We start from the raw sequence: 288,358 nt of genomic DNA, 5'->3' as shown, positions 1-288,358 counted from the left end.
TCTAATCACATGAATATTCGATTGCAAGCTGTTTTGGACAACTTTCTTTCTCTTCTTGCAAAACACTCGGCAGACCTCCGTGCAGCCTCTAGAACACGATGGGAGATGTTTTCTGTGCTGGCACAGTTTCTCCTTGCCAGACAGAGTGGAAAAGCTTTTTGCTAAGATGTAGACGAGAAGAGAGGCTAAAGACGAAGGTACGGTGCTCTGCAGAGCTAAGCACCGCTCCCGGACCTCTTTCGGCAGAAGGCGCACACCTCAGAGCACTGTGAGCGGCAGAATCGTCTTTGCGCGAAGAAGCAGCTTCTTCGTCTCCGGGAACCGGAGAGAGCGGCAGCTTCGCAAAGGTGATGAAACAAGCTGTACAACACTGCGATTGTGTGCGCAGCTTGCCAACTGAGAGAAAACAGTACCTGACCACTCTCCTGCCTTTTCTATTCACATGAACATTCGATTGGAAGCTGTTTTGGACAACTTTCTTTCTCTTCTTGCAAAACACTCGGCAAACCTCCGTGCAGCCTCTAGAACACGATGGGAGATGTTTTCTGTGCTGGCACAGTTTCTCCTTGCCAGACAGAGTGGAAAAGCTTTTTGCTAAGATGTAGACGAGAAGAGAGGCTAAAGACGAAGGTACGGTGCTCTGCAGAGCTAAGCACCGCTCCCGGACCTCTTTCGGCAGAAGGCGCACACCGCAGAGCACTGTGAGCAGCAGAATCGTCTTTGCGCGAAGAAGCAGCTTCTTCGTCTCCGGGAGCCAGAGAGAGCGGCAACTTCGCAAAGGTGATGAAACAAGCTGTACAACACTGCGATTGTGTGCGCAGCTTGCCAACTGAGAGAAAACAGTACCTGACACTCTCCTGCCTTTTCTAATCGCATGAACATTCGATTGCAAGCTGTTTTGGACAACTTTCTTTCTCTTCTTGCAAAACACTCGGCAGACCTGCGTGCAGCCTCTAGAACACGATGGGAGATGTTTTCTGTGCTGGCACAGTTTCTCCTTGCCAGACAGAGTGGAAAAGCTTTTTGCTAAGATGTAGACGAGAAGAGAGGCTAAAGAAGCAGGTATGGTGCTCTGCAGAGCTAAGCTCCGCTCCCGGGCCTCTTTCGGCAGAAGGCGCACACCGCAGAGCACTGTGAGCGGCAGAATCGTCTTTGCGCGAAGAAGCAGCTTCTTCGTCTCCGGGAGCCGGAGAGAGCGGCAACTTCGCAAAGGTGATGAAACAAGCTGTACAACACTGCGATTGTGTGCGCAGCTTGCCAACTGAGAGAAAACAGTACCTGACCACTCTCCTGCCTTTTCTATTCACATGAACATTCGATTGCAAGCTGTTTTGGACAACTTTCTTTCTCTTCTTGCAAAACACTCGGCAGACCTCCGTGCAGGCTCTAGAAGACGATGGGAGATGTTTTCTGTGCTGGCACAGTTTCTCCTTGCCAGACAGAGTGGAAAAGCTTTTTGCTGAGATGTAGACGAGAAGAGAGGCTAAAGACAAAGGTACGGTGCTCTGCAGAGCTAAGCACCGCTCCCGGACCTCTTTCGGCAGAAGGCGCACACCGCAGAGCACTGTGAGCGGCAGAATCGTCTTTGCGCGAAGAAGCAGCTTCTTCGTCTCCGGGAGCCGGAGAGAGCGGCAGCTTCGCAAAGGTGATGGAACAAGCTGTACAACACTGCGATTGTGTGCGCAGCTTGCCAAGTGAGAGAAAACAGTACCTGACACTCTCCTGCCTTTTGTAATCACATGAATATTCGATTGCAAGCTGTTTTGGACAACTTTCTTTCTCTTCTTGCAAAACACTCGGCAAACCTCCGTGCAGCCTCTAGAACACGATGGGAGATGTTTTCTGTGCTGGCACAGTTTCTCCTTGCCAGACAGAGTGGAAAAGCTTTTTGCTGAGATGTAGACGAGAAGAGAGGCTAAAGACGAAGGTACGGTGCTCTGCAGAGCTAAGCACCGCTCCCGGGTCTCTTTCGGCAGAAGACGCACACTGCAGAGCACTGTGAGCGGCAGAATCCTCTTTGCACGAAAACGCAGCTTTTTCGTCTCCGGGAGCCGGAGAGAGCGGCAACTTCGCAAAGGTGATGAAACAAGCTGTACAACACTGCGATTGTGTGCGCAGCATGACAACTGAGAGAAAACAGTACCTGACCACTCTCCTGCCTTTGGTATTCACATGAACATTCGATTGCAAGCTGTTTTGGACAACTTTCTTTCATTTCCTGCAAAACACTCGGCAGATCTCCGTGCAGCCTCTAGAACACGATGGGAGATGTTTTCTGTGCTGGCACAGTTTCTCCTTGCCAGACAGAGTGGAAAAGCTTTTTGCTAAGATGTAGACGAGAAGAGAGGCTAAAGACGAAGGTACGGTGCTCTGCAGAGCTAAGCACAGCTCCCGGACCTCTTTCGGCGGAAGGCGCACACCGCAGAGCACTGTGAGCGGCAGAATCGTCTTTGCGCGAAGAAGCAGCTTCTTCGTCTCCGGGAGCCGGAGAGAGCGGCAGCTTCGCAAAGGTGATGAAACAAGCTGTACAAAACTGCGATTGTGTGCGCAGCTTGCCAACTGAGAGAAAACAGTACCTGACACTCTCCTGCCTTTTCTATTCACATGAACATTCGATTGCAAGCTGTTTTGGACAACTTTCTTTCTCTTCTTGCAAAACACTCGGCAGACCTCCGTGCAGCCTCTAGAACACGATGGGAGATGTTTTCTGTGCTGGCAAAGTTTCTCCTTGCCAGACAGAGTGGAAAAGCTTTTTGCTAAGATGTAGACGAGAAGAGAGGCTAAAGACGAAGGTACGGTGCTCTGCAGATCTAAGCACCGCTCCCGGACCCCTTTCGGCAGAAGGCGCACACCGCAGAGCACTGTGAGCGGCAGAATCGTCTTTGCGCGAAGAAGCAGCTTCTTCGTCTCCAGGAGCCGGAGAGAGCGGCAGCTTCGCAAAGGTGATGAAACAAGCTGTACAACACTGCGATTGTGTGCGCAGCTTGCCAACTGAGAGAAAACAGTACCTGACCACTCTCCTGCCTTTTCTATTCACATGAACATTCGATTGCAAGCTGTTTTGGACAACTTTCTTTCTCTTCTTGCAAAACACACGGCAAACCTCCGTGCAGCCTCTAGAACACGATGGGAGATGTTTTCTGTGCTGGCACAGTTTCTCCTTGCCAGACAGAGTGGAAAAGCTTTTTGCTGAGATGTAGACGAGAAGAGAGGCTAAAGACGAAGGTACGGTGCTCTGCAGAGCTAAGCACAGCTCCCGGGCCTCTTTCGGCAGAAGGCGCACACAGCAGAGCACTGTGAGCGGCAGAATCGTCTTTGCGCGAAGAAGCAGCTTCTTCGTCTCCGGGAGCCGGAGAGAGCGGCAGCTTCGCAAAGGTGATGAAACAAGCTGTACAACACTGCGATTGTGTGCGCAGCTTGCCAACTGAGAGAAAACAGTACCTGACCACTCTCCTGCCTTTTCTATTCACATGAACATTCGATTGCAAGCTGTTTTGGACAACTTTCTTTCATTTCTTGCAAAACACTCGGCAGACCTCCGTGCAGCCTCTAGAACACGATGGGAGATGTTTTTTGTGCTGGCACAGTTTCTCCTTGCCAGACAGAGTGGAAAAGCTTTTTGCTGAAATGTAGACGAGAAGAGAGGCTAAAGACGAAGGTACGGTGCTCTGCAGAGCTAAGCACCGCTCCCGGACCTCTTTCGGCAGAAGGCGCACACCGCAGAGCACTGTGAGCGGCAGAATCGTCTTTGCGCGAAGAAGCAGCTTCTTTGTCTCCGGGAGCCGGAGAGAGCGGCAGCTTCGCAAAGGTGATGAAACAAGCTGTACAACACTGCGATTGTGTGCGCAGCTTGCCAACTGAGAGAAAACAGTACCTGACCACTCTCCTGCCTTTTCTATTCACATGAACATTCGATTGCAAGCTGTTTTGGACAACTTTCTTTCTCTTCTTGCAAAACACTCGGCAGACCTCCGTGCAGCCTCTAGAAGACGATGGGAGATGTTTTTTGTGCTGGCACAGTTTCTAATTGCCAGACAGAGTGGAAAAGCTTTTTGCTGAAATGTAGACGAGAAGAGAGGCTAAAGACGAAGGTACGGTGCTCTGCAGAGCTAAGCAAAGCTCCCGGACCTCTTTCGGCAGAAGACGCACACCGCAGAGCACTGTGAGCGGCAGAATCGTCTTTGCGCGAAGAAGCAGCTTCTTCGTCTCCGGGAGCCGGAGAGAGCGGCAGCTTCGCAAAGGTGATGAAACAAGCTGTACAACACTGCGATTGTGTGCGCAGCTTGCCAACTGAGAGAAAACAGTACCAGACACTCTCCTGCCTTTTCTATTCACATGAACATTCGATTGCAAGCTGTTTTGGACAACTTTCTTTCTCTTCTTGCAAAACACTCGGCAGACCTCCGTGCCGCCTCTAGAACACGATGGGAGATGTTTTTTGTGCTGGCACAGTTTCTCCTTGCCAGGCACAGTGGAAAAGGTTTTAGCTGAAATGTAGACGAGAAGAGAGGCTAAAGACGAAGGTACGGTGCTCTGCAGAGCTAAGCACAGCTCCCGGACCTCTTTCGGCAGAAGGCGCACACTGCAGAGCACTGTGAGCGGCAGAATCGTCTTTGCGCGAAGAAGCAGCTTCTTCGTCTCCGGGAGCCGGAGAGAGCGGCAGCTTCGCAAAGGTGATGAAACAAGCTGTACAACACTGCGATTGTGTGCGCAGCTTGCCAACTGAGAGAAAACAGTACCTGACCACTCTCCTGCCTTTTCTATTCACATGAATATTCGATTGCAAGCTGTTTTGGACAACTTTCTTTCATTTCCTGCAAAACACTCGGCAGACCTCCATGCAGCCTCTAGAACACGATGGGAGATGTTTTCTGTGCTGGCAAAGTTTCTCCTTGCCAGAGAGAGTGGAAAAGCTTTTTGCTAAGATGTAGATGAGAAGAGAGACTAAAGACGAAGGTACGGTTCTCTGCAGAGCTAAGCACAGCCCCCGGGCCTCTTTCGGCAGAAGGCGCACACCGCAGAGCACTGTGAGCGGCAGAATCGTCTTTGCGCGAAGAAGCAGCTTCTTCGTCTCCGGGAGCCGGAGAGAGCGGCAGCTTCGCAAAGGTGATGAAACAAGCTGTACAACACTGCGATTGTGTGCGCAGCTTGCCAACTGAGAGAAAACAGTACCTGACCACTCTCCTGCCTTTTCTATTCACATGAACATGCGATTGCAAGCTGTTTTGGACAATTTTCTTTCTCTTCTTGCAAAACACTCGGCAGACCTCCGTGCCGCCTCTAGAACACGATGGGAGATGTTTTTTGTGCTGGCACAGTTTCTCCTTGCCAGACAGAGTGGAAAAGCTTTTTGCTAAGATGTAGATGAGAAGAGAGGCTAAAGACGAAGGTACGGTGCTCTGCAGAGCTAAGCACCGCTCCCGTGTCTCTTTCGGCAGAAGACGCACACTGCAGAGCACTGTGAGCGGCAGAATCCTCTTTGCGCGAAGAAGCAGCTTCTTCGTCTCCGGAAGCCAGATGAGCGGCAACTTCGCAAAGGTGATGAAACAAGCTGTACAACACTGCGATTGTGTGCGCAGCTTGCCAACTGAGAGAAAACAGTACCTGACCACTCTCCTGCCTTTTCTATTCACATGAACATTCGATTGCAAGCTGTTTTGGACAACTTTCTTTCTCTTCTTGCAAAACACTCGGCAGACCTCCGTGCAGCCTCTAGAACACGATGGGAGATGTTTTCTGTGCTGGCAAAGTTTCTCCTTGCCAGACAGAGTGGAAAAGCTTTTTGCTAAGATGTAGACGAGAAGAGAGGCTAAAGACGAAGGTACGGTGCTCTGCAGAGCTAAGCACCGCTCCCGGACCTCTTTCGGCAGAAGGCGCACACCGCAGAGCACTGTGAGCGGCAGAATCGTCTTTGCGCGAAGAAGCAGCTTCTTCGTCTCCGGGAGCCGGAGAGAGCGGCAGCTTCGCAAAGGTGATGAAACAAGCTGTACAACACTGCGATTGTGTGCGCAGCTTGCCAACTGAGAGAAAACAGTACCTGACCACTCTCCTGCCTTTTCAATTCACATGAACATTCGATTGCAAGCTGTTATGGACAACTTTCTTTCTCTTCTTGCAAAACACTCGGCAGACCTCCGTGCAGCCTCTAGAACACGATGGGAGATGTTTTCTGTGCTGGCACAGTTTCTCCTTGCCAGACAGAGTGGAAAAGCTTTTTGCTAAGATGTAGAGGAGAAGAGAGGCTAAAGACGAAGGTACGGTGCTCTGCAGAGCTAAGCACCGCTCCCGGGTCTCTTTCGGCAGAAGACGCACACTGCAGAGCACTGTGAGCGGCAGAATCCTCTTTGCACGAAAACGCAGCTTTTTCGTCTCCGGGAGCCGGAGAGAGCGGCAACTTCGCAAAGGTGATGAAACAAGCTGTACAACACTGCGATTGTGTGCGCAGCATGACAACTGAGAGAAAACAGTACCTGACCACTCTCCTGCCTTTTCTATTCACATGAACATTCGATTGCAAGCTGTTTTGGACAACTTTCTTTCTCTTCTTGCAAAACACTCGGCAGACCTCCGTGCAGCCTCTAGAACACGATGGGAGATGTTTTCTGTGCTGGCAAAGTTTCTCCTTGCCAGACAGAGTGGAAAAGCTTTTTGCTAAGATGTAGACGAGAAGAGAGGCTAAAGACGAAGGTACGGTGCTCTGCAGAGCTAAGCACAGCTCCCGGACCTCTTTCGGCGGAAGGCGCACACCGCAGAGCACTGTGAGCGGCAGAATCGTCTTTGCGCGAAGAAGCAGCTTCTTCGTCTCCGGGAGCCGGAGAGAGCGGCAGCTTCGCAAAGGTGATGAAACAAGCTGTACAACACTGCGATTGTGTGCGCAGCTTGCCAACTGAGAGAAAACAGTACCTGACCACTCTCCTGCCTTTTCTATTCACATGAACATTCGATTGCAAGCTGTTTTGGACAACTTTCTTTCTCTTCTTGCAAAACACTCGGCAGACCTCCGTGCAGCCTCTAGAACACGATGGGAGATGTTTTCTGTGCTGGCAAAGTTTCTCCTTGCCAGACAGAGTGGAAAAGCTTTTTGCTAAGATGTAGACGAGAAGAGAGGCTAAAGACGAAGGTACGGTGCTCTGCAGAGCTAAGCACCGCTCCCGGACCTCTTTCGGCAGAAGGCGCACACCGCAGACACTGTGAGCGGCAGAATCGTCTTTGCGCGAAGAAGCAGCTTCTTCGTCTCCAGGAGCCGGAGAGAGCGGCAGCTTCGCAAAGGTGATGAAACAAGCTGTACAACACTGCGATTGTGTGCGCAGCTTGCCAACTGAGAGAAAACAGTACCTGACCACTCTCCTGCCTTTTCTATTCACATGAACATTCGATTGCAAGCTGTTTTGGACAACTTTCTTTCTCTTCTTGCAAAACACTCGGCAAACCTCCGTGCAGCCTCTAGAACACGATGGGAGATGTTTTCTGTGCTGGCACAGTTTCTCCTTGCCAGACAGAGTGGAAAAGCTTTTTGCTGAGATGTAGACGAGAAGAGAGGCTAAAGACGAAGGTACGGTGCTCTGCAGAGCTAAGCACCGCTCCCGGGCCTCTTTCGGCAGAAGGCGCACACAGCAGAGCACTGTGAGCGGCAGAATCGTCTTTGCGCGAAGAAGCAGCTTCTTCGTCTCCGGGAGCCGGAGAGAGCGGCAGCTTCGCAAAGGTGATGAAACAAGCTGTACAACACTGCGATTGTGTGCGCAGCTTGCCAACTGAGAGAAAACAGTACCTGACATTCTCCTGCCTTTTCTAATCGCATGAACATTCGATTGCAAGCTCTTTTGGACAACTTTCTTTCTCTTCTTGCAAAACACTCGGCAGACCTGCGTGCAGCCTCTAGAACACGATGGGAGATGTTTTCTGTGCTGGCACAGTTTCTAATTGCCAGACAGAGTGGAAAAGCTTTTTGCTGAAATGTAGACGAGAAGAGAGGCTAAAGACGAAGGTACGGTGCTCTGCAGAGCTAAGCAAAGCTCCCGGACCTCTTTCGGCAGAAGACGCACACCGCAGAGCACTGTGAGCGGCAGAATCGTCTTTGCGCGAAGAAGCAGCTTCTTCGTCTCCGGGAGCCGGAGAGAGCGGCAGCTTCGCAAAGGTGATGAAACAAGCTGTACAACACTGCGATTGTGTGCGCAGCTTGCCAACTGAGAGAAAACAGTACCTGACACTCTCCTGCCTTTTCTATTCACATGAACATTCGATTGCAAGCTGTTTTGGACAACTTTCTTTCTCTTCTTGCAAAACACTCGGCAGACCTCCGTGCCGCCTCTAGAACACGATGGGAGATGTTTTTTGTGCTGGCACAGTTTCTCCTTGCCAGGCACAGTGGAAAAGGTTTTAGCTGAAATGTAGACGAGAAGAGAGGCTAAAGACGAAGGTACGGTGCTCTGCAGAGCTAAGCACAGCTCCCGGACCTCTTTCGGCAGAAGGCGCACACTGCAGAGCACTGTGAGCGGCAGAATCGTCTTTGCGCGAAGAAGCAGCTTCTTCGTCTCCGGGAGCCGGAGAGAGCGGCAGCTTCGCAAAGGTGATGAAACAAGCTGTACAACACTGCGATTGTGTGCGCAGCTTGCCAACTGAGAGAAAACAGTACCTGACCACTCTCCTGCCTTTTCTATTCACATGAACATTCGATTGCAAGCTGTTTTGGACAACTTTCTTTCATTTCCTGCAAAACACTCGGCAGACCTCCATGAAGCCTCTAGAACACGATGGGAGATGTTTTCTGTGCTGGCAAAGTTTCTCCTTGCCAGAGAGAGTGGAAAAGCTTTTTGCTAAGATGTAGATGAGAAGAGAGACTAAAGACGAAGGTACGGTGCTCTGCAGAGCTAAGCACAGCCCCCGGGCCTCTTTCGGCAGAAGGCGCACACCGCAGAGCACTGTGAGCGGCAGAATCGTCTTTGCGCGAAGAAGCAGCTTCTTCGTCTCCGGGAGCCGGAGAGAGCGGCAGCTTCGCAAAGGTGATGAAACAAGCTGTACAACACTGCGATTGTGTGCGCAGCTTGCCAACTGAGAGAAAACAGTACCTGACCACTCTCCTGCCTTTTCTATTCACATGAACATGCGATTGCAAGCTGTTTTGGACAATTTTCTTTCTCTTCTTGCAAAACACTCGGCAGACCTCCGTGCCGCCTCTAGAACACGATGGGAGATGTTTTTTGTGCTGGCACAGTTTCTCCTTGCCAGACAGAGTGGAAAAGCTTTTTGCTAAGATGTAGATGAGAAGAGAGGCTAAAGACGAAGGTACGGTGCTCTGCAGAGCTAAGCACCGCTCCCGTGTTTCTTTCGGCAGAAGACGCACACTGCAGAGCACTGTGAGCGGCAGAATCGTATTTGCGCGAAGAAGCAGCTTCTTCGTCTCCGGGAGCCAGATGAGCGGCAACTTCGCAAAGGTGATGAAACAAGCTGTACAACACTGCGATTGTGTGCGCAGCTTGCCAAGTGAGAGAAAACAGTACCTGACCACTCTCCTGCCTTTTCTATTCACATGAACATTCGATTGCAAGCTGTTTTGGACAACTTTCTTTCTGTTCTTGCAAAACACTCGGCAGACCTCCGTGCAGCCTCTAGAACACGATGGGAGATGTTTTCTGTGCTGGCAAAGTTTCTCCTTGCCAGACAGAGTGGAAAAGCTTTTTGCTAAGATGTAGACGAGAAGAGAGGCTAAAGACGAAGGTACGGTGCTCTGCAGAGCTAAGCACCGCTCCCGGACCTCTTTCGGCAGAAGGCGCACACCGCAGAGCACTGTGAGCGGCAGAATCGTCTTTGCGCGAAGAAGCAGCTTCTTCGTCTCCGGGAGCCGGAGAGAGCGGCAGCTTCGCAAAGGTGATGAAACAAGCTGTACAACACTGCGATTGTGTGCGCAGCTTGCCAAGTGAGAGAAAACAGTACCTGACCACTCTCCTGCCTTTTCTATTCACATGAACATTCGATTGCAAGCTGTTTTGGACAACTTTCTTTCTCTTCTTGCAAAACACTCGGCAGACCTCCGTGCAGCCTCTAGAACACGATGGGAGATGTTTTCTGTGCTGGCACAGTTTCTCCTTGCCAGACAGAGTGGAAAAGCTTTTTGCTAAGATGTAGAGGAGAAGAGAGGCTAAAGACGAAGGTACGGTGCTCTGCAGAGCTAAGCACCGCTCCCGGGTCTCTTTCGGCAGAAGACGCACACTGCAGAGCACTGTGAGCGGCAGAATCCTCTTTGCACGAAAACGCAGCTTTTTCGTCTCCGGGAGCCGGAGAGAGCGGCAACTTCGCAAAGGTGATGAAACAAGCTGTACAACACTGCGATTGTGTGCGCAGCATGACAACTGAGAGAAAACAGTACCTGACCACTCTCCTGCCTTTTCTATTCACATGAACATTCGATTGCAAGCTGTTTTGGACAACTTTCTTTCTCTTCTTGCAAAACACTCGGCAGACCTCCGTGCAGCCTCTAGAACACGATGGGAGATGTTTTCTGTGCTGGCAAAGTTTCTCCTTGCCAGACAGAGTGGAAAAGCTTTTTGCTAAGATGTAGACGAGAAGAGAGGCTAAAGACGAAGGTACGGTGCTCTGCAGAGCTAAGCACAGCTCCCGGACCTCTTTCGGCGGAAGGCGCACACCGCAGAGCACTGTGAGCGGCAGAATCGTCTTTGCGCGAAGAAGCAGCTTCTTCGTCTCCGGGAGCCGGAGAGAGCGGCAGCATCGCAAAGGTGATGAAACAAGCTGTACAACACTGCGATTGTGTGCGCAGCTTGCCAACTGAGAGAAAACAGTACCTGACCACTCTCCTGCCTTTTCTATTCACATGAACATTCGATTGCAAGCTGTTTTGGACAACTTTCTTTCTCTTCTTGCAAAACACTCGGCAGACCTCCGTGCAGCCTCTAGAACACGATGGGAGATGTTTTCTGTGCTGGCAAAGTTTCTCCTTGCCAGACAGAGTGGAAAAGCTTTTTGCTAAGATATAGACGAGAAGAGAGGCTAAAGACGAAGGTACGGTGCTCTGCAGAGCTAAGCACCGCTCCCGGACCTCTTTCGGCAGAAGGCGCACACCGCAGACACTGTGAGCGGCAGAATCGTCTTTGCGCGAAGAAGCAGCTTCTTCGTCTCCAGGAGCCGGAGAGAGCGGCAGCTTCGCAAAGGTGATGAAACAAGCTGTACAACACTGCGATTGTGTGCGCAGCTTGCCAACTGAGAGAAAACAGTACCTGACCACTCTCCTGCCTTTTCTATTCACATGAACATTCGATTGCAAGCTGTTTTGGACAACTTTCTTTCTCTTCTTGCAAAACACTCGGCAAACCTCCGTGCAGCCTCTAGAACACGATGGGAGATGTTTTCTGTGCTGGCACAGTTTCTCCTTGCCAGACAGAGTGGAAAAGCTTTTTGCTGAGATGTAGACGAGAAGAGAGGCTAAAGACGAAGGTACGGTGCTCTGCAGAGCTAAGCACCGCTCCCGGGCCTCTTTCGGCAGAAGGCGCACACAGCAGAGCACTGTGAGCGGCAGAATCGTCTTTGCGCGAAGAAGCAGCTTCTTCGTCTCCGGGAGCCGGAGAGAGCGGCAGCTTCGCAAAGGTGATGAAACAAGCTGTACAACACTGCGATTGTGTGCGCAGCTTGCCAACTGAGAGAAAACAGTACCTGACATTCTCCTGCCTTTTCTAATCGCATGAACATTCGATTGCAAGCTCTTTTAGACAACTTTCTTTCTCTTCTTGCAAAACACTCGGCAGACCTGCGTGCAGCCTCTAGAACACGATGGGAGATGTTTTCTGTGCTGGCACAGTTTCTCCTTGCCAGACAGAGTGGAAAAGCTTTTTGCTAAGATGTAGACGAGAAGAGAGTCTAAAGAAGCAGGTATGGTGCTCTGCAGAGCTAAACAGCGCTCCCGGGCCTCTTTCGGCAGAAGGCGCACACCGCAGAGCACTGTGAGCGGCAGAATCCTCTTTGCGCGAAGAAGCAGCTTCTTCGTCTCCGGGAGCCGGAGAGAGCGGCAGCTTCGCAAAGGTGATGAAACAAGCTGTACAACACTGCGATTGTGTGCGCAGCTTGCCAACTGAGAGAAAACAGTACCTGACCACTCTCCTGCCTTTTCTATTCACATGAACATTCGATTGCAAGCTGTTTTGGACAACTTTCTTTCTCTTCTTGCAAAACACTCGGCAGACCTCCGTGCAGCCTCTAGAACACGATGGGAGATGTTTTCTGTGCTGGCACAGTTTCTCCTTGCCAGACAGAGTGGAAAAGCTTTTTCTAAGATGTAGACGAGAAGAGAGGCTAAAGACGAAGGTACGGTGCTCTGCAGAGCGAAGCACCGCTCCCGGACCTCTTTCGACAGAAGGCGCACACCGCAGAGCACTGTGAGCGGCAGAATCGTCTTTGCGCGAAGAAGCAGCTTCTTCGTCTCCGGGAGCCGGAGAGAGCGGCAACTTCGCAAAGGTGATGAAACAAGCTGTACAACACTGCGATTGTGTGCGCAGCTTGCCAAGTGAGAGAAAACAGTACCTGACCACTCTCCTGCCTTTTCTATTCACATGAACATTCGATTGCAAGCTGTTTTGGACAACTTTCTTTCTCTTCTTGCAAAACACTCAGGAGACCTCCGTGCAGCCTCTAGAACACGATGGGAGATGTTTTTTGTGCTGGCACAGTTTCTCCTTGCCAGACAGAGTGGAAAAGCTTTTTGCTAAGATGTAGAGGAGAAGAGAGGCTAAAGACGAAGGTACGGTGCTCTGCAGAGCTAAGCACCGCTCCCGGGTCTCTTTCGGCAGAAGACGCACACTGCAGAGCACTGTGAGCGGCAGAATCCTCTTTGCACGAAAACGCAGCTTTTTCGTCTCCGGGAGCCGGAGAGAGCGGCAACTTCGCAAAGGTGATGAAACAAGCTGTACAACACTGCGATTATGTGCGCAGCATGACAACTGAGAGAAAACAGTACCTGACCACTCTCCTGCCTTTTCTATTCACATGAACATTCGATTGCAAGCTGTTTTGGACAACTTTCTTTCTCTTCTTGCAAAACACTCGGCAGACCTCCGTGCAGCCTCTAGAACTCGATGGGAGATGTTTTCTGTGCTGGCAAAGTTTCTCCTTGCCAGACAGAGTGGAAAAGCTTTTTGCTAAGATGTAGACGAGAAGAGAGGCTAAAGACGAAGGTACGGTGCTCTGCAGAGCTAAGCACAGCTCCCGGACCTCTTTCGGCGGAAGGCGCACACCGCAGAGCACTGTGAGCGGCAGAATCGTCTTTGCGCGAAGAAGCAGCTTCTTCGTCTCCGGGAGCCGGAGAGAGCGGCAGCTTCGCAAAGGTGATGAAACAAGCTGTACAACACTGCGATTGTGTGCGCAGCTTGCCAACTGAGAGAAAACAGTACCTGACCACTCTCCTGCCTTTTCTATTCACATGAACATTCAATTGCAAGCTGTTTTGGACAACTTTCTTTCTCTTCTTGCAAAACACTCGGCAGACCTCCGTGCAGCCTCTAGAACACGATGGGAGATGTTTTCTGTGCTGGCAAAGTTTCTCCTTGCCAGACAGAGTGGAAAAGCTTTTTGCTAAGATGTAGACGAGAAGAGAGGCTAAAGACGAAGGTACGGTGCTCTGCAGAGCTAAGCACCGCTCCCGGACCTCTTTCGGCAGAAGGCGCACACCGCAGACACTGTGAGCGGCAGAATCGTCTTTGCGCGAAGAAGCAGCTTCTTCGTCTCCAGGAGCCGGAGAGAGCGGCAGCTTCGCAAAGGTGATGAAACAAGCTGTACAACACTGCGATTGTGTGCGCAGCTTGCCAACTGAGAGAAAACAGTACCTGACCACTCTCCTGCCTTTTCTATTCACATGAACATTCGATTGCAAGCTGTTTTGGACAACTTTCTTTCATTTCTTGCAAAACACTCGGCAGACCTCCGTGCAGCCTCTAGAACACGATGGGAGATGTTTTTTGTGCTGGCACAGTTTCTCCTTGCCAGACAGAGTGGAAAAGCTTTTTGCTGAAATGTAGACGAGAAGAGAGGCTAAAGACGAAGGTACGGTGCTCTGCAGAGCTAAGCACCGCTCCCGGACCTCTTTCGGCAGAAGGCGCACACCGCAGAGCACTGTGAGCGGCAGAATCGTCTTTGCGCGAAGAAGCAGCTTCTTCGTCTCCGGGAGCCGGAGAGAGCGGCAGCTTCGCAAAGGTGATGAAACAAGCTGTACAACACTGCGATTGTGTGCGCAGCTTGCCAACTGAGAGAAAACAGTACCTGACCACTCTCCTGCCTTTTCTATTCACATGAACATTCGATTGCAAGCTGTTTTGGACAACTTTCTTTCTCTTCTTGCAAAACACTCGGCAGACCTCCGTGCAGCCTCTAGAAGACGATGGGAGATGTTTTTTGCGCTGGCACAGTTTCTAATTGCCAGACAGAGTGGAAAAGCTTTTTGCTGAAATGTAGACGAGAAGAGAGGCTAAAGACGAAGGTACGGTGCTCTGCAGAGCTAAGCACAGCTCCCGGACCTCTTTCGGCAGAAGTCGCACACCGCAGAGCACTGTGAGCGGCAGAATCGTCTTTGCGCGAAGAAGCAGCTTCTTCGTCTCCGGGAGCCGGAGAGAGCGGCAGCTTCGCAAAGGTGATGAAACAAGCTGTACAACACTGCGATTGTGTGCGCAGCTTGCCAACTGAGAGAAAACAGTACCTGACCACTCTCCTGCCTTTTCTATTCACATGAACATTCGATTGCAAGCTGTTTTGGACAACTTTCTTTCATTTCCTGCAAAACACTCGGCAGACTTCCATGCAGCCTCTAGAACACGATGGGAGATGTTTTCTGTGCTGGCAAAGTTTCTCCTTGCCAGAGAGAGTGGAAAAGCTTTTTGCTAAGATGTAGATGAGAAGAGAGACTAAAGACGAAGGTACGGTGCTCTGCAGAGCTAAGCACAGCCCCCGGGCCTCTTTCGGCAGAAGGCGCACACCGCAGAGCACTGTGAGCGGCAGAATCGTCTTTGCGCGAAGAAGCAGCTTCTTCGTCTCCGGGAGCCGGAGAGAGCGGCAGCTTCGCAAAGGTGATGAAACAAGCTGTACAACACTGCGATTGTGTGCGCAGCTTGCCAACTGAGAGAAAACAGTACCTGACCACTCTCCTGCCTTTTCTATTCACATGAACATTCGATTGCAAGCTGTTTTGGACAACTTTCTTTCTCTTCTTGCAAAACACTCGGCAAACCTCCGTGCAGCCTCTAGAACACGATGGGAGATGTTTTCTGTGCTGGCACAGTTTCTCCTTGCCAGACAGAGTGGAAAAGCTTTTTGCTGAGATGTAGACGAGAAGAGAGGCTAAAGACGAAGGTACGGTGCTCTGCAGAGCTAAGCACCGCTCCCGGGCCTCTTTCGGCAGAAGGCGCACACAGCAGAGCACTGTGAGCGGCAGAATCGTCTTTGCGCGAAGAAGCAGCTTCTTCGTCTCCGGGAGCCGGAGAGAGCGGCAGCTTCGCAAAGGTGATGAAACAAGCTGTACAACACTGCGATTGTGTGCGCAGCTTGCCAACTGAGAGAAAACAGTACCTGACACTCTCCTGCCTTTTCTAATCGCATGAACATTCGATTGCAAGCTCTTTTGGACAACTTTCTTTCTCTTCTTGCAAAACACTCGGAAGACCTGCGTGCAGTTTCTAGAACACGATGGGAGATGTTTTCTGTGCTGGCACAGTTTCTCCTTGCCAGACAGAGTGGAAAAGCTTTTTGCTAAGATGTAGACGAGAAGAGAGTCTAAAGAAGCAGGTATGGTGCTCTGCAGAGCTAAACACCGCTCCCGGGCCTCTTTCGGCAGAAGGCGCACACCGCAGAGCACTGTGAGCGGCAGAATCGTCTTTGCGCGAAGAAGCAGCTTCTTCGTCTCCGGGAGCCGGAGAGAGCGGCAGCTTCGCAAAGGTGATGAAACAAGCTGTACAACACTGCGATTGTGTGCGCAGCTTGCCAACTGAGAGAAAACAGTACCTGACCACTCTCCTGCCTTTTCTATTCACATGAACATTCGATTGCAAGCTGTTTTGGACAACTTTCTTTCTCTTATTGCAAAACACTCGGCAGACCTCCGTGCAGCCTCTAGAACACGATGGGAGATGTTTTCTGTGCTGGCACAGTTTCTCCTTGCCAGACAGAGTGGAAAAGCTTTTTGCTAAGATGTAGACGAGAAGAGAGGCTAAAGACGAAGGTACGGTGCTCTGCAGAGCTAAGCACCGCTCCCGGCCCTCTTTCAGCAGAAGGCGCACACCGCAGAGCACTGTGAGCGGCAGAATCGTCTTTGCGCGAAGAAGCAGCTTCTTCGTCTCCGGGAGCCGGAGAGAGCGGCAGCTTCGCAAAGGTGATGAAACAAGCTGTACAACACTGCGATTGTGTGCGCAGCTTGCCAACTGAGAGAAAACAGTACCTGACACTCTCCTGCCTTTTCTAATATCATGAACATTCGATTGCAAGCTGTTTTGGACAACTTTCTTTCTCTTCTTGCAAAACACTCGGCAGACCTCCGTGCAGCCTCTAGAACACGATGGGAGATGTTTTCTGTGCTGGCACAGTTTCTCCTTGCCAGACAGAGTGGAAAAGCTTTTTGCTAAGATGTAGACGAGAAGAGAGGCTAAAGAAGCAGGTACGGTGCTCTGCAGAGCTAAGCACCGCTCCCGGGCCTCTTTCGGCAGAAGGCGCACACCGCAGAGCACTGTGAGCGGCAGAATCGTCTTTGCGCGAAGAAGCAGCTTCTTCGTCTCCGGGAGCCGGAGAGAGCGGCAGCTTCGCAAAGGTGATGAAACAAGCTGTACAACACTGCGATTGTGTGCGCAGCTTGCCAACTGAGAGAAAAGAGTACCTGACCACTCTCCTGCCTTTTCTATTCACATGAACATTCGATTGCAAGCTGTTTTGGACAACTTTCTTTCTCTTCTTGCAAAACACTCGGCAGACCTCCGTGCAGCCTCTAGAACACGATGGGAGATGTTTTCTGTGCTGACACAGTATCTCCTTGCCAGACAGAGTGGAAAAGCTTTTTGCTGAGATGTAGACGAGAAGAGAGGCTAAAGACGAAGGTACGGTGCTCTGCAGAGCTAAGCACCGCTCCCGGACCTCTTTCGGCAGAAGGCGCACACCGCAGAGCACTGTGAGCGGCAGAATCCTCTTTGCGCGAAGAAGCAGCTTCTTCGTCTCCGGGAGCCGGAGAGAGCGGCAACTTCGCAAAGGTGATGAAACAAGCTGTACAACACTGCGATTGTGTGCGCAGCTTGCCAACTGAGAGAAAACAGTACCTGACCACTCTCCTGCCTTTTCTATTCACATGAACATTCGATTGCAAGCTGTTTTGGACAACTTTCTTTCTCTTATTGCAAAACACTCGGCAAACCTCCGTGCAGCCTCTAGAACACGATGGGAGATGTTTTCTGTGCTGGCACAGTTTCTCCTTGCCAGACAGAGTGGAAAAGCTTTTTGCTAAGATGTAGACGAGAAGAGAGGCTAAAGACGAAGGTACGGTGCTCTGCAGAGCTAAGCACCGCTCCCGGGCCTCTTTCAGCAGAAGGCGCACACCGCAGAGCACTGTGAGCGGCAGAATCGTCTTTGCGCGAAGAAGCAGCTTCTTCGTCTCCGGGAGCCGGAGAGAGCGGCAGCTTCGCAAAGGTGATGAAACAAGCTGTACAACACTGCGATTGTGTGCGCAGCTTGCCAAGTGAGAGAAAACAGTACCTGACACTCTCCTGCCTTTTCTAATATCATGAACATTCGATTGCAAGCTGTTTTGGACAACTTTCTTTCTCTTCTTGCAAAACACTCGGCAGACCTCCGTGCAGCCTCTAGAACACGATGGGAGATGTTTTCTGTGCTGGCACAGTTTCTCCTTGCCAGACAGAGTGGAAAAGCTTTTTGCTAAGATGTAGACGAGAAGAGAGGCTAAAGAAGCAGGTACGGTGCTCTGCAGAGCTAAGCACCGCTCCCGGGCCTCTTTCGGCAGAAGGCGCACACCGCAGAGCACTGTGAGCGGCAGAATCGTCTTTGCGCGAAGAAGCAGCTTCTTCGTCTCCGGGAGCCGGAGAGAGCGGCAGCTTCGCAAAGGTGATGAAACAAGCTGTACAACACTGCGATTGTGTGCGCAGCTTGCCAACTGAGAGAAAAGAGTACCTGACCACTCTCCTGCCTTTTCTATTCACATGAACATTCGATTGCAAGCTGTTTTGGACAACTTTCTTTCTCTTCTTGCAAAACACTCGGCAGACCTCCGTGCAGCCTCTAGAACACGATGGGAGATGTTTTCTGTGCTGACACAGTATCTCCTTGCCAGACAGAGTGGAAAAGCTTTTTGCTGAGATGTAGACGAGAAGAGAGGCTAAAGACGAAGGTACGGTGCTCTGCAGAGCTAAGCACCGCTCCCGGACCTCTTTCGGCAGAAGGCGCACACCGCAGAGCACTGTGAGCGGCAGAATCCCCTTTGCGCGAAGAAGCAGCTTCTTCGTCTCCGGGAGCCGGAGAGAGCGGCAACTTCGCAAAGGTGATGAAACAAGCTGTACAACACTGCGATTGTGTGCGCAGCTTGCCAACTGAGAGAAAACAGTACCTGACCACTCTCCTGCCTTTTCTATACACATGAACATTCGATTGCAAGCTGTTTTGGACAACTTTCTTTCTCTTCTTGCAAAACACTCGGCAGACCTCCGTGCAGCCTCTAGAACACGATGGGAGATGTTTTCTGTGCTGGCAAAGTTTCTCCTTGCCAGACAGAGTGGAAAAGCTTTTTGCTAAGATGTACACAAGAAGAGAGGCTAAAGACGAAGGTGCGGTGCTCTGCAGAGCTAAACACCGCTCCCGGGCCTCTTTCGGCAGAAGGCGCACACCGCAGAGCACTGTGAGCGGCAGAATCGTCTTTGCGCGAAGAAGCAGCTTCTTCGTCTCCGGGAGCCGGAGAGAGCGGCAGCTTCGCAAAGGTGATGAAACAAGCTGTACAACACTGCGATTGTGTGCGCAGCTTGCCAACTGAGAGAAAACAGTACCTGACCACTCTCCTGCCTTTTCTATTCACATGAACATTCGATTGCAAGCTGTTTTGGACAACTTTCTTTCATTTCTTGCAAAACACTCGGCAGACCTCCGTGCAGCCTCTAGAACACGATGGGAGATGTTTTTTGTGCTGGCACAGTTTCTCCTTGCCAGACAGAGTGGAAAAGCTTTTTGCTGAAATGTAGACGAGAAGAGAGGCTAAAGACGAAGGTACGGTGCTCTGCAGAGCTAAGCACCGCTCCCGGACCTCTTTCGGCAGAAGGCGCACACCGCAGAGCACTGTGAGCGGCAGAATCGTCTTTGCGCGAAGAAGCAGCTTCTTCGTCTCCGGGAGCCGGAGAGAGCGGCAGCTTCGCAAAGGTGATGAAACAAGCTGTACAACACTGCGATTGTGTGCGCAGCTTGCCAACAGAGAGAAAACAGTACCTGACCACTCTCCTGCCTTTTCTATTCACATGAACATTCGATTGCAAGCTGTTTTGGACAACTTTCTTTCTCTTCTTGCAAAACACTCGGCAAACCTCCGTGCAGCCTCTAGAACACGATGGGAGATGTTTTCTGTGCTGGCAAAGTTTCTCCTTGCCAGACAGAGTGGAAAAGCTTTTTGCTGAGATGTAGATGAGAAGAGAGGCTAAAGACGAAGGTACGGTGCTCTGCAGAGCTAAGCACCGCTCCCGGGCCTCTTTCGGCAGAAGGCGCACACCGCAGAGCACTGTGAGCGGCAGAATCGTCTTTGCGCGAAGAAGCAGCTTCTTCGTCTCCGGGAGCCGGAGAGAGCGGCAGCTTCGCAAAGGTGATGAAACAAGCTGTACAACACTGCGATTGTGTGCGCAGCTTGCCAACTGAGAGAAAACAGTACCTGACCACTCTCCTGCCTTTTCTATTCACATGAACATTCGATTGCAAGCTGTTTTGGACAACTTTCTTTCTCTTCTTGCAAAACACTCGGCAGACCTCCGTGCAGCCTCTAGAACACGATGGGAGATGTTTTCTGTGCTGGCACAGTTTCTCCTTGCCAGACAGAGTGGAAAAGCTTTTTGCTAAGATGTAGACGAGAAGAGAGACTAAAGACGAAGGTACGGTGCTCTGCAGAGCTAAGCACAGCCCCCGGGTCTCTTTCGGCAGAAGGCGCACACCGCAGAGCACTGTGAGCGGCAGAATCGTCTTTGCGCGAAGAAGCAGCTTCTTCGTCTCCGGGAGCCGGAGAGAGCGGCAACTTCGCAAAGGTGATGAAACAAGCTGTACAACACTGCGATTGTGTGCGCAGCTTGCCAACTGAGAGAAAACAGTACCTGACCACTCTCCTGCCTTTTCTATTCACATGAACATTCGATTGCAAGCTGTTTTGGACAACTTTCTTTCTCTTCTTGCAAAACACTCGGCAAACCTCCGTGCAGCCTCTAGAACACGATGGGAGATGTTTTCTGTGCTGGCAAAGTTTCTCCTTGCCAGACAGAGTGGAAAAGCTTTTTGCTGAGATGTAGATGAGAAGAGAGGCTAAAGACGAAGGTACGGTGCTCTGCAGAGCTAAGCACCGCTCCCGGGCCTCTTTCGGCAGAAGGCGCACACCGCAGAGCACTGTGAGCGGCAGAATCGTCTTTGCGCGAAGAAGCAGCTTCTTCGTCTCCGGGAGCCGGAGAGAGCGGCAGCTTCGCAAAGGTGATGAAACAAGCTGTACAACACTGCGATTGTGTGCGCAGCTTGCCAACTGAGAGAAAACAGTACCTGACCACTCTCCTGCCTTTTCTATTCACATGAACATTCGATTGCAAGCTGTTTTGGACAACTTTCTTTCTCTTCTTGCAAAACACTCGGCAGACCTCCGTGCAGCCTCTAGAACACGATGGGAGATGTTTTCTGTGCTGACACAGTATCTCCTTGCCAGACAGAGTGGAAAAGCTTTTTGCTGAGACGTAGACGAGAAGAGAGGCTAAAGACGAAGGTACGGTGCTCTGCAGAGCTAAGCACCGCTCCCGGACCTCTTTCGGCAGAAGGCGCACACCGCAGAGCACTGTGAGCGGCAGAATCCTCTTTGCGCGAAGAAGCAGCTTCTTCGTCTCCGGGAGCCGGAGAGAGCGGCAACTTCGCAAAGGTGATGAAACAAGCTGTACAACACTGCGATTGTGTGCGCAGCTTGCCAACTGAGAGAAAACAGTACCTGACCACTCTCCTGCCTTTTCTATACACATGAACATTCGATTGCAAGCTGTTTTGGACAACTTTCTTTCTCTTCTTGCAAAACACTCGGCAGACCTCCGTGCAGCCTCTAGAACACGATGGGAGATGTTTTCTGTGCTGGCACAGTTTCTCCTTGCCTGACAGAGTGGAAAAGCTTTTTGCTGAGATGTAGAGGAGAAGAGAGGCTAAAGACGAAGGTATGGTGCTCTGCAGAGCTAAGCACCGCTCCCGGACCTCTTTCGGCAGAAGGCGCACACCGCAGAGCACTGTGAGCGGCAGAATCGTCTTTGCGCGAAGAAGCAGCTTCTTCGTCTCCGGGAGCCGGAGAGAGCGGCAGCTTCGCAAAGGTGATGAAACAAGCTGTACAACACTGCGATTGTGTGCGCAGCTTGCCAACTGAGAGAAAACAGTACCTGACCACTCTCCTGCCTTTTCTATTCACATGAACATTCGATTGCAAGCTGTTTTGGACAACTTTCTTTCTCTTCTTGCAAAACACTCGGCAGACCTCCGTGCAGCCTCTAGAACACGATGGGAGATGTTTTCTGTGCTGGCACAGTTTCTCCTTGCCAGACAGAGTGGAAAAGCTTTTTGCTAAGATGTAGACGAGAAGAGAGACTAAAGACGAAGGTACGGTGCTCTGCAGAGCTAAGCACAGCCCCCGGGTCTCTTTCGGCAGAAGGCGCACACCGCAGAGCACTGTGAGCGGCAGAATCGTCTTTGCGCGAAGAAGCAGCTTCTTCGTCTCCGGGAGCCGGAGAGAGCGGCAACTTCGCAAAGGTGATGAAACAAGCTGTACAACACTGCGATTGTGTGCGCAGCTTGCCAACTGAGAGAAAACAGTACCTGACCACTCTCCTGCCTTTTCTATTCACATGAACATTCGATTGCAAGCTGTTTTGGACAACTTTCTTTCTCTTCTTGCAAAACACTCGGCAGACCTCCGTGCAGCCTCTAGAACACGATGGGAGATGTTTACTGTGCTGGCAAAGTTTCTCCTTGCCAGACAGAGTGGAAAAGCTTTTTGCTAAGATGTAGACGACAAGAGAGGCTAAAGACGAAGGTACGGTGCTCTGCAGAGCTAAGCACCGCTCCCAGACCTCTTTCGGCAGAAGGCGCACACCTCAGAGCACTGTGAGCGGCAGAATTGTCTTTGCGCGAAGAAGCAGCTTCTTCGTCTCCGGTAGCCGGAGAGAGCGGCAGCTTCGCAAAGGTGATGAAACAAGCTGTACAACACTGCGATTGTGTGCGCAGCTTGCCAACTGAGAGAAAACAGTACCTGACCACTCTCCTGCCTTTTCTATTCACATGAACATTCGATTGCAAGCTGTTTTGGACAACTTTCTTTCTCTTCTTGCAAAACACTCGGCAAACCTCCGTGCAGCCTCTAGAACACGATGGGAGATGTTTTCTGTGCTGGCACAGTTTCTCCTTGCCAGACAGAGTGGAAAAGCTTTTTGCTGAGATGTAGACGAGAAGAGAGGCTAAAGACGAAGGTACGGTGCTCTGGAGAGCTAAGCTCTGCTCCCGGGCCTCTTTCAGCAGAAGGCGCACACCGCAGAGCACTGTGAGCGGCAGAATCGTCTTTGCGCGAAGAAGCAGCTTCTTCGTCTCCGGGAGCCGGAGAGAGCGGCAGCTTCGCAAAGGTGATGAAACAAGCTGTACAACACTGCGATTGTGTGCGCAGCTTGCCAAGTGAGAGAAAACAGTACCTGACACTCTCCTGCCTTTTCTAATCACATGAACATTCGATTGCAAGCTGTTTTGGACAACTTTCTTTCTCTTCTTGCAAAACACTCGGCAGACCTCCGTGCAGCCTCTAGAACACGATGGGAGATGTTTTCTGTGCTGGCACAGTTTCTCCTTGCCAGACAGAGTGGAAAAGCTTTTTGCTAAGATGTAGACGAGAAGAGAGGCTAAAGAAGCAGGTACGGTGCTCTGCAGAGCTAAGCACCGTTCCCGGACCTCTTTCGGCAGAAGGCGCACACTGCAGAGCACTGTGAGCGGCAGAATCGTCTTTGCGCGAAGAAGCAGCTTCTTCGTCTCCGGGAGCCGGAGAGAGCGGCAACTTCGCAAAGGTGATGAAACAAGCTTTACAACACTGCGATTGTGTGCGCAGCTTGCCAACTGAGAGAAAACAGTACCTGACCACTCTCCTGCCTTTTCTATTCACATGAACATTCGATTGCAACCTGTTTTGGACAACTTTCTTTCTCTTCTTGCAAAACACTCGGCAGACCTCCGTGCAGCCTCTAGAACACGATGGGAGATGTTTTCTGTGCTGGCACAGTTTCTCCTTGCCAGACAGAGTGGAAAAGATTTTTCTAAGATGTAGACGAGAAGAGAGGCTAAAGACGAAAGTACGGTGCTCTGCAGAGCGAAGCACCGCTCCCGGACCTCTTTCGGCAGAAGGCGCACACCGCAGAGCACTGTGAGCGGCAGAATCGTCTTTGCGCGAAGAAGCAGCTTCTTCGTCTCCGGGAGCCGGAGAGAGCGGCAGCTTCGCAAAGGTGATGAAACAAGCTGTACAACACTGCGATTGTGTGCGCAGCATGACAACTGAGAGAAAACAGTACCTGACCACTCTCCTGCCTTTTCTATACACATGAACATTCGATTGCAAGCTGTTTTGGACAACTTTCTTTCTCTTCTTGCAAAACACTCGGCAGACCTCCGTGCAGCCTCTAGAACACGATGGGAGATGTTTTTTGTGCTGGCACAGTTTCTCCTTGCCAGACAGAGTGGAAAAGCTTTTTGCTAAGATGTAGACGAGAAGAGAGTCTAAAGACGAAGGTACGGTGCTCTGCAGAGCTAAGCACCGCTCCCGGGTCTCTTTCGGCAGAAGACGCACACTGCAGAGCACTGTGAGCGGCAGAATCCTCTTTGCGCGAAAACGCAGCTTCTTCGTCTCCGGGAGCCGGAGAGAGCGGCAACTTCGCAAAGGTGATGAAACAAGCTGTACAACACTGCGATTGTGTGCGCAGCTTGCCAACTGAGAGAAAACAGTACCTGACCACTCTCCTGCCTTTTCTATTCACATGAACATTCGATTGCAAGCTGTTTTGGACAACTTTCTTTCTCTTCTTGCAAAACACTCGGCAGACCTCCGTGCAGCCTCTAGAACACGATGGGAGATGTTTTCTGTGCTGGCAAAGTTTCTCCTTGCCAGACAGAGTGGAAAAGCTTTTTGCTAAGATGTAGACGAGAAGAGAGGCTAAAGACGAAGGTACGGTGCTCTGCAGAGCTAAGCACCGCTCCCGGGTCTCTTTCGGCAGAAGACGCACACTGCAGAGCACTGTGAGCGGCAGAATCGTCTTTGCGCGAAGAAGCAGCTTCTTCGTCTCCGGGAGCCGGAGAGAGCGGCAGCTTCGCAAAGGTGATGAAACAAGCTGTACAACACTGCGATTGTGTGCGCAGCATGACAACTGAGAGAAAACAGTACCTGACCACTCTCCTGCCTTTTCTATTCACATGAACATTCGATTGCAAGCTGTTTTGGACAACTTTCTTTCTCTTCTTGCAAAACACTCGGCAGACCTCCGTGCAGCCTCTAGAACACGATGGGAGATGTTTTCTGTGCTGGCACAGTTTCTCCTTGCCAGACAGAGTGGAAAAGCTTTTTGCTAAGATGTAGAGGAGAAGAGAGGCTAAAGACGAAGGTACGGTGCTCTGCAGAGCTAAGCACAGCTCCCGGGTCTCTTTCGGCAGAAGACGCACACTGCAGAGCACTGTGAGCGGCAGAATCCTCTTTGCACGAAAACGCAGCTTTTTCGTCTCCGGGAGTCGGAGAGAGCGGCAACTTCGCAAAGGTGATGAAACAAGCTGTACAACACTGCGATTGTGTGCGCAGCTTGCCAACTGAGGGAAAACAGTACCTGACCACTCTCCTGCCTTTTCTATTCACATGAACATTCGATTGCAAGCTGTTTTGGACAACTTTCTTTCTCTTCTTGCAAAACACTCGGCAGACCTCCGTGCAGCCTCTAGAACACGATGGGAGATGTTTTCTGTGCTGGCAAAGTTTCTCCTTGCCAGACAGAGTGGAAAAGATTTTTGCTAAGATGTAGACGAGAAGAGAGGCTAAAGACGAAGGTACGGTGCTCTGCAGAGCTAAGCACAGCTCCCGGGCGTCTTTCGGCGGAAGGCGCACACCGCAGAGCACTGTGAGCGGCAGAATCGTCTTTGCGCGAAGAAGCAGCTTCTTCGTCTCCGGGAGCCGGAGAGAGCGGCAGCTTCGCAAAGGTGATGAAACAAGCTGTACAACACTGCGATTGTGTGCGCAGCTTGCCAACTGAGAGAAAACAGTACCTGACACTCTCCTGCCTTTTCTAATCGCATGAACATTCGATTGGAAGCTGTTTTGGACAACTTTCTTTCTCTTCTTGCAAAACACTCGGCAGACCTCCGTGCAGCCTCTAGAACACGATGGGAGATGTTTTCTGTGCTGGCACAGTTTCTCCTTGCCAGACAGAGTGGAAAAGCTTTTTGCTGAGATGTAGACGAGAAGAGAGGCTAAAGACGAAGGTACGGTGCTCTGCAGAGCTAAGCACCGCTCCCGGACCTCTTTCGGCAGAAGGCGCACACCGCAGAGCACTGTGAGCGGCAGAATCGTCTTTGCGCGAAGAAGCAGCTTCTTCGTCTCCGGGAGACGGAGAGAGCGGCAACTTCGCAAAGGTGATGAAACAAGCTGTACAACACTGCGATTGTGTGCGCAGCTTGCCAACTGAGAGAAAACGGTACCTGACCACTCTCCTGCCTTTTCTATTCACATGAACATTCGATTGCAAGCTGTTTTGGACAACTTTCTTTCTCTTCTTGCAAAACACTCGGCAGACCTCCGTGCAGCCTCTAGAACACGATGGGAGATGTTTTTTGTGCTGGCAAAGTTTCTCCTTGCCAGACAGAGTGGAAAAGATTTTTGCAAAGGTGTAGACGAGAAGAGAGGCTAAAGACGAAGGTACGGTGCTCTGCAGAGCTCAGCACCGCTCCCGGACCTCTTTCGGCAGAAGGCGCACACCGCAGAGCACTGTGAGCGGCAGAATCGTCTTTGCGCGAAGAAGCAGCTTCTTCGTCTCCGGGAGCCGGAGAGAGCGGCAGCTTCGCAAAGGTGATGAAACAAGCTGTACAACACTGTGATTGTGTGCGCAGCTTGCCAAATGAGAGAAAACAGTACCTGACCACTCTCCTGCCTTTTCTATTCACATGAACATTCGATTGGAAGCTGTTTTGGACAACTTTCTTTCTCTTCTTGCAAAACACTCGGCAGACCTCCGTGCAGCCTCTAGAAGACGATGGGAGATGTTTTTTGTGCTGGCACAGTTTCTCCTTGCCAGAGAGAGTGGAAAAGCTTTTTGCTAAGATGTAGAGGAGAAGAGAGGCTTAAAACGAAGGTACGGTGCTCTGCAGAGCTAAGCACAGCTCCCGGGCCTCTTTCGGCAGAAGGCGCACACCGCAGAGCACTGTGAGCGGCAGAATCGTCTTTGCGCGAAGAAGCAGCTTCTTCGTCTCCGGGAGCCGGAGAGAGCGGCATCTTCGCAAAGGTGATGAAACAAGCTGTACAACACTGCGATTGTGTGCGCAGCTTGCCAACTGAGAGAAAACAGTACCTGACCACTCTCCTGCCTTTTCTATTCACATGAACATTCGATTGCAAGCTGTTTTGGACAACTTTCTTTCTCTTCTTGCAAAACACTCGGCAGACCTCCGTGCAGCCTCTAGAACACGATGGGAGATGTTTTCTGTGCTGGCACAGTTTCTCCTTGCCAGACAGAGTGGAAAAGCTTTTTGCTAAGATGTAGACGAGAAGAGAGGCTAAAGACGAAGGTACGGTGCTCTGCAGAACTAAGCACCGCTCCCGGACCTCTTTCGGCAGAAGGCGCACACCGCAGAGCACTGTGAGCGGCAGAATCGTCTTTGCGCGAAGAAGCAGCTTCTTCGTCTCCGGGAGCCGGAGAGAGCGGCAGCTTCGCAAAGGTGATGAAACAAGCTGTACAACACTGCGATTGTGTGCGCAGCTTGCCAACTGAGAGAAAACAGTACCTGACCACTCTCCTGCCTTTTCTATTCTCATGAACATTCGATTGCAAGCTGTTTTGGACAACTTTCTTTCATTTCTTGCAAAACACTCGGCAGACCTCCGTGCAGCCTCTAGAACACGATGGGAGATGTTTTCTGTGCTGGCACAGTTTCTCCTTGCCAGACAGAGTGGAAAAGCTTTTTGCTAAGATGTAGACGAGAAGAGAGGCTAAAGAAGCAGGTACGGTGCTCTGCAGAGCTAAGCACAGCTCCCGGGCCTCTTTCGGCAGAAGGCGCACACCGCAGAGCACTGTGAGCGGCAGAATCGTCTTTGCGCGAAGAAGCAGCTTCTTCGTCTCCGGGAGCCGGAGAGAGCGGCAGCTTCGCAAAGGTGATGAAACAAGCTGTACAACACTGCGATTGTGTGCGCAGCTTGCCAACTGAGAGAAAACAGTACCTGACCACTCTCCTGCCTTTTCTATTCACATGAACATTCGATTGCAAGCTGTTTTGGACAACTTTCTTTCATTTCTTGCAAAACACTCGGCAGACCTCCGTGCAGCCTCTAGAACACGATGGGAGATGTTTTTTGTGTTGGCACAGTTTCTCCTTGCCAGACAGAGTGGAAAAGGTTTTGCTGAAATGTAGACGAGAAGAGAGGCTAAAGACGAAGGTACGGTGCTCTGCAGAGCTAAGCACAGCTCCCGGACCTCTTTCGGCAGAAGTCGCACACCGCAGAGCACTGTGAGCGGCAGAATCGTCTTTGCACGAAGAAGCAGCTTCTTCGTCTCCGGGAGCCGGAGAGAGCGGCAGCTTCGCAAAGATGATGAAACAAACTGTACAACACTGCGATTGTGGGCGCAGTTTGCCAACTGAGAGTAAACAGTACCTGACCACTCTCCTGCCTTTTCTATTCACATGAACATTCGATTGCAAGCTGTATTGGACAACTTTATTTCTCTTCTTGCAAAACACTCTGCAGACGTCCGTGCAGCCTCTAGAACACGATGGGAGATGATTTCTGTGCTGGCAAAGTTTCTCCTTGCCAGACAGAGTGGAAAAGCTTTTTGCTGAGATGGAGACGAGAAGAGAGGCTAAAGACGAAGGTACGGTGCTCTGCAGAGCTAAGCACCGCTCCCGGACCTCTTTCGGCAGAAGGCGCACACCGCAGAGCACTGTGAGCGGCAGCATCGTCTTTGCGCGAAGAAGCAGCTTCTTCGTCTCCGGGAGCCGGAGAGAGCGGCAGCTTCGCAAAGGTGATGAAACAAGCTGTACAACACTGCGATTGTGTGCGCAGCTTGCCAACTGAGAGAAAACAGTACCTGACCACTCTCCTGCCTTTTCTATTCACATGAACATTCGATTGCAAGCTGTTTTGGACAACTTTCTTTCATTTCTTGCAAAACACTCGGCAGACCTCCGTGCAGCCTCTAGAACACGATGGGAGATGTTTTTTGTGCTGGCACAGTTTCTCCTTGCCAGACAGAGTGGAAAAGCTTTTTGCTAAGATGTAGACGAGAAGAGAGGCTAAAGACGAAGGTACGGTGCTCTGCAGAGCTAAGCACCGCTCCCGGACCTCTTTCGGCAGAAGGCGCACACCGCAGAGCACTGTGAGCGGCAGAATCGTCTTTGCGCGAAGAAGCAGCTTCTTCGTCTCCGGGAGCCGGAGAGAGCGGCAGCTTCGCAAAGGTAATGAAACAAACTCTACAACACTGCGATTGTGGGCGCTGTTTGCCAACTGAGAGTAAACAGTACCTGACCACTCTCCTGCCTTTTCTATTCACATGAACATTCGATTGCAAGCTGTTTTGGACAACTTTCTTTCTCTTCTTGCAAAACACTCGGCAGACCTCCGTGCAGCCTCTAGAACACGATGGGAGATGATTTCTGTGCTGGCACAGTTTCTCCTTGCCAGACAGAGTGGAAAAGCTTTTTGCTGAGATGGAGACGAGAAGAGAGGCTAAAGACGAAGGTACGGTGCTCTGCAGAGCTAAGCACCGCTCCCGGACCTCTTTCGGCAGAAGGCGCACACCGCAGAGCACTGTGAGCGGCAGCATCGTCTTTCTGCGAAGAAGCAGCTTCTTCGTCTCCGGGAGCCGGAGAGAGCGGCAGCTTCGCAAAGGTGATGAAACAAGCTGTACAACACTGCGATTGTGTGCGCAGCATGACAACTGAGAGAAAACAGTACCTGACTACTCTCCTGCCTTTTCTATTCACATGAACATTCGATTGCAAGCTGTTTTGGACAACTTTCTTTCATTTCTTGCAAAACACTCGGCAGACCTCCGTGCAGCCTCTAGAACACGATGGGAGATGTTTTTTGTGCTGGCACAGTTTCTCCTTGCCAGACAGAGTGGAAAAGCTTTTTGCTAAGATGTAGACGAGAAGAGAGGCTAAAAACGAAGGTACGGTGCTCTGCAGAGCTAAGCACCGCTCCCGGACCTCTTTCGGCAGAAGGCGCACACCGCAGAGCACTGTGAGCGGCAGAATCGTCTTTGCGCGAAGAAGCAGCTTCTTCGTCTCCGGGAGCCGGAGAGAGCGGCAGCTTCGCAAAGGTGATGAAACAATCTGTACAACACTGTGATTGTGTGCGCAGCTTGCCAAGTGAGAGAAAACAGTACCTGACACTCTCCTGCCTTTTCTAATCGCATGAACATTCGATTGCAAGCTGTTTTGGACAACTTTCTTTCTCTTCTTGCAAAACACTCGGCAGACCTCCGTGCAGCCTCTAGAACACGATGGGAGATGTTTTCTGTGCTGGCAAAGTTTCTCCTTGCCAGACAGAGTGGAAAAGCTTTTTGCTAAGATGTAGACGAGAAGAGAGGCTAAAGAATCAGGTATGGTGCTCTGCAGAGCTAAGCACATCTCCCGGGCCTCTTTCGGCAGAAGGCGCACACCGCAGCGCACTGTGAGCGGCAGAATCGTCTTTGCGCGAAGAAGCAGCTTCTTCGTCTCCGGGAGCCGGAGAGAGCGGCAACTTCGCAAAGGTGATGAAACAAGCTGTACAACACTGCGATTGTGTGCGCAGCTTTCCAACTGAGAGAAAACAGTACCTGACCACTCTCCTGCCTTTTCTATTCACATGAACATTCGATTGCAAGCTCTTTTGGACAACTTTCTTTCATTTCTTGCAAAACACTCGGCAGACCTCCGTGCAGCCTCTAGAAGACGATGGGAGATGTTTTTTGTGCTGGCGCAGTTTCTCCTTGCCAGACAGAGTGGAAAAGCTTTTTGCTGAAATGTAGACGAGAAGAGATGCTAAAGACGAAGGTACGGTGCTCTGCAGAGCTAAGCACAGCTCCCGGACCTCTTTCGGCAGAAGGCGCACACCGCAGAGCACTGTGAGCGGCAGAATCGTCTTTGCGCGAAGAAGCAGCTTCTTCGTCTCCGGGAGCCGGAGAGAGCGGCAGCTTCGCAAAGGTGATGAAACAAGGTGTACAACACTGCGATTGTGGGCGCAGCTTGCCAACTGAGAGAAAACAGTACCTGACCACTCTCCTGCCTTTTCTATTCACATGAACATTCGATTGCAAGCTGTTTTGGACAACTTTCTTTCATTTCTTGCAAAACACTCGGCAGACCTCCGTGCAGCCTCTAGAACACGATGGGAGATGTTTTTTGTGCTGGCACAGTTTCTCCTTGCCAGACAGAGTGGAAAAGCTTTTTGCTAAGATGTAGACGAGAAGAGAGGCTAAAGACGAAGGTACGGTGCTCTGCAGAGCTAAGCACCGCTCCCGGACCTCTTTCGGCAGAAGGCGCACACCGCAGAGCACTGTGAGCGGCAGAATCGTCTTTGCGCGAAGAAGCAGCTTCTTCGTCTCCGGGAGCCGGAGAGAGCGGCAGCTTCGCAAAGGTAATGAAACAAACTCTACAACACTGCGATTGTGGGCGCTGTTTGCCAACTGAGAGTAAACAGTACCTGACCACTCTCCTGCCTTTTCTATTCACATGAACATTCGATTGCAAGCTGTTTTGGACAACTTTCTTTCTCTTCTTGCAAAACACTCGGCAGACCTCCGTGCAGCCTCTAGAACACGATGGGAGATGATTTCTGTGCTGGCACAGTTTCTCCTTGCCAGACAGAGTGGAAAAGCTTTTTGCTGAGATGGAGACGAGAAGAGAGGCTAAAGACGAAGGTACGGTGCTCTGCAGAGCTAAGCACCGCTCCCGGACCTCTTTCGGCAGAAGGCGCACACCGCAGAGCACTGTGAGCGGCAGCATCGTCTTTCTGCGAAGAAGCAGCTTCTTCGTCTCCGGGAGCCGGAGAGAGCGGCAGCTTCGCAAAGGTGATGAAACAAGCTGTACAACACTGCGATTGTGTGCGCAGCATGACAACTGAGAGAAAACAGTACCTGACTACTCTCCTGCCTTTTCTATTCACATGAACATTCGATTGCAAGCTGTTTTGGACAACTTTCTTTCATTTCTTGCAAAACACTCGGCAGACCTCCGTGCAGCCTCTAGAACACGATGGGAGATGTTTTTTGTGCTGGCACAGTTTCTCCTTGCCAGACAGAGTGGAAAAGCTTTTTGCTAAGATGTAGACGAGAAGAGAGGCTAAAAACGAAGGTACGGTGCTCTGCAGAGCTAAGCACCGCTCCCGGACCTCTTTCGGCAGAAGGCGCACACCGCAGAGCACTGTGAGCGGCAGAATCGTCTTTGCGCGAAGAAGCAGCTTCTTCGTCTCCGGGAGCCGGAGAGAGCGGCAGCTTCGCAAAGGTGATGAAACAATCTGTACAACACTGTGATTGTGTGCGCAGCTTGCCAAGTGAGAGAAAACAGTACCTGACACTCTCCTGCCTTTTCTAATCGCATGAACATTCGATTGCAAGCTGTTTTGGACAACTTTCTTTCTCTTCTTGCAAAACACTCGGCAGACCTCCGTGCAGCCTCTAGAACACGATGGGAGATGTTTTCTGTGCTGGCAAAGTTTCTCCTTGCCAGACAGAGTGGAAAAGCTTTTTGCTAAGATGTAGACGAGAAGAGAGGCTAAAGAATCAGGTATGGTGCTCTGCAGAGCTAAGCACATCTCCCGGGCCTCTTTCGGCAGAAGGCGCACACCGCAGCGCACTGTGAGCGGCAGAATCGTCTTTGCGCGAAGAAGCAGCTTCTTCGTCTCCGGGAGCCGGAGAGAGCGGCAACTTCGCAAAGGTGATGAAACAAGCTGTACAACACTGCGATTGTGTGCGCAGCTTTCCAACTGAGAGAAAACAGTACCTGACCACTCTCCTGCCTTTTCTATTCACATGAACATTCGATTGCAAGCTCTTTTGGACAACTTTCTTTCATTTCTTGCAAAACACTCGGCAGACCTCCGTGCAGCCTCTAGAAGACGATGGGAGATGTTTTTTGTGCTGGCGCAGTTTCTCCTTGCCAGACAGAGTGGAAAAGCTTTTTGCTGAAATGTAGACGAGAAGAGATGCTAAAGACGAAGGTACGGTGCTCTGCAGAGCTAAGCACAGCTCCCGGACCTCTTTCGGCAGAAGGCGCACACCGCAGAGCACTGTGAGCGGCAGAATCGTCTTTGCGCGAAGAAGCAGCTTCTTCGTCTCCGGGAGCCGGAGAGAGCGGCAGCTTCGCAAAGGTGATGAAACAAGGTGTACAACACTGCGATTGTGGGCGCAGCTTGCCAACTGAGAGAAAACAGTACCTGACCACTCTCCTGCCTTTTCTATTCACATGAACATTCGATTGCAAGCTGTTTTGGACAACTTTCTTTCATTTCTTGCAAAACACTCGGCAGACCTCCGTGCAGCCTCTAGAAGACGATGGGAGATGTTTTTTGTGCTGGCACAGTTTCTCCTTGCCAGACAGAGTGGAAAAGCTTTTTGCTGAAATGTAGACGAGAAGAGAGTCTAAAGACGAAGGTACCGTGCTCTGCAGAGCTAAGCACAGCTCCCGGGCCTCTTTCGGCAGAAGTCGCACACCGCAGAGCACTTTGAGCGGCAGAATCGTCTTTGCGCGAAGAAGCAGCTTCTTCGTCTCCGGGCGCCGGAGAGAGCGGCAGCTTCGCAAAGGTGATGAAACAAGCTGTACAACACTGCGATTGTGTGCGCAGCTTGCCAACTCAGAGAAAACAGTACCTGACCACTGTCCTGCCTTTTCTATTCACATGAACATTCGATTGCAAGCTGTTTTGGACAACTTTCTTTCTCTTCTTGCAAAACACTCGGCAGACCTCCGTGCAGCCTCTAGAACACGATGGGAGATGTTTTCTGTGCTGGCAAAGTTTCTAATTGCCAGACAGAGTGGAAAATCTTTTTGCTGAGATGTAGACGAGAAGAGACGCTAAAGACGAAGGTACGGTGCTCTGCAGAGCTAAGCACCGCTCCCGGACCTCTTTCGGCAGAAGGCGCACACCGCAGAGCACTGTGAGCGGCAGAATCGTCTTTGCGCGAAGAAGCAGCTTCTTCGTCTCCGGGAGCCGGAGAGAGCGGCAACTTCGCAAAGGTGATGAAACAAGCTGTACAACACTGTGATTGTGTGCGCAGCTTGCCAACTGAGAGAAAACAGTACCTGACCACTCTCCTGCCTTTTCTATTCACATGAACATTCGATTGCAAGCTGTTTTGGACAACTTTCTTTCTCTTCTTGCAAAACACTCAGCAGACGTCCGTGCAGTCTCTAGAACACGATGGGAGATGTTTTCTGTGCTGGCAAAGTTTCTCCTTGCCAGACAGAGTGGAAAAGCTTTTTGCTAAGATGTAGACGAGAAGAGAGGCTAAAGACGAAGGTACGGTGCTCTGCAGAGCTAAGCACCGCTCCCGGGCGTCTTTCGGCGGAAGGCGCACACCGCAGAGCACTGTGAGCGGCAGAATCGTCTTTGCGCGAAGAAGCAGCTTCTTCGTCTCCGGGAGCCGGAGAGAGCGGCAGCTTCGCAAAGGTGATGAAACAAGCTGTACAACACTGCGATTGTGTGCGCAGCTTGCCAACTGAGAGAAAACAGTACCTGACCACTCTCCTGCCTTTTCAATTCACATGAACATTCGATTGCAAGCTGTTTTGGACAACTTTCTTTCTCTTCTTGCAAAACACTCGGCAGACCTCCGTGCAGCCTCTAGAACACGTTGGGAGACGTTTTCTGTGCTGGCAAAGTTTCTCCTTGCCAGACAGACTGGAAAAGCTTTTTGCTAAGATGTAGACGAGAAGAGAGGCTAAAGAAGCAGGTACGGTGCTCTGCAGAGCTAAGCACCGCTCCCGGACCTCTTTCGGCAGAAGGCGCACACTGCAGAGCACTGTGAGCGGCAGAATCGTCTTTGCGCGAAGAAGCAGCTTCTTCGTTGTCGGGCGATGGGTAGATATAAGTCCAATTGTGTCAGGAACCCACGTCTTAAAAAGGAACCCACTATGCCGCGGCAAAATATCCAAATATGGATAACATTGTAAACAGACCAGTGAAGAGATTTCTGATTTTATTTCCAGCACATCAGTCTCATAATACAAGAAGGAGACATGACAGCTCACTGATCCACCCCTTAAATGTCTCCCCCAGGAGGGCTCATACAGCAATACATAAAATCATCTCAATCTAGAGTTCAGCCAATCACACACAGAAAACACATATTGACAAGCATTCTATCCAATCTCATAAAGTATACGTAATCGTAGCTAAAACAAAGACTGGTTCATAAGAGACAATGAACAGAGCTCTATTCATGCTAACCTTCTAAAGATATACATTAAATAACCTTGTTGCCATCCTAAAACCAATTCTACAGAGACCTATTGTTATTTGTCACGTCTACTGCTTGGGAAACTTTTCTGCTTGCATGGGAAACTTTTCTGCTTGCATTTGCAATGCTAACAGAACTTCAGTCTGAGACCTATACCTTTTTTAACCATTTTCTAAAAACCCTCTAACCTTATGGATTCCAACATTCGTCTCCGGGAAGCGGAGAGAGCGGCAGCTTCGCAAAGGTGATGAAACAAGCTGTACAACACTGCGATTGTGTGCGCAGCTTGCCAACTGAGAGAAAACAGTACCTGACCACTCTCCTGCCTTTTCTATTCACATGAACATTCGATTGCAAGCTGTTTTGGACAACTTTCTTTCTCTTCTTGCAAAACACTCGGCAGACCTCCGTGCAGCCTCTAGAACACGATGGGAGATGTTTTCTGTGCTGGCACAGTTTCTCCTTGCCAGACAGAGTGGAAAAGCTTTTTGCTAAGATGTAGACGAGAAGAGAGGCTAAAGACGAAGGTACGGTGCTCTGCAGAGCTAAGCACCGCTCCCGGACCTCTTTCGGCAGAAGGCGCACACCGCAGAGCACTGTGAGCGGCAGAATCGTCTTTGCGCGAAGAAGCAGCTTCTTCGTCTCCGGGAGCCGGAGAGAGCGGCAACTTCGCAAAGGTGATGAAACAAGCTGTACAACACTGCGATTGTGTGCGCAGCTTGCCAACTGAGAGAAAACAGTACCTGACCACTCTCCTGCCTTTTCTATTCACATGAACATTCGATTGCAAGCTGTTTTGGACAACTTTCTTTCTCTTCTTGCAAAACACTCGGCAGACCTCCGTGCAGCCTCTAGAACACGATGGGAGATGTTTTCTGTGCTGGCACAGTTTCTCCTTGCCAGACAGAGTGGAAAAGCTTTTTGCTAAGATGTAGACGAGAAGAGAGGCTAAAGAAGCAGGTATGGTGCTCTGCAGAGCTAAGCACAGCTCCCGGGCCTCTTTCGGCAGAAGGCGCACACCGCAGAGCACTGTGAGCGGCAGAATCGTCTTTGCGCGAAGAAGCAGCTTCTTCGTCTCCGGGAGCCGGAGAGAGCGGCAGCTTCGCAAAGGTGATGAAACAAGCTGTACAACACTGCGATTGTGTGCGCAGCTTGCCAACTGAGAGAAAACAGTACCTGACCACTCTCCTGCCTTTTCTATTCACATGAACATTCGATTGCAAGCTGTTTTGGACAACTTTCTTTCATTTCTTGCAAAACACTCGGCAGACCTCCGTGCAGCCTCTAGAACACGATGGGAGATGTTTTTTGTGTTGGCAGTTTCTCCTTGCCAGACAGAGTGGAAAAGGTTTTGCTGAAATGTAGACGAGAAGAGAGGCTAAAGACGAAGGTACGGTGCTCTGCAGAGCTAAGCACAGCTCCCGGACCTCTTTCGGCAGAAGTCGCACACCGCAGAGCACTGTGAGCGGCAGAATCGTCTTTGCACGAAGAAGCAGCTTCTTCGTCTCCGGGAGCCGGAGAGAGCGGCAGCTTCGCAAAGATGATGAAACAAACTGTACAACACTGCGATTGTGGGCGCAGTTTGCCAACTGAGAGTAAACAGTACCTGACCACTCTCCTGCCTTTTCTATTCACATGAACATTCGATTGCAAGCTGTATTGGACAACTTTATTTCTCTTCTTGCAAAACACTCTGCAGACGTCCGTGCAGCCTCTAGAACACGATGGGAGATGATTTCTGTGCTGGCAAAGTTTCTCCTTGCCAGACAGAGTGGAAAAGCTTTTTGCTGAGATGGAGACGAGAAGAGAGGCTAAAGACGAAGGTACGGTGCTCTGCAGAGCTAAGCACCGCTCCCGGACCTCTTTCGGCAGAAGGCGCACACCGCAGAGCACTGTGAGCGGCAGCATCGTCTTTGCGCGAAGAAGCAGCTTCTTCGTCTCCGGGAGCCGGAGAGAGCGGCAGCTTCGCAAAGGTGATGAAACAAGCTGTACAACACTGCGATTGTGTGCGCAGCTTGCCAACTGAGAGAAAACAGTACCTGACCACTCTCCTGCCTTTTCTATTCACATGAACATTCGATTGCAAGCTGTTTTGGACAACTTTCTTTCATTTCTTGCAAAACACTCGGCAGACCTCCGTGCAGCCTCTAGAACACGATGGGAGATGTTTTTTGTGCTGGCACAGTTTCTCCTTGCCAGACAGAGTGGAAAAGCTTTTTGCTAAGATGTAGACGAGAAGAGAGGCTAAAGACGAAGGTACGGTGCTCTGCAGAGCTAAGCACCGCTCCCGGACCTCTTTCGGCAGAAGGCGCACACCGCAGAGCACTGTGAGCGGCAGAATCGTCTTTGCGCGAAGAAGCAGCTTCTTCGTCTCCGGGAGCCGGAGAGAGCGGCAGCTTCGCAAAGGTAATGAAACAAACTCTACAACACTGCGATTGTGGGCGCTGTTTGCCAACTGAGAGTAAACAGTACCTGACCACTCTCCTGCCTTTTCTATTCACATGAACATTCGATTGCAAGCTGTTTTGGACAACTTTCTTTCTCTTCTTGCAAAACACTCGGCAGACGTCCGTGCAGCCTCTAGAACACGATGGGAGATGATTTCTGTGCTGGCACAGTTTCTCCTTGCCAGACAGAGTGGAAAAGCTTTTTGCTGAGATGGAGACGAGAAGAGAGGCTAAAGACGAAGGTACGGTGCTCTGCAGAGCTAAGCACCGCTCCCGGACCTCTTTCGGCAGAAGGCGCACACCGCAGAGCACTGTGAGCGGCAGCATCGTCTTTCTGCGAAGAAGCAGCTTCTTCGTCTCCGGGAGCCGGAGAGAGCGGCAGCTTCGCAAAGGTGATGAAACAAGCTGTACAACACTGCGATTGTGTGCGCAGCATGACAACTGAGAGAAAACAGTACCTGACTACTCTCCTGCCTTTTCTATTCACATGAACATTCGATTGCAAGCTGTTTTGGACAACTTTCTTTCATTTCTTGCAAAACACTCGGCAGACCTCCGTGCAGCCTCTAGAACACGATGGGAGATGTTTTTTGTGCTGGCACAGTTTCTCCTTGCCAGACAGAGTGGAAAAGCTTTTTGCTAAGATGTAGACGAGAAGAGAGGCTAAAAACGAAGGTACGGTGCTCTGCAGAGCTAAGCACCGCTCCCGGACCTCTTTCGGCAGAAGGCGCACACCGCAGAGCACTGTGAGCGGCAGAATCGTCTTTGCGCGAAGAAGCAGCTTCTTCGTCTCCGGGAGCCGGAGAGAGCGGCAGCTTCGCAAAGGTGATGAAACAAGCTGTACAACACTGTGATTGTGTGCGCAGCTTGCCAAGTGAGAGAAAACAGTACCTGACACTCTCCTGCCTTTTCTAATCGCATGAACATTCGATTGCAAGCTGTTTTGGACAACTTTCTTTCTCTTCTTGCAAAACACTCGGCAGACCTCCGTGCAGCCTCTAGAACACGATGGGAGATGTTTTCTGTGCTGGCAAAGTTTCTCCTTGCCAGACAGAGTGGAAAAGCTTTTTGCTAAGATGTAGACGAGAAGAGAGGCTAAAGAATCAGGTATGGTGCTCTGCAGAGCTAAGCACATCTCCCGGGCCTCTTTCGGCAGAAGGCGCACACCGCAGCGCACTGTGAGCGGCAGAATCGTCTTTGCGCGAAGAAGCAGCTTCTTCGTCTCCGGGAGCCGGAGAGAGCGGCAACTTCGCAAAGGTGATGAAACAAGCTGTACAACACTGCGATTGTGTGCGCAGCTTTCCAACTGAGAGAAAACAGTACCTGACCACTCTCCTGCCTTTTCTATTCACATGAACATTCGATTGCAAGCTCTTTTGGACAACTTTCTTTCATTTCTTGCAAAACACTCGGCAGACCTCCGTGCAGCCTCTAGAAGACGATGGGAGATGTTTTTTGTGCAGGCGCAGTTTCTCCTTGCCAGACAGAGTGGAAAAGCTTTTTGCTGAAATGTAGACGAGAAGAGATGCTAAAGACGAAGGTACGGTGCTCTGCAGAGCTAAGCACAGCTCCCGGACCTCTTTCGGCAGAAGGCGCACACCGCAGAGCACTGTGAGCGGCAGAATCGTCTTTGCGCGAAGAAGCAGCTTCTTCGTCTCCGGGAGCCGGAGAGAGCGGCAGCTTCGCAAAGGTGATGAAACAAGGTGTACAACACTGCGATTGTGGGCGCAGCTTGCCAACTGAGAGAAAACAGTACCTGACCACTCTCCTGCCTTTTCTATTCACATGAACATTCGATTGCAAGCTGTTTTGGACAACTTTCTTTCATTTCTTGCAAAACACTCGGCAGACCTCCGTGCAGCCTCTAGAAGACGATGGGAGATGTTTTTTGTGCTGGCACAGTTTCTCCTTGCCAGACAGAGTGGAAAAGCTTTTTGCTGAAATGTAGACGAGAAGAGAGTCTAAAGACGAAGGTACCGTGCTCTGCAGAGCTAAGCACAGCTCCCGGGCCTCTTTCGGCAGAAGTCGCACACCGCAGAGCACTTTGAGCGGCAGAATCGTCTTTGCGCGAAGAAGCAGCTTCTTCGTCTCCGGGCGCCGGAGAGAGCGGCAGCTTCGCAAAGGTGATGAAACAAGCTGTACAACACTGCGATTGTGTGCGCAGCTTGCCAACTCAGAGAAAACAGTACCTGACCACTGTCCTGCCTTTTCTATTCACATGAACATTCGATTGCAAGCTGTTTTGGACAACTTTCTTTCTCTTCTTGCAAAACACTCGGCAGACCTCCGTGCAGCCTCTAGAACACGATGGGAGATGTTTTCTGTGCTGGCAAAGTTTCTAATTGCCAGACAGAGTGGAAAATCTTTTTGCTGAGATGTAGACGAGAAGAGACGCTAAAGACGAAGGTACGGTGCTCTGCAGAGCTAAGCACCGCTCCCGGACCTCTTTCGGCAGAAGGCGCACACCGCAGAGCACTGTGAGCGGCAGAATCGTCTTTGCGCGAAGAAGCAGCTTCTTCGTCTCCGGGAGCCGGAGAGAGCGGCAACTTCGCAAAGGTGATGAAACAAGCTGTACAACACTGTGATTGTGTGCGCAGCTTGCCAACTGAGAGAAAACAGTACCTGACCACTCTCCTGCCTTTTCTATTCACATGAACATTCGATTGCAAGCTGTTTTGGACAACTTTCTTTCTCTTCTTGCAAAACACTCAGCAGACGTCCGTGCAGTCTCTAGAACACGATGGGAGATGTTTTCTGTGCTGGCAAAGTTTCTCCTTGCCAGACAGAGTGGAAAAGCTTTTTGCTAAGATGTAGACGAGAAGAGAGGCTAAAGACGAAGGTACGGTGCTCTGCAGAGCTAAGCACCGCTCCCGGGCGTCTTTCGGCGGAAGGCGCACACCGCAGAGCACTGTGAGCGGCAGAATCGTCTTTGCGCGAAGAAGCAGCTTCTTCGTCTCCGGGAGCCGGAGAGAGCGGCAGCTTCGCAAAGGTGATGAAACAAGCTGTACAACACTGCGATTGTGTGCGCAGCTTGCCAACTGAGAGAAAACAGTACCTGACCACTCTCCTGCCTTTTCAATTCACATGAACATTCGATTGCAAGCTGTTTTGGACAACTTTCTTTCTCTTCTTGCAAAACACTCGGCAGACCTCCGTGCAGCCTCTAGAACACGTTGGGAGACGTTTTCTGTGCTGGCAAAGTTTCTCCTTGCCAGACAGACTGGAAAAGCTTTTTGCTAAGATGTAGACGAGAAGAGAGGCTAAAGAAGCAGGTACGGTGCTCTGCAGAGCTAAGCACCGCTCCCGGACCTCTTTCGGCAGAAGGCGCACACTGCAGAGCACTGTGAGCGGCAGAATCGTCTTTGCGCGAAGAAGCAGCTTCTTCGTTGTCGGGCGATGGGTAGATATAAGTCCAATTGTGTCAGGAACCCACGTCTTAAAAAGGAACCCACTATGCCGCGGCAAAATATCCAAATATGGATAACATTGTAAACAGACCAGTGAAGAGATTTCTGATTTTATTTCCAGCACATCAGTCTCATAATACAAGAAGGAGACATGACAGCTCACTGATCCACCCCTTAAATGTCTCCCCCAGGAGGGCTCATACAGCAATACATAAAATCATCTCAATCTAGAGTTCAGCCAATCACACACAGAAAACACATATTGACAAGCATTCTATCCAATCTCATAAAGTATACGTAATCGTAGCTAAAACAAAGACTGGTTCATAAGAGACAATGAACAGAGCTCTATTCATGCTAACCTTCTAAAGATATACATTAAATAACCTTGTTGCCATCCTAAAACCAATTCTACAGAGACCTATTGTTATTTGTCACGTCTACTGCTTGGGAAACTTTTCTGCTTGCATGGGAAACTTTTCTGCTTGCATTTGCAATGCTAACAGAACTTCAGTCTGAGACCTATACCTTTTTTAACCATTTTCTAAAAACCCTCTAACCTTATGGATTCCAACATTCGTCTCCGGGAAGCGGAGAGAGCGGCAGCTTCGCAAAGGTGATGAAACAAGCTGTACAACACTGCGATTGTGTGCGCAGCTTGCCAACTGAGAGAAAACAGTACCTGACCACTCTCCTGCCTTTTCTATTCACATGAACATTCGATTGCAAGATGTTTTGGACAACTTTCTTTCTCTTCTTGCAAAACACTCGGCAAACGTCTGTGCAGCCTCTAGAACACGATGGGAGATGTTTTCTGTGCTGGCACAGTTTCTCCTTGCCAGACAGAGTGGAAAAGCTTTTTGCTGAGATGTAGACGAGAAGAGAGGCTAAAGACGAAGGTACGGTGCTCTGCAGAGCTAAGCACCGCTCCCGGACCTCTTTCGGCAGAAGGCGCACACCGCAGAGCACTGTGAGCGGCAGAATCGTCTTTGCGCGAAGAAGCAGCTTCTTCGTCTCCGGTAGCCGGAGAGAGCGGCAGCTTCGCAAAGGTGATGAAACAAGCTGTACAACACTGCGATTGTGCGCGCAGCTTGCCAACTGAGAGAAAACAGTACCTGACACTCTCCTGCCTTTTCTAATCGCATGAACATTCGATTGCAAGCTGTTTTGGACAACTTTCTTTCTCTTCTTGCAAAACACTCGGCAGACCTCCGTGCAGCCTCTAGAACACGATGGGAGATGTTTTTTGTGCTGGCACAGTTTCTCCTTGCCAGACAGAGTGGAAAAGCTTTTTGCTAAGATGTAGACGAGAAGAGAGGCTAAAGAAGCAGGTATGGTGCTCTGCAGAGCTAAGCACAGCTCCCGGGCCTCTTTCGGCAGAAGGCGCACACCGCAGAGCACTGTGAGCGGCAGAATCGTCTTTGCGCGAAGAAGCAGCTTCTTCGTCTCCGGGAGCCGGAGAGAGCGGCAGCTTCGCAAAGGTGATGAAACAAGCTGTACAACACTGCGATTGTGTGCGCACCTTGCCAACTGAGAGAAAACAGTACCTGACCACTCTCCTGCCTTTTCTATTCACATGAACATTCGATTGCAAGCTGTTTTGGACAACTTTCTTTCATTTCTTGCAAAACACTCGGCAGACCTCCGTGCAGCCTCTAGAACACGATGGGAGATGTTTTTTGTGCTGGCACAGTTTCTCCTTGCCAGACAGAGTGGAAAAGCTTTTTGCTAAGATGTAGACGAGAAGAGAGGCTAAAGACGAAGGTACGGTGCTCTGCAGAGCTAAGCACAGCTCCCGGACCTCTTTCGGAAGAAGTCGCACACCGCAGAGCACTGTGAGCGGCAGAATCGTCTTTGCGCGAAGAAGCAGCTTCTTCGTCTCCGGGAGCCGGAGAGAGCGGCAGCTTCGCAAAGGTGATGAAACAAGCTGTACAACACTGCGATTGTGGGCGCAGCTTGCCAACTGAGAGAAAACAGTACCTGACCACTCTCCTGCCTTTTCTATTCACATGAACATTCGATTGCAAGCTGTTTTGGACAACTTTCTTTCTCTTCTTGCAAAACACTCGGCAGACCTCCGTGCAGCCTCTAGAACACGATGGGAGATGTTTTCTGTGCTGGCACAGTTTCTCCTTGCCAGACAGAGTGGAAAAGCTTTTTGCTAAGATGTAGACGAGAAGAGAGGCTAAAGACGAAGGTACGGTGCTCTGCAGAGCTAAGCACCGCTCCCGGACCTCTTTCGGCAGAAGGCGCACACCACAGAGCACTGTGAGCGGCAGAATCGTCTTTGCGCGAAGAAGCAGCTTCTTCGTCTCCGGGAGCCGGAGAGAGCGGCAGCTTCGCAAAGGTGATGAAACAAGCTGTACAACACTGCGATTGTGGGCGCAGCTTGCCAACTGAGAGAAAACAGTACCTGACCACTCTCCTGCCTTTTCTATTCACATGAACATTCGATTGAAAGCTGTTTTGGACAACTTTCTTTCTCTTCTTGCAAAACACTCGGCAGACCTCCGTGCAGCCTCTAGAACACGATGGGAGATGTTTTTTGTGCTGGCACAGTTTCTCCTTGCCAGACAGAGTGGAAAAGCTTTTTGCTAAGATGTAGAGGAGAAGAGAGGCTAAAAACGAAGGTACGGTGCTCTGCAGAGCTAAGCACCGCTCCCGGGCCTCTTTCGGCAAAAGACGCACACTGCAGAGCACTGTGAGCGGCAGAATCCTCTTTGCGCGAAAACGCAGCTTCTTCGTCTCCGGGAGCCGGAGAGAGCGGCAGCTTCACAAAGGTGATGAAACAAGCTGTACAACACTGCGATTGTGTGCGCAGCTTGCCAAGTGAGAGAAGACAGTACCTGACCACTCTCCTGCCTTTTCTATTCACATGAACATTCGATTGCAAGCTGTTTTGGACAACTTTCTTTCTCTTCTTGCAAAACACTCGGCAGACCTCCGTGCAGCCTCTAGAACACGATGGGAGATGTTTTCTGTGCTGGCACAGTTTCTCCTTGCCAGACAGAGTGGAAAAGCTTTTTGCTGAGATGTAGAGGAGAAGAGAGGCTAAAGACGAAGGTACGGTGCTCTGCAGAGCTAAGCACCGCTCCCGGACCTCTTTCGGCAGAAGGCGCACACCGCAGAGCACTGTGAGCGGCAGAATCGTCTTTGCGCGAAGAAGCAGCTTCTTCGTCTCCGGGAGCCGGAGAGAGCGGCAGCTTCGCAAAGGTGATGAAACAAGCTGTACAACACTGCGATTGTGTGCGCAGCTTGCCAACTGAGAGAAAACAGTACCTGACCACTCTCCTGCCTTTTCTATTCTCATGAACATTCGATTGCAAGCTGTTTTGGACAACTTTCTTTCATTTCTTGCAAAACACTCGGCAGACCTCCGTGCAGCCTCTAGAACACGATGGGAGGTGTTTTTTGTGCTGGCACAGTTTCTCCTTGCCAGACAGAGTGGAAAAGATTTTTGCTGAAATGTAGACGAGAAGAGAAGCTAAAGACGAAGGTACGGTGCTCTGCAGAGCTAAGCACAGCTCCCGGACCTCTTTCGGCAGAAGGCGCACACCGCAGAGCACTGTGAGCGGCAGAATCGTCTTTGCGCGAAGAAGCAGCTTCTTCGTCTCCGGGAGCCGGAGAGAGCGGCAGCTTCGCAAAGGTGATGAAACAAGCTGTACAACACTGCGATTGTGTGCGCAGCTTGCCAACAGAGAGAAAACAGTACCTGACCACTCTCCTGCCTTTTCTATTCACATGAACATTCGATTGCAAGCTGTTTTGGACAACTTTCTTTCTCTTCTTGCAAAACACTCGGCAGACGTCCGTGCAGCCTCTGGAACACGATGGGAGATGTTTTTTGTGCTGGCAAAGATTCTCCTTGCCAGACAGAGTGGAAAAGCTTTTTGCTGAGATGTAGATGAGAAGAGAGGCTAAAGACGAAGGTACGGTGCTCTGCAGAGATAAGCACCGCTCCCGGACCTCTTTCGGCAGAAGGCGCACACCGCAGAGCACTGTGAGCGGCAGAATCGTCTTTGCGCGAAGAAGCAGCTTCTTCGTCTCCGGGAGCCGGAGAGAGCGGCAACTTCGCAAAGGTGATGAAACAAGCTGTACAACACTGCGATTGTGTGCGCAGCTTGCCAACTGAGAGAAAACAGTACCTGACCACTCTGCTGCCTTTTCTATTCACATGAACATTCGATTGCAAGCTGTTTTGGACAACTTTCTTTCTCTTCTTGCAAAACACTCGGCAGACCTCCGTGCAGCCTCTAGAACACGTTGGGAGATGTTTTCTGTGCTGGCACAGTTTCTCCTATCCAGAGAGAGTGGAAAAGCTTTTTGCTAAGATGTAGACGAGAAGAGAGGCTAAAGACGAAGGTACGGTGCTCTGCAGACCTAAGCACCGCTCCCGGACCTCTTTCGGCAGAAGGCGCACACCGCAGAGCACTGTGAGCGGCAGAATCGTCTTTGCGCGAAGAAGCAGCTTCTTCGTCTCCGGGAGCCGGAGAGAGCGGCAGCTTCGCAAAGGTGATGAAACAAGCTGTACAACACTGCGATTGTGTGCGCAGCTTGCCAACTGAGAGAAAACAGTACCTGACCACTCTCCTGCCTTTTCTATTCACATGAACATTCGATTGCAAGCTGTTTTGGACAACTTTCTTTCTCTTCTTGCAAAACACTCGGCAGACCTCCGTGCAGCCTCTAGAACACGATGGGAGATGTTTTCTGTGCTGGCACAGTTTCTCCTTGCCAGACAGAGTGGAAAAGCTTTTTGCTAAGATGTAGAAGAGTAGAGAGGATAAAAACGAAGGTACGGTGCTCTTCAGAGCTAAGCACCGCTCCCGGGTCTCTTTCGGCAGAAGACGCACACTGCAGAGCACTGTGAGCGGCAGAATCCTCTTTGCGCGAAAACGCAGCTTTTTCGTCTCCGGGAGTCGGAGAGAGCGGCAACTTCGCAAAGGTGATGAAACAAGCTGTACAACACTGCGATTGTGTGCGCAGCTTGCCAACTGAGAGAAAACAGTACCTGACCACTCTTCTGCGTTTTCTATTCACATGAACATTCGATTGGAAGCTGTTTTGGACAACTTTCTTTCTCTTCTTGCAAAACACTCGGCAGACCTCCGTGCAGCCTCTAGAACACGATGGGAGATGTTTTCTGTGCTGGCACAGTTTCTCCTTGCCAGACAGAGTGGAAAAGCTTTTTGCTAAGATGTAGACGAGAAGAGAGGCTAAAGACGAAGGTACGGTGCTCTGCAGAGCTAAGCACAGCTCCCGGGCGTCTTTCGGCGGAAGGCGCACACCGCAGAGCACTGTGAGCGGCAGAATCGTCTTTGCGCGAAGAAGCAGCTTCTTCGTCTCCGGGAGCCGGAGAGAGCGGCAGCTTCGCAAAGGTGATGAAACAAGCTGTACAACACTGCGATTGTGTGCGCAGCTTGCCAACTGAGAGAAAACAGTACCTGACCACTCTCCTGCCTTTTCTATTCACATGAACATTCGATTGCAAGCTGTTTTGGACAACTTTCTTTCTCTTCTTGCAAAACACTCGGCAAACCTCCGTGCAGCCTCTAGAACACGATGGGAGATGTTTTCTGTGCTGGCACAGTTTCTCCTTGCCAGACAGAGTGGAAAAGCTTTTTGCTGAGATGTAGACGAGAAGAGAGGCTAAAGACGAAGGTACGGTGCTCTGCAGAGCTAAGCACCGCTCCCGGACCTCTTTCGGCAGAAGGCGCACACCGCAGAGCACTGTGAGCGGCAGAATCGTCTTTGCGCGAAGAAGCAGCTTCTTCGTCTCCGGGAGCCGGAGAGAGCGGCAGCTTCGCAAAGGTGATGAAACAAGCTGCACAACACTGAGATTGTGGGCGCAGCTTGCCAACTGAGAGTAAACAGTACGTGACCACTCTCCTGCCTTTTCTATTCACATGAACATTCGATTGCAAGCTGTTTTGGACAACTTTCTTTCTCTTCTTGCAAAACACTCGCCAGACCTCCGTGCAGCTTCTAGAACACGATGGGAGATGTTTTCTGTGCTGGCAAAGTTTCTCCTTGCCAGACAGAGTGGAAAAGCTTTTTGCTAAGATGTAGACGAGAAGAGAGGCTAAAGATGAAGCTACGGTGCTCTGCAGAGCTAAGCACCGCTCCCGGGCCTCTTTCGGCAGAAGCCGTAAACCGCAGAGCACGGTGAGCGGCAGAATCGTCTTTGCGCGAAGAAGCAGCTTCTTCGTCTCCGGGAGCCGGAGAGAGCGGCAACTTCGCAAAGGTGATGAAACAAGCTGTACAACACTGCGATTGTGTGCGCAGCATGACAACTGAGAGAAAACAGTACCTGACCACTCTCCTGCCTTTTCTATTCACTTGAACATTCGATTGGAAGCTGTTTTGGACAACTTTCTTTCTCTTCCTACAAAACACTCGGCAGGCCTCCGTGCAGCCTCTAGAACACGATGGGAGATGTTTTTTGTGCTGGCACAGTTTCTCCTTGCCAGACAGAGTGGAAAAGCTTTTTGCTAAGATGTAGACGAGAAGAGAGGCTAAAGACGAAGGTACGGTGCTCTGCAGAGCTAAGCACCGCTCCCGGACCTCTTTCGGCAGAAGGCGCACACCGCAGAGCACTGTGAGTCGCAGAATCGTCTTTGCGCGAAGAAGCAGCTTCTTCGTCTCCGGGAGCCGGAGAGAGAGGCAGCTTCGCAAAGGTGATGAAACAAGCTGTACAACACTGCGATTGTGTGCGCAGCTTGCCAACTGAGAGAAAACAGTACCTGACCACTCTCCTGCCTTTTCTATTCACATGAACATTCGATTGCAAGCTGTTTTGGACAACTTTCTTTCTCTTCTTGCAAAACACTCGGCAGCTCTCCGTGCAGCCTCTAGAACACGATGGGAGATGTTTTCTGTGCTGGCAAAGTTTCTCCTTGCCAGACAGATTGGAAAAGCTTTTTGCTAATATGTAGACGAGAAGAGAGGCTAAAGACGAAGGTACGGTGCTCTGCAGAGCTAAGCTCTGCTCCCGGGCCTCTTTCGGCAGAAGGCGCACACCCCAGAGCACTGTGAGCGGCAGAATCCTCTTTGCGCGAAGAAGCAGCTTCTTCGTCTCCGGGAGCCGGAGAGAGCGGCAACTTCGCAAAGGTGATGAAACAAGGTGTACAACACTGCGATTGTGTGCGCAGCTTGCCAAGTGAGAGAAAACAGTACCTGACCACTCTCCTGCCTTTTCTATTCACATGAACATTCGATTGCAAGCTGTTTTGGACAACTTTCTTTCTCTTCTTGCAAAACACTCGGCAGACCTCCGTGCAGCTTCTAGAACACGATGGGAGATGTTTTCTGTGCTGGCACAGTTTCTCCTTGCCAGACAGAGTGGAAAAGCTTTTTGCTGAGATGTAGACGAGAACAGAGGCTAAAGACGAAGGTACGGTGCTCTGCAGAGCTAAGCACCGCTCCCGGACCTCTTTCGGCAGAAGGCGCACACCGCAGAGCACTGTGAGCGGCAGCATCGTCTTTGCCTGAAGAAGCAGCTTCTTCGTCTCCGGGAGCCGGAGAGAGCGGCAGCTTCGCAAAGGTGATGAAACAAGCTGTACAACACTGCGATTGTGTGCGCAGCTTGCCAACTGAGAGAAAACAGTACCTGACACTCTCCTGCCTTTTCTAATCGCATGAACATTCGATTGCAAGCTGTTTTGGACAACTTTCTTTCTCTTCTTGCAAAACACTCGGCAGACCTCCGTGCAGCCTCTAGAACTCGATGGGAGATGTTTTCTGTGCTGGCACAGTTTCTCCTTGCCAGACAGAGTGGAAAAGCTTTTTGCTAAATGTAGACGAGAAGAGAGGCTAAAGAAGCAGGTATGGTGCTCTGCAGAGCTAAGCACAGCTCCCGGGCCTCTTTCGGCAGAAGGCGCACACCGCAGAGCACTGTGAGCGGCAGAATCGTCTTTGCGCGAAGAAGCAGCTTCTTCGTCTCCGGGAGCCGGAGAGAGCGGCAACTTCGCAAAGGTGATGAAACAAGCTGTACAACACTGCGATTGTGTACGCAGCTTGCCAACTGAGAGAAAACAGTACCTGACACTCTCCTGCCTTTTCTATTCACATGAACATTCGATTGCAAGCTGTTTTGGACAACTTTATTTCATTTCTTGCAAAACACTCGGCAGACCTCCGTGCAGCCTCTAGAACACGATGGGCGATGTTTTTTGTGCTGGCACAGTTTCTCCTTGCCAGACAGAGTGGAAAAGCTTTTTGCTGAAATGTAGACGAGAAGAGAGGCTAAAGACGAAGGTACGGTGCTCTGCAGATCTAAGCACCCCTCCCGGACCTCTTTCGGCAGAAGTCGCACACCGCAGAGCACTGTGAGCGGCAGAATCGTCTTTGCGCGAAGAAGCAGCTTCTTCGTCTCCGGGAGCCGGAGAGAGCGGCAGCTTCGCAAAGGTGGTGAAACAAGCTGTACAACACTGCGATTGTGGGCGCAGCTTGCCAACTGATAGAAAACAGTACCTGACCACTCTCCTGCCTTTTCTATTCACATGAACATTCGATTGCAAGCTGTTTTGGACAACTTTCTTTCTCTTCTTGCAAAACACTCGGCAGACCTCCGTGCAGCTTCTAGGACACGATGGGAGATGTTTTCTGTGCTGGCACAGTTTCTCCTTGCCAGACAGAGTGGAAAAGCTTTTTGCTAAGATGTAGACGAGAAGAGAGGCTAAAGACGAAGCTACGGTGCTCTGCAGAGCTAAGCACCGCTCCCGGGCCTCTTTCGGCAGAAGCCGTACACCGCAGAGCACTGTGAGCGGCAGAATCCTCCTTGCACGAAGAAGCAGCTTCTTCGTCTCCGGGAGCCTGAGAGAGCGGCAACTTCGCAAAGGTGATGAAACAAGCTGTACAACACTGCGATTGTGTGCGCAGCATGACAACTGAGAGAAAACAGTACCTGACCACTCTCCTGCCTTTTCTATTCACTTGAACATTCGATTGGAAGCTGTTTTGGACAACTTTCTTTCTCTTCCTGCAAAACACTCGGCAGGCCTCCGTGCAGCCTCTAGAACACGATGGGAGATGTTTTTTGTGCTGGCACAGTTTCTCCTTGCCAGACAGAGTGGAAAAGCTTTTTGCTAAGATGTAGACGAGAAGAGAGGCTAAAGACGAAGGTACGGTGCTCTGCAGAGCTAAGCACCGCTCCCGGACCTCTTTCGGCAGAAGGCGCACACCGCAGAGCACTGTGAGTAGCAGAATCGTCTTTGCGCGAAGAAGCAGCTTCTTCGTCTCCGGGAGCCGGAGAGAGAGGCAGCTTCGCAAAGGTGATGAAACAAGCTTTACAACACTGCGATTGTGTGCGCAGCTTGCCAACTGAGAGAAAACAGTTCCTGACCACTCTCCTGCCTTTTCTATTCACATGAACATTCGATTGCAAGCTGTTTTGGATAAATTTCTTTCTCTTCTTGCAAAACACTCGGCAAACCTCCGTGCAGCCTCTAGAACACGATGGGAGATGTTTTCTGTGCTAGCACAGTTTCTCCTTGCCAGACAGAGTGGAAAAGCTTTTTGCTGAGATGTAGACGAGAAGAGAGGCTAAAGACGAAGCTACGGTGCTCTGCAGAGCTAAGCTCTGCTCCCGGGCCTCTTTCGGCAGAAGCGGCACACCGCAGAGCACTGTGAGCGGCAGAATCGTCTTTGCGTGAAGAAGCAGCTTCTTCGTCTCCGGGAGCCGGAGAGAGCGGCAACTTCGCAAAGGTGATGAAACAAGCTGTACAACACTGCGATTGTGTGCGCAGCTTGCCAACTGAGAGAAAACAGTACCTGACCACTCTCCTGCCTTTTCTATTCACATGAACATTCGATTGCAAGCTGTTTTGGACAACTTTCTTTCTCTTCTTGCAAAACACTCGGCAGACCTCCGTGCAGCTTCTAGAACACGATGGGAGATGTTTTCTGTGCTGGCAAAGTTTCTCCTTGCCAGACAGAGTGGAAATGCTTTTTGCTAAGATGTAGACGAGAGCAGACGCTAAAGACGAAGGTACGGTGCTCTGCAGAGCTAAGCACCGCTCCCGGGCCTCTTTCGGCAGAAGGCGCACACCGCAGAGCACTGTGAGCGGCAGAATCGTCTTTGCGCGAAGAAGCAGCTTCTTCGTCTCCGGGAGCCGGAGAGAGCGGCAGCTTCGCAAAGGTGATGAAACAAGCTGTACAACACTGCGATTGTGTGCGCAGCTTGCCAACTGAGAGAAAACAGTACCTGACCACTCTCCTGCCTTTTCTATTCACATGAACATTCGATTGCAAGCTGTTTTGGACAACTTTCTTTCTCTTCTTGCAAAACACTCGGCAGACCTCCGTGCAGCTTCTAGAACACGATGGGAGATGTTTTCTGTGCTGGCACAGTTTCTCCTTGCCAGACAGAGTGGAAAAGCTTTTTGCTAAGATGTAGACGAGAAGAGAGGCTAAAGACGAAGGTACGGTGCTCTGCAGAGCTAAGCACCGCTCCCGGGCCTCTTTCGGCAGAAGCCGCACACCGCAGAGCACTGTGAGCGGCAGAATCGTCTTTGCCTGAAGAAGCAGCTTCTTCGTCTCCGGGAGCCGGAGAGAGCGGCAGCTTCGCAAAGGTGATGAAACAAGCTGTACAACACTGCGATTGTGTGCGCAGCTTGCCAAGTGAGAGAAAACAGTACCTGACCACTCTCCTGCCTTTTCTATTCACATGAACATTCGATTCCAAGCTGTTTTGGACAACTTTCTTCCTCTTCTTGGAAAACACTCTGCAGACCTCTGTGACACTTCTAGAACACGATGGGAGATGTTTTTTGTGCTGGCACAGTTTCTCCTTGCCAGACGTAGTGGAAAAGCTTTTTGCTAAGATGTAGTCGTGTAGAGACGCTAAAGACTGGATGAAAGCAAATGACACCCATCTTCAAAGAAGGCAATTAGGTGTGCTCGGAAGAGTCCGAACCAGCCAGCCTGTTTTTTATCTCCAGGAAGTTTATGGAGCAGCTATTCCTGGAAAGACTTGCCCGGCACATGAAGTACGGCAAACTCAGGTCGTCAGCATGGATTTTCCGGGGGAATTTTTTGCTGAACATCTTTTTCAACTCCTCTGATGAATCGACTGGTCGATGAACGGAATTTTGACTGCCTGGGCCTCAGGGAGGTTTTTGGCATTTCTCTGCATGGCAGCACACATACATACTGGAAGCAATAATGCTAAGGGGAGGGAACCAGTGTCTTTTCAGTGATGCTGAGTGAAAAGACAAGAGGCAGTGGGCACACTCTGAAATACCGGATATTGCCTTTGAACATCACCAAAAGATTTTTTAATGTGAGGGTGACTGAACCATGGCACAGACTGCCCAGAAAGGCTGTGGAGCCTGGATCTTTGAAGACATTAAAATTACACCCAGATAGAATCCTGGGCAAGAGGCTCTAGGTATCCTGGTTTAGCAGGGGGGTTGGATCTGGTTAGCCCCACCAACCCCTTCCACTCTCAGTCGTTCTGTGCTAGTGAATTCTCTTGGAGATGCACTTCAAGCACTGGCATGACAAAGTTCTGTGCAGAGATCCAAATGGACATGGGATCTAAGTTCCTTAAGCAGTGTTCAAGAAGAATATAAAACTCTGGGACAAGTATCTCTTCCCTAACTGAATCCCTTTCAGGGGTAAATTCCCAGCTATAGAAAGATCTTCTGATACGCGTGCATTAGACTGACACTGGCTGAGCAAATTTCTCCCTATGTGTATCTAAGACCAGTTAGGATCTTCACCCAAAGTGTTGTCAACATAGTCACAGAATGTCTACTGTTAAGAAGTGACAACTGACATCAGAATGGCAAATATTGGTCCACAAAATGGATGAATGGATGGGAATCATCTACTTGGGTTAAAAACAAAAATACAGAGTTGGTCTTTATTTCTCAATTTCATTGCAATATTGATAAGGGAAGAAAAAGACCTAAGTCCTTGACTTTCTTAACTGGAGGAAAGATTTTAAAAATTCCTTGTAAAAATGTATTATCACTATCAGACTATTGAAACCATTTGAGATTTGAGTTGGGAAAAAAGATCCGAATTTGTCTAGATAGTGGCAAAGAAGCCAAGAAAATAGGAAAGAAACAAAAAGAGAGCAAAAGAGTCAGCTTCAGCGGACAAGCTCGTTCTGGAAGTAGTCTGCGGGGAAAAGGAACTCCCAGTTGAATTTCCAGTGTATTCCTGCGCTGCTTTCACTAACTGCTCAATGGAAAAACCAATCCTTTTGTATAACTTCTCCCAGCAAGAAAAACTCCAACAGGTTGACACCACCATCATGCCTGTTCCAGACATATTGAAAAGAGAAAGGATGATTTTCTTGAAAAGCTACTTGCATAAAAGTCGCAAGACAGTGGAGGGATTCCCACATTCTCCTTCCTCCATCTGGCTTGAAAGTATGTTTGATCAAATATGCAACAAAGCACATGATTTATAAGGTAGAGTCAAATGGATGGTTTGGGAATTGATCTCTTGTTGATAGTAAACTTCATATCCACTCTGTGTGACCTTTCTAAAACAAAATGTGGAGCGGAGGCATGAATCTGCCACAACAAGGGTTAAGCAAACCTACACACTCCCGTTCACATGCCCCCCCTTCCACACACACCTAGGCACACACAGAGATCAGCATAGAAGATCATGAACACCTTGGAAAAGACTGAAATGCTAAATGCCTCTCTTTATGGGCAAAGGAGCTGGTGCAATAGTTCAAATGCCTGGTACAAAAATTCTGTTGAACATTTAGCTCCTATTTAAAAGACAGCTTTTCATTTCATTCCATTTACAAATCATTTTCATTTCATTTGTTTCTTTTAAATTACTTAGTTCTCATGTCTTGTATGTCTAGGAATATTTTCTTTGAAAAAAAGGAAAAAATAGGTGAGATCTTTTCAGCACAAAACATTGCTTGATAGAATTTTAAACCATCGTGATATGGAAGAATTGTTCTGTCCCTCTCTAAGGTGGAAGAAGTATTTGGATCACAGATCATCTACAATGAAATACTTGACATGTTTAAGATGCTTTCAATCCGTGGCACTTTTGTTTCTTTTCATTTTCTTGTGGTGTTGCTGATGTTTTTTTTTACATTTATTTTATTTCCACAGAGATGTCAAATGTTAGTAAACAGAAGAATATATATTTTAAATGGAATCTGAAATTAATTGTTATAGGTCCTTAGTGATTTTTGTTGAGATGCCAGCTGCAGTCATCATCTTATTTCAGATGAAGTGATTACCAGTATAAGCTTATGGTATGAAGCAGGTAATAGTTCACAGAGTAATGGAGTTCTGCTTACCATTTGCAGATGTTCTGATTCTTCATTTGCTACTTTAACTTGTAACCACTCTCTTTTTTGGATAGCTAGAAATCTGTGAGAGAAACTACAGCAAGATTCCTTTGTCGTTAGATACTTGATATGACAATATTAGGAGAAGGGGAAGGAGAAAATGGTGTTTAGCTCTGTTTCCATGAAGATTCAAACCCTTTGGTGGTGTTCTGAAATACCAACAACCCCAAAATAAATTGCAGCATTGGAATTGCAGTAGCAAAATTTATTTTGATATGGATGTATTTTTGATTAGTAATGTATAGCAAGTTTTTGTAAGGCTTCAAGCCCCTGCCCCCTTCTTTCTTAATTTCTCTCCCTACAAAACTGAAGAGAAGAGCCTAAATATCATTAGGAGCTGGTGCCTTGTGTAGAATAGTTTTGAACAGAAGGAAAGAGGGTAATTGATAACCTAAAGCAAACAGCAAGAGATCTGCCTTGCTGTCACAAGTCTGCTGCATCTCTGAGAAAGCTTGCTGTGCTATTAGAGTCACAATGTGCTCAGTAAGGAAATCTTCTTGGGAAAAAATATCTTTTCGCAATTACTTGAAAGCAATAAGCAGATGTGTATTCTCCGATGCATTTTCAAAAATTACAGAAGTTTAAAAATTTTGATCAAAACCAGTTTGTTTCATTACTTGAGGAGCTTTTCTAAGCCAAGCTCTAAGTTCTCCTCATGTTGCTGTTGTGTAGCTGAAGCCTAGAGCATGAAGATGACAGAACTCGGTTCTCACAACTGTAAATAAAGCTGGAGGAAGGTTGTGGATGTGCAGGAACCGATTGTCTGACGTTAGCAGCAGATCAATGCACAACAAATGTGAATAGCACTGGATGGGTGCTGAACACATATGATTGTAACCTTAGTCTGAGAGAGATTACCTCTGGTTTGCACCCTGGTGGTGATTCTAACCCTAGTCTGAGAGAGATCACCTCTGGTTTGCATCCTGGTGATTCTAACCTTGGTCTGAGAGAGATCACCTCTGGTTTGCACCCTGGTGATTCTAAACTTGGTCTGAGAGAGATCACCTCTGGGTTGCACCCTGATGATTCTAACCACATTAATCGCTTCATCTGCAAATGAGATGATGAGTGCAGCTGGCATCTCTACTCACGGGCATGATCCCTTACCAGCGTACAGCATTTCTCCCCAGCAGCATTCATGTGTATCTTACTTCAGTGACTCATAAATAATTATGTTCTTTTAGCTGCAAATTAAGTGGCTGATGACTGAGGTTTTTCTGGGCAGCATACTGATAGATTATGTATGGTTAGTACTGTTCATATTGTTTTGTGCTTGTGGGGGTTTATTCCCTCAAAACCTGTACTTGTAGGTCTTAGAGATTATTTTTTTTTAATGATTAATTTGGTAAGACTTCCCTATCATCTTTCTCCTTGGATTACTGGTAGAAATTTTCTTCCTGCTGTTTGTTACATACCTCCCTGAAGGATACTAATCGTTTTATGTATGTACCTTTCCTTGAAAATATAACTAGGTTACTTTGGCAACCAGCCGTATGTTCTGGAGAAGAGATTTTTTATTTTTATAGAAGCCTCTCACCCCCAGAGACAGGAACAGTGATCTTGAATGTCTCCATGGGTAAAAATCAATGGATCTTTACTTATTTGTATATATGCTCCAATGTAGTTTTCTGTTGCCCTGAGTTTCTTTTCATGATAGAGTTCACCTGAGTCTGAGCATCTATTTTGGTTGCTACAATTAAAAGGTGTCCCTCCTAATGCATACCTGTTGCATGGCTGTGTAACTGTGCTCTCATTTTGTGATAGCATGGGCATTCTAATTTAGTCTTGCATGGTGAATTATTCTGGGAGTCCACATTGCAAATTGCCAAGTCTGGCATTCCCTTCTCTATCAGGTCCTTTTGCCCACTAAGGAATAGCTACACCTTACTGATTAGTTTATCAAGACAGACTGTACATTATTGCTTATAAACTAAGTTGCTCTGGGATAATAATGCTTCTGCGCTGTCGATGAATGAGTAAAAATTTGAACATTACCTTCACATATATATGTGCATGTGAGGCACAGGCTTTTCCCATGCCCCTTGCCATCAGATGCTACTCATTTTCTGTTGTTTGGACAGCGTACAAAATAGCATACCCTGGAGACAACAGGGCTGTGTTGTGAATTCCTGTTCCTAGCCAGCCCCTGGAAAATGTTTTGGTTTGGAATATGGGAAGAAATGAAGCTGTGGGGAAACGGTGTTTGTCCCTGGTTAAAGAAAGAGCTACCTTGCACGCTGTGAGATGGGCTGATACATACATTGTGTGAATCCAGAGTATGAGGAGACATTCACCAGGGTACTGTATTTTTCCTCACTAGCAAAAATAAACGATTCCGTTTCAATGCCATTTCCCAATTTTTGATATCCTTCTTGCCTCATTTCCCAAACAACTCTGAGCTGGGAATGTCTTTCATTCCCGCTGCCTGTGTTGTTTGTTCTGGCTACTGGATCTTTTCCATTTCTGGGAGATGCTGCATCTCTCTGTTTCTCTGCCAGACTAATTCTTTTTTGCTCCAGTGGGCTTTGTGCTTGGAGCAGAGAGTGCAAAATGCCTGGTCAGAAGTGTTACAGTTTCAGGGAAGGTAGATGGTGAATTTCCAGGCTATTTCTATTTTGGGTTTTGTTTGTTTCCTTTCTTCTTACTGTTATATGCTAATAGGTTTTTTTTTAGTTTTTCTCTCTGTACTCTCTTCCAATATAGAAATAACATTTTTCAAAAATCCTCCAAGGTCCCATGAGGAAACAGTAACCAGTCTTTCATTTCTTTGTGTAGGCACACACTCAGAAGGGCAGAGGGCACAGTCATCCTGTCAGTGCAGCACAGAGAACAGTGAAATATCAGTAGAGGATTTGTTTCTTCCTGCTATCCTAACTTTTTTTCTTTGTTGATATTAAAGCATAAGTTATTCTTAATGCGGTTCTTCCTTAAACATTCCTTGTACGCTGATAGGCTCAGCAAAGGTTTGGTCACTGGGGAATGGATGACTCAGGCTTTTACACTCTGAGTCAACAGTCACAATGAGTAGATTCATATACTTTTGGCATGTAAGTACAAGCTGGTGCTTCATTTCACTGTGTTTTGTCGATGAATTTTTCCAGAGTTAATTCAGACATTCTGAAGCATTGAGAAGCAACATAACCTGTGCTCTGCTTGGGCGTAGGTTATGGTGGAAAGTGAGTTGATGTTGTTACCTGCTCTCACAATGCTACATTTGCAGTTAAGGAAACAGCCTCAGAATGCCTTCCATGCTTGTATTTTTATCAGTTTCTCTTTGAGGGGCATGCCTATACTACCTAACAAACTTGTTTAAATATATAGCATACTTTCCTAACTGCGTAATGTTTCACTTTGTCCACTTTGTTTCTTTGAAGACCTAAGGTGCTGATAGTAAAATTGTTGAAAGGGCGATAATGCAGCATGGGGCTGTGGAGCTTGCCAGGCTGTGAACAGGATATAACAAGCTTCTATTCTTTGGCATCAGCTTAAAAGTAGTCCTTTTGTTTTGTGAAACTTTTAATTTGGGCTGTTTTGAAGGGAAGTGATGTACTGTGGCTCAAACTGGCAACTTCTGTGTTCTTTACTGGGATAACTTTATTGAATATCCTCTCTGACTGAAAGGAGAGTGGTGAACAACACTAGTCCAGTGTCACAGTAGAGATAAATAACACTGTTATCGAAGTAGATGCAGGTTTCATTTAATTTCATTTATCCTCTGCACCAGTGTTTCCCGAAGAGTTCTGATGCTTTGTGCTGATCCTCCCTACTGGAGATATGCAGATGAGTTATTTTTCTGTCAGCTCTGTCCAATGAAAGTCAAGATCGTGCTGCTAGGCCACCTTTTTACAGGAAAAATAATCTAATGACTGGATTGCAGTACTGTCATGGAAATAAATTGCCTCCTATGTTCAGATAGCAGCAAGGTGGTGACCACTTAGTGCAAATCTTCTTCCTATTGTTAATGGTTTCTCAGTAGCATAAAAGCCTGTGCTCTTGGCAGCTAAAAGATTTAGTCACATCTAGATAATGTATTTGAGACAAGACACAACTAGATCAAATGATTATTTGTGAGGGTTTTGCCTCGATTCATCATGCGGTAGTACATTTTCCAAGAGTTCGGCTGCAGAGCTCCTACCAGAGACACTGATAAGGTTTTTTGGGGGTCTGATTTTGTTTTTCCTAGGTGTCTCTGTGTGTCTTTGTTTTTCTCACTTTTGTTGCATTCTAGTGAGTTGTGAGCCAGCTAGCCTTCCTGTGTGGTAGGTGTGAAAAATTGGACTGTCTCGCTGTTCCAGCCTCTGGTGAACATGAGCTCTCTTGCCATTCCTCTGAAATTGTGCTACATTCTAAAAAGATGATTATGGAGTGCAGTATTTAAGGGTTGTATGGTGGCATGAGGTCAGGTTCTGTGGGGGGAACTGGCTGTATTTGGAAATCTCAGTGATCTGCTACTACTCGTGATCAGCTTTAGAGAGGACAAAGTCAAATAGCGTCAGAAGGTGTCTGCTGAGCCTTTTGACAACTGCTTTGCACGACATCGACTGTAATTTTTAAGATGATGTCAAGTAGTGCTAGTATTCAGTCATTTTAATAAGGCAGTGAGTCTTAGCAGCAAAGACTTGCTGGCAACTCGCTGTTTGAGCCTGGTGCTGTTACATCAGCTCTTTTGTGAAGGCTTCATCATGCACAAACTTTTATGCTTATCCCACTTTTTCCACCAAATTAAAATAGGGGTCAATTTGAAACTATATACCAGGAGATTTCATTGGCAATTTGGGCTAAAGCAAAAACTTTAATCTCTGAAGGTTAGATTTAATTGTCTCCCTGCCTCTCTTAACTGTAATAAAAGAGTAGTGAAAAAGCTTCAGCTAGTTTTCCTTTTATTTACTCCAGCAGCAGGTTCGAGCCCAAAGGAAAAAAAAAAAAGGTGTAAAACAAGCTGACTTGGCCTTTTGTATGTATCAGAGCTTTTGTAGCATTGGTTTCTCATCAGACCAAGCTTGCTTGCTGTGAGGATAATCTGACTCACCTTTTGGAAAGGTAAAGGTCAGCTGCACTTGAGGAAGCCCCTGGTAGGCAATGCAGGCTCATAAAAATACTCTCAGCTCTTTCTTGACAGTTACCTTCTCTGGACCATGGTCTTGTCTTTGCTTGCCTCAGGCTTCTGGGAGCCCAGGATAGTTTATTGCCCTGCAGAAAGCACTGGGTAGATCCCACAGCAGTGTTCACTGCTGTATATTCCTGTATATATACATATATATATATATATATATATATAAAATACATATATATTTCAATGCATGGCTCATTAATCTGTGTCCCTTCTGTGGAGTAGCTGATGATGCGTTTATTTATTTCTTCCTTCCTTCTTTTTCTTCAGTGCTTTGACCCTTTCATTTTGAAGGCATAAGGTGTGGAAGTGTAAAGAATGATCTCATGGTAAGGGACTCTGAGTCCAGGATAAAAGTGAATTATTAGAACAGAATTTCTCTCTGAGGTAGAATGGGTTTTAAGAATGATGCCACATAGGCAGAATGCATTTCTCATTTGTATACCCTGACAAAAGAATTGATTGTTGCTGCCTGCTTTTAGGTATGTAGATTTATACCTGACAACTAGCTCTAAGTTCACAAGTAGTAACAAACGATAGAAACCAGCTTAACCACTGGTAGCAATTAGCTGTTTTAGAATGTGTTTGAAAAGGTTGTGTAACTGGGGAAATTGTCAGACAAGAGAAGATCCAATCAGGCTGCTAAAAGAGATTTTGTGGGCAAATGAAATGAGTACTTCGGTAAAATTCCTTACTATTGCAGCGTATGCGCGTGCACACTGGTGGGCTGGGGCTGATGAGCCTCTGGCAGGGAGCTTTGCAGAAGCTGCAAATGTTTTCAGTGGAAAGGAGACCTCAGCTCAGTTCTGCGGCATGTGACTTCCTATTTCGGTAGGTTACTTCCAAGGGACTTCCTCTGTTAAATGGACTCGTCTCTGGAGATTTAATCTGGAGCTGGAGCGTGGTCTGCTTTGTCCTGTGCCTCTGACAGCACTTTCCTGGAGTTTGCTTTGGAGTATTTCATTTTTATTTTGCACTGTCTCCAGCGTGCAAGGGTCTAGTGGCTGCTACTCGTGATCGGAAGCTGAGCACGTTTGTCCAGGTCTCAGTGGTGCATCCAGCAGAGCACATTGCCGCGCGGTATTCGAGCACTGAAATCGTGGAGGTGAGAGTCTTCCTTACTCAATTAACATGCTGATTGTTCCATTGCTCATTTCTTCCTTAGAAAGTGAGTTAGGAATAAAACAAGTTGGTGCATAGTGCCAGGTAAGACAAGCACACCCTGGCAGTTAGTAAAGCATACTGAAGTGTGCTGTAGTTCTTGGCATTTAAGCAGGATCAAGAGAAATTCACTTGGCTTCTCATGAAAGCTCTGTTGTTCCAAGTGGAGGCATGGAGAATATTCCAATTCTCCAGACACAGGTTTAGAATGAAACAGGGAATAGTTGCTCTCATGAAGGGACAAGGCAATGCAAAATAAAACTTAATTAAGAGTATAGTGAGTTTGGAAAGTATTTTTAAATGCAGAAAAGCATAGGTGTATTACATGGTCTGTTATCCTATTTGGTTTTTGTTCTATTTTTTCCATTAAAGAGCTGATGCTTTTGCAATTTGAAAAATATTACTCTAGATCTATAATTTGGGAAAGAAATGTGTGTATGTAATGTCTGTGACTTTACATGTAAGAATTAGTAATTGGTACCATACGTGACAACAAAAGTCGTCTGAGGCTGCTTTGCTAATCCTGACTTTGCCCTGTAAGCATTGGTGTCAGAAACAGCGAAAATGGTTCAGAGAAAATGAAGGGTGAGCAATGTAGATGTAACTTGCTTAACTTACAGGGGAGATTCATTAAGAGCAGGAAAGTCTCATTGTAAACACACACATGATTTCACCAGAGGCTTGTTTTAACTCTTAAATACAATGAGAATATTTCATGAGGTCTTTGTGTGATTACTTTCAACCAACTACTAATTAAATTATTATGATTTCAGCCCTCAACCATCCTGAAACTGTCTAATTCAAATATCTTGTATCTGATCAGGATGTCTCATTGCAGACTGTCTGGAATGATGTTGTGCAAAAGATGGATAGATAACCATGTATTCTTTGAAATAGAAGTTGATGCATTTCCTAATACAATGTCCTAGACCTCAATAAATTCCTGAATTTGTTTTATCAAGGTTCTTGGCTTTGTAGTCAAGCTTTGGTGGAGGGCAAGGCAGGGTCACAGAAAGTTAATCCGTAAGATAAATTACCTTTGTCGTGCACAAGCCTTTTTTTTTTTTTTTTTAATTACTTAATGGAAAATTTAATGATACCCACCTGGTAATCTTTGGCAATTAGGTGTAATTAAACATGAAGAAATTATAAATAATGTTTTGCATTATTCATTTAATTGTACATCTTTAGCTATGATATAGTTAGTTCTGTGTACAGCTTTTAAGTGTAATCATAATGTTTCAAAGCACAGGAATTTTATTTTATAGCAGTACAGCCTAAAGAGGAATATTTCAATCCCCTCTCCACAAAATCAGTATCCTTAATGTAATACTGAGAGTCTCTGTAGCATTTCTATACACTCAGTATTGTGGCTTAATGAAGATTGCTCTTTTTTGTATGTGTGTGCATGTTAAATCCTTAGTTCATCTAAATTAAGATGAAATTTTGGTACTTTCAAAAAGTGTTGAGGGAGTAAGAAAGGTTTTTTGGTTATTATAGGTTGTATTCCAGAACCTGGTACTAGCTGAGCTGTTTAAAAATGTGATAGCAGGCTCTGCCTCTGAAGCACTTCATATCCTTCCCAGTTAAAAAAACTTTCCAGGAAGTTCTTGTAGTTTTGTTTGGGTTTTGCTTGTTTGCTTTTAGCTTTCCTGATAAAGTTTTAAGGCTGTTTGTTTTTTCTCTTTGATTGGGTAATAAAACTGAGCTGTTTCCATCTCTCTGCTGTAGACAGCTGGCACCCTCTGGGTTTCTGTACCTCCACAGTGACACCCTTCACATTGCTCAGCTGTCCTTACTGAGTGTTTGCCCATGTTGCACAGGGTACAAAAGATCCTCTGTTTCTGACTGGTGTGACCTTCCCACCGGAATACCCCATCTATGAGGAAACTAAAATAAAACTCACGGTCTACGATGTCAAAGATAAATCCCAAGACACGGTAAGCGCTTTGCTTCAGTCCGTGCACAGATCTGACTGAGGAATGAGTTTCTTGCTGTGTTGTTCTTCGGCTCTCATTAGCAAATTGGGGAGATGGTTTGATGTCAAATTGGTTTTGTTGTTCTCTTGTGCCTAAAATCTACTTCATCTGTTGTTGATATGTTAGAGACTAGAGAAAGAGAACCATGCACTTAAGGTGGGCTTTTTGCTATTGGCTTTTTAACTGGTTACATGAGTCAGCACAGGTATTCCTGGCAAAGAAAAGACTGCTCTCTTGTGCTTTTTGAGAGCAGAGAACACATGGAATAGACTCTGATAGCACTGCTGTGAATAACTTTTCAGAAATATATTTCTGATAATATTTTACTTCTCTGCATAAACCAGAATGACAGTAGAGCCTGTAACTTGGGAGAGAGCTACTCCTATTTAATCTCTTGGGTGGTGATACCTGCAGCTTTCTGTTGCTGCTTTTGTTCTTGATTTGTAGCAGTCCAAACTCTACAGCTAAAGGTGAATCATTTGGGGTTCCAGTGTTGTAGACTCTTGAGTACAGAGTCAGCTTTTTATTCTTGGGAGTTACTCACTTGGGCTGATACATGGAGGTCAGAGGAACAATCTGAGTGGTTAAACTGCCAAATAAAGAGCTTGAGTACTATTTGATGTGTTCCAGATAATCCAAGACAGCCTTAGACAAGGGCTAAGCCTTTGTCTTAGCCTAGGACAGAGCTAGATGTCATAACAGGACCTGTGGGAGATGTGTATTTTTCTTCTGCAGCAGGCTGGAGTCCAGCTGATTAGTTTGCTCTCAGCCATCAAGAATGGCCACGTTGACACCTGTGTTGAATTGACTGAATTGCTCTGTAGTTGGCACCCAGCATGATGAAAGCAAGTGCAAGCTTCTGTCCTGGCTGTATATATGTTCATTATCTAGAAGAAGGTAATCGAGGACATGATTTGAAGCTTGGGACTGTCTTTGAGCTGCTTACAAAAGTAAAGTTCTATGTTTTGAGAACTTGTAATTTTTTCAGGTAGAAAATTATTGGTCTATTTGTTTAAATTTTCAACCTTTGTGAGCCAGCAGGTTGCTTCTGTCCCCTCACTGTGCTCTTTCATGGGAATATGTGGAGTGTCTTAAGCATCAAATCTGAATTTCTTCTCTGTTTAAGAAGGGAAGGGACATGTATATGCATTTTATAATGTATATATTTTAAATTTGGTGTTGGATTAGACTACAGGGACTTAAAATGGGATCTGCTGTTTCTTCAATAGAGTTGTCACCTGTGGACAGGTAACAGGCATTGAGTTAATGGAGTTGGACTTTGTCCTTCCCTTCCAGTTTCATTTTGACTGACAGATGCTGGAAAATAATATCCTATCAGTAAGTGATAAAAGTGAACTGGGTTGGTAGTACTTTTTCCCTGTGTTACTGCTTTTCTAGCTCCAGGCTCCTCTACTGCCACTTATGAAAGAGAAGATCTACCCTAGAGAACTAATAGAACTTGATAAGCTTTTTGCAAACATGTAAGGACTTTCTGTAACTGTTCCTTACAATTGTAGTTCAGGACTAGAGTCTCTCCCAGGGAATCCCACTGATGTAGCTTGTAAATCACGAGATAATACCTTTCTCTTTTGTCGTAGCATTTGTATTGTTCCTATGTGAAACATTCTAGATCTGTGCTGTAGGACCTTTTTGTGGGGGCAAGTATTGATCTCATCTCTGATTTACATACATTTAGCATTTTTTACTACTCAACCATTTTAAGCTGGATGTAGGCAATAAAAAATTAAATAAGATGCAAGATTTAAATCAAGATGAGCTGCAGCATATGTGAATGACCCCAGGCTACCCTAGTTGCAACTTCGTCTGTGGCAATATTTCCACTTCTGTTTACATCCCAGAATCTCAGTCATGCTATCACTTGACTTTCTTACCTGTAATTAATTAGAAACCATCATGCTTTCTATTAGTTTGGGTGATTTTTTTTCAAGTCTGGATGTTTATGTAGGCTCATAAGAGTCAGGTTAAAACGAGCTATAATTTGATATCATTACCAGCATAGCTGCAACAGCACGGATCTCCATGCTTGGAGATCAAACCAAACAAACTGGATATGTCCCTTTGGCAGTGAAACTGCTCCCAGGGCTGTGGTGTCACAGCTCTGATTCTCCAGTCTGCAGCAGAGCTGGCTTTCCTGTTCTTCAAAAAGTGCTGCCACGTATTACAGCTGCCAAATGTAGTCCCACCATTCCTCCAAACGGACAGGTAATCCAGTTTTGGGTGGGGGGGAATCCAGGCCTGCTAGGCATGCCCTGCTCTTCCAGGCTGTGCTCCAGAGCAGATGTGAGCTCAAATCATTGGGCATTTGTAGCAGAAATAAACCTTGGATTGGACTGTGAGCTGTTCTGCAGAAATCGTGTTACAGCAATAATTCCCACAGCATCAGGGCTGTGCTACTGCTTGCCTCAGTTAATGAGCTCAAAGTAGTTAATATCTCTTGTCACAAATAAATACTTTAACTTTTCTTATTTATTTTGATGCAACTATAGGAAGTGAATTCTGTGCATGAATTAAACTCAGCAGGATTTTACTACCACAAATAGAAGACTGTAGAGAAGGCGGGAAAAGGGCAGTGAGTACATCACGGGTAAAGCATTTTCTTGTTGTCAAAGGTTTGACATTGGCACAAGGCCAAATGCCCCCATGAAAATACACCTTCTCTGGTGTCTGCTGTGAGATTTTGACCAGGAATAAACAAAGCAGGCTCTCACTTGAAAAAGAAGAAAAATTTATTAACTAAACTACAAAAACAATTACCAAACTACACACAAAAGAAAGGGGAAAAAAAAAAACACAAGGAAAATGAAAACCTCACAAAAACACTCTCCTCCTCCTCCTCCCCCCCCCAAATTCCCAATACAATACAATCCAAAATCAATTCTGGGTCCAGCACCACCCTTTAGAATACTCGACTTCAGTTCCTCAAGAGGAGAGGGAGTCCTTCCATGTGTCATGGTGGCCTTTTCCGTCCTTGTTCCGGTGCTCTCACCACCGGACCAGAATCAGGGCTGCTTCCAGGGTTGTCCTTTTAAGGAGGCTGTGTCCAGTTCCAGAAAAGCTCAATCTCTCACCTCTGGGACATCTGTCCCCCCCATATTTTATATACCCCCTGGGGCCGAGGGGTGCCCACACTGAATCTTCTTTGGCTCTGGGACATTTCTCCCCCTGGACTCAGTCTCTGTATTACACGGAAACATAGCTCTGTCCATGGCTACACAAAAGAGTCCAGCATAAAATGCCACTCCCTCTTCTCCATCTTTCCAACATCTCTCACTCTCTCTCTCTCTCTGGTCCAGACCTTCATCACTCGCTCATTTCCTTCGTCCTCCTCCACTCTTATCTCTCGTCTAGGAAGGGGTAATGTTCTGTGAAGTTTTCATTGTCCAAAAAAAAAGGGTGAAAAACTCCTCCAAGCGGCTGGACTCCTGGCTGCACCCCCCCCATCTCCTCAGCCGGGCTGCCTGCTGCCAGCACATGTTTACTGCTTTCAAGGTAACGGCACACAAACACAGGCTGCCCTCTCTCTCTCTCTGTCTGTCTCCAAGGGGGGGGAACAGGCTGCCCATTGCTTCCTGGCATTTCTTTACTTCTTCCTTCCACCCTTGGGGGGGGCCAGGCCTACCTCTCCCGGGCCGGGCCGCATGGCTTTTCCCCTCCCCCCGCCCAGCCAGCAACTGGGCCGGGGGAAGAGACCCAACTCCTTCGCCGCCGGAAATCCAAAGAGAAGCTGCCGGGGGAGAGCCCTGCTTTTACCCTGTGTTCTCAGAGGTGGATCCCAGTGCCCAGTGGTTAGGCCAGATGGCAATATTCAAATCTGAGCACTCATTGGCCCCATCCACACAACATCCCAGAAATCCTGTTTCCGGGTCAAACCATGACACTTGGGTTTTGTTAAACCTGGCTCTGACTGTACAAGAGAATTTGCTCTCATTTTCAAATCTGCTGGAATTTTACTATAATAGAAAACTAACTAAATACTTCTTGAGTTGTGCACACAAGTGATAACATTAAAGTGAAAGAAGATGCTCCTCATTGAGAAACAACCAGAATTTATTTTTGGCCTGCTCTTTAAAAAAAAAAAAAATCTTGAAAATTACCTTTCAATGCTAGTATTCCTGTACCAGGAAGCTTTTAGTTGCTTCACTCTTGACTGTCACTTCACTTCCATTATGTAAGAAGTATGGTTTAATTATATTGAAATACTGTGCAGCTGGGATCACATTCACTCTGCTTGACACCCGGAATGTTCAGACTGCACTTCTCACTTTTTATGCTTCTCTGTCTGATGTTGATCATAATTATATCTTGGCTGTGTCAGATTTTATGTTATTGCGGCTTTTTAGGTTGATGAAAGGGGGGTTTTTGTTTGTTTTGACTAGTCTTTCTAAGTGATTTGTTACTGTAAGTTTTCACGTAAATAGAAACTTTTAAGAAAGACTATGGTATTCCCAGTTCACTTAGATATACTCAGAACAACGTAGCTGAAACGCTTATGAAATATCCTTTAAATATTTCCAGCGAAGCCACGCATACAGATCGGTGGGTAATGCCATATTGTGAGAAATGCATAGTGACATCTGTTTCTACATCACAAAGATTTTTCTTCTCATATTGCCGTGGGCAAATTTATGTTTTGCTGGCTTGAGCTACACTGTCTTTAGGATTTTATAAAGTTGGGTTTTTTGTAATGCTGGGGCTGTACCTGTTCTATGTCATTGTCAAATAAGATCAGAATTATAGGCTTATAAATCGTTGAAAAATTACCTCTGTCCCACTTTTGCACAGGCATGCTGTTCTTACCTTTCTTATAGGCATGTAGGTTAGCCCAGTTTGGTCTGGCAAGATTTAGAGCTGAAGCTGGGCTCATTCTCTGGGACAATACTGCATAGCACGAGTCAGGTACCACTGCTGCATGGCAGAGCCACAGAGAATACAAAGCTGATGGTTTTGTGTTCCACTGAGAGAAGTCTACTCAGTGTGGACTCCTCCTCCTCCTCTGCTCCTCATCTGGGAGGCAGTGGGTGTTGTTCTTTGTTTGGAATATGTCTATCCTGCAGCAAGAATTAACCTCATACCCAGTGAGTTGGCCACTTCTTTTTCATCCACACATGGACAAGTGCTGGGAACAGAGGCAGGAGCAACTTTCTGAACCTGCTGGGAACTTTCTATATCTGATCTTTGCGTCATCCCTTCAAAGATAATCTCCTTTGGATGGATATTACTATTGGAATTCATGTGCGGTACTGAAAGTTACACACAGCCACTCCAGTGTTATCTCCTGAGGGCAAGGAGAAACTGGATGTATAAAATACTGTTAAAATATTGCATTTGACAGTCCGGTCTCCCTTTTTTTACTCCCCAAATTTCATCTTAATCACTCAGAATAAAAGTCGACTCATTTGATAATCTTAGAAGTAGTGGGGCTAGAAGTTCTGTTTTTGATATGGGAATATATCTTGTAAAGTGGCAATTTAAGATTACTCAGGCTTTAAATAACTTGTCTTCTAACTTTTGGGGTTTAAATTTTCTATTAAACCTGTTCACTGGGAATGATATTTTGCAAAAGGCTTTGCTTTGTGTGTTTCTTGATTTTGCAAGCGCCCCTGTTAAAATTGAATCCTGCTGGGGTGAGCTGGAAAATGAGGCCTGTCCATCACGACAGAGGCGTTTTGAGTTAAGCCAAATCTGAAGTGACAGCGTTCTGTGTTCCCTTGTGGGCACTGATCCCTGTTACACCACCACCACCATGCAGTTTGGTCCTTGTGCCTTTGCCATCTCTGCTGAGGGGACACTGGAGCACCAGGAGTGCTGCAGGGCAGTGTGTAAAATGCATTGGCAGAGATCAATGTGAAATCTCTACCTCGCCTTCCCGTTCTCTGCCTGCACCACAGTGCACACAGTCCCTCATTCCTGCGAATGCTAAAAATACCGAAACAGTTTATCTTCAAAAGCTGAAGCAAAGTGGTATACTTTGTTTAAAGACAAAAACACCTAAGTCTTCCCTTTATCAGTTGTGTTCCCTGCTGTCTCTGCAGGATTTGCAGAGAAATATTGCCTTAAACTAGAAACTCCTATTATCTCATTCTCCGTAATAGAGCAGTACTGTAGTCTGCTACAGTCCTACCCACAGAAGTACTTGCATTAAAGCTTTAGATGTTCATCTTTCTCTGCAAAATCATCTATTTTTTTCATAAATATATATTTGATGATAGATTTAGTTTTCCTTTTGCATCAGGCTGGATGTTCTTACTAAACATCATTATTAGGAGGAGGAGAGGAACGTCTTTTGATTCTTCGAGGCACCTGCATGTTGAATCCCTCTAAAGTATTGTCAGTTGTTTCCGTATTTTTTAAAAGTCTTGGATGCAAAAAGGGAAAGTCAAACTACTGACTTTTCTTTGGGTTTATATTGATATAAATTCTTTCTTTGAAGTGGCTGAGCTACAAATAGGTTTCATATATCTTAGTCTATCTGTAAGAGAATTGAGGAGAAGTGTCAAGACTGGTCAAGTTACAGTTATAGGCTTAAAGTCCATTTGTAGCCTTACTGCTCTTTGCACCTCACCTTTGAAAATTTAGTGGGAGGATTTGGTTTTGCAAAAATCTTTCTCCCTTTGAAACTATCTACTACTTTTTCTCCTACCCTTTTATTACTTTTTTTTCTTTTCTTATTGAGGAAAACTCCTCCCTCTTCCTGTATCTTCAGGGAAAATTGTAACCTACTGTTTGTTAATTTTCTATTTTCTTTTCCTTTTCCACCTGCTCTGCCAATCAAATGTTATTTGCTGCCTCACATCAGGCAAAGGTTTGTTCTAAGAGCTGACATTTGGGCAAAGGTTTGTACAAGTACCTAGCAATGAGACTAATGGTATTCTCTGAGAGTTTAAAGGGTTGCCTTGAAAATTGCTTAGGAAGAAAAGAACGAATTAGTAAATGATTGCATTTTCCTGTAAATTTTACTGGACAAGGCACTGGAGGAGCTGCTCATCCCTCAGGAGGGATGGCTGGTGCTGGATACTGAAGCCCTCCTAGGGAGCCCAGGCACACCACAGGGGTGAAGGATTTCCTTGAGCTAAATGCAGCAACATGGAAATGTTAGAGTCACTTCAAGGATGAGATTTGTTTGTTCTCATTGGTCATTTTTTATTTGTTGTCAGTTTTTCATTTCTTGATCAGTTCTTCCAGCTCAGATGCACGGGTAGCCAGACAACAGCTGGCCTTGCTATTAAAGTCTGGAGCAAAGAAGGCATTTGAAGTACCTCAGCCTTTCCCTCGTCTTTTGTCTCTGTGTGTCTCTGCATCCATTAAAGATGAGGTTCTCCTTAGCCCTCCTTTTGTAGCTAACGTATTTATAGAAACATTTGTTACTGTCTTTGATGGCAGACGCCAAATGAAATGTCAGCTAGCCTTTGGTCTTTCTAATTTTCTCCCTGTATAAGCGAATGGAATCCTTGTAGTCCTCCTGCATTGCTTTCCCTTTCTTCCAAGGGCCACAAACTCTCTTTTTCTCCTTGAGTCCCAGCTCTAGACAATCCTAACAGAGCCCTTCCTAACATGTGGGGCTACCCCACCTCCTATCTCCTTCCTTGCTTACCCCTTCTGAAGGGTTTGTAGACATTGCACCCTTTGTAGAGATTGATGTCAAACAGAGCAAAGTATCCCATCAGGATTGAAAAGATGAAAAGAAAGGTGTATGGAGCAGTGGTAAGTCTGCCCTTGCTTCTGTGCTATGAGAGCAGGTACTCAGAGGTTGGAACCAGATTTTTCTTTGGAGGTTTTGGAGTGTGTGCTCTGTGAAATTGAAAGCAGCAAATTCAATCTGTTAGAACAGATTTTTCTTCCTCTGCCGTGTGCCTCATAAAAGTGTCTTTTACAGTTACAGCCATGCTTGTACCAGTAAATGTTTACATTTGAAAATTTGTACCTAAAAACTAAAGCTGAGGAAATAATTCTATTAAAAAATAACGTTAGAAACATATGCACTGGACGTAACGTGAGACTTTATCTTCTTGAGCAAATTTTTGCTGGAAGAGCACAGTAAATTGCTCTCAAAGCAAACTAGTTCAACGTTTTGTACTATGCTGTATTTTAAATATTTGATGAATAAACATGAAAGGCTTGTGTAATCATTTAGGATTTCCAATGCTGTTAGAAGTGCACGTATCATTGTATTTTACAGTAATCAAAGCCTCTTGATGTAATCATTATGCAGTATTTTACAGAGCTAAATTCCCATGTGGCTGAAATTCTCCATGCTTGTCTTTCTTCATGCCAAAAATGAGGATTTTGTTTTGATCTGTTCTTTGTTTTGTCCTGTTCGTCACAGATTGTGTGATCTCAAAGAGAGGGCAAGAATCCCTGCCTTCTAACATGCATCGTTTTTAAACAATGCAGCTTGCGTAGTGATGACCAGAAAGCCAGGAGAACAAACGAAAAAAATGCAGTCTTGTAGCATGGTCAGAATTTAGTGCATGTGGTCCTGTCAAAATCTCAGCAGCATAAATGTGAATGAGCACTATCAACAGCAACAATTGTGGGCCCAAGGTTTCAGTGTGCAAAGCAGTTACTGCATTCAGCAGAGCATCAGCTGCTTTGTAGTGTTCTGGCAATTTGTGGTGTCTGAGATGTCCTTTCACCTTGAATTTATTACTTTTAGGTGAGATCTTGGGTTATAACCAAGGATTCACTGACACAGGGAGACATTGGTTATGTTTCTATTTATTCTTTTTTTGGTGGTTTTTTTCACCATTCTTCAGTGATGAGAATTCAGTGCATTTTGTTCCCCCTCCCTTCTGTCCTCCCTTCCCACCTCACCCTCCACCACCCTCCTGAGTTCTTCTCATTGCAATCATGGTATTTTTAAAGCAAGAATAGTTGAATACTTTTAGAGTACCATGCAGCTGTTGATCTTTATTCTTGCAGGCTTATCATCCTTAAATCCCTTGCTGTATACACAGTCTCACTAACGTCAACGAAATTCAGAGGTCTCTCACTGGAGAGGAAGTAGAGGAATGTATTTCGTCTGCAAGTTGCTAAGCAGACATGTTGTCACACACATCAGGAATAGTAAGTAAGCAGAACATTTCTAGCATATGTATTCTTGTGAGATAAAATGAAGGTTTTGAGTGTGTCTATGTTATATGTTAGTCTGACTTGATATCTGCCTTGACAACCCTTTCTGGTGGAATCTGAAATCATTTTACTTCATGTATCTCACTGTTGCCTATGGTTGTCTACATTGCTCAGCTTTTTGGTTCTAAGGCAAGACCGTGGGCATTTGTTACTGTATTTTTAGTGAAAGAAAGAAAATTTCTAGATCTCTCCGTGGAGTAGAAGTCTGGGTCTTTTAGCAAAAACAAATTGTGCAGGTGTAAGTGTCTTAGAAATTGGTCTCTACTATTTCCATCAAAATCTGGCAGCAGCAGTTGGAGCAGCATTGTATCACAGCGCTTCAGGGTTTTTTTCCCTACTTTACAGAAGTTTTACTGGGTGTATTAGAAGTGCATCCAGAGTTACAAGCTATTTCCTTTCATTGCAACAGCATCTACACTGTGAGTAGTTGTGTGTAGGTATGTTTTGTCTTAAAATGCAGATCCATGAGTTTGTGTTGGAAAAATAATTTCTCTGTTGAGAACCCTTCAGACAGGTTTGTTTGCTTCTGAACAGAAGGTCTGTGTCATGAGGGACAAATGTGATTTTTTGCCTGTAGAAGGCAGCGGTTAGTATGTTTTTGAGATCCTTGGAAGGCTTGGATTTTGGCACACAGCTGCCTCAGCGAAATCGAACACTGAGGTCTTTGATTGTTATAGCTGTAGATTCTCATTGCCTCTGTTCCTGCTGAATAACTTGGCAGCTTTTCAAAAAGAAGTAATTGCTAGACTCTTGCTAAAGAAATTATCTCTGAACGTGGAAGCTCTGGATGGTTACTGCCCAATTATTGCTACCCTGTTTTGAAATAACGTCATCCCTGTGAGACAAGGAAGGTTCTGGATAATTAGCTGGGTCCAAATGGCTTTCAGGCTTGGGTATGACAGAAGACTGTCTTTGCAGTATAAATTAAAGTATAGGCACATAGACCCAATTTCATTGAGAGGCTTCCCGAGAGACTTTTCTCTCTGACCCAAAATAGTCATGTCCAAAGTTTCATTGCCCATTAAGACGACCTTGGCATTATCAGCCTGCAGTCCTCTCGTGGTGAATAACTCTGTCTGGACTTAGAATTAGCCCTGTACAGAGTATTTGATAGTAGGGCAGGGATGTATTCCTTTTCTCTACTGCTTTCTGAAGTTCCTTAGGCAGCATCTCAGTGGCCCCTGGAAAAGGCTCCTCTCGGAGGGACCACAGGGCCTGAAGTGTTCATGTCTGTTCTCAGGCAGGCGAAACTCATAATGAGCAGGGTATTCAGTATGAAGACAAAAAGCCTGTTGACTCCAGTGGCATAAACTCCACAGGAATAGGACACTGGCATTCTTAACATCTGAACTATTGTTCCTCATAATCCATGAGCTATCTTTTGAAGGAGTTGAAGAGACGGTAACAAGAAGTGAAGGGGTGTTATGCAGTTTGAAAAAGCAAAGCATTATTTGCCCTGGGTTTGGTTTGTTTCCCCCCTTTTCCTGCCAGTTCATTTTTTTTTCCAGATTTGCAGTTTGGTTTCCCTGCTAGGTGTGCAGCCTGTTCTGTATGCTCAGCATGGACCACGCTGTTTATTTGATGTTTCTGAAACTCCTAGATGAAGCTGCTTTTAGAGTTACCTGATTTTTTTTCACTTTTATTTTAAGACAAATTGGATGTAACCATTGACTACAGGTGTCTATATGTGATGAATTTTGCAAGTATTTTTCTTAATATCTTAAAAACATGTTCAGAGAATATCAAATTGTCTAGTGTGCTTGCCTATACCAAAATAGTGATTCAAGTACTTTATTTCATTTTATTGTGGTTGCTCATTTATGTGATGTATTCATGTCTTGTTCAGGATTAGCCCTGCAACATATGAGAAAAAGCCTTCAATACTTTATTAAAATAATTTAATTTTTCAATGAAATATGTAAGTTGGCTTTTCCAAAGAAGGAAACGTTGTCATTACCATTAAACTAATGTAATAATATTGCATTATTATTAGCAGTTATTTTAAGCAGATCATCACTTTATCTTAAATTAGCCTCTCCTGTTACTGTGAGGCCATTCACTTCTAATAACACCTCACCTTCCTGAAGAACACAGTGGTTAATGGGGACGTTTGGTTTGGCTCATATTTCTAAAATGCTTTCATTTTCTTGTCCTCCATGAAATTTAAACTGTTCTAAAAGCTGATATTAGACAAAGTACCCTTTAAATGTTTGAAATAAAATTCCAAGAATGTTCACCTGGTGTGTTTGATTTCCCTTGAATTAGGTTTGGTTTGGTTTGATTGGGAGATACTTTTAGGGGGGAAAGGGACTGTTTCTGTCAAGATCCTTGGCCTGATAGTGCTTTAAACCTCGTAGGCCTAGCTGGCTGGATGAGTCAGAATTTCCATGTGGTGTAACTGCTGGAGCTTGAGCTGGCTCGGAGTTTGCGGGCAGGGTGCTGCTTGCAGCCTGGAATGTAGGTTAGTGTCTCAGCCACAGTGGCATTTGCAGGAGACAGGGCTAGGATTCTAAAAGGTGCATGTCCTTACATGAAGGTTTCTACATTCATTTCTGGAAGGCAGCTTAAGTTGTTTCCTTTAATCTCTTACTCCTCCTCCTGGTTTTCAGAGCAGTAAGGAGGTCACATATAGGTGGATTATTTTCTAAGCTAGGTGTAAAGACTGGAGTTTGTACCCAAGAGCAGAGTGTGCTGCTTAGTGCTCTTTTTCCTGTGTGCTGCTTCTAGAGTCAATATTAACAAAGTCCTATGAAAAATGAAAACAGTCTATGATAAAACAATGAATAGCATTGAAGGTCTGCTGCATGTTAATAGAGCAGTTCGTATTCATGCAGGAGGAATTTGTATACCTGTATTTAGAGACATGCAGTCTTAGAAAAGATGCTACTTTTTGAGGTATAGTTTCTTCAAGATGTTTAAAGGAAAAGGCTGGAATGTAGGCTACGGTATCAGGTATCTTTATTTACATTTTTTGTTTGTTTGTTTGTGTTTTCCTCTTTCTAAATCTAGATAGTCCTTGTTACTGCTGATCAAGTTCACTGTCTCTCCTTAACCTTTCAGTTTTTAGGGAAGGGAGCTGAAGTAGTGCTTGTGTTGCTACATTTGATTAGCTTCAGATCCAGAGCTGGAAATGTACGAGTTCTGTTAATAAATCCTTTTCTCTAGTGTCTCTCTGGAAGTTGAAGTGATGTGTGACTGCAGGATTTCCCTGGTGATATCACTTCAAACACAGAGTTGTTTGCAACATGTACTGAGTGCTCCCACGTCTTTCTTCTGAGGGTTCTGTTAAAAGTGTTACTGTTCACATAACTCTGAAAATTTCTTGCTAATGAAAATTTTCTTTGCAGTAAATGTACATGAAAATTTACCTACTTTCAGCTCCAGAACTTGTATTTGAATCCAGTCTTTTCAGATATAATGGGATTCTTAATCAGTCTGTCCTTATTTGGAACTGAAAGGAAATTTGTTGAAAAAAGCAAAGAGAAAAAGGGAAGAGTAGATTCCTCACTGATCTTCATGGAAATTGTTAAATTTGCCATGAACTTTTTATGTTGCTCATGGTGCTTGCTGCTGTAGTTCCCTTCTGTTAATTTCAGAAAGTTGAAGAGTCAGGTCAGTAGCAAATGAAACCAGTTCTGCTGACAAACTTACAGATTTCTGAAAAGTGCCCTAAAAAATAACAGTTTCTTTTCAATGGCTTTATGATTTGTGGCATCCTCTGTTTCACGGTCCTACCTTGTTTGTCTTTTAAAGCACAACACATCATACCCTTGAACAAAAGGGAGATTTCTGACATAAATTTCACTGAATATTTTTCATTCAGTTGGCTGCTGCAAAGGCAGTTGATTCTTATATAATTTTCATTCACCTGTAGAATTAGATTTATGTAATTTGTGATAGGCTCTGCTGCATGTCACTATTTGTTACTTTTTTACCTTTTAGCATGGATTTACCACAGCAGTGCAAAGAAAAAAGGCAGTTTATCCTGCATGACAAAGTTACTCCCCTAACACACAGAGTTTGCACGTAACCTACTAAGACTGTAGATGTTACTATTTATGTGCTGTATAGCCTTTGGGGAAATCATAGCTTATACACTGGGCTGGAAAAAGACTGAAAGGTCTGGAATGGGACTGGATTGTCTAAGGTGCTTTTTAAGAAGGAAACATGAGTTTTTAATGTTTTTTCATTTTTTTCCTTCATGTTAGAACTTCTGCTGTAGCTGAAGAGTATGTTAACTCTTATGGGTAGATTTTATAAAGGTATTCTGATGGGAGATACTTATACACCTGGAGATGTCAATGGGCTGCTCAATGGATTTGAATCAAATTAGACATCCAATTTCCCATTTTTTTTAGGTATTTGAGATACTTTTTTTTTTTTTTTTTTAGCCCCATGTATCTCCTCAGGCACTTTTAAAACTGCTTGAAGAAATGTGTCAGCACCATTTTCAGACTCCGTGTGCATTTGAAAAATGTGACCCTGACTTCTCCAGAGTGGTGCCCAACAGAGCATCTCTGTTAGAATGCAGAGTTCAGCCTACCTACACAAAGCAGTATGCTCCATTAACTTCAGAGAGGAAGACCAAGCACCTTTCCAAGAATTCATTAATCAGGGGTCTGGATGAAACACATTCCTGGGAGTCAAAAAACAAACACATTTTGCTTCCCTCTCCATCCTTTTTTAGTGAAAAAACTTAGCAATAAAACTCTTAAACTGAAATATGAACGTGTGTTCATTACTCCTGTTCTTACAGTCACAGGAAGGTCCATGAAGGCTGTGATGCCTTTTGCTTCTAAATCTTTGTTATAAAGGACCACTGGAAAGGAAAGTAAGTGTTTAGAACAGCAACAAGAATGCATTTAGGAAATTTCAGCTCTGTCAGCAAGTCCTTTCTGAAATTCCTATTCTCTTGCAGGGTTTTTTGTCAAAGAAGATTTTGATACAGGGACCTCTTATTCTGACAGTGTGAATATATGTAATGCTTATTATTTTTAAAATTAATTTTAAAAGTAATTGGTTTGAGGTGCTTGAGTGTGATGGTTTGGTTTGGAAGAGGTTCTTCGGCTGGGTTAGTTTTGTGGGGGGTTTTGTTATTTGGGTTTTTTTATTGTTCATTTTAAGTAATTAGCGAGAATAGGGTAAGGAGGAATGAGGAAGGTTGTGTTGGGGGCTACAGTACCGATCCTGTGCTTATGTGGATGTATGTAATTAGCACAACAATACTGTCACTATTTTAAGCAAGGCAATGCTCTTACTCTTTTACACACCTCAGGACAAAACAGGAATTTTGGGTGCTTTGAGCCTGTGCCACTGAATCCAGGCCAGGTGGTTAAAACTGTGCCAGATTCATAGCTGAGTGTGTCTGCTGTGGCCCAGAATAGCAGTCATGGTCCCCAGGGCAGTGCAAGCATAGCAGCAGTCATGGAGTGCCCAAAAGAATTCAAGAGGAGTACAGCCCAAAGGGAATTTGCAATTTTTCAATTACATTTGAAGATATGGTCATTTGGAAGATAGGATTCAGTTAGGTTGAAAACGAATCTTTTCTGAAAGAAAAATAATTATGCTGAGTCACAAGGGGATCTCTTGTTTAAATTATTTTGGTATTATTCAGTCTTTAAACAGTGACTTGTATCTATTTTTATCTATTTGCATTTGGATGCAAGGAAGTTCACTTTTTCTAGTAAGGTTCTGCCACTTTTCTTGTCACTAGTTCTAAATAGAGGGATGCTGAGAAACTTAGACCTGCTTGGAGTCTTTAATACACTGCTATCTGTCTGGTTTGGGTGTCCCCACGTGCTGTGGCATAGTGTTTGGGATGTTCCAAAAGCTTCAGTTCTTTGCTTTTGGTTAAAGACTACCCCAGCTTTTAGACTCTACTGATATTAGCCATCTGCATTCTAACTAAGTAGAAAAGTTGAGTTTCTTCCTTGGGATGCCAGGGGGCTACCAGCGGCTTTAGAATTTATTTTCCATCCTGGTGCAACAACTTGTTTGCGCATAATTTTTTCACCTCTTCCCCAAACCAGCGTGCATTCCACTGCCAAAGGCAGTTCCTGACTCCAGTGAGGAGTTCTGAAGCAGTATTATTCATGCCCCTTGTGAAAGTATCACTCGTGGAGAGGAATGGTTTTAGTTTTCTGCAGGTAAATTCCTCATAAGTAATTCATTTTATCTCTGGGGGTCTTGGGCTGTGGGAGAAGGCAAAGTTACTCATTTCAGCCCAAACTCTTTTGTGTGGTGAATTCTGACCAGAATGGAGGAAGAGTGCCATAATTTAAAACAGTTTCTGAACAGCTAAACCAAGTAAAAAACCTATAGTGTGTTTCTTTTTTCCTTCTTTTTCTTTCACAAAGGTATATAAATACACAGCAATCAAGGTAATAGAAACAGATTTTTTTCTTTTAATGCTTTTGTAGCTAGAGTTCATCTGTCTACCTGAAATGAATAGGGATCCAAAGCTTTTCCATAGATTCTTGGTTTATTAACCCTTTTTTGCAGCTGCAGATACACTGGAGTGAGTTCCATGGAATATTACTGTGTGTGATGGTCAGGAATGTGATTTGAGCTGGCATTTCGTTTAGTTACCCGACTGAGCTGCCTTTAACTTAAATGTTACTGTGTGTAACCTTTGCTGAAATATTTTGTGTTGTCCTGCTTGGCTGCCAGTCAGCCTCTGGGGGCTTCACCCTGACTATTCACTGCAGCTTGTTTTCACTTATTTTGAGTATGGTGGTGTTGCTTGTTTTAATATGCAAACAAGTGGAGAGGTTTTTTGTTTGTTTCTTTAAAATTTGAAATGTGGGTGTCAGGTTTTTCTGATCTACTGATCTACTGTTGTACAGAAATTACTGAAGTTTGCAGGAGCATGAGACCGTTTATGAATAATTTTCTTTCATATATGGAGAGAGCAAATCTTATTCTCAGAAAATAAAGAGCAGGAAAGTCAGGAGTAGATAACCGAACAGTTGTTTAGTGCAGTCTAATGTGTGTGTGTCTCCTCATGGAAAGTGGTGTATATTAAAATATTTGTACAAGAAAAAATTTCTGTGAAATCCTATTATAAATGCTAGTAGATCACACCCAGGAATATATTTGCCAATGTTACGGTAAGGATTAAAAGAAAGTTAAAAGACATGTAAGTGAAAGTTAAAAGACATGTATGCGAACTTTGATAATTTTGAATTTGAAACTTTGCAGATGGAGTTTGTTAAGGCCTTAATATAAAAAGGCTGTGAATGTGGGAGTTTAGAAAAGCAGAGATGACTTTCCTTTGTGATGCAAACTTGGTGGCCAGTGAGCTGGTTGCTCCGAGTCAAGCACAGAGCCTAGTTTGATTTGTGGTTACTAACAAAAGAATAAGATATACAGAGAAAAGAGTAAAACCCTTTTCTGGGTTCAGCGTGACCATGCCGACTCCTGGTGTCTGGAACCAGTGAATGTGCTGCACTGGCCCCGTGCCACGGGGCAGCCTTTATCTGTGCCCTGCAGGCACGAGGAATTATACTGCCACATGATTCATGGGTTGCCAACAGAGCAGGATTTATACAGAATGCATTGGAGCTGTTTATTATCAGCACAGGATGTGGGAAATTTAGGGGAGAAAAAAAGGGAGAGGAAGAAATACTGCTGTTAATACAATTGAGCTGCATAACTGGAAGTGGCTTTTGTCGTTGCTTTGCTATATGGAGGCAGTGCTGGAAGCAAACTGAGCATCTGCTCAGGAAGTTTGGTGTTCTTAAACGATGTTCACCAGGCACTGGTGCTTATCTTTACAGAGAAATATGCAAGACAAAATGGAAGCCAGCCTACAGACGTTCTTTCCTGGAAAGTGTAGTTTGCTGGGATGACACTGTGCTTATGTCTTTGGTGAAATGGAACAAGAACAGTAGCTCTGCCCTTGAGAGATCTTTAGCATCCACAACACAGTAGATGAACAAAAAGGTTAAACCTTGAATAATTCTTTGTCATTTGAAGATCACTTTTTAGCAGGGAAAAAAAAATATCTTCCAGACTTCACTTGGATTTGTGGGGTTATGGTAGCTATAGTACTGGCAGGAGCTCTCTTGTGTGTAGGCAGGTGAAGTGCATGATTGTAAAATGATCATCAATACATGGCAAACCAGAAGAACCAACAGGAATTTTTTGGCCGTGAGACTAATAATACTTCTCATGATGCTGACATTTCCAGTTGCTGCTTCTTAATGTTGTCTTTGGAAGAACCAAGTTTCTGTGATTATATGTTATGGATAACTGGTATGGTATTTTTAAGTAGAAACTGAAGTTAGGAGTAAAATGGGTTCTGTCATTTGGAAGAACTTGGAAGAGACATGTGCCAAAAAGTAGTCCTTCAGCAGCTGTGTGCCTTTTCCCAAGGCTTCTACCAGCTGTGTTCACAAATAAAACTTAAAAAGAGGGAATGGTAATTTTTTTAAATGAAGGCATTTATTTGCATGAGTTTCCTTTTTATGTCCATAAAATAAAAAAGAGTAACCAACTTAACTTTTGTTTCATATGCCAGTGGTAAAACGTCATAATGACTTACATGAAAAGGAAACTTCTGCAGCAAACTTTATTATCAAATTCTTGGTAGTGAAGAATGGAAAAGAGTAGAAGTTTGGCCTACCAGCAAAGAGAAGTTTCTGATCATGGGAGTCCAGGAATCCTGGAAGGATGCTTATGACATGTGATCCATCCTGGTGCTGTCCAGGTTGAGGTGTTAAATACCAGCTTTCCTCAGCAGGGCTTTGTAGATCACTGTGTTCAGCTCACTGTTAGGCAGGAAAAGCAATTCTCTCTTCCAGGAGAGAAATATCTCAGGAGAAAATACGCCTGGGTTGGCACATGGCTTTTGAAGAAAAGAAGGGTCTGGGTGCTGAGTGCTGTGCAGTCTGACTTCCCTCTGACAGAGGCTGAAAATGTCATTCTTTGTCCTGTTGTGAGTCATGGTGAGGAATTAAGGGAAGTGCTGCCTCAGGAAGGACGTGTTTCACTGTGGCAGCATGGAAGGAATTGCTGTGTGCTAAGGACAAAGATGCTAGGTAGAAAATAAATTAACAGTTGAATTAAATTGGGGTAGAGGAAACAAAAACTACCATGACAGAAACGAGAGGACAGGTGGAGCAGAGAATTGATGTCCTGGCTCCAGCATCTTAGGTCCTCCATTCTGCAGGACAAAGGCATTTAGTTTTACATAGACATGGATGGCTTTTATGAGATGAATATTGACCAGAAAACAGCTTCCATAAATGTCTAGCTTTTGAGCTTGCTATTTCACACAATCAACCTTCCTGCAGAGGTCTGCAAGTCTGTCACTCTTGTGTTTGCAAAACGTTCTTCATGGGCTTCATTCAAGGGCTCTTGGTTTATTCTTACATGCACAAGGGAAAAGGGAAGTATTGTTAACTCAGACCCTCAGACCAACCTTGAGAATTCTTGGCGTTTTTGAGGACCTTCACATGCCCTGAAACTGTCCCTCTCAAGGTATTTGCAATTGTGGATTGCTCAAAGGTTTGTGGTAGAGAGTGGTACATAAATCACTGCCTTTCTGTGCCATGAGATTTGTGTGGAAGGAGGAGAATTTTAAGCTGCAGTCTTTAAATCACACCTGTCATGCACACTTTGTTAATCCTAACATAATCTTGAGCTGAAGCCTCACATGAAATTTAGATCAGTGCTGGGCCTTCCTTTTAAAAGAATGCTCAGCTATTATTTTTAAATGTGTGCTTTCAAGTCCAAGCATGTTTTAGTTTTTGCAGGGAATGATTACTGAAGATCATTAATGTGGGTTTTATTCCACTCTGATCTTTTCAAAACCAAAAGATAGACTTCAATAAAGAGCATTTTATTAATGGCTCTCTGATGAGGTCTGTGCTGATAGCTTTGGAGTTAAGGTTCTTGCAGCAGTATTAAATTAGGTATTATTTCAAGATCTTTAGTGCTTAAAGCTGAGCAGAGTGACTTAATGAAATCACAGACTGCAACAAAAAGAAATTATTCTCGTTTAGGCCATGTCTATTGAAGGTGCATAAATAAACAATTGGTATACTTTGGTTTAACTGCCCATTTTCGTTCTTGTACATCTGAATAAAGATGGTTTTTAATGGTGCTAATATTTATGTGCAAATAGAGGAAATTGTAGCGAATTCTAGGAGATGTGTATGGAAATACTTATTGTGATTTTGCTGGTGTTTGGTTCTTTTTAAAGTTAAATTATTAGCTTCTTAGATTTTAAAAATATTTTTTTGATTTGCTAGCCAAAATATTGAAAAGCATTTTGAGCCTTTTTATTCTTTCCTTTGTGAAATAAGCTAGAAGTGACAAAATTAATTTTGGCCAACTTTATGGAAGTTTTAAAGATGGAGAGAAGACTCAGGATTAATTTCAAAATAATTCTGATGATACTGGTACTGTACAAAATAATGACTAAGTTGGGGCATATATGTGAGAATGGGATTTTTCTGTCTTCAGAAAGATGTGATAAACTTTTATATGGGGTGTTTCAAATGATGTGTGTGAAACAGACACTGTCTGTCTCCCTTTAAGGTTAGACTCTCTACTCATCTCCAGTGTTCATTGACCTCATTACATCCTCATGTTTTGTTTGTCATTTTTCAGTGTGGCTGTTGCTGTTGTGGATGAGGACTTGGACTCTTTATTTGTGGTATGACAAATAAAAGTCATAAATCTGTGTGTAGGAGGTGTTTTGGGTTGTGTTTTTGGGGTTGTATTTTTGGGGTTTGATTCTGAATTAACTTGGACAATTCAGCTGCTGGATATGGCTTTTTTAACATTGGAAATTGAATGGGTTTTATTAGAAAACTGGGCACGTGACCCTTGGCATTCATGCTAGCTTAGTTAATATCTTGAAATGTTTCCTGGAATTAATTAGATAAAAATGAATGCATTTTTATCTAATGGAGTTTTGTCTTGCTTTTGATTTTTGTCAGAAGGACCCATCTGTAAGATGGTTGAGTTGGAGGACTCCTTTTGGAGGGCTTTTCCAACACTGATGATTCTATGATTCCACCATAATAGTAATATTGGATGCAATGTGGGTCTGCAATAATTTACGGAGAATTTATAGCATGAGTTGTGCGATGTTCTGTGAATACAACATTATTTCACATATAAGCTCTTCCTTGTTGCATATATCTTTTTCCCTTTTAGTTGAGTTGTGGAAGGGGAAGCCTTTAAACATTAATTTTCCAGAACTACCATTATCCTGCCAGCACATGGGATGCTGTGCTATTGGGGATGCTATATCACCAGCTGTCCTCAGGCTGAGGAGGTTACCATATTTTCACATGTAAAGTTACTGTTCATATCATCCATCATGTGTTAAAATGGTTTTCTTTTACAAATAATGACTCCCTTTGTCAGGGAAGGAGGTTCTGCTCCATGTGGAAGGAGTGAAGCTGCTCTGTACTTGGCTGAATTATGATACCTACAACTTGTGGCCTGTGGCCTTATGATACATGAGGCCACCAACACATTTTTGGAAGCACAGACTATGTGGTTTATTAAACTGATAGAATCTCTCACTGTTTTTCAGAAGTCCCTCCTCAAGATGTTGCATTATCTGTAGTGACCCATTTCAAGTTATGTATATTTAGATTTGTCTACGGCAAAATGTATCTGTTCCTTTCACTTTATTTAGAGAGAAATCAACTCTGTCATCTAATTTAGATTACATAAAATCCTTGCTGTGGAAATGTGCACGTGCTTTTTTCAACCCTTATTCTTGCGGTATGATGGAGAAAACACAGAAATTTTCAGAAGCACGAGCTTTCTTTAGTTCCTGAAGGAACCTTGGGCCAAGAAAAAAGTGCCTGTTTCCATCTTACATCAGCTTGTCTGATAACAGATCCTATCTTTCCCAGAAAACAATGTCATGCTGAATTTCCAAATAAGAAGATGCAATATAAAAAGGAAGAAAGAATCTGTAAGTAATTTCTAGAAATAGAAGTGTGGTGGTCAAATTTCAGACCTAAGCAGCTTTGCCAACAATATTGTTCCTAATAGATCCTTTTATTTGCAGAAAAAGCATCACTGAAACAGTTCCCCAAAAAAAGGCCACTTTTCAGGTTCTGAAAAAACTCTTATTTTGTTTTTTCTAAGCAGTGAAAATATTGAAATATATTTGGCTCTCTGAGCCTTAGCATCTTTCTGCATTAATTCTGAAAGAGGCAAAATGATTGCTTAAAAACATACACCTAATGTCTTTATTCACACCTTGTGCTTCGTAAGAATCAGAGTTTAATTACTTATCTCAGGCAGCTGTGACTATGAACTTTCCTGAGCCTGCTTATCAGTCTGAAAGTAGGGAGCTCATTTCTTACCTGGTTTTAAGTAACATCTCTGCAAGAGCTTGATCATGCTTGCAGAAGAGGATTACCATGTCTTGCAGATTGCAGTTGTGCTTTAAAAAAAGTAGAATTGACGCTGTAGAGGAGGGAAAGGGTTTATCTTTGTGTGGCAGTCAGGCACAATGACGCACACTCTGGTGAGGAAAGCTGCTCTTCCTGTGAAATGGTTTGGAGAGCAAAATCACGTGTGTTTAATGGGGATGTAGCCATGAATACAGTATCACTGATGGGAAAATGAACTTCTCTTCACACAAACCTGTGTCTGGTACAGGAGAGAGAAGGTGCTGTGTGAAAACTGCTTTTTACCTTCGCTTGTAGGCACAAAGTTTCTTTTGGGTTGCTGCATAGTGAAATAGTCCCACAGAGATACTTGTTCCCAGTGATACCTCCTCCTTCCTTTAAAGCAGAAACTAATTTAGATTGTGGGACAGATGACACATTTGTCTGGAAACTTCTTCCAAAGCCAGCAGTGAATTTATTTGATAAATAAATAAATAAAACTCCTTTCAGTTTCTCATCTCAGAAGACAGGGAGCAAAGGGCAGAGCACTAGCAAAAACTATTTAAAGATAGCTGATCAGGAGGTTATGGGTTTTAGTGTTTGTGTACTTAAGAATTTAATTCTTGCTATGCAGGTTTAACTGTTTTAACCCAAGAAAAAATGCTTTCTCAAATGAAAAAAAACAATTGTACATTTTTTCTTTTTAGATAGCTTTAGAAATGTTTATATTTGGGTAGTTGGGAGTGTTTATATTTGGATAGCTGGCAACATTTATTTTCCCAGGATCTTCTGGAGGCTCTTTAGAGAAAATTCCTTGCTCCCCTCGAGCGCGGATTGTTAGAAATGTGGACGGAGCATGTGGGAGCCCTGGACAGAGCAGTAATTCTCATGAATTCTCATGCTGCTTTTCCACAGGCTGGAAGGGACATTCACTATGGAAGTGCAGCTATAATCTTGCTAGAACAGACTTTTGTGAATAAATAGATCCTGTCTATGAAGGCAAAAAAAAACAGAGCTTGTAGGAAGCCCCAAATATTTTCCTACTCCCTCTCATCTGTCTAAAATACACCTTCTGCCACAGTAAATCTGATGAGCAATTTTACCCCTAATTCTGTAAAGGAGAAGTGAAATCCTATCCATTAGGTAATGCTAGCACCAGACCTCAGCCTCAGCTGTTTTTTAAACATTATCACAAACTGTCAGGAGAAGAAAAGAAAAATCCTTCTTGGCAAATATAATTTTCTTTGCTTTTGTGGATGTTTGTGCGAGAGTCCTTCAGCTTCTATGTGTTAGAGAAAAGTTTGGTGTGTGCAGAAATTTCCCTTAGTTCTCCTAAAAAAAAAGCGTTTGCCAGCTGGAACAATGCAAACAGGATGAAATAAAGTAGACTCTCAGTACATGCCTCTGTGCTTTTCTAATAACATGAAGTTTTTTGGGTGAACAAAGACTTAATACATCAGAAACAAATGGTGTGAAGGAAAAAAAAAGGTAAATTAGTTGTTCAAAGTGTGACATAGGACTGGAGCAGATGATGTGATTTGGGGAATGCAGAGCTTATGGTATGACAGTGTACTGGAAAAGATTGGCTTATTATCCTAACAAAATGAAGTACAAGAGGGCATATGATTCCTTTCTCATTGATTCATCAGGAGACCAGTATGAGGAACAGAAAAGAATTACTTATCTAAGACACCATGTTGGCAGAAGAGCAAAGGAGTATAAACTTGCCATGAATAATGATGGGCTGTAGATTAGGAAAGGACTCTGAGCTATCATTGCAATCCTGTGTTTTGAATGACCTTCCAGTCAGAAGAGAGGCAGAGGAAATAGGAAATTAAAATAATTTCAATGTGTAGTTAGAAAGTGTTCACTTTAGAATCTAAAAATTTATGTTAAAAAGTTACCATAAAACATGGAGTGGGGGATAAAATCTTCACTGTTTTTTGGGGGTGATCTTAAAACCACTGTTTGCTTCTATATTTGGTTAGTTTGGTACCTCACATGAAAATAACTCTTTCAAAATATTGAACTCAAGGCCCCCAGCTGGAAATGCACTTAGGTCTTCTTGGCAGAGGGATAATACAAGCTCCTCAAGGGAACTTTGGAGGTTCATGGACTGCTCCAGCAAGTTAAATTCTGAGTTCTTCATTTCAGCTTCTGCCATGAGTCAGAAGACAGGGGTATTTTGTGTGGAGTCTTGAAGGGTCTGGACTTGTTTAAGGCAGCAAGACTTTTTTTCTGTGTTTAATATGTGAATAATCTTTTGTCACTTGAGTAGATGTTGCAATCTGGTAAGGAACTGGAACACTTGGATATACCTCTAAAAAATGAATAAAATCAATCTTGTTTCTTGTAACTGGTTCGTCAGTGGAAATGGCATCATGCTTAATTTATACTAAGATTTCTTACTGCAGCTTCTATGGTAATAGATGCAAATTATGAAACGTGGACTTTAGCATATTCAAAAAAGGCTGTTTATTCGGTAAATCAAAATATAGGATTTCAGTTTATTTTGTCAGATATTCACAGTCAAATTTTAAATTTTGCTGAAGTTTTGAGGCAGAAGATCATGTTCTGGAAATTTTGTTATGCCATTGAGCTCATCTGATCACTCCAGTAATACTTGCTTTAATTCATGTTGTCTGCCATACACTGAAGCGAGGTGGAGCTGACCTGAGTGTTCATCAGACAACTGTAGGAGCTTTTTACCAGCTTGGGCTTGCATCCTCTCAAGTTTCCTATTTCCTTCATCGCACTAGAGTGAGTATTTTTTGGGATATAATTTGTCAGAACATCTGGATTTCTTTGGCTGCCATTAGCTGCTGCCTTGTTTGGACTGTGGAGTCTGTCTCGGGGATTTTTGAATAGTGCCATTGCAGTGACTAGGCTGAGGTGTTTGGATCTGGGAACACAGGTCCCCATTGCCTGCTCCATGTAAATGAAGAGCCAGAAGAGCTTAGGAATGCTCCAGCTGTAGCTTGCTGACAGAAGCCAGAATTTGCTTTTTGTGAATTTTATTTCACAGTGGAAGAAAGCTGGAAAGAGGAGGCACCGCAAGCACTTTGAAGGGTATTTTTACTCTTCAAATTTTGCAGATTGTTCCCAGCATAAAACAGACTTCAACAGGTTCATTCCTGGGAATTATTATGGGGAGGAGGCAAGGCTAACTGGCTGATTGTAACAGCTACAGACTTAAATGTGATTTTCTGCTCTATTTCATTAAAATTATAACTGACCAAATGCTTAGAATATTCAGTACCTATTAAGACTTTAGAAGGCTACTTTGCATCATTGGGCTTTGTTCAAAAAAGCCTGAAAAATGGCAGAAAAAGCCTGTGGCTCATTAGCTTGCTACCAGTGGTCATGGATTGCAAAAATTCAACTGCTTAAAAAAACCCCAGTGGGTCTGTGCCAGTCAGCACTCATCACTGTGGGGCACTGGGATGCCTGAGTGTCCCTGTCACAGTTATACACGTTTTTCTTTGTCACTTTTTATCTGTGGCATAACCTTACGTGACAAAGCTTTCTCTGCAGAAAAAATGCTGTTTCAAATTGGTTAAAAAAATTGAATCCAGTCTCACGCTGTGTGCTGTGTTAAGAAGGTAAATAAACTCTTCCTTCCTTCCATTTTTTTCGTTGCATATACTAAAAACATATTAAAATTATTTAGATTTATGTTAAACTCAGTCTTTGCTTGGGGGATCTCGTGATTCTTCTCTCGTGCCATATCAGTTGCTATACAGCAAGTGATAGGGGCATACATATTTTCCCTACTATCTGTAGTAGGAAATATATATATATATATATATATACACACACAGGCACATATATATATATATATATATATATATATATATATATATATAAAAATATTTTGTAAGTTTAAACTAATTAATATATAATAAAAATCATGCAGTTATTATGCAATGTTGCAGTAATTTGATAAATCTTATATTCCCTTTATTAGTTTTCATCTTTAATGAAGTTTTAACATTTATTAGTTTCGCTGACTATCAGGTTTTCCATTGGAACTGTAGAATCCCGCAATACCACGTGCATGTCCATTTTGAAAAGATTTTCTCTTTTGTTTTATATGGACTGTAGGAAAAACTGATTGGTTTTGTGGCAGAACCCCATAACAGTTTTGGCATTTTAGGCTCACCCAGCACAAACACACAAAGCTGCAATTTGTTTGACTGGGAAATTCCAGGGAGTCGTAACTCCTGGACTCTGATGTGTTTGGCATTGAAAACTAACTCTACTCTTGTGCATCTTTCACTTGCACGAACCTTCATCACACTGCCCTTTTCCCAGTGGGTTCACAGGCCTCCACTGTGGTGTAAAAAGGTAACTGTGTTGTTCTACACACAAAATTACAGGAATGGATAGATGCCAAAACCTTTGCTGCATTTAGTCCAGGTCACAAGCTGTGTTTCTTGTGTGCCTTTGTGATCTCTTTGTGTCACAAAGGTAAAGCAGTAGTGGTGCTATTCCCTGCAGGCATGGGCTTACCCCGGTTGTGAATGACCTCCCCACTCAGAGGTTTGCATTTTGCACAGGAAAACCTAGAGAGAGTAATGGGAAAACTGAAATTCTAACAGAGTAGTGGAGGTTTGGGAATAAAATCTGACTTTCTGTTTGCTTTTAGATTTTATAGTTGTTCTGGATGGGGCCAGAGGGGAAAAGTTGATTTATGACGTGGTTTTAAAAAGTGTGGCAGTTTGTTTAATCAAGAAATGCGCTGGGAGGATATTTGACCTGTCAAATCCTCTGTATTTATCTCCCATTTTTTCTCTTCCATTTTGTGGACTGGGACTAAAACTGACTCGTTTCTTATGTTTTATAAGTTTTTATGAGCTGACCTGATGTTTATAATGAGGCCTGTGTGAACACCCCATAATGATACCCCAGTAATTGCAGCATTCAGAGAGTTTGTTCGGGAACTCAACCAACAGACAGCCTGATAGTGTTCAGCCTGTACCACCCATGTATGTATTTACATACACATATGTGGCTTCTCTTTTGATAAATGTCAAATAGTAAAACTGCTTCCGAAATTGCAGATATTTGCACACACTTGGATCAAGGCACTAGATTTAATTTCAAACAAAATATACTTTGGGAAGAAGAGAGGTACGGTCTAATGTACAGTCTAATTTAAAGGGGTTAAAACCCAATGAAAACAAATAAACATAGCTGAACCAAAAAGTATTGCAAAATGCAGCAGAAGTTTTTTCTGTATTTTAAGTCCATTTGAAATTCAGGAATATGCTTTTATTATATGGAAGACTCTAGGTTAGTCAGGTGTTGACATCCCTTTCTGCTCCTGTGTTGGGTCAGAAAAGCTGAAATATGTTCTCCTGAATTGATATTTTATCCAGCAAAAGAAGGAATTAATATTCTTTGATTCTAAATTAATGTTGAATTTCCTTGATTTCAGTATGTGTAAAAGAAACATTAGCTTTCTCTTGCTGTGAAATACAACGTAGTCTCATATAAAAACGCATACACTGTTAAAAATATGAACTGCTGTTGGGTTACAAATACGTAAGTAAATTATGAAAAGGAGTGTTAATTCTTACATTATTAGTTTATTTCTCTTGAATAAATAGCCATAATAATAATTAGAAAATATAAATACCTCAGGTGTTGGGCCAGATGTCACTTCTTTGAGGCTGGCACATAGAGCAGCTTTTTAGCATCTTAAAATGACACAGCATTTTTGGTTTGGTGTTGATACTCCATCTTTCTTTTAAGAAACAGATTGCTCTAAGTTATTTCCTCAGCTTCAAAAGGGAAAGATGGGTATCACCAACAAGAAAATGCCAGTAATTTCATTTTCATTCAGGGCGTGAAGCATTTAAAGGTTAATTTTAGATAAAAATATCATGATTGAACATTTTATACTAGCTTTCTGTAGATTTCCAAATGCTTTGGAGTTGCTAATGTATTAGTGTGGAAAATCGAAATGTAAAATTGCATCCATATGAGGACTCCCACAGATTTCTAAAGTATGCTGTCCCTTAATAAATTAATTATAGCATTTTTTTTACTATCTCCAGGCTTTTGTGGAAAAATCAAAGTTCTCACTGTAGGAAATCAAGGGATAAGAGCTGGCTGAGAAAAGCTGTGGTTCTGCTTTGTCAAGTCTTTGTGGTAGCCTTTATATTGGTGCTTTATAACAACATGTATTTAGAATAACAAACAGACAATTAAATTATCTTTACATTAAAGGAGTGTTTCTTTTTGTGCACTAAGTTGCAGCTAGAATAGAAGAATTGAGGGTCACTTTTGAGGGCATGGGGAAAAAAATGAGTCTTTTGCAGAGAGATTTACAGAAGGAGTTTGATTATTTCTTGCCTTTTTTTCCCCTCCCTTCTCTCAGGTCCACACCAGTGTCCTACCTGACCACAAGGAACCAAGAGCAGATGTTGGGGTAAGAAATCATTTTCAGTAATTGATTTTTTTTTTTCCATCTCATTGGAAGGCACTAACACTCAGTGCTCAACAGGAGCTGAAAAGCTTTTTTAATAGCGAAAGTTTTTGGTGGAATGAATAAAATAATCAAGGCAGGAGTGGCAGTCTCATGGATTGATGTAATCCCATTCACATCTTTTTGAAAACCTCTTTCAACTGAAGCTATCCTGAGACCAGCATAACCCTGTAAAGTCCTTGCTAATATCAAGCAAGCAGTCTGGATGGGAAGTCATTTTCTGAGAGGGCTAAAACCTCATGGATAATATGGGCCCCTGGTGGGAGTGGGAAATGTTGGTCCTGCTCGAGCTGAGTAGAAGAACAAAGCTCACCTGGTGCAGGTGTCAGATCTGTCTGCAAATATGGAAAATGCCTGGGGGCTTCAATTTTTTAGCCTAAGGGTTTGACTTTTCTGCCTTACAAGGGCTTCCTTGGCATGGTTTTCAAGACTTCAGCTAGTGTTTGAAAAACCTGTAGCTTGGCAGCAAGTTCAATCTTAGTGAAATAATCAGTGTGTTTTAGCTTTCCATATAGCTATTATAGAGACTTTTCTCTTTGGCTAGTTGAGATTATTCATCAAACTACTCAAGGCGAGTGTCTTTAGATTTGTGTCTGGAACACTAGCAAAATTCCGAAGGAGCATTACTCTGCGATTAGGATTACAGCACAAATTTTGTTCTAAAGCCTACTTTTCAAGCCTTTCCAAGTCATGTGGGCAAAGTTAAATTGGTTTGTAGACTGCCAGTTCAGGCCCCAGGGTGGACTATTGGTATCTGAATCAGTATAGAAAAAGTATTCTCCAGTTTGATATTAGACCCCTTGAACATTAGCATAACTCTCTTAATTTGGGTCATGGGATCATTTGAAATTTTATTTGATTTTGCACATAGCTCTGTGCTGTCAAGCAAAGAATTTCTTTTTTTCTAAATAAGCATATGAATATGAAACAGAGAACTAAGTAGAACATTTTAAGCCGATAAAATCATTCACCTTTAATTTCATGACACAGAAGAAGTAGATCTGATGCTCAGACATGTTTAGTGGGTACAATGACCAAAGCTCTTTGGCTTTATGAGAGAGCAGTGTAGTTGTCTCTTGGCCCTGGTCACTTGAGGATTCTGACTTAGGATTCTTAAATATATTTATGGTTCTATTTTGCTGCAGAAAGAAGCCCCAGGTGACCAAACCTTATATCAGTTTCATTCCAAATAGCCCTCTTCCCCTTTCCAAGCGGTCAGGTTTCAAATACAAACACTCAAATGTCATGAAATGCCAGAATAAAGGCTGCTGTGGAGAGACAGTGCTGTGGAATGCGTTCTTGCAGCATGGAGAAGGATATGCTCTTGGAAGAAGATGAATAATCTGGGCTAAGTGTGTGTGACCACAGAGTTTTAGTGTGGAAACACTCTCACACTGACTCATCCAAAGGAAGACAGAACCACCTGTGTGTTCACTCCAGCAAGGCTGTGCATCACCATGTGTTGCACCTGGATGTCTTTTTTTGTAGAAGTGCCTTTAATTTTGGCATTGAAAACTAACTGTGCTCTTTGCTTGTGTGGCTGTGTTATTTTTCTTCCTTTCTTCCTGTTCATCGCTTCCCAAATTCAATGTTTTTCCAGCCTGCCCTAGACACTCGTGTCCTTGTTCCATTGCTGCTTACATGCTGCTTAGGAAATCTAAGGCTGTGCCATTTATGGGAACAAGCCTTACCTCATGACTCAGTTTATTGAACTGCAGACATGCAGTTTGCAGTTTACTAACTGCACTGTGGGTGCTTGCCCAATTTCAGAGTTGGTGTTTGAACTGTACGTTGTGTATGGAAGAAAACTTATCTTAGTGTAAAGCTTTATTGTTTGCATTCAAGCACACAACATCCTGCTGGCTTTCCTGAAAGAAAGCAGGCTGAAGGTTTGTTTTTTTTTTTACCAGAGAAGTAACTCTTCTCAGCAGTGACAAATTCTTTTCTGTTTTCCTTGAAGAGAACATTGCTCTCTGTAGGCAGCCTCTGTTGACTCAGAGCAACTTGATTCTTCTTTCATTTGTATAGCCAAGAATGTATATAATTTAGCCTGGAATTCTAATTTGCCATTCCAACAGTAAACTTAGTGTTATGTAAGAAAAACCAAACTTTGTGCCCTTCTTATTTTTTTTTGCTAAAAATTAAACATAATGTCATGATCTTCTTACAATTTATTTAGAGCAAGTGATGTTGTGTTGTACATTTGAAAGATAAATTGGTAGAAGATGGCTGTTAGTTTCTTGCCCATTGTTCCCAAGGCAAGAATACTACTGCTGGCCAAATTGACAAAATGGGATCTCAGCAGGATATGAGCAGAGGTTAAAAAATAGCCCAAGTGCAAGAGAAGATTTAACCCTTTTTCCTCTTTGTACTTTGTTATGCGTGAAGAGTGATTTTTATAGAAGAAAAAGATACAGTGGTGTAGCCTAATTTAACTTTAGGCATTCTAGTTACATTACCACATTTCTCTGCAATTTTAATGCAGTAAATAAGTTCACCTTACAATGGAAATAGAGGAAAACACTACTTAAAACATTGCCAAGAACTAGAGAAATAAAACATTTCTATTAATAAACTTGTGCTGAACTCAATTTAAGAATGCCTTCCTAGCACATACATTCATATTTTGAATACGTGGATGGTAGTGCCAATGGCTTGAGGAAAAACCATAACAAGAACAACTTTGGTATAACACTGAAAACTTAGCACTTCTTGTAATCCAGAAATTAGAAAAATAGGAAGGAACAGATGCAAAATGCAAATACTGGTACTGAATGAAAATCTTCCTGTGGCTGTACATCTTACAACCTGTTATTTTGTCAGGTTGTTAGACTGTTCTTAATGGAAATGAGAAAGGTTCCTGCCCATAAAACCAAAGTTTTTAACAGTTTACTGATAATCATGCTGCACAAAAAAAATTCTAGAGGATTAAGTATCAAACTGTTATATTGAAATGCAATATTTTTCTTTGTAGCAAAGAAAGATTTTCAAGTGTGTGAGCAAAAGAAATAACAAAAATGAATGAATATGTTATCTTTTCTTTCTGCTTTGATTTGTAGCGAAGCTTCCTGGGCTGTGCAACTTTTAGAGTGGGTGATCTGGTAAAGTCAAAGGAGCAGCAGTTGACCCTCACCCTCAGGTAAGTGTTGTAAATCAGGGTTTTTCTAAGTACTAACCTTTGGCATTTCTCATCCAAAGAATGGCAGCAGAGATAGGGAAGGGTCTGCAGCACGAGTCGAACAAGGAATGGCTGAGGGAGCTGGCATGTTCATCCTGCAGAAAAGGAGGGTCAGCCAGACCCTGTCACCCTCCACAGTTAACTGAAAGGCCATGTTGAGAAATGCAGGTTGGTCTCTTCTCCCAAGAGGTAGCAAGGGAGCTTCCCATGTGCCAGATTAGAAAAGGTCATTTTATACCATGATAACCTATGGAAGAATTGTAGAGAACTTGGCATAGGGAATATTCATTCAAAGTTTCCTTTAGAAAGGAGCATAAAATTGTCAGTTTTGTTTGGTGTGTGTGGTTTAAAGAATTAGCAGTGTACAGGTTTTTTTAGGCACGTTTAAAGAAGGTGGTCCTAATTATTGAAGGTGTCTCCCACATGAAAATGCTTGTGGTCTCCTGAACTCGTTGTATGCAGCTACACTGAGACTGCAGGGGGTGTGATACAGAACTCTAATCAGTGACAGGGTACAGACCTAGGTTGATGAACTCCAGCTTAGTGATCGTAAGAATCTGTTCTTACAGGAATTCAAGTTGTCTTCAGCTCTTTGGGATAAATTTGGTTTCCCTAACTGACATATTGAAAATTTGATCTGGAAGATTGTCTCCAACAGGTGGCACAGTAATTGACAGAACGGAAAGCTTCGGTTTCAGAGTAAATATTTTGTATCTCAGCCATCCAATTTGTAAGCAAAAAGTTAAGATGGAAAACTCATAAGAAATAGATGAAAAAATTGGTTTTCATTAATATTTTTAGTCTTGGTTGCCCTCTTTGTTCAGCTAACACTAAAATACAAATGTACCAATGAAATTTAATTTGCAGACACATTAAATGGTAGGGTTTAGTCAGTTGGATATTTTTTAAGAAAAACATCCTAACCTTTCAAAAGTGGGTTTGTTTTCTGGTTATGACTATTGGGCAGCAGAATGTCAGTAGAAATGATCCACATTTCTTTGATGGCAATTTAACCAGAGCAGTCTACTTATTTAAGCTTGCTTTCCTCTAATTACCCTGCAATATTAGTACCTCTCAGGAGGATAGAGGATATATCAAGGGACTTGTCAGAGCAATAAATTCTATTTAATTCTTGTTGATATTCTTTGGATAGGAGTTTATCAGGGCATGCCTGTGATTGAGATACTCCTTTGTTAGATTTAAAGTAGAGATTTAAGGACCCAGAAATAGCTCTGTGGTGTGCCCTGTAAAGATTGGTGTAATTATAGAATCTGCTTAATTTTTAACTGAGTTTTCTTTTTCTTTTCCTTTTTTTTAGTTATGTTTTTCCTTTATCTTTCTGAGGTACAATGGAACAATATAAAAGTGTTTTCAAAGGAGCATTCTTGTGTTTTTCTGTTATTTTGTGGAGAGCTGGCTTGTGTCTACAAATTCTTACTGCTGACACACAGTGCTCTACTTCCCTTTTTTTCTACCATTGTGCCCTAATAGTGATTAGGGACACAAGTTACAAAACCTCTGCAAAAGAAGTTTTTATTTTGATTGTCCTTTCTTCTCCATAAAGGTGTCCTAAACTGGTGGCTGAGTGTTTCTGGTAGATCTATGCAGTAATCATCAAAACACAAAAAGATTGATTTGCAGAATTACTTCAGTGTACACAACAGGTGTTGGGAGAGGAATTTAGTTATTAGAGATTTGGGATTGCAGTTTTCAATATGGAATTTATAAGAAGAGAGAGGTTTTCTATAGACTTGCATGTTTCATTTTGCAGTGATAACGCAATGTCACTTGCTTCCAGCTTTCTCATACAGTTGTGATGATGAATGGCAAAAAATGGGCTGTTGAATGCAACAGAAGTATTTTTCAGTAGGAGAATGTTTCTTAATATTGAGTGTATGATACAGTGTGTCTGATGAAAAAAATAAAATCACACTTTTTTTTTTCCTTTCTAAATAAGAGCTAGGTATACTGGTTGCTAATTTAGCAATAAAAGCTGATTTTTTTTTTTTTTTTTTTTTTTTAGAAGATTGGAGGCAAATGCCTGCTGTTCTCAGTCCATCTTGTTCACTTACTTTTCCATCACTAGCTTGTTACCTTTTTTCTCCCTGGATGCCTTGGTCAGCATTTTATGGCCAGAAGGAGTAAGGTGGGCACAGATTCCTGCTGCTCGTGGTGTTACTGGCTATCTCCTTCCCTCACATTTGGGGGAACTAATACTGACCTGGGGATCCTTAAGGACCTGGGATAGTAGAGAAATCTGTTTCAAATGCAGGTGCTCTGCTGACAGGTATCAGATGAGTGCTGATCCTTGTCCCAGGGTGCCAAAAAATATCAGCAATTTTCCATCTCCATAAGCCAGGTGGGTTTTGTCCCGTGTATGGGCTTCTTATGTTGATGCTGAGTTTATTCTCTTGGCCAGATTCCCCATCCCAACTCGCCCTAAGCAGGTTGTCAAGGTGCAGTCCTTTGTTTTGTGGGGATGTGTCTCCTCACTCATGACTGAAAGCAATTTGGTGCAGGGACCGTCTTCACTGCACCGTGTGAGTGCAGAGTGCCCTTCTCAGCTTTATTAAACTACAGCAAATAAGCTGATCTCATTCTAATGCATTGTGAAGTATCCTAAAACCAATTGATTCCTTATCTGGTGCTGTGTTGAACAGTGTGTCTGTGTGAGACTTTTTACATCTCTACAAGCAAAGGACATGAGGTGTATACATAATGTGTGTGTGTGCTCAATACTGTTAGTGCAAAGTAAAATTATGCAGGGTTTTATCCTACTAAGGTATGATCACTAAGCTTTTTTTTTTTTCCCACTCCGTCACTTCTGTTTCTCTTTTTAAATTTTCTTTCAAATGAAATTTTAATCTCATGGTATTGCTGGAAAGTTTGAAATGCGTGTTTTCAAGTAGCTGAAGACTCTCAAGCACTGCTGGTGTTTTAAAATCAGTCTGACAGTTTTACCCTGGGCATTTACAGAGCTCTTCGTTGATTTGTATGCCTGTAGCATTCAAAAGAAACTTTGGGTTTGGGATTTGTTGATTTTGTTGTTGTTGCCTTTTTCGTTAAAATGTGTCTTCGTATTTCTGTGTGGGAAGATAAGAACTGGAGAAAGGAGTGCAACTACAGTGCAACAAGTCCCACTGTTTAGTTTTATTGTGTTGCATTACCTTCTCTTACAGGTAACACCTGTAACAGATTGTAGTATTAAATATGTATTAGACCAGAACAGGAGTGATTTTGAGAAGAAAATAATAATAAAAAAATATATAAAAGTGGAATTATATCAATCACTGTTTTTAAACCCATACAAAATACATATTGCTCCTTGTGCAGGCAAACAGTGCAATGCTCGTTATCATACTGAGGCCAAGCTTTTAATAATAGCACCAAGGGAAATATTTAGGATTCTAAAGAACAGGAGACAAGGATGAGAAAGTGTAGTTAGCATTTCCATTTTACTGGAGCAACAGGCCCTGTTGGTTTGGATCAGTTCATTTGCTTGGCACTTTGATCGGAACACCTTAAGCTCCTGAAAAATTGTCAGTCTCATAACCACACACTTTGGCTTCTAAAGATATGTGATTTGCTGACATCTGCTGTATTCCCTTTCTGCTGGGGATGCTGCAGTGCATTTGTTGACAGAGCCTAGTTTGGGTGCTGGTTTGACACAAGAAGGAGCAGTCAAGCCACACGGCTGTAGCAACTCCAGGGAAAGTTCTTCATTCAGAAGGCCCTTTCAATATTATTATGTATTTCTGCTCATAATTTGGACACTGAACCCTTACTGCTTTTCTTCTGGATACTTCTTAAATTAATACAGGCTTCTTCAATTGCAAAAATATCTGGAACTGGTTCATTTTTAATAGTCTCTTTATTGTCAGTAATTAATTTGGCTTAGAGCAGATGAAGTTTTACACATGTAAAATATGAAGAATTATGTTTATTTTGCAAGGTTTTATAGAAGACCAGATTTGTGTAGTTGCAAGATGAGTGTATTCTACTGAGTGCATAGTAAAGCCTAATGGTTTTCAAGGAAGATAATTATTTAATTTGAAAGCTTGGGGGTAACTATTTTTTGAGACTTTACTGTACGAGCTGAACTTGTTTAATGGGTCCCTTCCAACTCAGCATATTCAATAATTCTGTGGTTTAATGATTTTATGACATTGAAGTTTTCTATGTATTCTTTTTTCTTGATTCATCACTCTTCATTTCCACTGCTCAGAAAAGACACAGTATTGCCCCACACGTATTTGTTTTGATTCTCCTTCCTCGCTGTGTTTTTGTAATTGTGCTGAACTTATTCTCGTCATTTCCTTTTTGCCTATTTTTGCTTGGTGCCTTTTGTTACCCTTTCCTCATTATTATGAAACTATCAGTTACTCTTCTTTCCTTCCTTTAAAAAAAAAAAATCTAGCTGTTCAGAAGAAGTCAGGGAGATAAACTTGGTGCTGTGCTGCCAGTGAAAGCTGAAAAAGCATTTGGTATCTTTCAGGAGTTTAAATCCTTGTTTCTTCCTAAAGGAAGTCAGCAATGCTCTTCCCTCGGTGATGTACATCTAAATTATTTGTTTTTGATTAATTGAAAGTAAACTATTTATGGGGATGATAATGAAGGAATTCACCTGTAACTATACTACCATTCCCATATAGTTCAAGAAATGGGATGGATTCTGAATAATTTCTCTGTGGAGGGATTACAAAGGGAAACGTGATATTCAGATTAGCTTCACTGTTTTGGTTTTGCAGGGATTCTGTTAATACACTCTGTCCTTTCTTTGCAGATTGTTAGGAAACAAAGCCATGTACTCTGCATTGGGATTGCAGATCCTAAGTGGAATATTGGTGCAGTGTTACAGCCCTTTATCCAATGGTCCACAAAGAGGATAAGGTCTAGAATGAGAACCTGGCAGTGTTCATGGATTCATGCACCATTCATAGCACTTACCTGTCCTCAGTGTTGTGATGAGAGCTTTCATTGTCCTGAAGAAGTTGCCTCATTGTTGTTAACATTTGGTTTGTGATGGTAAATAGCCAGCTCAGTAGCGGTGGCTGCACTTTACAGAATGGAGAGGGCACTAAATATTTACTGATGTTATTCTAATTGAAAGGATTTGATGCTGCAAGTGACCCGGTGTCATGGGTTGGTTTTTTTCCCAGGACATCTGATGGTGGAAAGACAGTTGGTACCATTGAAGTCAATCTTATGAAGATGGGAGAGCTGGATGAGGGGGAAACAGACCACATCACAGCAGATGCTCAGGATCAAAAGGTAGAAACTCAGTTTATTGCACAAAGTTAATTAGAATGATCTGTTGTACCAGATGTCTAAAATACTAATTACCAAATTGGGTTAAGAACTTAAAACAAAATTTGTGGCGCAAGTGCTGTGTAAACTTATCTCCCTCATCCAAAAAAACCAAATTCATGAAGATGTACAGAGTAATATCCTAACCTGAGTTTCCTAGGCCCTCTCCTTCTTGAAGAAAAAAATAGCTTATTTTTATCTCAACTGAATATATTTGATCACTTCTGATAAAAACTGTCCAGAGAGATGCCATAAATACAGCTTCTTTTTTCCTTGGACAGCTGGTCTGGTTTCTGCCCTTGAAGTCCTGTTTATGTTGATTTTTATGTGCAATCTGTGCCCACAATACTGAAAAGCTGGAAGAATGACAGACAGGCAAAGCAAAGAAGAGGTAAATTCCCTTGCAAAGGGGCAGGTTCATCTGCATTAAATGGGAGCACACAATTTTTGCAGCCAGAATACAACAGTTCACTGCTTAACACTGTGGTGTATCCTGTTCTTCCTGAATAAAAGGAAATATTGCTACAGGGAATGCAGGATTTTTTTGTTTGGAAGTTACATATAAAACTATTTTTTGAGCAGAGGACATTATTTTCAGTATCTTTTCTGCATAGCAAAATCAGTCTGAGGGTAAATTTCACACTTTTTTTTCACTGCTTATCTCAGAGAACTTCAATGCCTTAGATGAGTGTGACCAGTTCCAAAAAAGCAACAAATGCTGTGAAATCTTCCTGACTTTGACCCGTAAAACTTGCACAATATAGGCAACATGAGCTGTTTTTTTCAGCCTTCTCTTTTATTTGGCTTTTCTTCCACTGCAGAATGTGGAATGAGACTCCTTGCAGTTATTGGAGATGTAGTTACTGAGCTCTGTTGGGCCTGGGGGACACAGAAGGCTTTAATAGCAGCTTTCTAGGGGTTTCTAATACTTGTAAAGAGAGACCAGACTCATGACCAATGTATGGTCTTTAAAGGAGTCCTTGGTTTGTACAAATCAGTGGCAACACAGTCTTGGATTATATGTTGATAGTGAGGATGCAATTGTGAGAATGGTGAGTCATTGAATTAATAAAAAATAAATAAGTTTTGAACTGGTGAATCACAAAATCTGAGCACATTTTAAGGACTTTTTTGTGCTTCCTGCTTTTCCCTTGTTTAAAAATTAATGAAGGGTTTTCTTGCACTGTGCATGTGAAAACTGCTTTGTCTAAAGAAACCTCTTCGAAAGTATGGAACTTGTCAAAAATGGTTTTAAACTAAAGTGCCTTATTTTTATAGTAAAACGTATTAAGCTAAACTATTACTATCTCTCAACATTTCTGCCATAATACTGGTAGGAAACATTTCTGTTTTGTTATGGAACAGCTGATCATATTTTTTTCATTTTCTTGGCTATAATTCTGATTGTGTTTCAGTATCTTGGAACAGAAATATAAAGAAAAATGTAAATTCTAAGTAAGACTTTGGAAGTTTGTATTATTATCACTCATGGTTTTCAGCCTACCTTTTATAAACTGCCATGGATTTATCTCAGACCCCCTGAATGTGTCACATCTGTATTGTATTTTTTTGCAGTGTGCATTGGTTCGTGAGTGTACAGCCACTGAGGGCATAAGTGGGAAGGACAACCTGCCTTCCTTAAATGCAGGTAAGAATTCCAATATCTGTAAGAGACAGCTCTTGCAACTCCACCTCTGGTCCTGTAGAAATCACACAGATTCGTGGCAGAGCTCATCAATGTCTCTTCAAATGCTGCACAGATGTTCAAGTTCAATATTTTAGTGTTTTATACATGTTTGGCATTATCATTTCACGGAGAAGTTTGAATAAGTGTGTGTCAATTGCGCTTTCTGAAGCAGTGCTGAAATCTCCATCTCCTGCATCTTTACTGTTCAGTGATTTTCAGTGACTAAAAATCACTGTCAGTGACTTCCATGGGCATGGAATTACCATCATTAGTTTCTGTTGTGTCATTGCACGGCATTCTGTAAAATAATTCTGCATTATTTGTAAGTGAATACCCAGGACAATCAATCTCTCTCATTCATAACTGGTGAAGTGGCAGTTTCAGATTGATCTGGAAACTGTCTGTCCTAGAATGAAGGGAGCTGTTGGCAAGGCATTCTCAATTCTAGGCCAGCTTGGGCTTGAGTGCATGGTGTTAAACTAGATCTGTTTTTCTTTCATTATCTGAGGAGTATTACATGCTGATGTGCTGTGCCATAAAACCTTTATTAGCCCGAGTTTATGAATCTCCATTACTCGGCAATAACAATGTCACAAATAAGTTATATGGGTCATCTAAAACCACAGCACTGTCAAGAATTCTGTGTTTGCTACATACCGTTGAGGAGGAATGTTACCAAACTTTTACAACTTTTTAAAATCTTTCTTGAAACTTTTTAATCTGATTTCTCTGATAGGGCAGACTTTCTGAATCTGCTTTGCAGTCTGAAGGAAGCCCTAAAAACTGCCAAAAATTAAGTTCTTCCATATGTGTGTGAATATTGCATTTTTTTTCTGTGAGTTGTTGAGATTAGATCAGAATCAGAAAAAATATGTTCTAGAGAAATACCATTTATTTTCATCAATTCAAAGTGAGAAAGATGTTAATTGAGAATTTCTGAATGTGCCGGAGCTACATCCGGCTCCAGAAATTCCTGAACTGGAAATAGCTGGAGGCATGGAGGGTATCCTGTGTCTCCAGGTGTGTATTTATGGCTTTTCTTGGGCACAAGATACAGAGGCCAGGTGAAGGATTTCATCTAGCCCAGTGCAGTTCTTTGGTTGTGATTCTGTATGTCATCCAGATTAGTGAGACTTGAAGAAATGACATTTCTGCCAGAGAACGATGCTGACTCACAACAGATTGTTTTCTGTTTGTTGCCTCCCTTGTATAGGTCTGATTGGGGTTTTTTGTTGACTTCTTTTGTATAGGAAAATGCTGTAGGTTGTGAATATGTTTTGTTGGAACTTCCAAGGTAGATGTCAGTTTTAGGAATATTGAAGTCTCGATCAATTTGTCAAGAATATTTCCATGTGATTCTACAGTGTATCTAGGCAGCGTTTTCACATTTGTTATTGTCATATACAAACACAATATAAAACCAAAGCCCACCCAACACTACTCGGGTTTATAAAGTTATAAAGTCAAACACACCTTGAAGAGCTTTTTTTTTTTTTTTTTTTTTTGTCATTTTTTGGGTTGTCAGGCTTTTTTTAAAGAATTGAGGGGAAAGAGGTGCATATGCAAGAAATGACAGCATGCAGGCTATTGGGAAGAGTTTGCACTCACAGGAAGTTTTTCTCAGATAAATAATTAGTCTTCAGTCTGTTTCCTGTATTTGTGACTTTCTCTTCTCGTGCAGCATCACCTCCACTTTCCTGCTGACATGCTGTGCTCATACAGAACTGCCCCCAGAACAGTATGTTTTCCATATACATTCATATTTAGTTCACGTGTATGCTGCTGTAAAGCTTTCTGGTATTTTCTTGTTGTTTATCAGGCCTTCAAAATGATGAAACTGAAAAAAAAAGCTGCCTCTGTGAATCCTTAAGCTTGTAGGCATAGAAGCATGCTGGCATTCTTGTGAAATTTAAATCCTAGGATAGGGAACTCTCAGCCCTCCAGTGAGTTATGAGATGCTTGTTGAGCGAGTGGGAATAAGCAGTGTGTTTCAGAGCCTTATCACTATTGCTTCTATACCTCCAGAGACTGAATTTACGTCTCAAAATTCAGTTACTTATTTATAATGCTGGAGAGTTTGCCAGTTGTTTACATGTAAGCAAATTGCATTCTAAATTAAAAAAGAAAGATAAGAAAAGTAATTGAAATTAAGCAAAATTAGGAAAGCTTTAATTATTATTCCTGAGGTAATACACATCATATTCCTATGCTACAAAGAAAGATATAAATAGGAACACTGTTAGCAAATTAATATATGGCAAAGATATGCTTTGATCTGTGTTCAATAGGGAATGAAAATAAAACCAGAGTATTCAATCTTTTATTATTTTTATTGTACTTTCAGGGGAAGCAATGTGAAGGATATTGCATGGAATAAAAAGCACAGAGGTTCTTCATATTAAAAATGACAATGTCCAAAAATATTCATGGGTAAATATATGGCATTGGCTTTCAGGCTTGATGCTGTGGAGAAAAGCTTTTAAAACAGAGTTTTCTCTTTTTTAACCACTGCAGTTCATGTGGATTTTGGGTTTTCTTCAATGCCTCTCATGATCACTGTCTGAGTACAGCAAGGATTATCTTTATGAAACTTCCACTCATTTTAATCACTACTTTTTATGAAAACCAATTCTAGTCTCACCCTTCTTATTGTACATGCCCTCTAGAATTTGGTTCTAGACAACTTGTTACAGGTAGAAATTAATTATTGTTGCAGTTGGAGGGGAAGATACTTCTGAGATTTTTATGGAGTTGCATGCCTTCAGTAGTTCTGTTTATAAGGAAAAAACATCAAGTACTTATGCAGCTTTTATTGGCCTTAAATCTTAAGCTTTAGCAATACTGCATATTGGGATTATTTGGGAAAAATGCCCAGGCTTTTTTTGACTTTGTAAATGAAATTTTCTTCTTAAACCCATGGATTTGACCATTTAAAAAACTTACAACACACTTGAGATTATCCCCATCTGAAAATTCAGACCTGAATCAAAGACCTGAAGATGAAGCCAGTACCTGGAGAGGAGTTTAATAATTCTAGCCACAATAAAAGTCACAACTTTGAATCCATATTTTTAGTGTTCTTTGTCCCTTGGTGCAGTTGTGATGGGTTTTCTGGGCTTTGTTTTACTTTGTGATGGTGGCAACATTGGGGAGATGGGAGGAAAGAGATTTTTCAGATACATATTTGCATTAGGTTCTCACAGATTAATGTGCATTTTTCAGTGTAGTCGATTCTGAGTGTGAATTTAAGGGCTGCTCTTGGAAAAAATCCCTTGATAAACTCCTTAGGAAGTAGATATAAAAAGGTAAAATAAAGAATCTTTTGTGTCAGGGGCATCATCATTTAAAATGTCCAGGTAATATGCTGATCGGGGGGCACAACAGAAAAAACAGTACCAACTCAAAATTATCATCTGGTTTGGCAGTTTTCTGTTTAAGGCCAGACTTGAATTAGCCCTTGAATTAGCCCTTAGTTTCCTGAGGTTTGAACATTGAGATATTTTGGGTATTGATAGTAAAGAAAAATTGCTCTTTTTAATATGTCAGAGAAATTAAGCATCTCTTTCGCTTATTTCACAATACTGAGTGAAAATTTAGTTTTTGAAAGTAAAATCACTAAGAACTAAAGGCAAAATTACTCTAAAAAGGCTCATAAAATGACAATAAAATGGCAAGAAGTGCTTATAATGTACTGTAATTAAGAAATAGTTGGCTTCTGATTGTAAAGGCGTAAATTATAACATCTGTATTGTCTCACCCTTCCCAAGAGATTGAAAATAGAATAAAAGTTTTTTAAGACTCGGTTGCTCCATCTCTGGATCAGAAAAGGGCATAATCCAACAACAGTTTTTCATCCAAGATTGCTGATGAAAGACATCTCAGTGGAGTGATGGGAATATAGAGCAGTGCGACCACTTAAACATTGCTCCTTTCTTCGGGTTGCAAGCAGTGGGTTTATTATCAGTGTATTTAAATCTCTGGTCTTCTTTTAGGCCTTTCCTAAAGGATATTTGTTAAAAATCCTGATTGCTTAGATAGACAAGGCAGTTTGGGTACCTTTTATTTTTAATTCTCTATAAATCAGACTACATAAACATTAATGGTGTCTGTGAAATGTCTGTTAGAAGCTGTCACTGTTAGTAGCTGTCACTCATTCCAAGTCAAGTGATGTTCTTATGTCACATTGCAATAGTGATCTGAAAACTGTGTGTGTAACATATCGACAGGGCTGTTATATTTATTTCTATGTAGTGGCAGTGTCTTGACCCCATCAAAGTTCCAGGTAACTCTAATATGTTCAAGTTTCCTTTAATGCAGAAGCACACCTCCAATTTGCATTAATGATTTGTGTGTGCATGTCCAGGGGAAGATGCAGCTGAACCCTGAGTCCTGTGCAATTTATTGGAATTGTGAGTGGTGCTGGCAAGCTGTGGTGGTGGCTGTACTGAGTTCATTGTTCATTTGTGCTCTCTGGTTTTCCTAACTCCAGCTGAAATGCAAGAAAAGAGAGTCTGATTGACATTCTCACTACTTTGAAGACCTAAATTCAAAAGTTAGCTACTCTGCTGGTAAAATGCGATTTATTGATGTACTAGTAATACTTTGCCCTCCACATGCTGGTATAAAAATGAAATAGATATTAAATGTTTTTAGTGGAATTTTAATGATACTAAAATTAATTTTGTAAGCTAGGGGGAAATAATATAATAATTATGCAGGTTATTGTCATAAATGTTTGGACTCATATAAGCACATGAAAGCAATGATATTATTTTTGCTCTTTGCAGTGTTGAGAAACCCTGTTTGTAAGTTGTATAGATTCCCTACTTCTGACAACAAGTGGATGCGGATCCGGGAGCAGATGGCTGAGACCACCCTCTCCTTCCACGTTCCTAAAGAACTAATAAATCTGCACATAAAGGAGGACATGAGAAGGTAAGGAAGAGGCAGCAATATAAATTATATTTTTCTGACTTTGAATCATGCAGACGAGGAGCTAAAATATATTTATTTGTAGTATGAAATGGGCACTTTTATAGCTGCTAAGAATTTACAGCTGTAACTGAACAGAATTGATTGCTCAATAGGACTCCAGTGACCTCATAAGTTCTGAGCAATGAACTGTGCTAAAGTGCAGTCATGGCTTTAAACCTGTTAGCACCACCGTTTGATTAACAATTTAAATATTCTGGAACATTAGCATTTTATAAAGGATCAGAAAATGACAGGGGGCTGAGCAACATTGTGCTGTGTTTGGCTATGTGTCTGGGTAGAGTTAATAACATAGACAAACATTATGCCATGAAAAATGACAAGTTTATAGTGAATAAAGGAGCAATGAGGATAAAATGGACATTCCTTTAGCTAATCTAAATTAGTTGGCATAAGAAAAGGATTCCAAAGTAATGTTTGTTTGAAACCCTAACGTTTGGCCTCATAACCCAGAGAGATATCTGAGAATCATAACAATGTGTATGGCCTGGAGAAAAAGGAGAATAGAGAACACAGGTGTCCCAAAAGCCTTTGAATGTCCAATTTGCCATTGCAGTGATTAAAATGGAGCCTGTCCTTGAACCCTTGTAAGCTGTGCTGATAAAATTTGGGGAAACATCTTTTTAAGTAACCCAGGGCTACCCTGAAGACAGTGCCTCCTTCTTCTTCCAGCGATAATGGATGATGTAGAAGATATTGCCTCCTTCCTCATGCAAGTTACTTAACACATAGATGGGCAGCTGGTCTCATGTGTAAGAGTGATGCTGGGACCCAGTGCTGCATTCCAAAGCCATCCTGTGCGCTTTGAGGCAATTCCTTCCTGTTGTGTCACATCCCAAAACAACCTGTTGTGGCTGTTTGTTCTGCAGTATCAAGCTTCTTTTCCTTTTTTTATTTACCCCATCTGTTGCTTCCCTGTGATGTTTATATGCCAATAGAACAGCATGTGGGAGGCTGGAATCTTGATTTTAATAAAGTCACTGGACTGATACATCCTTATGCATGGTGATGATGGGTTATAAAATTCCTATGAATTGTTATAATAGTTTATTTTATTCATTTAGTACTGTGTTTAGGCATTTATGGCCTCATCTTGTTTGAGAATACTTATGGGCAAGGTTTTTGCAGTAAGCAATAAAAATAGATTATACTGAGTCTCACAGTTCATGCACTTCCCATATTTTCATTTGCCTCATGGGTAAGTGCCTTTTAAATGTTAGAGGATTACTTGAACCACTTTTACTACTTCTGCATTATTCTCTCCAAAGGCATAATACAAGTAATAGCCCTTGTTGTTGTATCATATTATAGAATTCACCTCCCTGGACAAACTCCTAGTAAGAATTCACCATGGTGGGGTTTTCTCTTCACCAAAATAAAGATTTGAAAAAGAAACAGAAGTAACAGTGGCACAAAGATTGAGATAAGTGCCTCTGATTTTCCTGACTGCCGGTGTGGTTGAGCTGTTCAAGCCTAGTTGAAAGTGTGGGTGTGAAAGAAAGAGACCAAGTGATTGATGCAGTCTGGAGGAGGAGATAAGACTAACCAAAATGAGCAACACTATGTAGAATACCAGCAGATGGTGGGAACAGGAGCATCTGTGTCATCTACCATCATATAAGAGTGTGAGTTGGAGCTTCTGCTTTGTCTGGCCTTTCTTTTTCAAGAAAAGCAATTGTGGAGATGTGTGTTCTTGTGGAGTCCTTACACTTGTAGTCTAGTAGAACGTGTGAGGAGGATGCTGCTATATTCGGTGTGGGCTCAAGTATTCTTCTCTGTGTCTTTTCCCCTCTGTTAGTATAAAAGGATAAATATTTCTGTCTCAGAAGCCACTTATCATACTCAGCCTGTTTCATTTTTTTTATTGTGGCTTCAATATAGTCAGGCCTGAAGCAATTATCTATAAAAATGTGCCAGTAAGTGTTAATGCTATTCAGTATTCATTAAAAATTGTAGTTTAAATTCCCTTTTCTCGCCATCTTGAGATTGATTGTCTCTTGATAAAACTTCAGTGTTCATTGTTAACCAAACCCTTTCATTTATTGACATGATGCTTTGAAATTTGTAACTTCTAACAGTATTTGACTTTATTTTAACTTTAAGGGAAAGAATTTAAAGCAGGAATGGAAGCAAAATGATCTTAAAGTAGGAAGGGAGAAACAAGTTAAATTTAGCTTATAATTGTCTACACTTTTGTATAATAAAAAGTGTAGTGGATAGAAATTTAAAAGGAACTTAAAGTTTTCATCTCTTAGGAACCATATAAAATCGTATCATGGCTTTGCAAATCCCAGTCTATTCTCCTCACATGCATAGGAAAAGAGGCTTTAAAATAATTTTAAATGTATTTGTTGCCATTTTTGGGGTGGGTAGTTTGCTCATGGGGTTCTGGTGGGGTTTCTTTTGTCTCTTTTTTCTGCTTTGTTTTCTCTTTTTCTGTTTCTAAACAACTGTTCAGGGCATGCAAAGGTAAGCACAACTCACATTGAAGTTTTTAGTTGCCTGTCGGGTCAGGCTCACCAAAACTTGAAATAATTTTGGGAAATTCTGTAAGGAGACAAAAATTGCAACTGTTTTCAAGAGAGTCTAAAATGAGATTATTAGTAGAGAAAGAAAAACATGCCTTTTTTTTTTCTTTTTTTTCTTTTTTTTTTCTTATTGACTCCTCCGTAATAATTATTTGCCTGGTTTGGAAACAACAGAGTGAAAAAGCTATGAGTATTTTATTTCTGGAGGGAATGTTATATTGTTTGTCTGGAGTTTATTGCCTATATATCACAGAAGCATATCTTGTAGCAAAGAAAAATGAGAGTAATTTTATCTGATTCTGTTCTTTAAAAAAAAAAAAAAAATTGAAGTGGTTATCCATACATTTTAAAGTGAACTTTGTTAGGAAGAATAATTCCTGTGCTCCTTTCCTTAGAAGCTTCTAAACTTCCATTATGTATGAATGATTGAGTCATATCCCAAAGCTATAGTTTATATTTACTCCAAAGCTGCTGTTTGATAAATATTCAGAATTTTTAAGCTGTTACAATATTACAGAAGTTTTGCAAATATAATCTGCAGAAATGTCCCCTCTTGTTTTGAATCCTGCTAAGCTCTTTGCTTCTGAGGTGTTGTAGTGTGTTTTTAAGTTTCTTGTTTTGTTCCCCCATTTTAGGTATTATTCTCTCCCTGTTCTTTGTAAGATGGTTCTTCCCCCTCCAGTTTTCCCGCCACAGAGTCTTTGGCAGTTATGTTACCACGGTTACCCCTGTCCCCCTTATTTGTCAATCTCCCAAGTTACATAACTGCTCCTCCCTTATCCCACCATATAAGTAAAGTTTTCCTCCTCCCTGGGCCCAGTCAATCACCCCCCACTCCTCCCTGCTTTCGAGAACATTCTTCTCTCTGGGGGTCATAGTTGGCTGGCGTCCCAGGGCCCCTCCTTTGTTCTATGTTTATTGGATAAGTTCTTGTGTCAGTTTTCTTATGTACCTCCCCACATGTTCCCCTATTGGTTAGCTGGGCTTCCCCTCCCGTCTCCACCCCTTCCCTGTAAAACTCTGTCTCCCCCCGTGTTCGGTGCCATTTTGCTGTGGGTTTTTCCACCTGTTGGTTTGCCCTGTGCTGCCTGTGGGCTCTTCAATAAACCGACGTTTTACCCCCAGCAAGTGGTCGCCTCCTCTCTCGTCTCGTCCAGCGCGAACCCAAGTCCGCAATCCAGCCCAGCCCGAGGCCAGGACGCCAAGGGGGGCTGGCCTCAGATGCGCAGGGGCGTCGGCCGCTTTACCCCTTCAGCTAGCCGGACTTAGGGCCGTGTACGCCCTCGCGCAGTTTGCCGTCCAACGTGGGGGCCGACGAAGTGGACTTTTGACCACGGACTGGACCCTGCGGAGTTGGGATTTACTTACCCTCTGGACGCCAGACTACCCCGGGTAGTAGCAGGCTTCGTTTTAGAAGCAGCGCTCCCCGGCGGAAGGGAGTCGGGACTCCTCGCACCCTCAGAGGACGACTCCCCGAGACGAGTGACCTTCGCCTGGTTTTTTCTTTGTCGCCGCAGCAGGATTGGTGAGTTCGGGCCCCGTCCTGGGGACTCTCCGGCTTCCCCTCTGCCTTTTTAACTTTCCCTAGGGGTATATGCCCTGCGTTGGGGACCTACCCCCCCGCCTTCTCTCCTTGAGGTTTTTCCTCGTCCCCGCGCCGTTTTTGTTTTCTCTTCCCTTTGGGTGCCGGATTTCCCCAGACGTGGGGCCGCACCCATCACCCAATCTCTTTTTCCCTCCGGCTGTTTACCCAGACTTTGGGGCAGTGGGGGGGGCAGGGGCCGGCGGCAGGCGGCTCATTGTTTAAGTTCTCGTTGTTTCCCGGGCGTGCGGTTGCGTCATCAGAGGATTTTCCCCCTTTCTAGCGGTAGCAGTTTCTGCTCTAGAAAGGCGCAATGGGTGCCGGCTTGGGAAAATCCCAGAAGGAGGTTTATTATGTTGTGAAGGGTTTGTTGCTTGGGGGTGGTCAGAAAGCCCGCAAGCAGGAGTTAAAATGTTTAGTTAAGTGGGTATTTTCTAGGTTTCCCGAGGTTTCCCCGGAACGCGTAAAAGAGCCGTGGTTTTGGGCAGCCGTTGTGGCAAAATTAGAAGAGGCCATAAATTCCGGGGAGACAAAACTAGCCACCGTGGCGTATTGCGCGCGCAGAGTTCATGCGACACTCGGCGTGCCTGTGGAGCCTAAGAAATGTCCCGCGGTTTCTGGTTTGTCCCCTCGTTCTCCTCGTTCAGTTGCCCTTGTCCCCCAGACCTTTCCCTCGTCCCGTAGGCATGAGCCCTCGAGGGGGATTTTGAGGGCCGACCAGAGGCAGGGGGTCCATCCTGCCCCTGCTCCCCCTCGACCGGCTCGGCCTCCCCCTTCGAGGAGCCCTGGCCAGGCTCCTTCTCTTCCCTTACCCTCTACCCCGGTCCCCAAGTCCCCGGTTCCAAACCCCAAAGTTGTTCGGTTTTGCGACGACCCTCAAAAGGGGTCCCTTGGTGCCCGAGATGGCGGGGCCACGCGGCCGCTCCCGCCAGGGCTCTTTCTTCTCCTCCTAACCCTTTCCTCCCTAATGCTAACCCTTTCCTTCCCCTGGACCGAACCTCTTTTTCGGTTGTCCCTCCCCCATCTCTTTCCTCTGCTCCTTCCATTTCTCCGCCCTCCGATCCTCCGTCGGCTCCTCCCCAGGTTCCTCCCCCAGTTCAGCCCCCTGTTTACTCCTCCCCTGCTCCACCTTCATACTCTGCTCCGCCTCCGAACTCCACCCAGGGGGCGGAGAGGGGCGGTGTGCCGCGCCCACTCCCTCGCCCTGCCCCATTGCCAGACTCCGCCTCAACCTCCTCCAACTCCGGTTCCCATGGTCCCCCTTCCGGTTCTCACGCCTTGTGTTCGGGGTGGGGGGGGATGGATGACTGGAAGCCGGGGCAGGCGCCTTTATTGGAAGCCGCTCCGGTTACGTACCACCTCAGCGGGGAGGGGAGCTCTCAGGCCCAGTGGGTGCCTTTAGCACAGGCCCGGATTAAGAAACTGTGCAAGGCGCAGAAGGACTACTCCCGCGGGTCTGAATACTTCCGGGGTATGCTCCGGAATGCCCTTGCACAGGGAGATTTGGTGCCGGCGGACCTGAGGGCCCTTTTCTCTAGTTTAACAAGACCCATGGAGTTTAGGGTCTGGGTGGGGGAATGGAGGAGGGAGATAGTGGAGGTTCTCCCGATTCTTTGGGGGAATCCTTCAGTGTCTCATGACGCGGACGGTTTGGCAATTTCCCAAGAATATCTTTTAGGCGAGGGACAGTGGGCAGAGGGGATAGCTCAAGCAAAGGCCTTGTTCTCGTCTCAGCTTGTAGAGACCGCTAAGGCAGCAGAGCGGGCCTTTTATAAGCTAGAGGTGATGACCTCCCAATGGGAGGACGATGAAGTCCGGCAGGGGCCGCAAGAGCCTTACATGGTTTTTATCGAGCGCCTCTACAGATACGTGGAGGCGCAGGCGACCGGGGACGACGACAGGGAGAAGATGCTCTGGAGGATGGCGTATAGCAACGCCAACCTAGAGTGTCGGAAGGCCATCAGGAGGCTCCCTCGAAGTCCCCGGCCCACGGTGGAGGCCATGATAGAGGCCGTGGTAGGCCAGGTATCCTTACCATCGCGGCCTAAAAGAGCCTCAGTGGCTTTTGCGGAGGACCCCGAACCGGACTTCTTTGATATAGAAGCTGCCCCCGTTGCCGGGCCCCCAACACCCGGGTCCGGCAGAAGATCAACAGCCACCCACCCCTGCCACCTCTGTGGCAAGACAGGGCATTGGATGCCTCAATGCCAGATGCGATTAGATTATTTGGAGTATAGAAGGAAGCGGGAAAAGGAGGAGAGTAAGGGCACAAAAAACTAGGCCTGGAGCGCAGCCCCTCCCTGCGCGAAGACAAAAATGCGGCAGGCCACTTAACAACAAGCGGGGAGGGAGGAGACGACAGAGAGCTGCCGTACACACTGCCGGATTTGTCTTACTTAGTACCAGACTTGACACATACCTGTGGTATTCAGCCTACACCTGCGTTTGACACCATGTCCTCTGTCCCTACAGGCTGCAGCTAACTAGGGACTTCTATCTCCCTAGTAGTGACATCCAGCTGGTGTCTGTCGACCTGCAACACCCGGGTCGCTGGAGGAAACTTGGACGTTGCAGGTGGACAGTCGTCGGGGACACAAAGCACACACCGCGAGACATTCACATCATCCCTGGTCTAGTAACTACCGACCGGGACCGTTTCGCGGTAGGGCTGTACTGTGTCCGACCCCCACTCTTCCTCCCTAAGGGACAGATCATTGCCCAGGCTATTCCGGTTCCAGATAAAGATAATTGGAAGAACTCCGTGGAGAAGACATCGCCTCCGACAGTAGCCTGGGCACAGCTGGTGGGGAGGGAGAAGCCCCGCCTGACTTGTCAGCTCTCGTTGGGAGGGGACAGAAAGATCGTGAGGGGTCTTTTGGACACAGGTGCGGATGTGACGATCATTCCCTCTCGGGAGTGGCCGTCACATTGGGACTTGCAAAGCGCTGCGGGCACAATCTCAGGTGTTGGGGGCCTTCAATTGGCCAATCAATCTAAGAGCATTGTGCAAATTAAGGGGCCCGATGGGCAATTGGCCTCTATACGCCCGTTCGTTTTAGATTATACCGAGCCTCTCTGGGGAAGGGACCTACTAGCCCAGTGGGGAGCCAGAATTGACCTCCCAAAGGCTCCCCAGGTTTTTCGGGCAGTGGCCACTGAGGAGCGCCAGACCTGGAAGCTGAATTGGCTGTCAGATAAACCAGTACAGGTCTTGCAGTGGCCACTCAACAAGCAAAAATTAAAAGCGCTCAATGAGCTCATTCAGGAGCAGTTACTGAAAGGCCACCTGGTGGAGACAATGTCTCCTTGGAACTCCCCAGTGTTTGTCATTAAGAAGCCTAATAAGGACAAGTGGCGGCTCCTGACCGACCTCCGCCAAATTAACAAACAAATAATGGACATGGGTCCTCTTCAGCCAGGGATGCCTTCCCCAGCAATGCTCCCCCAAAACTGGAATTTGGCAGTTATAGATATAAAAGATGGTTTTTTCCAGATTCCCCTGCACCCAGACGATGCCCCGCGCTTTGCGTTCACGGTTCCATCCATCAATCGTGAGTCCCCAGCCAAGCGCTATCATTGGCGAATGCTTCCGCAAGGCCTAAAGAACAGCCCTGTGATCTGCCAATGGTATGTCGCTTTGCTGCTGTCACCCATACGTACAGCCCTCGGGGATGCCGTCATCATTCACCATTACATGGACGACATCCTCGTGTGTGCACCCGACCACAGTCTGCTTGCCCATGCGCTTGACCTGACAACCACTGCGTTGGTTGCTGCAGGGTTCGAGCTCCAGCAGGACAAAATTCAGCGGATGCCACCTTGGAAATACCTGGGCCTCGAAATCACAAAGCGGACCATTGTTCCGCAGGAATTGGCTATTAGGACAAAAGTCCAGACCCTAGCGGATGTCCATCAGCTGTGTGGGTCTTTAAATTGGGTGAGACCCTGGCTAGGCATTTCAACTGAAGACCTAGCCCCCCTTTTCAATTTGTTGAAAGGGGGAGAGGGGCTGAGTTCCCCTAGGGCTCTCACCCCAGAGGCAGGGGTGGCTTTGGAGAAGATACAGAAAGTTATTTTGGCCAGGCAGGCCCACCGTTACCATCCGGGCCTGCCCTTCAAATTTATTATACTGAGAAAATTGCCACATCTCCATGGCGTGATACACCAGTGGGACACCAGTGTAAAGGACCAGGGGCTGGGTGACCCCCTGTTAATTATAGAGTGGGTGTTTCTCAGCCACCATCGGTCCAAAAGAATGACACGGCCACAGGAGTTGGTAGCCGAACTGATCCTCAAAGCAAGATCGAGGATCAGGGAGCTGGCGGGGTGTGATTTCGCATGCATACATATCCCAATTAAATTAGAATCAGGACAACTCAAATTAAAGACCTTTGAAGAACTGCTGCAAACGAATGAATATCTTCAGTTTGCACTCGACAGCTACACCGGGCGCATGGCAGTAGATCGGCCGGCCCACAAATTATTCAATTCGGAGTTTAAATTATCGCTGAAAAAGGTTCAGAGCAGGAAGCTGCTGGATGCCTTGACAGTTTTCACAGACGCGTCTGGAGCATCCCACAAGTCAGTAATGACTTGGAAAGATCCTCAGACTCAGCAGTGGGAGACTGATATTGTTGTTGTGGAGGGCTCTCCACAAGTTGCTGAGTTGGACGCAGTCGTCAGGGCATTCCAGAGGTTCCCTGGGCCTTCTAATTTGGTTACAGATTCTGCATATGTCGCAGGTGTAGTGTCTCAAGCTGAGTCTGCGGTTCTTCAAGAGGTCACCAGCAAAAGATTATTTGAGTTGCTTAACAGGCTCGTCGAGCTAGTCTCCCACCGCGAGCACCCTTTTTATGTTATGCATGTGAGATCACATACTGATCTGCCCGGGTTTATTGCGGAAGGCAACCGTTGTGCCGACTCTCTGGCCGCGGCTGCTGTTACGCAGGCCCCTCTCCCAGACGTGTTCGGCCAGGCTAAGATCAGTCACCAACTTTTCCATCAGAATGCGCCTGGCCTGGTCCGGCAGTTCAGTCTGACACAGGATCAGGCCAAGGCGATAGTGGCCACATGTCCCCAATGCCAACAAGATCAGATGCCTACTGTGGCCTCAGGGGCCAATCCCCGAGGTTTGGCGAGCTGCGAAGTGTGGCAGATGGACGTGACGCATGTCCCATCTTTTGGTCGATTGTGTTACGTCCATGTCTCAGTTGATACCTTCTCTGGGGCTATCTATGCTTCTGCCCACACAGGTGAAAAGGCAGCGGATGTGCAGAAGCATCTGCTTCAGGCATTCGCTGTCTTGGGCATCCTTAGGGCCCTAAAAACAGATAATGGCCCTGCGTATACCTCCAAGGAGCTGCGGAGCTTCCTGCAGCAATGGGGAGTAGTCCATACGACTGGCATCCCCTATTCCCCAACAGGCCAAGCCATGGTGGAGAGGGCCCACCAGAGCTTTAAGAAGATCTTATCCCGGCAACAACCGGCGATGAAGGTGGAGACCCCCCACGTCCAGCTGTCAAGGGCATTGTACACGCTTAACTTTCTAAATTGCTCTTTTGACAGCCAAAATCCTCCAGTGGTCCGGCACTTTGGCAGTCACCAGCAGCTGCAGCCTAAAGCCAGGCCACCGGTTCTTGTAAAAGATCCGGAGACCTGGCGGACGGAGGGCCCCTTTGACCTGGTGACCTGGGGGAGGGGATATGCCTGCGTGTCCACTCCCTCAGGCCCCAGGTGGATTCCATCTAAGTGGGTCAGGCCCTTCGTCCCGAAACAGAGGACTAAGAAGGAGGCAGTACCACAAGTCCGGCAAGCTTGTTGGCGTTGGCGGAGGAAACTACACCATCAATCTTTGTCTTTCTTTCCGGATCTTCCCCCAGTTACAGAAGAGCCCTCTCCTCCAGCTTCTCCTCCACCCCTTGACTTCCTATGTCATGTTTCCTCCCATTCACCCCCTGCTCCAGCTCTTACCCCCTGTATGTTTTACTTAAACTGGTTGTTTGGAGAAGAACCATTTTTGTGAATTCGTCATACTTTTACTATCTTATCTCATTTCAGTTACATGTACCCCATGGCCCCCGTTTCAACATCGCTGACTCCCATCCCTAGCCTGCTAATGGCGATCATGACGACCTGCGGACTCCTTTTGCCACCTTCGGAGCCATGGGTCATCCCCCAGCGGAAAGTCGACGTCTGGCGTGCCTTGGCTCAATCGTTAGGACAGGACAGTATATGCCTAGACACCGGCGCAGCAGAGGACCCGATGTCGCCTTGTGGGGATCCCTTTCTCTCCAGGCGAGTTTCTCCCTGCCTTCTAAAGTGCCTTTAATGCTATCCTAGCCCAGAGCCTCACTATCCTCCCCAGTTGTGATTCCTCCAACGCCTGGAGAGACGGAATGAGCAGGTTAGATCCTGCACCCTCCGAGCCCACAGAGTTACATTTCCTCGGTTCGACCAATGCATTAATTTGCTTTCAGTTTGATTATACAATCACCCCCGTCGAGAGGGGTAGTGAGGTAGTGCTACAGTCCAAGTTAGAATACCAAGCTAAGCAGTGGTGTAAGGCTGTCCTAAAGATCCTCGGCCCCACCACTACCAGACGGACCCCTTACTCCCTTCCCCGAGGCGTGTTTTTAATTGTGGCGACCGGGCGTGGGCAGGCATCCCCTCTGGCCTGGTCGGAAGGGCCGTGCACTTTTGGCCGGCTGACACTGTTTACCCCCAACGTCACTCAAATTATCAATTGGAAGAAGACAAACATCACATCTAAATTGGCTAGACCTAAAAGAGATCTCAAGGATCTCATTGAGGATTGTGATGATGAAATTACTCATTGGTCACACTCAAAATCCGTCGCCTTTACCATCTTGTTGCCTTGGGTATCGGTGGCGAAGGCTCTAGGTGAATTGGGCTGTCTAGAGTGTTGGGTGGCTAAACAAGCAAATTTTACTTCGGCCGCGCTCTACGACCTCCTCACAGACGAGGAAATAACAAGGAAGGCGACACTCCAAAACAGAGCAGCAATAGATTTTCTATTGCTGCTCCATCATCATCACTGTGAGGAGTTTGAGGGCCTCTGCTGCCTGAACCTATCCTCTCGAGCCAAGGACGCCAGACATTCCATCAAGAGGCTGCAAGACCTTGTCCATCAGGTCAAGCAAGAAACCTCTGACTGGCTGGGGGACATTTTCAAGGGTTGGGGCCTCAGCGGGTGGGCCGGTTCCATAATAGAATCTGTTTGCAAGGTTGTTCTGAGTTAATTAGTACTTTTAGTTTTCACTATTTTGATCCGCGGTTTGGTCCAGAGACTAATGGTCAGAGATACCTCAGCATCTGTCAACCATGCCGCAGTCCCGTCGGACAAGCCCATCGAGCTGGAAGACCTCTCCTCGGAGGCCGAAGAAGCTACAGATGAGGAAGGGGCGACCGCACCGTCCTTCGACCACCCAGGGGCGGGCGGATTCCAGCTCGAAGAAAGCGAGGCCTGGCCGGACCAGCCGCGAGATCCTGAATTTTAAGTTTCTGTGGACTTCCCGTTCTTTTTATTTTATTTGTTAAGAAACGGGGAGATGTTGTAGTGTGTTTTTAAGTTTCTTGTTTTGTTCCCCCATTTTAGGTATTATTCTCTCCCTGTTCTTTGTAAGATGGTTCTTCCCCCTCCAGTTTTCCCGCCACAGAGTCTTTGGCAGTTATGTTACCACGGTTACCCCTGTCCCCCTTATTTGTCAATCTCTCAAGTTACATAACTGCTCCTCCCTTATCCCACCATATAAGTAAAGTTTTCCTCCTCCCTGGGCCCAGTCAATCACCCCCCACTCCTCCCTGCTTTTGAGAACATTCTTCTCTCTGGGGGTCATAGTTGGCTGGCGTCCCAGGGCCCCTCCTTATAGGATAAGTTCTTGTGTCAGTTTTCTTATGTACCTCCCCACATGTTCCCCTATTGGTTAGCTGGGCTTCCCCTCCCGTCTCCACCCCTTCCCTGTAAAACTCTGTCTCCCCCCCGTGTTCGGGGCCATTTTTGCTGTGGGTTTTTCCACCTGTTGGTTTGCCCTGTGCTGCATGTGGGCTCTTCAATAAACCGACGTTTTACCCCCAGCAAGTGGTCGCCTCCTCTCTCGTCTCGTCCAGCGCGAACCCAAGTCCGCAATCCAGCCCAGCCCGAGGCCAGGACGCCAAGGGGGGCTGGCCTCAGATGCGCAGGGGCGTCGGCCGCTTTACCCCTTCAGCTAGCCGGACTTAGGGCCGTGTACGCCCTCGCGCACTGATGTTTTGCAAAAGTAGATTTCAGAAGCTCATTTTGCTTAGCGGAGGCCAAAATCACTTAGTCTTCTAGGTTTTGAATTTGTCATGTTTGCTTTACTAGGAAACACATCATTAGATTTTTGAAGCTGTATGTATAAAAAATTGCTACTTGGCCTTCATACAGCATTTTCAGCTTATGTGCTTTTTAATAGCACAATTGTTGTTTGACACAGTTACTGGTTGAAGTGGATTTTTAAAGTTATTCAATGAAATAAGTTAACATTAAAGTATTAAAATATTATTAAAAATTTCAACAATTGTATTAGTGTGAACTGTAAACTTTTTCAAAAATGTAAAATATTATGGTTTTTCCACTCTGTGTACTTTTAGAAAAGGCCTTTCATGTAATAATAATAAAGCTTGGTACTGTGGAGTATTGTTGATGGAGTTTAGATATAGAAAAGACAACTCTTTTTTCATTCATAACTCAGAATTTTATGGAGTCAACAACAGCAGTGATAAACTGTAAAAAGACCACGAGACATAAATCCAATTTAAATGCTCTGTCTTCTATAATTTCATTAGAAAAAGAAATAGATATAAAGTGAGGCTATGAGACTGTTTTCTATGGAAGTGTCTGCCATATAATCCTGTTTTCTAATGGTTTTGATTTTGCTGGAGTTTAAAATGCAAATAAATTCAGAAATCGTAGTCTTTAAAATTTCCACGCTGTGTATGCTCTAGATTGCTATAGCGCTGTACTCTCACTTTAAGCATTGTTGATGTGTCTTTTTTTGCCACATATTGAAGACTGAATTTTTACTTCATTGATTTGTACATGTTTCTGAGGAGAAACAAATACCAACCTTGTCACCAGTAATGGGGACAGGATTTGATATTTCTTGAAGACCTATTAAAATTAATATTCCCATTGCTATTGATGTCAGTGGAGTTAACTCTCAAACTTCAGTTTGAGACCAGCAGCTCCAGGCATGAGCTTAGATGGAGGCAGGGATGTAGTTCTTGGATAGAATACTCTATTCCTATACAGAAGGAGTAGTAAAGTTTTGGAAGCCAGCCAGGTCCAAACATTGTTGCTAAAACTATTAAATCAGACACCATAAATATTAAGGGCCAAAACATTATCGCTGCACATAAACAAAATTGCATACCCTGACAAATTTTACACATTTTGCTGAGAAGGAAGCCCTAAGATTTTAATTGAAAGGGAACCTCATGTTATACTGCTAAAAACTGGCAAAGAAAATGGTCCCTGAGAATGTTTGGTTTATCCTCTCAAATCCCTTCGTGACAGATTGTTCTTATGCTACAGCATTACCAGTTTGTATTGCTGGAGGAAAGTTTAATTGGTTCAGCTTCAGGAGCAATTAAATGGCAGAAAGTAATAATATCGTTAACATAGACTGTCAGCAAGTCCATGTGTTGTGTCTTTGTTTCCATGTTGATATTTTCAAGAACATGTACAAATGCAATGCTTTAATTCCGCTTCCAGTGCAGTCTCTCTGGTTTTGATTGTCACCTACACCAGGAGCAGAGGTCTGCCTATGGAGCTTGTTCTGACTGCACTGCTCACACTAATGCAAAGCTAATAATGATGGGGAAAGCACCACCAGTGTGTTGCTGTTCCATTTAAGAAGTCATTTTAAGGCTTTTTTGACTAATGGTCAGATCTGCTGCTCACATAAGTGAGCTCTGTGTTCCTGCGCTGCAAGCTCACTGGTCCTTTCCTCCCTCTTTCCACCTCTTCTACCCTATTTTTGCTTTTTCTTACATAATTTTTCTGTATGCAAGAACTGTCTTCTGGAAGACTTTTTGGAGACTTCCAAGAATTACAGTGGAACACTCTTCTTGATGCTCCAAGGGAAATAATGAAAACTGGTTGTGTTGCAAACATTTTCTCCTGTTAAATTCCAGATGTTTGAAGACTGACTGAAGATCTTTTATTTTCCTTAAAAGCAGGTCCCACAAAATGGCTTTGGGAGAGATACAGGAGAAACTTCCTCTGCAAGAGGAAAAACCGAACAGAAAGCCCAAAATACTAAGCTTGTTTGTGCAGGAAATTCAGATGATCTCTATTTCACTCAGGTCAGCTCTCAGGAGTGTACAGGAAAACTGATAATTTACTAAAGGATTTCCTTTTGGATTTCCAGTGACCTGTTTGGTTACCACAGCAGTACTTTTTTGACCTGATGAACACTGGACATGACATTTTAGGGAGCAGGTGTTGGGATTTTTTGTGTATATTTTGTTTTGAATCCTGAAGAAATGTGGTGAGAGCTGATGTGTTGATTAAACTGAATTTGTAGAAACACTGCTAGAAATATGTGTTTATGAAATGTTTATGAAAGTATACAAAGAGTAGTGCATCAAAACAACCATACTGAAAGTTTTGCAGGAAAAAGAAACTTTATATTCTTTCCAATGTTGTTTAATATCTCTTGAGATAAAGTTACTTGCTCTGAGCACAACTCTCTGGAGCCTGGAAGCCTTCTTTCCTTCATGAAAGAAGTGGTATTTCATTTTGAAGGTTACTGCATTTATACCAGATGAGTTTTGAGCACAAAAGTTACTGCATTATCTACTGACATAATTTATTGTTTACTTGTAAAAGAGAGATGAAAAGCAGATCTCACAAGCAGTCCGAAAACGGATTTTATTTCAATTAGAAATCTTTCTGATGTTTTGTAGCAAACTTGTTTTAGATTAATTTGGATGAACCTTGATAGATTAATGAGTTAATTAGCGCCTTCCCTTTTTGCTTTTTGGTACAGGAATCAGGAGCTTAAAGACCTGGGAGAGCTTGCTCCTCACTGGGACAACATGCGCAAAAGTGTAATTGCTCACTGTGATCAGTTGCTGAGCATGTACCAGGACACTCTGGCAGAGCTTGGGAAGCATACAGGTGGGAATCTGTGATTTTATCTGGAACCTTTCAGAGCTTACTAGATTGTTAGCTATAAAATACTGGCATATTCAGTGGGAATAAAATACATAAAAATCTTAGAATCAAAGGATGGTTTGGATTGGAAGGGACCTTAAAGATTATCAAGTTCTAGCCCACCTGGACCAGGTTACTCAAACTCCCATCCAGCCTGGCCTTGAATACTTCCAGCAATGGGGCATCCCCAGCTCCTCTGGGCAGCCTGTTCCAGTGTCTCACCTCCCTCCACATTAAAGAATTTCTTCCTTATGTCTAATCCAGATCTCCTCATTTAAGTTTGAATCCCCTTGTCCTGTCATCACATGATCTTGTAGAAAGTCCCGCTCCAGCTTTTATTGTAAGCTCCCTCCAGGTACTGAGGCAGTAAGGTTGCAATTGCATCAGCCTGAAATCTCTTTCCCAAGCTGAACTGTTCCAATCAGCATCTCTGTGGCCTCCTCTGGACTCACTCCAGCAGGTCTGTGTCCCTCCTGCGCTGGGAGCCCAGAGCTGGATGCAGAGATCTTGGTCACAGAAAAGGAGAAATCCGATTTGAGTGTATTAAAAAAAACCAGTCTCTAACTGAAAGTCACCTTTTTGAAAGCAGTCGGTCAGCTGCTTAAATATTTGGTGGGGGAAAAAGCTCTTGTGTTGCACTAAATGTTGTATAATTATTTCCATTTTGTTGGCAGAAGTGACGTTTCTTGTATTTATGATTGTTTGTCATCATCAGAATATCCCAGTTCCAATTTTGGCATCTACTGTCTAGCCCAGTATGGCACTTCCTGATTCTGTTTTAAATAGTATCTATATGTATTTTCAATCTTTGCCTAATTAATCTTGAAAGCGCTCCATAAAGTGTCGTAAACAAGCCAATAAATACAGATAATGACAGATCCAATGTAATAATTATAACATTCAGGAAGATATTGAGGGGACATTTTGAGATTTTAAAAAACAGACAATATAATCTCTTAAACATAAACCCTGCAAGACCTGTGTTGTGCAAAGTGGCTTTCTAAAGGGTTTATAATGTTAAAGGACCCATCTTAATTGGGTCTTGAGAGAAATAATGTGGTCCTGGGAAACTGAGGTCATCCGGGAGGAGCAAATCAGCACATGTAAAAGAGAAAGGGACATTAATCAGAAAACAAAGCAGTCTAATACAAGATTGTATACAAGATCAGAAAAGCGAGCCAGACATAGATTTGATTTAATACTGTAGTTGAACAAATAGTTCCGTTGGGAGCACGTTGAAATTCAAGTACTTCTGAAGTAGAAATTGCTAAGATTAGGGATGTGAGTACAATTTTAATTCAGACTTTTCAGGTCAACATATTTCAAGGCATGCCAAAAACCATTTTGCTGTTCAGTGTAGCCAGTGCAGGTGTCTTTCTTCATCCTAAAACATCGCCTGAGTTTGTGTTGAATTGTTCAGAAGGGCAGATGGCACCTGCAAATAAAATTTCTCCAAAATATGCTCATGCTTCCCCAGCACAATAATCTCACGTTGGGCTTTTTGAGTGATACCCACTTGAACTCAACCAAACTATTTGGGAATTTAGTGGAGAAGGCTGTTAGGAGACCACCTAATTTCTTTTTGAAGTTGAGAGATTGCTGTGGAAGTATGAGGAAGCCACATTAGTGTTAGACAGCAATTTTGGTTTACCAGCATATTTATTGAAAATGGATGTTTAAGAAAGTTAAAACTATTTCAGATTTGAGTTGTTTTGGCAAACACTTTTATCCTCAGTTATGGGAGAATTTGAGAGAATGTAAAGCATTTTATTGTAAGGAAATATACCAGGAAGATATAAGTGTTAGGAAACAAAAAGCCCAGTAATTTCAGGTAACTCTAAAGCACAGATTTGGTGATATTGGGAGGGAGTGGAACTTTGAAAATTATTTGTTTGTTTCAATCTGCATCATGGGATTTCCTGTCTAATCTAAAATTTTGACTCCTGGCTGTGCTCTTCATCTGTATTAAATTATAATTTTAAGTTCCTAACTTAGGGAGCAGCCTGAGCATGCTTGGCTGGTCTGGAGCATCGTTGGTGCCCTCTGGCAGAGTGGTTTATATTGGGAGGCTCAGTGCTCAGTCCTGTGGCAGTTTCAACAGATAAACACTAGCAAGTCTTGATTGGGCAAGCAAAAAACAATTTAAAATATTTTCTTTATCTTTTTATGTGTTTGCTTCAAAAAAAGGCTGAACCTTGGCAAAACTTATTTAAAAATTCCATCTGAGTGAGAGGAATTTTAGTTCTAGTAATTAATAGTTGGCGAAATGATAGAATGTTGGAAAAGTGGCCTAGGTGAACGTTGGGCTGCCTGAGTTAGAAGACAAGGCCACCTCTCTTTCCTAATCTACACCCTTTTATTTTATACAGATTCTGTATTAAATGTGTTCAGGTAAATTATATTTTCATGCTGTCAGACTTTAATTATTTTTCTTTACGCTACCAAAAAACTACTCAGATTCTAATGTTTTGGAAATATACAGCCATATTAATTTGTTTTGTTTTGTTTTTCCAAGGCATCATGCCTCCTCTGAACAAATATATAGCTTTTCTTAAGATAGTTTGTGTTTCTTTATTTGACCTTTCTAGGAAGAACGCATAGCCTATTCAATACAATACTTTTCTTCAAAGAAAATAATCTTACTTGGAAAAATGCAGTGCCATCATAGCTCTGTAACCTCGCAGTTTTAGCACAGAATATACACAATGCACATTAACTGCTGCGTTGTCTCCAGCAGACTACAGACTGATTTCAGACAGCAGGGAAGAGTATCTGTCTCCCAGAATAAAACAGATTGCTCTGTGAATTAAATGCTGCTTTGCTGCTTCCAGTATGGATACATGCTGAGACTCAGTGAACATTTCATCTCCTAATATATAATTATCCATTGAAGGTAAATTAAAGACAACTCCTCACATACAAGTATTGTCTCCCTTTAAAAGGAATACAAAAACATCTGGGTGGTTAAGACAATGATTCTTTAAACTTTTGTTTTTCAGGTTCTTCCTTTAAATCAAGCTGTAGCAAAGGAGAAAAAACACTAGAATTCATCCCAATAAATCTTCATCTGCAAAGAATGCATGTGCATAGTCCTCGATTGAAAGGTAAAGAAATTCCCCAAGTATGACTAAATGTGCTTTGAAACACAGTTTCACTGAAATCTAGAAATCACATCCAAAGTCAAAGCTCTGCAAGGAATTTCCCTGCCTCGTCTTCTGATGCCACAAGTTGTGGACAATTACTGCACATCTTGGAAAACTAGGGGCTGGTTAACTAAATTTCTTCCAAGTTCTTTTCTAAAAACAGATTCCAAGAATGTGCTCATGTTGTTCCTATGACACTTCAAGCAAATAAGTAAATGGAGAATATGTGCTATTTTGGCTCAGTGTTGAGTGAAAATACTGCAAACTTCCAACATCTCCTGGAAAGGGGGATAACTTTCTCTAACATGGTCTGTGGTTCTTTTTAACACAGAATTCTGTTGTTGCCACTTGCATATGATTTTAGCAGCTTCCTTTACAGATCAAAGATCATATTGATACATATATATGACCAAATGGCACAGTGAATAATTTGTTGATCAATTGAGATCTGATAAATTTGCTGTAACTACAAACACAGAAATTACATTCTGATATGGTTTTTGCCTTATTAATACACTCTGCATCTAAGATTGTAAAACAGGAAATAAAAACAGTGGTAAATTTCCTGTTTTGTACTGTGTGAGTATACATCCACTTCTAAATTGGGACACAGGGGCTTCCAATTATCTGTTAGATACTTGTTGGTTCAATATTTTGTTATTTGTTTTACTAAAAAACTGTGCCTCCAAATATTTCAACAAGATGGGGATTTATAGTGACATAATGTGATAACACAGATTTTAATTTAATGTTTTCAAGTTAATTAATTAACTGAAAAGGATTTTTAGGTTTGTAATGGGGGCCAGAAGCTTAACGTTGTCTTTTCAACAAAACCTCTTTGTGAACAGGACACTGTTCTATTTGCTAAATAAAAAGAGAATTTGAGTGAAATCTGTGACTTACTTAAGCACCCACAACTTTTACAGTACTGGAGTTTTGTTTTGCTTTTTAATGAATTTTCTCCCTTCTTCTCCAAAACCATTTTGCTTTGCACACATCATTAATTGATAATCAAAAAGAGTACAGGAAGAGATAAATGTTAGAATTGTTCTAGTTGTCTTCCAAATTTGGATCTTCAAATTATAAAACTCTGCCTCTGTTAGTTAACTGATGTTCTTCCCTGTGTCTTGTATTAGATATATGCAGGCTAAGCAGTTTGCAGCAATTGCTAATTGATCTGGAATAGGCAGCACTTCGATATGAAGTTGGTCTTTCTCAGCTCATGCTTTGCTTGGCATATATCAAAGGACACCTGGAATATAACCAGGAGAATGATACTGGAAGGGGAAGAATAAAAATTCATGGAGGTGGCATTTAAACAAGCTAATGATCCATGGAGGTGTCATTAGCCCTTACACTATCAGATATCTTAATTTTGGGAATGCAAGATAGGTTTTTATCCCATCTATTGTATATACACATTGGTATGTGGGTTTTTTTGTGTTTGACATGTATAATAATAGGTTTGCTTTTCCTGAACTTTTGTTTGGGTTGTCATTGAGTACTGAAATGGAAGAGAAAGTGTGCTTAAGCTTTCAGTAGGAGTAGCTTTGAGGAAAAATACTGTTTTCCTATGGGTCAATGGTATCCTTATCCATTTGATAAACCCCACATTGTGCTCTGTTCATCATACTAGAGAACTTAAATCTGTATATTGACATAGCTTTGCTTTTGTTTCTGTTTGCAATATGTGCTTGTTTTAAATAGATTTGGTGAACTGAAGTGGTTTTTGTTTTGCATCTGGCCAGTTTAAGACACTGACTGCCTCCTCCTCCTCCTTATTGTCAAGTATCAGTGGAGTCCTAATAGCTGAAGAATATGTATTAGTGATAATCTGTATAAAGACCTAAAAGAATGGGCTATTTAAGAACCTTGAGGCTCACCTTAGGCAAATGAAATTATGTCACTTCTCCTTTTAAGTGGATATTGAAGAGTCACCAACTCATTAGAGCTCAAATCAATTTGAGCAAATGTGTTCTGAGATTCAGCTCAGGAAGTAAGGCATAGTTCATTAACTGTGAATCATTTGTACAGTGCTCATGCTTCTGGGCATATTTATCATCACAATGCAAGTTCTATTTTAGGAGAGGTCTAGATTTTAATTTACATGGGAAACTTCTTTGAGGAATAAAACAGTTCTCAAAAAACATCCTGTAACGTTTCCTTTAGAAATGCATTTTAAAGATGAGGCATTCGGAACTGCACTTTTGTACCTCCAGTAAGTTCAGGTACAAAACAGGTACTTACTGTAAATGTAAATTTTTAAACTTAGAAAAAAATAGTTATGTGGTGTGGGATGTAATTAAATCTTCATCTCCACCCTGAGAATCAATCACGAGCTCTTTGAAAAATGATGTTTCACCTCCAGTTCTGTAAGCATATATCCACAAAAAGAATTCATCCCCTATGTCATAAGGCACCAGGTATATACAGAAAGAGACAACAGATTGTTTTCTCAGCAAGCATTTCATTAGTATGATTTATTTCCTATTCTGGTAGCTTCTCAACTGAGTTTGTGTTTATAAACATATATAAGAAGTGTATATCCTAGAGCAGGGCTCACCAATTCAGCATTAAACACCATTATATCTGAAAGTACAGTAGCATTACATCCGAACAAATTGAAGCTAGAAAAGGAATAGGGATTTTTACTAGCCTAATTGACTTCTCTGGGAATGCAGTGAGTTTGTTGTTATTTGAAATCTTTTAATCAAGATTAGATGCCTAAACAAAGAGATGCCTTCACTCAACCAAGAGACAAGCTTGATGCAGGAATTATTAGCTGTGATTCAGTAGTCTCTATTATTCAGTCAGACTATTCCATCAAAATGGTCTCTTTTGACTCTAAAATGCTTGAACATGACTACAAGTTAAATAATGAAAGGGGCAATAGAGTGGAATACGCAATGGGCCAATTTACTTGTCAGCTTTGTAAACTGCAGAGCTGGAATATTCTTCTACTCAGTGGCACATAATTTACATATAGCCATAAATCAAATGAACTTTTTAAAGTGTGCAGTGGCTGTATAGAAAGATTGATTAGCTCTTGGGCCTTCTTGGGACATGGATTATCAATTATTCCCTGGAAATTATATAGACTTGTCCTTACTTTTTGTGGAATAGATGTCATAGTGTTTCCATGATTTAGGGATAGAAGCATTCAGATGTCTGTGTTCCTCTGTTCCCATTCCAGATGCTCTGTATGATGTTATCACTGTGGGAGCCCCAGAAGCAAGGATTTAAGAATGGTGGTCTCCGGAAACTGCTGAGTAAATTTGAGGCTGAAAGACGAAAGTAAGTATTCTTTCCAGCAGCTGGGAAAATACCATTAAGGTTGCATTAAAATGCTATAAGCTCACTGAATAACAAAACAGTTTATCCTGCTGAATGAATGGAAGATTAAAATCTGGTAGGATTGAACACTGCATTCATAAAATATTCCCCTTTTTTCCCCTGCTTTGATGAAAATTGAAACACGCTCTACTTCTTGTGTTAAGACCAATTTTGAGTAAACACAGGAAATTACCTCAAGCTGTGCTGCAGGGTGTTCAGGTTGGGAGGATTTCTTCATGTAAAGGGTTTTTGTGCATTGGGACTTGTGGTGGAGTCATCATCCCTGGAAGTGCTCAAGAAAAGGCAGGACTCGGCACTCGGTGCTGCGGTTTAGTTGATATGGGGGTTGTTCTGTCAAAGGTTGGACTCGATGATCTTGGAGGTCCTCTGCAACCTTAATGGTTCAAAATTATGATTTTTTTTCCTTGTATTTTAGGAAGCTGGAGGTATATCAGTACTTGAAAACCTGCTGTTCAGAATGAGCGATCTCTTTGGCAATTCTTGTGCTAAGAGGAATGTATCTGTAGACAATTTTTAAATACAGAAATTGTAACTTAAGGTAGCAGCTTTATTTCTGACAGGCCTGGGTGTATGCTAAGGTAGAAGTATTTTTAGTACGCTGTGAAAAAACAAACTACTCTTATTCTTCAGAAAGCCAAAATAAGACTAATCAAAAATAAAGGTTTCAGTTTATTGTGGAGCTCAAATGCTTTGTTCACTGTTGAACATGCGCCAAAGTGTTAGTCACATCTTTTCCTAAGAATTGGATGTATTTGTGTTTGTTGCTGTGGCTGTTCAGATTTTTTCAGTAGTTGTGACTGCTCAGTGCTCCAGCTGATGGTGCCAACTGCAGTGTTACAGCATTCCAAAGGGAAAGCAGGGAGGGAGTGCTCTGATTTAAATTACCATGACAGTCCACAGCAAATTAATTCCATTATAGTCAATGCTCAAAAAAGTTTCATGGATAAAATATCATAGAGAATAAAAGGGAAATTATTCAATTCTTCTGTTGACTTCTAGGTTGAATAGGAGCTGGCATTAATATTAACATCAAACAAAACCCAGCAGATCTAGTTGCTTTGAAAGCTGTATTATTGAGGGGGTCTTGCTTGCCCTACACAGTATAAAAACCCTGTTAAATCTTCAAAAAGCTTTCATTTCCCTGACCACCTCTGATGCTGAAACCTGCCAATGAAACACGTACATCATGTTGATCACATAAGACGCATCGAGAAACTCGGTGTTAATATTCTGCTGTCAGCAAACTGGTATGGGCAGCCTCATCCCCATCATATGAGGGCCTAGAAAGTACATGTTTTCTGTTGAAGAAAATGCCTGAAGACACTTCTTAAAGTATTTTCTCCTTTACTATCTGATTAATGCAGTTGCAATAGTGATTTGTGGGTTTTTATCATAAAAATTTATAACTGAAGCCGCTAGATATAAATAATATAATAGACATAATCCTTTAAAGTTATATGATATAAAGTAGCATTACAGTTCTCACAGTGCTCACCTTTCAGAAAATGAACCATTTCTTACTACATTCTCAATCTTATAATGGACAAATTTATTTCACTCTGGCGACAACAGTGCTACTTTGCATGCACCTGTTTATTTTGCTGGATAAAGGTGTTTTGAGGACACCTTGTGTCCCCCGGGGCACCTTCTGCAATTTGAATTTCCTGTTTTATGATGGGGCTAGATTTTCTGAAGATTTTGTTGAAGGAAGAAGTGACACCTTGCGATATCAGTCAGAATACAGAACGAACAGGAAAAATGCAGATTCAGCAGCCGTTTTCTCTAGGCTAACTGAGCTGAAGACCTAATGCAGGACGTGGGAAGAGACTAGTTCTCAGCCAATCCTAGCAGCTGTCTAGATGTGACAGAATTGCCTTGCGTGTTTTTGACCTTCAGTCTGATTATTAGAGCAGTTTATCAAAATATTCAACAGTGTCAGCATATTGCAATATATTTCTTGCGCAGTCTTAGACTTGTGGAATTTGCAGACAAAGAGAAACAGTTATCTGGTAGCATTTGCAGTTGCAAAACAAAAACAAGACTGAGACATATGTTTTGTGAAAGTTTATCAAGCAGAAGAATGTGGAAAATGTGTATGTGAAGATAGTTCTGGCGTCTTTTCTATTACACAGAATATCAATCTTTGTGCAGACACAAAGGGAAAGTCCTGTATAATAATATTTACAAAAATGCAGTGGCTTTGCAATTCTTCTCTCATTTATTACCATCAGGAATGTCATATCCAATTTTTATAAAAGGCACATTATAAAAAAAAAATAGGACCTGAAATGAGAGCAAGAAAGGCTTTTCTTTTAAGTGAAAAGTTTCTGGTATGTGATCTGAAGAATGTCCATAAAGCAAGTTTAGGACTGAAATGACCGCTGACAGTCATGTGGTTATGGTTAATGATGGCGCCAATATATGGAAATGGTCAAGTGTGGTTTTATATGCTTAGTGAAAGCTTTCAAACTTTTCCCAGAAAGCATTATAATACAGTTTTCAAAAGGTACCTGAGTCATAATTTACATATGAGAGGTATGTTTTCATTATGCTGCTGCTATTCTGCACTGGACCTACCCATGCGGCCTTTACCCTAATGCAGAAGTTTCATGCAGTTTGTGCCTTAGGACACCTGTGAAAAGTTTCTATTCTGCCTAACAGTGCTTACATACCAGAGCTGCATGCAGCACTAAGCTTTAAAAGTAGCTGCAGAGGAGGGAATGTCGCTTACTTGTGAGTGGGAATATCTGTTTGTGAAGGCTAAGGCCAGAGAAAACCTCAGCTAGTCATACATGCAGCAGTGTGAACACAACAGTTAGAAACTTCAAACGTGTTGTTTCTGAAAAATAATTACACATTCTTCTAGGGGGATTGAGAAAGTTGCTCTCAAATTATGAGAGGAACTAAATATTTGAAGTTGTGTCGTGCTTTCTAGGGTTCTGAAAATGTTTAAATTGTCCAAATAATTACCAGTCTGGTAGTGCACTTCATTCTGAAGAGTCATTCTCTCTTCACTAATTCCTTTACTTAAAAGCTATGATTTACTTAATTGCAATGAGAACTGCCCACACCTTTGGTGTCACTGCCCTCTTTCTTACAAGTGGTGTCTGTAGCTTTTCTGCTGCAATATTCAGTGAAGCCTAGAGCTGTGGGAGATCAGTGAAAACTATCTAGGATTTAAAGACTGAGGGAAATCCCAGAAAGGAGTTAACTTGATAACAACATTAGCCAGATTCAGCCTGCAAAAAGGACTTTTTGATAAAGGGAGGGAAAAGCCTGATGGGGAATTAGAGAAGTGTCAAGACTTTTAAGACTATGTCTTCACTGCAATTAACATAGACTGTTGCTCTTTGTCCCTGCCCTATCCACTGAGCCTGCTGCTTGAGGGTTCCAGTGGATGTAGTGCCAGATCTGACTCTGGAAGTCATCTCACTAACAGGCTCTCCACCTCAAAGGCAGAACTGTGGCAGTTTCTTGATTACTCAGAGGGACAGAGGTTTGCTTGTTTTTCCTAATTCATTAGGAGGGACAGTTTATATTATTCACTTTGCTGAAATACTCAGAATTATGACTTCTACTAGACATGGGTCTAGTAGACATGAGTAGCTCATGTAAGTTGGAGATGCGTCGTAATTTAGATGTGGCTGGTAGTAATGGCAGCTATATGCCATTAATCCTGATTGCTTCTACAAAGAATTGTATCTAGGAATGAAGACATTGGTGAAAGACAGAAAAATAGAATGGATATTGGGGAATAGAAAATTAGAATTGGGTATTGAGAGTATACCTCAGCAAAATATGTAAGCAAGAGCCTTCATTTTAAAACTGCTTGAAGCTATCCTTATTTGCCAGAATCATAGAAAATGCTGAATTGGAAGGGACTGATCAAGATTTAGTTTCTAATTTGTAGAAAACTAAAGAGAAGGAACTAGAATTCACTCAATAAAAGGCACAAAGGGGAACTGGGGGTAGGGAAGAGATCTGGACAAAGACTGAAATGAAAGCGAATGCATAAAGTTCAGAGGATTGAACAAGTGTCAGTATTTGGTCTTGGTATGCCAAATTAAGAAAGAAAGAAAGTGGTGAAATGGCTGAAGGGACTGAAATACTTCAGACAAAAAGGAGAGAAGGGAGATACAAACAGTACCAGCTGGGAGTAGCATGTACATTCCTCTGGCATTGGTGATGTGCCAGGAGGGGCTTGGGTTCTTTTTTTCCTGTTTTAATCTGAAGCTGCAGAAGATTTTGGTTAGTTTCTCTGAAAGACTAAACCAGGGCTTTATAAAAGGAAGGGTTACGTACCAGAGGTTCAGGTGAGGAGCTGTGGGCTGCAGGCAAGAGCCAGTGGGTGTGTGCATGCTGTCTGAAGTGGTGTTTGAGAACAGTGGTGTAAGAGGATATTGCATAATTTGTAGGGAGGAAAAGAAGAAAGAGGGATAGGAGAAGTCCTGCAAAATAATTGCAGTAGTTTGAACAGTGGACAGTAGGAAGTTTGCAGTGTGCATTTGTGTGGTTTTGAAGTAATTCACTTCCGCACCCATTGCTGGGTCTCTTCTTGCAAATCAGATGCCTGTTCTTTATTGGAGATAACTCTGTTTATCGTCTCTTCCTGGACATCATTGAGGCCAATCAAAACACAGTGTGGGCCACTGATCAATTCAACCTTAATGGCCCACTTGGAAAGACTCGGTGAGGCAGTCAATTCTCTTTTGGGGAGCTCAGTTGGAAGAATAAGGAGCCTTATGCTCTTTGATATTATTACCTGACTTTGTCAAATATTTTCTGTCTCTAGAATTACAGTGTTTAAAAGAAACACATAAAAACATGGGGGTTTATGTTCAGATCACCCACTCAAAGGAATTTTGCACTGTATTACTTGGAGCATGTGGTGGTGGGCTGTTTCATGCCGTTTATGCTTTTACTGTTCAAGGAAAGGTTTGTTTTTACCCTTAAATGCAGGATCAGTGGTGTCTGTGAAGTTCAGGCATCTGGCTTTTTTTTTTTTTGCAAAAGCAGTGGTAAGATTTTTAGCACCATAAGCATTGCTGTTAATGGCAGAAATGAATTTGACATGATGTGACTCTCTGTTATCACAGCACTGGATACCAGTGTATTTACTATTCACCTGAAAACACAGCCAAGGCAAAAGAAGTTCTCAGCAACATCAGTCATCTGCAGCCTCTCATATCAAGCCATGCAGACCTGCTGCTCAGTTCTGCAAGCCAGCGTTCTCCAGACAGCTTGAAGAACTCTTTAAAGATGCTTTCAGAAAAAGTAAGATTCAAATCCTCACTGCAATGGAAAATGGAGTAACCAAGTCTCTCTAACTGCTGGGGAGGAAGGGGGGGGGGGTTTCTGCATCATTTGACTTTCACAGCATCAGGAAATGTTAAATAAACTCAGCTAAAATAAGCATCAAAATGTTGTTATTAGAAAAATAATGTTATTTAGCATTTCTGTAGGCCTTCCGTATAGAAAATTAATGAAATCTATAAAGATTGCTTTATTAAAAAGTGTAATTAATTTAATTTCATGTAGCTTCTTCATCCTCTAGTGGCTACATAGTGGAGTTTATGAAAATATCAACAATTATAAATAATTTTGTAGTATGAGAAGTCTTTTTTTTTCATTCTCTTTCTATGATATTTCAAGCTGCTGGTTATGGGAGGTAGTTCAAGCCAGGTTGGTGTATAAGGTTTAGAATAACAGCATGATCAGAAATGGTGATGCAGCCTGGAAGGAGAAGCTGGGAAATTTGCTCTAGGAGATCTCAAAGTTTATTTCTCTTTTTCCTATTATATCTGTCTGTAGCTGTAACCTCTTCCTCATTTTAGTTCCTTTAGTTCTAAATTAGAGAAGATAATGTTCGCCGCTGGTCTCACAGACTGATAATGGAGATTAGCTGAAGCCTGTAGTGCTTCCCAGCATATGTTACCCTATAAAAATATGAGCCCTTATATGAATAACAATATGAACTCTGTGACCTGAGAGCTTGTGAAGAGTTTCCCATTTCTCCACGGGCCATCCCTTCAGCAGTATGATCCCAGTATGGCTCAATAACACGATCAGTAACCATTTCCATGCATCTTCAGCTATTGGGAAGTGACAGCCCTGTTGGTCTGTTGAGCACCATTACCCCAGCAGCTCCTCGTGCCATAGGAGGGTTTCAAATATTGATATTGAGCTTGGCCACTTGCTGGGAAAGCATTCCAGAAGAGCACTAGGGAGAGGAACATCGCTCTCAGCGGCAGATGTGTGAATCCACACTCGCTCTGAGAATGTGGAGTCGCTCTGAGCGTCAGGGGTGATGGAAGAAGGCAGAATTCAGCCTGGAAATGAAACAGAGGAATTTAAGGAGGGGGACTGTAGTGATTATGGTGTACCTCTGGATGCAGGAGGGCATTTTTAGCTGTGCATAGAAGAGTGAAGCTGCTCTGTTAGAGGTTAGTTCAAAGAAATCTGTATGCACAGGCAAAGCCAATCAGGCAAAGAAGGGTTTGTTCTGAAGATCCAAGGGGTGGTTGCTGAGCAATGTGCATTTTCTCTGCCATTGGCCTCTGGACAGGAGGAGGGGATGATTTCAGAGGCAGGAGCCATGGTACTAAAGTACTGCTTGAACCATGGCTCGCTAGAGACTCTGGCTATAAAAAGGGGACAAAAAAGACAATTCATTCAGTTTGCTAAAGCCTTAGGTATTTTACATTTATAGCTGGTGGCTTAGTTGAGTGTGTTCATATCAGCTTTTCAGGACCAGGATTAAATTGCTGTTAGTGCATGAGCTCAGGTTCCCAGAAGAAGGAGTCTCACCCCATGTACTCCTTGGATGTCTGTCTAGCCTCCACCTTTTGCTTGGAAGAGACAAATCCAGTTGTCTGAACAACTGCAGCAGGAGTGGTTCAATACCTGCTTCCCTGTCTATTACCAAATGCACTCCTAGGAAAAGGTGGACAATAGAGAAATAGGGTGGATTGCTGAGGAAGCAAGTGTGCTGGGACAGCTGCTTGTAAAGAGGGGAGGAGAGATGGGGAAGAGAGACCAAGAAACAGCTTCAGGAAAGAGAAATACAATTTCAAAGCCCTAAACTCAGTGAACCCACACAATACTGAAATTAGATCCCTCATGGTTAATTCAAAGCCTTATATTGCTGTCTTGAAATATTCTGTCTGTATAGTCTGGTACAGTACTGGAGAACCAAGACTACCAGAGTGTTCCTGCTTGCATTTAACACAGAGTAGCACATGCTCTGCTGAGTATAATGACATGATATCTGCTTGTGCTCCTGAGGCATATGTAGTGCTTTGCTATTCCATCTTTCCTGCACTTTTTGTATGTAAAAAATAAATGCTCTGATGTTTTAACTGGATAGATATTTAGAAAGTAAACATCTGTTTGAAGCCATAAAAATTATTTGCCTGGTGATTAAATTCTGCAAGTTTATTAAAAAACATATCACTTGGTATATATAAGAATTCTTTCTATAATTATTAGGTAGCAGTGAGTAAATCTGAATTATCAATAATGTGAATTACATTAAAGTGTTCATGTTGGAAATGGAAGGACTGGCTGCATGGATTGAAAGTGGAAAATTAAATCAAATAATTCCACTGCTGCTTCTTAAAAGGAGCTTATTTTCTCCTGTTAAGCATCTGCATATATAATTTACAGTTTCCTGTAGTGTTTTCCTGAGACTAACCTTTTATCATCCCTTTTTGTTAGTTGATTAAGGAAGCCTTTAGCTATCGACAAGTGTATCAGCATTTGCAGCTTGCAGCAGGCTTGATAAATTAATTTTCCAGCTATGCCTATCTTTGTTTGCAGAAATACTCTTTAGTAGAGTATCTGAAAGAATTTGCAGAGTTTTTATTTCTTTGTATAGACTGGTTTTGTGATTTCAGTGCAGTTTCATAAATAGTGATGTTCTGCAAATTTAGCTGTACTGAGCTGTTAGAAAGTGAAGTTAAAACATAGACTGCTGTAAAACCAATGGGATCTCTGAATGGAATTTAATTACAGAATTATTTGAGTTGCTGCATGAAAAATGGAGTCGCACTTCTGTACTGATTTTCTTTTAAAAACTAAATTTCCCTATAAAATATTTCTATTCAATTATATTACTTAAACTTTGCAGTCCTAGTGGGCATTATTTACATCAAGCTATCCAATTCTCCTAATTTTTTGAAATGTAAAGTTTTTTTGAGCGTTATTCTGAACCAGAAACGTGAAATTTTCTCGAACAGACATTGTGGGGAAGGTAGATATTAAACCTCAGCAAAACCATGATATTGCTGTTTTTAAGGGTAGACAAGTAATGGAGTTTCAACTCTCTTGCTATGGAACTGTAGAAGTGTTGAAGAGGAGCTTTGCTGTTACCACACAACCCCTCAAATCTCATTGTGCCATGGTAAGGCAAAGAATGGTGGGGTGTGATAGCACTATTCCCCAGAGACTAAGTCATTCTCCAGGCATGCACCATCTGGGTTGGAAATGTAGAAAACTGCAATTGTCCTGCAGAGCAATTCAGGACAACGAGGAGACAGTCCTGAGAAAACTGTTAAAAAATGGCCTTTCCCTCAGGCACCAAGTTGGTAATGAGGAGAAGGAATGGGTCTGGTAATATCGCCAGGGAGATGAGTAGCGTTGCCAAGTCTAAAGAATCCCAAGTCAGGTCTGATTTTGGTTTTAAAAAATCAATAATTTTTCTTAGATGTGCCTGCAGTTCTTATTTTTAGAACTGTAGAGATTTATTTGGAGTAAAATTTTCAGCCCGTCCATGTGAAACAATTCAGAAAGCATTTTTTTGGTAAACATAATGAAAATGGGAAAGGCAGAAACTTCTCATTTAAGTACCTCACCTAGCAGCTGGAGCCTTAAGAAAACCATTAATTTTTTAGAGCCTTTCTGTCTTAAATATCTGTAAACTTTTGAGAGGGTCTTGAGACAGGAAGGCAAGAAAAAGAAGTTGAGTAGGAGTGGGTGCAAAAGAGGAACAGGTAGCATGAAGAAAGGGATAGGATAAGAAATGCAGAAACTGGGAGAAAAGACTTCCAGGAATCTTCTCAGGAGTTCCAGGGAGGTGCTGGCACTTGGCACTTGTTTGTTTTGGGGTTTTTTTGGCTACTTTTCCCTCCAGTTTTTGCATAAGCAGCACATAAGGGCTGAAGAGAGCTTGGCTGGGCAGCCCTCATTTTTGGCATTTCCTGCTGGTTGAGGCTGGATCCTCTGACTCTTATCTACATACCTTCCCACATCCCTGTTTAATTAAGATTGTCTGCACAAAGGCATACTTTCCTTGTTGAGGTGGAAGGGAGATGAATAATGCAGGGAGGTTGAAGGATTTTAAAAATACGGTAAAATGCCAGCTGTAACAGTCAACATAGAAAAATGATGCAGAGATTGAATAGCATCTTCAGAAGACCTGAGAAGACAACTTCAGAGTTTCCTTTCTTTAAAATATACAAAAAAATCAAGCTTGAAATCAGGTGTCACCTACCATGATATCTGGGTTGACACCTACCAGTAGTAAAATTTATCTGTGGAAATACTGCTTTTGCAGATACTGCTATTTCAGCATTGTAGAGTGGTGGGTTTTATTTAGAGAGATTATTGAACTGGTTAATTGTGTTTTATCTTACACTTATTCAGAAATCATTGTGCTGTGGTTGGTTACTCTTGGAAGTGGTTCTTGTTGAGGCTTGCCTCTGAGGTGAAATTTGGAATTCAAATAAAATGTGAAAAGATTGTGATCTCTGACAGATAATGTGCTCCTGTGTTAATGCTTAGAACACTGGGATTGTAGAATGTGATCTCTAAAACTCTTGAAATTTTCCTCATTATTTGTTGGCCTACTTTGTTTTCTGCCTCCCAGGCAGGCCTGAAACAAATAGCCGCTCTGCCTAAGGATAATTCAGTGTTACACAGCTTTGCTGCCATACCACATTCTTTGCTCTAACCTTTCCATTGGTTTGGTTTTTTCCCTAGACGGAGTTATTTGTGCACACGTTCAAGGACCAGCTGGTGAGAAGTGCCCTTCTAGCGCTGTACACGGCCCGGCCTGGCTGTGTGCTCAAGAAACCAGCTGTGCCCAGGAGCAGTGCAGAGGAAGGGGCTGATGCACAGCACCAGGACCATCCTGCTCACGTCAAAAGGCAGGACTCCATACCCCATCATTCTGAGTATGATGAGGAGGAGTGGGTAAGTGGACAGAAACCCTTGGCCAGTGAAACCCTACAAATTAGCATAAGCCACCTCAAGCCCTCAGTGTCCTTGTCACATGCCATTGCAGGGGGCAAAGGGGTGCAAAACTGTAAAATTGTGCTTCTCAGATGCATCGCAGATATGCAGATTTTGAAGCTAAATTGCAAGGCTTTGCCTAAGTACAGTGTGCTGCTCTGAGACTGCCTAGTTGTGCATAGAACAGTGAAGGTGTTGAGTGTATTCTTGCCCAGACACAAGAATAGTCTTTGTTCTTACTTGGGTTGGTTTTGCTAGTTGGGCAGATTTAAGGACTGGAACAGTATATGCTGTTCACAGGGAAATGTTTTTTTTCTTCCCCACCCCCTGCAACACCCCTCTCCAGCCCTCAGGCTGTAATCATTTTAAATACACTGAATTAACCCTCAGCCCATTGCCCCTAGACTCTGTTCTTAGAAACTGTCTGAGGTTCTGTAAAAGAATTAAATACAGTGTTTGGATTTTAACATTCTTAGCATATCTTTCAAAGATATGTATTATTTATATGGCTGAAATGTTATAAATCAATTATTTTGGTGGATGTCTTCTTTAATAGGTCTGTTACTTTATTTCATACGTACTCAAGCTATTTTTATTCAGTCCAGGCTCATGCTTTGAGTTCATCACTGTATTCTCATAGACGTAAAGGATGTCAGCATATTTATCTCTATTGTAAATAATTAATAACTTGTGTGAGCTATGGTATTCCACCTAACCTGTAATTTTTTCCACACCAAAAATAAAGGAAGAAGAATATATTTCTTCTAGAAGAAAGGCAATTATTTCCAGCCCCATGCATTAAGTATTCGTGAGATTTAAACAATGAATAACTCATTATTTCATTTGTCCTCCAGTTTTAGAGCCTTTAATTCACTTTTTCTTGTTTTCTCAACAACCTGAGGGGCTGGAATGGTGCTCTTTGCTTGAACTAAAGCCAAAATGTTTGTTTTTAGCTGTTGAAACATTTAGAGATATAAATAACACAATAGTTTTTGTAAAAGAGATAAATTTTGCACTGGAAAAAGTGGCATTTGTGAAAGCTGCATTTTAATTTAGTACTGCAGTTCAGCATCTCTGAAGAGAAGATAGCTTTGCTGTAATTCATAACTAAAAGCCGCCAGGTGCTTGGTCCTCACCTATTAAACTGCATAAGTAGGTCATTTTAAACAGCATTCATTTTTTTCTGCTGAATTAGTAATCTTGATTCAAATTAAATGTATCTTTCACTGTTTTCTGAATTGAGCTGAGTCAGAGTCATTGTCAAACTTGAGACAGTATAAATTTTGGAGAAATTTTGTGATTTTTTCTGGATTTGAATGGTTAAACTTTTCAGTTATTTCTGTCAGTAGAGGTGATATGAGTTTTAATAATCAAATTGTGATTAGCACGATGGAAAGAGAAAGAATAAAGGCATGTAAAATTTGAAAAAACACTTAATCCACTGTGAAACACAACTATAAAGGGAAAAACTTTAATATATGTTGCTTTGTATGCACAATGCTCTATCCTCCTTTGCTGTTGTAGGTTTTTTCCTCACTATTATCAGTACTAAGTGTTATAAGTACTATTATAAGTACTAGTGTTACATTTTGCAGTTGGAACTTTAGTTTTGCCTGAAATCTACATCCTTAAACAACTCTTTAAGCTGACCCTTGAAGCAGCCCACGAGGGTGTTAATCTCTGAGCAGAGCTCAAAAAGGCCTTAAGGAATTATCTGAATATCCACTGAAATGAAGGCGACACAGCATCTTCAGAGTGCTTGGACGTGCAGATGCTGTGCCATACATGGCACAAGCAAAGCACACAGCTGAAGTGGTGTGTATGGAGGGACAAGAAGTGACTGAGGAGCTCTGTGGTGAATTCGGAAAGGCTGAGAATCCTTTAAAAACAGAAACAGCCTCTGGGACTCCACTGGCTGGCAGTGTTTAGAAGGAAGACATCCAGTCAGGTGCAGTGACAGAAAGGAGTGTCCATTCCTGCTCTCTGAAATGAGGAAGGTGTCTTAGTTTTTAATGATACTTTCTGATCAGATGGAACTTAATTACAATTTTTTCAGTTGGATGAATGAAAGAGAATTATTTTACAGGCTCATTTTTAATTGTCCTAGGAGAGGTGCCCAGCTTTCACTGATGCCAAGGCCTGCCTTTCCATCTTTTCATCTGCTTAAGAAGATGAAAGGTCAGTGCTAGGCTACAGGAAAATATTCTGGAAGTAGTAAAAGATGACAATAAGAAGTGACGAAGTGAAGGGAGACGGCCCATCTTAATTGATCAGCATCGAACTCCAATTTATTGATCTAACATGCACATTTTTATAACCGTGTTAATTAAGTTCATACATATTGCAAAACCCGAGCTCATCATTGGCTACAGATTACACAGCAACCCCTCCTCTTGTTTTCAATACCTGTGGTTTGTTATTGAGACCAAAACTTGTGTTTCTCATCCTGTTATTAACTGTTCTCAAGGCCTCCATGTTTGTCACTGCTTTCCCATCACTACCCAAGGACAAGGTATTTACTTGTTATTAAAAACAAGCCTGAGAACTTTGCTGTTTACAGCTGCCTTTTACTTTTCAATCAGCTGTATATTTTCATGACCTTTTTTCCTTCAAGCCATGTCTGAGCAAAATTCTCCAACAAAGAAACGGATTAATTTCTTCTCATGGAGAATCATAGAAGCCACTTGATTTTCAGTGATGGGAAACTGCAGTTTTACTTGAAAATTGTTCCTGCCAAACTGCAGAATTTCAACAGCCTTCTTAGATAAACGTGACTGCCTTTGGTGCAGACAGAATAACATCTCAATGAATGATAAATAGATGCCTCTACATTTTCTATCTGCCCACAATCCCAGGAGCCTCCTGTGTGGAGAAAAGGGGCTGTGAAACAGGCCCTTGCTCCCTCTCAGTTGCTTGTATATAAAAAAGCCAGATACATGATAATAAGAGTGAGCTTTCTGTCAACAGATGTTTATGAATTTCGCTTCTAAACCCTCAGGGAACGTTTGTGGGAATATTGTATAGAAATCATCTCAATGCTGGGTTAATAGTTGGTTTGAAAAAAGTGCTCTTTCCGATGTGAAACAAGGGCTCATATTTGTGTTGCTTGTGCAATAACTCCAGATGCTCTTTAAGAGCTTAATGCTTTTTTTGTGCAGGAATTAAGTTCCCCCATCACACAAAAGAAAAGGGAAATTAGATTGCTCCAACTTCTCTGAGCAACCTCACTTGCATATTCCTCAGCAACTTCAGTGACTGAAAGCTCTGAAGCTCCCTTATACTCTGGAGGATTCTTCATAGAATCCTTCTCCCCAGAATTATGCTTGTGGGCGGTAAAAATCAGTAGTTTCACACATATTGTAAATGTTTTTTCAGGATTGCTTGAAGTGCATAGAGGAGGAAACTTTTGAAGGAATCTATACCTGCCCTCAGTCTTTTGTGTCCTCAGGAGGAGGGAGCAGGGCATAAGATAAGATCCCTCTAGTCAGGCTGAAGCGAGGCATATAGTTGAAAAGCGACGTTAGATTTAAATGTTTGCCTTAGCAGTGGCTCTAGATTTGCCTCCACTCAAAATCCAAGGGTTGCCATTTAAACGGAACTATGCTATTTCTCTGAGTTCTCAGTTTTCTTTAACCTTCTCTCTTGGTATTTTTGCAACTTCATTTTTCTGCCTGAAGACCTGACAAATACATAATGCTTCTGGCTCTGTAAAATACAAAACAAAGCAGTGATGTTAAATTCCCATTTTTAACCCTCAAGCAAACTCTGGTTGCTCTGCAATACTTTCAGAATGACTCAGCATTGAAACATATACTTGGAGAGGGAAGGGTGGTTTCTGTGGGTTTGTTATGGTTTGGTTTTAGTCTGATTGCTTGTCTTGTGAACAGCCTCATTACTTGTATGGCTTGGTTTCTTCCTTCTTATTCAGTGCTGCAAAAGTGGGTGCAAAAGCTTTGATTATCCATAACAGCTCTTTCTTATGCTCCACATGATTTCTTTTCCTCTCTGCTTGTACAGAACTTTTTGTACCTCTCTATTACTTCCCTAATTCTCCTATTGTAAACTCAGTTAAGTGTGATGGTTGCAGTTTGTGTGAGAGGTGAGGAACAAAACTGAAATTGTGTTAGCTAATAAATATGCCATGACAGCAAGTTTCTCATTTTAGTCCTTGAATTAACATTTTCTTCAGCAGAGTAACTGATGTGATAAAATACAGGATATGTTAAATTATCAAAAAGAGGTTATTAAACACTGTGACAAAACTGGCCCACACAAGGTTTCATTTGTCAAGCTTTGAGTGTGTCTGTACTCTTAAGGTATCATTTAAATAGACAAGCTGCTCAGTTCCTTGCTATTAGACCTGAAACTTTGTCCGCATTATGTCGAGTTTGAAGCGCTTGTGCACAGTGTCTAAAACCATAAAAGTTTGGGTTCATTTACGCTGCAAGAGAATCTCCATGAAAAAGGCTCAGGTTGGTAATAGGCTGAAGGATGAGAGGAGCAGTCGTATGCTAACATCATGAATAACTTACTATTGTCCCTTTTTGGTTTTTTTTCTGCAGTAACATGCAGTGATAATTCTGGTCTTTTCAGGACAGGGTCTGGGCCAACGTGGCAAAGAGTTTGAACTGCCTTATTGCCATAGTGGACAGGCTGCTTGAAAAGGACAACATCAGCAACATCAAAGAGGGTGAAAATGAGCCTTCAGCAGAAGATTGCAAGGTGTTGCATACAGGCGGTAAGCAACCTCCCCTAATTTTTTTTTTTTTAGTCATTGACAAGAGTAAAGAAAAATTTGCACAGCTACAGAAAAGTCATCTAGAGAAGACTCCATAGTATCTTTGATGAGAGTGCTAATGGCAAGGTTTACACATTTGTGGGAGGTTATTTATCAAAGTACAGCTTTAATGTGTGCTCAGACTGCTTGCCATGTGCAGTTGTTTGTGCTAGAGTGTAAACCTTTTGAAACTACAGTCTTTTCTTTTTGTAGGCTGATGTAATTTAATTTACTCTAGATTTTACTTGCGTGTAGTATTTTGAGGAAAAAAAAAATTGGACTGTGTCTTACCCCATAGAAAATTTGTAAGGAAAGGTGAACATTCTGAATCAGTGTCATTCTCCTGCAAATGCTTCTGCTTTTCTGAGGTGATATACTGAGTTTTATTTTCTGATTTGATAAAATTCATGTTTACCTGGATATACCTGTCAGCCTGTGTCAAAAGGTCAAATGGAATAATTCAGTGGGATGATGTAAAGAAAATTTTGTGACAAGGGTCCTTGTCACCTTCTGATCTTCTCCTTCTCATCTTCTGATCTTCTTCTGATCTTCTCCTATGATTCATGTTTGCATTCTTGATGCATAGATTATATCTGCTTAATAAGTCTAATGGGATTTTCTAGTCTGAAAGTGTGTTGCAATAAATGAAACAGATCCTTAGTGATGGTGGTAGTAGTCCTAATGGAAGGACATCAGAGCCAACCTTTGTGCCACTCTTTGGCTAAATAAATCAACTCCCCATACAAAACAACAAACCAACACAACTGCTTTATTTTGTACAGTTTTGTATAGTTTCAATTTTCTTTTTTTTCATTGTGCATTTTATCCTGTGTCTTCCCTTACATGTTCTCCACGGAATTTAATTACATCATTTTATATAAAGACTTTTAAAGTTATCAGTACTCACTTGTAATTTATTTCTTACACAACAAGAATTAAAATCACTTTTAAAGTTTTATGTCATTTGTGTAGTACTGGTGAGATCTGTGAATTCTGGTTGTAGTATTGATTTTTAATGCAGCTGTAACATCTGCATTTTACCAGTGTGAGAGGTTTATGCTGGAGTCCTGGCATCCTTGTTTTCAGTGCAAGATGTGTTGGACTTGATTTTGTGTGATTTGTTCAGAGAGCAGCTTATTCCTTATCTGTTTGGTTCTCTAAGTTTCTGTCTACCAGGCATGTAATGTTAGACAGGAGGGTGATATAATCTCTGCTCTCTAGTGAAGGCTTGCAGGTGAAAAATATCAACACAGCTTTCTACACCTTTCCCGCCTTCCTCAGAGAAAGTACAAATATTCAACAGCTAGGTAGGTGTAGTTTTGAACTTGGGAGAATCCTTAGATGGTGGGCCTTTTACAGACTTTTACAGACTTTTCCCTAATTTCCTTCACTCTCTTCAACCCCCTGAGTATCTCCTCTGCTATACGCCGTGTTATGGATTTAACCAGCACAGGCAAATGAAATATTGGTTACAACTTTTAGGTCACAAGCCAAAAACAAAAAAGGAAAAAGCAAAGTTGCATCATTTAAAGTACTGTAATAAGGCAGCCATCAAGTCATCAAGTAGAATGAAAGGTAGCTCTTGCTTAGCAATAATGATAATAGTGATGGTTAGAAAATTTTAGATGAGCTTCATCCAGCTGAGAGGTTGTCTTCTGGAGCTGGTGGGCCAAAGACACAAAAAATATCCAACTGCTATGATGCTGGAATAAATCCTTGCTTTTTTCTTCATTTCAGAGCCATCCCTATTTCTCTTGAATAAGTACAGGTGTCCTTCAGTGAGAGCAGTGCTTTTGTTGAGCTGTCCTGAAAGTTCTCTAACACTCCCTCGCATGAGAGCTGCAGAGATCTGTGGGGCAAACTGCTGTGTTTTCATGTCCTTTTTGAGTAAGACATCGTTTTAGGAATGCCTTGGACAGTTTATAGGACTTTCAAGGTCACATAGAGATGGAGACGTTTTAAAATTGCTTTCTTTTATAGGACTAACTTGAAAGATGGAGCTTTCCGAAGAGCTTTCCAGGTGTGTGCCAAAGTTGGTTCCCTAATGATTTTCAAAACTTTGGGGCCAGAATTTTTCATGCTTGACTTCTCTATGAGAGTGTGGGTGTAGATGTTTGTTTTTCTCTGCATCTCCCTCTCTGAAATTTAACGTGAAACCCTAAGGCTGCACTGTGAAGCAACTACACAGAGGTTGAGATTCCAAGTTTACAGTTACAAATTTGGCTTTAATTCTGCTTCATTTTAAACTTGAAGCCTGATTATGAGTTCACAGCATTTTCCTAGATACAAAATCACACTGTGTACGCCCATAGATACATTTCTAAAATAACAGACTTTTGCACTACTTAAAATTCACAAACGTGACATAAATGAAAAGCTTGCCACATCTTGCTTATATATTATACATAATTTGAGCATATTTGAGCATAATGTATTTCATTGATACTGCAAATATATGGCACAGGTTGATCTTTAAGTCTGAAACTGCTTTAGTTGATACTCAGAGAAATTGGGCTGCTTTTGTAAGAAAAAGAATGCAGAGTTTTGAACAAAATAATAACAAATAAGCCTTGAAGTATGAGATTAAATTTTTGCTTATTTAGTGAACCTGACTGGTTTTTTGTAGCATATAGCAATGAAAGACCTTTCAAAAAATGCACATCTGTTCATTTTAGATGATAGAAAATATTATGACAATATTTTGATGCAATAGCATTTTCATATAAATTTAGATATTGTTGTAACATATATTCAGAGTTTCCTAAAGTAGGTTGATATTTGCAGTCTCAGTGACTATGGCATTGTGTGATCTTACTCTCTTTTTTCAAACATGTTTATATTTGTTGTTTGGAATCTTTGTAATTGGAGATACTGGAGCACTTTTTTTTGCTGTACTCTGCCTTTCAATGTGAATTATACCTTCCTTAGCCTTAACTTTTCATGCAGTCTGACCTTTGAGTGTATTCTAAAGACTGAATTTGAGTTACAGTTACCAAGGTAACATGCTATGGTTTCATCAGTCGCAGGATTATGAATCCTCTGCAGGATAAATCAGGAAGAGTAGAAGGATTTTTAAGGAGAGGGCTTTTTTGTTGTTCTTCTGACTCTAGTCTGGTTTGCCTTGGAGAAATATGTGACAACATTAAATTCTTTTCACTTTTGCCTTTTCGTTTTCCGTGAGAGTTGTGATGTGAAAGCCTGTCCTGCAGCATTAGAGGTGCCAGTGGAACACAGCGTTGGCTCTGGTGCTGGCACAGCCCCGACAGATGTCTGTGCTTGGCTGCTGCATGTGGCTGCTGTTTCTGTCTGCTGCTCGTGCCTCCTGTCAGAGCTCCCACCCAGCCGTTCCCTCGCTGCCTCTGCGTGAGGACTCCCCCATTTGATACACACAGGATCCACCTAGCATCACAAACAATTTGAGTTGCCAGTGTGATTGCACCTGGATTTTGCCTTTAAGTGAATTATGGAATCATGAGCTCCGTGAACTGGCCCTTGATAACCTTCAGCATAGGTTTGCAAAGAGCACCTGGGGAACATTGCCACATTTCCTAGCTGGAATTACAGGAGACCTCTGTTCATACTCACATTGCTACAGACACATGTGGGTTTATTTTTCTTGTATTATCTCATACCTGTTGGGGACTATATAAGTTTAGATTCAAAATTTCGGACTTTCATTGCCCTGGGGATGGGGACTACATCTTTCGTTGCATCCCTTCCAATGCAGGCTGGTAGAAGTGGGAAATAAAGCTATGTTCTGTGGGAAATAAAGCCGTGCTCTAGTTTTATTGGAATCTTCAGAAAAGCTTTTATTATAAAATATTGTTTAGTCATGAAGATGAAAAATTTTTCTGTGGTCTGTGTCCTTGAGCAGCAGACATAATTTATTTAGAGCAGTCACATGTGAAAAGCTTTCTCTTTCCTTCCTCTTCCTCACATTTTTCCTTCCTTTTCTTTGAAGCTTGTATTTACAAAAGTTTTACTTATGCTTTTTTTTCCCCTTTTCCCCTCTCTTCTGTGTCATCCTTTTCTTTTTGATAGGATCCTTATCTGGGCTGAATGTAGCCCAGGAATACAAGACAATCCCCTTCAGCAGTACTTTCTCTAAGTACTTTGGCTAAAAACAGAAGCTGAAAAATATGTAAGGGAAAGACTGTTTAACTGAATCAACAAACTAAAACAAGATATAAGAATATTTAGTTGCACAGCATTCACAGAACCTTCCTATGCTTAAAGTGTATTAGATTTTCTTAGCTTTGTCTTTTATTACCTTTGTCCTCTCTTTCTGTTTTCACTCTGACTAAGCATGCTGAGATGCTCATGTAGGTATTATTGGATGGTTTTGGGTTTAGCTATTAATCCATGTGACAGTGGAGAAAATCTTGGATGGTTGCAGTGGAATAATAAATCCCAAGAATTCCAAATTTCTGGACACCCAAACTGTGCAAAGCAAACTGCTACCTTCAAGTGCAGGAACACCAGGAAATCTTATTCAGGTTTTTATTGTTCCTGCAAGAACTGCCGCAGCATTATGAGTACAAAGCCTCCTCCTTTTTCAAAGAGCTTAGCCCTCAGCTGCAGTTCAGCTGAGCTCCAAGAGCTGCGTGGCAAAATAAAGAAATAAGGCACTGACCTTTTTATGGTGCAAAGTTGAATATGTGCAATCTTCTGTCTTTTTAAACCTCCCTTTTAAAAAAAAAAAAACATTAATTCAAAGACTGTTCCTTTCCTAAGTCAGTAAAATCAAATTCTGGGTTAATTATTTCATGCTGATTTTAGGGATTTACTGCTGCTGTGTTGGTTGGTTGGTTTGATTTGCCTGCCTTTTTCATTAAAACAGAGTTTGTCTAATGATCACTTTGTGATATAAAGACAACTCATTTATGTTTTTTTACCTCTAATTATTTCAATTCTGTCATGGAATATTTTTATGATCAGGTAGTGAGTGATTAATTTAAGTGAAACGTTACCTCGTGGGTATCTGCTGTTACATTTATACGTCACATTTATATTTGTGTTTCTTACATTTGTGTGGCTGTAGTGCCCCCCTTTGCTTTAAGGGCACAACATTATGCATTCTTCTGCTTTTTCTTTAAGGTTTGGTTTTTTAACTTCATACCATTCAAGTTTTGAAGTGACTTAAAGCAATTTATGGATTTTAGGTGGCACAAATAGCAGTGACAAAATTGGCTTTTTTAATCTGTTGCTAGGGCTAAAGGAGATAGGAGTACTATGCTGAAGCATCCTTTTTGGTTACCAGCATATTTTAATGAGCATTTCAGTGGGCCTGACTTTGAAAAGACCAGAAGCTTGCTTTTCTGCCAAAGTTTATAAAATTTAACATGTGGTTTGACATATTGCAACTTGGATATGAGCACGCAGAACTGACTAGCTGGGTGCTAAGCAGGTCATTTGCCTGCACAGCCTGTTGATTACAGGAACATGGGGCTGAAGGGCGTTTTCCAGTAACCAAAGGGCAAATCCTGTCACAGACTGAGCTGCCATCACTCTCTTGGCAATGAACATGGAATATTTACTCAGTGCTTTGTGGAACATGCACTTTTGTTTTAATCTCATTCTAACTGCATAGCGGTGGTACTGTCCTTTTAGTTTCATCCTTTAATTTTTTAATTTAATATGTTTGGTTTTCATGCCTTGTTTTAGTTTCCCGTGGCTGACTAGCTCTATTTTTGTGCTGAGTTTCTTTGCTTTATCCGGAGACTCTGACAGTTCTTCTGGATGCTAAGTGTTCCAAACTGACAGGCTGCCCATGTCATTTTAGCAACCTGACAGTCATCCCGGAGTCTCCTTGTCGCTTCTGTTCTTGCTTCTAATCTCCTTTTTTTAGATGGTCACTCATTCAGTTAATTCTTCACCCCTTCTTCAAACAATTTTCCGCTGTGATTTTAATTTAAAAGAAAGTTGAGATCCGAAGGCTCAATGTGTGTGAGTCCATGAATGTGTTAAAAGCAATCATTTGTATTATTCCTTTCCTGAAGTGATTCTACAAAGGTATTCTGAAAAATATCTTATTCTAAAATGTATACAATATGATTTACTGAGTCACTCTAAGAGAACTCTTAGACTTTAGACTTTGAGCTTACTTTGCTGCTGATGCTTTTATTGGCATATGTATATTGCTTAAATTAATAAAGGATTGTAATTTGACTGAGACTTTAGATTGCCTGATCTGTCTACACTGGCTTCCAGTACATTACACTTTTTTGTCTACCTTATTTCTAAACTCGTCTGTGTTTTGCAGCAGCCTCTGGTTGTTCTTTTGCTTTTATTCCCTGGAATAAACACCACAGTTAGTTCTTGTTATTTTCTCCTCAGGAAGAGGGGAAATCAAGTTGCTGCTCAGTCTTTTTCATCAGCTTAAGGAGATTAAATCTTGGTAGCTCTGCGCTGCAAGCTCTCCATTTTTCCAGCAGCCTCTCTAAAACGTGTACACCAGCGTTTGGCACACAGCGTGTCATCACTCTGTTAGCCAATGACATGTATAAAATCACCTGGAGCTTGTGCCTGGGGGTGGCTCATGGTCTGTTTTGTCAGGATGACACTCGCTTCAGAACTGCTTTTTTCCAGGGAATGCTTCCTCAGTCTGTGTTACTCATGGTTAAATATGTATGACTGTGGTAAAACTCATGTTGTCTGACCACAAAGTTAACAAAGAGCTCATCCGATTCTCTGTGCATGCTCTGTCCTTGTTCCCCTTTCCTGCTCCTTGCTTTCTCTAATTTCTCCCAGCTTTCAAAGCTCTCTGCAGTCTTCTTGGCTGCAGTTTTATTAATTTGTGTGTTTTTCTGGAGCTCAGCCAAATTGACTGGCAACAGGCAGCTGTCTTCTGCCTCAAGAACTTCCTCAGTTCTAATGAGGTTTTACTGGCCTGACTCAGAATGTTACCTGAAACAACACGCTGCTGTCTTGCACCTAATTACAACAGATTTTAATTATCATTGATTCTTAATTACACTGACCTACAGAAAATATGAGCCAATTATAGACTGTTGCATTGTCAGTTGCATTCCCAACTTTTATATAGATTCTTCTAGAGTGTTGATTTCCCTCATTTCAAACTGTACAATCAAACTGAGATGTAGATTCTGAAGGAGGGGGATTTATTTATTTGTTTTTATTATTTGCTCAACTTAGGGGTAGGCAAAGCCATATGCAACTACCAGGCAGGTCTGATTTTATTAAATCATATAAAATTCAGGAGTAGCTGGGATTATTGGGCAAGTTTGTGTAAGGTGTTCCAATTCTCCTCCATTCCTAGTTATCACTGTTTCATTTGTAATGTATTAAGGAATCACATTTTTCAATCATTTCATGAGTGTTTTTTTTAATATGCCTAGCGTGTATTTTCATAGAGAAAAACATGTTTCAAAATACTCTGCATCTCTCTGATAGAAATAGCTAAAATGAGTTCAAAATGTCTAAATGTTTAAAGAGAACAACATAGAATCTAAAAAAAAAGGAATATGGTCTGAAGCTTTTTATATTTCCAGCCTGTAGATTAAGTAGGTGATACCCTTCCAGATACCTATTTGTTATTGTGTTTTACCCTCCAGCACCCACCTTTTCTTAAATATTTGGTTATTCTCTCTGGTTTTGCATTTTTGATGCTATTTCATTTCTTACATAGCCAGTTCTGAGTCCTGAAAGGAGACTCCATCGCCACTGTATTAATCTCTGTGTGCTAAATGAGGTTTTATGTGTTTCCCTGTGTACTCTGTTTGTGACACTTGAATACCAGTTTTACAGGGATGCTGGGACTGTTGGAAAAGGCCATTGTTTCAGAGTGCAGTTGGATTCAGGCCAGGGATTTAACCCCATTCCCAGTGGTAAGATGGAATCCTGCTTATAAGTATGTTCTCCAGTGGCATTTGTGGTCCCACAGTGGTCTGGGGAGAGCTGCAGGGGTTGTTTTAAAGGGAAGGGTGATGTGCACAGCTGCTCCTGCCATCCTTCCTAGTGAAGAAGGGTTTTTCACTGCGAGTTTTCCAGTCTGGAGCAGATGACCTGTCGTGTTGTAGGTGACTGGTACGAGCAGCTGTACCCGCTGGTGGTCACGCTGAAGGACTGCATGGCAGAGGTGGTGACCAGGGCCAAGCAGTCCATGGCCTTTGTCCTGCTCCAGGAACTTGCCTGTGGCTTGCCCCAGTGCCTGATGCTGACCCTGAGGAGAGACATCGTCTTCAGCCAAGCAGTAGGTTGTCTTGTGTCGCTCACTTCCTTCTCTTGCTCTAATTAAAAGCATACTCTTCATGCCAGTGTTTGTGGGTTTCTTTCTCATTGTTTTTTTTTTTTTCCCTTACAATTTGATACAGCTTTTTCATTTATTTTCCATTATATTCACCTAAATAATTTATAATGTGGTAAGAAATTAAATAGGAAGTAGAAATCCATGGTACTGGCTAGGCAGCATCCAAGCCAGGGAGATTTTTTTCTCCTGGTCACCTTGGAAATAGGGAGAAGACAATTTGTTTTCAGTTTGTGGCAGTGTTTTAAGTGTTTAAATACTATTAGCATGTCTTTCCTTAGAACTGTCTTTTCTTGGCAAATAACTGAAGCTCTTTATGTCTTCTCCTGTATATCATGTTTTTTTCAGATAGATTTTTTTCTAAACATTTCACTTAATTTCTCTCTTAAGTTGGCAGCTGCCTAGGAGATTCAGTTACATTAGATGTTGAACCACTTTCAAATCCATCAGAATTCACATGTTTAATTCACAGTCTTGCATGTTTGAAGCCTGACAAGTGAGGTTCTGGTCTTATTTATGTCAGTGTAAATAACACACAATGATACAAAACAAATTAAGCTTATCTAATATACCTTAACAGAATATTTCACTACCGTATACACCCCCAAAAAACCCATCAAAATACATTATTATGAAATCATGTACTTAGTCACTAAACAGAAATACCTATGCTGATTTCTCAAATATGTAGGTGCTACCTCTGTTGTGTATAATGATGGCAAGCCTCATTTTAACTGTTTGTCTTGTAACAGTTGAAATGTCTTGTATCTGTTTGTCTTGTAACACTCTTGCACATGTTTTAATTATCTTTACAACTCGCTGGATTGGTCTGTGGTTTTGCAATCAAATTGCACACAGGTTTACATGATCAAGGATTTTTACAACAGCTTCACACTGTTGGATTGCTGGTGCAGTATGAAGGACTCCTTAGCACATACAGTAAGTATTGCTCTTGGACAAAGTTCCTTATGTTCCCTGCCCAGAAGTTACCCAGGAAGTTCTTATTTTAACCTCAGCAAGCCTCTTATTTGGCTTGCTGAATCAAATCTTGTCCTTACAAGACAGTAGACTTGCACATAATAGCACAGCTGAAGTCATTGACACTGTGTTGTTAATTCTGCAGCAAAAGTTATTAATCTGTTTCATTCTGAGTTCCTCAGAGAACACGGCCTGCTTATTGTTCCATGCAGACCTGACCCAAAATAGCAGGTTTATAAAACTAATGCAAACGGAAGATTTAAACACTTACTGCTTTTATCAGCCTCGGCCCTGATCCCCAGTGCTGATAATGTGAAGATAGCCTGAAAACAGTTTCATAGTTTGTTACACATGCCATTATTTGATATGTATTAAAAAGGAAATTTGGAGGGAGAAATTGCCTTATCTTTCAAACTTTGAACTAGATCTATTGGAATCATTCCCTGAATCAGAGATTTTGACTAAAGTAGAGGAATTTAGCATTTGTGCAGCTTTATTATGCAGTTGCTCATTTGGAGATAGCTGTCTTCTTCATTTTACATGATGCTTGTTTTTATTCTCAAAACCTTTGTCCTCCATCAGCAGGAAAGCCTTTTGAAAACTTTCAGAATAGACAAAAATGGCTTTTCTGAGGTTATTTTATGTCTATATAGAGCAGGCTGATTTTCAGAATTGCTTAATACTCATGGTTACCATTTAGGGCACAGAATTGTCAGCAGTTCAAGAAATGAGTCTGGTTTTATGTAGGTTACTGTAATGTGGATTTAGAACTGTGATTTTTAGATGCACAGACTGGAAAATATATTGCTTTGCCCTGACCTATACAGTGACTGATCTGCCAACTCTGTTAATAGTCTCTTTAATCTTTTCATGTAGGTGAAGAAGCAGGGATGCTCGAAGACATGGCTGTGGGCATTTCAGATTTGCAGAAAGTAATGTTTAGAGTAATTGAAGCCAAGTCAGAAGATTTTTTGCCTATTATAAGTGGAAGGCGGTAAGAACTTTGTTTCTTGGAGCCCAGGAAACTGAGCTGCAGTTTTAATCTGTAGCCCATGAAACCCGTCTAATGGTTTTCTTGTTGCTGAGTTCTGTTTTATTGAAAGTGCATTGTTTTACTTTTTAGAAGGTGAGTTAGTAGGGATTCTAAAAGCCAGTAGGCTCTGGGTTACTCTCCTGATAAAAAGCTGAAGTTCCAGTTACTAATACAGATTAATCTGAGCAGCGTCTGTGTTGTGCAGAGCTGCTGGTGCATTATTCACACATGGATACTGAACCCTGGACAAGTGACAAGGCCATTGTTTACAAATGTGGTCTCTAACTGAGAAACTTTGCTTTTGAATGTCCTGAATTTGTATTTCAGCATGAGAAATGAAACTGCAGTTCCAAGAGTTAGGCCTTGATTGTTTTTAAGATGGAAACCAAAAAACTCCGATGCCACTTAGTATTAAAAACTTAGTAGTCACTTTTAAAAATGGAAGCCTTTTTTAGCTGCTGAAAATCACACAGGACATAGGCAGTCTCAGAAATCCTTGCACAAAATCACTTATCCTTTATGAATCTCACGTGAGTACTGCTGAATGTCAGGACATATACTGCAATACTCCGTTTATTTTGGCTATTTGAGGGTTAACAAGATTGGAATGGATTTTTCATCTTTATTATTATTCTAGTCTGAAGCTCCAAATAGTTTTATTTTGCAAAAATCACTTCCTTAATAGTATCATTGCTCTTAAGATGACTGTAAATTAAATTCAGCTAAAAGCAGGAACTTTTAGAAAATATATGTTTCCTCTGAAGGGGGCTTTCACCACTGATTTACTTAATTAATCTGGATGATTCACTCTCATCATATGGGCTTTCTGAGAAGGGATTGAATAAATAACAGGAAGGCTGGAATATGATAGGCAATACAATGGGAATAATTAAAATTAAAAAAATTTTAAAAATAAAATCTACAAGGTTTATGTGGAGGAGTGCCATTCCTCTTAGAGCTGTGATAAGACTGCTCCTATCAAACAGCATTGGAAGTGAACCGTAAAAAGAAAAGATGAAAAGGTGAAAATCTAGTTATTTTCTAATAATTTTTTTAGAAACCCTCCATTTTTATTTTGGTTGTTATATGGTATGGCTCAATAAATGAGAGTGAAAGACTGTAGAAATGCAAGACAGAAAAATCAAACTACAAATTCTTATCTTGAAGAGTCAGCATATTTACTTGTAATTGTTTTTTCTAGGAAAGTGCTTAAACCTGACATTCTGTGTGCACAAACAAATCAATCCAAAGTGTGTGGCACTGTCTAGCAGTGCACTGATCATCTGGTGTGGGTGGTAGACACCAGCCACCCAGGGGAGGTGAAATTCTGTTCAGGAGCTCACATGCTTTTATTAGAGGCCATTCTTTTATTAGAGGCGCTTTTGGAACATTCTTTACAGAATCACAGAATATTTTGAGTTAGAAGGGACCCATATGCATCATCAAGTGCAACTCCTGGCCTTGCACAGGGCTTCCCAAGAATCACACCCCGTGCCTGAGAGTTCAGATGCTTCTTGAACTCTGTGAGGCTTGGTGCTGTGACACTTCCCAGGGGAGCCAGTTCAACCTGCTCAACCATTCTCTGGCTGAAGAAACTTTTCCTGACATTCAAGAACCCCATCCTCACTCTTGTTTTCATTGTTGCTAGTGAACATTACATTATAGAGGTCCAGCTCCCAGCAAAGATGTTTCAGCTGCTGCCACAAGAGATTAAAGAGGGAAAGCTGCTTCGCATGTATCCAGTGCTCTTTAATGTTGGAATCAATGAGCAGCAAACACTGGCAGAGAGGTAAGGAAAAGTCACGTTGCATTTTCTGTCCAAGTACTCCATGCTGGTACAGGCTATCTCTCAGGATTAGAAACAAATCTTCTTTGTTATTTGCTCTTAGACAATCTCACATTGACTCAGTGTGTATTTTCAAAGGTATTAAAGGAAATAAACACAAGCTATGAAGCAATGTAGAACAGTGAAAAAGTCCAGATGAAGATAAGATCATAAGCAGGGCTCCGTTTCACAGAGTTGGTGCCATGTTTCTCTTGGATACAGGTGCAAAATGGATTTCTATTTCAGATGCAGAATTTTGGTTGTATGCAGTACTCTGAAATTCTCACACAAGTTTGAAAATTCAAAATTCTTACATCTTGAAGATGGGTTTGAAGAGACCAAACAAGTGATAAGCTAGAGAAATTAGTACTCCTCTGCAACAGATTGCTGGAAACTAATTAATTAGTATAAAAATAGTCATGGATTCACCAACGTATTAATTTTCTCTTCCAAGAGAAGGGTATCTGTCAGTCATGTTAAATTACCACATTTGTGCAGGGCTAAAACTGCAAAGTAGAAGTCAAGATGTCAATACAGACAGCTACTTTGTTAAAACTTCTTTTCTTTTAGCTGCTTTTATTAACAGAGCGTCCAAAATACCTAATGCTTATCTTGAGGTTGCATTTGCTCTAAGCCAAAAGCTTATAGCAAAGCTGTAGCTGGAGTAATGGAGGGATACAGTGAAAATCCTTAACCTGGGTAATAGGCAAGAAGTTAAACACCACAGGATTTTATCTCCTGTTCACTGTAGACAGCCAAGTAAACCCAGTCTTTTAAAGAAGTCTACTAAAGAATGTCATCAGGTAGCTTTGTGAATGTTTATGGGACACTTCTCCAAGTTGAGTGGTGGTATGTGAGAAAATTTAGGCAGAAAGTTGAAATGGGAGACATAGACTGAATCTAAAGACAGTAAAATCTGGCATTTTACTGTGAAAGAGCTGGATAGCTGGTTAGAGAACTTGGAAACTTCTTGAAAATGAAAATAGGTTATTCTGATGACATAAAGAGAAAAGTGCTGAGAGGAGTGACGTGGCCAAACTCATAATGTGCAAAACCAACAAAATCAGTCATGACAGTTCTGAGTGGGACACTCAAAAAATAAGAGGTAAGACATGATGTGGTAAGCAAGAAGCAGGCTGGTGGGAGCTTACACGAGTGAGATAGGCAGGAAGGACTGAGTTATGAATAGTCTGAGGAAAAATTTGACAACATTTAGAAATAGCCTGATTACCTGGGGGCTTGTAGAGGAGTTGGTATGAAAAGATGCCTGGCTTGCAAGTGAAGTGGCAGGAAGTGTTGTTCCCAGTGGTCATTTTACATTGTGTGCAAAGAAAGCCATAGGAGAAAACAAAATAACTGCATATTTATAAATATGGATATGTACTAATATCTGCCAAGAAAATAAGTTCAATGCAGAAGCAGCTTTAATGCATGCAGTTACAGTCTGCTTTTGTCTTAATTCAAAATGCTGCTTAACTCCTAAAGTTGTACATTTGTTTTTGAGACTGAAAACACCACACACGATTTATGGCTAAAAACATGGAGGGGTTTGTGGGATAAAGAACCTGAGAATATAAAAACACTTTCGTGGCAAATTTCTAGGAAATGTTACTGTATTAGAAAAAAAATCTTTTAATTTGTTTTTTGATAGAATACACTTGAGAATGTTTCCGATTTAAAAGAAATGTTCTCATGTGACAGTGCAGCAATGGCTACTAAGGAAGTAGTTACATCTTCTCCCTGTGGCCTGTTGAAATATTTGCTTCCCTTGTTCCCAATTTAGCAGCATATTTGGTATCTTCTGATCTGTGTCCCCTTCTCTCTGAGTTTCTCACTTATCTGCCCATGCCTCTCTTCCTGTACTCCTCCATTCCCGTTTCAAATCTATTCTGAAGATGAATTTCAAAACTTTGGCCCTAATTGTCATGGGGACATTCGTGTCTTTACAATCATATCTCTTGTAGTACCGTGAGATTTAGTTTCTTGGCATGTGAAATGTGGCTGTTGTAGAAATCTTGGTCTCAGAGAGAAAGATATTTGTTTTTATAGCTACAGTTATTTTGTAGATAAGCTTCTCTTCCATCTTGTGTCACTTCCATATTATCCAGCTCTTACAGAAATTGGTATGCTTAAGCAGTAGCAGCACTAAGAGATGGAGAGTTGGTGTTCTCTGCCTGTGGTACCCAATTTTTGGAATTGGAATTCCCCCAAAGTGCCTTTCCATTTATTCACGATTTGTGAGGGGAAAAGAATAAGTGCCTTATTGCATGTTTGTAAATAGATTGCTTTGTTAATAAACTTTTGGAAGAAGTATGCATCAGCGATGATCTCGTTTCCAAAAATTAATTCCAAAGCATACAAGAACTTAACTACTGCATGTTTGACAAAATCTAATGCATTTAGCACCAAAGTTATTTCTTTATGCAAAGAAATAACTATGAAGGATAATTTATCTTTTGTTGTTGTTTGTGGGTTTTGGGTTTTTTTCATAATTTATTGTGTATTTTCATAGGTTTGGAGATACCACTTTGCAGGAAAACATTAACCAGGAAAACTTAGAGCTTCTCAAAGAATATTACAAGTTATTTACAGAAAAAATGCCTCCTGATTGTGAGTACAAAATAATGCAATGTCCAAATCGGTTTGAAAAGCTTTGAGTAGGTAGAAGGTGATAAGACAGTAATATTAGCAGAATCCCATAACTTGTTCCATAAATTTAAACATTTTGTACCTGTACATGACCCTGCTGGTCTCAGGAGTGATTTCAGGCCTTGTGCCACAGCAGAAACTACAGAGAAAATGAAACAGAGGAATGATGAACTGAACAGCTATTTTAAGTTATTAAAATAATAAGTTTGTTAATATTTCATGTAGAGGACAGTCTGTACCTACTGTATTTTTACATAAATACTTGGTGGGCAATTTCATCAGCTTCAGTCATACCCTCTGTTCTTATTCTGAAAATATGTTGAGGTTTGGTGAACCATGGAGAAATCTGCAGATCAAATACAAGCAATGAGCCACATCATCATTATATGAACGACAAGGTTTCATTGGAATAGGCCCTGTATTCCACTTCTGTAGAACTTCTGTATTATAAACATAAGCATTACTATGCTGTTACTCTGATTGCCAGAAGCAAGGACTGAAGAAAACATCTGCATCAATCGAATCCTGTTAGTTTTAATGCCCAAACTATAGTCCCAAATGTGGGAGATTTAACTGCCTGATGTTTAAATGCTATGTAAAACTTTAATACATCACATGCGTATGTATACATGTTTATCTCTTATATCAGGATGATTTTAATTTGTTAATCATTTTGACAGAAACAAAAGCCCTTCCTAAATGATGGGCAGGATGCCCATCCATCCCCCCACAGACCTAGTATTTATTTCCAGGATGTCTACAGAGAAACTCATACAATAAGTTGGGTGATTAATTGAGGGGAATCTTGCTAAGAAAACATCCTCGAAAAACTAACCTCATGCAGGTTAGGACTAAGGTAGATCTGCTACCTCATAAATGGATTTTATTTTATAAAATACTGCATGCAGACAGTATTGGCTACTTTTCATTAACACAATTTAAACTTGTACTGCCTTCCTGAAGGATTATTAGTGAGCCACACAGTTCCTGGACTTCTTTCAGACTGTGAAGGCTTTTGAGAACTAATTGTGTCTAGTTCATCGTGTATTTTCTGGTTATTATAACTTTCTTGCTTTTTTTCTTTACCTTTAAGAACTCAGTCTCTTCTTTATACAATTTTTTGTGGAACATAAAGCATCTTTTGGTTCCACTGCCCTTCCCAGTAGCTCCCTGCCAGTATACAGAGTCAGTCTTTTGCCTTGGAGAAATGTGCCTTTTAAACCAGCCCCCTGGGAAAAAAGGGAAGCTCTCAAACTTGTTCATTTGTGGCAGGACTTAATCCCACTCCTGTTCCCCCTCGTCTGGAAGACAAACCTCCATACAAGGCTGGCAGCAACCCTGGTGCTGGGGCCACGTGAGAGGCATTCAATATTGATGGCTTTTTGATGGTTTTGTCCCACCTATCCAGATAATTTCCTATAATGCCAAATCTGTGCTACAAAATCAATGCAGGACTGTGTTCCCAAAGCTGTCAGTTCCAAACAGTGCTCAAAAAGCCCAACAGAATTTGAGCATTTGCAGCCCTATTTGCCAGGCTGTTGGATCCACCCTTGGCAGCCTCCCTGGCCTGCTGCCTCATTCATATATTCCCTTTCAAAGAATTCAATTTCCCACTCCCTGAAAGGTATTGCCACCTTCGCTGTTAGTTTTCCTCTTGTGTCTGTATTTCTCCTTGGCAATAATAGTCTTGCTTGTAACTAAGCATCCACTGACTTTCTGTCTTTAGGATGAACATACACTTCGTCATTTACCCATTTGTTAACTTCTTAAATTCTTTTAGCAGAAACTGAAAATAAGAGCATGTTTCCAGCAAGGTTCCTACCAAAAATGCTGACCAAATATAGCTCAAAATGGTACTGCTTTTATAGAAATACTAAGACAGTAAGGGTCCAAAAACGTAAGATAGTTGTTTAGTAGTACGTAAGTACCTGAAAACAAAAAGGCTGTTTGGTATTTCCAGGCTTCTCCCCCTTATCAGCCTGATTTGTGGGGGACCCAAGGAGTTTAGGCCATTGATCATTTCCAGTCAAGGTGCAACCCCTTTGGCAGTACTGTGAATTAGGAGACTCTTGCTGTACCTGTGCTGAAGTCATCCCTCTGAGATGTCACGTTTTCTGCTGTGACCCAAAGGAAAGCTACTGGGAGCAATAGAATGTTTAGTGATACATTTGCATCATCTCAAAGCATCTTTGCCATTTTGTGCTCTCTGTTTTAAAGAAACAGATGCACCCATAAGTGTAATAGTCTAGCAGAGTGTGATGTGGTTTTATGTGCTCTACATTATCTAATGTACAATCAGAGCTTGTGATACAGAGGTAAAACAATCCACATTAAAATTATTGCAAAACAGATTCTGGATGTACGTTTTCCTCCCTTTTTCTTTTTTTCTTGTTTGTTTGTGAGTTTTTTTAGACAGCACAGTATGACTGGAGCAACTTAGTTCTTTTTGAATAGATTTAAAGTACTTCTTCCTATGAATCATGGATAAGGGAAACTACAGAATTTATTAGATGTAAAAGGTAAAAGCCTGTTGATGAGAGGGATCATTCCAACTTGGATCACGTTAGGAGAATGGATATTGACCTTCATTAATACTTCCCTCATTTTTTTTCTTCCAATTGAGTATAAGTTTTTGGGCTTGGGTTTGGGGCTTGGGTTGTGGGGTTTTTTCCCCTCACTGGATGGATAATTTACTTTCTCTGCTTGAAGAAATCCATTGATCAATTTAGTTTCACTTTGTTCCACTTGATTCTGGCCCCTTTATTTGGTGATAACTATGATTTAAATTCTTTTTACTTTGCCACCATGAGAAGAAATAATTTCAAAAAACAGATTCTGCATGTTTTTATTGATTTTCAGAACTAGCAAGGATAAATGCAACATTAGAAAAATCCCTCCTCTATATACATATGAAACAGAGGGGGAAATTAAATTGCCTACTCTTGAATTTTTGCTGGAGATGTAGGATAAATTAAACTTCAACTTAAATTCCATACCCAGAACAAGCAGGTAAATTTTTGGATTTTAAGCAAACTTGAAATTATTTTCTACTTCAAAATAAAGCCCCACTTAATTTCAGGAGAAAGATACTTTGTTACTTTTTAGAGGGGATACTAAGTGCTGTTTAACCCTTATCTTACATTATAGAAAAATCTAAGGCATATTTTAAAACAAAAACTAGATGTTTCAATTTGAAAACAAAACCCTAATTTTTTACTTTAATTTTAAAAAATAATCATCCCATCAAAGCAGGTTGTAATACACTCAGTTTTTTTTTTATTTTTCTGATTTCTTTTGAATGTCTGTAATAGCTGATGAACAGAACTACAGCAGAGATTTGGTTTTGTTTTTCACCATCCATTTATAAGATAAAGGTTGAAGATACTTCAAATTTCCACGTGAAGATCTTAGGGAGGACAAGGCAATACTCAAAAGACATAAGGTTTGCTTATTCCTTAAATATTTAGCTGGTAATTTCTATCCTGTGTTCCAAAACAAGGCTGTAAATAATAGACCTGTTCTTTACCATGAGCATTCTTTAGTCGGGACAATCATATCACCAACCTTATCAAAATGAGCAACTTTTTTCGTCCTTTTTTCCCAGGTTTACCACATTTTCAAGAACAAAATGATTTAAAGGGATTGCTAGAAAGTCTTCATCAAAATATCCAGGCCAAAAAGAGAAAGAATGTAGAAATCATGTGGCTGGCTGCAACGGTGAGCTCTCTTGTTTCAAAGAAATTGATGAACTAACCATAAACTCATTTTCATAAGCTTGCTGACTTTGTAACTGCAATGGATTTTAAGGAAATGACTGGAAAACTCACTGGTTAAAGGAGGCAGATGTGCTGTAATAGTTTTTTGCAGACAATTTCTTTTTCTCACTTTTTAAACTGGTAGAACCTGCTAGAATTTGAGTGATTTGTTTGATATCCATTCTTTGATAATATAAAATTACTCAAAATAATTTTTTAGTGTCCTTGAGGTATGATGTGGGACACGATTGCTTGGTTCCCTTACTTTAACTTTCTGAAATGTGTATTTCTGGTCCTAGTGATCTACACACTGTTATTCTATATTCCATTTATTTATTGAAAAAGATGTAAGAAGAAAACTTTGTCAGTGCAGTAGCTGTGCAATATCACTTTTTTATTGCAGTGGAAGTACAAGATTCCACATATGAGCCCATCACTCATCCAGAATAATTACCTGGGATTTTTTTACTTTATTTTATAAATGATTTTTTAATATTTTAAAATTTTTTTAGGACTCATTCACATCGAATAGCCCCAATGAATCGGGGGCTTCCAAAGATACTAGTGCAAAGAGAATTAATCTCTTTAATGAAACAGTTCTTTCACATAATTATTTAAGCAGATTATCATATAGTACTTGTTTTAAATCCCAGTGCAACTGTTCAAATTTTTAAACAGATTTAACTTTTAAAATTTTCAATTATATGATGGAAGAAACACTCATAGGTTCTCCTTCACTATCCTGTACCTCTTTGGATTCTAAGTAAGATTCCCTTAATTGGTTCCCTAAATTAAACTTTTGAGATTGTCCTCACCATGGTATCACAAAGAACTTAAAGGCTCTAAGTATTTTCTGATTTTTATAGAATTTAATAGTATTTATTGTTTAATAGAATTTCTAAGAATGCAATTAGCATTAGATGAAGAAACACTTATTTGCTGGACTGACACTGGTCATGTTTCAGTTCATGTTCCAGTTCATCCTGCGAGCTCTCCCATGATAGCCAATGCGGGAAGTTTCTTTTTGTGATTCCTGCTGTAGTTTATTGCCTTGCTGCATTCTCACAAACATTTTGAGGTTTTGTACCATTACAGCTGTGATTCCCCAGGGATAGGTGTAAGCAAAGTATTACCTTTTCTCAGGACAGGTTATATCTGGGAAATGGTAGATTTGGGCACAGAAGCTCTCCTTCAATTTTTCTTTTTCTAGTAAAATATCATTTGAAACCATAGTATAAACTAATGGAATGATACAACCACAGATTGATTCCTAAGAGGAGGAATCATCCTCCAAAATGTCATGTTTCCTTTATGTGTTATAACTTTTTCAAAGTATAAGTGAAAGTAGACAATCCATGGCAGCAATTTGTTAAACTTTATTAATTGTGAGCCATACATTGAACAGTTCACCTGTTGAAAATAAAAACTATGTAAGTTAGATGTGTCTGACTCCATACCTTCACAAGAAGTTAGTCTGCTACATTCATGTTTGTGAGTTAAGACTCACCATATCTTCATTCATCAGATATTCAGACAATTTAGCTTTCATTGAACAGGGCAGCTGCTGCATTCAGTGAGGAAACGGTGAAGGAACTGTTTCTTTTATAGTTATGAAAGTCCCATGTCAAATTCAGGAATTCAGTGTACTGGTACTAACTTCCAGAAGATGTTTTCTTCTTGAGAAGTGCTGTAGCTGTCTGGAAGCCCTCGCTGGGCTTGCAGAGCTGTAGGGCTGCGCAGCCTGGTAGGAAGGAAGGGCTGACCTGTGGGGCCTGCCCGTGTTTCAGATTTGCCGCAAGCTGAACGGAGTGCGCTTCACCTGCTGCAAGAGTGCCAAAGACAGGACATCCATGTCAGTGACGCTGGAGCAGTGCTCCATCCTGAGGGACGAGCACCAGCTGCACAAAGACTTCTTCATCCGGGCGCTGGATTGCATGAGGAGGTACGTGGGGCTCCATGGAACTCTGAGCCAGGCCAGGGCTGCCAGCGAACAGGGCCTGAGGCTGGTTCTGAGGGCCCAGCAGAGCCTGAGGCAGGTTCTGAGTGCCCAGCAGAGCCCAGGGCCACGGGCACACAGGGTCTGAGGGTGGTTCTGAGTGCCCAGCAGAGCCTGAGGCTGGTTCTGAGTGCCCAGCAGAGCCCAGGGCCACGGGCACACAGGGTCTGAGGCTGGTTCTGAGTGCCCAGCAGAGCCCAGACTGGTGCTGAGTGCCCAGCAGAGCCCAGGCTGGTGCTGAGTGCCCAGCAGAGCCCAGGGCCACGGGCACACAGGGTCTGAGGCTGGTTCTGAGGGCCCAGCAGAGCCCAGGCCTGCCTGCACAGGGTCTGAGGCTGGTTCTGAGTGCCTAGCAGAGCCCAGGCTGGTGCTGAGTGCCCAGCAGAGCCCAGGGCCACGGGCACACAGGGTCTGAGGCTGGTTCTGAGTGCCCAGCAGAGCCCAGGCTGGTGCTGAGTGCCCAGCAGAGCCGAGGCTGGTTCTGAGTGCCCAGGGCCACGGGCACACAGGGTCTGAGGCTGGTTCTGAGTGCCCAGCAGAGCCCAGACTGGTGCTGAGTGCCCAGCAGAGCCCAGGGCCACGGGCACACAGGGTCTGAGGCTGGTTCTGAGTGCCCAGCAGAGCCCAGGCTGGTTTTGAGTGCCCAGCAGAGCCCAGGCTGGTTCTGAGTGCCCAGGGCCACGGGCACACAGGGTCTGAGGCTGGTTCTGAGTGCCCAGCAGAGCCCAGGCTGGTGCTGAGTGCCCAGCAGAGCCCAGGGCCACGGGCACACAGGGTCTGAGGCTGGTTCTGAGTGCCCAGCAGAGCCCAGGCTGGTGCTGAGTGCCCAGCAGAGCCCAGGCTGGTTCTGAGTGCCCAGGGCCACGGGCACACAGGGTCTGAGGCTGGTTCTGAGTGCCCAGCAGAGCCCAGACTGGTGCTGAGTGCCCAGCAGAGCCCAGGGCCACGGGCACACAGGGTCTGAGGCTGGTTCTGAGGGCCCAGCAGAGCCCAGGCTGGTGCTGAGTGCCCAGCAGAGCCCAGGCTGGTTCTGAGTGCCCAGGGCCACGGGCACACAGGGTCTGAGGCTGGTTCTGAGTGCCCAGCAGAGCCCAGACTGGTGCTGAGTGCCCAGCAGAGCCCAGGGCCACGGGCACACAGGGTCTGAGACTGGTTCTGAGGGCCCAGCAGAGCCCAGGCCTGCCTGCACAGGGTCTGAGGCTGGTTCTGAGTGCCCAGCAGAGCCCAGGCTGGTTCTGAGTGCCCAGCAGAGCCCAGGCCTGCCTGCACAGGGTCTGAGGCTGGTTCTGAGTGCCCAGCAGAGCCCAGGCCTGCCTGCACAGGGTCTGAGGCTGGTTCTGAGTGCCCAGCAGAGCCCAGGCCTGCCTGAGCAGCAGCCTGACTGCTGCTGGGTCACCTCAGGGCAGGCTCTTTGCAGCGGTGTGTTTTATCTGTCATTAACAGTTTGTGAGACAGATATGTGAAATCTTGCAAGGGTCAGCTCACCGACTGTAGAATATGAGCAGTAGTCTGAGCAGCAGTTGCTTTTAAAAAAAGTTATCTTTCAATTTTGAGGGTATTTTAAAAACCATTTGCGCAGTCATTAAATTTTTTGTTCGACATCTACACAAACACTGAGAAAGCAAAAGAAAAATTTGTTACGCATGGCAATTCTTACTAGTCACGTTATTGAAAAGAAACATCCAAGTAGGTTTGGACTGGTGGTGTTTGCCACTAATACCTGATGAAATCTTTACTGCGCTTTAGAAGAAGTGAATTAAAACATGTTTTATTCTAAATTGCAACTATGCAGAAATTGAGGCTGATATTATCAGGAATGTGTAATTAAAAGATGTAAAGATTTTTCATTACCTGAGTCTTTGATGAATAAAAAAACCTTCTTGAGCAAACAAATGTCAATCATAAAATTAATCCACATGCTAGATTATCTAAAGAAACTTTCATCATTGGTTTTAATGAGCTTAATCATATAGTTTTAATCATATAGTAACAGTTCTAATCACATTGTCAAGAGGAGTTTTAAAATGTGTATCCCCGACACTAGAATAACATATAACAAAGGTCACTGCAAAACTAATAGAAAATATTTTGGTCAGCCTGCAAAGAAGTAACTGAATCATATCTTGGACTTTTCTTAAACACAAATTGTTTGTATGGTGGCTTTATAAAGATCCTAATAAGTAAACAAGCATGTTTACGGTCTGTAATGGGTAATTCTGGACCTTCATATTTATTATTGCCAGAATAGGTGCTTAATGTGTAGACTAATACTGTAGGTTTGCCCACATAAACCCTTTGTCCTTTGGCAAAGATAGCTGCTCTGAAGAGAAAAGGTAATTTTATAAAGAGTAAATGAGCTGAGATGGCTTAGCTGTAGGTTTAGTTGACAAGTGCTACTAATGCAGTGAGATGTGGTGTGTTGAACTGAGCTGTATTGTTTTGGATGTATTGCACCTTGCATAAATCCCTCAGTCTCTGTAGTGATTCAGTGAGTGAATGAGTTTTGTGCAGTCTTTCATAACTACATATTTTATCATTAATGAATTCTGAGTTTTCTGTGTTAAATTTTGTTTTTTGGCATTTCAAATGCTTTTTTTTTTTTTTCTGGTATGTCTCCAATAAATACAAAAGTATGTAAACTACAGTAAGTTACCAGACAGGAAAATAATTTAATTACATAAAATCGCCATAATGTTAGAATAGCTTTGAGTAGAGTAGGAGATTGGAAAATTTTCACAGACATAAATATAATTTTAAAAAACCTGAACTTGTTAGTAAAAAAATGTAGTAGGTTTTTGTAGATCAAAATATAAATGGTTTTGAGTGGGTTTATGTCATGTGAGTGATTTGAAAGTTGAGAAGATTAACACATTAGTTATATTTGCAGGCAACAGTAATTTGAAGTCACAGAAGAATGTTGTAAAGGCAAAAAAATCAGAATAATACTTAAAAATTAAACAAGCAAATGGGTATATGAGGTTGAAGCACCATTACAAAAATGTAAAATCTATCAGTTATGCTGTACTTTCAAACAGACAAAAGCTTTATCCTGCTCTTGCCCTGTATATGAATTTCAGAACTGAATTAAAGTAGGTGAAAAATGAGTTACTTTGACTTGGGTAATAGGATTGTCTGAGGACTAAAGCAAAGGCTTTGCAGTAGTGGCAGTAGCATACAAAATAATTTGCACCATCAGGATAGTAAAGAAATAAATCTTCTAACTATGCTGGTTGCTATCAGTCTAACACAATACTAGAGGTTTAAAAATAAAATACAAAAAAACCCCAGCCAAATTCCTCTTTTTCCCTCCCGAATTCAAAATTTTCACGTCTAAGAAGAGAACCTATTTTCCTTCAAGGGCAGACAGAGAAAAACTATTTGCCATTTAATTTGCAATTTTAGCAGTTTTTTTCCCAATGAATCTTCTCTAGATCACTTTGTTAAAGTTTGTCAATCAAATCCCTTTGTGCTGATTGCCACAAATTGCTTTTAAGCCTTTCAGAAGAACAAGTAGACATGAAAAATTCAGTTTTACCATCTAGAATCCTAACAGTTTGGGTTGACCTTTGAAAGGCTTCTTTTAAGAGTTAACAGTGGGAGGTAGAGACTGCTGTGAAACTAAGTGAACTGTAGAAGTAAATGGTGATTCAAAAGCAGACTTTATTGGAAATGCCATAATTTTGAGATATGAAAATTATAAAGGTGCCTGTGTAGCCATTAGACTTTTTCTTTGTCTGCCAGTGGTGACAGAGCTTTTGCAGTGGAAAAAGGAAGCATGCGTTTACAGGTTCATGCTTCCTTGCCACCAGCAGCTTGGAGATGCTGCCCTCCTGTGTGCTGCTGCTTTTCAGCTTCTTCAGGGTGCCCAGAATTTTGAGCAATCCAGAAGTGATTCCCAAAGTTTCAGCGTATTTGCCTTGGTGTACATTGCATAACTCTGTTTTGGAAAATACTGCCTGTAGCTGTTCTTTTAATGACTTAGTTTGTAAGTGGAATTGTTGTCGTTTAGTGATAAACTCTACAATGTTTGTTGCTTCTTTATAAAAAAAGGCTGTACAAGAATGCTTCTATTAGTTCTTCCTTTCACTTATGAAAAATGTGGAAAATGAAGCAATGATGGCAATGCACACTTTCTCATTTACAATATGTAATAGATGGCTTTGTCCTCAGTCATAAGTCGGGCCATTATGATGCTGCAATTGATGTGTACCTGGAGCAGCCATTCTATAAATAATTCCACATATTATAATTTCCTTGATATAGGTTTGTGACTTCCATTGATCTTAGTGACAGGCATAGTTCAGAATGAGGAAAATCAATATATCATCCCCTCTGTATCAAGTGCTTGTAATTCACATCGTATTAAAACCCTGTTTATAATGTCTCTGCCACTTCCAAGTCTCTTTTTGCAGGCATCAATATTCTTATTTTTCCCTTCACCCATACCTGAATGTTTCCTATCATTCAGTGTTAAGTCTATTCCAAGAGACAGAGAGGCACAAAACTGGTTTACCTGAGTTCATTGCAGTATCTGTCACATGGTTCTATTTTTTTGGTCTTTAGAGCTGACTGCTGTTAAGGGAGGATGGACTGGTGGGCAATGCATTATGAAGTAGCTCTGTAAAAAAAAATAGATTTTTTTCCCTTTTTAAAATTTATTTCTTTTCTGACTCTATTTAGCTTTATTGTTTCAGTGACAGGATCCCTTTTGGAGGCTGTGGGTCATGAATAACTGTCGGAGAATGACTTAAAGAAAAGGCCATGAGACATAAAATTGAGAGAAAAGTATAAGGGAAAAGTAAGGCCGTTTCTAACAGTTCTCAGCCTTCTGACTTGTATAAACAATTAGACTCTCTCAGGCATCATTCTATAAACAATAAAGTTCTCAGCTTGTCTTCCCATGGCAAGCAGAACACCGTCCTTGGGAAGGCCTGTTATCCTGAGAACAGATGTAGAGGTTTTGGGAACACTAGTTTCTGTTTTAGTTTCTAGTTTCTGGTTTTGGTTTCTGTTTTTAATAACAATTGTAGGTATTCTAAAACAAAGGGAGTGGTTAGAAGTTTCTCTGTTAGCCTATCATGACATTGGATTACAGAATATTCATGGCGTTCGTTAGCACTGTTATTTAAGGTGATTGATTGATCAATAAAGTTGGAGTTCGATGCATTACCAGGATGGTCGTGTCTCCCTTCACTTCAATATATGGTGACCCCGACGTGATAGCGAACACCACGGGGAAGCGAACGCCACGCGAAGTGAAGACAGGTTCGGGTTCCGTAAGATCGAAACTGCAGCCGGAACGGCGAAGAAGCGCGGAGGACAAAGCGGAGGGTAACCCGCCGGCCCGCGCCGCGCTGCGAGCGACTATACAGATAGGCTCGTCCGAGACATGCGGCCGCGACCTTGATTTGAAGAGCTGCAACGTGCGCACATAGGTATGGAAAGGCAAGCCGCATATGAACTTTTTATTACCCTTTTGCAAAAACGGCAAATTAAGGGAATAGATTTACAGAAAGATTTACCGGGTCTTTTAGCGTATGGCCTAGAAAGGGGGATCTTTATAAATCCTCACACAGTTCACGAATTGTCTGAGTGGCGTAAATTTGGTGATTTATTGTGGCAGGCTACGTTAGATGATGATAAAACTGCTAAGAAGTGGGGTAAATTATGGCGGGTCGTTAACACCGAACTGTTGCGGATTCAAGCTGAAAAAAGGGCTGCTCACCAGGCTACTGCCGCTTACGATCGTAACAAAGAATGCCATCAAGATAGGGAATTTGATAAGAACGCGGGAATTCCTCTTGGTCCCGCGACGCGGACAGTTTTATTACCTGCTTCACCGCCTCCCTCGGAAAGCCAGGCTATGAGTCACACTATGAGCCAGGCGCAGTCCGCCTCGCTGCCCGCCGCGCAGCCCCCCCTAACGAGCCAAGCTCCGCGGGGTGCCCTGTTGTCTGCTTTGCCGCAGGCTACACAGAGCACCTCTGACTCTCCCGTACCTGCTGCGTCTCAGCAGCTGGGGCCAGATACGTGTACTCCGTTCCCGATAAGCGATCAGCCGGTCCCTGGGTCGGAAATCGGCTTGGCGGCGGCGATTGCGAGGGAAAGACGGGACGCGTGGGCTGCCCTGGCCAAAGATGCAATTGACAAGGGAGATCAAGAGCTGATAAGTTCGGCTCGAGAATTGGCTTGTCCGGTTGTCTTTAACCCCCAGCCTGGAGGAGGTTTTCAAGCTACAATTAGCGCTCTTGACTGGAAGCTGTTATCTCAGTTGCGAGCTACTGTTAGTCAGTTTGGCTTTAAAAGTGAACCAGCTAAGCAAATGCTCGATTATATTTTTAACACCAGTATCCTCCTCGTTAATGATTGTCTTGGCATAGTTAAATTAATCTTTACCTACCATCAACAATTGCTGTTTAATGATCATTGGCGGATACTTGTTAGTGAGTGTGTGGCAGTTCAAAGACAGCCGGGGGATCCCTTGCATGGTATCACTATTAATGAGCTTATGGGGCTGGGGCCTTTTCTTCGTACTGAAGCACAAGCCTTAATAGGCCAAGAAAAGTGCCGGGAGGCAATGCGGTTAGTCAGACTCGCGATAGATAAGGTAAAGGAACCAGGAGGGGTACCAGTGTATATGGGAATTAAGCAAGGCAAAGATGAGACCTTTGGCGCTTTTGTTGATAGAGCTGCGGCTGCAATTGAGAGAGCCGGAGTAGCAGAATTTATGCGCGAGGCTCTCCTTAAACAGTGTTGTATTCAAAACTGTAACTCTGCTACTAGAAACATACTTAACACCTTAGGTGCAAATTGGACTATCGAGGAAGCATTAGAAAGAATGGCGCTCATTCCTACTGGCCAGCAGGCTTTTGTGGTAGATGCACTTAAACAGATAGGAATAGGTTTGCAAGAACAGGCAAGGTCCTCTCAGAGTCAGGTGTTAGCCGCTTTTGCACCTCTTCAAACGTCCGCTGCGTTTGCAACATCAAATAAAGAGGGCCGCACGAAATGCTGCGAAGGCACGGGCCGCTTGCGCCGGGAATGCCAAGCACCAACAGAAGTCATCGCTGCATCATCGGTACCTTTTCCTGCCCCTAATCCCCCGCAACAGGAAGCCTTCAACCCGACACCACAGGAAGCCACCGCGGGCGAAGCTGAACCGCTGCGAAGGGAGTAACCCGCAGCGCAAAGCAGAGATGAATTGGCAAAAGGACTTAACAGGACTTTGGACTTATAGTTACGGTAAAGGGATTTTCCATATGGTTTACGGATTAATGGAAATGTGTGAATTCGGTGATTTATGGTAGAATTGCAGTGCTGTGCTACTCCGAACTCGGCATGGGCGCGCCGGAGGCAGCGGCGGGAAGATCAAAAGCCGCCGCCGCAGGAGCCGCCGCGCGGGAGTGGCCGCGCCGCCCCGAGAACGGAGCCGCCGCCGCAGAAACCAAGCCGCGCCGTGCCGGAAGTGAACAAAGAGCGCCGCGGGGGGAGCGACCGGAGCCGCATCGCCCTCATGTGTGAACTGGGGGCCAGATGTCCACGGGCGGCCAGTTGCTGCTTGGGAACAGTGACTGGACATCAGAGAGCAGGTGATGGAGGAGCAATCATGCTGTGCATTGAGAGTTTTCGTCCTGCACACTCCTTAGCGGATTCCGACTTCAGAGTGCTTTTTCGAGCGGGAGCGTTTCTCCCTCTGCCCCGTAGCCGGCAAAAGCTACAGTTTAAGATCTAACAGCCGTAATAACTGTGACTCTTGTCAACAAAAGAAAAGATTCCTATTGCAATTAAAAGACTAGTGAAACTAAACAAACAACACCAAGGACTATTGCTGTCAGGATGTTTTTCACCTAAGTTAGAGAGATCTTTTGTTCTCCCCAGCACAGACTGTAAAGCAGAAATCAGCGTAAAGGCCGATTTGGCTCGGCATTGGTTATGCTGTCTTGGAAACATCTGTATTACCAGAGACTTTAAACATTAGAAGCCCGGATGGCTGGGCCGGTGGAACATTAGACTTTAAAGCTGTGTTTTGAAAAATTTAAAAATGTTGAGATGTGTTGGATTGATTGTATGAGTGAGATGTTGTGAGTGTGTTTTTGGTATAAATGCTGCAGCAAAAAACGTGAGAAAGGTTGTTTTGGTTGAGTGTTTTGGAATCGGGCCTGTGAGTGAGTTATAGTGAATGCCATATATTATTTCTATGGTAAGTTTTATCTGTTATTAAGTAGTTTAAGTTGGGTTATCAATTAAGTGCCATTAAATGTTAAGGTTAAGTTTGTTGAGCTTGTTTTCGGTTGGGTTCGAGGTCTTTTAAGTTTAAATTATATATAGGTTTGAGTTGTGTGGGATTTGAAGAAAATTAATTTTTGCTAAGTATTATTAAGTAAGTTAAGTTAGATTCTGTTAAGTTTGAATTAGATTTAAGTGATTTTACATGATTTGCAAATAAGTCTGTTAAGTTAAATATTTTAAGTGCTTTAAATGCATACTACTTTTAAACCACTCCAAATTAACAAAGGACTGAGAATCACCCAGTTGATGCCATTTGAGCCAAATGACTAAAGGATTACAAACTGAAAACTGACTTTGAACATTTCTGGGAAGCTCATGAAAAAAGGTGGATGTGATAACTTCAAGGACAGAAAGAATCATTTTCAGGCTTTTTCACCTTCTCTCCAGGTTCGCATGAATGAAAACAGTTAACAGCTTTCTTTTCTTAGTCCAATTACCACCTGTTGTGCAATGCCTGATAAGGCCTTAACACGCCGTTGCTGGACGACCAGAGAACTGATTGACATTATTGAATCATTATCATCTTTACATATACGAGGACTGGCAAAAGAGGACTGTTTTGAATATCACAGCCTAAATTGTGCTGCTTGGGTTGCACTGTTTTGTGGGAGTTGTGATCAGTTGTTACTTTTTCATTTATGGTGCCACACCTGTAATTATAGGCACATCTGGGAACATAATTGGGAGCAGGCACTACGGAATTAGACAAGGCTAAACACTGCTTCAGCTTCAGACCTTTATAAATCTCATGAGCAAAAATCTTAGCTTATTATCGATGGGAGGTACAGTGTATTTTGAAAAAGGTTAAAGATCAAAGTGCTTCATATATAGCCTCAATAAGGTGTAGAAAACTGGTGCCTTTAACACAACATTCTGTTGTAGGCCCTATAAGAAGAGATCCCAATCAAGCATTAGATAATTGCAGTTCAGCTTTGATTACTCTAATTTCCAAAGGATGACTCAGCATAAACAGACATGGGCTACTCTGGATTCATCTCTAAACCTGGAAATAGTGTCCAAACAGCTTTATAACCAGTGTAAAGGCTACTATTATGACACCTAGGAAATTACCCACAGGAATATTTCTAATTTGTGGAGATAGAGCCTGGAATGGAATACCAGCCCAAGTGCAGGGTGGATCTTGTTATTTAAGCAAGTTATCATTATTCCACCTCTGAGCACTGGTTCTGATCCTTCTCCACAGGATCACATTTCTGACACTGAGTGTCCTGTTTATCCTCAGGCCTTTGGTGCAGCTGAGCCCTGGCAGAGTGGGGTCTGCACTTCTCTTGACATCTGGTAATGCCTCCTCCACAAGAGTTTCTATGAGGAAAAACTTCACCATTATCTTACCTTGTTGCATTCAAAAAATAGTAAGATAATAGAAAAAACCTGCAAACTAACCTCCTTTCTTAAAAAGAAAAAACGGGGGAAATGTCGGAGAATGACTTAAAGAAAAGGCCATGAGACATAAAATTGAGAGAAAAGTATAAGGGAAAAGTAAGGCCGTTTCTAACAGTTCTCAGCCTTCTGACTTGTATAAACAATTAGACTCTCTCAGGCATCATTCTATAAACAATAAAGTTCTCAGCTTGTCTTCCCATGGCAAGCAGAACACCGTCCTTGGGAAGGCCTGTTATCCTGAGAACAGATGTAGAGGTTTTGGGAACACTAGTTTCTGTTTTAGTTTCTAGTTTCTGGTTTTGGTTTCTGTTTTTAATAACAATTGTAGGTATTCTAAAACAAAGGGAGTGGTTAGAAGTTTCTCTGTTAGCCTATCATGACATTGGATTACAGAATATTCATGGCGTTCGTTAGCACTGTTATTTAAGGTGATTGATTGATCAATAAAGTTGGAGTTCGATGCATTACCAGGATGGTCGTGTCTCCCTTCACTTCAATAAATAACCTCAGGATCTCCTGTCATTGGGCATGTTTCCAATAAAGCCTCAAAGCAGTAACAAAGGCCATGACAAATCCACTGTCTATGGTGAATCCTCCATGCTGTCAGCCTTATCATCGTTCTGAGCTGGGCACAACACCTGTCACGTGTTTCTGACATTGAATACAAAATTTGACTCAGTGTGGCACACACTGTTTCCACTTGAAACGGTTAAGGATATTTCAGGGTGTCTTAGATAAAGTGCCTATCAAAAATCTCCCTGAAGCACGAGTTCAAAGAATGAATGATCTGGACAACAAGTATTGGGCTTTTGATGAGCCAATTATAAAGAAAATATCTCCTTTTTTAAAGAGCTGTTTGAGGACATTAAAAATGAGTGAGTTGAGGAGGAGGAATATCTGACCTCCACCACCTTTTCTTTTTTCTTTTAAAAGTATAAGCACAGTGCAAACAAAACTTTCGAAAGGCAAGCCTGACTTCCAGTATAGATTTTTACATCATTCTATGGCTCTTTAGAAACTTAACATCTCTATTTGGAGGTGGAAGCTGTAGATGATTTGCATCACCTGATGTGCTGATAGGAGCCTGGGCATTAAGTAACAGTAAGGTCCAGTTTTGGTGCTTTGAACTGCCATCCATCTTGTTTTCTAAAAGTTAATTCACCTGTTGTGATTAGACAAAGCTAGCATGCAAGTAGTTAGATTATTGTAAAATATTGTTTGGTGTTCACTTTTGAGGTTTTTCTAGTTGCTTATGGAAAACTTCATTAATTTTCTCATTCATCTAGTGCTTTATTGCTTATTAAGAGCTTCCATTAAAAACTCGGTCTTAGCAGAAATCAACAACCAGATGTTTATAATCACCAGACTGAGTAATACCAGGTTTCTTCCTGTTATATTTCACTTTGATTAAGATTTCCTGGAAGAGTGTGTGGGAAAAGTCCTGTATGCATGTTCATTATCTATTGAAAATCCAGTTCCTACAGCTGAATTACCATGGCTTTGGCCATGTTCAGCTAAATCTCAGGAAGAACAACACTGCCAAGTCTAAAATGTAGATAAGAAAGAAGCAGGAAATGAGAGTAAGAGGGCAGTAGTAGCATACAACAGCGAGTTAAAGCTATCAAACATGAAATTTCTTCTAGAAGTTACTGGCCTCTAAACCAGTGTTCTTCTCAGAGTGATATAACTTGGACAGGGAGGGCTCATAACTTCCTGTCTGCAGTCCCAGCAACCTACAGACTGTCCAAAGGTGGGAGGGGGCACACAAGGATGAAGCAACCAGCTGCTCTTCCAGACAAGGTGGTTTTGTGATAGCAGATCCTGCATTCCTTCAGGAGAAAGGTGACGGAGTGTCAGGCTATAGCTCTGGCTGCCTTGTAAAGGAAGCAGCTAAATACATTTCTAGGTTTATCTTTCCTCTCATTTTAGACTCCCTTGATCCCTTCATAAACTTAGTTTCCTATTGTAGGAATGCTCTCTGGCTCAGATAATCATCTTTTCTTGTCCAGCAGCCTGGTTTCAGGTTTTTTTTCCCTGAGTCCCATCCTTTGGGATGGAACACTGGCTCAGGGCCAGCCACCATCTCTGGGGGCTAGCCTAGTGCTTAAGATGTACATGACATGAGAGAATTCAGCATTCAATCTCCACATTATCTTTTTCCATTTTTTATTATGATGCATTCATAAGGTGACCAGGCACATTCTGTTATACAATTGTGCTTTCAAATAATTAGGGTCCTATTCAGCTTCAGACACTGGATCTGAATTTTTCTATCTCAGGTTCTTTAGGGAAGGAATCTAAAATCATATTGGATACCAAAATAAAAGGAGAGATGTAATTGTGTGTCATCATCAGCCCCCGTATTTTATAACCATAATTTGAGGAACTGTCTTTGATGTATGGGGGTTTTCTCCCTTCAGCCTGCTGCTTTTTCTTTTTCCAATGAGCATTTCCCTGTTTCTTACTCTCTTGCAGTAACATCTTAGTGTGTGGTATTTTTATAGAAACTCTTCTGACAGTGGCTTTTCTCAGCTTAGTTTTAGCAGTAGTTTCTACTTGTTGCTTTCTGTGGCAGCTCTGGTTTGGTGAGTGACATTTTGTAAGCGTGTCCTTACCATTACAGCAGCCACTGGTGACCTTTCACTGGAATCCCTGGCAGCAACAAGTTGTTTCTCAGTATTAACCTGCAATACAAGTCCTGGTAGCTGTTTGCAGGGCAGTGACCAGAGGAGTTTCCATTTGGATCATTATGTACCTATTATGTATTTCCTACTTTCATGATGTTGTCTGCAGTCAGCTGGAACTAAACCCAGGAATGGAGACAGCAGTATTATATTGCTATCCTATTCTCTAGATCATCCAGAGATAAAGCTGGGAGATAGTTTGGGGAATTTGCATTCTTAGTAGTGGAGGTCTCTGCTATAATTTGTATGAATAGAAAGCACATGTTTGTAAGGAAGTTAATGCAAAGGAAATGTTGGAGTCCTGCCAAAGTGCACAGCCCGCTCCACAGCTGACTCCTAATGATAGAACAGTTAAAGTAGTTTCTGCAGCCCTGGGACTTAGTGGTGCTGCAGTTGTCCTGTGGGTCTAACCAAACCCCTAATGCCACAATCCCTGGGCACTGGTTTGGCTGTGCATCTGCAGTGCTGTTCCCGTGCCCTGGTCTGGGTTTACTTCCCTGCCAGCCTGTCTCCTCTCCCCAGCCTGCAAGTTGCCATGTGTGTGTTGTCTTCCAGCAGTGGGAAAAGCCCTTGGCTTTTCTGCTCTGTTGGAGATGCTCCTAATGCCCCAGGAAGGTGCCAGAGCGCGTTTCTGCCTCTGCAGAGTCTTGTGATTCCAGACAAGGCTTAGCCAAGATCTACAGTCCCTTAGACCACGGAGATCAGCGCGTGGGAAGGGAATCACTGCTCCCTCTCTCTTCTGTTAAGGGATGACATCCTTTGGTATGTGAACCAGCCTCTTTTGTTAGGTTGCCTCTTGCTGAGGGAGACAATGCCTCTGTGTGTGCTGCTCAGGAACTTCACTTACTGCTCCGTGAAATTGTTGTGTAGTACATAGATAAGAAACCTTCCTTTGTGTCCCTCTCATTCATCCTATGGGTTTTCTGATGTATCATCAGCTTTAATTTCATGCTACAGCCTCCCCTTGGCTGCACGTCTCCTTACCCTTGTGGGAACACTGTAATGTGTGAGCCTTCTTATCCCACATTTCAGTTTAGCTGAACTCAGTCCTTGTGCCCAAAGAGGATATGTACACATTGCTGTTCCTTCCCCTCACACCGAGAGCTAGCATGTGCCCTTTGCTTTCTAGAGAAAGACAGGCTAAAAAGGCATCATATTATCTGCAATAGATCACTGAGATACACCTGACTTTAAAAAATATATATATTTACTCTTCAGCCCCTCTCCACTCAGCATTTTTCAGATTTGAGGAACTTGTTTAGATTACTGAAACATTGAAAAGACTGAGGTGCAATCTGATCACACAGTCATGTATTTTATAAAACCCCGTTCTAGGATCATCTGGTTAATAGTTTGTGTCCTGGGTGAACTGAAAATCTGATGAAAATACATAATTCCTGTCAAAATAGTGTTGGCTTTTATATTTGATTTGCAACCATCGTTCCAAAGTTGGTGGTTTTTTAATTTAAATTCCTTTATAATTCTTTCATAACTGTTGATAGCAGAGCATCTACAGAATACAAAGTAATCAGCTCAGAAAGGTTTGCAGCTTCCAACAAACTGCCTTGTGGTGTGTAGTAAGTAAAATATGTGAGGGTCCAGAGTAGTTTGTTGTGGAGTGTTTTTCACATGGTTTTGGTTTGGTTTCTTTAGGGTTTTAGCTCATGGTGTTTAACCAAGACTGGCATGGTCTCTGTTCTAAGTTTATTTCTCCTAAATGGTTGTTACATTGAAAGCCTCAGGAAAGCAAATGAAAATGGGTAAACTGGCACTGTGGCAGAGGCATTATTGGCTGGTTTTGAAGTGATCAAAGTAGCATCAGGCAGAGGCAAGCAGCTACAACAATATCTCATTCTCAAAGATCCATTAAATTATTCTTAAAATCCACAAGAGACTGCTTTGATAATATTGGCTATAACTGGTTTGAGTATTTATTCCACTTGCACTTTTTAAAGTCAAATGTTTTTTGATTTAAAAAGCTTATAATTGACAACCAAAGGGCAAGAGAAAGAAATGCTCTTGGATCTCTTTCAATTTTAAAGTGGGAGAAAACTAGTACAGAGGTGCCAAGTCCTTTATGACATCATAGTCCTTCCTTTGTTTGAAATTTCATTTGAATCTACTTTTTCTTTAAAAGGGCCTCTTCTCATAGACTGTTTTGCTTTAAATAAGAGTCCTGTTGCTGTACTTGAGTGTGCAATAGCAAAGCTTGTAAATAATGTTCATTACCTTACTGACATTCACTTTTCTGCATAGTACTAATTCTGTTTTCACACTCCTCCTTGCTACTTGGGTTCATGCTGACATAGCAAATGCAGCAATGCTGGCTGCACAATTCAAGGCTCTCTGCCTTCTGGACACTGCTGAACTGGTGTTTAAGCTTTTGAGTGCTGATGGATAATCTTCCCTCAACATCATCCTGAATAAAATCCTCTCTGGCTTTCCTGCTGTGTGGTAGCCTCAGGGAGAAGGCTGCTCCCTATGTCACCTTTCTCTGTAAAAATTTGCTATCACAGTGATATTATCAGCAAATTTGTAGATAACCACATTAAAGTTAGTTTGACGTTCATTTGCCGTGTGAAGACGCTTTTTGAATTTATTTTTCAAGTAATTTGGCACATATCAGACGACTATGATGCTGTTTATTTTCTCTCCTGTGCCGTGCAAGGAGCCCAAGATGTGCTGCCAGATTTATTATCTTCATGTGATGATCTTTGTTTGTAAATGAAAATTTTGGTGGGATAGAAGCTCTAGGAAAATGTAGGCATTTCATACAATGTGATCAAGCTCTTGTTCTTGGTTTTCAGAGAAACTTGAGTGCAGTAACATTTTTCAAATCAGACACATTTTCTTACTTTTACACCAAGGGTATTCACTGGCAAGACAATGCTGGGTACAGTAGTGTAGAAAAGTATTTGTAGGCTTAGCAGACTATTTAAAAATCTTTTTGTGACAGATGTATCTCAAATTTTATATTTTCTATCCTAAAGGCAATCGTTCTTCCTGCTGTCACAAAGCATCTTCTTTGGTGCAGCACAATAGGGATTAAAAAAACCTCATTTCAGTCTTAACTTAATTCCAATCTGAAAAACTTGCAATGAGGTGGTAATGAACTTGAACTTAGTACAGATTACCTCCTGCATGCTTACACAGATGTTCAAACACAAGACAGATATTTTTGAGACATAGTTCTCTTCTGAGAGTGTTTCTCTCTTGAGCAGATTAAACCCTGACATTTTCTGCTTTGCTTGTTGTTGCAGCGAATACGGTAACACCGTTTGGAGTTCACCTCCTAGGTTTGAATTAGGTCTACATAAATTCATACCCAGAAGAAGTATGGCTCATGATTATCAGGATGAGATCCTTGTAGCAAATAATAGGTTGTTGAGATGAAGAGGCTGATCCTCTGATCAGACCAATCAAAGCCATTTGGAAAGCAAAACTCTATGCTAATGTGTAACCCGATGGAATAATGTGTCCACACTGGGCTAGGAAAAGTCTAAAAGCCTTTCTTCAGACAGGACCTACACCTGGTACTACTGTGGGCTGCTTTATGCAAATACTACAGCTTTGTTATTATTGCACCACAAAATGCATTAGGCATCCAATTTCCTTTGTAAATGAAGCAATACATTACTTCAATAGCTACTTTTGAAGCTTTCTGCAACTTAAACCACAGATGTTAAAACTATTGGAATTAAATGAACCCCCTCTGAATTGTAATCCTTGAATAAACTAGAAGGGGTTTTTTAATTATAAGTTTTATTAAATTAAAAATATACTACAATGGAGTGGAAAAAGTCAAATGATCTTATATGGCAAAAATAAAAACTTGAAGCTCGCTATCCATACTCCATTGGGTATGGAATGCCAAAAGAGAAATAATACATTTCATCTTGTTGCAAAGCCTAATGTTCTGTACCACATCATAATGTAGCCCAAACCTGACAATTCCTGGCTCATAAATCTCTTGGTTTTTCTTTTATTTACACTACAGACAAAAATCAAGTCTGTCCTTCAAAAGTACTCTGTCGTCAAGTGAGCTTGAAAGTTTATGTTGTTATCCATCATGTTTGACTATGTTTATGGTGCTGGAGATAAAATCTAGGCTTGTGAGCTTCATATTTTAGGGGATACAGTGGCAGTGCAAGTATGGACTTGAGATTATGAAGCTCTTTGAAGATGAGAGGGAAAAAACATTTGGGCGATTGGCATTGGAGAAGTTACTTCCAAAGACCACTGAATTCAGTGCAACACTTATAATCAAGCTATTTCTATCATAAAACTTTAGATAGCTATTGTATCCCAGCTAAGGACTCAGGTTCCCAATACTGTCCTGGGGAGGATGGTTAGTAGCCTGATTTAGGGGCCCTGAATCATCCTGGGGATGCTCTGTAGAACTAGAGGAAGCCTGGGCTGTTAAATTTGGCACCCAAAGACTTGCCACTCATGGTTAGGGAATGTTGCCTTTTAAAGGAGTTGGATCAGGTCTCAGAAGTGTATTCTGTAGTTGTCATGGTAAATACCTGAAGGTGAAATAAAGGTATGAGGGCAAAACTTAGCTTGAGGAAAATTTTGCTGACATCAGAACCTGATGGGCTTTTAAACATATGCTTGTCACTAGACACTAATTTATTTATTATCATGAGGTCAAGGAAGCCAGGAGTTATTAGAAAGAAGAAATGGGTAAGAAACGAAATGTGTACTGTTAAGTTACTCTTTAAACTTTAGCTGCTACAAGATAGAGGCTGCTTGTTTGCTCAATTCATATGATAACTACTGCATGCTTTGCAATAAGGGTAGAAGTCCACTTTGGTTACTTTCCTTGTTTACATAGAGAGCAGTAGCTATCAAGTGATGTAGTTATAGTGCCCTTATGCTAAATTCTTGTTTATTTTCATAGAAAAACTTTATTTGATAACTCTTCCAGACAAAGTTACTTTAGCTTGCATAACTTCAGCAACATTACAAATTCTGCAGATATTTAGCCATTTTGAGTAGATACATGTGCAGAAGTTATACTTCTATACTGAAGAACACTTTTTCAGTATTTCGTTAGATGTTGCTCTAGTTTTTCTACCATTGTGATTTGATGTGTTTATTTTTGAAAAAGAACTTATAATCAGTGTTCCTTAATAAAAATATGCAGCTAATAATTTGAATGAATGGGAGGGTGAGGAAGCTTTCTAAATAAAGTATGTCCTGTTTATGGAAGCAAGTGTTTGGTAGAGAGCTCTTTCCTTGCCCTCAGGTTGTCTGTTGCTTCTTCGGTTGTTGAATTCTTCTGCACTCGAGAGAACATTATTGGTCAAATCTAAACCCATTACTTTTCCATTGAAATTTCCATTATCTGTGAGCAATTCCATCTTGGGGAGGATTATAATATTTCTCATATTCTGTAGTGTTCTGCATGTGCTTCATTACTGTGCACCATACATGGGAAAATGTCATTTATTATTTCATACATCAAAATACTCTGTCTGCATTGATGAGCCTTCTTGTCTGACAAGTGCAGCTGCTGGCCTGCACTCACATATCTTTAGCTTTATTTGAATCTCATATCTGCCATCATTAGCTATTCATGCAAGCAGGAAAAGCAAAGGAAATAGTTCAAGGAATTCAGAGTGCTTGCTTTAACCAACTCCAGTGTTCTAAGAGAGTAGCAAGGATATTATGAACAACAAAGAGAGCACAAGCCCTGTCCCATGTGTACATTAATGAGATAACAAGAGATGCCTGTAGCTCTGCAAAGATAATTTTTTTAAAATTGCTTTTGCTGTTTAATTGCAGCTTTTGTGTTTTATAGATTTTATTTAAGCTATCAGTAGCTGTACATTAATAGTGCATTTAACACAGAATTGAATATTAATAAAAAGGGACAAGTGGACTAATTTCCATGTGTAAACCAGGCTCTGACAAGATGATGTTAACTGATAATAAGTTTTTAATAAAGGGTAATTGAGAATAAAGCTATAAGAATTGTTGAGATCTTTAAAAAATAACCAAACCGAAATTGTTTAGTTACCAGAAGCCTGTAAGTGCTGTCCAACAGACATAGAAGCTCAGGATTATCTAAAAACCAGGGACAGAATCAGCCTGCTCAGATGTTTTTGGAGGGTGGCTGCCCTTTTTCGTAGTCCCCTGGCCACGAGCAAGTGCTAGAGAGGACTGTGAGTGCTGACATCCCTCACTCACCTGGAAAGGCAGCATTATTCCTAATGAGGTTAATGTGGAGTGAGTTGCAATATAATTGAAGGACATTAGCATTTATTAGAAATTGAAAAGAAAGCGGAATTCCTTAAGGCCTGACATTACAGGCATTTGGAGAGGATGAAATGTTTCTCATTAACAACCTGTGTGCTTTTTGGCTGCACTGTAGGTTTTTCTGTATGAACACCTGGCCTCTGGCTCATATTTATTTGATCCAAACACCTGAAGCATATGAATAAGTGTTATTGGTTTTCCTAGTGACTGAAGAAGGCATGGCCAGAAACATAAGCATACCAGAATATATGAATGTAATACAAATGTAATAAGAATGTAATCTTATATACGTATAAGAATATAGTTGAGAACTGTATTCTTATAAAGAGAGTGTAAAATCAGAGGCACTGGCATTGCCTCCAGCACAACCTCAATCTGTGTAGTCTAATATTTTGTAGTTATTTCAAAATACAGGGTTTTTCTGGAAAATTGGAGCAGTGTTTAGCTAAAGTCGGAGCACCGTGAGATGATGAAACTCTGAAATGTACCTTGAGCTGTTTTCCTTCCAGTGCACATAATAAGCAGTGCATATAATAGAGTAGGAAAATGCACTGCAGACAAAGGTCACTCTCCACCATCCCAGTGAGACATTTGTACCCACTTGCTACCTTCTGTGTCCCATCCTGGGGAAGGAAGGAAGGAAGGAATACTCCAACATTGCTATTGGCATGCTGCTTCTTCAGAAGAAAATAATAATGGATGAATGTTTCCCACAAAATCTTGGATGGTTCCTTTTTTTTTTTTTTTAATGTTTTGGATTTCTCACAGGAAAATACCCTCTTTTCCCCGTGATTGCAATTGCCACCAAATGTGGAAAGCCCCATTGCTGTTCTGCTTGGCAGTTGCATATGTGGCTTGCTAAACATGTGCTTGGGAACATTCATACTTAAAATATCTCAAACCCAGAGACTCCAAAGTTTCAGGAATTGGCAGGTTCTGTAGAAGGTCCCAAGGCATTGTAGTTTAAACTCTGGTGATAATGTTTCAGCACCACTGGTCATGCGCTTGAGGGAACACAGTCTGCAACGCAGGAAAGACTGACTTTATAAGAAACTTCATATGTATCTGATAGTTCAGTCCAGGTCAGGAAATAAATTGCCATTTTTTTCATCTGTCAGAGACTTAGCTCATGGTTAAGTGCTGCTGACAGTGCAGTGAACTCCTCTTGTGCTCAGGGAGTCTTGAGCATAGTTCATAGAGCTTATCCTGAGAACTGCGTCTTTGATCTTTGGCAAACTGACAATTACTGTTACTGCACTGAGCAAAACCACGTCCTTCAGCTCTTTGTAACAGTGAGAAAAATGTAGCGTTATTGCAGAGAGGAAGGTATTTGCTCCTGTGTTATAAATTATTTACTCCTTTCTGCCAGCAAAGATTTAGGAATGCAGAAGGTAAATAAATGGCTTATTGAATTTTTAGTCTTTAGTGATCTCAAATCTTCTGAAAGTCTTTTTTTTTTTCTTGATACTGGGGGAAAAATAGTATGGGCTTTCATCTCTTTATTCTCCCTTTCAGTGCAGTGGTATTTTTGCTTAAAAAGTGAATCTGTGCTAATATTGTCTTTGTGAGATACAATGAACTTCTTAACAAATCTGCAGTAGCATTCAAATAAAGATTTCCTTACAAATGCAGCTTAACAACCAAAGAGAAAATGCTTGTATTCAATATTGTTTAAAAGATTTCAGTTTCAGTTCTCCTCCTTGGTACTTGAGTGAAGAACAGACTCCAAAATTTCAGCCATCTTCTAAAAAGATACTGAAACAAAACAAGTAAGATGAAAGAATTACATTCACTCCTAATTTCTCATAGAAAGGTTTATTTCTCTAAGTCTCCACATTGTACCTATTAACAGAAAAGATGACAAATGCATTCAAGGCATTTAAATTAGAATTTTATCCAGCCTTGTCATTTGCCCTGAAGGAAGTACATGGAAAAATTGTGTGTTTCTGATTCAAATGGAGTTTTCCTTGCATTTTCCAAAGTTCTCTAACAATCTACCTGCTGAAGAGAGGAGAAGATGGTTTATTGGTAGTAATGTTGGGACACAATTTTCAGGTTGCTGCAGTGTGCATCCCAGCCTATGCATTTTTTGGATAGGTTGTTTTGGTTAGCTCCCTACCTAACCAAAACAGGGCTGCATTTTTTTTCCTGGTGGCAGCTAAAATCAGATTTAGATGCATTTTTCTTTGTGGCTGGGGAATCTATATGTGCACAAATTCACCTTGTATAAATATACCCCCAGACTGTGTGCTGCTGAAAGAACAGCTGGGATCAGAACAGATAAAATCTCAAACTGGTTTTGTGGTTTTTAAAAAATGTATCAGTGTGTTAGGTGAAAGTTTTTTTAATGAACTGACATTATTTAGCTGAATTATTTAGAGACTAGCAGTTGTCTGCAGTTTATGACTCACACTTTGGTTAATCCCATGAAGAGACTATGTCTCTTGGTGTCATTAATGAAAAGCAGTTGCATTCCTCCTTTCATATATCTCAAAGTGAAAACCCAGCAAGTCACAACATTCAAATTTAGAATTCCTTCTGTTCAGCACCCTCCTCCCTTAAAATACCTAAATTAGGGATGCAACATAGATTAAATGATGTTCTGTTTACACCAGCAGTTCTCTGACCTTAATTCTGTCATCCTACCCATAGATTTGGACATCTCGAAATGAATAACAGATTTTAAGCTTCATCTTTCACACGTGTCTTTTAACTAGTGTAGGAAGCCCTTTCTGCCTCTTAAATCAGCTTTGCTACTTTGTCCTCAGCATGGGGAAAAAGACTAAAAAAATTTTTGCCAAAAGAAAAGGGATGACTCACAAAGATTTATTTTCATGGCCAACAGAAAGTATTTAAACCTGATTAGACATATGAAAGAATTTATCATGGATTTATGTTTCACTGTGCTATGTGAGCTAAATGTATAACTACATCTTCAGTAAAACTCTCTTGCTGTGACAGAAACAGTCTGGAAACAAGTGTGACTCGCTAACCAATTATGCCAGTGCCCTACCCTTACGGAAGGGAAATGTTGGATCTGTTCAGAGCTCAAGTGAATGTCAAACCCGTGGGGTTTTGCTTGGTTGTTTTCCTGCACAGAGATGCAGACCACATTGGCTTTAGTGTTGGTCGTACATTAGACTGAATTTGACACCTTGTAAGAGAAATTTGTCAGGAAAGATTTCGCAACTTTGACCTGAGAAATTCCCATACACATGTAATCCTAATACTTTATAGAAGAGTGTCTAGGAAGATTATTAGAACCATACTTTTTGATAGACAGAGAAACCTTTGTAAAATTGATGTGTAATACTACAGAGGACTATCAGTAAAAAGCAGAATGAAATAGCAAATCCTTTCCTTGGAGTACAGTAGAGGTGAAAATCATGTTTCAGAAACTGCTCTGCTGTCTCGACAGGTAAAGAAGAATCTCCTCTGCAAACCCATCACTTTCCAGTTCTGAAGCTAATCTCTCACACAGTCACCACAATGACTTTGCAGGACTTGAAGCTTCTGGCCACAGCTGTAAATTGAAAACCTCTGGGGACAGATGCTAGAACATGATCTCAGTCATTTTATACAGTGAAATTATTAAATGTTTGCGGATGCAGTTTTGGCAGATTAAGTGTGCTCTCAAGTGATTCCAGGGCACTTTGGGAGTTGGCATGACCAGGATACTGTGCCCATGGGGCAGCATCTGCTGTCCATTTTGGCAGATTAAGGGACACAGGCACAGAAAGTCAACTTGGCTTTGCTGTTCAGATGCTGAGGGTGAATTTAGCCTGCTAATGGAGGTGTCCTAAATGCACCAGTGACAAAAATTGTGATTCTAACTGGAATTTTTTCTTAATGTTTCTTGTATTTTCACTATAACTTTTTTACCACATAGATACTCTTTAACATTGAGGGAAAACCATTCTTGAAGGCATTCTGTATCAGTCAAAAAGGAAAATATTAATTCTTCTGCAATCAGCAGAGATTTCTAAAGTGCTAAGATGAACACTGGTAGAGATGTATATTACCCAGTAGCATGTTTTATGCATATTAGATATCAAGCTTGAAACTGCCCTTTTCCCGTCTATTCTTTGGAGTTAATTGTATGTTAAAAAGTAAACATAGACAAATATAGGGGTGTTGCTCTGTGTGAACCAGCAATTCGGGAGATGTTTCCATGGCCCAAAGCTGGAGTGAGTTGTGCTGTTTTGTTGCCTGCAGTGCAGGGTGTGTGCCTCTTTCACTTGCTCTGGGAAATCCAAACACAGCTAAGCTGATAAAATAGGTCATAAATTTGCACATTTATAATTATTTTGACTTCAAGGAGAACACATACACAGCAGAGCAAAAGAGCAACTGTGTAAATTGAGTTTTGACTTCAGCATTCCTTCCAAAGGATCCCTGTCCATGTCAGCACATAAGACAACAGGGTTTTCCCGGATGTGGTTGTGTGGCTGTGGGACCAAGTGTCTCCTTGCCTGTTATTAAATATTGCTGCAAGAGGGTTTCTTTATTAATCTCTTGCTCTGTACTGAACTGTTAAGGCCTGTTCATAATAGTGCTGAAAACCTGTACCCTGTCCAGCACTGAGCCTCCAGTAGCTTGCTGTCTCTGACCACCTCCTCAAAATTGAATTTTTAGCTCTGTACAGACTGAAACTCCGTAATGGTTTTGAGCCCAAACCCCACAGTTACTTCACAATAGCTGATTTTCAAGATCTAGGTGTCCTATCATCATGACTGCACCATGAATCTGCTGCATGGTCCAACTCAGTGGTCAAGCCTCATATTGTATGATCTACTTTCCTTTCTATTTCCTAAATATTGCATTAGAAAAGTCGTGTGTTATAACCAAGCAAGGAGAGAAGAAAGGAGTGGGGAAATAGAGGATTTCTATTCTAGCAACAAGAGTAGGGAAAAACTTGCATTACAAAAGGTTAAAACAGGAGGAGGGAGTTTAGTGTGACAATTTGATAAAACAGATTTGATAAACAGTCTGGGGTTTTTGTGTATGTTTAAATAGCAGCTTCCTAAATCACTAACTGAATTTCTCAGTATTCTTGGATCTAAGACTGCTTATCAGTTTCAGCAATTCTCGTTGTTTTGAGCTGAGATTATAGGATCATGTAAGCAGCAAAAATTGATTTCTAGCATCTTCTACTTTATTTAGTGCCATGTGGATTTGAGGGAAAAAATTTAAGTTATTAAATGCGTATCAGAAAAAGAATAATTTTAAAGATCATTGATACAAAAGATGTCTCTGCTGATTCCCCTCCCTTAGCTTCCATTTTGAAACAATGCAGAACCATTTTTTGTTCTTAAAAATTGTTGGAGGTTTATTGCATCAACTTCATATTTCAAAATAAAATTTTGTTTCCCGATGTTCCTTTATATGTTTTATCTGAGTTCTGCTCTGATACTGAAATCCTTCAGGACTAGGCTGATACCTGTTTATTTCCTTCTGCATGATGTTTTATTCTTCTAGATGTGCTAGTGCAGCAGCTTGGTAATGGCTAGGAGATGTTCACAAGGATCCCACATTTTCTCTTTGAAAAAGTTAAGGCTGCCTTCTTGAACTGTAGTGCTGTACATTGATACAGGTGATTATTCTCTGAAATGTTTCAGTCAATCCCAGTAACATGTATCATGTAGAAATTAGGATGCTTTCGTTCCAAAAACTTCTTAAGAGAAGCTGCTTCTTGAAAGCTGCTTATGAACTTGACTGTCTTGAAATAAAAGGAATAGGTAAGTTATCAAAATTGTGTAAGACTGAGAACTGTTAGCCATCCTTTCTATTTGAAGAAATGTCTCTACTATTACCAGATGGCACTCTAGAGAAGCAACTTACTTTTGCTATTTTCTGTGTCAGCACCGAAGTTTAAGAAGAAAAACACATCAGGACCAGAAAAACCTTGCTTGAATCTGTCTACAAAAAAAAAAAGGGAAATTCCCATAAAGTACAAGTGCAGTAGGACATGAATTCAAACGGTAGTCACCACTAGCACGTGGGACACCTGTTAATAGAAAGCTGCCTGTTTATTCCACCTGAAGAAATCGTGTAGAAGAGTTCAACGTTTCCAGTGTTGCTAATAACTGTAGCTGGAAAAGTTCTAAAAAAGAAGCATACATCCCAAAATGTGAAAATCATCTCCTCCAAAAACGTTGCTCAGGGACATCAGTGTGACTGACAATCGAAAGCCAGAATGTGCCCTCATGTGTGTGCTTGACTCTCTTAAGGACTTGAGAGGCTTTTTCCTCACACCATTTTCATCATCTCTGCTTCACTACTTTGAGGTCCAAATAATTTATCAGCTGAATTTGAAAAGAACAAAAAATACCTGCTGTTTTGCCTTTGCCTCATTTGATAAGCATGTAGCAACTCCTAACAGGAGTTTAGGATGATAAAACATCAAATGAGATAGAAGGCAGGCTGAAATGGTTATATTGTCATTAACTTACAGAACCCTTGGCTGCTACAATGTGTTTGTGCTGTGCCGGAGGTCTCAAATGAACAATTTGAGAGTAAATGAATAAAAATTGTATGATAGGTTAGTGGGGTGTTCATGACTCCAGATGTTGCGAACTTAGGTGGTTTCACTACTTCTGTTTAAATTATTTGTAAAATAGAAACTTGCTGGTTATTTTTCAAGTTTTCTTCCTTCCTTTTGCTGTTAAAGTTCAATTTGTGATGGAGATAACGTCTGAAACTATGGCTGTACCTTCACACCTGAGCATGTAGCACCCTTAGCGCTCTGTTCTGGTTGTGCTGTCAGTCAGAAGCCACATGAATCCAGCTGACAGGGCACTAGTGGGATTTCTGCTGTTTGCAGTGAAACTCCTCCAGGGTGGGGTGAGCCAGGGGAAGCAATGTTATGGTGCTGACAGCTGGGTGTAGGTCTTTGCTTTGTTCAATAGTCACTGCAGAGGACACTTTGGGGTGTGTTGGAAGGCACTGTCACTGCACTGCACTGAGAAATGTTGGCACACGCTATAGCAAGGCATCTGACCCTGATCAAATATTCCTCCTCAATTAAAAGCATGCGTAGCTATTCTGCTCAGCTTGTTCTTAGGAAGCTAATAATGGACTTGGATCCTCTTGCTCTATTTTGGCGACATCTTATTGAATCATGCATTGAATGATGTGACTAATTTGTGGAACAGAGTGCCTGTGCATCAGCTGTTCACGGTTGCTTTCCTGGGGGGAAGATAAACTTTTTATGTTAAAAGACACCGATCATTCTTTTCAGCATATCAAAGAACAAATGTACTGTAGGCTTTTCTGTTGGGAAAAAAAAAAAAAAGAGAACAAATGGCTTTTATCTGTATTTCCATCATTACTCCCGCATAAATCTCACTGAAGCTAATGTGACTTGTAGCAATGCAGATGAAAGCCAGACACTGTTGAGATGTGGAGTCCAACAGAGCAAGGCACACCACAGAAGCAGGAGGGTTCATCCCTGTAGGAACAACCTGCAAGTGTGTGACTCAGCCTGCTTGGAATGAACCATTGGTGTGCAAAGCCAGGGCTCTCCAGATTGGTGTAAACAATCAATCTGATTAATGCAGTGGCTGTGCACCCTACTGAATGCTCAACTTCACTGCTGCCCAGATGGATTTCTCCAGAAGAAAAAAGTTTGGTGTGTGCATAGGAGCACACGTGATGTCTGTGATGGAAGGGATGCAGGGCAAACAAAAATCACCCGGACTCTGTGACTGGGAAGGAAGAGATGGGACTGGGAGGGTTGAGCTGGACTTCTCATGAGTTGTGGGCATAAGGGGAGTAAGCTGAAACCTGCAGGCTCACCTTGAGGAGTTGGAAGGGAGTAAGGGGACAGGGTCAAAGGGACAAACCTGTGGGATGCTGTGGAGATTAAAAAAAGAAAAGGAAAACCAGCAAGCAGCAGGTTCTTAAAAAAGTATATAGAAATACATAATGGAGGACAACATTAACTGGGAACAATAAAGTTAGTCCTCCCAGCTGATCACAAATAGTAATGTCACTGTGAGCAGAAGAGGAAGGCAGTTCTGTAGGTGGGCCCTAGGACAGAGGCATAGCTGGAGCAGTCTGATAGAGAAACACAGAATTACTTATTTCAGTGCTGACAAGGCCAATAAACCATGCAATCAGCTTAATTTCTTGATAGTTTCTGAGATAATGTCTACAGCAAAGTCTCAGTTCTGCCCAAGTTCCATCCATGGACACTTGAGATCTGTAGAACAAAAGCAGCAAACACCCTGCCACCAGCAATTACTTTGACCTAGATGAAAATAGCAGGGGTTTTATTTTTTTATCTCTTATTTTGCTATTCAAAATAGTATGTATTGATCCCTTTATTAGTGTAACATACAGACTGAAGTTCAAAGCAAAGACTAAGACTAAGAACTTATTATGGAAGGCTTGTTCAAAAGAGAAATTGGGCAAGGAAAGGTTTTGATCAACCCCCCCTTGCCTAGGGTTCCACCTGCAAACGCAGCTCTTGCACCTCTCTTGCTATCCAAGCTTAGGAAATGTAGCACTGCCCTTTAACACACGAGTCAGAAGGCAGGCTTTCTGTAAGGTGATGTGGCTGCTGCTGTTTTCAGAGTATCCTCTTCATCTTACCTGCAGCTGTGGGACAGTAAAGATAATGTCTGCCAGCTTTTTCTCTCTTGAAAGCAAGAGCATACTTGTGACCTGTCCTTCTGAAAGGGCACTGCATTGTCATCTGATATATTTGGATATTCTCAAGTCCACATTAAAATATGGCAAGTTATCTTTTCATCACAGGATATTCATAGTAAATAGAAAAAAAAAAAAAATCTTGCCAGTCCTTGCTGCCCAAAGGAAGTCTATAAACAGGGCTCCTGAGTGTATGCAAGTAAGCTTCAGAGGAATTGAAGAAGTGTGGTTGCAGTGTGAGTAATTGTACTTACAGAGAATCTGTCAAGAATACAAAAGGCAAGCCTGGCAGTGGAAGTGTCCCTGTTGCTCTGGTAGGACAAGGACCACACAATCCAGCGTGATTCAGTAGAACTTCCTTCTAAGTAGATTAGCTCCTCCCTGTGTTGACTGATAAAGATACAAGGTGATTTACTTACAGGAATGCAGGTGCGAGCCTTTGAATAAAAAGAACTGCTATGGACTTTGAGTCACCAGCAGTGATGAATTTTTGAAGTCAGTTTACCATCATTTAATACTATTTTAGAATAGCTGTTAGTGTGTGGCCTTTTCATTTCTGCCAGTAAACTTCCTAATAGATACTGAAGCAGGACTGAAAAGCCTGTGAGCACCATGGAGACATCATTTGTTCAGTGTTGCATTATGACGTACTCATGATCTTTTTTTCTTTGCTTCCTTAACTTTTTTTTTCAACCTCCTTATTTCATTTCTGTTCAGTGTGTGTGTTGATTTTAGTGATGGTGTAGTTCATTGTGGAAGTGATTTAATGTTCACTTGTGAATACTACTCCAAGGCACCTAGTAGCATTAGTATGCTAGTAGCCGCCCAGTGATGGTGCTTCCTGTGTCAGCTGTAGAACACAAAAGTTATACTGGAAGTACTTAGATAAATCTATTTCCTCAAAATGGCTCTGTACTTTCATTTTGTCAAAATGCCTGCGTGTTGGCTTTCTTTGCTGCTGAAATGCTGTTCTATCTGTTCCTAACTTCCCTGTTTAACAGCAGACAGACCCAGGAAGCACTGACTGACTCGGATGATCCCGAAACAGGCTGTCTAACTGATAACAAGCCAACTGCTCGACACTTCTATCCTGTCGCCTTGCTGCTTGTCAGCTCACACCTGCTGGTTGTGTGGCTTATTTTAAGTCTTGCTTTGCTATTAGCCAAATATCAATAAACTTTACTTGTGTTCCTTTCTTTTCTACAAACAGCAACGAACTAACTCTAGAAAAAAGAATCATGTTGTAATATTTCTACAGTCTCAGACCCCAAGGATTCATCTTTAAGATTCCCATGTCTGAAATGTACTGTGTTTTCATTCTTTTTTCTGAACTCCGAGAAGTATACTATGCATTGAGTGAATTGATTTGCTCTTTCTGTTCATGGTAAAGCTTTCCCACTGTAATTAGCGCAAAGAAAGCCCACTTACAATGCTGTCACTGTATAGAAGTTGTGGAATCCTGAATGCTTGAATCCCTCTTTCCAGAGTAATTAGTCTGACAAAAAAAATTTGCACAACACAAACTAACCCCTAGACAAATATGGCAGGGCAATGGTTTGTGAGACTTATCTTCCGTTGTGTTTTTTCATTGTAACTAGCTGACGGGATTGTTTTCGTTTAATAAATTATTATTACTTTGCTACAACTAACCCTTTTCTGTAGAGTAAATAGAATATACTAAGTTCTGTTTTGTAATGAAATTAGCCTGTTTCTAATTGTTGCTTTAGTTGCTTTTGCTTTCAGTACACTTTTATATTCTTTTTAACAAAGTCCTGTTTATGTCTTGATGCACCACTTTGGCACTTGTGACTTTTGTACTGTATGTGAACGAACATCCTTCCTTTATAAAGCAGAGAGGTGGATTGGGCTGTTTGAAAAGCCATTCTCTCTTTTTTTCATTGCAAAGCTGAACATACAGCAAATGAAGCAGAGATGAAACTTTCCTTCACGAATCTCTAGGGCCAGACTTAATAAAATTCCTTATTCCTAGAATGTGCATTTTAGGGCAATGTATACTCACACATATATAGCAAATCAATTGAAAAAGAAAGGTATGAAAAGGTTTAAAAGGCAAATATATTTCTGGAATTAGAACAAAATGTATCATTAAAGTTATTAAATTTTTTTACTGAACTTTAAACCTCAAGGGCAGATATATTAGGGGGATGGAAAATCTTATCACCTATTTCTGAGGGCAATAAGTGTACTGGGCCTGGCCTTGGATTTAATTCTGTAAGATGTATCATCACTCATGGAAAACAAAAATGTAGAGTTGAATCCTTGTTATTTTTACTTCAACTGTTGCTGAAACTCTGCAATGAACAAATAAAGCATATTTATTTATTCTATGTTTCATGAAGTTGTACTTTTTCCCCCTTTCACTAGAGAAGGATGCCGCATAGAGAATGTTCTGAAGAATGTCAAATGCAGAAAGTATGCATTCAACATGATACAGCTGATGGCTTTCCCAAAGTACTACAGACCTCCAGAGGGGACATATGGAAAAGCTGACACCTAAGTTTAACAAAAGTGTAATCAGGAGCATGTATCATGCTAATTAGTGAATATAACAACTGCTGTTTATGACATATGAATTGGGAATGTATGACCAGTGGAGGTGTTATTTTTAGCAGGTTTTATCACTTTACACTGAAATGAATCTGATTAGTCATGAAATAAAACCATGAAAAAGCAATGGACTGGATATTCTGAAAATCAAATATACTCAACTTATCTTTGTGAAATTGAAGCTTAGTATGACTCATAAGCCAGCTGGAATTAGTTTCTGGGGTCATTTGATTGAAGATTAAAAAGGGAAATGGCATTTGCTGTAGGAACAGAGATTAGTAATCTGGAAGGTGGCATTCTGACTCCAAACCAAACCCTGAGATTTGATTTAAGGGGTATCTTACTGCTGGAAAAGGTGTTTTCTGTAACCAGCAGAGCACTGAGGTCTTGATCACTAAGGATTAAACCCTTCACAGAAATGTTTATGAAAGATGCTAATGATAATACCTGGGCTAAATATAATTTTGGTAATTACAATTAGCTTCTTTACATAAGCGTGGTAACTTCATAATGTGTTTTTAGTAATTGCAGACTGTAATTTCAGTAATTCCATTTTGATTCCCTGCGGTTCATTTGGATGTATCACTCTTGGTTTTCTGTACCCCAGCCAAATACCACTTATTTCACTTTCACATAGATCACACTGAAATCAGGGCGATTAATTCCACAAGTCATGTGACTTGAATTTCACCTCCTCTTTAGTGTAAACCCTTAAAAGCAAATTTTCTTTAGTGCTAGGGAAAATAAGTTGTATATACAGGAGTTAATGTATCTTTAGACTCTGAAAACTTGTATGTTATTAGAAAGCCTAAAATAAATGTTATGAGTAAACTGCTGTACTAGGACTAGTTAGCCACAGCAGCTGATTTATATCAAATTTGTAATGCTGCAGGTAGACACTCTAGGATGAAGAGCTATCAGCTTTAAAAATGAATGTTAATGTTCTGCCAGCTGGTGTTAATCCTGAAATTTGTCTTGCAAAGAACATTTGTGTTTTCTAATTGTGTCTATTTACTTCTATTTACCTTCTTCTGCCTCCCAGAGAGGAATACAATTTAAAATTCCCAAGTATTCACTGGTTACTGACCTTTATGCAATGCCTTCTTTTTATATCTAGAGCAGAAGTATGAGAAATGTAGCCTAATGAAACTACCCTGGGAATTTGAGCATCTGTAGGAAATTGTAATTGCCATGGATAAAGAAGTAGACGTTTGCTTACTCCTATGGAAGTCAAAGAAATCTCTATACACCGTGACTTTTAATTAGTTCTTTTTAATCCATTAATATTCATTACTGGGTATAAATCTGTAACTATAATAGAATTTAAGAGCCTGATTCTGCAAATTCTATTTGGGTGATCCATGGAACTGATCTATCATTTGCCTAAAATTAAATCCATCTTGTGTATTTGCAAGATCAGGCTTTGGAGTTTGTAGGAAAACATCAGAAAGAGATTCTTGTTCTAATACTCATTGACTTCAGTGGAGCCAGAAATTCACCTATACAATACATTAGCTAATTGGAACTATTTTTTCCAAGAAAAGTAGATAATGTAAGTAGTGTTTTGGTGCATTAGTTTTTTATTTCTATTATATAATATGCTGTCATTAATTGCTTCCTTTTTCTTGGAATGTATTCAGTATATGTCAGAAGAGTTGACAATGCATCACAGATAAGCTCAGACTCATGAGAACATAATGCCTTGATTTCTTCTTGTCATGTACCAGTAGAAGGGGACAATACTCATTGGGTGGCTGGATATGTGCATAAATTAGTGTTTGTCTATTAATATAATGTAGCTGATCTGTGTGAAACTTTCTTCTGAATTTATGGAACATAATCTTTCCTAGAAAAGTAATTTTTCTTGTGTCAGGCTGCTGCACTAACCCTCACTATATACATGTTTATTATTAGCTTAAAGAACCCCTACATATGCAGTTTAGAGATAGTGATAAATTCCTTATGGGTCTCTGAAATAACCTCCAGGCATGCAGTAGAGAATGCCAACCATTGCACAGTAATTCTGAAACTGTCTGTAAAAATCTCAGTGGAGATGGTGCTCTTTGCTGGGTGCTATAGGTACCTAGACTTCTTTATCTGAGTCCCATTGGCATTCTGTCACATTAAAATATGAAATTATTCTAGATTTTCTTGCCAGGAAAATAGTATTTCAAGATTGTGCCTCAGCATTTTAGCCCTGCCCAGGCTCTAAATTGCTGTTATCACTACCATGTTATTTTTGCGTTGAAATTGTTTTTCACGCTGAAGCCATGGATTTGATGAGGAGAAAGAAAAAATGGCACTGGATTGCTATCCTTTTTGTTTTAGCAACCATTCACAGTATGTTCTTGTGAAATTAAATAAATCCCTTATTTGCTAAAGATAATTAGACAAAACCACAAATACATCAGTCAGCTGCCGTGAAGCCTCGTGCTTGGGCCATTACAGAAGAGTTGCCTGAGCTCTGTGCTAAATAGTGCTGAAATTTTTCTCACTGATATTTGGATTGGAACATCTTGTTGTAGGTCTGGAGAGCTTTGTAAAACCTGCACAAGCGCTCCAAGTGTCCTGGAAAAACCTCATTGCTTCAGTAGCAAAACAGGCCCAAAGATTTTGTTGTTTGGTCAGTGCCTGCTGGGGCTACTGTGGTCCCTGTGGGCAAAGGCTGTGCCGTCAGCTGGCCATGGATTCAAAATTTTGGGGTTTTCTGGTTTGCCTTTTATGGAGAAACAAAGAGGGGCTTGCTGCAGGTTGATGGTTGTGCTACATGGAGTACATTTACTCTTTGTAGCAGCTGCTCCCAGCCCTGTGGGTTGTTTGAGTGTCTGACAGAGGAGTTAAATCATCCCTGGGGTCTTGCACATTATCTTCTAGCTCACTGTGCATTTCAGTGCACTACTTAATTTTTATGAGCAAACTACATTTTTTGTCTTGCAGAGGGATAACATAAGCAGAGTGATTTTGATGGTGGCTCCACAAAAACTGTTCCATAACTGCTGTCTTAAAACTTTTGTAAGGTATAAAATAATCTGCTTTTAGAGGAGGGCAGTTCTTAAGGGCTAGAAGATGAAAATTCAAAAATACATCTGGCATCTAAAGCCAAATCTTGTCTTAGAGATGATATTATTTGTAGAAATCTAATCAGGATCTGTCTCGAGGAATCCTGAAATAAGGGCTTCTAGCTTTCAATATTTGTACAATGCATCACACACTTCCATGGGGGTTTTGTACCACAGAGTAGTGACTAAATAGAGAGCTAGCCTAAAATAACTAAAAACATAAGGAAAGGAATGTTAAAGTATTTTTCCCCAGAAATGATTGTAATATTGTTATAATACATGTCTATGAGTGACATTATATTATCTATTGTTTATAATACATGTTTATGACTGACATTAAGCAGGCAGGGTATTTTTTTTGAGGTCTTCTGAGGAATTTAAAATGCATTCTGATTAATGTTCATACTTTGGCTTTTATGGAGCAATTAGAAAGCAAAAATTTTTAATCATGTTGTGTGATTTTTGTCTATGTGAAGCTATGTATTTTGATGGAATCCTAGCAATGTCTGTGTTATAAAAAAAAATAATTTAGGAGGACAGCTGAAACAAAATATTAACTGGGAAGTAGCCTTAAGGAAGCCCTTTGCAATGCAATTTTAATTTTTTTCTGTCTGAATTTTGCCATTACGTAAGTGAAATGAGGAAATTAACAAACAATTTTGTGTCTAAATCAATCTCTCCTGATGAAAATTCACTTAGTTGCAGTGGAATAACTTGTAATGATATTCTAAATCTTCATTAGTAATTTTGGTATAAAGAAGTGCAACACTCTGTTCTGAAGCCTACTCTATAATATGCCTATTAAAAGTTTCAGGAAAAAATTATTTTTATTTCTAGATTAAACACAAGTTCCAAGAAATCCTTTGGTCCATTTAAAAAAAAGCATGAAATGCACTGAACATCCACCAGTGTAATAAAGAAAGGAATTGCATTGAAAACTATGCAGCAAAATTACTTGTGTGAGTTAATGTATGTAATCACTTAACAGTCTTATACGTACATTGTGCCAGTTGGTTATGTTGTAAACTTGAAACTATTGATATTTATATTTATGCTCTTTTTTATTATAAAGAACTGCGCTGTATAGGTAGTGCCATGAGGCATGTTTGCATCTTGCTTTTCACTTCCTTGCAGCTTAAAAGCAGATGTTTACAGTGGAAATGGTTTAAAGTAATTTGCTGTTCTCGAAAACACAAACTTACCTTGTATATTGTGTGTTTACAAAAAAAAAAATCATACAAATGCTTTTTAGAGAGAAAAAAATCACAGATTTCAGTCCTTAAAACACTGGGGTTTTCCCTTAGCCGTACAACACCTCAACTGTTGTGCTGCCAAGCATTTGGCTTGCACTCTGCAGGACTCAAACATTTATTTTCTTTCTTTCATAGCATCTGCTGAATAAGTAATATAACAGCCGTGACTATCAGCATGATACTCACGATCCAAGTTAAAAACTTACATTTGCTCAGATATGAGCAAATACTTCAGGATAAATGAACTGTAAGACACTTGTGAACCAGCGTCTCCCTATTCCAAAGAGCTGAAACATAAGGCACAGGATTTGTGTGCTGGCTGGGAAAAAAGGTTACAGTTGGAGTCTGTGCTAACAGAGTGCCCTGGCCATGCCAGGTTCAGAGCAGTGAGAATTCAACCACGCTGCAGTGGTGTTTGGTTACTCCTTCCTTGCATGCAAAGTGCCTTGAAAGTTTTCAGCACTTCTGTTTATGAATGGCCTGACTTTAAAACTTCTAAAATCCCAAATTACTTTGGTACTTGTTTTCCTTTTGTGTAGCTGTTCCTTGTGATGTTCCTGTCTTACATTCTGGAGCACACAGGGCTGTGTATCAGTAACATTAACAGGACCTCAGTCCGCAGCATGTGTGTGTCCAGAGAAACAAAGCACAACTATAGGAATTCAATGCTTTTTATATTTCAGGGTTTATCAGTTTTGTTTCATTGCTGTCTGTAAGCCATGTCCATTGTACACTATGTGTATATTTTTATTTAAATAAATTTAATGTTTATTTTTTATGTTTCTGACTTTTCTGTTCGTTATTCATTTTTCATTGTCATTGCGGTGGCGTTGCCCAGAGGGAGGATTGTCCATGCTGATGAGAGTGTGTTCCCTCCTGAAGCAGTTGGGGGAAGCCCACTCACAGGTCTCATCACCTCTAGGAGCAAGGATTTAAGAAAAGTTCTGAAATAACATTTAAAAGCCGGCAATGGGCAAAAATTTATAGTTCATATTCTTCTTAGTCTTACCTTAACTTTCATCTCAGAACCAGGTGGGTCATGCGTTTTCTAGTTCAAAGCAAACAAAACATTCCAATGCCCATAAGGAGATCCCTTTCACATAACTGTTGATCTTTAATTCAGGTGGGATCAAGGCTTTTCGTAATGAAGACTTTTAAAAAGGTGATGTGTCATGCTTTGTCTGGTATCACATCTTCACCATCTCAGCAAATTATTTCCTTGGGAAATAATTATGGATTGCTTCTGTGCTGTTTTCTTGAGTTTCTGTTGGAATCCGGATTTATTATATGATCTCTCACCACAATGAAAGGTAAGTTCCCCATGGCTGGCTGAAATGTAGCAAACAGATCTTCTGTTCGGGTATATGATAAAATGTGGCTCATCTGTACTGTCAGTACTACGAGTAGAAGGTGGTTGCATAATTTAGTATCTCTGTTTATATGTTAGCATTTTTAGTTTTACTAAAATATATTTAGTGAGATTTTAACTACTTGCAGAGTTCTTGATAACCTTTAGAAAACACTGGGAATTGGTGCTTCTTTGGAAATAAATTAAAAAGCTGTTAGCATTCATCTAACAGGAGCCTAGGAGTTTTGTCTCTTAGTAATAAAAGTGAAAGTATTTTTAAATTACTTTGTCTCACTTTGCATGTTTATGGATTTTATTTTCCTCGTAAACTGGGAGCCGCTTTCTTCTCACAACGATGTAAGACAGAAAAGGAGAAAGAACCTACAGCTGAAGTGAGATGATAGAATAATATGATAGCAAAAATATGTTTTCACTGATTCCCTTTCCAGTGTTACTTCAGAGCATGCTTGAGTATGTGACATAATATTTCTGAACCACAGTTTGCAGGGTTCCACACTGGGCTGACCATTGCTGCCTGTAACAGAATGTGTTCACAAATGCTGCTTCTGCTAGGCAAGAGCTTGATTTTGAGGGAAAAATGGTTGTTCCACTTTGCACATTCTGCCAACAGCAAGGGAAGAGGACAGTGCTCCGCTGAGGAGGTAAGGAGTGTAACAATGCATCAAGGTTTAATGCTTTTTTTATGATAGATAAAAATTGTAGTCACATCCAAAGGTTACAAAGCATTTTAGATAAAGAAAAGATAAAGAGAATTTTAGAGGTTGATTGCAAGTCCTAATGTAAATATAAATTACTTGCTTCTAAGTACTTTTAATTAAGTTTAAATAGGTTAATTATTTATACTGTTCAACGGGAATATTTGATACATATCAAGGTAATTTTCAGCAGGAATTAAAAACAACTCCCAAACTCACAAAATAACATCATCTAGTATAAATGAATACTTTTAATGACTACCTTTACCTCCTCACGATACACCACCTCCATGCTTTGTTGAAAGAAAGAATTAATTAAAAAAAATTAAATCAGGGTTTTTGCTTTTTTAATATCAGTATGGGAAATAGAAGTGATCATTTCATGGGTGGGAAGTAGTAGGTGTTAGCAGGTTTTTTGTGTGTGAATCCAGTTAGTGTACTTAGGTATAAAATACTGAGTAAGAGTTCAAAAAACAAAAAAGTGGAGCACCCAGTTTATATTCACATATTCAATGGCACGGTTAATGGACATCAGCAGGGGAGATGTGATCCCACACTTTTTAAAAATCAACAGGAAAGCAGTGCACACTATGCAATTCGCTTTTGCATTAAACTTATTAAGTCAAATCAATTTTTACAAGCACATAGGCTAGAGTTCTGGAACTTAATTCCTTTTGATCTTCCGCCTGCTAAATTCTGCTTCCCATTGTGCTACCATGCAGTTTATTTTTAACAGATAATTTGTTTGGACACCATTAAAATGAAAATATGACAACTTCTAGTGCTACTAAGGCACTGAAATTCCTGTCAAGTTATTAATTGTCTGCACTCACACACACAAACAGACACGCAAACAGCCATTTGCACAAGGGAAAATTGTAGAGTTAAGAAAATATCGCTGCTATGTTCAAGAGCATGAAGCACACAAAACACAGGATCCTGACTTTTGCAAAGCCAGCATTACAGAATACTCCCACTAATTTCTGTGCTTGAGGTGCAGCCCCCATACCTGTTAGGTGTCTGGAGAAGAAGACTGCTATGATGTGACAGGTTTTAAATGGAACATTTTGGGGCTGAGTCAATTGATTTTTCTTTTCATTACAATATGACATTAATTCAAAACTCTTTTCTATGATTAGTGTTCTGAAAGGCACATTTCCGAATTACGGATTCTTTTTTCAGCTGAGCACTGCTTAGTGTTAGGGAGAAGGGTGGATGCACCTTAGCTAAGAAGGGAACTGTGTGGATCAAATGGCCTTCAGATATTTTCATGGTGTGTGATTGCACTCTCATGGATCATAAATACTGTCATAATCCTGTGACCTACTAAATATGCTGGCCTTTTGTTTTGCTCTAGCACCTCCTATCTCCTTTTTAAGTTATGATCTAATTAGCAATTCATGATTTAATGAATAACCTACATAAGTAGATATGAGTTCATGTCCTCAAAGAAGATACTACAAAAGATAACCAGACACATGAGAAGTTCCTTCTATGGATTAAATACTCTGGTGAGTCTCGATCTGAATCATCTCTGTGTCAATAAATCCCTGCCACTATCAGCAATATAGATCTATGACACCACAGGAAGCTTCTAGTACTTAGTTTTCCTCTGCCAGAATTTTGTTTTACAATCTAGCTTCCTGCTTTCATTGCTCATCTGGTAACTTGAGAAGTTGCAGCCCTCTTGCATGGTACTAAAAGCTTTATTCCACTTCAACAGTTTCCTCAATCATTTTCTCCCAGTGTACTGCTCAGTTCATGACTAGGTTTGACAGAAAATGTGTCATAATATCTCCCATTTCTCTAGTGTGTTATTGAAACAGCAAAATGAAGACTAATAGCAATTAAGGCAACTTAAATTCCAGATCAGCACACAAAGCAGATAGGAGAGTTTTATATCTATTCTTGTTTGAGGCAGCTGGATGTTCATACTTATTTTCTTACTCTGTGCTTCCCTGCAGCAATCCATGTCCCAGGAGCTTGACCTTGGGATGCTGGCTGTATGTCAAACTCCTCTATCTCTTTGCCTGGTGTTTGCTACAGTTTTTATTGGCTGATAATCTTCATCCTCTTCCACTGTCTAGAAAAGGACATAAAACAAAAGGGAAAAAGGTGTAGTGCACAGTAATATGTATTTCTCTTCATAACAATGAGTGTATATATATATATAAATATATATATATATATATATATATATATATATTGTGCACCAGCGGGAATACAGACATAACACTTTTTGTCTCTCTACTTTATTCTACAGCAAATTACCATCACTGTAGTGATACATTCTTCAGCAGTGAAAATGGAACGGATCACAGTTTTCTGAGTTGCTAACTGCATTGAGATTTTGCAAATGATGCAAGATGTAACACATTGCCATCACAGTTCTGAGACTGCAATCTGAATTTAATGCTGCCTTATTTCATTTGACCTGCTGGAGGAATTGTGATAAATTCCACATCAAAATGTTTTCCAAAAGAAAATTAAACCTTTGCATTTCTCTCATTGATAAATTAGCTATCATTAAGACTACCACATTTTAAAATGACATGTTCTTACTAAGATGGGTCTTTATTATAATTTCACATTTTTTAGTATGTTTATAGGTAGTTGATAACTTATTCACTTCCTTTTCCCTGTAAAGACTTTTATAACAAGTTATTTATATCTGAACTTACTATAACAAAGAGAACCAGAGAAACAATGGTCCAAATAGATGGATATGGGAAAAATTAGTTGTGCCGGTCTATGGCATGTCAGATCCTATTTCTTTATTCAATAGAGTTTCCTAGGACTTGAGACCAGAAGAAATAATGAACTCCTCCATGCTTCATAAAGTATGGCCAAATAACCCCATATACCTGAGAGCAATACAAATCCAAAGGCCATTGGATGTTCAGTCCTTCTCAGAGACTGTGACTGTGACTGATACCCACATGTGCATACAGACTCCTCAGGGGGATGCGGAGGAATCACTGCAAGCCTTCTCATGGGCTCTTCTTCACCAGAAGTGGGTATTTTATCCAGTACTGCCTAGTGAACCCAAAGCTATACAGCATGGGAAATGGGTGAAGCCTTTAGGTAAAGGAAGGAGCACTTGTGCAGCTTAGCTCATATCAGGGAAATTTCTCCCCATTGGCAGGAGGGATGATGAGGGGGACTCCATGATATCAGCAGGCTAATTAATTACTTTATTATACTATTATTCTATACTATATTACACTACATCTAAACTGAAACTGAACAAGAACTCCACGGAGCAAAATCTTGTGACTGTCTCCTGACCAACCATCCAGACTCAGCTTGCAAAGATTGGTAAAGAAAACAAAACACTCACACAAGAATCCTATTACCACATTCCTTCAGGTAAATAATCTTCCAACACATTCCACACGTTCACAAAACAACAGGAGCAGCACATGAGATAAGAACTGTTTTCCCTCTGTCCTTCTCCAGGAAAAAGCCTGAGAGAGATAATTGTCTCTCTCTGTTCAGAGAATGTGAATCCCACAAGTTCATGCTAGGTTCATGTCAGGTAGTCCTTAGTTTTAGGACAGGCAATTCAAAAACAGCAGGTTGAAATATATAATCAAGGATTTTATGTTAAAGTGGAGACTTGGTTTATATGTCACTTCTGTTGTCTATATTTAGTCTAATTGTCATTTACATTCCCAGGAGAAAAATGGCCACAGCCAGAAACATCATCAATCCAATTCTTTAAGGAATGTGTGACCTGTCCTCTAAAGATATTAGTCTTTATCTAAGTTAGGAAGGGACTAAATAGGGAGCTCTGAAAAGCAGTTTAAATTAGACACCTATAGCCTAAGTTAGGATTTCTGAATCCTAGTCATAGCAGCTGCCAGCTGTCAGTGTTGTTCAGCTGAGGAAAGGAAAATAAAGCTGTTGTTAAAAAAATACAGAGAAGCCTAAGATGTGTTAGAAAAGCTTTTTCAAGAATGCTCAAGGTGTGGAAAAGCAAGATAAATGCTGTTTTAAGGAAGTGAACATGGGGTTGTCTCGATATGTCTGTACTATGTTGCCAGTCTGCCAAAATTCAGTACCAAAAATCCTTTTTAATAATCAAGCAGCGCATCTTGAATTTAGCCAGCAGCAACATTTACTCTGCAGTGACATTAAAAGTAAGTAATTTATGACTGTAGCCCTCAATCTATTTGCAGACAAGACTGTAATATTGAAAGCTGGCTATTGGTCAAATTGCTTATCTAGTTTTTTACTTGGTGAAAGGAAGTTTTGAAATGAAAGGTAAATAAAATACTTTTCAGCTACATGTAGGGGCTTAGTGTGCTCTCTCTCTCTCTCTGGGCTAATTCAATAGCAAAGCCTGTGCTGAGCCATAAGGTCAAGCTTTTTAACTTGGAAAGGTTAGAAATCATTGTTATTGAAAGCAAGGCTGACAGCACAGCAGGTATGGCCATCAGTGGAATACCTGGCAGCCCTGTGGCTGGAGCAGCAGTGGAAGGGGGATGCAAGACTGCTATTTCAAGGGAAAGAACCAACAGCCACATTGCTTTAAGCATCTGGATTGTGAGATTAGGCTGACAAATAAAGCAGCAGCTTGAATACCATATCCTGAATTCCTCTCTGCAGAGACGTGCTTCTCTGAGCTTGGAGGAAATGTAAGGAGTTGCTGCGACTTGCACTGAAATCACAGAATAATCACAGCAGTGCTGACAAAAAATTTGCTGGCAGTTTTCACATCTGCATGGCTATAAAAAGCAATGGCATTCAAATATACAGCAATACATTGGCTGCCCCAAATACCCCTTGGTCTCCTCCTTGCCAAAATGGCTTCCCTTTGTCTTGAAGGAAGAAAGATAAATGGGGCGATTCTCTCTTCAGAAGTTGCTGCCTGTCAGTGGAATAGTGAATAGTCAGCACTTCCAAAAAAGCTCTTTTAATGGCACCTACTTCTCAGTCATTGCAACAGAATTAGCTACTCAAACAGACGGGTCTAGCAATCATTCCAAACAAAATCAATTCTCCTTGGGAATATTAAACATCTTGGGACTGTAGAAGGGTTGGGTTTCGTAGAGGTAGGGTTGGGGTTTTTGTTTCTCTGGCAGCCCTTCAAGACACATTTCAGGTGTAACCACTAACGAAAGCAGCCCTGAGTGTAAACCCTCTGACAGGGGGAACAACAGATCTCCTTGGGTCTGGGGCCAGAGGAAGCACCACCATGGAGAAAAACCGTCAGTTGAAGCACTTCCCTCAATTCCTCACAGAGACACTTCCCTCAATTCCTCACAGAGACACTTCCCTCAATTCCTCACAGAGACATTCTTCATCATCAGCATCACACATGGGCAGGCAGGAGTGTTGTTAACATCCAGAAAACCAGCGTGTTTGGTGAATCTTGGTAAGTTAATTTCCAGGGAGGGTTTTCCAGAGTTCTGTGTTACTGTCCACGGTGGGGGCACCCTGCAGGCCAGCACAGGTGTCTGTGAGCCTCCTGCCACAGCTCCTCGGGGCTGTCTCACTGCAGGGACAGCAGAACCCTCTGGAAGGTGTGAGGGGGTCCTTTGGGAAACTCTGAAGAGTATCTTTGAGGAAGGCCGCTCTTCCGAATTGTGTCAGAGGCCTGTGGAGGGGCTGCAGGAGCCCTAGGGACACCCAGTGAGGCCAAGACAGGCGTGAGGCCTTCTCCTCGAGGAGCTGGTGTTGTGATGGTGGTTTTCCTCCTGAGGAAGCTGCCATTGATCAGCCAGTTGAGGCAAATCCTCCACTAAGCAAAGGCTCCATCTTGACAGGCTGAGCTGAACAGGAGATCCATTTAAAAAAGGAAGAAAATAAAAAGGAAAGAAATCAGCTCTCTCAAGTGAAACTTGTTGCACAGGGTCTTCCCACTACTGCTGTGGTGAGTATTTGGAGAGAAGACAACAGGCTCCCCTCAGAGCCATGGCAAGGTCAGGATGGGGTCCCTGAGGGGATTGTGCTGTGCCCATGGCCTCAGAGCATAGATCATTTCAGCAGGGAATTGCTATTTCCAAGAGGGATTGCATCAGACCTGCTTGTGCAGCACAGCCAGGGATGGCAACTCTGCGAGGAAAAATCAGGACCTTCACAACTTCAGAATCCTTTATTTTGTAACCTAGTAGCATGTGAAAGGGAGTACCTTTAATTCTCTTTCTGTTTTAAAAATCCACTTGCAGAATGTAAAAGAGCATTCGAAAGCAAGCTGCCTGTTTGTTCTCTGCCTTTTCCTTGACTGCTTCCTTTTCAGAGGAGGGCAGTGCTGCTCGTCTGTCTGTCCTCTCTGCTCCAGCAGTGGCTCTGTAAGGGGAATTCGGATGGCTTGTGCTGAATCTTTGCTGTTCTGCCATCTGAAAGCACAGCCCACTCTGATGGCCTGTGCTGAATCTTTGCTGTTCTGCCATCTGAAAGCACAGCCCACTCTGATGGCCCGTGCTGAATCTTTGCTATTCTGCATCTGAAAGCACAGCCCACTCTGATGGCCTGTGCTGAATCTTTGCCGTTCTGCCATCTGAAAGCACAGCCCACTCTGATGGCCTGTGCTGAATCTTTGCTGTTCTGCCATCTGAAAGCACAGCCCACTCTGATGGCTTGTGCTGAATCTTTGCTATTCTGCATGTGAAAGCACAGCCCACTCTGATGGCCTGTGCTGAATCTTTGCTGTTCTGCCATCTGAAAGCACACCCCACTCTGATGGCCTGTGCTGAATCTTTGCTGTTCTGCCATCTGAAAGTACACCCCACTCTTTCCCCCAAGTGCTGCAGCAGAGCTGAGGTACCAGGTGGGTCTGTGTGCTGCACAGAGGAACTTGAGGGGAAGAAAGATTTTTTCCCATGAGGATTCTCATTTGACCTTATGACATTGCCCCCAGCATATGATTTAGGAGGACAACTCCAACCATTTCACTAAGATCAAACCATTTGGGAAAGAGACAGTAATGGGAGGAGTTAAAAATAAATTTCCTTTTGCTTTTCCGAACCAGCTATCTGAAATCATATTGAACCCTTTTCTAGTGCCTTAATAATAGCAAAATCCTTGGTGATACTTTGAGAGGTAACACCTCTATTTAGATTATTTTGTTTTATACATGCCTTTTTATTATTATTTCATTTCAGAAAGATTCAATTTGTGACTATGCTGGGTATTTTGCACCTGTGGTTTTGTTTAAAAATATCTTCTTTCCCTTGGAATCAAACAGATTTTATATTTCCTCTTCCTAAGTTCAGCATTGGAAGATTTCAAACTGCTGTCATTTGGAACTGATTGCTAATAAATCTTTATTGAAAACTATAACAGTGAGATAAATAAAGTTTACTCTTCTCTTATACTTGTGATAGTACTTAGAATTAGTTTTATACTCTCCAACAGTTTTCTTTTAAGTGAAGAGTGCAACTTTAAAGAAGCACATTTTCACTGTCGGGTTTGGGTTTTTTTCATTCTGGGGTATGTTATATTTCTCAGCAGGTTTTACAGGAAAAGTAGCAGCTGAAATATCAGTGGAATTACTGCTTAATTACTTCAGCTTTATGAATAAGCCAGCACAGACTTTTTAGCTTTGTTGGAAGAGAAACCTCATCACCTGTATTTCATAGGTCACTGGAAAAACCAAGATTGGCACGGAGTTTACAAGTGCCCGCTTCTTACTCTCGGGCTGGATTCAGCTCCTGCAGTTCTCGTGGACATTGATGGTCCTTTCACATTATGATGGCAGAAATCCAGCAAGAACTGACTATGTGTGAGTGTGTGAATGCCATTTTGGTGCTGCATTGGGTTCCTTGGACTGAAGGTGACTGAGGGGTCCCTGAGCAGTAAAAATGTTTGTCCTCCCACCTTCAGCCTCCTTGTCCTGCAAGGCAGGTATTCCAATATCCTGCTTGGTGCTGCCTTGGGGGCCACCGGTGTGGAAGCACAACCATTTGTATGCCAAAAGTGTTTTGAAGGAAGCATTCTTGACAATAATTTCCTCATACACACTGTGTTTTCTTGCATCTAAATCATTATTTCGTGCCACTGAAGGGGGATGGAGGAGGAATATTAAGTACAATAAAATTGCTGCCTCTGTGAGGCAGGGCGGGACACGGCTGTGCTTGAATTCTTGATGAATGAGGTCATTTATGGGCTTCCCCACACAGAAGGGATCTGCTCAACACTTTCTTCTGACACATGGTTCCCATATGAAGAGATTATATACCACATTAAGGAATGCGTAATTCGTGATCTCTTCAAAGAATATTCCAGGAAAGGTGAGGGAGAATCCGATACTGCTGAAGGTGTATTTAAAGCCTCTGCCAACAAGATCATCCTAAGGATTAGAGATTTTCTTAGTCATTTTGCTTTCAGTGCTGCTGACATTTCTAAATAAGAGGCTGACAGTAAACTAATTCAGAATGAGTTCATGCCTTCAGGCTTTTATCATGCTATAGACACAGCAGTTTCCATAGGAAAAAAAAGGCAGTGCAGAGGATAGGGTGTGGAAGGCTTTGCTTGAGTCAACATTTCTCATGTCAGCAGTGTTTTAGATTTCCTGTTGTAAAGGATCTTTCAACTTCAACAGATACCAGATGCTTTTTTTCTTCATCTTTTTCTTAATCCCAAGTTGCCAGCAGCCGTTGTAGAAATAAAAAATTCTGTCTGGTTCTGCAGATGCGTGCGTGACTTTTAATTAACCCAGTGAACACATATAGATCCAATTTGCTGTATCCATTCATCTGTACTTGAATTAGGGTAAGGGATGTCTTCAGTGCTGTAATGTAGTAAAGTTTATTTTTAATTAACCTGCTTTGCACTTGTAAGTGAAAGCTAATTAGTACAGCTCATTCATTGTTTATATCTAGGAGCACTGGGAATAGTTTGATTTCTCTGCCTACTTGGTTCTGAGCCATAAATACACATCCACTACCTGCAACTTTCAGGTTTTTCACTGAACTGACACCAGTATTTGTAGGAGTTCATATTATATACCAACAAAGTTTTCTTAGGGCAGGATCCTGGAAAAGATTTCTGAATCTTTGTCCATGTTACCTCTAGCTCTTGCTAGTATGTGAATCGTGGATCTGAGTTTTGCAGATAGAACCAATTTTTATTCTTCTTAAGCAGCTGTGAATTATCCTTAAATAACTTCTCATTTTGGTGAGGGAGCATACTGAACCATAGAAAACTGGGGGCTTACAGAGCCCATCTCCCTCCTTTCACTCCTGAGTGATATTTAACCTGCTGGCACACCATTGAGATGTCAGACAGAAGGGAAAACAATGCATCCTTCCTCTGCCCCCCAAAAATCCAGTCAGATTTTCCCTGTGACTTCCAGTGTTTAATCTTGGAAAGATTTTCCTGATATCATCTGCCTGAATTTTCCTGGAATGCTGTGGACAGCGAATCTCTCAGGAAACAAATGAGCTACAGCAGAATGGCCTGGGCAAGATGTTGGAGGGGAAAATGTATCACTGGAGGTCATATTCCATGTTGCTACACAGATGCCCAAAGCTAAAAAAATATATTGCAAACTCTGGTTTTCTGGGGGATAAGTGGAGAAAGACTGGGCCAGGGTGTATTCTGAGCTTACTGGCTCCCTAAAGGGAGTAAACAATGGCAACAAAAATACCCCTGGTGTTCTATAGCTGCTGTCAGCTGGAGCTGCTGAAAAGGTATCTGCTAATGGTGCACACTGCTAAATGTTTTATTTCCTGACAGCTTTTCTGAATAAACAATTTAAGTTGGATTTTGTTTTAAATGTGATCCTGCTGCATTCTTTATGTGGTTTTTTTATTACTCCTCAGTGCATAAGCCCTATAATCAGCAAATGGCAATGTTTCCTTGTAGAATGCAAGTGCAACTTCTTCTGTGGATGCCCCTGATTCCCCCTCCCTGTTGGTCTGCACTGAGGGAGGTCAGTGCGTAAACCTAGCACGGCACAAAGCAATCAAGGCATTTTTAGCACCCGTGCATGCCAGAGAAAAGAAATCAGATCCCAGGACAGGACAAAATAGGAGCCTACCAGCTTGTCAGAGCAGCGAGTTGTTGGTGGAACAAAACTTCCCTCACCAGTTATGTTGTTAATGTGAGTGCAAGCCTCAGCATGCTCACAGACAGAACCAGCTTCCTGATGCTGCTGAAAGTGTGATAGCTGATACGCTCTTGGCCTCAGGTGCCACATTCACTGTCAAACAAGCCCTCCCAAGCATTTATTCCTGCACAGGTTGTATTGCTGGACATGATTCAAAAAGTGCTTTAACTAACACAGACAGCCTTTTTAAAGGCTGTGACAGATCCTCGTTATAAGCCACTTTTGTTTCAAATCAGTAAAACAAAAAAAAAAAAAAAAAAAAAAAAAAAAAAAAACCAGGCAAAGGAGTTTCTATACAGGGAATCCTCTGCTCTATTTAATTCTTGTTTCAGATTTTCTTCTGGTGGACAAATGTATAAGTGACCTTATTGAATAAAATCTGCATACAAATTTGGTAAAGGCAACAAGATCTAAACTTTTACTTTAATAGCTGAAAAGTGAACTTATCATGCCTTTCAATGACTTTCCTTGGGAGTAAGGATGGGAAGAGTGACCAGCAGAGATCAAACCACACAATAAGATAAATGGTTAAATATTTTTAGTTAAGAAACACTGTCTTTGAAGATTCTATGCATTAACAATCAAGTCTTAGTGGCCTGTATGGAATGGAGAGCATTATCAAAGATTATGTGGGGACCTGTGTCCAGACAGTCTTTAGAATGTCAGTACATTCCACCTGACTAAGCAGAACCATTGGATACTGCTCTGCAGTGCTGCTGTTATTGCAGCAATGACAAACATTCTTTTATTAGTGCTGTCCAAAGGTAAAAAGGAAAGGTAAGGGTATATATGACAAGTGCATTCTCTTGACTGTTTTCTTCCTGCCTCCCCACACCCTTAGTGATTTAGCAGAATTCTAGTAAGAGGGAAGAAGATAAGAAAGGTGATTGGAAAAGGACTCTGTCTTTATGAGACGCTAATGTGTGCTTTAGGAAATCACCTGCCAGCAGGGAAAGTTTTTCACTTGGGCAACTAATGCTTTTGTGCAGTGAGGGTGCCACGTTTTGACAATTTGTAATGTCAGTGCTGTCTTTGGGACCTTTTACTCCACTTGATTTCCCACAGTGTTTTGTGTTCTGTGTCAGCTGCAGCTTCATTGAGTCATAGAGTGCTCTGGGTTGGAAGGGGACCTTAAAGACCATCTTCTCCCAATCCCTGTGCCACGGGCAAGGACATCTATTTTACTAGACCAGGCTGCTTGCAGTCCCATCCAATCCTCAGGGCAGCATTTTCTGTCTTTTATCAGCTGCAAATCCTGGCTTTTCATTTGCCATATAGAATTTTCCCTTTAATTTATTTTTCTGGAACTAGGATTTTTATTGAGAGTATGGTGTAATTTCTCAGGAGTCAAATAAGCAAATTCAGAAATCACAGAATCTGTGGACATAGAGATTCTGCTAATGTAAGCCATAGCCAAACCTCTGGAGATATATGGGATAACTGGCTACACGATGGTCAATCAAGTTTGATACAAGTGTCTGTGGAATCCACATAAGGGAACTACTGTAAAAAATCCCTCTCTCTGTAGCTAGGTCTGAGCAGTGCCCAGCTGGAAACTCTTTGGTTCTGAGTTTCAGATGTGCCAGCATTCAATAAACCATTGTGTGAACTCCAGAGGAATATTCCGCCATTCTTCCCCTAAGATAAGTCAGACACTTTAATTTGTATTGTGATAACTCCTGCTGACACTGCTCAGAAATTAAGATCTTTCTTTGCATTCCAAATGAAAATTAAGCTCACTGAAGAGAGACCCCTTGTACCAAAATGCCTGCAGAAATGATACTAAAACAAAATGGATTTTCAGGCCAGGTTTGAAGTTTGGTCAAAATATCCAAAACTGGGATGATCTTCTTTTCCAGTCTGCCTTGACGTTTTGTGATAAAAGGAAATATTGCAATTCTTCTGTAAGTTTTTGTTTTCAAAACATTTGTTTTGAAAGTGACACATATTAGATTTAACCTCTCAAAACCGCTTCCCTAATCTGTGAGTTGGGAATTGAAGGAATTTGGGGTTTTTTTATATAACCATGGTAATGAGTCCATGGCAAAGACCACCACCCTGCCTGTGTATGACTTTCTGTCTAGCCACAAGCCAAACTAATTGGTAATTGTTTGACAGGCACTTTCTTTGGTATCACAGAGCTTTCCACTTCTTTTTAAAGCACTTACAGGGTGGATTTCCACAGTGAAGAGACTGACTAGATGTAAAAATTCCCAGAAAGAGCATAAATAACCCAAATAACTAATACTGCTGAATTTTCCCTGCCCATTCCCTTAAAATTTTTTGAAAGGTAAAAAAAGATTAAAAAACTACAGAGAATTGGTGTGACATAAGTACACCAAATTCAGGAGTCCTTTCATCAGAGTGAGGTGATGACTTTTCCGTGCAGGAAAGGATGATTTCAGGATAAATTTGAGAGTGTCTCCATCAAAGAGCACCAAACTGTGTAAACCAGGATTGGGCTGTGAGATGCCAACTGTAACTTGTACGAAGTGAAATACACAAAGTGTGGTAATTGTCTTTATAATTTAACTCCATTTTTAATAGTTTTCCTGAAACTACTATGAAAGAAGCTCAGAATTGAATTGTTCTTACTAATTGTTCTGACATAAACCAAACTTGTATCATGTACTCCCAACTGTATATGGATTTACTATTATTGTGTCATTTCTTTATTGCAGTATTCTCTGAGGTTTTCAGGTGGAGACTTAATAAAAATAATTAAATAGTGCTGCCCATAGCAAACAATAATAATAAAGAATCAGGTTAATCCACAAATATACTCAGCATACTAAAAAGGAAAACTATCCAAGGAGTAATCGTGGTCCTAATACCAAATTAATCCTCTTGAAATAATAAGCTTTTCAGTCTGAGCTGAAAATGCAGTGCCTGAGTGCAGCTTGAGACCTTCCATGAGCTCTAAGGAGTACAGGCAGGAATTAGAGACTCTGAGAATGTCAGAGTGCAGATGTCCTAGGGCTGGCTGTGGCCTCATGTCGAGCTGACAGTAAGTGCTGTCAGAGCTGGCCTTCACTCCAGTAACACTGCCTTTCCATGCCAGTTATAAAACAATAATTGCTTTTCCACCCCACAGACAATGCCAGCAGAAAAGACATGGTGGATATTAAAATATCCCGTTTAAATTCCAGCTCTGGATATTTCTGTGGTTGAAATAACACTCCTCATGGAGTTTCCTCCATCTCTACCCAGCCTGTCTAAACCAAGAAGGAAACAGAGCTTCAAGGGGAAAGAATAAAAAAGGTGGATTTTTCCTTGTGAGAAATGCAGCTCTTTAGACTTCCTGGCTGGCTGCTCTGCATAAATTAATAACCTGAAGTAAATATAACGAGCAAGTATTTTCTCTAAATTAAATTTGTGGGGAGATGCAGAGTTGATCAGGCTGTATTTAAGTCTAGACAGTTTATGTTAATTATGGTTTCCTGAGGCTGTGGTTACTTCCAGCAAACTGCTTTTGTTGGCAGTGTCCACTCAGTGGATTATCCTTTTTGCACATTGTATTGTTTCACAGGAAACCTCTTTTTACTTGTTGGACCTTTATGATGAGAAACAACAACACAGCAGCAGGTGAAATTATTTCTACATTCCTTCATTTGTTTTGATGAAAAATCAGTGGCACATAGGACTCTTTCAGGCTTCTGCCACTGTTAATTTTCATATAGAATTCACAAAGGATTAATCAATGCATTTGTTTGAGAGTATCTCTGGGGATGTTGCTGGAGAAAATCGTGTTTAGGCTTGTTGTCGACTTTCTGCACATGACTTGAACCAACACTTATACTAATTTCTCAATCTACTACAACTGCTCTGGCTTAAATATAAAATAAAGTTCTGATTGATCTCATGTTCAGGTTTATTTTTTTGGAGGGGTGGTGGTTACAGGTGTTCAATGAAAAACCTCACACTTTTAAGACTAATTATTTTCTTTCTTTTATTTTCTTTGTCAACATTGTGGTTTTAAATTAAATGAAGCAATTGCCTAGTACATATTTCTCAATTTTAAAAATGACAAATAATGGATGAACGGCATTCCTGAGGCAGGGAAAGTTCCTCAGACATTGTACAAGACTGCAGAGAAACCAAAGAGCCTGCTCTGTCAAAGCTGATACACAGCAAGAGCCCAACAGGTGAATTTTTAAAAGCTGCTTAGATAAACATGGGTGAAGCACTGCCTTATATGCACCTGCTCGAGGGTTTGGTTTTACTCCTTCTCCTCAGAGGTTTTACTCCTTCATCACTGCTTCCTGCGAGGAAACCAGAAGCCCAAATCGTGAGTGTCTGATGGAGGCTGATGAATTGCAGGAATGGAGCCTTGCTATTAGACTATAGGAAACATAACATCTTTGAAAAAAGGTATTAAGGATTCAGGAAATAAAAAAGGTAAAAATTAGGAAGTAGTAGTGGATAGCATAAAATAAAGGCAAGTTATGTACTAACTCCAAAAATTGTTCTTGTGATGCAAATTACACGAGTTTCTGTCTTTATAGTTTGTATTAACATTGCAAAAATATAGAAATGTTATTATTAAGTAGTTATTCTTTTTACTGAGGGGGAAGGTGCAGAGACAGTGCAGAACCATGATCTGAGTAGGATTAAAAGTGAGAATGAAGATAAAGGTATTTTCTGTGTTCAGGGTTTCCCTAGATGCTCTCCAAATCAAGAGGGAAATGTTATGGAACTAACAATGCAGTGCTGTGTGTTGTGGATAAGATCACTACTACTATACAGAAGATATAGGAAATAACTGCACAAAGGGGAAAATCAACTAAGACCTGAAAAGTTTGATGGGATATGATCTTATGAGACAGGATATTGGATTTTCACTGACATTAGAACTTGCATTTTCCAAGTGGGTAAAGAGGAATGTGGGTGAGTTAGAGAATGCAGCACTGGATGAACTAACAAATCTCTATTACGTTATTACAACATATTCAACTCAGATTGCATAGACATTCTTTTCACTGGTAACAGCAGAGCTGTTCTATTTATTTGGCATGTGTACATCCTCATTTTCTAAAGCAAAATACATAACTCTGTATTTTACCACATTCTTGGGCCTCACTGCATGAAATCCCTCCACCAGCAAGGAGCTCAGCTTGCAGTCTCCTCTCTTTCTAGCCTTCCATTCCAGCTACCAAAGCTGGACAACCCCTGAGACTAAGGGGAAGACACATTTAATTGGTTGTGATAATTCTTAGAAAACTAGATTCAACTAGGACAGTAAATCCACGTAGCTGGATTGCTGTACTTACTGTAAGTGTCAAGAAGATCAAGTGACTGCAACTAGGAAAATATATAGAAATTTGAAATGACTCAGCCAAGAAATTCTGACACAGTGAATGTGTGCAAGTAGCTGGGATAGATTCCAAACAGAGGAATGAACGTTTAAAAATATTACAAAATTTTCTCATATAGAAATACTTTGTTGAATGCAAAAGTATTCAACATGTATTTAATTCGTTCAATTTCATTTCCATACATTTTCTTCTTGAAAGTGTGTGTCCTGGAAACAGATTGATTTCAGTACAACACATGGCAGAATAAAGTTCAGGCTCTCCAGTGGGATTTGAATCTGGTGGGTGCTGTAAAGATTATAGAATTCCATAACTGAAAATCAGGTGTGCTGCCTTGGAGGGGAACCTGCTGGTGGTGAGAAATGGATTGGTGCTAGCAGACATCCTTTGTGCAGGTTTAAATCTTGCTTCAGTTTGTTATTTGTTTCACTTATATTGTTCTGAAATCACGGTCCTGAGAAGGGCTTGTCTGAACAAGAATGTCTCACGTGAATTACTTAAACCAGATTATAAAACTGCAGTGCTAAACTATGCAAAAGGGTGTGTGGAAATATTTGGTCTGGTTTAGGCTGTGCATTTTGGTGATTTTTTTTTTTTTTAATAAATTGTAGGTAATCACATCAATGCTCTGGGAAAAACATTGGTTGCCATCCTGGAATGAACACATATGGAATTTTTAGAGACAAACACTGCTGAGTTCTGGTTTCTGTGTGAAATGGAACTTAATAGAAAGTAGGGAATTTAAACAAAGGGCTACACAGATTAGGCAGAAAACAAACCATGTGGATTTATAGAATTCCGTTTGTATTATTTTTCAATAGATAAGTCAATAAGGCTGTAGAGAGTTTTAATATAGGTAGATGTCTTTAATTATGAAGATATGAGATATTTTACAATAGGACAAGGGAGAATGGTGGGGGTTTGATCTCAGAAGAGCCTATCAGTATCTTGGGGCTGCAGAGTGATGTCTCCACATTGAAATAATGGCTACAATTAATTGTCATGTATCAGGACTTCAGTCAGATGCCTGAGACAATCCTTCCTCTCATACTAACTTGGTTTCTGGCATTTTTATTTATAATTTTCCTTCTCTGAAACACTCAAGATTTCTTAGAGTTGTGGATCACACAGTGAATCCCAAGCAAGGTGGGAGGTGGGACAGAGGCTCCTCTCCACTGCTTTTCATGCCTTACTAATATGTTCACGGTGATATTGGATGCCTGGGCTATAATTTTTTTCTGCAGGTCAGAGTGTCAGGCACCTTTAAAAATGTTTTAATCCGCTTTCCTAGGAGAGCAAGGTTCATATAATCATGTCTGGTTTTTTCCCTCCAATAATCTCAGAAACTGTTGGCTAATTTTACTGAAATGGCAGGAAAAACTGTAGCGTTAAAGGCATTAATCTTCCACGGGTTTGGGGCAGCAGGGTTAATGCCATGGCACAAGCTGTGTTCAGCAGTGAGAATTTGCTCTGTGAAAGACACTGGAGCAGACACTGAGGAATAAATACGACAGAGAAATATCTAAATATCTTTGGAATATCTAGGGAGCTACTGATTTCCTCTTGGTTTTTATGCAGTAGCCTTTCCGAGATTATCCTGGCATGTCTCAAATGAACTCCTGGTATTCCATGGCTTTCAGGTTTCATCTTTCCTGGTCTATCAACAGCACTGGCAGGCCTTCTTTTAAAGAGCTGACATGCTTTGGCTGGAGATCACTGATCATTTCTGCGCTGCGTAACTCTCTGGCAGGTGAAGGGGTCAGCCCTGGTGGCCTGACATTGTCCTCCAGTTTTATTTAATTTGGAGAAAAAGCTCTCCTGTGCAGTTTGCCCTGGCAGTGCACCACTGGAACTTTCTCGTGAAGTTAACAAAGCCAGTTCTTGGTGTGATATCCACCTTGTGCTCCTGAAGTACAGTAAACATAAAAATCCATCTTCCAAAAAAGGAATGAGTTCTGGGTTTTGTTTGGTTTTGTTTGTTTGTTTGTTTCTTTTTGTATTGTTTTGGGTTTTTTAATGGAAAATGTTCTGTCATGTCTCAAAGGTTGTCAGGCTTGAAAAGAAAATGGGTTACACTAAAAAGGCTTGGATCTATCAAGGCAAATTCCCTTATGAAAGCTAAAAACATCACTTAGTACCATGTCTGCAACTGAGAGGACAAAATCACTGTGAAAGTTATACAAGGTCTGCTTTTGATCACCAAATGAAAACTAATCAGCTGTGGGGTTTATGTGCAAAACCAAAGTAAAAAGAAACAGGTTCATATAAAATCTTTGTCTTATTCACCGACTGTGTTTCACTAGTCTTTTCAATCCACTTTTCAAATTTACCTTGTGGCTCTATTATATTTTATACATACTTATTTTACTCATTCACCCCTTTTTCTGCAGCCAACTCTATAATGGCAATTTTGGGTATTCAAATCCTTATTTAAGATGTTTTCATTTTGTTAACTGCTCTTTGAATGCAACCAGTTATCTTTCTGGATTAAATTAATTGATTACTATTGCTTAGTAGACTGATAACTTTTGAATCCTTCTAGTTTCACAAAACACACTAAACTGATACAGAAAATGTAATTTTCACTGTCTCAAAAATACTATATTTTCTTTTTATCAAAGAACATGAGTGACAAAATGTTAGGTAATATGTAGAAAATTATCACTCAGCACATTAAATCAGATTATCTCTCAATCCTAGTATGACCATCAAGCTGTTCAACCTTGGTTACCCAACAAAACAAATATTTATTATCCTCAAAATCTGTGCAGTGAAATGTCATATCAAACATACCATAACAATTCTCAGGAGAAGATCAATACAGCACATGGGCAGCAAAAGCTACTGATGTGACAGAGATAAAAAGCATCCCTCCAGAAATCTTGGTAACAATTTTTAATGAAACATATGTGAAAAGTGCTGCATTTCTCCTTACTGATTAATAGGGACCCAAAGCGGAGCAACATTCAGAAAAGAAGTGTCCTCCTTTCTCAAGTGGAGCCTTGGGACTCTTCATATTGAAACACAATAAAATCTTTGTGTTTCTCAAACAGCCACTGATTTTAGAAAGAATTCCATGGCATAAAAATCCATCTTTCTTTACCTAAAAGAGTCGATAAAGTATTTTTATTTTATGGGTAGCCTCTTTTCCCAGCATTACTTCACCACAGATTTTCAGGAGAAGTCACGACTGACTAGTGCTCAAAAATTTCTTCTGGTGGCCTTCAGAGTAAGACAAGAATTGTCTAAATTAGGTTAACTATGGAGTTTGGCAATCAGTAAAAGGATAACAACAAAAACCCATTCTCCTTTCAATTTGTGATATGCGTTTCAGGTTTTAGTATGTGTTTTGAGGATTTGAGTGTTTTCAGTCTCATCAGACATTTTCATGTAGAAACTAGGCTACAGAGGAAAGCAGCATTTCAGTGCAGATGTTGAAGGCAGTGACAGTTTTGGATTTTCACCGAGTCTAGTGAATATTCCAAAAATAAATACCTGTTCCTGAAAAGCATCAGCTCAAAGAGGGCAGCCCAAATCCTACACCAATGCAAGTGTGGTAGTGCCTCTGACACATGAGGAGCTGACAACTGGAAGAGACTTGTCACACAGATCACCTCATTGGAAGAGAATAGCCTGCCCAGAAAAAGGGGCACTAAAGATTCTGTTCCATTTTCTGTAGCTGTCGACAGAGGTCTGCTCTTCCCAACGGCCTCAAGCACTCCTGATCTGAAAAGGGGTGGCTGAATTAGGTCTTGCCCTACATTCTTCCTCTGTGTAGGTGCCAGCGGCCATCAAGCAAGGATTTTCAGCGAAGGCAAGCAAAGGTGAATAATAATAATAATTCACCTCAGGAACTGGTCCCCGTTCTGGACGGTGTGTGCACCTTTTCCCCTGCAAAACATTAACTCCATGTGAAGTGGGAACTCCAGGAATTTCTTTTACAAGAACTGACATCTTGGCTTTCTCTTTAGGTCACCATGGAATGCTTCACTCCTCCATGGGCCCTTTCACATCAGAAAGTGACAATGACTAATGACAACGACTGTTTCAGTTTGAATTTTCATGGGGGAGACAGAAGGTCAGGAGTTGAGACCATCCAAAAGAGAGGAGACTTGCCACAAATTGTAGGAAAATGGTAGTGGGCTTTTAGCCGTATATTGGAGGTAAAGTTTTTCCTCGAATTGGCTGACAGCACGTGACTGTCAGGATGTTATTTTTTATACTTTATTAATTATGTTCTGAAAATAAGCTTATACATTTGAAGTAAATGCTGGGACAGAATTTTGTGGGGAAAATGCATAATGTAGAAGATAAAGCACAGCAGGACTCTGAAGCTCACATGAAGGAGAAATTTTGAGAAGAGGGAATGGGGAGGACAGTGTAAGATTCTCAAGATCTGCGCTAAAATGGTAAGAATTAAGGTTATTGATTATTCTGGAACATAACACAGTATCCTTCTAACCTTCACCTTTAAAGACCCCCCTCAATTTCATGAAAATAGTCTTTTTTCACAAGGCAGCTTAAACTTTCATCACAAAATAACTTTTCTACCATTTCTGTATACTACAGAAATACAGTTCAAAGCCAATAGTGTCAGAGGGCATTACATTTAAGGGTAAAACACAAATGAGAAGAAACTGGTGTTATTCAAGACATGTTCCCTATTTTCCTCTGCAATATTTGATATGTACTAATTTTTAGAAGACAACTCCAGGGGAAATATTTTCTTAAAAATAAAATTTTTGCATAAGCTTGTGACCCTTGTACTGCCTATAGGCTCCTGAGGTTCTCACCAAATGGAAGAGATATTTTTCTATTGGCAGGGACTCAATAGAAGAAAGAAGGGAAAAAAAATCCATGCCCCAAAAGAATAGCTTCATGGGAAAATGTATTAAACAGTGAAAGAACCAGGAAAATTAGAGCTAATTTAGATTGACAGTGTTTTCAAACATGTCAGAACTAAGTGAACTTTTTAGGCAAAAATGTTGTGCTAGATCCCTAGAGGACATAAATAATGATATCCATTATCTTCCTCATGAGATAAAATCAATATTTTATTTTTAAAGGCCTTCAAAAGAGATGGAGCTCCAGATTCTCAGAGGCACAAAATACCAGTGTAAGCAGGATAGAGTGTCTGAGGCTGTGTGAGCCTCAATCCTACTTTCTTTATCTTGGAAAGTTGCAGAGGCTAAAAATGGCCTACAGACATTTCAGATGATCCTGATCCGAGGCATCTGGTTTCCATGAGGGTTTTTGTCATTCATTGAGAACAGTGAAATTATTTCTGGAATGCTGAAAGGCGGGACAGAATCAGCACAGCCTTTGTTAGAAGTGGGATCTGCAGAGTCAGAAATGCTTTTCCTTGGAGTGATCTCATGTAGTCCATGCAAACTTTAGATTTAGAATTTAGCTGCCCCTCAGGTGGAGTCACTGCTTCTCCTCTGAGCTGATAGCTGACCCAAAGAGATGGGCTTGCCGATGTCTGCAGCAGCATTTGGCAATGACTCAGAGCAGCAATTACTGACTCACAAAAGAACCTTTTCCACTAATGCATGTTTCTCGCCATTTTCCTAGGCATGGGAGGCTGTGACTCACTGCGTGCTTCAATTTAGAGGAAATGCACGATCAATGTCGTTTACAACTCACTCTTTTGGACTACTGATGCCTAGATATGCAGCTGCAGGCAGGTAAATGAATACCATTATCACAAGAGAGACTACCAATTCTGGGATACTGAGAGCCAATTCAGGACCCTCCTGCTTGCATGTTGATATGGGGATTTTTGTGTTGGGAGGGTTTTTTTTAAACATCATGAGTGAAAATAATTTGTTAGAGACACAGAGGAATTTGATGAATACTAGGAAAAGAAATGTTCTTATTTTTGTTATTTAAAAACTTTTAAGCAGTCTCCATAGAATATAAATGCAGTGCAAAGACGTTCTGTTCTTATCTTATAAATACCAGTGAGAACAAGCCCATTAATTTGTAATACTGCCAAGGGTTGTACTTATGAAGCGTAGAATGTATGAAGTACAAAACAACAATTTCTATTCAGTCACAGAACAACTAAAATTAGGCTATACTTTGAATTCTCTATGGCAGAAAATGAAACCTTCAAGTGAAGAAAATGAAACCCTTTCAGGGTTTTTTATGTTTGAGCAATTAAAACACCTCATAATTCCACAGTATATGAGATCCAGTGGAAGACTCATTGAAATAGATCAGAACAGATTCTCTACATCACATTAACGATTTGAGCAACCAAAACATGCTTTGAATTAAATACAATGACAAAATACTAATCTTGATTTCATTTTAATAAATTCCAGAGATGGATGGTTGTCATATATGTGTGCTTTCAGTTTCCCTGCAAGGCATTTAAAGTTCAGTTGTATAGTGTGGTTTCATACATTGAAATATTGTAAATAAGTTTTAAAAAACAACCCAGAAGACCATTTTCCCCCCAAAAATATTTTTGACAAAAAAATAGCAGCATTAAATGTATGTTTGACAAAACAAATTTTGTTTGGAAATTTGGACTAGATCTAAAGTTTCAAATGTCAGCTTGAAAAATTCTCTAACAGAGACTACCAGTCTGTGAAGCTTCATGTTTAAACTTAGGCTCTGCAAGAGTCAGAGAGCTACATTGATGGTAATTAGAAAATTTTTTGTTAGATTAAGTGGGTTAAGGTTATTCAGAGTAGCTCTTTCACACTGTCCAGTGACTTAAGCATCCTCAAAATAGTAGTGGACTGCTCACTATACTCTGAGCAGTTATTTCATTTTTATAATTCCCTTTTTGACATATTCTAGGTGTGTCATGAGGGCTTTCTGTGTCCCAAGGACTTCACGTTTGGGAACATTCAAAGGAATAGGAGTCATAATGCAAAAAGTATTTCAGTTTTTATGTAGCTCCACATGTCTCGGCATATTATAGAATTTTATCTGTGACTTTTTTCCTGTAAGGAACAGAGTCAATTCCCAATACTTCAAAACCCAGCAGTGGTTTACATGTTTTTCTATCCACACTACTCCATGTGCATTACACATACAGACACACTGCTGTATATTATAAAGTGGGTAGGTTTATGCACATTATAACATGTATGTAGTTACACACAGACACACACAATTAATATGCTTTATACCAAAGCTATATTCTGTACAAACTACTAACAAAACCCCAGACCATGACATGACAAAAGAATTAATTTCTTTTAGAACCTTTTGGGGTTTTTTCTGGATTGCAGGAAAGTATTTATTAAGAAAGCATAGTCTTTCAAACATACCAGATAGTACACTTCCATCAATTTATTTTATTTAGTGACAGAGAAAAAGTAACACTTGTAGTAAAAGAACCAAGAAACCCTATAAATTGCTATCTGGTTCAACACCATTTCATAGAAGTTCTTTGAGAAAGAAAACAATTCTTTTTTTTACAAAGCTGTCCTTTTAGAATTTGTTCTACAACCTTAATTAAAACATTTGACTATGGGGTAGAGAGATGTTGTGGGTTTTCCATTATATTTCAGTTTAAAATATCTTTTTATTATCTTTTAAAATGTGAAAATCATGGTAGCCGTTTGCTTCAGGTGACAACTAGAAGGAGTATGAGATATTTTGGTAGTTTGATTTGTGCTTTGACTATAAAACTTTATGATGCAGCTTGTCTTGATGAGAAATCTTATAACTTAAGCAGTCCTCTAATTCTCTCACACTTGCTTTTTCAAAAGGGATAAAATAAAGATTTTGTGTTGAATTTGGCTCAGCTGAGTTTGATGGCATAAATGAGGGCAGAGGCTAAGCCTGACTGTGGAAGTGGGACCTTCGAAGGAATTTGGCTGTGGGCACATGAAAAGCAAAGCAGAGCAGCTTATTCACAGCCTCATCCGGCTTTTGAATTTGATGCTTTGATATGATGATTTGATATCAGTAAAAGGGTCAAACATATTTTAAACTAAAGAGAGCAATTGAGTTGAGAGATAAAATAGTGCAAATTGGAAAGTTTTCACGTTTCACAAACTGCTCAGCGCTGCAGAATGAGACTGGAATATTTTTAATTACCCTTAAATGTGACTAAGCTGTGTGTAGGTTTCAGAAGCAGGTGAGTCAGAGGAGGAAACCTCACTCCTCAGCAAGGATTTGGACCATCTGAGATAAATCAACATATGTAGAAAATTAAATCTGATTTAATAATGATGAAATTAATAGAAAATTGTATTGTTTTATTTTTAAAAGCCTGAAGCTTACTGCTTCATTCAGTTTAAGAAATGAGAAGAGAAATAACAGAGTGGAAGGGTATCATCACAGAGAGAAACCCCCTCAGAGAGCAAGCTTTTAATTAAATCATAACAGATGCTGACCTAGGCATTGAGGGGAATCAACGTTTCTGATTTGTACAGCATTTAAGGTGATACAAGAGGTGAAGAGTGAAAAGCAGGGGAATTCATGTATGCATTGGTTTTATTCCTCCTGGGATCACAAAGGTCATTGGCAAAGTTCCTGCTGACCATAAAGTCGCATGCTCAGGCCCAGCTGCTCACGTTGTTGTTCATAAAGAAAACAGATTTATGCAACTGAGCCGCTGAGTGGAGGGGTTTATGGGGCGCTCCCGGCGCTGTCTCATGGAAGGACTGCAGGAGCTTCTCACAGGGTCGGGGGGAACGCCTGGATCCGCGCTTGGATACGTGGAGCATCACTTAAAGGAGGCGCCGAGGGACGAATCTTGGTGCCGGGGAGCAGCAGCCGAACAGGTGAGCCCGTGTGGGTTTGGAGCGGGGAATTTTCTCCTTCCCCTTTGCAATTTCATCTCGCCAGTCCCTCCCCGGTTCCCTAGGAAGAAAAATGGAGCTTATGAGGACAAAAGGGATTAAGGAGAAGGAAGCAGCTACTCTTCTTTTATTGTCTGCGTTTGAACTGAGGGGATCCCTCTTCACTTGGGGTTTTAAGGGTGATGATTGCAGGAAAAGCTGCCTTTTCCAGGCTGTTAGGGGTATTCCGGGGGTGACAGGGAATCCCTGCGTTCTATTTTAAGGGGAATGGGAAAAGTATTCTTGTGGTGTTATGGGTTTGATTTGAAGGCAGCCCACCCCATTTTCATCACCCTCGGGTTTAAATGGAGGGGGCAGCCCTGGTGTCCCTCCCTTTCAAGGGTTTGAATGGAGGTCGAAATCGCCCTTTCCCATCAGTCGAAGACTTTCATTTAAGGAGCGCCCCTTCTTTTCTGCTCTCGTAGGGGACGAAACTGAAGGGGAGAACGCATTTCTTTGCCCTTGTTGAAGTGAGGAAAGGAAAGGGAAGATTTATATAGAAATATAAATCTAAATATAGAAATATACAGTCAATATAGAAAGATATTTGTAAAAACACGACTGAACGACGCCGCCTTCGGCCGAATGGAACGAGCTCAGCCGAACCAAGGCGAGACCGGCCGAACCTGACGGGCTCGAGCGAACCGAGGCCAGGCTTGCGAGGCTGCCTGAACGGAGCCGAGCTCAGCCGAACCGAGCCCGCTGCTCTCGTGCGCGCTAATTAGCGCGAGTGCGGTCACAGCCCAATGAGCTCCTGTGCCACCCCGCGCTCCCGGTCGTGTCGGTGCGATGGCCGGGCCGCCCGCGGGACGCGGCAGCAGGAGAGCCCCGAGCCGGGCGAGTTTAACGTGAGGCGGCGCCGCTTGCCCGCCCTCGGGGAGGCGAGCCGAGCCGAGCTCAGCCGAACGCGCAGAGAGCGGCTCCGAGTTGGGCCGAAGCGCGCCGAAGGGACGAATGCAGCCGAATGCGGCCGCCAATAGCCGAGTTTAGCCGACAATAGCCGAGTTTAGCCGAAGAGCCGACTGGAGCCGAGTGACTCCGGAGCGAGCCCAGCTCCCCCGAGCGCAGCCTCCCGGGCAGGGCGAGGCGCCGGCCCGGGCTCGGGGTGCAGCCGGGGCTCTGTGAGGCTTCCCCGCCTGTCCCTCTCTCTCGCCCTCCTTCCTTCTCCCCGTATTCGCCTTCTCTCGCTCCCTTTCCCCCATTCCCTCTCCCCCCACAACCCCGGCTCCTTCCTGTCCAGCCCCTTCCCCGCTACTCCCTTCCCGTTCCCCGTTTCTGCCTCCTCTGTCCACCCTCCCTCTACCCCCTCCCGGGCTTTCCCTTCCCGTGCCGCTTTCCTGCACAGCCCGCCCTCCCTCGCCGCCCTTTGTCATGCCCTGCTCTCGCTCCTCTCTTCCGGTGCCCGCTTTCCTTCTTTGCCGCGCAGCCGCGGGGCTCGGGGTGCCGGAGAATGAAGGCCCGAGGGTATGAGGATTCATCAGTGGTGCTGTTAACACAGTCAGAATGGCTCAGTGACTCTGTGCCAGGCTGGTGTGGCCTCAAAGGCTGCCCCTGCTGCTGGCAGAGTGTGTGAAGCGTCTGCTGAGCGGGCAGCGGCATCCCCCCGAACACCTTCTCGCAGCAGGGACGGAGATGGAGCCAGCCCAGTGCGTGGAAATGGATCTCTCCAGCTGAACGCTCAGGTGAAGCGAGCAGAGAGCGTGCTCAGCATGAACCAGGTGAGCTGCACTTCTCCAGGGTAATGATTCTTGCACCTTCAGAGCCACAGTATCGCTGAGCTTTTTTTTTCCCCAGGCTTTCCATCACCTCTCAAACAGACGAATGCTCCCCTTGGAGGCTGCTGTGCCCTGGGGAGCCTGGCAGGTGGCCCCGTTGGTGAGAGGAGGGCAGCTGCAGGCAGGCAGCCCCCAGGAAAACACGGGAGTTTCAGTGGTTTCTGATGCCTGAGGAACGGGGAGATGGCGTGAGCTGAGCAGGAGTTAAGCACGGTCGTACAGAGGCCTGGCTGTTATGATTTAAGATGGCTTATTGAATATCTGTAGTTTCTATAGATATTTGTATATCTGTCCAAGTAGGATATAGAGCCTTGTGCAGGAGAAAAAGAACTCTTGATGTAAGATATGACCTGGGGGGGCATCATGCCAGGCTATCCCTTCCAGATTTGGACGGCTTCAGTGTCTTGTGTGGCATGATGGGAAGTTCTGAAAATTAAGATTTCCTCTTTGGTGCGGGTCAGATGGGTGACGCCTGGCAGCTCGTGCACTGCCACTGTGCTAACCTGTGTGCCTCTCCTTCCCTCCCTTCTCCACAGGCAGCGCAACACGGGAGCAGCAGGGAGAGCTGGCTTTGTCCTGGAGGATCCAGGAGCTCGCGGTGGATATCTGAGCCTGCAGCTCCAGGCTGCCGCAGGACGGAAGGGCTGCACACAACCAGAGCGTACAGGTACTGTCACAAACGTGGGCTGTGGTGGCTGAGCCCTCAGGAGCTGGCGGTGCCAGCTGGGAGAAGAACAGTAGCTTCCAGCCTTTTCTTTTGTCTGCGTTTCCCGTGTTCAGTCAGTCTGATTATTTCTGGGCATTGCCCAGTAGGGTGTGAAATGCTTCAGGGGCTAAAGGGGGAAAAAAAGGGAAACACAAACTATAATCCACACCTCAGGAGGGAGAAGACATCTGTCAGGACAAACTCTTAAGAGAAATGGGATGAAGAATACTTGTTTATTCAGTCTTTGGTATGTGTAGCTAGTTCAAAGAGGTCTCCCAGTCCTTCCCATTAGCAGAGCAAAGGAAGAGCAGCAAAGCCCTCAGGCTAAGCCATTAAAAGCAGCAGCAGCAGCTTTGTGTGCTGGAGTGTGGCAGGCATTCCTAGGTTTGCTTTTTGGTTTTGCATCTAGCACTGGTAGAGGAAAGTTCTTTGCAAGGTGATAGTTCCAGCCTTGTATTGAAATGTGAGCAAAGAGGAACTTTGTCAGTTGGATTGGGGTTTATTCACAGCACTTGTAAACAGAGTTAACATTCAGATAACATGTGCAGGGAGTGTGTGCTGTGGGTTAGCACAAGTGACAAAGGAAGTGGGACAGGGACAGGGCACTTTTCCCTTCAAGGTACTGTCTTTCTCTGGAAGAATGATGTGAGAGCAGAAAAGTTGCAATGGCACTGCAGTTCCCTGCACAGAATATACCCAGGGAGGTGAAGCACAGCCCAGTGGTGCCATTCACCTGCGCCCCAAGGGGGAGCATCGGTGAAGTGAGGAGGACTGAGGAGCTCTCCCCTTGAGCAATCACAACAGTCATGTCAACGAGTGTCACCCTTTTCCAGACCACTGGCATGTGCTTGGGGACAATAACCTGTGTTTTTTACAGCCAGGTCTTCTGAGCCGCTGCTCACTGCTCGCAGTGAAAAGAAACTTGTGTACAGGCACTCTGCAAAATTGTCACCTCAGATGCCACTGAAGCACAGCTTTGGCTTTCAGGCATCTCCCCTGCAAGCTGTCCCTTGCGGCGTTTCCGCACTGGATTCATTGTAAATTCATTCCTCCCATTTTTTATTTGTAATTTCCAAAGAATATCAGTCGACTTTGACAGCCTCTTCAGGGCTCCCCAAGCTTCATACCACACCTAAATGCTCGTTTTCACTGCCTGAAGGGCTTCTCTCACCCGAGTGATTCTATGAATTTGGCCTGTACTTCAGCTTAAGGGGAAAGCTGTACATTGATTGCATTTTGGAGAAAAAGATTTGACCGTCCAGCTGTAAATTTATCTTGTGTTTTGCCTTCCAGGTTCGCTCGTATTGTAATTTGCAAATGGCACGGCAAATGCCACGAGAGCAGCTGGTGAAGGTGGCTCAGAAGCAATGACAAGAATGTGCTGCAAAGTTGGGTCCAGCAGTCCAGCTTCCCGACACGGTAGGGCAGGCACACCTTTTGATAAAGCATCAAACGCTGTAGTTTTTATTCTTGGTGTTTGTCTGCGCTCCCATTCTGATCACCCCTTGAAGTATTATTTTTCAAAATGATATCTAGGAGAGAAATCATGTTTATTCAGGGGGAGCCATAATTTTCATCTGTTCCAAATGCACCAGGTGTGTTTTAAGGCCTGCACACACAGCAAGAGCCGCAGAGCTTGTTGTGCAGTTTCCTGCAGCACTGATTCATTCTGTATTCCAGTAACCATGCCCTGGGCTGCCAGCCAGGCTCAATGCCAGGAGCGGGAGGAGCAGACCCGAGAGGTGCTTTGGGTGGAGCCCAGCCAGGTTTCAGGCAGCCCGCAGAGTCTGCCCTTGCAGTCCACGCCGGTCTGCTGTTGCCATCTGCTGGAAAAATCCCTAATGGATATTTCCAAAGGTGGGGAGGAGCATCCGCTCCTGTCACGGACCTGCTGGGGGCTCTTTGCCCTCTGGCTCCGTGCGCTCTGCCCAAGAACAGCGTGTGCAGCAGGCTGTCACCGCTCTCTGCAGGGTGAAGCACCTTCAGCCAAGGTCAGTGCAAGAGCAAAACAATCCTGCCAGCAAAGCCTGCTACTAGAGAGGCAAACAATGATCCTTCCCCAAAGGAATTCATCCTTCTTCTCCCTTACAACTCTCCTGTGTCATCACACGGCAGAATGGTTTGGGGTGGAAGAGATGTTGAAAACGACCTAGTTCCACCCCTGTCCTGGGCAGGCTCACCTTCCTCTGGGCCAGGGTGCTGTGCTGTCGCAGATCAGGTGGCAGATCTGTGGAAATTGTAATGATATTATTAAAGCGTGTCTCTTATTGCCTTGCCATTCGTGAATCCCGAGGCTGTCTTGTCCTAGTTTAGCTTTCTGATGTGGAGGAGCAGAACTGCCAACTGATATGGATTTTGGTGCTCTCTGTGGAGTGACGTCCTGTAAAATTTCTGTCCCAGGAATGCTGTCACGATGGCTCTGCTCCATAAAGAATGACACGGCCTGATTGTCAGCAATTTTTGCTGCTGCAATAGTGTAAAAATGCTAAAATTTGAACACCGCTTATTATTTCAAAAGAGAATATTTTAAAACTGGAAGAGATAGCTGAAATTACACCTGAAAGGTAGCAAGAGCAAATACATAGAATATTTCTCCCTGTTTGTAGATATACTTTTCATTCAAAATTATGCTGATGGGGATATGCTTTTATGTATTTAGTGACTTTACAGATTTATTCCCCGAGTTTTTTGAGTTCACAGAGTCATGGAATAATTCAGGTTGGAAGGGGCTCTAAAGATCACCTCGTTCCGAGCCTGGTGCCGTGGGCAGGGACACGGTTCCATGGACCAGGTCGCTCTGAGCCTGATCCCAGAGCACCAATGGGCCTTGGAACACTTGCAGGGATGGGGCAGCCCCAGCATGTGTGAGCAACCTGTGCCAGCCAGTTGCCAGAGGAGGAAGAAAGCCCTTCCCAGCTGGAGCAGAGGCTGCTGCAGCTTGGCGCAGCCTCGTGTCACCGAGCGTGTGAGGCAGAAGGGCCCTTCCCGTGGAGGGAGAACGGCACTGAAAGATCTTTTTTGGGAGGAGCGGAGCAATGGAACGCCAAAGCAGCCTTCAGTTCTTGCAGCAGAGTTGGGAACAACTGGAAGCAGGAGCAGAGCTGGCCTGGTGCCTGGCAGCTCTGCAGGCAGTGGGGATGGAGAAGGTGCAGTTGTCTGTCTTCTTGGCTGAGTCTTGAAAAATGAGGCACTTTTCTGTAGGTCCTTTTCAAGCATTACGTGGCAGTTGCCCCTAGAAGTCCAAAGACAGCTGTTTTCTTAGCAGGAGGAAGTCAGGAAGAGGCAAAGCAGGCAAAGACATCAGATAAGTCTGGATAAAAATCTTGGCTAAGCTGTTTTTTCCCCCTCCTCCAAACAGGCAATTCTGAAGCGCTGAGCAGAGATCTGCCCCCGGGAGGCAGAGCAGAGCCGATCTGTGAGAGCTGACACGGGAGCTGTGGTGAGGACAGCTGCTCCCCTGCCTCGGTGTGCGACCTGCTGAGCTGCCGTTCCTGTGCTGGGAGTGTTTCTCCTCTCATGCAGGCAAGCCAGAGAGCTCCTAGGGAAGGAGCAGGTAAGGTTGAAGTGCCGAGATCTCCCCGGTAAGAAGTGCCGTGACAAAAGGAAATGGCCTCAAGTTGCAGCAGGGAAGGCTCAGATTGGCTTTGAGGACCAATTTGTTCACTGAAAGGGTGGTCAGGCGTAGGAGCGGGCTGCCCAGGGCAGTCCCCATTGCTGGAGACATTTGAAACATGGCAAGATGTGGTGTTTAGGGACCTGATTTGGGTGGGGGCTTGGAAGTGCTGGGGCAGCAGCTGGGCTCGATGGCCTTAGAAGGCTTTTGCAGCCTAAAGGACGCTATGGTTCTGGAAAGCCTCGACCCCTCTGGCTCCGACACAGCACCTGGATGCTGACGGAAGGAGGCTGGTCATGGAGCCTGGAGGTGCCTGTGCCACAGGGAGGGAGAGGGCAAGGCAGCGTCACCTGCAGGGAGGGTCTCGTCCCCAGAGAGCGGCCAGTGACTCCATCCGTGCCCGGGGCTCTGGGTGCACCCTCGGGGTGGACACCTGCCCTCAGGTTTCCCTCTGGGCACCCGGGGAGGGAACCGGGTCCATCCGTGCGGCAGCTCCAGGGCCTGCAGGCTCTGGGGCCCTGCAGCCGTGCGCCCTGTCACAGGGCGGCAGGGACGTGACACTGCCCGGCCGCGCCGCTGGCCTGGGATCCTTGCTGCTTTCCTCCCGATCCCACATGGCTGTAGCAGCAATCTTGTGTCTTTTCTTTAAAAGTGTTCTTGGGAGAGTTCAAAGAGAGGGTAATTAGTTATGTCAAAGCCTACAGATTTGACCTGTTGGCACTCAAGAGAAAAGACAAGAACCTGCTTGGCATCCTTGTGCCTGGAAGTCATTGTGACCCAGGGAAGCGAGGAAGGGGCTGGCCGAGGTCACTGAGGCTCTGAGATGGAGGTGAGTTTGCATTCCAGTTGATTGGAACGGAGGCTCATCAGAAGTTTCCTCGGCTATCCAAGGCACAGAGCCCTGGAGCCAGGTGAGCCTGAGCTGCTGCACGCTTGCTGTGAGCTTTGGGGTGAGGGTGCATCGTTGCAGGCCTGGGATGGATTGAAATGCGCTGAGGAAAGCAGAGGGAGGGAGGGAGGGAAATGCTCTGTTAACTTGTGCCAGTTCTTCTGTCAGACTCATCACGGCGGGACAGCATGGAGACTGAAAGTGTGAGAAGATGCGGAGGGGAACAGAGAATCTGACGGGAGCAGCGAACGAGCACGAGTGCACGAATTTTGCTTTTTGCTTGGATGTAAACTCAGGAGTTGAAAGGAATTTGGGAGTGAGAAGGGACATTTCAGAAGGAGAAGAAGAAAAAGAGGTTGTTGTTGTTGTTACAGTCCTGGCAAAATCTTTTGTTCTAGCTAATAAAAGAAGTTAGTTTAAGAAATAAAAAGAAAAAGGTGTAGTGTTTTTTTTTTTTTACTTGACTATTATATTCATTGGTGGTATATGGTGTGTTGTTTTATTTCTTGGTATTATTAACTCTGTGTAAATTGTTTTTTGAGTGAAGCTGACTTTCTGGATGGGTTGGTTTGTATTTGAGGCAGGATTAATTTCAATGGGATTCTTTGGGTTGGGTTTTACTGGGATTTTTGTTTTTGTTTGTGTTTGCTGTCTGTATAAACATAGAGCTTTGGTAGGGCCAGCTGGGCTGCTGGAGTTTTGGGTGTGAATTTATGAGATGGCTTTTGTTAAATGCAGTTTTTAATTTTGGAAAGGTTTTTCAATGTAGTGGTTTTAAGGTGGTTTTAAAGAATTCATTGTATTGTTTTCTGTTGTTTGTAGTTGGTGTATGATAAGGGATGTGGTGTGACTTCTTGAACGCTATGGTTTTAGTGTTCCTAAGTTCTGATTTCTTTCTGGTTCGATAGTTTTTTTTATTTTTTGGGACAGGGGCATTTATATGGTGGGTTTTTTTAGGCAATACGTTTTTTAATTTAGGTAGTGATGTTTTTTAGTATTTTAATAGTTTAGGTTTTTGATTTTCATGGTTTTAATTATTTTTTTTTAATTTTTTCAAATAACTTTTCTAGATGATAGGTTATTATTTGTGCATTAGCATAAAGGTAGAGCTTTGGGGACTTTTTTTAGTAATGTTTAGGGTCAGTTGTACAGTTTTGAGTCTCGTGAGTTGGTTTGATTTAATTTTTACTGGGTGTTTGTTTTTATTAGCAGTTGTGTCATTTTCAAGGTGTATTTGAGTTTTTTGGGGTTTTTGAGATAGTGGTTTAGGAGGAAGTTTATGATGAGAATGTGCGGAGGTTTTGGGCTACTTTATAGTGGGATTTAAAATTTATTGACAGTTAGGTTTATTTGAGTTTTTATTAGGGTTCAATGACGTTGTGGGACGTTTGTTCCGTTAGTAATAGCAGTGGGTTTTGTTTTGATGCGCTGCGATGGGACGAGCATGTGCTGCGCGCCGGTGCTGACAAAGGTACGGTATTGTTGTGGTTCTGGTGCGTGGGGTTAATGAACTTGTATGGTTTAATATAGAGATGAAAATAGAAATAAATATACATTTAAAAATGAATATAACATTAGAGTGGTAAACATAAATATAGATAACAGATACATACATAAAACTGTAATACATGGTATATAATTGTAACATCATATAGATAAATGATAGTCTATTATATATATATATATACACAAAGATACATAAATATAGATAGTTAATATGAAAATATTTAAATGGAGTTAAAATAAATGGGGGGGTTTTATTAGGTTATAGGCTGGGGTTTTTAAATAAGTGATAGAAATAAAATATCAATTCAGATATACAAATATATATACAAATACAAATCTCTATAAATATTTAATTTAAATAAATATAAGTAAAAGAAATCTATAATACAGAAAATACAGATCTCTTATTATATTAGAAGGTATTCTCTCTAATATATATAATATCTATGAATAAAATAAATTAAAATATCCATATGAATATCATTTTAATTTTGAAAAATAAATTTACTTCCTACATTTTTAAATCTGGTTCAAATAAAGGGGCGTCCTTGCTTTTCATTTGGTTAGAGGCAGGAGTTTTATTTTAAATAATATAAGTAATATAGAAATGTGGATCTTAAGATAGAAATATGTAATAAATATATAAGGAGAAATTGCTAAAATATGAATATAAATTTATATATAAATATATGTAAGTAATATGAAGAGTTGTAGTGTAGAATGTAAATAACATTATACGGCAATATAAATTATAAATGGGAATATAAATATAAAAATATGTAAATATAGCTTAAAAGAAAGGGAATGTTTTGGCTTTTATTTAAGTAGAGGCAGGGGTTTTATTTTGAATATTATAAGTGTTCCAGAAGTAAAAATCTTGAGGCAGAAATATTTAATCAATATAAAAAATATGAATAAAAATATATAAAAATTCATAAATAACTACTCGCATCAGATGTAATATAGAATATAAATTTATTTTTAACTTGACATTGGTAAAGATAAATGTATAAGTAAGCAATAGACATTAATATACCTTATAAATACAAATATGAATATAAAAATTGAACTTTAGGATAAAGTCTATTTAAATATTGTTTACAACAAAGGGTTGGGGTTTTTTTTATTCCTATTGTGTTAGAGGCAGGGTTTTTATTTTAAATAATATGAATGTAGATATTATTGTTATTTATTTCTAAATATGGAGATATACAATCGAGATATAAATATATATATAAAAACACAAAATATAAAGAAATACCAATAATAGGAAGAGATGTAATGAAGAATACAAATAACAGTATACATAAGTGTACATTTTAAATGTAAATATGAATATGAACCTGAAAACTAGAATTTTAAAAAATATTTGAATACCGTTGAGAAGAAAGGGCTTCTTTTTGGCTTTAATGTGGATGGAGGCAAAGGTTTTATTTTAAATAATGCAAGTGTTACAGAAGTAAAAATCGTAACAGAAATATATACTTACTATGTAAAAATATGTATAAAAATATACAAATAAATTTAAGTTTTAGGGATATATGCAATATGGAATAGAAATGTATTTATAAAAAGAAATGTATAAATGGACAGTGTACATCAATATACATTGTAAATAGAAATGTGAATATTAATAGGAAAAAACTTTTAAAAAAATATTTAAATATTTTTTAAAAGACATTGTTGGGTTTTTTGGGGTTTTTTTTGTGTGTTGTGTTTTGTTTTGTCTTTTATCCTATTAGATTAGAGGCAGAAGTTTATTTTTCCTCTTCCCCGTTGTTTTGGGGCATTTATTTCAGAGCAGTTTTCGGCGGGGGCCGCCCCTGTTCTTTTTCGCCGCCTTCCCTGCCCGCAGCCCCGAGGCGCGCTGCGCCCCCGGCTGGGGCGTGCGGCAGTGCTGCCGCCTTGTGGGCAGAGCGCGGTACTGCAGCCCTGCACCGAGAGGCCGCCACCTTGGGAGTGGCGCGTCACGGGTGTCGCGGACTTTTAATTGACCTTCTCAGCATGGCGGCGAAAAGGGCGGGGAAGTGGAGGACCGGGGTGGGTGTAAGTGGACTGCCTGCACAGAATACTGACGTCATGGCGGCTCCGACGGATTTTTCTGTGGCGTTTCATGTGTACCCGACACATGCTGTGGGCTCAGCGGCGCCGCGGGCGGGGTAGTTTGGCGGGTTTGTGCCAGGCATCTGGGGTAAACGCCTCGCTGTGCCGGGGTCCTCTGACGGCCGCTTTCGCGCCCTGAGGGAGCCGAGCCGGGCCGAATTGTTCCGAAGAGCCGAAGAGCCGAGGGTGGCCGAAAACAGCCGAGTTGACCCGAAGGGCCGAGGGAAGCCGGAAATAGCCGAGTTGACCCGAAGAGCCGAGGGTGGCCGAAAACAGCCGACTTGAACCGAAGAGCCCAGGGCGGCCCAAAATCGCCCAGTTTACACCAAGAGACCATGATAGCCGACTGGAACCGATAGCCGAGTGTAGCCGACACTGGCCGCATTTAGACAATGTGCCCAATATGACCGAGTTTAGTCGAACCGTGCCGAGTTCGGCCGAAGAGCCGAACTGAAACGACTTTAGACCAAGAGCCGAACCAAGCCGAATTCAGCCGAGTTTCATTCAACAGAACCGAACAACGCCGCAGCGCTGTGCCTGCAGTGCGCCTGTGCAGGCGGCAGGGATCGCTGTGCCTGCAGTGCTCCGAGGCAGACGGCAGGGGGCGCTGTGCCTGCAGTGCGCCTGTGCAGACGCCAGGGATCGCTGTGCCTGCAGTGCGCCTGTGCAGACGGCAGGGATCGCTGTGCCTGCAGTGCTCCGGGACAGACGGCAGGGGGCGCTGTATAAAGTAAGTAGAAAATATCAACTCTCTATAAGAAGGAATAAAAGCTCTATGTCACGTGCAGCAGTAGAAAATTTCAGGCTCCCAGGGAATAAATAGTTTTCTTTAAATCCTTTTCGTTTTGGAGTTTTTTTTTTTTTTTACTCCCAGGTAGCCTGATAGTTTCTACTGCTGTTTTTTTATTCTAAAGCTAGAAAGGTAAACCAAGATCAGAAATACAAGAAAGGGAAAGGGAAGGGAAAGGAAAGGAAAGGAAGCGGGAGAGCAAGAGGGAAGGGAAGGGGTGAAAAACAGAGTGAAAAAAGAAAAAAGGGTTGGAGGGAAAAAGAGAGGGCATTCGGGAGGAGCGGTGGTGCCTCAGGTCCTTCCCCGCCCAGGGGTGAAGGTCCCGTTTGATGCCCGGGAGGGACTGCAGGTCCCGGCGCTGGGGGACGGAGCCGTGGCTGTCATCCCGAGACTACAACTCCCGGCAGGCCCTGCTGCCGGCGCGGCGCGTGACGCAACGGCTGACGCGGCACATGACTGGCTGGCGGGCCAGGCGGGCGCGCGGGGCTGTGCGGGAGCCGCCCCGGGCGAGCACGGCGAGCACCTGTGAGTTTTTTTTTTTTCCCCTCTAAATCGGGAGTAAATATAGCTGAGTAAAATTAGCTTGGTTTTGTTCCTTCTTTTTTAACTGAATTGTTTTTATTAAAAATCCTATTTGAATGTGTAGAAAAAGTGGGGGTGTCCTGTAATATATTGTAGCTTTTCTTGTTTACAGGGTACTCGGAAAATACGTCTCCCTTAGAGTCCCACAGAAAGGTTCTCAGTGCGATCTCTATCAAGGTATGTATTTCCAAAGAAGTGATCCCTTTAGATATTTGCCTGTGTACCTTTTCCTGTTATTCAGAGCTTGCCTTCTGTGGGTTTTATGACAAACCTGTAAAACCGGTTTTGCAAGTCTTAATCGTTGAAGGCAGCATAGAGCCTGTTCTTGACCAGACAAAGGGAAAAAGTGTGACTTTGAGGCTGAACTTTTTCATTTGACTTGTCATTTTTCATTTGACTTGTCTTGAATTATTTAAGAATAGAGAGAACTAGAAAAAGAGAGAAATAGAATTGGTTATTGAGCACTCCTCAAATGCTCACCATGATTCAGTGTAGAGCCAAAGGGCGGGGTGATGGAACAGAACTCTGTGCTTTAGAAGGAAAGAAATTTAAACCTGACCTCCACAGAGTCTCACTAACTTCTGTTGTTTTAAAATACAAAATACGTTCAGGAAGTGTTGGAAGTTAGTATTTTGGGAAAGAAATGGCAGTTCCACAGAACATTCCATTTAACAGTAAATTGGAGGAGAGCCCAAGAGAAATTTTTCATCCCTTGATAGAAAAGGTAGGAAGTGACTTTTTTTGGTTTGGTTCTTTTTTCTTTATTATTTTCTGGAAATAAAAGTAATTAAGTATAGGTACTACTGGTCTGTTTCTTCCAGTAACAGGTGATAATAATAGTAGTAGTAATAGTAAAAATAATAATAGAAATAATAATAACAGTAATGTAATACTACTTAAACTGTCTTTATCCATTGAACTGGCCATTTCAAATCAAAACTTCTAAACACAAATCAAACCATCATCCTTGTAGAATCTTTCACAGCAGTGGGCTAAAGATCCTGGTTTTGTTGACAGGATTTCTTGGCTCTGGAAGAACAAGAGGGAAGTAGAAGCCTAACTACTTCTAGCTCACAGACCCGTCCAGTGAACAGAGCTTTGTATTTTGATGGGCTTGTGATGACTTTGAAATCAATTGGTCATTACAGTAAAAAAAATTAATGTTTTTTTGAACGTGACAGCAGAAATAACTTTAAGCACCAACTTAATAATAATAGATCACCAATTTAAGTTAAAAATTCATGCTATACTATCAAAATTTAAAGGTAAATGATTATGTATTAGGTGATGGTATAAAGTGTATGTTCTAATGTGTAGGATGTATGCAAAGATACATACATACCTGAAAGTCCTTAGAGGAAACAAATTTTTATGTTTGCTGTCTGACTGTTTATCATACAATATTTGGTTTTATTTTGCAGGGATCGGTGAATTTTAACTTTGGAGTCCTCTATGCTAAGGATGCTCAGCCTGCAGATGATGAAATGTTCAGTAATGGTGAGTTTTTCACTTTCTCTTTAATTGCTATTCTGATCTGAATAAGAAAAAAACAAAAGCAAGAGAAAAAAAAAGGATGGTTTATTATTTTTTACACTGTTATGTTTGTTTCCTCAGTATTTGCTGCAGCTCTGCTTACCCAAGCTTTGGGTTCCTTCTGTCCCACTGGGAGTTGCCCTGTTTGGTTGCATCTGGTGAAATTCACCCCGAGACCTTACAGAACTAGCTCAAACTACGTGAGAGCCATTTGCAGTTCTCTCCACACACCTGGAGAATGGGTGACGTTTCTGAGGATGTGGCAACTGTACTTCTATCAAAACTCAGTCTGTGAAATTTCTGGGGAAAACCCTTCTGTGTCCTGAAGGGCTCAAACTCTGCTGAGGATCCAGTTATCAGGTGCTCACCTGGATGGTTCCAGCTCTTAAAGTGAACACTTGTACTCTTGCCCTGTAGTTTACATCCATTGTATTTTTGTTGTTTTGCAAGATTTTATGTCTTTGCAAAATATTGTGCATTTCGCTCTTTGGAACCTCTCAGATTGTTCTTTGGTGTAGCGCCACCTCATGGGACACTTGGCTGCTGTCCTAAAGGAGATGGTCGCTAGAATTGTAAATTCTGGAGAGTTTGTAAGTCTTCTGTCCCCAGGGAGCTGCCATGCTTTGTTTACTTTTGTTCTGTTGGTTAGGCGCTGCTTCTCATTGCAAGTATGAATTTCAAACTACCCTGTTCTCTTTTTAACTGTTTTCCTGGTTCTCTCCGTACGGCAGGGAAAGACTCTCGTATCCTTGTCTTCAGGCTCGGTGCTGTCCACGAAGATATGGAGACTAAAAAAATCATAAGAAGCGAAATATGACTGCAGGGAAAACAAGCTGGAGAGAACAAAAGGTGATATTGTTATCCTTACCCTGTGTTAGAAACATCCACTGTGCTTTGATGCTGGCAGCTGCCAGGGGCTTGTTAGCTCTTTTTAGGCAGGTGTAGGTGTTCGCTTGTAGGTTTTTTCTCTGGACAAGTCAATTCAAACTTTGCTAAGCTTATATTTGCAGATTACTCTCTAGCACAGTCCAGCATGACATTTTTGAATGCTGTAAAAAAAACATGTTACTTGGAAATTGCTAATGATGAGAAGCTTTAGGGGAAAATAAGATTTCAGGGTTGGGAGACGTGAGAAGAATTTTGTGGGGATGTTAGACTGAAGTAAAGCACACTTGAGGCTGGACTGGCACGCTGGCAGGTCCCCTATTAAACAGTAGTGCTGAGATTAGCCTGGGGGTTGCCCATTGTTTCTGTAGAAATCAGTGTTTCCTGGTCTTCAGAAGTAAGCTGCTTTGAAAAGCTGGAAGGTGCAGCATGGTGACAATCCGTGTGCTCGGGATTAAAAGTAGATTTCAGAATGGTCCTAGGCTTTTGTCTTTTCCTCGAAGCCGATGTAATCCTATTGAGGAGCTTTTAATTCTGTGCTGCCACGTCATCGATCAGGGCCCTGTCGTACTAATCATCATACAGATACAAAACAAAAAATCGGACCCTGTCCCAACCACTTAGAGCCCAGAACACGATTTCCTCGGGCTGCCATTTGTGTGCCATCGGCACTCACCACGGAAGCGAGCTGGGGATTGTTGCAGCTGCTGGGAACAAACCGCTCCTCGTCACACAGGAACGGAATTGGGACGACGCCTCGGCCAACCCCTCTCTGCCATCGTCTCCTGAATCTGCAGCAGAGCAGTTCCGGTCCATCCGGGCACGTGTAATCCAGTTCCCGATGATCTGAGCGCACGGAGCAGCGCTCCGCTGCCGTGGGGGGCTCAGGGAAGGCAGAGTGTGCATTGTCATCTTCCTGAACCTGCAGACGAATCACAGTGAGAAGCCACAGGGTGGAAATCAGTCGCATATATGCTAAACTAAACTTGCAGGTTTTTTTTTAAGAATTGTTTCTGCTTGTTCTTTTTTGTGCTTCAGCGCTTAGAAAACCTCTCTTTAAAATCAGGTCAGTTCATCAGTTGAACCTTTGTTTGCAGACCCTCAGTGAGCAGAATTTGTTGCAGACTCAGTGCACGCTGTGCCGGCCTCCCGGGAGTGTGAGGGGCTCACGTGTGCTGCTTTTTGCTTTAGGACGCTCTGAGGTATTTATTCCTTTTGGGATACATGATGAGAATTGCCAAGAGACGTAGTTACAAGGTATGACATGGGGAAAAAGCCTGTGTGGTTGGAACGTTGTTGCTGTCAAAAGTTAATTTTTCCTTCTTTCTTAGCCAGTAGTTAGCTTTTTGCTTAATTTTTGTGGTATCATTATTTTATTGTTTAAAAAATGGCTTCAAAATCACTTTGGTGGTTGGTGTTGGCCACCAGTACCTTGTTCAGATTTGCCTATTTGCTTGTAGCTAAAATGTTCACATCTTGTTTATCATTCTATTTAAGAAACTGCTGCCCAGCCAACTAATAACTGAATATGCATCTGTCTGGGACACGGAGAGAGGATTTAGGTAATGTCTTTGTTTCCAGAAAAAAGTTCCAGTGTAGTTTCTAAATAGAGGAGAAGGGGATGAAGACTCGGGGCTCTGATGCCATTGGGGCACCCCAAGGACCCCAGGAGAGGGAGCCCCGCTGCAGTGCAGGAGCAGGTATGTTCTCATGTAATACTGAACAAATTATAAATATAAATATGACAATTATAAGCATGAAAATATTTTTTAATATAGTTAAACAAAGTGGGTTTTTTCATTTGTCAATAGGCAGTGTTTTGATTGTAAAAATTATAGCTACAAATAATATAAAGGGAGAAATCTAAGTATAGAAATAGAAATATATACAGATATATATAAAATTTAAACCTATAAGAAAAAATTAGTAAATACTTTCCTAGAATTTTGTATCTATTATATATAATTATGAATATAATGCATCAAAAGAAACTATAAATATAAATGTGAATATAATTATACAAAAGTATAAAAATATTTCAATATCGTTCAAAAGAAGGCTTTTTTTTGTGTTTATTTGGTTAGAGACGGGGGTTTTATTTGGAATCATAGAAGTATTATGGAAGTATAAATCTAAATATAGAAATATACAGTCAATAAAGAAAGGTATTTATAAGAACACGACTGAACGACGCCGCCTTGGGCCGAATGGAACGAGCTCAGCCGAACCAAGGCGAGACCGGCCGAACCTGACGGGCTCGAGCGAACCGAGGCCAGGCTTGCGAGGCTGCCTGAACGGAGCCGAGCTCGGCCGAACCGAGCCCGCCGCTCTCGTGCGCGCTAATTAGCGCGAGTGCGGTCACAGCCCAATGAGCTCCTGTGCCACCCCGCGCTCCCGGTCGTGTCGGTGCGATGGCCGGGCCGCCCGCGGGACGCGGCAGCAGGAGCGCCCCGAGTCGGGCGAGTTTAACGTGAGGCGGCGCCGCTTGCCCGCCGTCGGGGGAGGCGAGCCGAGCCGAGCTCAGCCGAACGCGCAGAGAGCGGCTCCGAGTTGGGCCGAAGCGCGCCGAAGGGACGAATGCAGCCGAATGCGGCCGCCAATAGCCGAGTTTAGCCGACAGTAGCCGAGTTTAGCCGAAGAGCCGACTGGAGCCGAGTGACTCCGGAGCGAGCCCAGCTCCCCCGAGCGCAGCCTCCCGGGCAGGGCGAGGCGCCGGCCCGGGCTCGGGGTGCAGCCGGGGCTCTGTGAGGCTTCCCCGCCTGTCCCTCTCTCTCGCCCTCCTTCCTTCTCCCCGTATTCGCCTTCTCTCGCTCCCTTTCCCCCATTCCCTCTCCCCCCACAAGCCCGGCTCCTTCCTGTCCAGCCCCTTCCCCGCTACTCCCTTTCTCTTCCCCGTTTCTGCCTCCTCTGTCCACCCTCCCTCTACCCCCCCTCCCGGGCTTTCCCTTCCCGTGCCGCTTTCCTGCACAGCCCGCCCTCCCTCGCCGCCCTTTGTCATGCCCTGCTCTCGCTCCTCTCTTCCGGTGCCCGCTTTCCTTCTTTGCCGCGCAGCCGCGGGGCTCGGGGTGCCGGAGAATGAAGGCCCGAGGGTATGGGGATTCATCCGTGGTGCTGTTAACACAGTCAGAATGGCTCAGTGACTCTGTGCCAGGCTGGTGTGGCCTCAAAGGCTGCCCCTGCTGCTGGCAGAGTGTGTGAAGCGTCTGCTGAGCGGGCAGCGGCACCCCCCCGAACACCTTCTCGCAGCAGGGACGGAGACGGACCCAGCCCAGCGCGTGGAAATGGATCTCTCCAGCTGAACGCTCAGGTGAAGCGAGCAGAGAGCGTGCTCAGCATGAACCAGGTGAGCTGCACGTCTCCAGGGTAATGATTCTTGCACCTTCAGAGCCACAGTGTCGCTGAGCTTTTTTTTTCCCCAGGCTTTCCATCACCTCTCAAACAGACGAATGCTCCCCTTGGAGGCTGCTGTGCCCTGGGGAGCCTGGCAGGTGGCCCCGTTGGTGAGAGGAGGGCAGCTGCAGGCAGGCAGCCCCCAGGAAAACACGGGAGTTTCAGTGGTTTCTGATGCCTGAGGAACGGGGAGATGGCGTGAGCTGAGCAGGAGTTAAGCACGGTCGTACAGAGGCCTGGCTGTTATGATTTAAGATGGCTTATTGAATATCTGTAGTTTCTATAGATATTTGTATATCTGTCCAAGTAGGATATAGAGCCTTGTGCAGGAGAAAAAGAACTCTTGATGTAAGATATGACCTGGGGGGGCATCATGCCAGGCTATCCCTTCCAGATTTGGACGGCTTCAGTGTCTTGTGTGGCATGATGGGAAGTTCTGAAAATTAAGATTTCCTCTTTGGTGCGGGTCAGATGGGTGACGCCTGGCAGCTCGTGCACTGCCACTGTGCTAACCTGTGTGCCTCTCCTTCCCTCCCTGCTCCACAGGCAGCGCAACACGGGAGCAGCAGGGAGAGCTGGCTTTGTCCTGGAGGATCCAGGAGCTCGCGGTGGATATCTGAGCCTGCAGCTCCAGGCTGCCGCAGGACGGAAGGGCTGCACACACCCAGAGCGTACAGGTACTGTCACAAACGTGGGCTGTGGTGGCTGAGCCCTCAGGAGCTGGCGGTGCCAGCTGGGAGAAGAACAGTAGCTTCCAGCCTTTTCTTTTGTCTGCGTTTCCCCGTGTTCAGTCAGTCTGATTACTTCTGGGCATTTGCCCAGCAGGGTGTGAAATGCTTCAAGGGCTAAAGGGGGAAAAAAAGGGAAACACAAACTATAATCCACACCTCAGGAGGGAGAAGACATCTGTCAGGACAAACTCTTAAGAGAAATGGGATGAAGAATACTTGTTTATTCAGTCTTTGGTATGTGTAGCTAGTTCAAAGAGGTCTCCCAGTCCTTCCCATTAGCAGAGCAAAGGAAGAGCAGCAAAGCCCTCAGGCTAAGCCATTAAAAGCAGCAGCAGCAGCAGCAGCAGCAGCAGCTTTGTGTGCTGGAGTGTGGCAGGCATTCCTAGGTTTGCTTTTTGGTTTTGCATCTAGCACTGGTAGAGGAGAGTTCTTTGCAAGGTGATAGTTCCAGCCTTGTATTGAAATGTGAGCAAAGAGGAACTTTGTCAGTTGGATTGGGGTTTATTCACAGCACTTGTAAACAGAGTTAACATTCAGATAACATGTGCAGGGAGTGTGTGCCGTGGGTTAGCACAAGTGACAAAGGAAGTGGGACAGGGACAGGGCACTTTTCCCTTCAAGGTACTGTCTTTCTCTGGAAGAATGATGTGAGAGCAGAAAAGTTGCAATGGCACTGCAGTTCCCTGCACAGAATATACCCAGGGAGGTGAAGCACAGCCCAGTGGTGCCATTCACCTGCGCCCCAAGGGGGAGCATCGGTGAAGTGAGGAGGACTGAGGAGCTCTCCCCTTGAGCAATCACAACAGTCATGTCAACGAGTGTCACCCTTTTCCAGACCACTGGCATGTGCTTGGGGACAATAACCTGTGTTTTTTACAGCCAGGTCTTCTGAGCCGCTGCTCACTGCTCGCAGTGAAAAGAAACTTGTGTACAGGCACTCTGCAAAATTGTCACCTCAGATGCCACTGAAGCACAGCTTTGGCTTTCAGGCATCTCCCCTGCAAGCTGTCCCTTGCGGCGTTTCCGCACTGGATTCATTGTAAATTCATTCCTCCCATTTTTTATTTGTAATTTCCAAAGAATATCAGTCGACTTTGACAGCCTCTTCAGGGCTCCCCAAGCTTCATACCACACCTAAATGCTCGTTTTCACTGCCTGAAGGGCTTCTCTCACCCGAGTGATTCTATGAATTTGGCCTGTACTTCAGCTTAAGGGGAAAGCTGTACATTGATTGCATTTTGGAGAAAAAGATTTGACCGTCCAGCTGTAAATTTATCTTGTGTTTTGCCTTCCAGGTTCGCTCGTATTGTAATTTGCAAATGGCACGGCAAATGCCACGAGAGCAGCTGGTGAAGGTGGCTCAGAAGCAATGACAAGAATGTGCTGCAAAGTTGGGTCCAGCAGTCCAGCTTCCCGACACGGTAGGGCAGGCACACCTTTTGATAAAGCATCAAACGCTGTAGTTTTTATTCTTGGTGTTTGTCTGCGCTCCCATTCTGATCACCCCTTGAAGTATTATTTTTCAAAATGATATTTAGGAGAGAAATCATGTTTATTCAGGGGGAGCCATAATTTTCATCTGTTCCAAATGCACCAGGTGTGTTTTAAGGCCTGCACACACAGCAAGAGCCGCAGAGCTTGTTGTGCAGTTTCCTGCAGCACTGATTTATTCTGTACTCCAGTAACCATGCCCCGGGCTGCCAGCCAGGCTCAATGCCAGGAGCGGGAGGAGCAGACCCCGAGAGGTGCTTTGGGTGGAGCCCAGCCAGGTTTCAGGCAGCCCGCAGAGTCTGCCCTTGCAGTCCACACCGGTCTGCTGTTGCCATCTGCTGGAAAAATCCCTAATGGATATTTCCAAAGGTGGGGAGGAGCATCCGCTCCTGTCACGGACCTGCTGGGGGCTCTTTGCCCTCTGGCTCCGTGCGCTCTGCCCAAGAACAGCGTGTGCAGCAGGCTGTCACCGCTCTCTGCAGGGTGAAGCACCTTCAGCCAAGTTCAGTGCAAGAGCAAAACAATCCTGCCAGCAAAGCCTGCTACTAGAGAGGCAAACAATGATCCTTCCAAAGGAATTCATCCTTCTTCTCCCTTACAACTCTCCTGTGTCATCACACGGCAGAATGGTTTGGGGTGGAAGAGATGTTGAAAACGACCTAGTTCCACCCCTGTCCTGGGCAGGCTCACCTTCCTCTGGGCCAGGGTGCTGTGCTGTCGCAGATCAGGTGGCAGATCTGTGGAAATTGTAATGATATTATTAAGGCGTGTCTCTTATTGCCTTGCCATTCGTGAATCCCGAGGCTATCTTGTCCTAGTTTAGCTTTCTGATGTGGAGGAGCAGAACTGCCAACTGATATGGATTTTGGTGCTCTCTGTGGAGTGACGTCCTGTAAAATTTCTGTCCCAGGAATGCTGTCACGATGGCTCTGCTCCATAAAGAATGACACGGCCTGATTGTCAGCAATTTTTGCTGCTGCAATAGTGTAAAAATGCTAAAATTTGAACACCGCTTATTATTTCAAAAGAGAATATTTTAAAACTGGAAGAGATAGCTGAAATTACGCCTGAAAGGTAGCAAGAGCAAATACATAGAATATTTCTCCCTGTTTGTAGATATACTTTTCATTCAAAATTATGCTGATGGGGATATGCTTTTATGTATTTAGTGACTTTACAGATTTATTCCCCGAGTTTTTTGAGTTCACAGAGTCATGGAATAATTCAGGTTGGAAGGGGCTCTAAAGATCACCTCGTTCCGAGCCTGGTGCCGTGGGCAGGGACACGGTTCCATGGACCAGGTCGCTCTGAGCCTGATCCCAGAGCACCAATGGGCCTTGGAACACTTGCAGGGATGGGGCAGCCCCAGCATGTGTGAGCAACCTGTGCCAGCCAGTTGCCAGAGGAGGAAGAAAGCCCTTCCCAGCTGGAGCAGAGGCTGCTGCAGCTTGGCGCAGCCTCGTGTCACCGAGCGTGTGAGACAGAAGGGCCCTTCCCGTGGAGGGAGAACGGCACTGAAAGATCTTTTTTGGGAGGAGCGGAGCAATGGAACGCCAAAGCAGCCTTCAGTTCTTGCAGCAGAGTTGGGAACAACTGGAAGCAGGAGCAGAGCTGGCCTGGTGCCTGGCAGCTCTGCAGGCAGTGGGGATGGAGAAGGTGCAGTTGTCTGTCTTCTTGGTTGAGTCTTGAAAAATGAGGCACTTTTCTGTAGGTCCTTTTCAAGCATTACGTGGCAGTTGCCCCTAGAAGTCCAAAGACAGCTGTTTTCTTAGCAGGAGGAAGTCAGGAAGAGGCAAAGCAGGCAAAGACATCAGATAAGTCTGGATAAAAATCTTGGCTAAGCTGTTTTTTCCCCCTCCTCCAAACAGGCAATTCTGAAGCGCTGAGCAGAGATCTGCCCCCGGGAGGCAGAGCGGAGCCGATCTGTGAGAGCTGACACGGGAGCTGTGGTGAGGACAGCTGCTCCCCTGCCTCGGTGTGGGACCTGCTGAGCTGCCGTTCCTGTGCTGGGAGTGTTTCTCCTCTCATGCAGGCAAGCCAGAGAGCTCCTAGGGAAGGAGCAGGTAAGGTTGAAGTGCCGAGATCTCCCCGGTAAGAAGTGCCGTGACAAAAGGAAATGGCCTCAAGTTGCAGCAGGGAAGGCTCAGATTGGCTTTGAGGACCAATTTGTTCACTGAAAGGGTGGTCAGGCGTAGGAGCGGGCTGCCCAGGGCAGTCCCCATTGCTGGAGACATTTGAAGCATGGCAAGATGTGGTGTTTAGGGACCTGATTTGGGTGGGGGCTTGGCAGTGCTGGGGCAGCAGCTGGGCTCGATGGCCTTAGAAGGCTTTTGCAGCCTAAAGGACGCTATGGTTCTGGAAAGCCTCGACCCCTCTGGCTCCGACACAGCACCTGGATGCTGACGGAAGGAGGCTGGTCATGGAGCCTGGAGGTGCCTGTGCCACAGGGAGGGAGAGGGCAAGGCAGCGTCACCTGCAGGGAGGGTCTCGTCCCCAGAGAGCGGCCAGTGACTCCATCCGTGCCCGGGGCTCTGGGTGCACCCTCGGGGTGGACACCTGCCCTCAGGTTTCCCTCTGGGCACCCGGGGAGGGAACCGGGTCCATCCGTGCGGCAGCTCCAGGGCCTGCAGGCTCTGGGGCCCTGCAGCCGTGTGCCCTGTCACAGGGCGGCAGGGACGTGACACTGCCCGGCCGCGCCGCTGGCCTGGGATCCTTGCTGCTTTCCTCCCGATCCCACATGGCTGTAGCAGCAATCTTGTGTCTTTTCTTTAAAAGTGTCCTTGGGAGAGTTCAAAGAGAGGGTAATTAGTTATGTCAAAGCCTATAGATTTGACCTGTTGGCACTCAAGAGAAAAGACAAGAACCTGCTTGGCATCCTTGTGCCTGGAAGTCATTGTGACCCAGGGAAGCGAGGAAGGGGCTGGCCGAGGTCACTGAGGCTCTGAGATGGAGGTGAGTTTGCATTCCAGTTGATTGGAACGGAGGCTCATCAGAAGTTTCCTCGGCTATCCAAGGCACAGAGCCCTGGAGCCAGGTGAGCCTGAGCTGCTGCACGCTTGCTGTGAGCTTTGGGGTGAGGGTGCATCGTTGCAGGCCTGGGATGGATTGAAATGCGCTGAGGAAAGCAGAGGGAGGGAGGGAGGGAAATGCTCTGTTAACTTGTGCCAATTCTTCTGTCAGACTCATCACGGCGGGACAGCATGGAGACTGAAAGTGTGAGAAGATGCGGAGGGGAACAGAGAATCTGACGGAAGCAGCGAACGAGCACGAGTGCACGAATTTTGCTTTTTGCTTGGATGTAAACTCAGGAGTTGAAAGGAATTTGGGAGTGAGAAGGGACATTTCAGAAGGAGAAGAAGAAAAAGAGGTTGTTGTTGTTGTTACAGTCCTGGCAAAATCTTTTGTTCTAGCTAATAAAAGAAGTTAGTTTAAGAAATAAAAAGAAAAATGTGTAGTGTTTTTTTTTTACTTGACTATTATATTCATTGGTGGTATATGGTGTGTTGTTTTATTTCTTGGTATTATTAACTCTGTGTAAATTGTTTTTTGAGTGAAGCTGACTTTCTGGATGGGTTGGTTTGTATTTGAGGCAGGATTAATTTCAATGGGATTCTTTGGGTTGGGTTTTACTGGGATTTTTGTTTTTGTTTGTGTTTGCTGTCTGTATAAACATAGAGCTTTGGTAGGGCCAGCTGGGCTGCTGGAGTTTTGGGTGTGAATTTATGAGATGGCTTTTGTTAAATGCAGTTTTTAATTTTGGAAAGGTTTTTCAATGTAGTGGTTTTAAGGTGGTTTTAAAGAATTCATTGTATTGTTTTCTGTTGTTTGTAGTTGGTGTATGATAAGGGATGTGGTGTGACTTCTTGAACGCTATGGTTTTAGTGTTCCTAAGTTCTGATTTCTTTCTGGTTCGATAGTTTTTTTTATTTTTTGGGACAGGGGCATTTATATGGTGGGTTTTTTTAGGCAATACGTTTTTTAATTTAGGTAGTGATGTTTTTTAGTATTTTAATAGTTTAGGTTTTTGATTTTCATGGTTTTAATTATTTTTTTTTAATTTTTTCAAATAACTTTTCTAGATGATAGGTTATTATTTGTGCATTAGCATAAAGGTAGAGCTTTGGGGACTTTTTTTAGTAATGTTTAGGGTCAGTTGTACAGTTTTGAGTCTCGTGAGTTGGTTTGATTTAATTTTTACTGGGTGTTTGTTTTTATTAGCAGTTGTGTCATTTTCAAGGTGTATTTGAGTTTTTTGGGGTTTTTGAGATAGTGGTTTAGGAGGAAGTTTATGATGAGAATGTGCGGCGGTTTTGGGCTACTTTATAGTGGGATTTAAAATTTATTGACAGTTAGGTTTATTTGAGTTTTTATTAGGGTTCAATGACGTTGTGGGACGTTTGTTCCGTTAGTAATAGCAGTGGGTTTTGTTTTGATGCGCTGCGATGGGACGAGCATGTGCTGCGCGCCGGTGCTGACAAAGGTACGGTATTGTTGTGGTTCTGGTGCGTGGGGTTAATGAACTTGTATGGTTTAATATAGAGATGAAAATAGAAATAAATATACATTTAAAAATAAATATAACATTAGAGTGGTAAACATAAATATAGATAACAGATACATACATAAAACTGTAATACATGGTATATAATTGTAACATCATATAGATAAATGATAGTCTATTTTATGTATATATATATACACAAAGATACATAAATATAGATAGTTAATATGAAAATATTTAAATGGAGTTAAAATAAATGGGGGGGTTTTATTAGGTTATAGGCTGGGGTTTTTAAATAAGTGATAGAAATAAAATATCAATTCAGATATACAAATATATATACAAATACAAATCTCTATAAATATTTAATTTAAATAAATATAAGTAAAAGAAATCTATAATACAGAAAATACAGATCTCTTATTATATTAGAAGGTATTCTCTCTAATATATATAATATCTATGAATAAAATAAAATATCCATATGAATATCATTTTAATTTTGAAAAATAAATTTACTTCCTACATTTTTAAATCTGGGGGGCGTCCTTGCTTTTCATTTGGTTAGAGGCAGGAGTTTTATTTTAAATAATATAAGTAATATAGAAATGTGGATCTTAAGATAGAAATATGTAATAAATATATAAGGAGAAATTGCTAAAATATGAATATAAATTTATATATAAATATATGTAAGTAATACGAAGAGTTGTAGTGTAGAATGTAAATAACATTATACGGCAATATAAATTATAAATGGGAATATAAATATAAAAATATGTAAATATAGCTTAAAAGAAAGGGAATGTTTTGGCTTTTATTTAAGTAGAGGCAGGGGTTTTATTTTGAATATTATAAGTGTTCCAGAAGTAAAAATCTTGAGGCAGAAATATTTAATCAATATAAAAAATATGAATAAAAATATATAAAAATTCATAAATAACTACTCGCATCAGATGTAATATAGAATATAAATTTATTTTTAACTTGACATTGGTAAAGATAAATGTATAAGTAAGCAATAGACATTAATATACCTTATAAATACAAATATGAATATAAAAATTGAACTTTAGGATAAAGTCTATTTAAATATTGTTTACAACAAAGGGTTGGGGTTTTTTTTATTCCTATTGTGTTAGAGGCAGGGTTTTTATTTTAAATAATATGAATGTAGATATTATTGTTATTTATTTCTAAATATGGAGATATACAATCGAGATATAAATATATATATAAAAACACAAAATATAAAGAAATACCAATAATAGGAAGAGATGTAATGAAGAATACAAATAACAGTATACATAAGTGTACATTTTAAACGTAAATATGAATATGAACCTGAAAACTAGAATTTTAAAAAATATTTGAATACCGTTGAGAAGAAAGGGCTTCTTTTTGGCTTTAATGTGGATGGAGGCAAAGGTTTTATTTTAAATAATGCAAGTGTTACAGAAGTAAAAATCGTAACAGAAATATATACTTACTATGTAAAAATATGTATAAAAATATACAAATAAATTTAAGTTTTAGGGATATATGCAATATGGAATAGAAATGTATTTATAAAAAGAAATGTATAAATGGACAGTGTACATCAATATACATTGTAAATAGAAATGTGAATATTAATAGGAAAAAACTTTTTAAAAAATATTTAAATATTTTTTAAAAGAAATTGTTGGGTTTTTGGGGTTTTTTTTGTGTGTTGTGTTTGTTTTGTCTTTTATCCTATTAGATTAGAGGCAGAAGTTTATTTTTCCTCTTCCCCGTTGTTTTGGGGCATTTATTTCAGAGCAGTTTTCGGCGGGGGCCGCCCCTGTTCTTTTTCGCCGCCTTCCCTGCCCGCAGCCCCGAGGCGCGCTGCGCCCCCGGCTGGGGCGTGCGGCAGTGCTGCCGCCTTGTGGGCAGAGCGCGGTACTGCAGCCCTGCACCGAGAGGCCGCCACCTTGGGAGTGGCGCGTCGCGGATGTCGCGGACTTTTAATTGACCTTCTCAGCATGGCGGCGAAAAGGGCGGGGAAGTGGAGGACCGGGTTGGGTGTAACTGGACTGCCTGCACAGAATACCGACGCCGGCGCGGCCCCGGTGGTATTTTCTGTGGCATTTCAAGTGTACCCGATCCAGGCCGCGGGCTCAGCGGCGCCGCGGGCGGGCGTATTTTGGCGGGTTTGTGCCAGGCATCTGGGGTAAACGCCTCGCTGTGCCGGGGTCCTCTGACGGCCGCTTTCGCGCCCTGAGGGAGCCGAGCCGGGCCGAATTGTTCCGAAGAGCCGAAGAGCCGAGGGTGGCAGAAAACAGCTGAGTTGACCCGAAGAGCCGAGGGTGGCCGAAAAGAGCCGAGTTGACCCGAAGAGCCGAGGGTGGCCGGAAATAGCTGAGTTTACCCGAAGAGCCAAGGGTGGCCGGAAAGAGCCGACTTGAACCGAAGAGCCCAGTGCGGCCGAAAATAGACGAGTGTGGCTGAAAACAGCCGAGTTTACACCAAGAGACCATGATAGCCGACTGGAACCGATAGCCGAATGTGGGCGACACTGGCCGCATTTAGACAATGTGCCGAATATGACCGAGTTTAGCCGAACCGTGCCGAGTTGGGCCGAAGAGTCGAACTGAAACGACTTTAGACCAAGAGCCGGACCAAGCCGAATTCAGCCGAGTTTCATTTAACAGAACCGAACAACGCCGCAGCGCTCTGCCTGCAGTGCGCCTGTGCAGGCGGCAGGGATCGCTGTGCCTGCAGTGCTCCGGGGCAGACGGCAGGGGGCGCTGTATAAAGTAAGTATATAATATCAACTATCTATAAGAAGGAATGAAAGCTCTATGTCACGTGCAGCAGTATAGAAAATTTCAGGCTCCCAGGGAATAAATATTTTTCTTTAAATCATTTTCGTTTTGGAGGTTTTTTTACTCCCAGGTAGCCTGAAAGCTACTACTGCTGCTTTTTTTATTCTAAAGCTAGAAAGGAAAACCAAGATTAGATATACAGGGAAAGAAAGAAAGAAAAGAAAAAAAAGAAAATAAGGAAAGGAACTGAAAGGAAGAAAGAAAGGACAGAGGGGCCAGCTGTCTGTCATCTGAAATTCTGCATTGCACAGGATGCCTCCCAGACCCCAGCTGCCAGCACTGCAAAGTCAGGCTGCTTTTAAGGTTGAAAATGTCCCCAGCAATGTGCCATCAGGAACCTGAGCTGGTGAGTTACACTTACCTGGGGCAATGGGGGGCATTTGCGTCCAGTGCCCGGGGGCCCTTAGTGGCCGGCTGGCTCCTCATATTCTGCATTGCACAGGATGCCTCCCGGAACCCAGCTGCCACCACCGCAGTGTCTGGCTGGTTTGAGGGTGCCAAGTGGCCCCAGCAATGTTCCATCAAGAACCTGAGCTGGTGAGTTACACTTCCCTGTGTAAAGGGCGGCGTTGGTGTCCAGGAATCAGGGGCCCTTAGTGGCAGGCTGCCTGCTGAAACTCTGCATTGCGCAGGATGCCTCCCAGACCCAAGCTGCCAGCCCTGCAGGGTGAGCCTACTTTGAGGGCCCCCAATGTGTGCAGCAATCTGCCATCAGGAACCTGAGCTGGTGAGTTACACTTCCCTGTGTAAAGGGCAGCGTTGGTGTCCAGGAACCATGGGCCCTTAGTGGCAGGCTGCCTGCTGAAATTCTGCATTGCGCAGGATGCCTCCCAGACCCAAGCAGCCATCACCGCAGTATCCGTCTGGTTTCAGGATCCCAAATGGCCCAGCAAATCTTCCATCACGAACCTGAGCTGGTGAGTTACACTTCCTTGTGTAATGGGCGGCATTGGTGTCCAGGGTCCTGGGGCCCTTAGTGAACGCCTGGCTCATGAAATTCTTCACTGTGCAGGATGAGTCCCAGCCCCAAGCTGCTTCCTGTGCTGAGCTGAGCTTGTTTGAGAGTCCCAAGCCCCTCAAGCAATATGCCACCAGGAACCTGGGCTGCTGTGTTTTGCTTAACTGGAGAAAGGGTCAGCCTTAGTTTTCAGGAGCCTCTGGCCAAGAGGGGCTGGCCGTCTGCCTGCTGAAATTCTGCATTGCGCAGGATGCCTCCCGGACCCAAGCTGCCAGCACCGCAGAGTCAGGCTGGTTTTTAGGTCCCAAATGGCCCTGTCAATCTGCCATCAGGAACCTGAGCTGGTGAGTTACACTTCCCTGTGTAAAGGGAAACATTGGCGTCAAGAACTCATGGGCCCTTAGTGACCGGCTGTCTGCTGAAATTCTGCATTGCACAGTATGCATGCCAGACCCACGCTGCCACCACTGCAAAGTCAGGCTGGTCTGAGAGTCTGAAATGTCCCCAGCAATCTGCCATCAGGAACCGGAGCTGGTGAGTTACACTTACCTGGGGTAATGGGCAGCATTAGTGTCCAGGGCACAGGGGCCCTTAGTGGTTGGCTGTCTGCTCAAATTCTGCATTGCTCAGGATCCCTCCCAGCACCAAGCTGCCACCTGTGCCTAGTTGTTCTTGTTTGAGACTGCAAAGCACGTCCAGCCATCTGAAACTAGGAACCTTGGCTGCTGAGTTTTGCTTACCTGGGAAGAGGGACTGCACTAGTGTTCAGGAGCCTCTGGTCCAGAGGGGCCAGCTGTCTGTCATCTGAAATTCTGCATTGCACAGGATGCCTCCCAGACGCCAGCTGCCAGCACTGCAAAGTCAGGCTGCTTTGAAGGTTCAAAATGTCCCCAGCAACGTGCCATCAGGAACCTGAGCTGGTGAGTTACACTTACCTGGGGCAATGGGGGGCATTTGCGTCCAGTGCCCGGGGGCCCTTAGTGGCCGGCTGGCTCCTCATATTCTGCATTGCACAGGATGCCTCCCGGAACCCAGCTGCCACCACCGCAGTGTCTGGCTGGTTTGAGGGTGCCAAGTGGCCCCAGCAATGTTCCATCAAGAACCTGAGCTGGTGAGTTACACTTCCCTGTGTAAAGGGCGGCGTTGGTGTCCAGGAATCAGGGGCCCTTAGTGGCAGGCTGCCTGCTGAAATTGTCCATTGCGCAGGATGCCTTCCAGACGCAAGCTGCCAGCACTGCAGTGTCTGGCTACTTTGAGGGCCCCCAATGTGTGCAGCAATCTGCCATCAGGAACCTGAGCTGGTGAGTTACACTTCCCTGTGTAAAGGGCGGCGTTGGTGTCCAGGAATCAGGGGCCCTTAGTGGCAGGCTGCCTGCTGAAACTCTGCATTGCGCAGGAGGCCTTCCAGACCCAAGCTGCCACCACGGCAAAGTCAGGCTGATTTGAGCACCCCATATGGATCCAGCAATCTTCTCTCAGGAGCCTGGGCTGCTGAGATTTCTTTTTCTGGGAAAGGGCTGGCCTTGTTGTTCAGGAGCCCTTGCCTGGAGTGGCCGGCTGCGTGCTGAAATTCTGTCTTGCGCAGGGTGCATCCCAGGCCCAAGGCGGCACCAGTTCAAACTCCCGCCGCTTTGTCCTTGGCACGTGTCCCGTGCTACCTGCCATCAGGGACCTGGGCATCTGAGTTACACTTAGCTTTTTAAAGGACTAGCATTGGTCTTCTGGCCCAAGGGCCCTTAGTGGCTGGCTGCCTGCAGAAATTCCGTATTGCGCAGGATACCTCTGAGACCCAAGCTGCCACCTCCGTAAAGTCAGGCAGGTTTGAGAGTCCCAAGTGACTCCAGCCCCCTGCCATCAGGAACCTGAGCTGGTGGGTTACGCTTACCTGTGTAAAGGGCAGCATTTCTGTTGAGAGCCCAGGGGCCCTTTGTGGCCGTCTGCCTGCTGAAATTCTGCATTGCGCAGGATGCCCCCCGGACCCAAGCTGCCACCACCGCAGAGTCAGGCTGGTTTTTAGGTCCCAAATGGCCCTGTCAATCTGCCATCAGGAACCTGAGCTGGTGAGTTACACTTCCCTGTGTAATGGGCGGCATTTGTGTCCAGGGTCCTGGGGCCCTTAGTGAACGCCTGGCTCATGAAATTCTTCACTCCGCCGGATGACTCCCAGGCCCAAGCTGCTTCCTGTGCTGAGTTGAGCTTTTTTGAGCGTCCCAAACCCCTCAAGCAATATGCCACCAGGAACCTGGGCTGCTGAGTTTTGCTTAACTGGAGAAAGGGTCAGCCTTAGTTTTCAGGAGCCTGTGGCCAAGAGGGGCTGGCCGTCTGCCTGCTGAAATTCTGCATTGTGCAGGATACCTCTGAGACCCAAGCTTCCACCTCTGTAAAGTCAGGCAGGTTTGAGAGTCCCAAGTGACTCCAGCCACCTGCCATCAGGAACCTGAGCTGGTGGGTTACGCTTACCTGTGTAAAGGGCAGCATTTCTGTTGAGAGCCCAGGGGCCCTTTGTGGCCGGCTGCCTCCTCAAATTCTGCATTGCGCAGGATGCCTCCCGGACCCAAGCTGCCAGCACCGCAGAGTCTGGCTGGTTTGAGGGTCTGAAATGTCCCCAGCAATCTGCCATCAGGAACCGGAGCTGGTGAGTTACACTTACCTGGGGTAATGGGCGGTATTAGTGTCCAGGGCGCAGGGGCCCTTAGTGGCCGGCTGTCTGCTCAAATTCTGCATTGCTCAGGATCCCTCCCAGCACCAAGCTGCCACCTGTGCCTAGTTGATCTTGTTTGAGACTGCAAAGCACGTCCAGCCATCTGAAACTAGGAACCTTGGCTGCTGAGTTTTTCTTACCTGGGAAGAGGGACTGCACTAGTGTTCAGGAGCCTCTGGTCCAGAGGGGCCAGCTGTCTGTCATCTGAAATTCTGCATTGCACAGGATGCCTCCCAGACGCCAGCTGCCAGCACTGCAGAGTCAGGCTGCTTTGAAGGTTCAAAATGTCCCCAGCAATGTGCCATCAGGAACCTGAGCTGGTGAGTTACACTTACCTGGGGCAATGGGGGGCATTTGCGTCCAGTGCCCGGGGGCCCTTAGTGGCCGGCTGGCTCCTCATATTCTGCATTGCACAGGATGCCTCCCGGAACCCAGCTGCCACCACCGCAGTGTCTGGCTGGTTTGAGGGTGCCAAGTGGCCCCAGCAATGTTCCATCAAGAACCTGAGCTGGTGAGTTACACTTCCCTGTGTAAAGGGCGGCGTTGGTGTCCAGGAAGCAGGGGCCCTTAGTGGCAGGCTGCCTGCTGAAATTGTCCATTGCGCAGGATGCCTCCCAGACGCCAGCTGCCAGCACTGCAAAGTCAGGCTGCTTTGAAGGTTCAAAATGTCCCCAGCAATGTGCCATCAGGAACCTGAGCTGGTGAGTTACACTTCCCTGTGTAAAGGGCGGTGTTGGTGTCCAGGAATCAGGGGCCCTTAGTGGCAGGCTGCCTGCTGAAACTCTGCATTGCGCAGCAGGCCTTCCGGACCCAAGCTGCCACCACGGCAAAGTCAGGCTGGTTTGAGGGTCCCATATGGGTCCAGCAATCTTCTCTCAGGAGCCTGGGCTGCTGAGATTACTTTTTCTGGGAAAGGGCTGGCCTTGTTGTTCAGGAGCCCTTGCCTGGAGTGGCCGGCTGCGTGCTGAAATTCTGTCTTGCGCAGGGTGCATCCCAGGCCCAAGGTGGCACCAGTTCAAACTCCCGCCGCTTTGTCCTCGGCACGTGTCCCCTGCTACCTGCCATCAGGGACCTGGGCGTCTGAGTTACACTTAGCTTTTTAAAGGACTAGCATTGGTCTTCAGGCCCAAGGGCCCTTAGTGGCTGGCTGCCTGCAGAAATTCCGCATTGCGCAGGATACCTCTGAGACCCAAGCTGCCACCTAGTAAAGTCAGACTGGTTTGAGAGTCCCAAGTGACTCCAGCCACCTGCCCTCAGGAACCTGAGCTGGTGGGTTACGCTTACCTGTGTAAAGGGCAGCATTTCTGTTGAGAGCCCAGGGGCCCTTTGTGGCCATCTGCCTGCTGATATTCTGCATTGCGCAGGACGCCTCCCGGACCCAAGCTGCCAGCACCGCAGAGTCTGGCTGCTTTGAGGGTCCGAAATATCCCCAGCAATCTGCCATCAGGAACCAGAGCTGGTGAGTTACACTTCCCTGTCTAAAGGGAAGCATTGGCGTCGAGGACTCATGGGCCCTTAGTGACCGGATGTCTGCTGAAATTCTGCATTGTGCAGGATGCCTCCCGGATCCACGCTGCCACCACCGCAAAGTCAGGCTGGTCTGAGGGTCTGAAATGTCCCCAGCAATCTGTCATCAGGTACCGGAGCTGGTGAGTTACACTTACCTGGGGTAATGGGCGGCATTAGTGTCCAGGGCACAGGGGCCCTTAGTGGCCGGCTGTCTGCTCAAATTCTGCATTGCTCAGGATCCCTCCCAGCACCAAGCTGCCACCTGTGCCTAGCTGATCTTGTTTGAGACTGCAAAGCACCTCCAGCCATCTGAAACTAGGAACCTTGGCTGCTGAGTTTTGCTTACCTGGGAAGAGGGACTGCACTAGTGTTCAGGAGCCTCTGGTCCAGAGGGGCCAGCTGTCTGTCATCTGAAATTCTGCATTGCACAGGATGCCTCCCAGACGCCAGCTGCCAGCACTGCAAAGTCAGGCTGCTTTGAAGGTTGAAAATGTACCCAGCAACGTGCCTTCAGGAACCTGAGCTGGTGAGTTACACATACCTGGGGCAATGGGGGGCATTTGCGTCCAGTGCCTGGGGGCCCTTAGTGGCCGGCTGGCTCCTCATATTCTGCATTGCACAGGATGCCTCCCGGAACCCAGCTGCCACCACCGCAGTGTCTGGCTGGTTTGAGGGTGCCAAGTGGCCCCAGCAATGTTCCATCAAGAACCTGAGCTGGTGAGTTACACTTCCCTGTGTAAAGGGCGGCAATGGTGTCCAGGGTCCTGGGGCCCTTAGTGAACGCCTGACTCATGAAATTCTTCACTGCGCAGGATGACTCCCAGCCCCAAGCTGCTTCCTGTGCTGAGCTGAGCTTGTTTGAGAGTCCCAAGCCCCTCAAGTAATATGCCACCAGGAACCTGGGCGTCTGAGTTTTCCTTAACTGGAGAAAGGGTCAGCCTTAGTTTTCAGGAGCCTGTGGCCAAGAGGGGCTGGCCGTCTGCCTGCTGAAATTCTGCATTGTGCAGGATACCTCTGAGACCCAAGCTGCCACCTCCGTCAAGTCAGGCAGGTTTGAGAGTCCCAAGTGACTCCAGCCACCTGCCATCAGGAACCTGAGCTGGTGGGTTACGCTTACCTGTGTAAAGGGCAGCATTTCTGTTGAGAGCCCAGGGGCCCTTTGTGGCCGGCTGCCTCCTCAAATTCTGCATTGCGCAGGATGCCTCCCGGACCCAAGCTGTCACCGCCGCAGAGTCAGGCTGCTTTGAGGGTTCAAAATGTCCCCAGCAACGTGCCATCAAGAACCTGAGCTGGTGAGTTACACTTCCCTGTGTAAAGGGCGGCGTTGGTGTCCAGGAATCAGGGGCCCTTAGTGGCAGGCTGCCTGCTGAAACTCTGCATTGTGCAGGATGCCTCCCAGACCCAAGCTGCCACCACCGCAGGATCCGTCTGGTTTCAGATTCCCAAATGGCCCCAGCAGTCTTCCATCACGAACCTGAGCTGGTGAGTTACTTTTACATGTGTAAAGGGCAGCACTTCTGTTTAGAGGTCAGGGGCCCTTTGTGGCCGGCTGCCTGCTGAAATTCTCCATTGCGTAGGATGCCCCCCAAACCAAGCTGCCACCACCGCAGAGTCAGGCTGGATTTTAGGTCCCAAATGGCCCTGTCAATCTGCCATCAGGAACCTGAGCTGGTGAGTTACACTTCCCTGTGTAATGGGCGGCATTGGTGTCCAGGGTCCTGGGGCCCGTAGTGAACCCCTGGTTCATGAAGTTCTTCACTGCGCAGGATGACTCCTAGCCCCAAGCTGCTTCCTGTGCTGAGCTGAGCTTGTTTGAGAGTCCGAAGCCCCTCAAGCAATATGCCACCAGGAACGTGGGCTGCTGAGTTTTGCTTAACTGGAGAAAGGGTCAGCCTTAGTTTTCGGGAGCCTGTGGCCAAGAGGGGCTGGCCGTCTGCCTGCTGAAATTCAGCATTGCACAGGATGCCTCCCGGACCCAAGCTGCCAGCACCGCAGAGTCTGGCTGGTTTGAGGGTCCGAAATATCCCCAGCAATCTGCCATCAGGAACCAGAGCTGGTGAGTTACACTTCCCTGTGTAAAGGGAAGCATTGGCGTCGAGGACTCATGGGCCCTTAGTGACCGGTTGTCTGCTGAAATTCTGCATTGCACAGTATGCATGCCAGACCCACGCTGCCACCACTGCAAAGTCAGGCTGGTCTGAGGGTCTGAAATGTCCCCAGCAATCTGCCATCAGGAACCGGAGCTGGTGAGTTACACTTACCTGGGGTAACAGGCCGCATTAGTGTCCAGGGCGCAGAGGCCCTTAGTGGCCGGCTGTCTGCTCAAATTCTGCATTGCCCAGGATCCCTCCCAGCACCAAGCTGCCACCTGTGCCTAGTTGATCTTGTTTGAGACTGCAAAGCACCTCCAGCCATCTGAAACTAGGAACCTTGGCTGCTGAGTTTTGCTTACCTGGGAAGAGGGACTGCACTAGTGTTCAGGAGCCTCTGGTTCAGAGGGGCCAGCTGTCTGTCATCTGAAATTCTGCATTGCACAGGATGCCTCCCAGACGCCAGCTGCCAGCACTGCAAAGTCAGGCTGCTTTGAAGGTTCAAAATGTCCCCAGCAACGTGCCTTCAGGAACCTGAGCTGGTGAGTTACACATACCTGGGGCAACGGGGGGCATTTGCGTCCAGTGCCCGGGGGCCCTTAGTGGCCGGCTGGCTCCTCATATTCTGCATTGCACAGGATGCCTCCCGGAACCCAGCTGCCACCACCGCAGTGTCTGGCTGGTTTGAGGGTGCCAAGTGGCCCCAGCAATGTTCCATCAAGAACCTGAGCTGGTGAGTTACACTTCCCTGTGTTAAGGGCGGCATTGGTGTCCAGGGTCCTGGGGCCCTTAGTGAACGCCTGGCTCATGAAATTCTTCACTGTGCAGGATGACTCCCAGCCGCAGGCTGCTTCCTGTGCTGAGTTGACCTTGTTTGAGCGTTCCAAGCCCCTCAAGCAATATGCCACCAGGACCCTGGGATGCTGAGTGTTGCATAACTGGAGAAAGGGTCAGCCTTAGTTTTCAGGAGCCTGTGGCCAAGAGGGGCTGGGCGTCTGCTTGCTGAAATTCTGCATTTTGCAGGATACTTCTGAGACCCAAGCTGCCACCTCTGTAAAGTCAGGCAGGTTTGAGAGTCCCAAGTGACTCCAGCCACCTGCCATCAGGAACCTGAGCTGGTGGGTTACGCTTACCTGTGTAAAGGGCAGCATTTCTGTTGAGAGCCCAGGGGCCCTTTGTGGCCGGCTGCCTCCTCAAATTCTGCATTGCGCAGGATGCCACCCGGACGCAAGCTGGCACCGCCGCAGAGTCAGGCTACTTTGAGGGTTCAAAATGTCCCCAGCAATGTGCCATCAGGAACCTGAGCTGGTGAGTTACACTTCCCTGTGTAAAGGGCGGCGTTGGTGTCCAGGAATCAGGGGCCCTTAATGGCAGGCTGCCTGCTGAAACTCTGCATTGCGCAGGATGCCTCCCAGACCCAAGCTGCCACCACCGCAGGATCCGTCTGGTTTCAGGATCCCAAATGGCCCCAGCAATCTTCCATCACGAACCTGAGCTGGTGAGTTACCCTTACCTGTGTAAAGGGCAGCACTTCTGTTCAGAGGTCAAGGGCCCTTTGTGGCCGGCTGCCTGCTGAAATTCTCCATTGGGTAGGATGCCCCCCGGACCTAAGCTGCCACCACCGCAGAGTCAGGCTGGATTTTAGGTCCCAAATGGCTCTGTCAATCTGCCATCAGGAACCGGAGCTGGTGAGTTACACTTCCCTGTGTAATGGGCGGCATTGGTGTCCAGGGTCCTGGGGCCCTTAGTGAACGCCTGGCTCATGAAATTCTTCACTGCGCAGGATGACTCCCAGCCCCAAGCTGCTTCCTGTGCTGAGTTGAGCTTGTTTGAGCGTCCCAAGCCCCTCAAGCAATATGCCACCAGGAACCTGGGATGCTGAGTTTTGCTTAACTGGAGAAAGGGTCAGCCTTAGTTTTCAGGAGCCTCTGGCCAAGAGGGGCTGGCCATCTGCCTGCTGAAATTCTGCATTGCACAGGATGCCTCCCGGACCCAAGCTGCCAGCACCGCAGAGTCTGGCTGGTTTGAGGGTCCGAAATATCCCCAGCAATCTGCCATCAGGAACCGGAGCTGGTGAGTTACACTTCCCTGTGTAAAGGAAAGCATTGGCGTCGAAGTCACATGGGCCCTTAGTGACCGGCTGTCTGCTGAAATTCTGCATTGCACAGTATGCCTGCCGGACCCACGCTGCCACCACTGCAAAGTCAGGCTGGTCTGAGGGTCTGAAATGTCCCCAGCAATCTGCCATCAGGAACCGGAGCTGGTGAGTTACACTTACCTGGGGTAATGGGCGGCATTAGTGTCCAGGGCGCAGGGGCCCTTAGTGGCCGGCTGTCTGCTCAAATTCTGCATTGCTCAGGATCCCTCCCAGCACCAAGCTGCCACCTGTGCCTAGTTGATCTTGTTTGAGACTGCAAAGCACGTCCAGCCATCTGAAACTAGGAACCTTGGCTGCTGAGTTTTGCTTACCTGGGAAGAGTGACTGCACTAGTGTTCAGGAGCCTCTGGTTCAGAGGGGCCAGCTGTCTGTCATCTGAAATTCTGCATTGCACAGGATGCCTCCCAGACGCCAGCTGCCAGCACTGCAAAGTCAGGCTGCTTTGAAGGTTCAAAATGTCCCCAGCAATGTGCCATCAGGAACCTGAGCTGGTGAGTTACACTTCCCTGTGTAAAGTGCGGTGTTGGTGTCCAGGAATCAGGGGCCCTTAATGGCAGGCTGCCTGCTGAAACTCTGCATTGCGCAGCAGGCCTTCCGGACCCAAGCTGCCACCACGGCAAAGTCAGGCTGGTTTGAGGGTCCCATATGGGTCCAGCAATCTTCTCTCAGGAGCCTGGGCTGCTGAGATTTCTTTTTCTGGGAAAGGGCTGGCCTTGTTGTTCAGGAGCCCTTGCCTGGAGTGGCCGGCTGCGTGCTGAAATTCTGTCTTGCGCAGGGTGCATCCCAGGCCCAAGGTGGCACCAGTTCAAACTCCCGCCGCTTTGTCCTCGGCACGTGTCCCCTGCTACCTGCCTTCAGGGACCTGGGCGTCTGAGTTACACTTAGCTTTTTAAAGGACTAGCATTGGTCTTAAGGTCCAAGGGCCCTTAGTGGCTGGCTGCCTGCAGAAATTCCGCATTGCGCAGGATACCTCTGAGACCCAAGCTGCCACCTAGTAAAGTCAGGCTGGTTTGAGAGTCCCAAGTGACTCCAGCCACCTGCCCTCAGGAACCTGAGCTGGTGGGTTACGCTTACCTGTGTAAAGGGCAGCATTTCTGTTGAGAGCCCAGGGGCCCTTTGTGGCCGTCTGCCTGCTGATATTCTGCATTGCGCAGGACGCCTCCCGGACCCAAGCTGCCAGCACCGCAGAGTCTGGCTGCTTTGAGGGTCCGAAATATCCCCAGCAATCTGCCATCAGGAACCAGAGCTGGTGAGTTACACTTCCCTGTCTAAAGGGAAGCATTGGCGTCGAGGACTCATGGGCCCTTAGTGACCGGCTGTCTGCTGAAATTCTGCATTGTGCAGGATGCCTCCCGGATCCACGCTGCCACCACCGCAAAGTCAGGCTGGTCTGAGGGTCTGAAATGTCCCCAGCAATCTGTCATCAGGAACCGGAGCTGGTGAGTTACACTTACCTGGGGTAATGGGCGGCATTAGTGTCCAGGGCACAGGGGCCCTTAGTGGCCGGCTGTCTGCTCAAATTCTGCATTGCTCAGGATCCCTCCCAGCACCAAGCTGCCACCTGTGCCTAGTTGATCTTGTTTGAGACTGCAAAGCACCTCCAGCCATCTGAAACTAGGAACCTTGGCTGCTGAGTTTTGCTTACCTGGGAAGAGGGACTGCACTAGTGTTCAGGAGCCTCTGGTTCAGAGGGGCCAGCTGTCTGTCATCTGAAATTCTGCATTGCACAGGATGCCTCCCAGACGCCAGCTGCCAGCACTGCAAAGTCAGGCTGCTTTGAAGGTTCAAAATGTCCCCAGCAACGTGCCTTCAGGAACCTGAGCTGGTGAGTTACACTTACCTGGGGCAATGGGGGGCATTTGCGTCCAGTGCCCGGGGGCCCTTAGTGGCCGGCTGGCTCCTCATATTCTGCATTGCACAGGATGCCTCCCGGAACCCAGCTGCCACCACCGCAGTGTCTGGCTGGTTTGAGGGTGCCAAGTGGCCCCAGCAATGTTCCATCAAGAACCTGAGCTGGTGAGTTACACTTCCTTGTGTTAAGGGCGGCAATGGTGTCCAGGGTCCTGGGGCCCTTAGCGAACGCCTGGCTCATGAAATTCTTCACTGCGCAGGATGACTCCCAGCCCCAAGCTGCTTCCTGTGCTGAGCTGAGCTTGTTTGAGAGTCCCAAGCCCCTCAAGAAATATGCCACCAGGACCCTGGGATGCTGAGTTTTGCTTAACTGGAGAAAGGGTCAGCCTTAGTTTTCAGGAGCCTGTGGCCAAGAGGGGCTGGCCGTCTGCCTGCTGAAATTCTGCATTGTGCAGGATGCCTCTGAGACCCAAGCTGCCACCTCCGTCAAGTCAGGCAGGTTTGAGAGTCCCAAGTGACTCCAGCCACCTGCCATCAGGAACCGGAGCTGGTGGGTTACGCTTACCTGTGTAAAGGGCAGCATTTCTGTTGAGAGCCCAGGGGCCCTTTGTGGCCGGCTGCCTCCTCAAATTCTGCATTGCGTAGGATGCCCCCCGGACCCAAGCTGCCACCACCGCAGAGTCTGGCTGGATTTTAGGTCCCAAATGGCCCTGTCAATCTGCCATCAGGAACCTGAGCTGGTGAGTTACACTTCCCTGTGTAATGGGCGGCATTGGTGTCCAGGGTCCTGGGGCCCGTAGCGAACCCCTGGTTCATGAAGTTCTTCACTGCGCAGGATGACTCCCAGCCCCAAGCTGCTTCCTGTGCTGAGCTGAGCTTGTTTGAGAGTCCCAAGCCCCTCAAGCAATATGCCACCAGGAACCTGGGCTGCTGAGTTTTGCTTAACTGGAGAAAGGGTCAGCCTTAGTTTTCGGGAGCCTGTGGCCAAGAGGGGCTGGCCGTCTGCCTGCTGAAATTCTGCATTGCACAGGATGCCTCCCGGACCCAAGCTGCCAGCACCGCAGAGTCAGGCTGGTTTGAGGGTCCGAAATATCCCCAGCAATCTGCCATCAGGAACCGGAGGTGGTGAGTTACACTTCCCTGTCTAAAGGGAAGCATTGGTGTCGAGGTCTCATGGGCCCTTAGTGACCGGCTGTCTGCTGAAATTCTGCATTGCACAGTATGCATGCCAGACCCACGCTGCCACCACTGCAAAGTCAGGCTGGTCTGAGGGTCTGAAATGTCCCCAGCAATCTGCCATCAGGAACCGGAGCTGGTGAGTTACACTTACCTGGGGTAACAGGCGGCAATAGTGTCCAGGGCGCAGAGGCCCTTAGTGGCCGGCTGTCTGCTCAAATTCTGCATTGCTCAGGATCCCTCCCAGCACCAAGCTGCCACCTGTGCCTAGTTGATCTTGTTTGAGACTGCAAATCACGTCCAGCCATCTGAAACTAGGAACCTTGGCTGCTGAGTTTTGCTTACCTGGGAAGAGGGACTGCACTAGTGTTCAGGAGCCTCTGGTTCAGAGGGGCCAGCTGTCTGTCATCTGAAATTCTGCATTGCACAGGATGCCTCCCAGACGCCAGCTGCCAGCACTGCAAAGTCAGGCTGCTTTGAAGGTTCAAAATGTCCCCAGCAATGTGCCATCAGGAACCTGAGCTGGTGAGTTACACATACCTGGGGCAATGGGGGGCATTTGCGTCCAGTGCCCGGGGGCCCTTAGTGGCCGGCTGGCTCCTCATATTCTGCATTGCACAGGATGCCTCCCGGAACCCAGCTGCCACCACCGCAGTGTCTGGCTGGTTTGAGGGTGCCAAGTGGCCCCAGCAATGTTCCATCAAGAACCTGAGCTGGTGAGTTACACTTCCCTGTGTAAAGGGCGGCATTGGTGTCCAGGGTCCTGGGGCCCTTAGTGAACGCCTGGCTCATGAAATTCTTCACTGTGCAGGATGACTCCCAGCCCCAAGCTGCTTCCTGTGCTGAGTTGACCTTGTTTGAGCGTCCCAAGCCCCTCAAGCAATATGCCACCAGGACCCTGGGATGCTGAGTTTTGCTTAACTGGAGAAAGGGTCAGCCTTAGTTTTCAGGAGCCTCTGGCCAAGAGGGGCTGGGTGTCTGCTTGCTGAAATTCTGCATTTTGCAGGATACTTCTGAGACCCAAGCTGCCACCTCTGTAAAGTCAGGCAGGTTTGAGAGTCCCAAGTGACTCCAGCCACCTGCCCCCAGGAAACTGAGCTGGTGGGTTACGTTTACCTGTGTAAAGGGCAGCATTTCTGTTGAGAGCCCAGGGGCCCTTTGTGGCCGGCTGCCTCCTCAAATTCTGCATTGCGCAGGATGCCACCCGGACACAAGCTGTCACCGCCGCAGAGTCAGGCTGCTTTGAGGGTTCAAAATGTCTCCAGCAATGTGCCATCAGGAACCTGAGCTGGTGAGTTACACTTCCCTGTGTAAAGGGCGGCGTTGGTGTCCAGGAATCAGGGGCCCTTAGTGGCAGGCTGCCTGCTGAAACTCTGCATTGCGCAGGATGCCTCCCAGACCCAAGCTGCCACCACCGCAGGATCCGTCTGGTTTCAGATTCCCAAATGGCCCCAGCAATCTTCCATCACGAACCTGAGCTGGTGAGTTACCCTTACCTGTGTAAAGGGCAGCACTTCTGTTCAGAGGTCAAGGGCCCTTTGTGGCCGGCTGCCTGCTGAAATTCTCCATTGGGTAGGATGCCCCCCGGACCTAAGCTGCCACCACCGCAGAGTCAGGCTGGATTTTAGGTCCCAAATGGCTCTGTCAATCTGCCATCAGGAACCGGAGCTGGTGAGTTACACTTCCCTGTGTTAAGGGCGGCATTGGTGTCCAGGGTCCTGGGGCCCTTAGTGAACGCCTGGCTCATGAAATTCTTCACTGTGCAGGATGACTCCCAGCCGCAGGCTGCTTCCTGTGCTGAGTTGACCTTGTTTGAGCGTTCCAAGCCCCTCAAGCAATATGCCACCAGGACCCTGGGATGCTGAGTGTTGCATAACTGGAGAAAGGGTCAGCCTTAGTTTTCAGGAGCCTGTGGCCAAGAGGGGCTGGGCGTCTGCTTGCTGAAATTCTGCATTTTGCAGGATACTTCTGAGACCCAAGCTGCCACCTCTGTAAAGTCAGGCAGGTTTGAGAGTCCCAAGTGACTCCAGCCACCTGCCATCAGGAACCTGAGCTGGTGGGTTACGCTTACCTGTGTAAAGGGCAGCATTTCTGTTGAGAGCCCAGGGGCCCTTTGTGGCCGGCTGCCTCCTCAAATTCTGCATTGCGCAGGATGCCACCCGGACGCAAGCTGTCACCGCCGCAGAGTCAGGCTACTTTGAGGGTTCAAAATGTCCCCAGCAATGTGCCATCAGGAACCTGAGCTGGTGAGTTACACTTCCCTGTGTAAAGGGCGGCGTTGGTGTCCAGGAATCAGGGGCCCTTAATGGCAGGCTGCCTGCTGAAACTCTGCATTGCGCAGGATGCCTCCCAGACCCAAGCTGCCACCACCGCAGGATCCGTCTGGTTTCAGGATCCCAAATGGCCCCAGCAATCTTCCATCACGAACCTGAGCTGGTGAGTTACCCTTACCTGTGTAAAGGGCAGCACTTCTGTTCAGAGGTCAAGGGCCCTTTGTGGCCGGCTGCCTGCTGAAATTCTCCATTGGGTAGGATGCCCCCCGGACCTAAGCTGCCACCACCGCAGAGTCAGGCTGGATTTTAGGTCCCAAATGGCTCTGTCAATCTGCCATCAGGAACCGGAGCTGGTGAGTTACACTTCCCTGTGTAATGGGCGGCATTGGTGTCCAGGGTCCTGGGGCCCTTAGTGAACGCCTGGCTCATGAAATTCTTCACTGCGCAGGATGACTCCCAGCCCCAAGCTGCTTCCTGTGCTGAGTTGAGCTTGTTTGAGCGTCCCAAGCCCCTCAAGCAATATGCCACCAGGAACCTGGGATGCTGAGTTTTGCTTAACTGGAGAAAGGGTCAGCCTTAGTTTTCAGGAGCCTCTGGCCAAGAGGGGCTGGCCATCTGCCTGCTGAAATTCTGCATTGCACAGGATGCCTCCCGGACCCAAGCTGCCAGCACCGCAGAGTCTGGCTGGTTTGAGGGTCCGAAATATCCCCAGCAATCTGCCATCAGGAACCGGAGCTGGTGAGTTACACTTCCCTGTGTAAAGGAAAGCATTGGCGTCGAAGTCACATGGGCCCTTAGTGACCGGCTGTCTGCTGAAATTCTGCATTGCACAGTATGCCTGCCGGACCCACGCTGCCACCACTGCAAAGTCAGGCTGGTCTGAGGGTCTGAAATGTCCCCAGCAATCTGCCATCAGGAACCGGAGCTGGTGAGTTACACTTACCTGGGGTAATGGGCGGCATTAGTGTCCAGGGCGCAGGGGCCCTTAGTGGCCGGCTGTCTGCTCAAATTCTGCATTGCTCAGGATCCCTCCCAGCACCAAGCTGCCACCTGTGCCTAGTTGATCTTGTTTGAGACTGCAAAGCACGTCCAGCCATCTGAAACTAGGAACCTTGGCTGCTGAGTTTTGCTTACCTGGGAAGAGTGACTGCACTAGTGTTCAGGAGCCTCTGGTTCAGAGGGGCCAGCTGTCTGTCATCTGAAATTCTGCATTGCACAGGATGCCTCCCAGACGCCAGCTGCCAGCACTGCAAAGTCAGGCTGCTTTGAAGGTTCAAAATGTCCCCAGCAATGTGCCATCAGGAACCTGAGCTGGTGAGTTACACTTCCCTGTGTAAAGTGCGGTGTTGGTGTCCAGGAATCAGGGGCCCTTAATGGCAGGCTGCCTGCTGAAACTCTGCATTGCGCAGCAGGCCTTCCGGACCCAAGCTGCCACCACGGCAAAGTCAGGCTGGTTTGAGGGTCCCATATGGGTCCAGCAATCTTCTCTCAGGAGCCTGGGCTGCTGAGATTTCTTTTTCTGGGAAAGGGCTGGCCTTGTTGTTCAGGAGCCCTTGCCTGGAGTGGCCGGCTGCGTGCTGAAATTCTGTCTTGCGCAGGGTGCATCCCAGGCCCAAGGTGGCACCAGTTCAAACTCCCGCCGCTTTGTCCTCGGCACGTGTCCCCTGCTACCTGCCTTCAGGGACCTGGGCGTCTGAGTTACACTTAGCTTTTTAAAGGACTAGCATTGGTCTTAAGGTCCAAGGGCCCTTAGTGGCTGGCTGCCTGCAGAAATTCCGCATTGCGCAGGATACCTCTGAGACCCAAGCTGCCACCTAGTAAAGTCAGGCTGGTTTGAGAGTCCCAAGTGACTCCAGCCACCTGCCCTCAGGAACCTGAGCTGGTGGGTTACGCTTACCTGTGTAAAGGGCAGCATTTCTGTTGAGAGCCCAGGGGCCCTTTGTGGCCGTCTGCCTGCTGATATTCTGCATTGCGCAGGACGCCTCCCGGACCCAAGCTGCCAGCACCGCAGAGTCTGGCTGCTTTGAGGGTCCGAAATATCCCCAGCAATCTGCCATCAGGAACCAGAGCTGGTGAGTTACACTTCCCTGTCTAAAGGGAAGCATTGGCGTCGAGGACTCATGGGCCCTTAGTGACCGGCTGTCTGCTGAAATTCTGCATTGTGCAGGATGCCTCCCGGATCCACGCTGCCACCACCGCAAAGTCAGGCTGGTCTGAGGGTCTGAAATGTCCCCAGCAATCTGTCATCAGGAACCGGAGCTGGTGAGTTACACTTACCTGGGGTAATGGGCGGCATTAGTGTCCAGGGCACAGGGGCCCTTAGTGGCCGGCTGTCTGCTCAAATTCTGCATTGCTCAGGATCCCTCCCAGCACCAAGCTGCCACCTGTGCCTAGTTGATCTTGTTTGAGACTGCAAAGCACCTCCAGCCATCTGAAACTAGGAACCTTGGCTGCTGAGTTTTGCTTACCTGGGAAGAGGGACTGCACTAGTGTTCAGGAGCCTCTGGTTCAGAGGGGCCAGCTGTCTGTCATCTGAAATTCTGCATTGCACAGGATGCCTCCCAGACGCCAGCTGCCAGCACTGCAAAGTCAGGCTGCTTTGAAGGTTCAAAATGTCCCCAGCAACGTGCCTTCAGGAACCTGAGCTGGTGAGTTACACTTACCTGGGGCAATGGGGGGCATTTGCGTCCAGTGCCCGGGGGCCCTTAGTGGCCGGCTGGCTCCTCATATTCTGCATTGCACAGGATGCCTCCCGGAACCCAGCTGCCACCACCGCAGTGTCTGGCTGGTTTGAGGGTGCCAAGTGGCCCCAGCAATGTTCCATCAAGAACCTGAGCTGGTGAGTTACACTTCCTTGTGTTAAGGGCGGCAATGGTGTCCAGGGTCCTGGGGCCCTTAGCGAACGCCTGGCTCATGAAATTCTTCACTGCGCAGGATGACTCCCAGCCCCAAGCTGCTTCCTGTGCTGAGCTGAGCTTGTTTGAGAGTCCCAAGCCCCTCAAGAAATATGCCACCAGGACCCTGGGATGCTGAGTTTTGCTTAACTGGAGAAAGGGTCAGCCTTAGTTTTCAGGAGCCTGTGGCCAAGAGGGGCTGGCCGTCTGCCTGCTGAAATTCTGCATTGTGCAGGATGCCTCTGAGACCCAAGCTGCCACCTCCGTCAAGTCAGGCAGGTTTGAGAGTCCCAAGTGACTCCAGCCACCTGCCATCAGGAACCGGAGCTGGTGGGTTACGCTTACCTGTGTAAAGGGCAGCATTTCTGTTGAGAGCCCAGGGGCCCTTTGTGGCCGGCTGCCTCCTCAAATTCTGCATTGCGTAGGATGCCCCCCGGACCCAAGCTGCCACCACCGCAGAGTCTGGCTGGATTTTAGGTCCCAAATGGCCCTGTCAATCTGCCATCAGGAACCTGAGCTGGTGAGTTACACTTCCCTGTGTAATGGGCGGCATTGGTGTCCAGGGTCCTGGGGCCCGTAGCGAACCCCTGGTTCATGAAGTTCTTCACTGCGCAGGATGACTCCCAGCCCCAAGCTGCTTCCTGTGCTGAGCTGAGCTTGTTTGAGAGTCCCAAGCCCCTCAAGCAATATGCCACCAGGAACCTGGGCTGCTGAGTTTTGCTTAACTGGAGAAAGGGTCAGCCTTAGTTTTCGGGAGCCTGTGGCCAAGAGGGGCTGGCCGTCTGCCTGCTGAAATTCTGCATTGCACAGGATGCCTCCCGGACCCAAGCTGCCAGCACCGCAGAGTCAGGCTGGTTTGAGGGTCCGAAATATCCCCAGCAATCTGCCATCAGGAACCGGAGGTGGTGAGTTACACTTCCCTGTCTAAAGGGAAGCATTGGTGTCGAGGTCTCATGGGCCCTTAGTGACCGGCTGTCTGCTGAAATTCTGCATTGCACAGTATGCATGCCAGACCCACGCTGCCACCACTGCAAAGTCAGGCTGGTCTGAGGGTCTGAAATGTCCCCAGCAATCTGCCATCAGGAACCGGAGCTGGTGAGTTACACTTACCTGGCGTAACAGGCGGCAATAGTGTCCAGGGCGCAGAGGCCCTTAGTGGCCGGCTGTCTGCTCAAATTCTGCATTGCTCAGGATCCCTCCCAGCACCAAGCTGCCACCTGTGCCTAGTTGATCTTGTTTGAGACTGCAAATCACGTCCAGCCATCTGAAACTAGGAACCTTGGCTGCTGAGTTTTGCTTACCTGGGAAGAGGGACTGCACTAGTGTTCAGGAGCCTCTGGTTCAGAGGGGCCAGCTGTCTGTCATCTGAAATTCTGCATTGCACAGGATGCCTCCCAGACGCCAGCTGCCAGCACTGCAAAGTCAGGCTGCTTTGAAGGTTCAAAATGTCCCCAGCAATGTGCCATCAGGAACCTGAGCTGGTGAGTTACACATACCTGGGGCAATGGGGGGCATTTGCGTCCAGTGCCCGGGGGCCCTTAGTGGCCGGCTGGCTCCTCATATTCTGCATTGCACAGGATGCCTCCCGGAACCCAGCTGCCACCACCGCAGTGTCTGGCTGGTTTGAGGGTGCCAAGTGGCCCCAGCAATGTTCCATCAAGAACCTGAGCTGGTGAGTTACACTTCCCTGTGTAAAGGGCGGCATTGGTGTCCAGGGTCCTGGGGCCCTTAGTGAACGCCTGGCTCATGAAATTCTTCACTGTGCAGGATGACTCCCAGCCCCAAGCTGCTTCCTGTGCTGAGTTGACCTTGTTTGAGCGTCCCAAGCCCCTCAAGCAATATGCCACCAGGACCCTGGGATGCTGAGTTTTGCTTAACTGGAGAAAGGGTCAGCCTTAGTTTTCAGGAGCCTCTGGCCAAGAGGGGCTGGGTGTCTGCTTGCTGAAATTCTGCATTTTGCAGGATACTTCTGAGACCCAAGCTGCCACCTCTGTAAAGTCAGGCAGGTTTGAGAGTCCCAAGTGACTCCAGCCACCTGCCCCCAGGAAACTGAGCTGGTGGGTTACGTTTACCTGTGTAAAGGGCAGCATTTCTGTTGAGAGCCCAGGGGCCCTTTGTGGCCGGCTGCCTCCTCAAATTCTGCATTGCGCAGGATGCCACCCGGACACAAGCTGTCACCGCCGCAGAGTCAGGCTGCTTTGAGGGTTCAAAATGTCTCCAGCAATGTGCCATCAGGAACCTGAGCTGGTGAGTTACACTTCCCTGTGTAAAGGGCGGCGTTGGTGTCCAGGAATCAGGGGCCCTTAGTGGCAGGCTGCCTGCTGAAACTCTGCATTGCGCAGGATGCCTCCCAGACCCAAGCTGCCACCACCGCAGGATCCGTCTGGTTTCAGATTCCCAAATGGCCCCAGCAATCTTCCATCACGAACCTGAGCTGGTGAGTTACCCTTACCTGTGTAAAGGGCAGCACTTCTGTTCAGAGGTCAAGGGCCCTTTGTGGCCGGCTGCCTGCTGAAATTCTCCATTGGGTAGGATGCCCCCCGGACCTAAGCTGCCACCACCGCAGAGTCAGGCTGGATTTTAGGTCCCAAATGGCTCTGTCAATCTGCCATCAGGAACCGGAGCTGGTGAGTTACACTTCCCTGTGTAATGGGCGGCATTGGTGTCCAGGGTCCTGGGGCCCTTAGTGAACGCCTGGCTCATGAAATTCTTCACTGCGCAGGATGACTCCCAGCCCCAAGCTGCTTCCTGTGCTGAGTTGAGCTTGTTTGAGAGTCCCAAGCCCCTCAAGCAATATGCCACCAGGAACCTGGGATGCTGAGTTTTGCTTAACTGGAGAAAGGGTCAGCCTTAGTTTTCGGGAGCCTGTGGCCAAGAGGGGCTGGCCGTCTGCCTGCTGAAATTCTGCATTGCACAGGATGCCTCCCGGACCCAAGCTGCCAGCACCGCAGAGTCAGGCTGGTTTGAGGGTCCGAAATATCCCCAGCAATCTGCCATCAGGAACCGGAGGTGGTGAGTTACACTTCCCTGTCTAAAGGGAAGCATTGGTGTCGAGGTCTCATGGGCCCTTAGTGACCGGCTGTCTGCTGAAATTCTGCATTGCACAGTATGCATGCCAGACCCACGCTGCCACCACTGCAAAGTCAGGCTGGTCTGAGGGTCTGAAATGTCCCCAGCAATCTGCCATCAGGAACCGGAGCTGGTGAGTTACACTTACCTGGGGTAACAGGCGGCATTAGTGTCCAGGGCGCAGAGGCCCTTAGTGGCCGGCTGTCTGCTCAAATTCTGCATTGCTCAGGATCCCTCCCAGCACCAAGCTGCCACCTGTGCCTAGTTGATCTTGTTTGAGACTGCAAATCACGTCCAGCCATCTGAAACTAGGAACCTTGGCTGCTGAGTTTTGCTTACCTGGGAAGAGGGACTGCACTAGTGTTCAGGAGCCTCTGGTTCAGAGGGGCCAGCTGTCTGTCATCTGAAATTCTGCATTGCACAGGATGCCTCCCAGACGCCAGCTGCCAGCACTGCAAAGTCAGGCTGCTTTGAAGGTTCAAAATGTCCCCAGCAATGTGCCATCAGGAACCTGAGCTGGTGAGTTACACATACCTGGGGCAATGGGGGGCATTTGCGTCCAGTGCCCGGGGGCCCTTTGTGGCCGGCTGGCTCCTCATATTCTGCATTGCACAGGATGCCTCCCGGAACCCAGCTGCCACCACCGCAGTGTCTGGCTGGTTTGAGGGTGCCAAGTGGCCCCAGCAATGTTCCATCAAGAACCTGAGCTGGTGAGTTACACTTCCCTGTGTAAAGGGCGGCATTGGTGTCCAGGGTCCTGGGGCCCTTAGTGAACGCCTGGCTCATGAAATTCTTCACTGTGCAGGATGACTCCCAGCCCCAAGCTGCTTCCTGTGCTGAGTTGACCTTGTTTGAGCGTCCCAAGCCCCTCAAGCAATATGCCACCAGGACCCTGGGATGCTGAGTTTTGCTTAACTGGAGAAAGGGTCAGCCTTAGTTTTCAGGAGCCTCTGGCCAAGAGGGGCTGGGTGTCTGCTTGCTGAAATTCTGCATTTTGCAGGATACTTCTGAGACCCAAGCTGCCACCTCTGTAAAGTCAGGCAGGTTTGAGAGTCCCAAGTGACTCCAGCCACCTGCCCCCAGGAAACTGAGCTGGTGGGTTACGTTTACCTGTGTAAAGGGCAGCATTTCTGTTGAGAGCCCAGGGGCCCTTTGTGGCCGGCTGCCTCCTCAAATTCTGCATTGCGCAGGATGCCACCCGGACACAAGCTGTCACCGCCGCAGAGTCAGGCTGCTTTGAGGGTTCAAAATGTCTCCAGCAATGTGCCATCAGGAACCTGAGCTGGTGAGTTACACTTCCCTGTGTAAAGGGCGGCGTTGGTGTCCAGGAATCAGGGGCCCTTAGTGGCAGGCTGCCTGCTGAAACTCTGCATTGCGCAGGATGCCTCCCAGACCCAAGCTGCCACCACCGCAGGATCCGTCTGGTTTCAGATTCCCAAATGGCCCCAGCAATCTTCCATCACGAACCTGAGCTGGTGAGTTACCCTTACCTGTGTAAAGGGCAGCACTTCTGTTCAGAGGTCAAGGGCCCTTTGTGGCCGGCTGCCTGCTGAAATTCTCCATTGGGTAGGATGCCCCCCGGACCTAAGCTGCCACCACCGCAGAGTCAGGCTGGATTTTAGGTCCCAAATGGCTCTGTCAATCTGCCATCAGGAACCGGAGCTGGTGAGTTACACTTCCCTGTGTAATGGGCGGCATTGGTGTCCAGGGTCCTGGGGCCCTTAGTGAACGCCTGGCTCATGAAATTCTTCACTGCGCAGGATGACTCCCAGCCCCAAGCTGCTTCCTGTGCTGAGTTGAGCTTGTTTGAGAGTCCCAAGCCCCTCAAGCAATATGCCACCAGGAACCTGGGATGCTGAGTTTTGCTTAACTGGAGAAAGGGTCAGCCTTAGTTTTCGGGAGCCTGTGGCCAAGAGGGGCTGGCCGTCTGCCTGCTGAAATTCTGCATTGCACAGGATGCCTCCCGGACCCAAGCTGCCAGCACCGCAGAGTCAGGCTGGTTTGAGGGTCCGAAATATCCCCAGCAATCTGCCATCAGGAACCGGAGCTGGTGAGTTACACTTCCCTGTCTAAAGGGAAGCATTGGTGTCGAGGTCTCATGGGCCCTTAGTGACCGGCTGTCTGCTGAAATTCTGCATTGCACAGTATGCATGCCAGACCCACGCTGCCACCACTGCAAAGTCAGGCTGGTCTGAGGGTCTGAAATGTCCCCAGCAATCTGCCATCAGGAACCGGAGCTGGTGAGTTACACTTACCTGGGGTAACAGGCGGCATTAGTGTCCAGGGCGCAGAGGCCCTTAGTGGCCGGCTGTCTGCTCAAATTCTGCATTGCTCAGGATCCCTCCCAGCACCAAGCTGCCACCTGTGCCTAGTTGATCTTGTTTGAGACTGCAAATCACGTCCAGCCATCTGAAACTAGGAACCTTGGCTGCTGAGTTTTGCTTACCTGGGAAGAGGGACTGCACTAGTGTTCAGGAGCCTCTGGTTCAGAGGGGCCAGCTGTCTGTCATCTGAAATTCTGCATTGCACAGGATGCCTCCCAGACGCCAGCTGCCAGCACTGCAAAGTCAGGCTGCTTTGAAGGTTCAAAATGTCCCCAGCAACGTGCCATCAGGAACCTGAGCTGGTGAGTTACACTTACCTGGGGCAATGGGGGGCATTTGCGTCCAGTGCCCGGGGGCCCTTAGTGGCCGGCTGGCTCCTCATATTCTGCATTGCACAGGATGCCTCCCGGAACCCAGCTGCCACCACCGCAGTGTCTGGCTGGTTTGAGGGTGCCAAGTGGCCCCAGCAATGTTCCATCAAGAACCTGAGCTGGTGAGTTACACTTCCCTGTGTAAAGGGCGGCATTGGTGTCCAGGGTCCTGGGGCCCTTAGTGAACGCCTGGCTCATGAAATTCTTCACTGTGCAGGATGACTCCCAGCCCCAAGCTGCTTCCTGTGCTGAGTTGAGCTTGTTTGAGCGTCCCAAGCCCCTCAAGCAATATGCCACCAGGACCCTGGGCGTCTGAGTTTTGCTTAACTGGAGAAAGGGTCAGCCTTAGTTTTCAGGAGCCTGTGGCCAAGAGGGGCTGGGTGTCTGCTTGCTGAAATTCTGCATTTTGCAGGATACTTCTGAGACCCAAGCTGCCACCTCTGTAAAGTCAGGCAGGTTTGAGAGTCCCAAGTGACTCCAGCCACCTGCCCTCAGGAACCTGAGCTGGTGGGTTACGTTTACCTGTGTAAAGGGCAGCATTTCTGTTGAGAGCCCAGGGGCCCTTTGTGGCCGGCTGCCTCCTCAAATTCTGCATTGCGCAGGATGCCACCCGGACACAAGCTGTCACCGCCGCAGAGTCAGGCTGCTTTGAGGGTTCAAAATGTCCCCAGCAATGTGCCATCAGGAACCTGAGCTGGTGAGTTACACTTCCCTGTGTAAAGGGCGGCGTTGGTGTCCAGGAATCAGGGGCCCTTAGTGGCAGGCTGCCTGCTGAAATTCTGCATTGCGCAGGATGCCTCCCAGACCCAAGCTGCCACCACCGCAGGATCCGTCTGGTTTCAGATTCCCAAATGGCCCCAGCAATCTTCCATCACGAACCTGAGCTGGTGAGTTACCCTTACCTGTGTAAAGGGCAGCACTTCTGTTTAGAGGTCAAGGGCCCTTTGTGGCCGGCTGCCTGCTGAAATTCTCCATTGGGTAGGATGCCCCCCGGACCTAAGCTGCCACCACCGCAGAGTCAGGCTGGATTTTAGGTCCCAAATGGCTCTGTCAATCTGCCATCAGGAACCGGAGCTGGTGAGTTACACTTCCCTGTGTAATGGGCGGCATTGGTGTCCAGGGTCCTGGGGCCCTTAGTGAACGCCTGGCTCATGAAATTCTTCACTCCGCCGGATGACTCCCAGGCCCAAGCTGCCTCGTGTGCTGAGTTGAGCTTGTTTGAGAGTCCCAAGCCCCTCAAGCAATATGCCACCAGGAACCTGGGATGCTGAGTTTTGCTTAACTGGAGAAAGGGTCAGCCTTAGTTTTCAGGAGCCTGTGGCCAAGAGGGGCTGGCCGTCTGCCTGCTGAAATTCTGCATTGTGCAGGATACCTCTGAGACCCAAGCTTCCACCTCTGTAAAGTCAGGCAGGTTTGAGAGTCCCAAGTGACTCCAGCCACCTGCCCTCAGGAACCTGAGCTGGTGGGTTACGCTTACCTGTGTAAAGGGCAGCATTTCTGTTGAGAGCCCAGGGGCCCTTTGTGGCCGTCTGCCTGCTGAAATTCTGCATTGCGCAGGAGGCCTCCCGGACCCAAGCTGTCACCGCCGCAGAGTCAGGCTGCTTTGAGGGTGCCAAATGGCCCCATTAATCTGCCATCAGGAACCGGAGCTGGTGAGTTACACTTACCTGGGGTAATGGGCGGCATTAGTGTCCAGGGCACAGGGGCCCTTAGTGGTTGGCTGTCTGCTCAAATTCTGCATTGCTCAGGATCCCTCCCAGCACCCAGCTGCCACCTGTGCCTAGTTGATCTTGTTTGAGACTGCAAAGCACCTCCAGCCATCTGAAACTAGGAACCTTGGCTGCTGAGTTTTGCTTACCTGGGAAGAGGGACTGCACTAGTGTTCAGGAGCCTCTGGTTCAGAGGGGCCAGCTGTCTGTCATCTGAAAGTCTGCATTGCACAGGATGCCTCCCAGACGCAAGCTGCCAGCACTGCAAAGTCAGGCTGCTTTGAAGGTTCAAAATGTCCCCAGCAATGTGCCATCAGGAACCTGAGCTGGTGAGTTACACTTCCCTGTGTAAAGGGCGGTGTTGGTGTCCAGGAATCAGGGGCCCTTAATGGCAGGCTGCCTGTTGAAACTCTGCATTGCGCAGCAGGCCTTCCGGACCCAAGCTGCCACCACGGCAAAGTCAGGCTGGTTTGAGGGTCCCATATGGGTCCAGCAATCTTCTCTCAGGAGCCTGGGCTGCTGAGATTTCTTTTTCTGGGAAAGGGCTGGCCTTGTTGTTCAGGAGCCCTTGCCTGGAGTGGCCGGCTGCGTGCTGAAATTCTGTCTTGCGCAGGGTGCATCCCAGGCCCAAGGTGGCACCAGTTCAAACTCCCGCCGCTTTGTCCTCGGCACGTGTCCCCTGCTACCTGCCATCAGGGACCTGGGCGTCTGAGTTACACTTAGCTTTTTAAAGGACTAGCATTGGTCTTAAGGTCCAAGGGCCCTTAGTGGCTGGCTGCCTGCAGAAATTCCGCATTGCGCAGGATACCTCTGAGACCCAAGCTGCCACCTCCGTAAAGTCAGGCAGGTTTGAGAGTCCCAAGTGACTCCAGCCACCTGCCATCAGGAACCTGAGCTGGTGGGTTATGCTTACCTGTGTAAAGGGCAGCATTTCTGTTGAGAGCCCAGAGGCCCTTTGTGGCCATCTGCCTGCTGATATTCTGCATTGCGCAGGACGCCTCCCGGACCCAAGCTGCCAGCACCGCAGAGTCTGGCTGGTTTGAGGGTCCGAAATATCCCCAGCAATCTGCCATCAGGAACCAGAGCTGGTGAGTTACACTTCCCTGTCTAAAGGGAAGCATTGGCGTCGAGGACTCATGGGCCCTTAGTGACCGGCTGTCTGCTGAAATTCTGCATTGCGCAGGATGCCTCCCGGATCCACGCTGCCACCACCGCAAAGTCAGGCTGGTCTGAGGGTCTGAAATGTCCCCAGCAATCTGTCATCAGGTACCGGAGCTGGTGAGTTACCCTTACCTGGGGTAATGGGTTAGGGTTAGGGTTAGGGTTAGGGTTAGGGTTAGGGTTAGGGGTTAGGGGTTACGGTTAAGGTTAGGGTTAAGGTTAGGGTTAGGGTTAGGGTTAGGGTTAGGGGTTAGGGTTAGGGTTAGGGTTAGGGGTCGGGTTAGGGTTAGGGTTAGGGTTAGGGTTAGGGCCGTTAGGGTTAGGGCCATTAGGGTTAGGGTTAGGGTTAGGGTTAGGGTTAGGGTTAGGGTTAGGGTTTTGGGTTAGGGTTAGGGTTAGGGTTAGGGTTAGGGTTAGGGTTAGGGTTAGGGTTAGGGTTAGGGTTAGGGTTTAGGGTTAGGGTTAGGGGTTAGGGTTAGGTTTAGGGTTAGGTTTAGGGTTAGGTTTAGGGTTAGGGTTAGGGTTAGGGTTAGGGTTAGGGTTAGGGTTAGGGTTAGGGTTAGGGTTAGGGTTAGGGTTAGGGTTAGGGTTAGGGTTAGGGTTAGGGTTAGGGTTAGGGTTAGGGGTTAGGGTTAGGGTTAGGGTTAGGGTTAGGGTTAGGGTTAGGGTTAGGGTTAGGGTTAGGGTTAGGGTTAGGGTTAGGGTTAGGGTTAGGGTTAGGGTTAGGGTTAGGGTTAGGGTTAGGGTTAGGGTTAGGGTTAGGGTTAGGGTTAGGGTTAGGGTTAGGGTTAGGGTTAGGGTTAGGGTTAGGGTTAGGGTTAGGGTTAGGGTTAGGGTTAGGGTTAGGGTTAGGGTTAGGGTTAGGGTTAGGGTTAGGGTTAGGGTTAGGGTTTAGGGTTAGGGTTAGGGTTAGGGTTAGGGTTAGGGTTAGGGTTAGGGTTAGGGTTAGGGTTAGGGTTAGGGTTAGGGTTAGGGTTAGGGTTAGGGTTAGGGTTAGGGTTAGGGTTAGGGTTAGGGTTAGGGTTAGGGTTAGGGTTAGGGTTAGGGTTAGGGTTAGGGTTAGGGTTAGGGTTAGGGTTAGGGTTAGGGTTAGGGGTTAGGGTTAGGGTTAGGGTTAGGGTTAGGGTTAGGGTTAGGGTTAGGGTTAGGGTTAGGGTTAGGGTTAGGGTTAGGGTTAGGGTTAGGGTTAGGGTTAGGGTTAGGGTTAGGGTTAGGGTTAGGGTTAGGGTTAGGGTTAGGGTTAGGGTTAGGGTTAGGGTTAGGGTTAGGGTTAGGGTTAGGGTTAGGGTTAGGGTTAGGGTTAGGGTTAGGGTTAGGGTTAGGGTTAGGGTTAGGGTTAGGGTTAGGGTTAGGGTTAGGGTTAGGGTTAGGGTTAGGGTTAGGGTTAGGGTTAGGGTTAGGGTTAGGGTTAGGGTTAGGGTTAGGGTTAGGGTTAGGGTTAGGGTTAGGGTTAGGGTTAGGGTTAGGGTTAGGGTTAGGGTTAGGGTTAGGGTTAGGGTTAGGGTTAGGGTTAGGGTTAGGGTTAGGGTTAGGGTTAGGGTTAGGGTTAGGGTTAGGGTTAGGGTTAGGGTTAGGGTTAGGGTTAGGGTTAGGGTTAGGGTTAGGGTTAGGGTTAGGGTTAGGGTTAGGGTTAGGGTTAGGGTTAGGGTTAGGGTTAGGGTTAGGGTTAGGGTTAGGGTTAGGGTTAGGGTTAGGGTTAGGGTTAGGGTTAGGGTTAGGGTTAGGGTTAGGGTTAGGGTTAGGGTTAGGGTTAGGGTTAGGGTTAGGGTTAGGGTTAGGGTTAGGGTTAGGGTTAGGGTTAGGGTTAGGGTTAGGGTTAGGGTTAGGGTTAGGGTTAGGGTTAGGGTTAGGGTTAGGGTTAGGGTTAGGGTTAGGGTTAGGGTTAGGGTTAGGGTTAGGGTTAGGGTTAGGGTTAGGGTTAGGGTTAGGGTTAGGGTTAGGGTTAGGGTTAGGGTTAGGGTTAGGGTTAGGGTTAGGGTTAGGGTTAGGGTTAGGGTTAGGGTTAGGGTTAGGGTTAGGGTTAGGGTTAGGGTTAGGGTTAGGGTTAGGGTTAGGGTTAGGGTTAGGGTTAGGGTTAGGGTTAGGGTTAGGGTTAGGGTTAGGGTTAGGGTTAGGGTTAGGGTTAGGGTTAGGGTTAGGGTTAGGGTTAGGGTTAGGGTTAGGGTTAGGGTTAGGGTTAGGGTTAGGGTTAGGGTTAGGGTTAGGGTTAGGGTTAGGGTTAGGGTTAGGGTTAGGGTTAGGGTTAGGGTTAGGGTTAGGGTTAGGGTTAGGGTTAGGGTTAGGGTTAGGGTTAGGGTTAGGGTTAGGGTTAGGGTTAGGGTTAGGGTTAGGGTTAGGGTTAGGGTTAGGGTTAGGGTTAGGGTTAGGGTTAGGGTTAGGGTTAGGGTTAGGGTTAGGGTTAGGGTTAGGGTTAGGGTTAGGGTTAGGGTTAGGGTTAGGGTTAGGGTTAGGGTTAGGGTTAGGGTTAGGGTTAGGGTTAGGGTTAGGGTTAGGGTTAGGGTTAGGGTTAGGGTTAGGGTTAGGGTTAGGGTTAGGGTTAGGGTTAGGGTTAGGGTTAGGGTTAGGGTTAGGGTTAGGGTTAGGGTTAGGGTTAGGGTTAGGGTTAGGGTTAGGGTTAGGGTTAGGGTTAGGGTTAGGGTTAGGGTTAGGGTTAGGGTTAGGGTTAGGGTTAGGGTTAGGGTTAGGGTTAGGGTTAGGGTTAGGGTTAGGGTTAGGGTTAGGGTTAGGGTTAGGGTTAGGGTTAGGGTTAGGGTTAGGGTTAGGGTTAGGGTTAGGGTTAGGGTTAGGGTTAGGGTTAGGGTTAGGGTTAGGGTTAGGGTTAGGGTTAGGGTTAGGGTTAGGGTTAGGGTTAGGGTTAGGGTTAGGGTTAGGGTTAGGGTTAGGGTTAGGGTTAGGGTTAGGGTTAGGGTTAGGGTTAGGGTTAGGGTTAGGGTTAGGGTTAGGGTTAGGGTTAGGGTTAGGGTTAGGGTTAGGGTTAGGGTTAGGGTTAGGGTTAGGGTTAGGGTTAGGGTTAGGGTTAGGGTTAGGGTTAGGGTTAGGGTTAGGGTTAGGGTTAGGGTTAGGGTTAGGGTTAGGGTTAGGGTTAGGGTTAGGGTTAGGGTTAGGGTTAGGGTTAGGGTTAGGGTTAGGGTTAGGGTTAGGGTTAGGGTTAGGGTTAGGGTTAGGGTTAGGGTTAGGGTTAGGGTTAGGGTTAGGGTTAGGGTTAGGGTTAGGGTTAGGGTTAGGGTTAGGGTTAGGGTTAGGGTTAGGGTTAGGGTTAGGGTTAGGGTTAGGGTTAGGGTTAGGGTTAGGGTTAGGGTTAGGGTTAGGGTTAGGGTTAGGGTTAGGGTTAGGGTTAGGGTTAGGGTTAGGGTTAGGGTTAGGGTTAGGGTTAGGGTTAGGGTTAGGGTTAGGGTTAGGGTTAGGGTTAGGGTTAGGGTTAGGGTTAGGGTTAGGGTTAGGGTTAGGGTTAGGGTTAGGGTTAGGGTTAGGGTTAGGGTTAGGGTTAGGGTTAGGGTTAGGGTTAGGGTTAGGGTTAGGGTTAGGGTTAGGGTTAGGGTTAGGGTTAGGGTTAGGGTTAGGGTTAGGGTTAGGGTTAGGGTTAGGGTTAGGGTTAGGGTTAGGGTTAGGGTTAGGGTTAGGGTTAGGGTTAGGGTTAGGGTTAGGGTTAGGGTTAGGGTTAGGGTTAGGGTTAGGGTTAGGGTTAGGGTTAGGGTTAGGGTTAGGGTTAGGGTTAGGGTTAGGGTTAGGGTTAGGGTTAGGGTTAGGGTTAGGGTTAGGGTTAGGGTTAGGGTTAGGGTTAGGGTTAGGGTTAGGGTTAGGGTTAGGGTTAGGGTTAGGGTTAGGGTTAGGGTTAGGGTTAGGGTTAGGGTTAGGGTTAGGGTTAGGGTTAGGGTTAGGGTTAGGGTTAGGGTTAGGGTTAGGGTTAGGGTTAGGGTTAGGGTTAGGGTTAGGGTTAGGGTTAGGGTTAGGGTTAGGGTTAGGGTTAGGGTTAGGGTTAGGGTTAGGGTTAGGGTTAGGGTTAGGGTTAGGGTTAGGGTTAGGGTTAGGGTTAGGGTTAGGGTTAGGGTTAGGGTTAGGGTTAGGGTTAGGGTTAGGGTTAGGGTTAGGGTTAGGGTTAGGGTTAGGGTTAGGGTTAGGGTTAGGGTTAGGGTTAGGGTTAGGGTTAGGGTTAGGGTTAGGGTTAGGGTTAGGGTTAGGGTTAGGGTTAGGGTTAGGGTTAGGGTTAGGGTTAGGGTTAGGGTTAGGGTTAGGGTTAGGGTTAGGGTTAGGGTTAGGGTTAGGGTTAGGGTTAGGGTTAGGGTTAGGGTTAGGGTTAGGGTTAGGGTTAGGGTTAGGGTTAGGGTTAGGGTTAGGGTTAGGGTTAGGGTTAGGGTTAGGGTTAGGGTTAGGGTTAGGGTTAGGGTTAGGGTTAGGGTTAGGGTTAGGGTTAGGGTTAGGGTTAGGGTTAGGGTTAGGGTTAGGGTTAGGGTTAGGGTTAGGGTTAGGGTTAGGGTTAGGGTTAGGGTTAGGGTTAGGGTTAGGGTTAGGGTTAGGGTTAGGGTTAGGGTTAGGGTTAGGGTTAGGGTTAGGGTTAGGGTTAGGGTTAGGGTTAGGGTTAGGGTTAGGGTTAGGGTTAGGGTTAGGGTTAGGGTTAGGGTTAGGGTTAGGGTTAGGGTTAGGGTTAGGGTTAGGGTTAGGGTTAGGGTTAGGGTTAGGGTTAGGGTTAGGGTTAGGGTTAGGGTTAGGGTTAGGGTTAGGGTTAGGGTTAGGGTTAGGGTTAGGGTTAGGGTTAGGGTTAGGGTTAGGGTTAGGGTTAGGGTTAGGGTTAGGGTTAGGGTTAGGGTTAGGGTTAGGGTTAGGGTTAGGGTTAGGGTTAGGGTTAGGGTTAGGGTTAGGGTTAGGGTTAGGGTTAGGGTTAGGGTTAGGGTTAGGGTTAGGGTTAGGGTTAGGGTTAGGGTTAGGGTTAGGGTTAGGGTTAGGGTTAGGGTTAGGGTTAGGGTTAGGGTTAGGGTTAGGGTTAGGGTTAGGGTTAGGGTTAGGGTTAGGGTTAGGGTTAGGGTTAGGGTTAGGGTTAGGGTTAGGGTTAGGGTTAGGGTTAGGGTTAGGGTTAGGGTTAGGGTTAGGGTTAGGGTTAGGGTTAGGGTTAGGGTTAGGGTTAGGGTTAGGGTTAGGGTTAGGGTTAGGGTTAGGGTTAGGGTTAGGGTTAGGGTTAGGGTTAGGGTTAGGGTTAGGGTTAGGGTTAGGGTTAGGGTTAGGGTTAGGGTTAGGGTTAGGGTTAGGGTTAGGGTTAGGGTTAGGGTTAGGGTTAGGGTTAGGGTTAGGGTTAGGGTTAGGGTTAGGGTTAGGGTTAGGGTTAGGGTTAGGGTTAGGGTTAGGGTTAGGGTTAGGGTTAGGGTTAGGGTTAGGGTTAGGGTTAGGGTTAGGGTTAGGGTTAGGGTTAGGGTTAGGGTTAGGGTTAGGGTTAGGGTTAGGGTTAGGGTTAGGGTTAGGGTTAGGGTTAGGGTTAGGGTTAGGGTTAGGGTTAGGGTTAGGGTTAGGGTTAGGGTTAGGGTTAGGGTTAGGGTTAGGGTTAGGGTTAGGGTTAGGGTTAGGGTTAGGGTTAGGGTTAGGGTTAGGGTTAGGGTTAGGGTTAGGGTTAGGGTTAGGGTTAGGGTTAGGGTTAGGGTTAGGGTTAGGGTTAGGGTTAGGGTTAGGGTTAGGGTTAGGGTTAGGGTTAGGGTTAGGGTTAGGGTTAGGGTTAGGGTTAGGGTTAGGGTTAGGGTTAGGGTTAGGGTTAGGGTTAGGGTTAGGGTTAGGGTTAGGGTTAGGGTTAGGGTTAGGGTTAGGGTTAGGGTTAGGGTTAGGGTTAGGGTTAGGGTTAGGGTTAGGGTTAGGGTTAGGGTTAGGGTTAGGGTTAGGGTTAGGGTTAGGGTTAGGGTTAGGGTTAGGGTTAGGGTTAGGGTTAGGGTTAGGGTTAGGGTTAGGGTTAGGGTTAGGGTTAGGGTTAGGGTTAGGGTTAGGGTTAGGGTTAGGGTTAGGGTTAGGGTTAGGGTTAGGGTTAGGGTTAGGGTTAGGGTTAGGGTTAGGGTTAGGGTTAGGGTTAGGGTTAGGGTTAGGGTTAGGGTTAGGGTTAGGGTTAGGGTTAGGGTTAGGGTTAGGGTTAGGGTTAGGGTTAGGGTTAGGGTTAGGGTTAGGGTTAGGGTTAGGGTTAGGGTTAGGGTTAGGGTTAGGGTTAGGGTTAGGGTTAGGGTTAGGGTTAGGGTTAGGGTTAGGGTTAGGGTTAGGGTTAGGGTTAGGGTTAGGGTTAGGGTTAGGGTTAGGGTTAGGGTTAGGGTTAGGGTTAGGGTTAGGGTTAGGGTTAGGGTTAGGGTTAGGGTTAGGGTTAGGGTTAGGGTTAGGGTTAGGGTTAGGGTTAGGGTTAGGGTTAGGGTTAGGGTTAGGGTTAGGGTTAGGGTTAGGGTTAGGGTTAGGGTTAGGGTTAGGGTTAGGGTTAGGGTTAGGGTTAGGGTTAGGGTTAGGGTTAGGGTGTTAGGGTTAGGGTTAGGGTTAGGGTTAGGGTTAGGGTTAGGGTTAGGGTTAGGGTTAGGGTTAGGGTTAGGGTTAGGGTTAGGGTTAGGGTTAGGGTTAGGGTTAGGGTTAGGGTTAGGGTTAGGGTTAGGGTTAGGGTTAGGGTTAGGGTTAGGGTTAGGGTTAGGGTTAGGGTTAGGGTTAGGGTTAGGGTTAGGGTTAGGGTTAGGGTTAGGGTTAGGGTTAGGGTTAGGGTTAGGGTTAGGGTTAGGGTTAGGGTTAGGGTTAGGGTTAGGGTTAGGGTTAGGGTTAGGGTTAGGGTTAGGGTTAGGGTTAGGGTTAGGGTTAGGGTTAGGGTTAGGGTTAGGGTTAGGGTTAGGGTTAGGGTTAGGGTTAGGGTTAGGGTTAGGGTTAGGGTTAGGGTTAGGGTTAGGGTTAGGGTTAGGGTTAGGGTTAGGGTTAGGGTTAGGGTTAGGGTTAGGGTTAGGGTTAGGGTTAGGGTTAGGGTTAGGGTTAGGGTTAGGGTTAGGGTTAGGGTTAGGGTTAGGGTTAGGGTTAGGGTTAGGGTTAGGGTTAGGGTTAGGGTTAGGGTTAGGGTTAGGGTTAGGGTTAGGGTTAGGGTTAGGGTTAGGGTTAGGGTTAGGGTTAGGGTTAGGGTTAGGGTTAGGGTTAGGGTTAGGGTTAGGGTTAGGGTTAGGGTTAGGGTTAGGGTTAGGGTTAGGGTTAGGGTTAGGGTTAGGGTTAGGGTTAGGGTTAGGGTTAGGGTTAGGGTTAGGGTTAGGGTTAGGGTTAGGGTTAGGGTTAGGGTTAGGGTTAGGGTTAGGGTTAGGGTTAGGGTTAGGGTTAGGGTTAGGGTTAGGGTTAGGGTTAGGGTTAGGGTTAGGGTTAGGGTTAGGGTTAGGGTTAGGGTTAGGGTTAGGGTTAGGGTTAGGGTTAGGGTTAGGGTTAGGGTTAGGGTTAGGGTTAGGGTTAGGGTTAGGGTTAGGGTTAGGGTTAGGGTTAGGGTTAGGGTTAGGGTTAGGGTTAGGGTTAGGGTTAGGGTTAGGGTTAGGGTTAGGGTTAGGGTTAGGGTTAGGGTTAGGGTTAGGGTTAGGGTTAGGGTTAGGGTTAGGGTTAGGGTTAGGGTTAGGGTTAGGGTTAGGGTTAGGGTTAGGGTTAGGGTTAGGGTTAGGGTTAGGGTTAGGGTTAGGGTTAGGGTTAGGGTTAGGGTTAGGGTTAGGGTTAGGGTTAGGGTTAGGGTTAGGGTTAGGGTTAGGGTTAGGGTTAGGGTTAGGGTTAGGGTTAGGGTTAGGGTTAGGGTTAGGGTTAGGGTTAGGGTTAGGGTTAGGGTTAGGGTTAGGGTTAGGGTTAGGGTTAGGGTTAGGGTTAGGGTTAGGGTTAGGGTTAGGGTTAGGGTTAGGGTTAGGGTTAGGGTTAGGGTTAGGGTTAGGGTTAGGGTTAGGGTTAGGGTTAGGGTTAGGGTTAGGGTTAGGGTTAGGGTTAGGGTTAGGGTTAGGGTTAGGGTTAGGGTTAGGGTTAGGGTTAGGGTTAGGGTTAGGGTTAGGGTTAGGGTTAGGGTTAGGGTTAGGGTTAGGGTTAGGGTTAGGGTTAGGGTTAGGGTTAGGGTTAGGGTTAGGGTTAGGGTTAGGGTTAGGGTTAGGGTTAGGGTTAGGGTTAGGGTTAGGGTTAGGGTTAGGGTTAGGGTTAGGGTTAGGGTTAGGGTTAGGGTTAGGGTTAGGGTTAGGGTTAGGGTTAGGGTTAGGGTTAGGGTTAGGGTTAGGGTTAGGGTTAGGGTTAGGGTTAGGGTTAGGGTTAGGGTTAGGGTTAGGGTTAGGGTTAGGGTTAGGGTTAGGGTTAGGGTTAGGGTTAGGGTTAGGGTTAGGGTTAGGGTTAGGGTTAGGGTTAGGGTTAGGGTTAGGGTTAGGGTTAGGGTTAGGGTTAGGGTTAGGGTTAGGGTTAGGGTTAGGGTTAGGGTTAGGGTTAGGGTTAGGGTTAGGGTTAGGGTTAGGGTTAGGGTTAGGGTTAGGGTTAGGGTTAGGGTTAGGGTTAGGGTTAGGGTTAGGGTTAGGGTTAGGGTTAGGGTTAGGGTTAGGGTTAGGGTTAGGGTTAGGGTTAGGGTTAGGGTTAGGGTTAGGGTTAGGGTTAGGGTTAGGGTTAGGGTTAGGGTTAGGGTTAGGGTTAGGGTTAGGGTTAGGGTTAGGGTTAGGGTTAGGGTTAGGGTTAGGGTTAGGGTTAGGGTTAGGGTTAGGGTTAGGGTTAGGGTTAGGGTTAGGGTTAGGGTTAGGGTTAGGGTTAGGGTTAGGGTTAGGGTTAGGGTTAGGGTTAGGGTTAGGGTTAGGGTTAGGGTTAGGGTTAGGGTTAGGGTTAGGGTTAGGGTTAGGGTTAGGGTTAGGGTTAGGGTTAGGGTTAGGGTTAGGGTTAGGGTTAGGGTTAGGGTTAGGGTTAGGGTTAGGGTTAGGGTTAGGGTTAGGGTTAGGGTTAGGGTTAGGGTTAGGGTTAGGGTTAGGGTTAGGGTTAGGGTTAGGGTTAGGGTTAGGGTTAGGGTTAGGGTTAGGGTTAGGGTTAGGGTTAGGGTTAGGGTTAGGGTTAGGGTTAGGGTTAGGGTTAGGGTTAGGGTTAGGGTTAGGGTTAGGGTTAGGGTTAGGGTTAGGGTTAGGGTTAGGGTTAGGGTTAGGGTTAGGGTTAGGGTTAGGGTTAGGGTTAGGGTTAGGGTTAGGGTTAGGGTTAGGGTTAGGGTTAGGGTTAGGGTTAGGGTTAGGGTTAGGGTTAGGGTTAGGGTTAGGGTTAGGGTTAGGGTTAGGGTTAGGGTTAGGGTTAGGGTTAGGGTTAGGGTTAGGGTTAGGGTTAGGGTTAGGGTTAGGGTTAGGGTTAGGGTTAGGGTTAGGGTTAGGGTTAGGGTTAGGGTTAGGGTTAGGGTTAGGGTTAGGGTTAGGGTTAGGGTTAGGGTTAGGGTTAGGGTTAGGGTTAGGGTTAGGGTTAGGGTTAGGGTTAGGGTTAGGGTTAGGGTTAGGGTTAGGGTTAGGGTTAGGGTTAGGGTTAGGGTTAGGGTTAGGGTTAGGGTTAGGGTTAGGGTTAGGGTTAGGGTTAGGGTTAGGGTTAGGGTTAGGGTTAGGGTTAGGGTTAGGGTTAGGGTTAGGGTTAGGGTTAGGGTTAGGGTTAGGGTTAGGGTTAGGGTTAGGGTTAGGGTTAGGGTTAGGGTTAGGGTTAGGGTTAGGGTTAGGGTTAGGGTTAGGGTTAGGGTTAGGGTTAGGGTTAGGGTTAGGGTTAGGGTTAGGGTTAGGGTTAGGGTTAGGGTTAGGGTTAGGGTTAGGGTTAGGGTTAGGGTTAGGGTTAGGGTTAGGGTTAGGGTTAGGGTTAGGGTTAGGGTTAGGGTTAGGGTTAGGGTTAGGGTTAGGGTTAGGGTTAGGGTTAGGGTTAGGGTTAGGGTTAGGGTTAGGGTTAGGGTTAGGGTTAGGGTTAGGGTTAGGGTTAGGGTTAGGGTTAGGGTTAGGGTTAGGGTTAGGGTTAGGGTTAGGGTTAGGGTTAGGGTTAGGGTTAGGGTTAGGGTTAGGGTTAGGGTTAGGGTTAGGGTTAGGGTTAGGGTTAGGGTTAGGGTTAGGGTTAGGGTTAGGGTTAGGGTTAGGGTTAGGGTTAGGGTTAGGGTTAGGGTTAGGGTTAGGGTTAGGGTTAGGGTTAGGGTTAGGGTTAGGGTTAGGGTTAGGGTTAGGGTTAGGGTTAGGGTTAGGGTTAGGGTTAGGGTTAGGGTTAGGGTTAGGGTTAGGGTTAGGGTTAGGGTTAGGGTTAGGGTTAGGGTTAGGGTTAGGGTTAGGGTTAGGGTTAGGGTTAGGGTTAGGGTTAGGGTTAGGGTTAGGGTTAGGGTTAGGGTTAGGGTTAGGGTTAGGGTTAGGGTTAGGGTTAGGGTTAGGGTTAGGGTTAGGGTTAGGGTTAGGGTTAGGGTTAGGGTTAGGGTTAGGGTTAGGGTTAGGGTTAGGGTTAGGGTTAGGGTTAGGGTTAGGGTTAGGGTTAGGGTTAGGGTTAGGGTTAGGGTTAGGGTTAGGGTTAGGGTTAGGGTTAGGGTTAGGGTTAGGGTTAGGGTTAGGGTTAGGGTTAGGGTTAGGGTTAGGGTTAGGGTTAGGGTTAGGGTTAGGGTTAGGGTTAGGGTTAGGGTTAGGGTTAGGGTTAGGGTTAGGGTTAGGGTTAGGGTTAGGGTTAGGGTTAGGGTTAGGGTTAGGGTTAGGGTTAGGGTTAGGGTTAGGGTTAGGGTTAGGGTTAGGGTTAGGGTTAGGGTTAGGGTTAGGGTTAGGGTTAGGGTTAGGGTTAGGGTTAGGGTTAGGGTTAGGGTTAGGGTTAGGGTTAGGGTTAGGGTTAGGGTTAGGGTTAGGGTTAGGGTTAGGGTTAGGGTTAGGGTTAGGGTTAGGGTTAGGGTTAGGGTTAGGGTTAGGGTTAGGGTTAGGGTTAGGGTTAGGGTTAGGGTTAGGGTTAGGGTTAGGGTTAGGGTTAGGGTTAGGGTTAGGGTTAGGGTTAGGGTTAGGGTTAGGGTTAGGGTTAGGGTTAGGGTTAGGGTTAGGGTTAGGGTTAGGGTTAGGGTTAGGGTTAGGGTTAGGGTTAGGGTTAGGGTTAGGGTTAGGGTTAGGGTTAGGGTTAGGGTTAGGGTTAGGGTTAGGGTTAGGGTTAGGGTTAGGGTTAGGGTTAGGGTTAGGGTTAGGGTTAGGGTTAGGGTTAGGGTTAGGGTTAGGGTTAGGGTTAGGGTTAGGGTTAGGGTTAGGGTTAGGGTTAGGGTTAGGGTTAGGGTTAGGGTTAGGGTTAGGGTTAGGGTTAGGGTTAGGGTTAGGGTTAGGGTTAGGGTTAGGGTTAGGGTTAGGGTTAGGGTTAGGGTTAGGGTTAGGGTTAGGGTTAGGGTTAGGGTTAGGGTTAGGGTTAGGGTTAGGGTTAGGGTTAGGGTTAGGGTTAGGGTTAGGGTTAGGGTTAGGGTTAGGGTTAGGGTTAGGGTTAGGGTTAGGGTTAGGGTTAGGGTTAGGGTTAGGGTTAGGGTTAGGGTTAGGGTTAGGGTTAGGGTTAGGGTTAGGGTTAGGGTTAGGGTTAGGGTTAGGGTTAGGGTTAGGGTTAGGGTTAGGGTTAGGGTTAGGGTTAGGGTT

General features: G+C 44.2%; 1 pseudogene; it reads left to right on the top strand.

Moving 5' to 3' along the window:
* The first annotated feature begins 55,171 nt into the window (after positions 1–55,171).
* LOC128949764 (inositol polyphosphate 4-phosphatase type II-like) lies at positions 55,172–192,721 on the top strand (annotated as a pseudogene).
* Positions 192,722–288,358: the final 95,637 nt, after the last annotated feature.

Source organism: Melozone crissalis, unplaced genomic scaffold (assembly GCF_028551555.1).
Source record: "Melozone crissalis strain CALT ecotype California unplaced genomic scaffold, PUWL_Pcris_2 ptg000286l_1, whole genome shotgun sequence".
Lineage (NCBI taxonomy): Eukaryota > Metazoa > Chordata > Aves > Passeriformes > Passerellidae > Melozone > Melozone crissalis.
The sequence above is the reverse complement of the archived record's forward strand: the minus strand, read 5'-3'. Positions and strand labels throughout refer to the sequence as shown.